Raw genomic sequence first — 288,358 nt, forward strand, 5'->3', positions numbered from 1 at the left:
AAACGTGGCGCCGCCCCTCACTACAAACTCCAATTCTTGTTTGTTTATTTTTAATCTTTTACATACTTAAATTTTTAAGGAAGAAAACAACACATGTGTATATGATCCGGACTTGTGTTGCGTTCCTGTGGATTTACATTATATTAGTCGGTCTGTCTCTCTTCTGATCTCAAGTCGAGTCTCGGTGTTGGTATGGAGTAAGTGTAGTCTTTTCTTAGTCTTACCCCTGACTTTTACCGGAGATCTGCGGTCAAGACTTATATTACTGAAAAATAAGACGAAGAACGGGGCATTATAATGTATCCCTACCAAGAGTATAATTTATCGCTCGTTGTTGAGAGATATACGCTCATCGGACAATGTCGGACGAAAAATGATAATTGTTCGGGACGAGAATGTACGGTATTCTTGTTATTTGTTATAAGTTATGGGATTTGCTATAAACATTTTTTTTTATTTTGTTTGATCTATTTTTTTATTTTTTTACTTAATTGTGGAGCTGATTTTCAAAAGGATATCTTTTCATATTTTAAAAAAGCAGTTTTTTGAACTTTAAAATATTAATTACTTCGAAAATTATAAAGATTCCTAAATGAAAATTGAATTGTAGTTTCATAAGTGATAGCACTTTATAGCAAAATTAAAAAAGCTCGATAAAAATATTTAGAATTGAAGATAACCAGTTTTTTGTTTCGATTAATCAAAAATGAAAAGATACCCTTTTGAAAATCAGCTATTTTTGATTTCTGTTCGATCGACAGACGCTTGATTTAATTTATTTATTATTTATTTATACGCTGCAAAAAAAATTATTAAATAATAAATTCTGACCACTTAAATTCATTAATTTTGTGAAAAAAAAATATCAATATTTATCTTTATTAGGGTGCGCAAAAATGTAACTTAACTGATAGACCTTTTAAAATTGAAATTTTGAGTTCCGCTTTTAATAGGAGTTGTGTTTGGGCATTTCTTGATATATATTGAGCGTAAGGGATTTATTTGATTTTCAGAGAATTTTTTAACAGGAGCTTTGTTTGGACATTTCCGCTGAAATTTTAATATTTGATCGGAAGTATCCAAACAAAGCTTCTGTAAAAATTCTATAAGAATCAAATAAATCTCTTACGCTCAAAATATGTCAGGAAATGCTCAAACACAACTCCTGTTTGGTACACCCTAATTTTTATAATAAAAAATTAATTTTACACTACTGATTCAATTTAAAAATTATATCTTCACAAATTTAGAGTTTTAAGATTTGTTAAAAATTTGAGTTTTTCTCTTGATAAAAAAATTTACCTTCTCTTATTGTCTCATATATAAATATTAAAAAATGCAACAGTATATGGACCGTTGAAATTACAATTGCTTCTGTATTTTTTTTTAAAATAATGAAGCTAATAAAAAGCGTGTAAAAAAGGCATTAGTGGTAAGCAAGGAATTAAGGCAGAAAGAATAGGTTGGACGGATTTGTTAGACGCGTGCTCCGTGTGATAGGATTATGTACACCGAGGAATAAGAAGAATACGTGGATGTGTTTGAACACGGGTGGGCAATGAAGAAGCCAAAGTAAAGCCAAAGCCAAATAAAAGAGCCTTCCTTCCTTCGGAATCTCCAAACTACGAGATGCTTTTTCGGGGGCAGAATGTTGGCGCCGGTTCTTTTACTTCCTATCACCACATTCTAGACCTCCCATTTACACGCTCTTTTGGTTTCTTTTTTTTAAGCTTTTACTTTACTTGATCTCCATTTCGTCCTTGACTAATTAACTAAGTACCTTTGTAGTTTCTCAGGTTCAAAAAAAATTTTGATTTTGTTCTTTAAGTTATTGATAAAATATTTTTAAAAATCAATTGCCGTCGGAAAAATATGATGTGATTATTTATTAACGTTTTGTTGAGTTCTTGATAAATAATTTTTGAATTATTGTTATTATTATCTTTTTATTTATAGACCATGGAGTCTAAGCCCCTTGCGGCCTTCCAAATTACATTTAATATATAGTAAACATTCAAATTTTATAATAATAAATATTTTAAACTGTAAATTTTTCAAGTATTAGTGAACAATTTCAAATGATCTAATAAACAAAGAAACAATCAAAGTACATAATTTGAACAATAAAAGTAATAAATAATTAATTTAATAATATAATAAACAATGAATTAAGTGACAGAGTAATTTATCAAATTAAATATAGGCAATTCATTCTACTCAAAGGCAAACAATTAAATAATTAAATAATAGTTATGAACAATTAGTATTTTAAGGCAGTAACTTTAAAAATTTTTGGATTTTTTTCGACGTGATAATTTTGAAAAAAAAATTGTACTTGTATAAATTTTTTTTTGGGTTGTTGTCTTTTTATTATCATTATTTTTTAATAAATTTAGATAACAAGCATAATAAAAAAAATTTAGAGACATTAAAAATAAAGATTTAAAAAAAAAAGTAATTAAAAACTAAATTGGTATTTTTAAATACAGGATAGTAACCATCGTTATCTCGTGATATTAAATATTGTCAGCGGTAATTATAATAGGTGTAATATTTTATGCAATTGGTTACTATTCCAGATTAATAATAAAAAATTAAAAATTAGCGATAGTTGTTATTACCATATTTATCTGACTGTTTATTAAAAAATTTTTCCTGACATCGATTTAAAAATCTTTAGACTAATTTTATTAAAATATTGAAGTGTAAATTTTATTGCTTATGTCTCTTTTCTGGCCTACGGTATTTTCCTGCCCTCCAGATGAATTTTTAAAAAGTGAATTAGTCTAACGAGCTCAAGAAAAGTGACTCACTTTTAAAGATCCTTTTAATTTTATCGCTGGTTAACTGGCGCCACTCTATACGGCCTAAAGACACCAATATAATGTATACCAACCGGAATAAAATCTTTAATTTAACGATTCTTAACAACAGTGTCGATCGTTAACAAGAGAAGTCTCATCCGAAAAATATTACACTCTATGAAAATATATTGTGGCGCCAGTCTACGTTGTGGTTTCTTTCTTATCAGTCCTCCTCGCTATACCTACTCGCTACTCTCTTCTATTCAATATAATTTCACTTTATTTCAATAAAATCATAAACTTGTCAATGGTCTTAGTGTTACGTATTTTCGGTGGTCCTCGGTCCGTAATGGAACCCACTAAATTCTTATAAATTATAGTAATTCTGGTTTTATAAATATTTAAATTTTCAGTTTTTTAGTGTTTCAATTCAAATAAATTAGATTATTTTTTTCAATATTCGACACCGATTTTTAATATTAACAAAACTGACTTTTTAACAGTGAGATCGAGATGAGTTTAGATCGTTAAAAATGTCAATAGTTCACGAAATAAATAAATAAATAAATTGACTATTGGTGAGAATGATATGAAACCATGAAAAGGCACAACTCCAGGTCAAGATATTCTTTTAATAATATAGATTATGCCCTCACATAATTATTAACTTTTAATTTTTAATTATTATGACACATAATATAAATATTTTTTTTATATTCAGCTCAAATTAGAATTTTAATTCGTTGATGGTTTATTATTGAACGAATTATTGAAAATTCCTCCAAAAGCTTAACATAAAAAATTGTTAATCGCTAAAAAATATATAAAATTGTAAAAGAGCAGGAATTTAGGTAAATATATTTAAGATGATACCAAATTTAACTACAAAAGCCCATTTTACCTCCGATGTAAGTTGTATAAAAAATTCGTAGCACACTCGTGCAAATAAAAAAATGAAAATATTGATAGAGGTAAAAAAAGAAACAAATCTGAAGGGAGATATAGAGAAATAAAAACAAAGAAAACTCATCACGGGTGAATTGATTTTCTGTAATCTAATCGTGGTGGGGTTTCGCTTGAGACTTCCTGGAAACCGGGGCAGCCATGGTTTAGCGTCATGCAGAGAGTGCAGAGGACCCGCGAATCCTGTGGGCGAATAACTCGAGCTAAGGATTGGATTATAATAAAAGCAACAAAGCTTAGATGGTAAAAGAATATATAAATAAATAAAATAAAGAGAAAGTATGTGAGATATTGGAGGGAGCTGAATAAAGCTGACAACGCTGAGCAGGACCGAGGACTATAAGTAAAGATTGAAGACAATGTAAAGAGACTTGAGATGTAGAATAAAGCTGAGGAAACTGTTGGAAGACAACAGGGAAAAAATTTTAGTGAGGTGCGGCTAGGGAGTGGGCTATTTTGCTTTGCGCTCAACGATTCCGACAGGCTGAAATATTGCTGATAATAGTTAATATGACAACAATTTTAATTATTAGTCTATAGATTATTAGTCATGTTATTTTTAGTATCTGATTGTAATCATTCATTAGAAAAATTTTTATTTATTGTTTTTTAGAAAAAAATTTTCTAGACAGAAATTCACCCTCGTTCTTTTGCTCGTCAGATTTTTGCGGTTAAAATTGCAGAAATAATTTTCCGTAATTGTATCAAAAAATTGTGCAAATATTTACGCATTATTATTTTCTGCAATTGAATTGAATGAACATAAAAAATTTTTTAATAATTGTCTTAAAAGTTTTTGCAAAAACTGACGGTAAATTTTTTACGCTCAAATTTCAATGAAATTAATTAGTTAAAATAATGTAAAAAATACTTGAAGGATAAATTATATAAAAAAAAAAAATACAAAAGTGTAAAAAATTAATTTATTTAATGAAATAAATTATAATTTGTCAAAGCTTTTTTTTTTACGTGAAAATTTTGTCAAGTAAAATTATTTTTAATAATTATATTTTAAACTGAAAAATAAAAAATATTAAATAAAGCTTTTATACTCATACAAGCAATTAATACCTGAACTGAGTGGCAGCGGACACAAAATGATTTTTTAAAAAAAAAAAAAAAAAAACAAATTGAAAAGACGAAGAAAAAGTAAATAAATTGGTAGCAAGATGATGGAATGTAAAAGGCGATCGATCTTCATCGAATGTCGTGTACTCTTGCTACTGATTAGCCGGTTCTTTTTATAAATATATTCCGCTCCTTTTATATGTATGTATATAAGGCATTAAAAGAGCTTAATTAAACTCGACGATCCGGTATTCATACTCAGTCGTTAAAAGAAAAAATCTGTTGATAATAAACGATCGAGCAAAAAGCTGGGGATGCTTTTCCAGGAACTCTGCCTTTTTACTCGCTTCTTCTGATTATTTTCGCTTTCAAGGCTCGACGTCGTGCAGAGACGCCATTTTGGAGACAAAAAAATATTTTATTATCATTCTAGGATGAGAGACGTTCAAAAGCACTAAAGTTTTACTTTCTTGAAATTTTTTTAGCCCTTATAGATAAAGTCAACTCTTTTGAACAATAATTTCTTTTTGTAAAAATAAAATTAAAAAAAAAAAAAGAACAATACTCTTTTTTAAGTTTTTCTAAAACTTATTTCATTTTAAATTAAAAGTTGGCGTATAAGGTAACAAAAATCACCCGTGAAAAATTTTTCATCATAAAATTTTGAGTAAAAATAAATTTTTTTTCACTCCACTTTGCTGTGCATAATATCGAAAAATTATTTAGCCAAATTTTCGACGTAAAAATTACACAATGCACGGTCTTAAATAAAAATGGTCTAAAATAAAATCTCGCGAGGACTATTTTGTTTTTCAGTGCATAGTGACTGCAATTAATTATTCACAATAATAATAATAAAGTAATGCAATCTATGTTTATCGGTATCAGTAAAAACCGGAAGTCGCGTGCCGACAAATCTTACAATATAGCTGCTTACATTACCTGCAATGTTTGTATTGCACTAAACACATCCCACGAATCATTAAGTCCGTCTTCATATATATAAGGTCGCTAAATAAGATTGTGCGAGTTAACTAAAAGCTCGTATCATTAATGAACCACTTGACTACTACCTAAGTATAAATACATGTATATATACGGTATCGTGATCTATAATAAGTACAAGAACTATGAGTTCAAGTAGAAGAGAAGTCACTAAATAATTGATTAGATGCAAGACCTTTTTATCGGGTTATTTATTTATTTATTTTTACCTCGCTTGACAAATTTATTTTTTTAACTGATAGTAATTGTTTATTTATTTATATTTATTATATTGTTTTCTTATTAGTTTATTGTAGATTTTTATGGGCATTATCTTACTTTGAGCTCACCGGCTTTTCATTTTTTTTTAATTATCCATGTGTCTATTAATTAAGTACTTGTAAAGTAGCGCAAAATAATCAGAAAATCTTTCTGAAAATTTTTTCTCTGAATTTTTTTCAATAACAATAAATTATATTTTGATACTCAGTTTTTTTTTTTTTTTTTTTTTTTTTTTATTTAAAAATATATTATAAATTTTTGAAAAAGTTTATTGTTCATTTGAATCGTTAATAATAAGCAATTAAAAAATCAATTTATTTTTTTTTTTGCGTTATTATTAAATATTTTTATTACAGAATTATAAAATATGCACTTTTTTAAAAATTGCTTTAGTTTTTTGAGATTTTTTTGAGGGTTAAAAAATTTTTTACTAAAATCTGTGATTACATTTCAAAGGTAACACTTTAACGAGTAAAATAAGCTATCATGAGTATATTTATCACGAGAACAATTAAAAAAAAAAATAAATATCTTAAAAATAGAACGAATTAAAATTAGTTAAATTTGTAGTTTTTGGAAAGTTTCTCTTGATTTTTGGGATTTTTTTTATGACTGTAAAATTTTTTACTAAAATCAATGGCCATATTTGAAAGTAGGCTCATTGAAGAATGAAATGACATGTAAAAAATATATTTTTTTATATTATAATTATATTTTTTTGGTACTGAAATAATGAATGATTTAAGATAGTATAATGTAAAATGTGATTTTAGATAAATACCCAAATAATTTTTCCTTCATGGATATTTCTGGGATGAGTGTTTCTGATGAGTATTTAAAAAGGAAGTCGGCAAAGAGATTGTTTCCTCGAGATTAGTTCGGTAGTCTAGATTGTGTTCGGATAGTAAACGAAACTCTTAAAGAAAAAAAAAATTAAAAACCTTTTTAACCAGACAGCTCCATTACACTATACTAGATATAATACTTAAAGCCTTGAGATTCTTCTTTTCTGAGCAAGACAACTATAACTTTTATTTGTATTTATTTCTATCGGGATTCTGAGACGATCAAGACTATGAATTGGTTTTTACTTTGAAAACGTTTATCGGTTCCTAGGAACTCTCCTCTTTTTCTACTAACTCCGTATAATAATGTTATTCTGAAAGTCTGAGGTGTTTTGCGGTCAGACTATTTTATTTTTTATTGCAGAGTCTATTTCAGCGGTTGTTTTCTTCTTCAAAGTTAAGTGTATAATTTTAATATCTAACGCCACAAAAACTGATGACAATTTAACTTTTTGATTTGTTTCTTCTTTTTTAAAGCGAGAAAAAAATATCAAGTACAGAAAAATTCTCTTGAATCAAATAAATATCTCATAACAATTATTTCGGTGTCATTTTTTTGAACCAAGAATTTTTATTGCAATTTTACAAGAATTAAAAAACTGAGATTAATTCAAAATTTGTAAAATTACTTTTAACTCCTCTTTTAATTTTTACTTTGATAATTTTCTATCAACAGCGATTTTAAAATGATACTAATTTCAAAAATTCATTATTGTTCCTCCAAAATTTGGCCCAGTTTTAAGATAAACAAGCTTGAAGGTCCCAAGCAGCCTTATCGTGAAAAAGTACCTAATTTTCGAGAGTTTCTACTATTTTTCCTTGAAAGTGACTCTGTAAGGTTACAAAAAAAAAATTTGGGAAAAAAATTGTCAGGTAGCGAGAAGCCTAATTTCTACTTCAATAATAAAATTTGATTTTTGAAGTTAATCGGTTGAGTCGCTTAAAAGATATTTGAAAATTAAAAACCAAAAAAAAATTTTCAAAGCTTTTATGAGATAACTTTCAAATTCTTCTACCAATCGACTCAAAACCTTACATGTACTTATTATGCATAGAAAACAGTGTCGAATGCCACCAGAAAATCAAAATCAAACGACGCGTTCAAAAGATATCACAGTTTAAAAATTCCCAAAAATTTTCTGAAACAAATCTCTGATTTTTGCGCTTAAAAATCAACTAGGTCGTAAATTTTTGAGCACTTCTAGCTCAAAAATAGCGAAAAGTTCCAGGGATGGCCTGCAGGTCAATCTTTTTCAAGATTTTTCTCAAGAGTAAATGTAAAGACTTCTTTTTGACCAAAATTCAAAATTTTCCGAAGTTCATCATTCATAACTTAGATTACAATTTTTCTTTTTTTTTCTTTCTCTTTGAATTTAGATCTTTTCCATTATTATTATTTGTGTTATAATAATAATAAAATTTTAAAGAAAAAAAGTAATAAATAAAAAACTAAAAACAATAAAAGGAAAAAAACGTGTATACATTATATTTTAAACAAGAAATTTAATGTGACCCCACAAAGTCCGGAAACAGCGAATAACGTTTAGTGCCATGGACCAGTGTCTAGTGTCTAGTCGGTGATATTAGACATAAGACACTATAAGTAAACTCAGGTAAAATAGTACCCATTAGAGATAGATATCAGTTGTTTTTCTACATTTAAGGGTAAGTATTTTCTAGTTTATGAGTTTTTTTTGTTTCAGCTGGCCATTGGCGACTTTTCTTTGTTTTTATAAACCAGTATCATAAATCCCACTGAAAAATATCTACGTAAGTTTAAAAAATTTTTTGGAATGTGAAGGATTTCTTTCTTTTATTTACTGTAGTATACACTTTTCAGTGTTTTTTTTTTTTTTTTTTTTTTTTTTTTTTTAAATAAATAAATAGACTATTTAGAAAGTTGCGCACTATATCGATAATAACTTTAAATTTTATAGAAGAAATTTTAATTTAAAAAATTTAATTAATTTTATCATCAGTATATTATAAATACTTTTTACTAACTATCATAATTAGAATTTTCTTATCGATACACTTAGTTAAAAACATGAGCGCTTTATAAACGGATGTCGTTCAAATATTAATTTTTACTTAAAGTCCAAAAAGTTTCTAATTTTTTTAGTATACATATTTATAAATATATAATAGACTTTAAAAAAAAAAAAAAAAAAAAACATTTGTTGGAGCTTAACCAGAGGAATATTATGTACGACGACAAGACAATTAGGGAAATGGAATCGAGACGTTTTATGGTTTGACCGTGAATTTATTATTTTTTTTTTATTTACTTAAGGATCGATTACTTGTTTATGTGTTTGTGTGTATAGTGTGCATATTTTAAGATAGCAATTCAAATTTTCGCAGAAAGTTTTGTAGCATTAGTGCTTGTTTTGAGGCTGGAAAAAAATATTTTATTAAATTTTTTAATATCAGTGTAAATCGTATGGAAAATTTTAATTTAATATACTTAAAAAGAAAACGGTCTAGAGTACCCAGTCCTAATTATCAGGTATCAGTTTATTGGTTAAGTATTTGAATTAATTTTTATTTTAAATGTCGAGCGCTGCTTAATTTTTTTTATTACCATGGAAAAGCCTAAATTAGACTTGGAAGCCTAATTAAAAATTTTTAAGAGCTCCAAATAGGACCTTTATGAAAGTATAGACCGAATTTTATTTTTATGGTTTGATTTTCTTTAAATGGTCTTTATAGATAAATCCTAAAAAATGTTCTTCTTAATTTTTTTTTTAAATGGAGTTTTTAAAATCTTATACTATGATAAATTTCGAAGATTAAATCGTTCAGATACGTCAATTCATATATAAAAAAATTTTGAAATTTTATAAAGATCGGTTACAAGTCAATGAATGATTTTTATCTTTGATGTATTCTCTGAGAAAAAATTAACTTGATACAAAATAAAAATCTTCGAACTAAGAAAAATTTCTAATTAATTTAATTTTGCCCTTAAATAACTTTTGAAAGAGCAGATTTATCAAAAAATTATAAGAGACCTTTTTTATAGAGCGTTTAATTGCATATATGAATATTCTTTGGTTATACTTATATGACCATCTGTTTATGAGTTACAAAATTAAAAAAAAAATTTCTCAGTGTGAAACAAAGCAAAATATGGTACACAGTAAAAAATTTTGCGTCATTGCGTCAAAAAATTTTGTGTTAAACATTTAACACTTTTATATGTAAATTTAACATTTATTGTGTTAAATTAACACAAACAAGTGTTAAATATGTAACATAAAAATTTTTAACACAAAATTTAAAGTTAAAGTTAAAGTTGACAGCGATGAAAATAACTTTCTACTCTAATAGCTATGACTTAAATGCATACGCTGTAATAATTGATAAATTTATTAGAACTCTAATAAATGACTTTATTGACATCGTAAAACTTTGATTGATTGTAACCTTTAATGACTAAGTACAGAAATAAATAAAATAAATAGACAGTAAATTGACTATAAAGATAATAACTGTAAGAATATTGAACCATATATTAATAATTAGATTTATTCTCATCTGAAAAATAGCCGCGTGTAGAACAGAGCTCAAGACATGCTTGTGTTTAATAAATAATTAGAGTAAATTTCCATATATGCAAAATTGTACGAGAGTGGCGAGTTTGTGTAATTGTCCATGGTATCGGCATAATCAAGAAAATTATACACGCAATTAATCTAAACTCGTTAATTAGTTGTTGATATTTGACTTTTTTTTCGTCTCTGAGATTTTTTTATTCTCAAGTACTCTGATAATAGTTATCTCATCTGTTTTTTTCAGGCATTACTTGTATTATTTGTTATTCTGATTCGATAGTATACAAACTAAATTACAGGGTAAAGAAAATTCATTCATAATATATTATTATAATTTTTATAAATAATTAATATGCAAGAAAAAATATCTCGTGGAGAACATACTTAAATATTGAAGAAAAATCAATTTTTTCTTATTCATTTTTGCAGAAAAATACTTTTGAATTAGTGTTTATAATTTGATAAATTTTTAATACTTGAGAATTTGTATGTTATCTTATAATTTATGATGAATACAAAATATAAATTAAAATTTCTTGAAGATTATTAAAAAAAAATTAATTAAGCGTTGCAAAATATGTTTTTGTAAAAATCAAGACACCACAAATTAATTAAGTTAAGTAAAGTTTCTTAAAAATACCCTCGACACGAATGTTTTCTACAATTTTCTTACTTCAGATTATTTCGACTTCTCTTGAAATTTTTTTTGATTCTAGACCTTTCTTTTGTTTAAAAATCATCACTGTGTATTAATACACTAGAAATTACTTTGGGATCACCCAGGGTATACATCTGGATCTGATTGGGTCCCGAAGAGGCACGTCCAATGGGGAAATCCCTATAAGGGCCTAATTAGTCCCCAATCAGGCAATCCCAACGCAAAAATTATAATTTTTATTCAGTTTTTCCCGATAGGGCTCTGTGTGGGACCTAAATGAGAAATCCCAATGTAAAATCAAAAATTTTTATTAACTTTTTCCCACTAGGGGCCTGTGTGGAACTTAAGAGGGATTACTCTACGAAAAATAAAAATAAAATTGCTATGTTCTCCCAAGTGAGATCTGTATGGGACTGAAGATGATTTTCTGAGAAATCCAAATACTGAGTTTTTAGACTGAAATACATTTTAATGTTGCTGAAACAAAATTCATACTTCAAATTTTTTTTTCTCAGTATAAAAAAAAATTTTAATTGAAAAAAAAATGTTTATAATCAGTATTTTTCATAATTAAATTTTTATCCATATAAAAAAATTCTTAAAATAATTTGCATTTCAACAAAATTTTAATCTTGAAAATAAAAGTTTTTTATGTTAGCATAAAGAGGATCCCAAATCAAATCGGACAGTTTTAAAGAATTTTATTTTTGATTCTTTCAATTTTTTTGGATTTTTCAGTCAAGTTTTTTTTTATTTTAAAATTTTTTATTTAATTTATACAAAAATTGTATTTTCACGTCAGTAAAGTGAATAAATAAAAAAAACAATTTGTAAAAGCTTGAGCATAGCATGAATAATGTGTCAGTTAACCGATTAAGTCGATCAGCATTCCTGTTTGGACCAGAGGTAACGTGAACGACTGAGGACCCCAAGGACCCAAGTTCGGGCCCAACTCACGACAAGGGTTTTTCCGAACAATCATTTCGCTTCAATTCAAATTATATATACTAATGAGTTATATAACATGAGTATCTAATCCTAAATTATTTTTAATTTTTTCGAAAATCATAATATTTTTTTTTGAAAATTTGGATTGGGTTCTGATGGGGATTTCCCCATTGGGACCTGAGAGGGACTGTCCGATGAGGGCCACATAGGACTTTGCGTGACATCCCTATGTGGGGTCCCTATTAGGCAGCCCGATGAGAACCCAATAAGTCTTACATTAAAATTTCTAGTCGGATTGTCATAGTCGATATATACCCTAATTTTTTTTTAAATTTATTTACATGAGCTCACATCAATTATAAACAGAATTCAACAAATAGGAGTTCATTTTTTATTACCTTTTTTATTGTTATGTTCGTAAAATTTTCCATTTGGCATGTGCCTTGGCATTTTAATAAACTATAATTTATAAACTACACTGATAAAAAAATTAACTTGACTCAAGAGCCAAAATCTTGAACCAAGAATATCATTTTGAAGAAAATTATTTTCTTGCGTCAAAAAATTATTCTTGATTTAAGTAAATTTTCCTTGCCTCAAGAATTTACTCTCTTTGCTCAAGAAAATCATTTTCTTCAACACAGTAAAATTTTTTTCTGTGAAAATGGTATTTTTGGTTTAATATTTTAGCTATTGAGTCAAGTTAATTTCTTTATGAGTGTATAAACACAGCGTAAAAATCAATGCAGAAGATCAAGTATCATCCATCGAAACGGACAATTATTTTCAATCATAAAAACTCCCAATAGTACCGAAAAAATTTTCAAAAATTCCAACGATACCAAATTAGACGTTAAGCATTTTTCGGCCAACATTTCTTTCCTCCCTAACCCTAAAAAAATATGTAAGTACACACAATATACATCACACTTACTTAATGATCAATCTTATCTGTAACAATAAATAACCCTCGCCTAAAAAATAATTGAAATTATTAAGAAAAAAAATATCCACCGAGAATGAAAGATTAATTACCCAAAATCCACATATATATTTTTCCTACTATGTTAATTTATTATCATTTGGCAGAATCTTAAGCAGACATTACCCGAGCAGCGAAAAGGGTTCTCGTGCCTGGGATCCTTTAAGTGATTTGATTTAAAATTATTGTGGGGCGTTCCTCAAATCTATTCTGAGCAATTTACACATTAATGCGAAAGCTAAAGAAGAAATATCGCGAAAGTGGGCGGAGCGCGAACAAGCCCCGCCCATTAATCGTCCATGTAAATTTAGGAACCTCCCAATGATACTATTTGCCAGATTAAGGACTGATTGTCGGACCCCACCTTTTCGTATCACTAGATATAGATATAGGTATAATGAAGATAGAAACATCAGAGAACCCCACTACACTTCTATGGTATTATTTTGCCGCCAACTTCTCCTACTACAGTAAAAGGTGAGTGTCCAGGGCAGTCTGAGAAGCGCAGTCAACGACTGCACTACGTCTGTCGTCGTGTCCTTTCTATCTTTTCGATTTACGACGATAATTATTTTATTTTCACTCAGACATTTGTCAAACAATCAGAAAAACAAATAAAAATTTATTTAGTTCCATTTCGCTAATTATATTAATTGCAATTGAAGTATTGTTAATTAATTTCTTCTTTGAAGTTCCAAATTGGTGCTGTGGAGGGTGTTGACTTGAGTGTTTTGATTAATGATCATTATCATTATTATTGACAAGGTGGAGTGATAATCAATTATTGATTGGTGATTATTCATACTGATTATAGTTATATTATATTATTACTCATAAAATTCAAAACAGTTTTGATTAATCGATGATTATTCAAAGTCTCACTGGATTTTGTTGACTACCACGTGACTCTGCTTAAGTTCAATTTTACTTGACCTTTTTTTTTTTTTATTATTCGATTGAAGAAAACTATTAGTGGTTGTTTTCCGATTTAAGTTTTCAAGATTTGTGATTATACTTTCTTGTTGGTAAGTAATTAATAACAACATAATTTTTTTTTTACTATTAATAAAATCACTAAATTTTGATATTTGGCAAATGGCAGCGATTTTTCCGGCCCCTACCTTGTTTTTGTGATACGGATTTGTATTGGGGAGAGTGGGGGGCAAGATCACGGATTTTTCTCTGAAAAAAAATTTTTTAATGAAAATTAATTGTATTTGTTTTTTCTAAAGGATCAAAGTGTAATTTTTCCTCTTTTTTAGTGTTAACAGCCGTGGTTACGATAAAATATGAATGTAAGAATATGAACAGATAAAAAAGACGAGTAATAAAAATTATTTAAAATTTATCCTCTAAATTAGAGTTTTTTTTTTTTGAGATCTAATTTTACTTTTTATTTCTCACGTATTTAATTGAATTATACGTTTGAAATTGATTCTTATTTCCAATAAATCTGATTTATTGATGTCTTTGTTACAAGAGCGCAATGATTTTATGTAAAACTAAATTTTTAGTTATTTTATTCACGGAGAGATGGCGCAGGGTAAATATTCCGGTTCGGCGGTACAGAAAGTTTCAATCCGCACATAACCTCATTTGTGACAATTTATTCGCTATTTTTCGATCAATAAAATAAATCTAGACATTTAATAATTTAATATTGTAATAAAAAAGTTGACTAAATTAGAGAAAAAAATTTTTTGATCTAGTAAAATTGACTAGAGCCAGATAATTTCTTAATTATTGAATTTTTCTCGATAACAAAACTTTAAAAAATAATTTTCTTGGTTCAAAAAATTCCTCTTATTCTCAATTTTTTAATCGTAAAATTTCAATAAATTCAAACAACGTATAGTGATTAAAAATCAGGATTCATGCGTCTTTTCTTATCAAACTTCTTATTTTTTCCTGGGTAAAAAAGGAATGGATAATTTAATTGATTTATTCGAAATTCGTAACGTTTGTCTTCGAAAATAAGTAATAGTTGGTAAATAATTTTTTATTCATGTTTTTAAGCAAAAAACAAAAAAAAAAGGATCTGAAAGCAAGTTCTCGAAAAAAGAGCAGAAAAAAAATAAAGACTAATATTATTTCCCGAAGGTAGACACTGCGTAGGTTTGAGTAGACTATCTGCAAGCTATAAACCAATTCCGAATTGACGTCTACTCTTTAAACGTGAAGAATAGCTAAACAATACAATGCTATCTCCGTGTTCAGAATTTTTTAAAGGCTCCTTACTTTAGTTTATCCTTCGCTATACTTTTGTTTATTTAAATTTTTATTTACTGAAGATATGCAAATAATCCAAGATAACAGAAATTTTTTCTTTTCACAAAAAAGCTCCTAAATAAAAATTTATATTTTTCAAAAATTTCATTAAATAAATTTCTATTTTCATAGAGTTCGGTTTTGATCAATTTTCCCGTTTTTTAAGCCCAATTTTCCACGATATTTTTTATCATCCTGACTATTGTCTATTAAAACATTAATAGATTTGACTCATTATATTTACATGCGGGTGTACAATGCAATTGTATTAAATTGCAAACAATTTTTATTTTATGTTTTACTCATAAAATTCTTGGATATAATGATAATAATAAAAAAAAATGATAATCATTATTATTGTGATAATAGGTGTTAAGTATGTAAAGCTGAAATCAACTGAGGGCGGAAGTTTAACAATCTGACCAGATAGTTCTTATCATTATCTTTTATACGCTGATAGATGTGTGCTCAGTACTTTTATTTCTACTCAAACTATAATTAAGCATACACAACTATATATTTAAATGTTTACTTTTACTGAATTATATTTGCTGAAGAGTTTAAAAAATACTATAAATATTTGAAGAAGAAATAAAGTTGAATAATCTTATAAATTTTTTTTTTTTTTCTTTAAATCTTTAATAATTAAAAAAAAATTAGTTGATTGAAGAGAAATATTGTTGATCCAAGAGTAAAATTATTTTGAACAAAATTGGCTGTCTTAATTCGAGAATATTGGTTTAAAATAAGTTAATTACAAGACTTTTAATAAGATTATAAGAAGAGACAATTTTTGAGAATATTTTTCAGGGTTGAAACTTTGTAAGACATAATTTTATTTTTAGTGAAAAATTAGAATTTAAAAAAAAGAATCAAAAACACAAATTTCGAATAAATTTTACAGATTCGTGAAGAAATAATTTATAAAGTATTGTAAAATTAATTCAAGAAGCCAAACTGGAGAGGAAGATTACTTGATTCAAGAGAAATATTTTTGATTCAAGATCAAAATTATTTTGAAAAAAATAAATTAGCTATTTTGATTGAAAAATTTCTTGTTTTTTAACTCATTGTTCGAGCTTTTTAAATTTTATATCTGAGCATCAAGACTATTTTTGAGAGATGAAATCAAATCTAATATCGAATAAATATAATTTTCCAAAAATAACAATCGTCCAATCGTTCAACACTAAATTTCTTCATTCAACAATTTAAAAAAAGGAAAAAAAAATTTTTAACCCATTTTCAAACATATTTAAGATCCATTTTTGATTTTTAAAACAAATTATCTTGAAAATAATAAATTGCTTCACCAAATTTGCAGAATTCTTAAATTGCAAACTTGGTTATAAATTAAATCACTTATTCAAACTAAATATCTCAAAACAAGAGTAAATTTTTTCAGATAATTTTGTTGGATCAAATTTATTTTCATTTAATTATTTAAACACCTTCATAAAATCAATTGTCAAAAAACTATTGAAAGAAGAAATCAAGAGACACATGATCCTCGGATGATTTAAAATGGATTGATGTCATCCAAAGCCCAGAAAAAAATCCACCCATACTTGTGCCCTGAAGATATATAAAAATATATATAATATAAGTGTAGAAGAAAACAAAGACGAAAAAGACACCGGCGATTTGAAAGCCACCTTCGGAGTTTTAGGCCTAATTAGTTGTCGCCCGTCGTCACTTTAGTGAAGTATATATATACATATATTTTTTAATACACATTAAAATCCTCACAATCACAAAGAACAAAATAAAAATGACTTTCAGTCGGCCGATCGTTTTCACAACGTAAATTATAAAATCTCTTGGAGTCACCCGACGGTCAAAAATCTTTCCGCCCTCCGGACTTTGGACTCCGGATTTTTTCATCTCTTTCCAGCTCCAGCTCCAGCTTGTATTTTTTTAACCAGCTCTTTTTTATAGACATATTTGTCATTTTTTTTTTTTTTATTTTATTTATTTCCCATCCGGTCGTTTGACAACGCGCTTCAAGACTTAATCTTTCTGTCCCATCTAACAAGGAGGAAATAATTAGTAAAATCAAGCGAATTCACTTTATTATTATTATTATTATCATTTGCCTATTCAATATTATATAAAATCCTATAATGGAACAATTAAAAAAAGCAATTGGTTACTTTAAATAAAATATTAACCGAAAAAAATTAATACCTTTTCCGCAAACATTTTATTTAAATAAAATAGAATTAATTACTAGTATTTTTTTAAGGACCGAAATTAAAATAAAAAATTCTCGGTGTAAAATCGACAGACCGAAAGTTTGTTCAATATTGACTATATTTATATATTTATAATATACATAGTAAGAGGACAGAGAAGAGAGCGACTAAATTGGTTAGAGGAGAAAAAAAATAAATTAATGGAGGGTCGCGTGTCCGACGGGAAATAGCGGAATGATGACGCGCATTCATTTCTACCGGGCCCAATCCTTCCTTGATGACACGAACATGTCCCACATGTTTATATACCGTAATATATACATATATACATATGAGGACATCTCAAAATACTTGATGAAGATTCGAAAATTTCCGACTATTTTATCCATTCATTCATGTCTCCTATTTATTTGTTTTTAACACTCTCGTTTTTTCACTCCTCGAAAGCCTTTTTGTTGTTGCCGCTGAAAACGCCTACATGCCCGAGGATTGATTCGCTAGATATGCGCATCGATTGAGTTGCTCATGTCTTATTGATAATAATCTTTCAGCATTCTACTTAATATGTAATAAAATAAAATTATTTTATTGAAATCTTGTGTTTTTAAGATAGACATTTATCATCTTTTGGATCACGCGTCACATTCTAAAATTTTAGTTCTGGAGTCGCCGCTGGGTGGCTTCGGGTTAAAGGCTTCTTGCATGTGGAATTTTCAATACACATATTGATAAAACAATAACTTGTAAAGTATTAATAAAATCCTCGTAGTGAATTTCTTTCTGGAGAAAATCTATTGAATATTATCTAATCCAAAAATTTTTTTAGTGAAGCGTGTTTATAGATCATTTGTACATAAATAATTAAATTATATCGTCTACAATTATTATTAGTAGTAGTAATTATTATGTTTAAGATTGGTTAATTTTTTTAGTGACAATAATTTTTTATTCATTAAAAATATTTAATCCGACGTTTTATCAAAAATTTTTGCCATTTTGCAAATTTTGTTCAATTAACAGTATTATGTTAATTAGTAACAATTTTCAATAAATAAACTTTAAACAAAAGACAATGATAATTAACAATGAAAGTTATAATGTAAGTTCAATGAAAAGTACAAAAACAACTTGAAAAAATATTGGGACTAGACCAAATTACACGGAGAGAATTAAATTAAATCATCTATAAATTTTCTTGTGTTAATCATCTAAGATAGTAGCAAAATTTTTCAGTGTTGAAATAATTAATTTTCTAATTTTGTCATTAGAATTAATAATTATTTAATAGAAATTTCTATAATAAAGTATCGTAATATTTTTAATTTGAATTGTAGCAGTTATTATTGAGGACGATAACGATTAATATTGAGGATAATGATTTTTTATATGAAATTTCAATTAGCTTAGATGATAACTATTATACTTTGTGATAATAACTGTTATCATCTCTCAATTATTCGTATTATAAATATCTTTTTGTAGATTATAAAGTTAATAGTAAAATTGAAGATTGTAAATTTTAATTTCAATTAGTGAATTATGATAAACAATATTAACATTAGATAATAACGATTATAATATTGACGATGTTTATAAATATTTTTGAAAATAAATTTTCACAGCTGTTATTAACATAAAGAATTGTAAATTTAATTACACAGTTAGTAGATACATTAAATGAAAATGTTTATTTAATAACCAAGTATTAATTACTATCAAGTTAAATTAAAAAAACCAATAACTAGATTGTAATTTTTACTATTTAATTTTCTCCGTATAAAATCGATTACAAAAAAAAATTTTTTTCTCAATGTTTTGTATTGCATTTTTCATTGGACGAAAACATTTATACAATGTATCGAGATGTTTGTATCGAAGTAAACATTAACGAGAAGAATAAGGGTTGCTATTTGTCGATTCTGCAGTCTATAAGCAGGATAATAACATAGATCAAACTCTATAAGCCAAGCAACAAGCTACGGATATCAGAGCACATTAACGTGGGCGCATCTCGCGGCTTCCAGACCTAACCCACGGGGGCCTCAAGGTGTTGATATAATTTATGAGACAACTGGAGATTGAGAATTATTCAGATAAACTAAAGCGAAAAAAAAAAAAAAAGTTAAATAAATATCACAAGTCGCCGTTAAACCAGTACTAAAAAAATTCAAAATTTATTTTTATTCATCGAATCCAAAAAAATGCTTTGAAAAATTCTAATGAGTTTTTTTAATAAATTTTTTACCTCAGTATTATTAATGGGCGAAACAAGATCTACAGGTTATAATTATCATAATCCGGCGAGTTATCTAAGGAAAAAAAAAAAAAAAACATTTACACAAAATAAAACTCCTGATCGGGAGAATCGATGCGACGATTACGTACGTTAGTGCTTTTATATTTATAAAAATGAGTATAAACATTTAATATAATATTTACTTAACTTGTTTTTATTTTATTTGCCGTCTCCACTCGGCACAACCGCATTTGCTGGTTTTATTTTTATTTTCATTTAAAGGAATCACGAGCAAACGATCGTGCAAATGGTACCAGCGCGTTATAACTGTCAACGTAAGTCCGGTCATGCAGTTTAGTTTAGTTACATTAACTTTAACTCGTTGTGAGGAAATAAATTTTTTGATAATAAAATGAAATTAAGTAACAAATAAACGGTGAAAAAATCATTTTTACAAATAAAAATTTAAATTTAAATTATTACTGTTATTTTCTTGATCAGATACTACACTGGGCTCATGATTTCTAATGTCTAGATCCATACAATTATCGTAAAAGACACGATCGCTTTATTATTATATAGAGACCCATTTGAGGAAAAGACCATTACACTCTATTTCCATTTTATTTAATGCATTTATTTTATGTTTGATGCATTTTTTTCACTTACTACTTCTATAGAAAGTATTAGAGAAAAAAAATTGAAAAGCGGTTGACTCTAATGCGTAAATGTCGAAACATACTTGCATGGAAAACTTTGTTTTAATTAAAAAAAAATTATTTAGCTTAAGTTATGAATGATGAACTCCGGAAAATTTTAAATTATGGTCAAAAAGAAGTCTTTACATTTACTCTTGAGAAAAATCTTGAAAAAGATTGACCTGCAGGCCATCCCGGGAACTTTTTGCTATTTTTGAGCTGGAATTGCTCAAAAATTTACGACCTAGTTGATTTTTGAGCGCAAAAATCAGAGATTTGTTTCGGAAAATTTTTGGGAATTTTTAAATTGTGATAGCTTTTGAACGCGTCGTTTGATTTTGATTTTCTGGTGGCATTCGACGCTGTTTTCTATGCATAATAAGTACATGTAAGGTTTTGAGTCGATTGGTAGAAGAATTTGAAAGTTATCTCAAAAAAGCTTTGAAAATTTTTTTTTGGTTTTTACTTTTCAAATATTTTTTGAGCGACTCGACCGATTAACTTCAAAAATCAAATTTATTATTGAAGTAAAAATTAGGCTTCTCGCTACCTGACAATTTTTCCCCAAATTTTTTTTTGTAACCTTACAGAGTCACTTTCAAGGAAAAATAGTAGAAACTCTCGAAAATTAGGTACTTTTTCTCGATAAGGCTGCTTGAGACCTTCAAGCTTATTTATCTTGAAACTGGGCCAAATTTTGGAGGAACAATAATGAATTTTTGAAATTAGTATCATTTTAAAATCGCTGTTGATAGAAAATTATCAAAGTAAAAATTAAAAGAGGAGTTGAAAGTAATTTTACAAATTTTGAATAAATCTGTTTTTTAATTCTTGTAAAATCGCAATAAAAATTTTTCGCTTAAAAAAATTAGAATTATTTTTTAAGTACAGTCAAAATGAATAGTAGAATTTGAACATTAAATGGTCGCTGTTAAGTGATCGGGAAAAAATTTCTTCCAGATTAGCAAGTTTATCTTATGTTTATTCTGTTTATATTAATACATTAATTCATTAGATAAAATTCATAGAGTAAAGTGTAAGACGATAAAAATAATTAATGAATTATAATTAGATAATTGAGTTGAAGGTAACAAATTTAAACAATACTTATATTAATTTTATTAATTAGTAGCTAAATAACGATTCAATATATCGATTTTACTGAGCACATAAAATCCATAAACTCATGAGAGTTAATGATTCGTAAACAGAAACCAGGAGTGTATAATAAAAGTTTTAGAGATATTGATCGGAATATTTAATTAACTCGTGGACTCCCATTATATAGCTGGATATTATACTCACCTTCCCTGTCAAATCTTTCTTGGATGCAGCTGGTATATCGTACGCCTATCTTATTTTTTTTCATTGATATCAGAGCCATAATAATTATAATAATTAATACAAAAATACAAAAAAGTGTTAAATATTTAACAAAAAAATTTTTAACACAAAATTTTTTACTGTGTAAAATAGATAGATAAAATTATTTATTTTTGCCAAAGTCTATAACAGATGACAATTTTTACAAAATACATACAAGTGATTGCATAAATTTTTTATGCATACAAATAATAATTAAAACTAAATTTAAGAGATATAAATTAAGATTTAATGAAAAGTCAAACCCAACAATAGTCGAGAAGAAAATTGAGATCATCCGACGCAGAGCTGCCTTTACACAAGCGAGTTGGTTAATAAATAAAATAAAATGGAACAAAAATGTTAGACGGAGGCAAATAAGAGGGTATTCAATTAAAAATAATTATAACCCACAGGAATAAGGTGTTTGCATTGGCCTAGTGTCTAGGCAGTTAATGCAGTTGACAGTGGTTAATTAATTGCCATGTCCCGCCGATATAACGGGTTTAGAGCTGTCACTGCAACTTATAAACTTATATACATATTATACCATACAAATACAAGTACATCTACATTATACACTGTAAATATGTACAACTCATATCTAATAGTCAGACAAACAGTTAATATATATATTTAAAGATTAAAGTGTGTGTTTTATGCATGTGTAGGTAATGATAACTGCTTAGATTCGATGTCAAGCTCCCAGGACATGATTTTATCAGATTTTATTGTAAATTTACAGTTGCTGATCTTGTGATCCTGATGGTGTTTGTTGGTTTTAAACCGACGATTATCGGGGATCGAGTATTTTAGCACTCAATATTTGCAAAGCTGGATATTAAGTTCGCGTTTGCGGACATTTTATCGTTTAGGGGCGTTTTCAAATGTATAATAATAGTCATTAAATAGTTAATAAAATAAAATATTTATCAATTTGCATTAATTACTGGCTACTGGTTAATATTGATAAATAGTATAATTACCCGGTTTACGGTTTTACGGCGCTTGGATATATAAGTGAGGTAATAAGTGCAGAAGGGTGTTGTTCGGAAACAGCAGGGGTATTTTAATGTATGCACGATAATGCTAACTGATAAGTGATTACTTATAAGTTATAACTGATAAGTATCTTAGAAATTGTTGGCAAAAAAAAATTTTTTTAATTATAATTATTATTATTAATTAAAGTAATTTTAAATAATCTGTAAAATGTGTTTCTATAAAATTTGTAAGGATAATAAAAATAAACATATAAAAATTTGGAAAAAAATTTTTTGACATTATTCAAAATTTTAATTTTCATAAAAATTAATTATAAATGAAGAAAAAATTTTTTTATGCTTTAATTGTTCATTTTTTTTATGTAAAAATTATTTTTAATATTTTGGAGTTGAATTGTGTTGAAAAAATTTAAATAGAAGAATTTAAAATATTTTACGGAATACTAGATGTTCATATTAACCCGTGAGAATATTTGCAATTAATTAACTCATTTAGTTTCTATTAAATTTATTAATAATAACAATGATTAATAGGATAATTACTATGATTTATATTAATATTTAAAAATAATAAATTATGTTATTAATTTCCGGTACTAGATAAATACATTATATATGCTGGATGTTATACATAAGAATTTTATATAGAGTAAAGAGATTAAAAGAAGATCTGTGAGTGTATTGATAAGATCTCACGTGGGAATATTGATTGAAATGAGATAAATAGGAAAGTATTAAATTCCTGAGATACTAGTGAGTCAAGAGTATTTAATTCGTAATTTGTAATCCACCTTCATGCGTGTAACGTGGATATAATGTATATACATAGAAGTTGCTGATAGTATAGTATAATAAGATGAGGATAGAAGGATAGCAAGATTCTGAACGAGTTTGTATTATAGATTTAATCATCAGTTTGTAAGTTTGTAATTACTTTGAAAAATTTATTACTTTGTATGATGACCTATTTTTCTTACTTTATCATTATTATTATTATTTTTATTATTATTATTATTATTATTTAATTGAATGAATTACTTTAAAATGTTATTCATGTTAAAAAAAAGTCGAGTAAATAAAATGCAAAAAAAATAAAAATATTTAGCAGCTGATGTCCGCGAATCCGTCATGAAAATTCCAGGTGGTTGCAGAGCGTACGCATTTAAGTATTCGAGCTATTCAACATAACAGTGGCTAGTCCATTGGCATTGGCAATACACATATGAGTAAAGGTTCAGTTTATTTTAATCAGAATAAGTTTGCCTCTGGTGTCTTATATAGTATACATATTTGGCTTATGGCTACCGAGGATCAACCATCCTTACACTTATAAACTTTTATTTATTCTTAACTTAAGGACGAGGCAGACACACACGCGATCTACTATTATATACTGACCGCGTATCTTGAAGCTAAGAGCTTTAATATTACAACACAGGAGCTACCATTTATTTGAGACGTGAGTTATTACGAACTACTAATTGCGTTCGGTATAATTTCTTACTTTACTATTATATCTATTTATTATTATTATTTTTACTTTTATTATTATTTGTGAATTATTCACTAGCAACCTTGCAGTCACTGTGTGACTGCCGTGACTTGTAAATTATAAATAAATAAAATTTTGCTTTATTAAATAATTACTTTTGTTAAATTGCACTGTACTTTTTTAACTATTGACATTTATAAAGATGTAAGCTCATGACGATGTTACACTCATCAAGAGCTTTCATTTGAGTACCCACATGCATTTTCATATATTTTTCATATATACATATATATAAAATATATAAATATATGAAAAATTGATGTAGGTACTTAAATGAAAGTTCTTGATGAGTGTAACATCGGGATGAGCTTATATTTTTAAAAACGTTATTAGTTCACAAGATACAAGGTCATTTCTTAGTTATGTATCAGGAGATAGAGAATTATCGAATGTAACCTAAATAATCATAAAAAAAAATTAACCATCAGTGAGAATAATATGGAACCTTGAAAAGGCACAAATTCAAGTCAAGACCTTTTCAATTACTCTAAATTTCACTTAAAAAAAAAAAAAAAAAAAAAAAAAAAAAAACGATTTTATCACATGACTATCCTGGACACAAAATTGTTCTTATTCTAATAATATAGATTATTGAAAAATTATAAGAACAAAAAATTAAAAAATTTTCCATTATTGTTATTATTATTAATATTACTTTCAATATTCGTGATCGTTAATAAATAGTCAGTAACCGTTTTAACTTAATAGTAAAAATATATATTAAAAGGTATTTTAGTTCGCACGAGGTCAAATATGCAAAATGTCAAATCGTATATGAACGTGAAGTAAATACTGACTGAGGAGGAAGGTATATTACAAGGCATTCACCTTTCCCTTATGATTTTATATGACACTTATGATATTATGAAAATAAATTTCATTTAAAATTGTCTTATATTAATTTATTAAAATGTGAAAAAATTAATTAAATTATTAGCATATAGATGACTGAATAACCGATACTGATCGATTGTTGATTTTTTTTCTTTTGCAATATTATTATTTAAAAAAATTATATTGCGCTTAGCTCTTCAATTATACTTAAATATTTATAAATGTCTTATGTCTTTATGTTTATAATATTTAATTCATTGATTATGTGTTGCAATTACGACTTTTTAAATTAATTTCTAGTAATTTTAGTAATAAATTTTCATACCATTGATGATATAGTCACTAATAAAAAAAAAAATAAATGAATAATAATAAATAAAAAAAATTTTCTTTCAATTTTTATTCTCGCTAATTTTGAATATTATTAAACTTTGTTATTATACCACAATCGGTTCACATTTATAGCATTTATAACCACAAGCTGATAGGAATTACGATACGATAAAATACAAATCAGCGTCCTCGGGCTTCTTGCATTCCTGAGTTATCGCTCGTATAAGCATGGATGCGCATTTGCGTACTAAAATACACGATACACGCACATTTAATACTCAAATAATCGATGCATCACTGGTACCAACATTTATTTATCTTAATAATAACAATTAATTACAGTGAAAATTTCCACAAATTAACAACTGATAGCACGCAATTACTCATTTAATTGCTACTCTATCCTATTAAACAACAATTCCCCCATGGTTTACAGTTTATAGTGTTACAAGTAACATTAAAAATAATAATAAGTGCTACTGGGTAATTTATTATTTACTTATTAAGTTATTATATATCCTTTCGTCATATTTATTCAGCTATTTTATCTGATGTCAGTGAAAAATTGCGTTCATTCATAAAATTCACTCTTGTAAATATTGTATCTCATCTTTAACAACTCTATACGTGTATTAATGTATGTGTGAATACTTACTTTGTAAAAAGTTTACAAGTTATACTAATATATATACAATTATAATTTAATTAGTGTAAGAAATATAAGAAAATGTCAGTTAAATGTTAATCTCTGTGATGGTACACTGTAAAAATTTTGCGTCATTGCATCAAATAAATTTCTACACGGAAAAAAGTAAACTGTAATAAATAATAGTAGAACAATGATCAACTGCTAAAAATTATTATTTCGAACAGTAAAATCGTGATTTTAATAATCACTATGCAATATTTATCATTTAAATATTACAATTTATTTTTTACATGGAAAAAAATATGATTTCAATCGGTAATATTCCCTAGGTGAATGTCTAAAATGTTAAAGTATAATAATTAAGAATTTTGACTTTGATTTTTATCATTTCGTACCTAAATAAATGATCGGGTGATATGTCAAAAGTACACAGAAAGAAAAAAAGTCTCGAGTCAACGTAAATTTTCTTAAATCAAGAAAATCTTAAGGAAGACTAAAAATTTTTTAAATAAAGTTAAAATTTCTTGAACGAAATTAAATTTTTTTTTAAGCTAAGAAAATTTCTTTTTGCTCCAAAATAACTTTGATCTTCCTTATAATTTTCTTGGATCAAGAAATTTTTTTTGTCTGTGTATAAAATACAGTTACTAAATTTTTAAAACAAGCAACGTCAATATTTACAAAGTAAAATGGTAAATATTAAACGCAACTTTTTACTGTTTGAAACTGTAATTTTTTAAGATGAGAGAGTCGTTATTTATTATTTTTCGCTCGCTCCTTTTCTAATTCCATTTCTTTCGGAAGTTCAATATTACAATAAAATTTTTAAGTTTTTTGGTGGCGATAACTTTTTTAAAATAAACGAATATTAATAATAAAAAATGAAGGTATGAATTCCTACCTGAGGAAAGGTACTAGCAATAACTTTTAGACAAATAATAGCAACTAATAACTTTCCACTTGGATACGATGCGTTAAGTATAATTGACAATTACCGATTGACTGGATCGCTTCAATCAACCTAAGTTTATATATTTCACTTTTACGTCATAGACGCCAAAAAATAAAATAATTTGTGTGGCCAACACTTGTGTAACGTTTATTTAAGTATTATTAATAAATTTTTATGAATGAATGATAGGTATGTTATTTATTAAAAATTAAATATTTAATTTTTTTTAAGTTTGATATTGTCATAAAATTTTTTAGATTTTATTAAAAATTCTAACATTTTTTTTTTTAAGAAAAAAAAATGATCACAAAAAATGTAAATAAAAAAAAAATCGTCGCAAAAGTAATTGTCAATAATTAACTAATGAAAAAATATTAAATGTATATGTCTAAGACTATTAATGATAATTAGTCTGGTATCAATGAATTATAATGTTTGTTATATTAAAATAAACATAGGTAGGACAATATATGATATTGCGTAAGCAGATTAACGGTATTAAATTTAACATGACTGGAGTCCGCTATTTGTGTCTCGTATGAGTGATTATAAAAAAGCTAAATAGTTGATTAAAAAATCGGAAACTATATGAGGATTAATAAGCAGCATGTTAATAAGACTAAAAATTAATCTTCATGTACATTTGTGTATCAAGAGCAAAAAGTTAAAAGATGAACGTGTGAATGTATTTCGTAATGCAGTGGAGCGAATCCATCCGTTAGTAGTGCGACTACTAAAGGAGTCGAGATAAGCTCGAGACTAGATTTTTATCTAGATCAAGTTTTAATCAAAAAATCGAGAAAGTTGATTTTAAAAAAATTCAAATTTTTGGAGATTCAATGTGATGATTGACCGCATCGATGATTGAATTGATAAATGTGAGGAAGAGTCTTTAGAGTTATCGTTAATTGAATGATAAAGAGTCAAGGAAGGATTTTCGTATCAGTAAAAGTAAAAAAAAAATTTTATAAGATGTATGGAGTATATAAGAAGATTCGCGTGCAAAATCCGCGGGCCGTTACTCAAGATTTATAATTACGGGTTTTTAGTCGAGTCGCGCGACGACGATTTCAGGATCGTGCGCGACCGGTTTTGAAGATCAGCAAGATCACCAACCGTATCTTCGCTGCATCACACTCTCAAAACAAAGAGTTTAACAATCTTTAATAAATGGAATAACTTGGAGTAACTTATACTGCAATAAACTCCAGAACTATATATATATTCAATCATAAATAATAGTTGTTATTGAACAGCTTGAAAAACTTATTCTTATTGGGTTTTGCTTTTTGACATTCTTTATTAGTTGAGATAAAATAATCAATGATATGATCGGTGTGTGTCGATGTTTATTGTTTAATTTAATTACTTTTTTTGGTTTTGTTTCGATGGAAGGCTATAGTTATAATTAAGATGTTACACGCGAATATTCAATGCATAGTAGCTTCATGTTTTTTTTTTTTTTTTTTCTAATGATATAATTCTTAAATAACATGTAAAGAATTGAACAGTAAAAATTATAATCCAGTTATTGTATTTTTTTACTTTAACTAGATAGTAATTAACATTACACTGAAAAAAAATTAACAAATCAAGAGAAAAATTCTCTTATCATGTAAAATTTAATTGAACGATGAATTGAGAAGAAATAAGGTAAAAATTTTTTTGTGCAATCGATTTTATACGGAGGAAATTAAATAGTAAAAATTACAATCTAGTTATTGGTTTTTTTAATTTAACTTGATAGTAATTAATACTTGGTTATTAAATAAACATTTTCATTTAAAGTATCTACTAACTGTGTAATTAAATTTACAATTCTTTATGTCAATAACAGCTGTGAAAATTTATTTTCAAAAATATTTATAAACATCGTCAATATTATAACCGTTATTATCTAATGTTAATATTGTTTATCAGAATTCACTAATTGAAATTAAAATTTACAATCTTCAATTTTACTATTAACTTTATAATCTACAAAAAGATATTTATAATACGAATAATTGAGAGATGGTAACAGTTATTATCACAAAGTATAATAGTTATCATCTAAGCTAATTGAAATTTCATATAAAAAATCATTATCCTCAATAGTAATCGTTACCGTCCTCAATAATAACTGCTACAATTCAAATTAAAAATATTACGATACTTTATTATAGAAATTTCTATTAAATAATTATTAATTCTAATGACAAAATTAGAAAATTAATTATTTCAACACTGGAAAATTTTGCTACTATCTTAGATGATTAATACAAGACAATTTGTAGATGATTTAATTTAATTCTCTCCATGTAATTTGGTCTAGTCCCAATATTTTTTCAAGTTGTTTTTGTACTTTTCATTGAACTTACATTATAACTTTCATTGTTAATTATCATTGTCTTTTGTTTAAAGTTTATTTATTGAAAATTGTTACTAATTAACATAATATTGTTAATTTAACAAAATTTGCAAAATGACAAAAATTTTTCATAAAACGTCGGATTAAATATTTTCAATGAATCAAAAATTACTATCACTAAAAAAATTAACCAATCTTAAACATACTAATTACTACTACTAATAATAATTGTAGACGATATAATTTAATTATTTATGTACAAATGATCTATAAACACGCTTCACTAAAAAAATTTTTGGATTAGATAATATTCAATAGATTTTCTCTAAAAAAAAATTCACTCCGAGGATTTTATTAATACTTTACAAGTTATTGTATTATCAATATGTGTACTGAAAATTCCACATGCAAGAGGCCTAAATTATCAAAATGACAAAAATTTTCAATAAAAAAAAAATTAATACAACTTAAAAAATGAATACTATAAATTTAAAATGAACCAATTTTAAGCATAATAATTATTACCACTAATAATAATAAAATGATGACTGGAAGTTAATTGGAAAGTAAGCTCAGTAGACGAATCCCGGGGCGCGATTATTCTTTCTTCATTGATCGAGAAAGGCCGTTATCCCGAGGATTTATAGCTAGCTCCTGTTATATTCCGGCTCTCATGACCGGCGACCGGTCCTGGTATAGTGCAAGGGAGTTGTCTGCTCTCATATCATCCGTATGCATATCATATGCACAGACACACACGCTCACAAACTTATAAATAACGCAATCATGTATTCCAGATCCTTTAGATCGAAAATCGATATTAACTTCTATATTTTTCAGGACAGATCTTTGAAGTTGATATTTTCCCAGCTCTTACTTACTTCCTTGCCCCAGCTGACATGCTTACAAGCCATAACCGACAGGACTGCATCCATGTCCTCAAGAATTAACAGACTCACCTTTTATTTTACCTCCGACGCGATTCTGATTCTTATACTCTTATACTCTCGCGGGTATATTCAAGATTTAAGATTTAAGATCTCTGTACTGGGGATAGAATCTAAATGAAGACCCGGTTGACGATAGGATACTCAAGACACGCATGTACTCAATGTCTTAGCGCGTGAATTATTTCGGATTAATCAGATCATAACGAGCTGAGCAGCATCCTTGTACATTTCTTTATATTAAGCACTTTTAAATTAAAAGAACCGGTAATTCTAGCTCTAAGCTTAAAGACTGTCTTGTCGTTTACTATTATTATAATTATTATTAATATTACTGTTATTGTTATTATGATTGTAAGGAGTCTAGGGTGAGAGGGAGCCGAGGCCAGTTAAGCAGTTAGTGTCTGCATTAAAACCATTCGAGTAGATATGTCTGGCGGTGCAATTTTCTGGGAAATTAATTCCAATTCTAAAGCATGTAAGTGCAGATAGGTTATTGGCAGCCACACGGATCGACTTACATACTTTGGACTATATGTTGTGTTTCATACAACATTGTAAATAATTCTTGTTTATTGATGTAATTATTGGTATTTATCGAGATATTAATTTGAAACGTAGGCGTTAGTTTAAATTAAGGACAGTTATATTTAAATTGATTAAATAAATTATACACAGTAAAAAATTTTGTATTAAATATTTAATACTTTTTTTATTAGAAATTAAAAATTTTTTATTATGTAAAATTAATAAATTTTAATTAAAAATTGAATAATTTAAATAAGATAAGAATAAAGACGAAAAATTTCTGAATCAATTAAAATTTACTTAAACCAGGAAAAATTTCTTAGTTTAAGAATTTATGTACTTAAATAAAAAAGATGAAATTCTTTAAAATTTTTTACTTGATTTAAGTAAATTTTTTTTCTGTGTATAAATTGTAAAAAATTTTTGTGAGGCAATGACGGAAAATTTTTTACTCCGTAAAAATACACGGATAAAAAAAAATTGACCTTATAGGCTGTACTTGAAACTTTCTGCTTTTTAAAGCTCAAAATACTTCAGAATTTTTTTTATTGTTTCCAGCTTGAAAATAACGAAAAAATATTTTTTCGATTTTCATCCAAGAATTACAATTAATTTCTCTAATTGTAATCTTTTTTTAAATATTCTGAAACACGATTGAAATTTTGACGTAAAATATTTACTTGACATTTTTTTTTTTTTTTTTTTTTTTTTTTGGTATAGGAACTATCACATTAATCGTTTCTTTCAATAAAATAAGTAAACTAGTGAATTGCCTCAATTCAGCAAACATTTCAGTATAATATAGTGATGACACTGTTTAAGAGCCCAAATTGTTTTATCCATTTTTTAGTCATATCCTTACACATAGCAAGGATCGACAAAGGAAATAAAGGAAAAGGACTCCACACACTCACTCACAATCTCACATTCTTAAATATATACACGTAGATATATAAAGAAGTAAGCGGTAAGAGATAAAGTTGGAGAAAAGTAGACATGCATCCATATAATATAGAATGCAACAATATTTCAGCCGGCAAGCGAACAAGATTCGCGACAGCGGTCGGTTCGTCGAAAAAGAAATGACTATTTGCACGATTACTAACTCGAGCAACGCTAATGCACCAACGCGCCACGCTCGATCCTTTACTTGGACGGTGTATCCGACGTAGACGGTCACTTCTGCTTTCATATGTATAATACCTACATTAACACATTACACACACTCATACTTACAAATCAAAGATGCGTATATAAACACATGAGAGATGCGAGAATGCGTGGTTGTGTCTGCCGACGAGGTTCTGCTGAACCACCGCAGGGTGTTCTCAACCCTGAGCTCTTCTCTCGTCAAGTCCATCCAAAAGTTCCTTTTTTGGAGAAAAAATAAAACCACCCAAAGGAAAAATATAATTTTCGATTTTTCGGATCATTGAGCGGAAAATTAGAGCTTTTTTGGATCCAAGGGGTGGAAATTCGTTCTCAAGAAGAATTTCAGGGTCTGAGAGCCACGGAGAAGCGGCGAGCAGAGACGTTGTTCTCCAGAGAAGTGGACATGGGGACAGAGAAGTCAAGGCGTGACACACCGGGCGACAAGGCGCGGCAAGTTTTATATTATAATTACGCCTATTCTCGATTCTCAGGTGATTCGCTACCCCAACACGCGGTCAATTGAGCGCCGGCGCCGGTTTTAAATTTACTTAACCCCGGGCTTGTTAATATAAGAGCAAAAAAATTATTTCCAAGGAGCTTGTGTCGTTTTTGTTTAATTATATGGATATATGCGGGATGGATTAATTTATGAATGCAAGACAATTTTTGGGTTTAATTTGAAGATTTTTGTATTTTTTAGAAGAGATAGGGGAAAAGTAACAGAAAATTGTGTATTATTCTAGAAAGAAAATTAATTTTTTTTGTATAAAAATTTAATTATTGATTAAATGGTTAAATCATTAAAAAAAAATGATTTTTATACAAAATTTTAGGTTTTAATATAAAATATTCGATTAAGAAAATATTAATTTTGGAAAAAAAATTTTTTATTAAATTTTTCTAAATTAAAAAAAATTTTTTTTCATTGCATGAAAATTGAAATTTTTCTTGAGAAGCTCAACATTTTCTAGAGGTATGAAAATTGACTCAGGAAATTTTTTTAATAAAATTGTCTCTAAAAAAAAATTATTATGATCTTCCTCATTAATTTTCCCAGTTCAAAAAAAATTTTTCTTTCTCTTTTTTATTGACTTTTCTTTTAAATAAAAATAGTAAATATTTACCTAAAAATTACATTGTTTTTACCTATAAAATATTTTTATCAAACTTCTGTTTTTATACTTCTAAATATGTTTAGTATGTTTTGGTAATATATCCATTAAGCAGTTGTTAAGTTGAAAATTCGAGGACAGATATTTAGATATTGCGTGAAGATTAGGCTTAAAAAGTGAGCAACTTAAATTAAAGGAGGCTATTCATATACCTGTCGAAGTGATTTGAAGCTCTCACACACACACAGACACAGCTTATAACGAATTAATATAACGATAATGACGAAAAAAACTGAGAGAAACAGATGGAATCGTTTATATTATTGGAAAGTCGTGTTTGAAACCCAAAAAGTTAAAAATCCAGTGACCGGAAGTCTTTACTTCTCTGAGTTGTTTATTTTCTTTCACTTTTATTAGCTATTAATTTACTCTAAATCTTATTAATCATCAGCAGTTTAATGACATCATAACACGCGAATTGAAAAAATCAATAATAGCAGCGCAACAATTTACGTAAACGACAACATAACTGGGAAAAAAAATCAAGATAATATAAGCGATTCCGTGGTCTAGTATAATACCACTGGAAAACCTCATAGGCATATATTCGATGAAATGGCATAATTAATTAGAAACTGATTAAAAAGCTTGAATATTCTAGCACTGGTTACTCGTGTGTCTGGCTATGTACGGGACACATTTATGCGTAAGTGTATGAGTAAAGGATAAAAAAATAGGTAGAGTCATCGTGATGCTATCAAATGAGCCAAGTTGTATTGCGTCGACACCGAGAGAAAAAACCAAAGGGGAAATGGTCTTGCACATGCAAACTGGCGATAACTATTTTCTTAATTATTACTGTGATTTATTATTTTTTTTTTTTTTTACTATTGGATGTATTAATATGAGACAATTTTATTTATAGAATGATTGTTAAAATTATAAATTTTTTTTATTTATTTATAAGCTTAGTTTTTTATTTTTTATTTTATCAATATTGCAAATTTTTTATTTTAATTTTTAACTATTTTAAATTATTTTTTGAAGTTTAATTTTAGAAATTTTTAAAGAAAAAATTAAAAGACTGTCTTGCAATAATTTCATGCAAAAATTTGTAATAAAAATTAAATTTTACCCTAAATTTATCACCAATTTTATTGAATTTTTGTTTTTTATTTTATTTCACTATTTTTCCTTCTTCTTTTGCAAAAAAGTGTAAGTTAAATACAATTTTTATTAATCAATTAAAATAGTAACTTATTTTAAGTTAAAAAATTTCCCTCTATATCAATAATGCAGTATTTTAATGGTAATTTGATCGGGTACTTAATTTAAGTAAATATGTTGGCTAAGACCTCGACTGAACTCGATTTTCGCACTGACGTTAATTCCGATCGTCCTCACATATAGTAGCCATAGGTCCATGCCATTAATGTTCACGATCCCGATCCCGATCGACAGTTCGTTTCATGTAAAGTAGGCGTAAGTAGGCAAACCGGGTGTCACACGTATCTTGGTGCTTTCCGTTTATATTAACATCATTTTCGTAGAGATATTTCGTCTAAATTACTCAAATAATTATGATTATTATTATATATACATTTCTTACTTGGGAAACAATTTTTTTAAGAAATTACAAAGGTTGACAAAAATATTTTTTGTAGTTAAAAAATTATATTATCCTAAATTAATTAAAAAATTTTCTTACAAAATAAAAATTATCTTAACTTGAGCATGAAAGATAATTTATGATTGTTATTATTATTATTGATATAAAACAATGACTATCAAACGATTATTATTAAATTCACAATGAGAAAATGAAAAGTATGTTGGATCGGGAGCTCATGTTCTGTCGTCAAAGCTTGCCATAAATTATTATAATGTCCTGCCGATAGATAATAAATAGTGGTTATTGCTTTAATGCTTAATGTCTCTATAGATATTTCACCTTTATATTTATATTTATAATTATATCTAATACATGAAGGATCGAGAGAGAAAAGAGAGAGGGATGAACTAGTTGGTGTGTAAAAAATTCTTGTCTACTTCAAGTCTCATAAATTTAATCGTAAGTGTCTAATATTCTTATATACTTTGGCCTAAATACAACTATTTGATTTATTTACGTACATGTAAGATAATGTTGTTGTCATTATGATTATTATTATTATATAATATAATATAATAAATCAGCAGATTTGAATATATTCAGATTTATAACATATATAAATTAATGCTAAGGGCGAGTTGTTACCTACGTTAAATTGATATAAAACCCACTTTTTAATTTTTTTCTCACTTATAAGCAAGGATCGGGTAAATTTATATGCGTGATTTCCTAAAATGGCTGGGGAAAACACTGATAATATTCATTTATTTATTTATTTATTTATTTGATATGTGTACCGATGTTTCACGAAAAGAGCTATCGCTTGCGCAAGATTGTTGTCAAAGAATCATGGGAAAAATTCAATAAAAATTGTTACACATTCAAACTAAGCCGATGGAAAAAATTATTTAGATGTAGTGGACATATGCGTATTTTTTATGAAAAATTTATATCGAAACTTTGTATTCTTTTTATAGTAAATTAATAATAAACTTTGGCAATTTTTATCAAAAAATTTCCTGTCCTACATGTTCTTAAACTAAAAAAACAAATTTCCTGTTCGACTCAAAATGTTCTTAATTTAAGATTTTTTTCTCTTAAATTAAATGAATTTTTGGGTTTTTCTAATTTTTTACACCGTCAAAAATCTCAAAATTTAATTTTTTCAATTTTTTGATGATCCTTAGATATTTTTATGCTTGATTAAAAAATACAGTCCCCGATCAAGGCATTCTCTGTCAAATGAATAAAAATACAGCAGAAGTTATTATAGATAAATATAAAATACAAAGTATGTGACATAATAAGTAATGCCTTTCAAAACAATAATTCTGAACACGCGTTATCTGATAAAATTTGTCAGTTTTCATCTGCTTACATAACTCATACGAAACTACCGCTTCTACATATAGACCGAGTTGGAATAAGATTAACAGACATATATATCAGTATTTAAACATATCTACATACAACACAGTGTATTTAGGCGCGTGCCAAAAAGTTACTTTTTAAATTTAACTCCATTCCTTATTACATGTATAACTTACACTTTCAACTTACAACTCACACACACACACTCTCTCTCTCTCCCACCACATATCACTAAAATAGCACACACACACACACACACACACACAGCGTCCCTAAATTTTGTCTCGTGTTTGCATCTTGGCTCGGATTACCACTCGTTCGCGCCTACTCGCCGACGGACACCGGATAGTCCAGTCAATGAGCTATATAATAAGCCATAAGGATCAAGTATTATACATTCACACATTCACACATTCAATATAATTAAATCCTACGTGTAGTACCAATTATTCCGCTTACATTCGTTTAAATCCGGAAGCGAATAAAATAATTTTTTTTTAACGATTTCCAAATTGAGGACATTAAAAATTTTATTTCCCAACAATTAGCTTGTCATTAATTTCAGTAACATAGTTCCATTATATGCAAAGTGTTTTTAGCTGTTTTTCAAAAAATTACTGACTATTAAATAATTTTTTTTTTTTCCTACGGCTATTAGGAATTTTATTTCCAATAAACCATTACAAACTTAAGCATGTGTGTGTGTTTGTATATGTTTGTGTACTTGGGACATGTATGTTGACAAAAATTTTTTTTTTTTTTTTTTTTTTTGAGGAAGATGATGTCCTTGATCATGACTCCCGTATATGGCAAATGGACATATATATAAAAGATCTGAAAGGAAATACAAGTGATTCGTTGCGACCGTGAATAAACGGCTTGTAATAGGTCTCGACAATCGAGAGTGATACAAGAAACTAAATATTTTTTTTTTTTTTTGGACAACTAATCGCAATTTACATACGTAATGTATTATTTTGTGACACATCTAAGTCTGTCTTTGAATTGTGTTTAATTAATCGTATGTGTAAATGTTTGTTTTATTTTTTTTTGTGGAGCATTGATGGAGAGAAAGATTGGTAATTGTTTTGATGTGTGAAAAACTGATTAATTATGTTCATATTTAAATGTATGCATGTGGATTGAGAGATCCAGTATCTAATGTCTTGTGATTTTAATGGTAATTATAAGCGGGTAATAACGAGCTTTAAATCATTTACTTTGGCAGTGTAGATCTCATTGCTAACTGATAAATCAGTCATACGTGGTCTATTAATAAGCTGAACGATAAATTATAACAAATTTATTGTAAAGTATTTATGCATTGCCGGTTTTAATATTCTAAGGATATTTTAGTTTAATATCCTTTCTAGTAACCTCGTAACGATTTCACAATTTTATTTATTTTTTTTTTTTTTCCTTTTTTATGGGTGTATTAACACGTTTGGAGGGAAAGAAAATTAATTGAAGAGAAAAATTCGATAAATTATTTAATTTGTTGAGTTATAGTTGTGGTGATGTAATTATTTTTATTATTATATCAATTATTTCAATTTAAAAAATTAAACTGTCACATTAAAAAAAAGTCGTTAAATTTTTTATCGAGTTTTTTTTTTAATTAAAATTAAAAATTTTTTTATATTATAAAAGATCAAAATTTTCTTGAATTTTCAAAGAAATAAAATAAAAAAATTTTTTTAAAGTAATTTTATTTTTATTAAAAAAAAATCCAGAATTCACTCCGCGGATTTTTTTCATTAATCATGTAAATGAAATTTTTGGAGTGAATTTCACTTCAGAAAGATTAAATCAATAAAAAATCACTCTGTAAATTTTTCACAGTGCAAATTAAAGTGTAGGTTGAAAATCAAACGTTCATTAAAATTTACAACTTTCCGTACAAGTGAAATAAAGAAACAAATGGATCTTTCAATAATGGCTGGAAAATAAAATGTATATATCGAATTAAATGGAAGTTGTCAAACGAGGGTTTGTCAGTGTAGTCCAGTATAGAAAGGATCTATGGGTTTATTGATCCACGATGACGATCCATCTTACGAGTGGAAGGGTGGTAGATGCTGATGGATTCCACTTGAAAATAAAACTCGATAGCACTAATGGATTATTTTTGTTGTGCGTATAAATACAAATAAAGATGAAGATGAAGATGTAGACTTATATATATATATATATATTTATAAAATCAACATCAACATTTATAAAATATATATTTTTGGCTATTATTCAAATTCCATCAGTTAAAGCTAAAAGATTTTTGAGAAAAGTAGAGGCGGAATTGAAAATTAAAAACATTGAAGATGAAATGATTTAAAGTTTTATTTTTATTGTATGAATTATTTTTTTTTTGAGATAATACCTTAGCGAGTGGCGAATGGAAGCTTAAAACTGGTGTGGGCCAAGATTATATTCCAATGGGATGCCGTTGGAGACCTCGAAGGCGCCACGGCGCCGATCTCGTAGAAGGGTTTCCTTGTAGGCCTCAAACACTCACCGATGCTTTGATATTCATGTATATACTTCTTTTATATATGTACATATGTATATAGGAACCTGATGTTTGGTAAAATTTATAAATATGTGTGTGTAAGAGAAGAAAGAAATAAAGATCCTTAAGCATTCTTAGATTTTTTTTACCACTTTGTGTTATATAAATATGGATGTAAAGAAATTTTTAATGGATTGTTTCTTTAATGCTGCTCGGAATTTTGTCACAAAGCAAGTTACTTTTCGAAAGGACAACTTTTACTTTTTTTCAAGAAGGACATGGCAATTTTTACGGGCATTTTCTATTAATCATTTTTATTCATTTCTTCTTTATTTAAGGGAAGATATAACATTTTATTTTTTAAGAAACTCGAAAAATTGCCGAATAAAAATTAATTTCAGTAACATTTAAATTATTAATTTCATTCAATTAAATGCAATCATGTTAACAATTTACTATTTTTAATTTTTACGTCAGAATTTATCAAAAAACGAAAAAATAAAAATAATTTTTATAAAAATTTAGTTCAATATCTAAAATTCAAATTTTTTAGAAAAATATGTTTAATATTTATAAACTTAAGACAAATTTTTTGAAGTATTTGTTAGTAATTTAGCAAACAAAAATAGTTTTAGCTAAATAAAAATTTGTTTTAGTTTAAAAGCTTTACTCGAATTTTTTAAATTAAAATTCATTTTCACACTGCAAAAAAAATTTTAAATTTACTTCCTACGTGTGTTTTATTTTTTCACTTCAGTTTTTTAAATGACGGGAGTACAAATTTACTCCCAATTTTTAATATGTATAAAACAATTATAAAATAACATCGAAAAAAAATTGCATTGAATGTTTTAATCAGAATTGATACTGTTAAGAATTATCAATTGATAGTGAAGAAAGAAAATTTTTTTTTATCCGATATACGAACTTTTTTTTCATAACGATTAAGTCATAATTATGAAGTATATCTAGCAGATGTATTGAAGATCTGGATAGTAGTTAGTAGTTACGTTCCCACAGCAACAGTTGGGTAGTTTATTGCGACAATGACGACATTTTCCAGGGTGACTCGAGTGGCGCCAAAACCAGGAGTGCCTTTGGCGCCGACGAGTCCCAGATCCCGGTTGTACTTTATAGTAATGTATGTATAATATACTGAACGATACATGTTGGCTCAATACCCCGAATTTTGCCCAAATTACCCACTTTTTGAGAACACCTGCGAAAAATATTAAAGTAAATAAAGAAAATGCATGGTTGACTATCAAAAGATTCAAAATTGCGACTGACAGCGTTGTATCACTCGTTTTTAATGACATTTTTATCTTGCACGTCTGGCAAATCTTGTCTTTTATTTACTTGAGATGCATAAAAATTTTTTATTACGAAAAAGCCGATTGCATTCGTGGTAAGATTGATAGGCAAAGTGTAAAGTTGTTCTGAAAAATCTTCAATTTTTATTTTTTTTTTTTTATAGTTGGTTAAATATTGAATGAAGCTATTGATGTTGAATTTTAATTGCATTTTTTATTATATAAAAAAATTTTTTTTATTTAACCAAGCATCGGTGGATCATTTTAAGAAATAAGTAATGAAATTATTACAGTTTTTATAATAATAATTTATAACTTATTTAATGTAAATATAATGTAACTTTTATGTAAAAAATTTTTTGTGATATTCACACAAATAGTACACAGAAAAAAAAATTAATTTGAATCAAGAGAAAATTCTTTAACCAAGAAAATAATTTTGAAGAATTTCAGTGCCTTAGATTAAGACGAAAAATTCTTAAATCAAGTAAAATTTATTTAAACCAATAAAAATTTCTCAGTTTAAGAATATTTCTACTTAAATCAAGAAGATAAAATTCTTCAAAATTATTTACTTGATTCAAGTAAATTTTTTTTTCTGTGTATATAAAAATAACATTATAGTTTAAGTGACGAAAAAAATTTTTAATTCACCCGCAATTACACAAAATTTTTTACTGTATACACACGCAGTTTGTGAAATTTTTGTAATTTGGCATGCACACATTTAACTGTGTTAATGAACTATTTTTTGAGACCCTGCCATTGACCTTTTGACTGTTCTGTCATTAATGAAAAACATAAAAAGCAATAAATTTAGTTATTAAATGATCTCTCGCTGATTTATAAATTTTAATCCAGCAAAATATTATTAATTTATAAAAAAAAAAAAGTTTTAGCAACTCTCAAGTCGGAAAAATAAGCTTTTATGAGCCTGTCAATTAATTTCTAAATAATAAATCATTAAAATTTATTATGGATAAATTTATGATTCCAAAAAAAATTTGGCTTAAAAATTTTATTCTTTTTTATTATTGTTTTGTAAATTATAAATATTTACATTATTTATAAGCATTTACAATAATTGATAATTCTTAATTTAAAACTTTAAATTACCTAACGCCTCTTTTTTTTACAAAAATTATCCAACACCTCATATTTATAAACATGTAGTTCAGCAGCAAATTAGGTGTAAATATTAATTCATTACAGACTTCGGTAAATCAAAATATTGTTAATGGTTCATGTTCTCATTATAAAAATGAAAAAAACCTGACTAATGTCCACCGATCGAGAGCATTAGAAAAATTTTATCACCAACGGAGATTATTATCTTGAGGAAAGTAAAAATTGTGTCTGTAAAATGCATCACAGTCTGTTGTGAACAGGTATATGTACATATAAATATAAATATGTAACTATAAAATGTAGCATAATGACAAAAAAATGAGTCGGTAAATGTACGAGTACGATATTTATTAGGTCATTATATTAGTAAGTTAATATAATATACTATAAGTTGTAAGTAGCATAGAAAACTAAGTCATCGATTATACAGCAACACATATGTACAAGTAATATATTAGTAACATAAATGTATAATACCGAAGTTGTTTTAAGCTTGTCGCAGGTGGGACACCCGATAAAACCTGCACTACTGGATTAGAGAAATCATATTATATTTTTAATCTTTGATATACTAATAAATTGGGCCGCGGGGTCAACTGAGAACTTTTTTTTTTTACTTAGATAACCGTAGTCTTTTTAACAAGTGTTCAGTGCGTGTTAAACATATTCGAATGATTTTTTAATTTTTTTTTTTTTTTTATTAATGAATTAATGTAACGTAATTGTACTTATGTTTTAGGCCTAAGTTAAATAATACTTTTAACGGCCAGTCAATTTAATGAAACTATAAAAATTGTGATAGATTGCTGATTTTTAATTAACAATTTTTTTTTATTTTAAATTAATTTGAAGGAAAATTTTCATTTATTTTCACGTTAAATTTTCGACAAATATTTACAGATTATTTTTAAAGAAATTTAATTTTTATGTATCTTAATATTAATGAGGTAATTTAAAGATTTCTTGTAATTTTAAAGTAAATAGTTTTAAAGAATTTTATTATTTTGAATCAAGCAGAAAAATTATTGAATTAAGAGGAATTTTTTGTTAATTTATACATTGAATTAAAGCTTGAGGCTTCAGCCATAAAAATATGTCTAATAATAAAATTATAAAAAATTAATTTTTTTTTTTATAATTTTATCGGTAATATAAATTGATATTTTGAAAATTTTAGAATTTTAAAGTTTTCGATAGAAATTTTATTTTTATAATGTTTGAAAATTTTTTATCCATTTTAAAGCAAGTGGAAAGTATAAAATTAAAAAAACCAAAATTTTCACAAAGTAAAGAATCATTTTTTGATTTAAAAAAATTAGAAAAAAATATTAATAAATTATTTTTAAAAGTGGAATTAAATAAAAACATTTTGGTTAGTTGAAAAAAATTAATATATCAAGCATTAAACAAATTTATAAATTCTTGATTTTTGATGAAGTAGATCATTAAATTTTTTTTCAAGAAAAATAAAATAAAAATATGCAGAAGAAAGAATTATGAAAAGGTTAAAAAGTTTTTATTTCTTTTTGCTGTAACTACTTATTCGGTTTAGATTTATTGTAATAAAAAAATTAATCTGATTTAAGAAGCTAAAATTTTGAATCAAGTTAATAAGTTTTATCATTTTAAATCAAGCAGAAAAATTCTAGAATCAAAATAACAATTTCTTGTTTCTAGAATTCTTCAGTTTGTTATTTTTGGTCCCTTAAAAGAAGCTAATTCTTGAAAGATGATAATTTTCTGCCACTGCATAAAAATGATTGACGGCTAATTATCCTCATTAGAAGATAACTTTATCAAAGAATGCTCACGATAGAAAAGCTTCGCCCTTAATTCCTCATTTCTTTCAACTTCTCAATACAAAAATGAACCGTGACATCAATCTCAATAGCTTTTAGCGGTCCATTTGATCCTCAGGAATACAAACTGATGTAGCATAGCTCAGCTCCGGTGACATTCTTCAGCGGCGATACATATTAACAATAAAAATAAATATTTTAACGAGGGAATTTAAATTTGTAACATTAGGCCAGTAACCCTGTTTTACAAACAGAGATAATGTAATTGAGGTTTTGATGTTGAAGATGAAAAATAAAAGGCTGAAAGTAAAGGGGAGAAGAATAAAAAGAATGGGTTTTGGTCCCGCCTACATGTGGCTGGCATTTGTGCCCGCGATGGCTGCTATCGCGTATCTTTAATTCACGGCAAAGCAAAAATCTACTGGATAGTATTGGAGGTGGAGACGGCTCTGCGTTCTTCGTCTTCCCATCTGAGTAGTCGAGTCTTACATTAGTTTGAGTGTACATATATATGTCCTCATCCTCATCCTTATTCTCGTCCTTTTATCTTCTTCCTCGCTCGCTTTTTCATTATAGTCGCTCGGTAACTTTGTCTGCGAGACTCTTTTTTTACTTATTTTCATCTCTTTCTTTGTATCAAGCCTCCCCCTATAGCCCCGGTTAGGTATTCTCTCCCCAATGTCGCAATAAATAACATTGGGGTGCATTTGGATTGGTCGAACGCGAACACCATGGCGGTCTTTAGTCTCCGAGACGGGATATTCTCTTCTTGGTAAACTTCAAGTCACGATTTTGCACTGAAGGATAAGCTACGAGTTAAACTCTTTATTTATATCCTTTTTAAGTATATATAAATGTGCATATTAAGATCACATTCGTTCCAAACATAATACAGATAATAACTTGATTTTTTTGTTTGATTTATTTTTACGGCAATTATTCACAGAAAAAAAATTTTAACTTGGAAAATAAGTGGATAGGAAAATTTTTAAAAACAAATTTCAAGCTCTACAATCTTTATCCATGGAAATTTTAAGGATACTAAATTAGTTCCGGTTTATTAAATAATATTAAATAACTGGTAAAATTTAAATTATTTTTTTTTTTCACATTTTTTATGAGATACATTCTTATTAAGTTTTATTTAGACACATACATTGATAATAAATTTAATTTTAGTCTTTAAAAATTTCTTTAAGAATTTTTTAAACCGGAGCGTTATTAACAAAAAAACATAAACGAAATAAGAAATAAAAAATTAACCTTTAAATTAAAATTTCAGCAAATGATGTGGTAGCATTTCGGAAGGATAATGTTCCACGGGAGCGGAAGTGGTGGTTACGGCGCCGGAACCGACTACCAAACCCAGTCCCAACAGCAACAGCAGCAGCAGCAACAACAGCAACAACAACAGCAGCAGCATACCCAACAATTACAAGCTCCAGTGTACGTGCCATCATCTAGGCTAGCTATTCCAGCAGCCACGGCGCAGTATCACTCGTTTCCGGGTTCTGCTTCACCCGCATGGTACACACCAACACACACAATATGACATACAACATAAACCCTTCATTTACGATAAACGATAACTTTCTCTACGATAATAATAAATAGTTAAAAAAATAAAAATACATATTTCTACCGATAACTGATAATTATTACGGCGATAAGTAGTTCATTTAACAACTAAATATGTAATATACTATTTTTTTTGCTAATGAATCGACTGAGAAAATATAAATTTGAATATAAATTAATAATTAACAATTTGTTGACTCATCATGGCCTTAATTATAATTTTATTTTCCTTTATTAAACTCAAACAAGCATAGGCCAATTACGGGGTCACTCAATAAATATATTTTTAATTAATTAACAATATTAGCAGAATTATAAAAATTATTTCTCAAGGATTTGATTTCATATAATCCAAAATAAAATCATTCAAGTAAATTTTAATCGATTAAATTAAAAATAAGCCACTATAATTAATTAATTCAATTTAATAAGTTATACATATTATTAAGATCATTATAAAAAAAGGTATGATGATGGATAATTTTTATCAACAGGGAGAAAACAACTTCATGGCAGCATGGAGTAGATAGTTACGCTCATCATGCGCTGACAGGACACACGGGTGGGTCTGCGGCAAGCATGGGCGCTCATAGTACTCACGGTCACCCACACGCGGCGCATCCTCACACCGGGCATCCGCATTCTACTCTTACGTCGCCATTTTATGCACAGAACGTCGCCATGATGTCGTCCTGGAGAGCTTACGATAGCGCTGGCTTTCAACGGGCCTCTCCTTACGGTAAATTGAAACTTTTTTTTTTTGGGCTCGATGGCGAGGGTCTAGGACTAAATGTCTTGTCATTTGAAAAATTTTCTGGGTGAAAAAAAATTTTTTTTTGTGGTCGATAATATTTTTAGATAAAATCTAAATCTAAATTAATTTTTTATCTCTGCAAGAAAATAAAAATTTTACTTTACAAATTCTTTCTAATGTTTCTTTAATAAAAATTGTTAAAATCGACTCGCTTATTACTCATTTTTGTAAACGAACCCGCATGGAAGATAATAACACAATTCCTCCTTCAGCAGTCAAACAGATAGAGCTAATCAGCGTATGTAGGAAATTACATGTTATCTTATCAATTCGCGTAGTCCAAGTAGTACACTATTTTATGCTTATGTTTTATTCTTTATCCTTCGTAATAAATATCTTGTGTAATTTTTTCATCAGTTTTTAGTTCTTCAGTTCATTAAACTAATCAATCATACATTGATACTTCAAATAGTCATTTACAATTTTATAAAAAAATTTAGTGCATCAATTCTAAATATTCAAGTCTGACTTTTTACTTAAAAGAAGAAAAAAAAATACTAACACATCTTTTAATGAGAAACTCTTGATCTTTTAAAATACGTGTCAAAAACAATTATGAGAAAATAATTTCTTTAAAATCCCAACAGAAGCTTGGTTAACCACAGGGGCCATGTGTACTTGAAAATACACATACACAACATAAAATATATATGTATTTATATTTATGTTGTATATTATAGATGATAGCGGTTTCTTAAAAGACTAATTCTTGAGTGTTTTCCCGGTGCATCATCGCTTCACGTGCACTTAAAAGCACAGATGATTTTCATCCAACTGAGAAGCTCCCACAAACTCAACTTGCTTGCTTAAACTTTCTCATTCTTCTTATAAATTTAAATATAAAATTCATTTTATTTTACCATTACTATTTTTTAACTTGGCAGAGTCTTCGCTTGTTAAAGTTAGACCATCAAAATTACCAGATGACCGTGAAATATTGCCACCACTTTGAACGTTCGTTTTAATCGATTACACCTAATCTTCTACGCGAGATAAATTTAAAGTATATATTTTAGATAATAAAATATACGAATGATCATTCAAAATATTTTTTGTACATTTAATTCTCTTAAAAAATATTTTTTATTTTTATTTAGAATTTCTGAGATCCAATAAATAGATGAAAAAATTATCGACTGAGTGATAGTTAGAGCCTTAATAAATTTTTTTTTTTTAAATAAAGTTTTTGTTAATTAATTTGAGCAATAAATTTTTCCAAGATTAAAATGCTAATTAATGAAAACTTGATAATGTTAGGAGTTTAAAATATATAATGTATATTTTTAAGCGGCAAATGGTAAAGCGCATAATGAATAAAATGTTTATTTATTTTTAAAATTTATGTATGCCAGATACAGCAATGGACTTTCAATTTGCCGAGGGACGTGAGTGCGTTAATTGCGGTGCTATTTCCACCCCGTTATGGCGACGCGACGGCACAGGACATTATTTATGTAATGCATGTGGATTGTATCACAAGATGAATGGAATGAACAGGCCGCTAATAAAACCATCTAAACGCCTTGTAAGTATTAAATATTATTTGCTTTTTTTAATTTTTTTATTTGTTTTTTAATTATTTAAATTATCTTTACTAGAATTTTTATTGTTTATATTTTATTGTAAATAAAGCCACGAAAAATAAATATAAAACTATTGAAATCGAATTTCGAATAATCAATTTCCCATTTTATAAAAATTTAGTGTTTTTTTTTTATTGTCATAATTTAGAATTAAAATATTTTAAAAGAAAAAAATTATGTCAATTTTTTGTGCATGACTAAAATAATTTAAAAGAAAATTTTTGTGCAAGGCAATATTTTTTTTTAATTATCACTTTTTAAATAAATTTTATGAGAGATAGCCTGTTGATTTACCGCGGAAAGTTTTTTTACGCGTTAACTAAGCGATCTGATACATTAAACTCGAGTAATTAGACTCTCTGAAGACATTTTTGAGAAAATGCAGAGTAGAATTATAAAAATTAAATAATTTTTGTGTTAATAATTATTCAAGCACACTTTCTATTACAAGTTAATAAAATGATTGTTTTTATTAAAAAATATTAAAGATTAAAATAAAATTATATAAAAAAGAAAAATCTTGCCTCATAATTTTTTTTTTCTCTAATTATTAATCTAAATAATTGATGAACATTGCGGCTTGAATAATTGTCAATGGAACAGATTTCTGAATTCCAGACTGCAACGCGACGCCTTGGTCTCTGTTGTACCAATTGTGGTACACGAACAACGACCCTCTGGAGGCGCAATAACGAAGGGGAGCCTGTTTGCAACGCTTGCGGACTCTATTTCAAGCTCCACGGGGTAAATCGGCCCTTGGCGATGCGCAAAGACGGCATTCAGACCAGGAAAAGAAAACCAAAAAAAACCTCAGACTCGACTGCTTCAAGAACTTCTACCAACGAGCACGAAACCTCTACTTCAACAACTTCATCGCCATCTAACGGTAATTTTTTAATTTCATTGCTTCTAAAGAATTTATTCACTTTTTACGTCATAAAAAATTTGCGGAATAAAAATAAAAAATAAATAAATATTTGACAAAAATGACTGATTTTAGACCTGAAGAACAGTCAGCAACACCACCAATCCGAGTCAACAAAATCTTCATCCTCAGTACCGGCCGAGAGGCCCGTTTACCTCGGCCATACTCCATTACTGGCCACCGGCGTGATACCGACCGTGAAAACCGAGCCTCGCAGCTGCGACGGGTTGATGGGACAGCCGTACTCTTCCTATTACCAACACCCACACCAGCACCAGCTGGACACACCGACCAGCGAGCATCAACACCAACAGAGTTATTACAATGCACAAGAGACTTATCATCATCAACACCACGTAGCTTCTGCCGCAAAACTTCTTGCTTCGTCTTAGAAAAATTTTATGTTAGATTTTAGTAATCCACTGCGTACTCTACGTTCAATAATAATGATAATGATAATAACAATAATAACTATAATAATAAGCAAAATAATGATTTATCAACTATTACTCAATGTGTGATATCCTAAGTTATTTTTGCGCACGTTATACATTTATATATTAATTATTAATTTAAGTTTTATTATTTTCATAATTTTTTATCCGCAAGATTTATTTGTAAATATTTAAAGCGATTAGAGACAATTGATTTAAGTTTACGGATATTAAAAATTTTTTTTATCCTAATCAAAATAGTAGATTTTGTACATAGCTTTTTACTATTTAATTATATATTTCTTTTTTACGTAATTATAAGCTACTGAAATTTATCCTGCAATCAAAGTAGAGTTTAATTAATTCGTAAGATTTTAAAAATGATAATTATTATTATACTATCAATAAATGATTATAAATAATCCATTTTTTGTGTACTTATATACAATAAAATATGTTGAAAACTACTAAGTTATTTTTAATTTTTCAAAACTTTAAATTAACACGCTATTGGGGGAATTTTTCCAAGGACTTATATTTTAAGTTTCAAAAAAACTATCAAAAGTTTGGTTACTTAACAAATTATTTAAGTAATTAATTTATTACTTAACAGATTATTTAAAAATTTATTTTTTATTATTTTAATTGTTTAGAAATTTTAATTTTTAATTTAATAGACTTAAATTTAATTGTCAAACATATTGTCAACACGTGGCGTAAAATTTTTTTAATTAACACATTTTTTGGATATTTTTTTAACACGAAATTAATTTGTTAAAAATTTTATTTTTTTAGGTGAAAAAATTGAAATTTTTCTCACCGTAAATTTTTTACTTGTTAAAAAAATAGTTTTTTTACTTGGAAAGAAACAATTTTAGTAAACAACTTCTGAATTTTTACTAAAAATTATTTTTTTAATAGAAAAAATCTAGAAAACTTTTTTTCAACATTTAGCAAGAAAGTTACTGTGAGAAAAATTTTTATTTCTTCAACTAAAAAAATAAAATTGTATAAAATTTTCAGCCAATTAATTTTTTATTACAAAACATTCTTCGTTTCTTTCAAAATAAATTATTTCTTTTAGTGTATTTAAATTTTTGATAAATAATAAAAAATAAATTTTAATGTAATGCTTTAATTAAGAAATTTAAGTAATGCTTTTAATTGAAGCCTATTCCAAAAACTTCATTTCTGAACATTTTTCTTCTAGTAGTCATCTTCTTCTTCATCTTCATCTTCTTCTTTTTCTTCTTCTTCTTCTTCTTCTTCTTCATCTTCTTCTGGCATGTAAGCCCGTTGATAATTTTGTACCTCCTCATCAGACAACACATCATCAATGAACAGACTGATATCAATATTGAAGAGTTTCAGAGCAAGAATATCACCGTAATCTTCACCATGCTTCAGATAAATCCCGACTCCACCCAAAGCGACACTTGGGGTAAATGAGACTGGTCTCAGATCGAATAAAGGAAGGGTGTAATTGCCAGCAGTTGAAGCCAAACTTGACACGGTGAATTTGGAAAATTGATTAGGTTTTGACACGGGTTCATTAATCGGAGATTTTGTCACCCGGATTCGTGTACTTAGTTCTGTAAGCAAGTACCATTAATTTTTCATCACTCTAACAGACTCACAGGTCTACTTACCTTTGCTGAGAATACTCAGGTAATGGAGTCGGCGTATTGCGAACGGTGAACCATTGGGATCCGTCTGGATCCGTGTCCAGTGTTCCACTCTCGTAATCGAAGAAGGTAGCTCGGACTTGTATCTCAACTGGGCTGTTGAAATCACCTTCGTCTTCATGGTTCAGCCTGGCGCCCGTGATTACAAGATGATACGGCAGTACGATGTCGTCCAAATTTATTGTTTACTGATCCCAAGTAATGAAAGTGAAATCTTTTCCTCGTGTCAGCCTTTCGCCGTTTTTTAGTGCGAATTCACCCTGAGCGATGTAATTCATGTACATGAAATCTTCTAGAGGGATCCATTCTTTGCTGCACTGATAGAAAATTTATGTTGACTCAAGAGATATTTTCTTGATCTAAGAATTTATTTTGGAAGACAAATGATTATTTTGATTTAAGAATTTCTTGTCTTGATTTAGATTTTCTTGGCTTAAGAGCTATATTATCTTCAATCAATACATTTACTTTTTCAACCAAAATAACATTATCGTTTAAAAAACTTAAAATAATTCATCAAAGTATATTTCAAATACTAAATAGTCTTTAATTGTTATACCGAAAAAAAATTATTTCTTGGAAATAAGTAAATTAATATTAATAAAAAAAAAAAGCCATTCTTAACACAAGTCGGTAACATCTTGAATCAATGTTATCGCCTATCTTGAACCAAGAGACAAAAATTCTTGGAAGAAATATATCTATATCTAGTTTCAAGAGTTCAAATTTTGAAGAAAAAATGTTTCTTGAATCAAGATTGTTTTTCTATCAGTGTGGATTTGTTTATTTTTCCTTGCGGAAGCAATTGTCCCTGCTGGATTTGAAGGTGGATTATGTCGTCTTTTGCAGTGAATTTTATTCCTGATACTACCCTAAAAAATTACAAAAAAAAAAAAAAATGGATACATTTTATTAAAAATTAAGAGTAAATTTGGAGTTAGAATTTTTACTCGGAAAAAATAATTTAATTCGAATTTAAGTTTGTAGCAAAAAATTTTTTTGTTAAATATTTAACACTTTTGTATGTAAATTTAAGAATTATTGTATTGAAAAAAGTGTTAATTATTTAACATAAAAATTTTAAACATCCAATTTTTTACTGTGTACATTATTAAGGTCTACATGCATAAAATTCACACATGCGGTGTCTTTGGAAATGTTACGTACATATTGTTATAGACATCGGTTTCCTGAGGTCTCAAGCTGAAAGTTCGTATAACATTTGCCGTGGCAGATTCTTGAAAACAGTGACAGATGCAATTGTCACACCTGTTGAAATTACGATGATGCCAACTCAAATATTTTTGCCTGTTGGAAGGACACGATGCGTCTGGGCCGTATCTTCTGTTTTTTGTATCCACCCATGTATAACGTTTTGGAGAGTCATTAGGCTAAATATAATCAAAATTTACTAATTCTGCTCATAATTCTGTCAAGTAATAGTTTTTAGATACCTGATCGCAGATGGTAGTTACTCCAATCCAACTGCACCCATGAATTCTTCCAAGACAGTTGATTCTTAGAGTATAATTATTATCTTCATACTTTCTGTACAATTTAGACGTCCAAATATCACCACATGTGTAATAACATGTAGCTTCACTAAATGCCTGCATTTCGTTAACTACTATATATGATTGAAGACCCGTAAATTCACCTCATTGATCTGTAAAGAGAAATGCACACAGCCAAAATAAAGCCGTATTTATTGATCTGAAAAATAATTAAGAATATTTTGAACTTTTAATTGAAATCAGTAGATACGATACCATCTTTAAGGCGTTCAGCACCGCAAAATTTGATCTCCCTTGAGGCTTTCTTCATTTCTGATTGAACAGTGCTGAGGTAATCTTTAGATCTTAGCACAAGTTGCGAAACTGCGCTCTCTAGTTCTCCAACGTACGGTTCTAAATCGGTTAAATTTTGATGTACAATATTACTTCTGGAATAATAAAAAAAATAATTGGGGTACTTACCACTGTGTCTGGCGGTGAGGATCATATAAGCGAAAACAGTCATCACAAATCCTCTTATTTCGCAGACTACAATAGTCTTGTAAATTTCATACAGACGTTGTTGGAATGAATAGTCTAGATTGCATGATTCGACTGGGTCAGACACCTGAAAGTCAATTATCTCCATCATAATTACAAAAAGCAAAAAGAGCCATTCGGCCGCATAAATAGAAGTAGATTTCCAATTTTAATAAAATCACAACAATTATGATGCAAATACTTTAATCACATTGATAAAATCTCTTTTCCCTATAATCTACTAATAAATTTTGAGACTTACGCTTTGGAAGTTTGAAAGAGTTTGAAGAAGCCCCGCCTGGAAGAAACCAGAAGTAGAAGGAACAAACAGTCGGTGCATTTTATTAAGAATGTTTATCAAATCGCCGGTGTCACTTGAAGTCACGGATTTTATGAATTTATTAATGGTCCGCTTGTTGAATTTTCCGAGATTCTTTGCATATTTTTTGTACTGTGCGTATAGCCCGTCGATTCTTACAATCAAATCGTGAAATTTATCCATTCCCTTGTCGACTTGACCTTGCGCAGGAAGCCTCTTCAACAGAACCGTCAATACTTTTTCCATTTTAGTGTTTACCGAATTGGTTAACTCTTTCAATTGATCAGAAATGGCATCGATTTTAGTGAGCATCTGGTCTAGTTTGTACTCTTCGTCACCGATCAGCAAAGCTCCGAATGGAACCTCACCGCTGCTGACGTCGGCTATATCATCACCAAAACTCGCGATAGCACGGATAGATTCTAAGCCGAAACTACATACTTCAGAAGGAAAATTCTGCACCTCAATCAGAAGATATAACAAGAATGTTGATACTTTGATCATTTTAAACTTTTTTATTAGTTAAAATATTTTAGTTTTGTAACATGTTACTTTAGGTGCTACCTCAAGTGTAAGCTGGCTGTTTCGCGAAGTTACTTCTACATACAAAATATTAGATAGCAAAGCAATTATTTCAAATTATCGAACAATTAGGTAGATAGATAAGAATTATTGTTGGTAATTGTAAGGTAGTTATTTTACATAATAGTTGATAAAATAACTACAACGTCAAGGACTTTCAAATTTAATTTAATAACTTGAATAGAAAATTTTTTTTTTAATTATTATTAAATGTAAGCATCATTCTTATTTACAAAAATTTTGAGTTTCAAAAGCAAATATTTTCCCTACTGATAAAAAAAAGCATTCATACGCTAAACAATTTCTTTGAATTAAATGAGACTCGCAAGGAAAAAAGTAAACTGTAAAATTCACTAGGATTCCGGTTAATTTTTATAGTTTCAAACAGTAAAAAGGATGTCGGGGTGGCAAAAATATAAATATTACATTCAATCAAATAAACCAAAACAAAATAGTATTTTGAAATGATGCGTGTTTTTTTGGTTATTTTTACGGAAAAAATAATAGGAGTTATAAACTTGTTGACAAGCACTAAAAATTTTAAAAATAGACTTTTGATAAGATTTTTTTAAGTGCCTGGTTGAAAAAACATAAATAAGATTAATTTTAAATGATATAATTCTAAAAAAAATATTTCCAAAATTTGACTCTTGTGTTGAAATTTTGATAATTCAATAAAGCTCTGTACTATTTTCCAAAAATAGTTGCTTTTATTTCATCAAAAATAAGCTCCAAATACTTTTCAGAATGATTTTAAGTAAAGCATTTCTTTTTTTGGTATTTTGAAGAAAAAAAATTTTTTATTGAACCAAAAATATAAAATTATAAAACACAATTTTGATCGATTTTTTTCTTTTGTATTTTCAATAGCCTAATTAAAAAGTACTAAAACTTGATTAAACAATTGTAGCCTTTTATAGATTTTTAATCGTTTCGATAAAAAATATGAAGTAATACTCGATAAAAAAAAATGACACTAATAATTTTCAACAAAACGTTTTTTGTTTCAGAAGTCAATTATTAAATTTTTTATAATCAGTAAAAACATTGCATGGCATAAAACAAAAGTGATCAATTTATTATTTCATTAACTAACATATCTTCGTTTTTTTTTTCTTATGGACGTTGACGGATCACGTTGCTGTGATAAACCTGGTTAACAAGATCCGCAGTCGGAAAAGCGGTTTTAAGAATTATCAATCCACGATGCGAATTATCAAAGTAATTTGCCATGAAGTGATTAATCGGTTCATCACACTGCTTAGTGCCCTTCACTGCCATTTCGTAGCTTGAATCCATGAAATCGCCCGACAAAAAACTAATGAAACACTGATAATCCTCGAAGAAACTAGCTTCTTGCAATTTTCTAAGTTCTCTCTGCTTAGCCTGAATTTGACGTTCACCAAAAATCGATACTCTTCTTTGGCTAGACAATCTACATTCCGGTTCCAAATTCTTGACACATTGACTAAAAAACCTGTCACCGATTGTTCCGAGCAACATTTTACCACGATGCATCTCTATTGTGTCGTTCAAGGACCAATCCTTGACCAAAAGATCATCATTAGCACGCAGATAACCATTTAGAGCTTGGCAAAACTTTTTTTCAGAAGAATTAACGGAATAAATAAATGCAAACCCAATTTCTCCGGGATTTTTTTTTTAGAAATGCTCTCATTATTTCTATGGCCCGTTCAAATGTCATCTTCAAATCATACAAAATTGTATGAATCTTCAATTTGTTGGATCCAACACGAAGGCCGAGTTCCCAAACTCGTATACCATTGACCAGTTGATCGGAAAGATCCATTTCTTGGGTACGGTGCCAAAGTATGTTGTAAGTAACGGAATCGTGAGTTGCGACCAACGCAAGATTGTTCAACTTTCGTCCGCCGCGCAAATTTTTTATATATTTAATAAGATCGGTAAATTGCTGATAATGATATTTTTTGCATTTTTTAGAAGAACATCCTTCAATAGGATTAATAGTGAGTAAATTTAAAATCAAAATAACAAATTCTAACTTCCACATTTTTTTTAACAAAAAATTGAGAAATGTGTAACCTCTATCAAACGGCTAACATTAACTGACAATTAAGAATTTAATCAGATAAATCACAAATTATGAACAGTTACCGAAAATAGAGCTCAATACTTTCAGAGTGCAATTAAGTTTTTATTGACTTATATCCAATGGCCAATTTTTTCTTCAATGTCTTATTTATTAATAGTTTTTTTTCATGATAACAGATGAACTTTTAGACCATTTTTTGTTTCAAAAATAATAAAGAGATTAAACTGAAAATAATTTTCAGTTATTATGAACGTCAATAAAGATGAATTACATAAAAACTTGGTTCAGTAATTGATTGGACTAAAAACTGATGCCAGAAAAGTTCCTAAATAAAATCACAAAGAGGTTTTTACTTTAGAACTTAAAAACTCAAACTTAACTCTCTTCTAGTGAGACAATTTAGCGACCATACGCCATCTGTTGGAGATTTTTAGTACTAATTTTGATTAGAAAATAATAGGTAGTAAATTTTTATATTATAGTAATTGATTGTACCTCTTAGTGTAAAAAAGTATATAATTAGTTTTATTTTGGTATTTTGTAAATATATTAAAATCAAAAATAGAAAAAAAAATTTTTTTGACAAATAATTTAAACCAAACCAATTAAAATTTATAATTTTTTATAAATGTTTATGAATTTTTATTTATCATCACAAGTGCCGAAATAGTCGATTACGCAATTCAAACATAAATGAATTTAATTAATGTAACAATAAGTCATTATTAATCTGTACAGCTGGTAAAAAAAATTATAAATATTATTTTCATATAAAAATATAAAAATCACAATGTTTTGACGAAAATTATTATTCTTGTCTTATAAAATAGATTAAATTAAAAACAATTAAACTGCTTTGTTATGTTTTTAAAATCATTCATCAAGATATTTTTAGCTCTAATGTTCGAAATAAAGATAAGTATTTGTTAATTATTATTGCGGTCTAATATCAGCACTTATATTTACAGCAATTAATAATAGGTAATATTTAGAAAAATTTTTGTACATTTATTTTGAATTTAGTAACTACAATGAAGTTATAGAAAAATTCAAAGTTAGGAAAATTCATAACTAAAATTTTAAAGCAAAATTTTAGAAATCTAAAAATTTTGAATTTTATAAAAAATGTATTTTTAGGAAAATGGGTTTATTATTACAATTTATTATATTATCATTAACTTTCTTGATATACAGTAAAAAATTTACATAAATTTCCAGTATTATTGTATTTTTGACATAAAATTAGTTATATCTACTTTTGGATCATAATGAGCATCAACATCCCAGACATTTTTAGAGTAATTATGATTATTACTGTTAATAACATGTTTGATCAGCTCTTGAGTTGGAAAGTCTGTCAAAAGGATGATTAGCGCCCGATGAGGATTCACAAACGTATTGGCGACTCGTACGTTCATCGGCATTGAACAATACGAGCCACCCAATCCCTCTATCGCGACCTTATATGTAATTGATCCTTTTCTATTTTTTAAAGCAACAATATTAATAAAGCATTTATGGTTTTCTAAAAAACTGGCGTCTTGTAATTTCATGAATTCAATGGCTTTTATTTCTTCGAGTGCGAGATCCTCCACGTCACCGTCATTTACCCTAAAGTCTGATGATACTAGACACCGCGACCCTAAATGGACAACACAATCGTTAAAGGACCAATCGTTGATCGTCGCAAACAGTATTTTCCCGCGATACTCTTTAATTTTAGCATTCAGTGACCAAATTTTGAGCATATTTGGCTTGAGGTAAGTCTCCAGTATTTGACAGACACTTTTGGAAGTGTTGTATGGCATTATATGGGCCTGATTCATCAAGACAATCAGGAATTCTTCGGGATGATCAACAAGAAATTGGACAAAAACATCCAAAATGTCGCCAAATGTTTGATAAGCAAAAACCAAATCGTCGTATACAGCTAATTCGTCGGAAAATGGTCTAACAGTGATGTCAAAAACTCTTACGCCAAATTCCAGCTGATCATTGATGCTCAAACTTTGATGACTATCGATCGCTGAGGACTGTGTTCCGACCAGCGCGATATCGCTCATGTTCCTGTCATCTGGCAGGAGCGTCAAAAATTCAGCGTGAGTTGAGTGAGGCTTGTAATGGTAATTCGGACATGTGGTGAAGCAGCCATTTATTACAATTATGTGTAGCAGTATAAATTGTATCGGAATTTTCCACATTTTACACATAAATTTTTCAATGTTTTGGAAATTAAATTAAAAATACTTATTTGATGTAGCAAGTGTTGTTGAAGTAATTCGAAACTGATCAACTGATTTTAGGTAACCGGAAGTTATTATATTTATCGATAAGACATTTTATCGTAAAAAGTTTTATTTTTGGAGCTTTTGATGATATCGAAGGTAATGACTCTCAATTCATAGAACGGATGTATATAAAAAGATGTTTTTATTCTATTTAAATTACAATAAACGATTTAGTTCATTTTACAGGAAAATTTCGTTGTTTAAAAATAATTTAGTTACGTTGAAATAAATTTACTAGAATCAAGAGAAACATTTTTGAACTAAGAATATAATTTTGAAGAATTTGATAATCTTGCAAAAAATTATAAGCAATTAAGGCTGATTTAATTAGCGGGAATAATATTATTGTCCAACGACTAATAATTGATAATTATTAGTCTTGTAATGAGTATCAAAATGGAATGCTTACGAAGTAATTACACACAATAGTACGAAAAAAATACAAATAGGGTAGAAGGGGAAGGTAGAAGTACCATTTGTGGCCACTGTACCGTTTATAGCCATTTATTGTTCAAATAAACGATAGAAATGAATTTATATTAATAAACCATTACAAACTCGATTTGTTTCAATATAAATTTTTTTTTTAATTCAAAAAAAAAAATATGGTTATAATATTATAATTTTTTATAAATTAATTCAAATGTTAACTGTCCAAAAACGGTGCTAAGGTGGCCAAAAACGGTACTTTCACCCTACATTATTTAAAAAATAAAAAATTTCAATTTAAAAAATTTATTTTTTTGCTGAGCTATGAGATCAACTACGCCTGACGAAGGATTAACTCAATTTTACTTTTTTATCAATGTCAAAATAAAAATTTAGTATTTTTTTGTCAAGAAACTAATTATATCATTTTCTGGGTCGTAATGAACATCATCATCCCAGCCACTATAAGCGTTATTTGGATCATTACTGTCATTAATAATGTCGATCAATTCTTGATTTGAAAAGTCTGCCATGACGATGACCAACGCTCGATGAGGATTCATAAACGTATTAACGACTCGTACGTTCATCGGCATTGAACAATAAAAAACTCCTGATCCCTGCATTGCGACCATGTTAGCATAGTCTTCTCGGTCAGTAGTCATAGCAATTACATTTATGAAGCATTGATAGTCCTCAAAGAAACTGGCGTCTTGCAGCATCGTGAATTCAACAGCTTTTCTGTCTAACTCTCCAGAACTAAGCTTGCTGAACTTATTTACGTGATAGTCTGATGATAGTCGACAGCTCGATCTCAAGTTAACAACACAATTTTGAAACGACCTATCGTTGATCGTCGCGAACAATATTTTCCCGCGATATTCTTTAATTCTGGCATTCAGTGACCAACTTTTGAGCATATTCGGGGTTAAGTAACTGTCCAATATTTGACAGTTATTTTTGGTGACGTCTCATCCAGGAAAATGATCTTCTCTCATTAAGACAATCACGAATTCTTTGGGATTATCAGCAAGAAATTCGAGAACAATATTTATAGCATGGCCAAACATTTGATTGGCAAAGTATACACCGTCGTGGATTTCAGTTGTAAAATTTTGGAAAAAAAAATAAAACGACAGAGTAATTGTAATAAAAAATAAAATTTATTGACACCTACAATGAAACTAAAAATTATTTATGTAAATATTATTTCACTGGGTGGAGAACATCGGAGCGATTTGTTTGACTATTCCCACCCAACCTCTTTTCACATCCACTTACCTACCCCTAAGTGGAATCACAACCTAACTGGTCATAGAAATATGTCGACATTTATTCACCTTCCGATCGGGTAACAGTGTCAGAGATTTACTCCTGGTATAGTTAAATCATGGGTAAGAGAACAGCACAATTGATAATTGATATTATTTTTTTTTTATTGATATCTTTATGAATAAAATAAATTCTGTTTACGAAGGACGCACTTTACCGAGTCCAGTGGCTTGCAAAGTTTGTGGTGATCGTTCCTACGGAAAACATTACGGTGTTTATTGTTGTGATGGTTGTTCATGTTTCTTCAAAAGGTCTGTTCGACGCGGTGTCATCTATACTTGTATAGGTAATTTTAATTTTTTGTTTTATTGTAATAAATATTATAAAATATATGTGTAACAAGATTTTGAAAAAATTAAAGTCCTTTATTTTTTATTTTTATGAATATTTTGGTCTCAATATTATTTTGGATGTTGAGTTTTTTTAATTGAACAACGGTAGTGAATTTTTCAAAAAAAATTTTTGCTGTAGCTTATCAAGGTCCCTTTTTTAATGAATTTTTTTTTTACTTCAAAGTGAAAATTTTCTTAAAAAAAAAATTTTTAATGAAAAAAATTTTTTTTTAATTAAGCTGGAAATGGAAATTGTTCGATAGACAAAGCAAGAAGAAATTGGTGTCCGCATTGCCGGCTAAAAAAATGTTTCGCCGTAGAAATGAATATAACAGGTAAATTTCCAAAATTAAAACTTATAAGTAGGTCCAAGATTTTTTCCGAAAATATTAATATTGTAAAGAAAGTTGTAAAAAATATTTTCACTGTAATTTCTTAATTAATATTCATAATAAATGATTCAAATTTTACCTAACTATCAAAATCTTAATTTTGAAATTGCGGTTTATCTATTGGACTTAAAAAAAAAATGATAAGACATTTTTTTTTGATAAAATTAAATTTTGAAAAATTTTTATTTAATATTTTTTTATACGACTAATATTTCCGCCTCGATTACAAAAATTAAATATTGTTGTTTTGAAATTAAGACAAAAATCTTGTCCTCACTTATAAACTATAATTAAAAGCATTATTAATTCATTAGATAACGGATATAAAAAAAAATAAGGGCGTGAGATTTTGACGTTAGAGTGTTGGACTTGGACTTGAGCAAACAAGTGGCCGTGCGACGACTGACACGTGCTTGATCATACGACAAAGAAGTGTCAACAGTTATAATTGACAACCGACCACAAACTTACCTGTCAGAATCGCTGTTACGCAAATAAAATAGTTACTGTTTTCTGTAGATAAATGATAAAGCGATTCTTACTTTTTACTTTTTCATTTTTGTAGTTCAAAAATTATATACATGAAAAAGTTTCTGTGTAATTTTATACTAAATTAAACACACCAGAAAACAAAATTTTTTATCATAAAAATTATTTGTTTTGTTTTTTTTTTTATTTTCTGTTACTTTAAAATTTTAAACTTTTGTTGACTTTTAATTTCAACATTTTTAAGCGGTTCAAGAAGAACGAGGACCTCGGATAAAAGTCAGGCATAGAATTCCATCTGTTTGGACACAAACAGAATCAGTTAGTAACATCATTAGCTTGAACAGTAATTTTTCCTTCGGAATAACTGACTATAAGCACCAAGAACCTGCTCTTGCATCAAATTCTGCGATATTAAATCCTGTAGTGCCCAAAATTGTGACATCCGGTAAGAAATTAAAGCTAATTTCAATTATTAAGAATTTTTGCACCCTTTAAAATTCTTAAATCATTAATATAAATAATAACAATAATTAAAAATAAATAAAATAAAATAATTTATGATTCAGAGGAAACACTTCAGTACGAAATAGTGGCAGAAATATTTCTGTCATCAATTCGTAACGCTCGAAAACACAAATATTTTTCAAAAATAAATCCAACGTCACAAAATATAATCCTCCGCAATAATTGGTCAGCGTTATTCATTCTTCACTTATCAACATGGCCGATAGACTTTACGACGCTAGACATTACCAGTTCTACGGGCAATAAAAGTATAATTAGATACTTATCGTCAGCGCGATCGACTATTACTAAGTTACAGCTCGATCAAATTGAATTATCGTGTCTGGAAACTTTTACTCTCTGTTCAGGTAATAAATTAAAAAATTTATTTTTTTTTTTTTTTTTTTTATGCCTTATTATATTATAATTTATAGAACTTTTTACATATTTTAATGGAAACAAATTTTTATTTTTTTAGAATTCACTGAAAATGCTGAAGCGATCGAAACAATAAATGTTGCAAAAAATTCTGCATTGCAATTGTTAATCACTCATTTACAGAATCGGCAAAATTCTAATAACAGATTAGCGGAAATTATTTTTGTTCTACCGATTTTGTTCGCTTGCTGTTCGAAAGAATTGTCTGCGGCATTGTTCACACCTATTATCGGCGACGTTTCACTCGAGCAAGTTATCGCTTCTATCCAATAAAAAATTTTAATTATATATTATTAACTATAACTGTAATAAAGTAGCTTAAAAAATCAATCTATGCTTAATTAATTTTTTTCTACTAAAGCTCAATCATCACGTTCAATTCAAAATTATACTAAATTGTCTTTCACTATCTAATTATAATAAAATAAGCCCTAATTTTGAATTGTCTTAATTTTATCGTAAATATTCTATTTTATTCAATTTCGTAAATAATAATAATAATAATAAATACTAATTACAATAAAAAATTGTTTGATTTTTAAATAACTATTCCCGTATTGTAACCCCGATAAAATTTTTATCAACTATTGTTAAACAACAACGCTATCAGACTTTGATATCAACATAAAATTAGCAAGTGCAGATCAACTAGTTGAGTTTTGTAGTTCAATTTGTTTAACATATTTAACATGTTTTGCAACTGTCAAAAAGTTATAGTATTTTTAACTGTAATAATTATTAATAATAGTATATTAGCGCTGACTAAAAATTTTGAATGGAAACAGGATTTTGAAAATGACTGTAAGTATTTTCTTCATAATTAAAAAATTATTTATTTTTTTTTTTTACTTACAAAAACAACACATAAAAATTATTTCTTCTATTGAAACTTGATAATACACATAATTTTTAATTCTATCAATTCATTCAAGTATTTTTAATATTTGGAAAAATCATAAAAAAAAAGTAAAATTTCAGGTAAAGAAGAACGACAACCAGTCGTTGAATATTACAGAGAAAATAGTGTACAATATTTATTATTTTCTCAACGAGTTACTTGGGATGAAGCACGCATGATTTGTAAGAGTTATTTTTCAAGATTGGCGATACTTGACACCATAGAAAAAGCTGTTACTGTTGCGCGGTTATTAGCAGATTCGAATATAGGTTTGAAAGAGAGTAATACACTGATAAAATAAATGAACTTGATTTACTTCTCAAGAGTCTCAAAAACAATGTTGAATTTTTAGTAGATTTTACTGAAAAATTAATAATCGTTAAATTAAATTCAATAAAACATAAAAAAAAAAAAAAATACTTCCGCTTGGGCAAGAAAAAAAATCTAAAACCCAGAAAATTAATTTTGAATCAGAAAAACAAAATTCTTGACTTAAAAAAAATTTGACCCTTGAATAATTTTTTAGTTTAAAAATTTTTTTGCTTGATTCAAAAAAATCAAATTCTTCAAAATTATATTCTTGGTCTCTAAGATTTTATTTCTTCAATCAAGTTAATTTATTTTATCAATGTAAAAAGAAAAAAATAGATTTAAAAAAATTAATTTATCTAAATTATTTTTTATTTATAAAAAAATTTTGGCTATTGAAAGAAATGGAAGACACGTGGCTGGGAGCCAAAAGAATAGACTTCGTATGGTATTGGATGGACAGGGATGCGGGACCGTGGAAAAATGTTTTACCGACGGAATCTAATGTAGAAAATTTCCCACCTTGGAGTCGAGAACCTGTTCGACCTACGAAAGAATGTCTTGCTATTGACCGTCAACACCATCAACATCCGAATTTTATCGACCTTGACTGTCGGCTTCAACGACCGTTCATTTGCCAAAAAAGTTGTGACTTATTTTAATGATTTTTATTTATGATTCTTTTTTAATTAAGTAATAATTGGAGCTTCTGGACTTTTTAGAGGACAGCGAAATAAATAGTCCGATTCCTTCAAAATGGGTACAAATAAACAGAAACACGTTTACGTTGTACCATGGAAAAGTGACGTGGCAAGAGGCTGCGATTTATTGTAGAATACAAGGTTCCAGATTGGCGGTTGTTAAAAATTTGATTGTCACTCATATTCTTTCTAACAGTATGACGAAAACCCGTCCAGGTAAGGAATTAATACTCGTAAATTTTTTTTTTTTTTTATCGATTGAAATTTGCTCTTTTGGCCAAAAATAATTTTTTTTTTCCAAGTTTGTTAATTTTTTTATTAGATTAATTTATTAGAAAAGAGATTATGATATAATTACTCAAATACAAGTTAGTAAAAAAGAGAACAAAAATTTTTCGTACAAAAAAAATTTTTTTTATATAAAAATAAGGATTTTTTTTTCATCTAACCCCTAAAAATAAATTTTTATATTATATTTAATTTTTAATTTTTTTTAGTAAAATATTTTCAGTAAAAAAGAAGATTATAATAATATTGTTTGCATACAAGCCAGAACACAAAAAAAAAAAAAACAAAAGTTTTGTTCATGAATTTTTTTTTTTTTTTTCCCGAAAAAATGGCCTCTTTTGCTAGTGTTAAAAATGATTATATATTCACGAAAAAGAGCATAGCAATGAATGTTATTTATAATCGTTTATGAAGAGTGGGGAAAGCTGGAAGGGGTAGTCGAGTATGCTTGACACGGAGCGTGACTTCTTGAGGCACCGTGAGGTGTCGCACAAAAAAATTTTTTGTTCGTTTGAAGACAGTTATTTCAGAATTCATAAATACGATTTATTTATACGATTTAGTATCGCTTCTCGGCCAACTGGCTAAGATCAAAGTGTAGTATCTGTTCTTATCAGCTTAATATCTGGTACGATCCTCATTGAGGATCCAGTATATTAACCTGATTTTTGAAAGTAGGTAGAAATCTGGGGCTTGCTCCGGTTCCGCCACGAGTTGCCTTGGCATTGCAGTACAGCCAAGCGCGGCTCTATAAGCCTATTTTCAAAAATCAGTGTTTCCTAACACCTTGTTTTGATGGGGATTAATTAAAATCCCCACGAACTTTAAAACTAAGCAACTTTGATCTTGGCCAAAAAAAAAAAATTGGTCTCTGTGATATTTTTTTTTAACACACATTGACTAGTATTATTCTAATTAAAATCAGTGAAAAAGTTTGTGTGAGTGAAAAAGAATCACCACCACCGGAGAAGACGACTTCCTGGACGACTGGCTTGGTGGAATCCACGGAGTTTCTGTCATCATCACGGGATACCTCCTGCAAAAGGTAAGTCACGCACGTTTTTTCTACTTGGGAGCCTTCCCTCTTTCTCTCTTCTCTCTTTACCCCCTTATCCGTTTTTTTTACCTGGAGTGTGGCAACACACTCACTCCCAGGAATTGGTGAAAAACTTGTCATCAATTCTCTTTACCCCAGTCGGGTAACCGACGGTGCTGGTAACTAACCAGTACTGTAGTTCCCTGACTTACCCTCAGTGGTCTGTGACGACCAATTACCTACGGGTAGTTAACTGTCGCGACCTTCCTAGGGTAACTTGTAGCGAACAAGTTCACCAGTGCTACACTGGTAACTGACCCGCTACAGTCTTACCTATCCTACCACTTACCATTACCCCGAGGACGGAATTAAGGAAACCTATTCCTTAATTTCGAGCTCCCTAATTTCTCTCTCTTCCATACTTTCCTGTGGTACACTTAACACCACAGGGCAGTATACTTTTATTTCCGTTTCTCTCTTTCTTCGGGTCCTTGAGCCTACGGGAATAGCGGATACTTCCCGCTTATCCCGTAATCTCGTGCCCTCTATCCTTTTTCTATCTCTCTCATTCGTTTCCTGTCCGTGGGTTTCGTGGTCCGTTCCACACCCCTAGGACAACCTTTTGCACGCTTGTTGGTTCCCTTGTATAAGGGGACTCTATATATTTCCTGTTCCCCCCTACGTGTGTGACTTCCCGGTATGGAGGTTATCGTAAACATCCCCCTCCCGAGGGAGCTTAGGTGCCCGGAGTGCTACGCCAGCACTGCCCGAGGGGTAACTGGGGTGTATGGGACTCACGCTGCATTTATGCAGCACTTCAAAAGGACGCATCTCGGGGCCAATGTCATCCACAGATGTAACATCTGTGGGTTCATTGGAACCGGGAGGTATCCAGTGAAGATTGTGAAGTCACATATACTCAAGGAGCACCCGGGTGACCATAGCCCCTCGGAAATTACAGTAGGCTCCCCCCTCAGGGGAGAACCCGCGAACAACTACACCACTACGCGGAAAATACTGTCAGGGGTAGCTGCTGCACAAGCCAAAGTTCGTGGAGCCAGGCCTGCAGCAGTCCGTGCCTCCGTGGCTTCCGCAAACCCGGTCGTCCCAAATAGAGATAGGAGGAGCGGTAGCACAGGCGAGGATGTAGCTGGCAGAGTGAGGCGTAGCACATCTACGAGTAGTACTGCGTCAACTCGAACCCCCCCTAGTAGTGTCCCAAACACCAGGTCGTCGCTCACCACCATCACCAGCACCGCCAGGACCACTAGGAGGGAATCAACACCCACGAGCCGCAGTACATCCCCCAGTACCCGACTCGCAACCTCTCGTCCATCCACATCAACAGCGAGAAAGACCCTCACCAGCACTGGTACCGCCACGTCAGGCACCACCAGTGCTACCAAAAACTGCCGTGTCGTCTTGACGAAGCCGCGAGTAGTCTCAAATGTCAGGGTCACAGGGACCAGGACAATAACTGCTTTTCTGAGGGCCAAACAGGCAGCTCCACGTAAGAGCAGCACACCACCACCAACAACGACGTCCACCAAACGGAAGTCCTCGACGCCACCATCCAGGGTCATGACCAGGTCAATGCGGGCGAGCAGTCAACCAGCTCCAGCCCTCGCCCCAAAGCCCAAGCCTCGGGCTGACCTGGTCAAATTAGTCAATCCATCGACGACCTACGCCGAGGCAACTACCAGAGGGACCAGGGCACAGTCTGCTCCACCAACCACCATCTTAAAAGGCCCTGGTCAACCAAGGAGGACGTCATTGCTGCCTGTTGTGGTGTCCTCAGCGACACTCGCGGCAACAACAACAACTACAACCACAGTCACGACATCGGCAATGAGGGGTCCGATCATGGCCACCAAGACAAGTCCCACGTTGATCGTGGGCAATTTGGCCATGGTCAACGAACTGGACGAGAGCTGTTGTTCAGTACTGGGGACAACAGAGGGAGAAAAAGGGCCAATAAGCCCGCCACAATCCAGGGAGCAGAGGGAGTCAACAGCAGCGACGGTGAGTGACCCCCATTTATTCCCTGAAATTGTAATTCGTTCTCCCCCAATTATGGCTACGCCTCCGAGTCCCCGAACGTTACTGACACTGATGTTCGATCCCTAGTCACAGTATGCAATAGTTTTAACAATAGTACAATCCATAGCATAAGCAATAGTCTAATTAACCTGGTCACACCAAACAATAGTAATCTAGTCACAAATGTTAACAAAACTTTAGTCAACAACACATCTAACAACAGTAACAATAACAACAACCTAATCAACATCGGTGGCGGTGACGGGCGGGTCGCGTCAGACAACGATAATAATAACAACATTGTAAATAGTAATAAAAATGACCTCTGCAAAAAATGCAGGAAATGTGGCGACGAGTTGTCTGACGACTCTAACTATGCTGCATCCAACAACAACAATAATAATAATAATAACAACAACAAAAACAACAATTATAACAACAACATGTACCGTCCCAGGTGGACGAAGGTAGGACACGGTCGAGGTGGTCGCGTTGGCAGACGGAACTTCACAAATCAACCCAACAATAGTCTCCAAAATAGTTCCGATCTAATACTCAATAATTCATTTAACCCCCTAAATAGTATTGACGCCAACACTACAATTCGCGACTTTGATCGGTGTCCGGGTGGACGCTCGGGCGTCACGCGCGACGGATCGGGCCGAACTGCCGAGTGCCCTGCGTGGATGTCCCGAGGTCAGCAAAGACCGTGGATCCCCCAACGTCCCCCTTTCCCGGACGCTCGGCGTGAGACCAGTCGAGGCTCTCAGCGTCGAAGATCCAACCCCCAACAAGCCCGTGAAGACCAGCGACCAGCCACTCGCCATGCTGCAGCGAGGTCACAGGAGATGCACAAACGTGCCGATCTTACTGCCTTTGCTGTGGCGACTGAGTCCTGGGATGAACTGGAGGAGCTTGACAGGAAACTGTCAATGTTCTTTCAGGGAGTCGCAGGACCCAGGCCGGCGGGTGGTCGTGGAGATCGTGATTCGAGAAGGGATCGGGGTAGCAACCCAGAGGCGGAGAGGAACCTGCAACAACACCAAGCAGGGCAGGGTGACAGAATTCGTGCTGCCACCCGAATCCAAAAGCTTTACAGGGAGAATCGGCGAAAAGCCATGCAGGAAGTCCTGAAAGAGCCTTCCCTTTTGCCAGGTGCCTAAGGGTGAGGTCGACCGGTATTTCCGAAGCATGTATTCGGACGATTCTCCCCTGGAAGCTGACCTGCCAGAAAGACAGGTATGGCCACCAGAAGAGACGAGTGAGTTGGCCGCAGCGATGGTCGTCCCCTGACGGAAACTGAGATCAGCCGACGGTTAGCCAGGATGCAGGATACTGCCCCTGGCCCCGACGGACTGAAATACAGTGACCTGAAGAGGACTGACCGGGGCTGTGTGCTGCTCACTGCGGTCTACAACGCATGTATGCGTCTGGGGGCCATACCAACGTCATGGAAGGTCTCTAATACTGTGTTAATTCACAAAAAAGGAGACCGAAATGACCTGTCGAACTGGCGGCCTCTCGCGATGGGTAACACAATTTATAAATTGTTTGCTGCTCTGATTGCCGATCGCATCGCGAGCTTCGTGGTCGCTGGACGGAGGCTTACTCCATCACAAAAGGGTTTCTTGCGCTACGAGGGGTGCCTTGAGCACAACTACGTGGTTCAGGAGATCCTGGAAGATGGAGCTCGTACGGGGAAGGACGTTATCGTCGCGTGTCTGGATGCGTCCAATGCTTTTGGATCCATCCCGCACGCGGTGATATTCGACGCGTTTGAGGGTATTGGCGCTCCGGAGCCAATACAAAACCTCATAAAAAGCTTCTACACTGGGTGCACGACGAGAGTTCGCACCAGTGAAGGCTTCACAGCTGCCATACCTCTAAAGAGGGGCACTAAGCAAGGTTGTCCGGCAAGTCCAATTGCCTTCAACGTCGGCACCGACTCAGTTCTAAGATCAGTCGAGGAACGAAACCGGGGCTACTCGTTGAACGGCAAAAGGATTGCGTCATGCGCGTATGCGGACGACTATTGTTTTACTGCCTCCTCGGAAGAGGATATGGAACAGCTGCTTCTCACCGCGAGCGTTGCTGCCCGACGGGTTGGAATCAGATTCAACCCGTCCAAATGCGTCACATTGCATATAAGTGGCAAGGGCAGCAAGCGCTGTGTAAAAGATAGCAAATTTACCATCAGCGGTGAGGAAATGAAGTCGCTGGGAGAGGGAGAGGCCTACGATTATCTGGGTGTCCCAGTGGGGTTCAGGATCGGCCAAAATCCTATCAAAACTCTCACCAGCATAATGGCGGACGCGGAGGCCATCGATGAGTCCCTCCTCGCACCGTGGCAGAAGATAGACGCTTTGCGTACTTTCATTATGCCACGGATGGATTATATTCTGCGGGGGGGACAAGTTGAAAAAACACCCTTGACCACCATAGACAAGGGACTCAGGAGGATGGTGAAGAGCTGGCTACACCTCCCACAGCGTGCAAGTGCCGAAGTGGTATATGCACAGCCGTGGAGAGGTGGGTGTGGGATCATCCCACTTGCGGACCTCGCAGACATCTCAGTCATTGCCCAGGCCTTCAGGATGCTTTCCTGTAAGGACGCTGATGTGGCTGAGATTGCAAAGTCCTCACTAGAGCAAGTGGTCCAGCGGAAAACTATTCACCATCCTTCGCCGCAAGAAATTGCGGAGTTCCTCACGGGTTCACTGGATGGCCCCTTTGCAGGGAACAAAAAAGGTGACCCGAACGTCTGGACAAGGGTGCGAATGGCCTCTAGGCGTCTGTCCAAAAGGCTTGGTGTGGAGTGGAGATGGGATGGGGTTGAGAATGGCCTCGCCATCATCATAAAGGACACTGGGGACCGCACTGTCACAGTGCCACCAAGTGCGAGGTCCCAGATTATCTGGAGACTTCGCAAGGCAGCCCAATTACAATATCTGGAGACGCTGACAGCGAAGAAGGACCAGGGTAAGGTATGGGAGGTCACGTCGCGTAATCGGGAGAGCAATCTCTGCTTGCGCGACGGAAAATATATCCGCTTCGCCGAGTGGCGATTTATCCACCGCGCTCGACTTGACGTATTGCCCCTTAATGGAGCAATGCGCTGGGGAGAGCGGGATAGGCGCTGCAGAGTGTGCGGGTATTACCTCGAATCCCTGCCCCACGTCCTGAATCACTGTATGACGCACTCCAGGGGCTATCAGCTGCGACATGATGCGATCCTCAAACGGATATCGCAGGCTTCGAGGATCGCGGGGGAGAAGCGGGTCAACCAGACCGTAAGGGGGGTTGATGGGGATCTGGCATCGCTCAGACCTGACCTGGTAGTCAGAAACGAGCGAGCCAAGTCCATTGTCATTGTGGATGTCACTGTCCCATTTGAGAACCAGTGCAAAGCTCTTGATACAGCTCGAAAAGAAAAACATGAGAAGTATCAGGAGCTTGCAACTGCGCTCAGGGAACAGGGATACCAGGTGACCATGGATGCGATCGTCGTCGGCTCCCTGGGTGCCTGGGACCCGAACAATGAGCCGGTTCTGAGGAGGCTGGGTATTTCTCAGTACTTTGCTCGTCTGATGAGGCGGCTCATTGTATCGGAGACAATTCGCTGGTCGAGGGACGTTTACGTGGAGCACGTGTCAGGAAACCGGCAGTACCAGACGCCTGACCTGCTGGGCGGGTCCGCGGGCGGCCGCTCGGGCGCGGATTGAAGTTGCGAATATGCGTCAACCAAATCCGTCTGCTAATTGCGGTAACTGACACCGAGTCCTACAAAACAAACAAACAACAAACAACTTACACCGAACTACTGCTCCCCTACACTTATTAATAATTATATATGTACACCTATCATCCAAATACAGAAATATGGATGAAGGTAAAACAGACTGTGATATAAAACATCACTGAAATTGAAAAGACTGATCGATGACTGAAACTAATATATAATACGGATAGATTTCATATATACAAGATAATTATATTTACAAATTTACTCCTTTATTTATATTTTTACAATTCTATTTATTACTATTCAAATATATTTACAATTTTATATATACAAAGTTATTATATACAAAGTAAAGAACAACCCTATCCTATATGGTCACAAATCGATCTTGGAAATAATGCCACTACGAGATGGGGCCAAATAAGAGTAGTACTGCCTATAACACATATATACATATAAAACTAAAACGATTATCTAATAACTATGCGTACAATGAATGAAACTATATACACAAAATAAAACACATTGTACCTTGAACAAACATAAAAACATAATCGCCACATGACAGTGCTGTGTGAATGAAAGTGCTTGATTATTTTTCTACTAATTAATTAATATTAATGATTAAAGTCTAAACGTGATAAAACATTAAAGTATGAGTGAGTGAGTGAATGATTGAGTGACACAAGGGCGTCTGTGCCCTTCTTCCCTATTGACTTTCAACAAGAATTGAGAAACTGACTGTATTTAAATACTACTGTACCACCTGGGATGGGATTGTCCACCCCAGGCAGTTATAATGATTATTTATGACAATAAAGAGACTTTAATCTGTTCTTATCAGCTTAATATCTGGTACGATTCTCATTGAGAATCCAGTATATTAACCTGATTTTTGAAACTTGACGGAACTTTGGAGCTTGCTCCGAGTCTGTCGTGAGTTGCCCGGCATTGCAGTGCCGCCGGAGTCAGCTCGATAATATCATCAAAGCATAATAACTAGCTAAAGATTTCTTATTTAATAGGAATTGAATAAAAATTCACTCTTCGAAAATTTTATTTAACAGTACTTTATGACTGATGATGAAAAAATTTCGAACTTGAGGAAAATCACGCATGCTGACTGATTATACTTATAACTAATTTTGAACGACTTCGCCAGCTCTGACAAGTAAACTAAAGACTGAAGTGCCTAGGCACAAAACACTGTGATATACTTCCTTATATACAAACTTATTTATTTATTTACATATATTATATACATATTTATTTACATATATTTTACATATATATTGTACATATTTATTTACATGTATTTTATACATATTTATTTACACTTATTATACATTTATTTATTTACAAAATCATAACAACAAGGAAAATATATATACACAAATCCAATATTGGAAAAATCAAGGGTTGGTGTAATAACAAAGCCACCACGAGGCTTAGCCATGCGTGAACGTGAGCGAGTGTTAGGTTATATTATTTTGAAATAAAAAAAGATTAAAAGTTACAAGTTCTGTGAAATAAAGTATGAATGTGTTAGAGTGAATGTGAGGAATGACACAAGGGCGCTAATGCCCTTTTCTGTATCAAATTTGACGACAAAAAGGAAAAAAAAAATTTTGACTGAATACTATTGTACCACCTGAGATGGGCCTGTCCATCTCAGGCAGTTATATTGATTTATTTTTTTTTAAATAAAAAAACTTTTAATCTGTTCTTATCAGCTTAATATCTGGTACGATTCTCATTGAGAATCCAGTATATTAACCTGATTTTTGAAACTTGACGGAACTTTGGAGCTTGCTCCGAGTCTGTCGTGAGTTACCCGGCATTGCAGTGCCGCCGGAGTCACCTCGATAACAATATCAAAGCATAATCACTAGCTAAAGATTTCTTATTTAATAGGAATTGAATAAAAATTCACTCTTCGAAAATTTTATTTAACAGTACTTTATGACTGATGATGAAAAAATTTCGAACTTGAGGAAAATCACGCATGGTGCACCAAATAAATTCAGAAATCCGTGATATAACAATGCATAGATTAAATAAGACATAAAATACTGACTTATTTAATTTGAAACTCACAATTAAATTGTAAAAATTATTTAAAAAATTTTTGTATTTTATACGATTGAAAATTTATACCCGTATAAAAAAAATGTTTCAATTTTTATTTAAATTTAAAATAAGTCTATGAAATTTTTTTTATTGATTTATTAAGCTGCATGTTTAATAATTTCAAATTTAAAAAATCACGTTTTTTGACTGAAAAAAAAACTTTTGATACTTAGCTTAATTATTTAAAATCATCCCACTTGCGGACCTTGCATACATCTCAGTCATCGCTCAGGCCTTCAGGATGCTTTCCTGTAAGGACGCTGATGTGGCTGAGATTGCAAAGTCCTCACTAGAGCAAGTGGTCCAGCGGAAAACTATTCACCATCCTACACTGCAAGAAACTGCAGAGTTCCTTTCGGGTTCACTGGATGGGCCCTTTGCGGGGAACAAAAAAGGTGACCCGAACATCTGGACAAGGGTGCGAATGGCCTCTAGTCGTCTGTCCAAAAGGCTTGGTGTGGAGAGGAGATGGGACGAGGTTGAGAATGGCCTCGCCATCATCATAAAGGACACTGGGGACCGCACTGTCACAGTGCCACCAAGTGCGAGGTCTCAGATCATCTGGAGACTTCGCAAGGCAGCCCAACTACAATATCTGGAGATGCTGACAGCGAAGAAGGACCAGGGTAAGGTATGGGAGGTTACGTCGCGCAATCGGGAGAGTAATCTCTGCTTGCGCGACGGAAAATATATCCGCTTCGCCGAGTGGCGATTTATCCACCGCGCTCGACTCGACGTATTGCCCCTTAATGGAGCAATGCGCTGGGGAGAGCGGGATAAGCGCTGCAGAGTGTGCGGGTATTACCTCGAATCCTTGCCCCACGTCCTGAATCACTGTATGACGCACTCCAGGGACTATCAGCTGCGACATGATGCGATCCTCAAACGGATATCGCAGGCTTCGAGGATCGCGGGGGAGAAGCGGGTCAACCAGACCGTAAGGGGAGTTGATGGGGATCTGGCAGCACTCAGACCTGACCTGGTAGTCAGAAATGAGCAAGCCAAGTCCATTGTCATTGTGGATGTCACTGTGCCATTTGAGAATCAGTGCAAAGCCCTTGATACAGCTCGAAAAGAAAAAAGTGAGAAGTATCAGGAGCTTGCAAATGCGCTCAGGGCACAGGGGTATCAGGTGACCGTGGAAGCGATCGTCGTCGGCTCCCTGGGTGCCTGGGACCCGAACAATGAGCCGGTTCTGAGAAGGCTGGGTATTTCTCAGTACTTTGCTCGTCTGATGAGGCTACTCATTGTATCGGAGACAATTCGCTGGTCGAGAGACGTTTACGTGGAGCACGTGTCTGGGAACCGGCAGTATGAAACGCCTGATCCGCTGGTCGGGTCCGCGGGCGGCCGCTCGGGCGCGGATTGAAGTCGTGAACATGCGTTACCTAAATCCGTCTGCCAATAGCGGATACTGACACCGTGTCCTACAAACAAAATAAACAAATAACCGACTACTGCTCCCCTACTCCAACACATTGTTTGACTAACTACACATGCTCTAACTATGTGTAAGTTTTATAATAATGACTCCGTCAGCCCAAATAACAAGAACAGAATAAGACTGAAAATCTGGTGCGCAGGAACCGACTGTGATGTGACACATCACTGATACAATTCTAAATATCTACACTTATTTATAAATATACACTATATATATATCTGTCTATTTATTTATTTACAAATTATTTACATAATATATATCCATATACATTTCATTAATTGTGATACTATATAAACAATATACAAATAAATAAATACTTACTTTACCATCTATACCGATATGTATAACTAATTATAAGTGTTAAAATATGTACAAATTATTTATAACAAACTAAGAAAGAAAATACATATATACAATTTTATAAGAAGTCTAAATAATAACCTAGGGCTGACGCTAAAACACAACTAAATGTGAGTGAGTGTTTGTCTATTGTCTATTTTATATTATGTAAAAGATTAAAAGTTAAAAGAATAATGTATTAAAGTATGAATGAGTGAGTGAATGGGATGGATGACACAAGGGATTTTATACCCTTTTAACAATATTGACATAAAAAATTAAAAAATTTATTGACTGTATTCAACATACTATTGTACCACCTGAGATGGGCCTGTCCATCTCAAGCAGTTTCATGGATTTATTTCTTAAATAAACAAACTTTTAATCTGTTCTTATCAGCTTAATATCTGGTACGATTCTCATTGAGAATCCAGTATATTAACCTGATTTTTGAAACTTGACGGAACTTTGGAGCTTGCTCCGAGTCTGTCGTGAGTTGCCCGGCATTGCAGTGCCGCCGGAGTCAGCTCGATAATATCATCAAAGCATAATAACTAGCTAAAGATTTCTTATTTAATAGGAATTGAATAAAAATTCACTCTTCGAAAATTTTATTTAACAGTACTTTATGACTGATGATGAAAAAATTTCGAACTTGAGGAAAATCACGCATGGTGCACCAAATAAATTCAGAAATCCGTGATATAACAATGCATAAATTAAATAAGACATAAAATACTGACTTATTTAATTTGAACCTCACAATTAAATTGTAAAAATTATTTAAAAAATTTTTGTATTTTATACGATTGAAAATTTATACCCGTATAAAAAAATGTTTCAATTTTCATTTAAATTTAAAATAAGTCTATGAAAATTTTTTTATTGATTTATTAAGCTGCATGTTTAATAATTTCAAATGTAAAAAATCACGTTTTTTGACTGAAAAAAAAACTTTTGATACTTAGCTTAATTATTTAAAATTTTGTAATTTATAATGCAAAATTCTAGCAACTGGACAATATATTCTTGAACCCAATAAAAAAATTTCTAAAAAAGAATATTTATCATATATTAAAAAATTTTTCTATAGATTTCGAAAGTGTGTGGATCGGAGCGTATTTCAATGACGGTAATTGGATTTGGTTATCAACGGGTTCAATTTTAAACTCGTTAACCGACGAAAGTGGGTATCCGCCCTGGAGATACGGTCGCCCGGAGGCGAACAGTGGGTGTCTACTTCTCGACCGGCACATGGAAAAAAATTCAACGTTTCTTGAAGTTTCGTGCGATCACAAGCGTAGTTTCATTTGCGAAGAATGTAACAATATAGTTTAATGAATTGTTAACCAAAGCAACTATTCTCATTTTTTTTTAAGCCAAAATGAATTCCAGATACCGACGATGAGGAAAATGACTGGTGGGACGACCCAATCAAGTTTTCATACGACAATAACACTTACGTAATATATCCACTTGAGAAAACCTGGAACGAAAGTTCTTCTCATTGCATTTCTTCAGGAAGCGTACTAGCTCAGGTGAACAATATTAACACAGTTAACATGATCATTGAAGCAATGGGCGACCACCCCCGTGAACTATCCCACGTTTGGCTGGGAGGTCACTGGAATCCGAAAACCGACGAGTGGTTCTGGACTTCCAGTCACAAGAAAATTCCTAAAGATAAAGATGAAAGTGGATTTCCCCCTTGGACAAATATTGAAGGGGATGATGGAATTGTTTCTCAACCTTCCTCCACTTGTCTCAATTTAGACCGTGCTGACCATGTGAAGGCGCACTTTTACGGCCTGGATTGTGATAGCAAGCAACCATTTGTTTGCAAAACTAGTGAGCTTTTCCTAAATTACTTGCTCATGTGAAAATATTTTAAATAATTATGAATTTTTTTATAAAATTCAAATTTTTAAACCAATATTTTTACAATGATTGAATTCGGCATAAAATAATTATAATTTTCTTTAAAAATGTAAAAAAAAAGGTGAGCCAAATTTAATGATATTTTTTCATACTTTGAGGGCGAATAGCAGATTATTGTAATTTTGTTTGGATAAAAAATCAATTGAAGAAAATTTTGAATTTAATTAAGTACAAAAAAATTTGAATTTCATATAAAATTTATAATCGAAAATTTTTTTGCAAAAGTTAATTAATTTAATGTAAAAAACTGAAAATTAAATGATAGAAAATTCTTTATTCTATTAAAGCTTGTGATATTCCGCCGACAATTTCCAACGGAACATGGAATTGCATCAACATATTAAACGGCCGGGAGTGCAGCTTAAGGTGCAGCAAAAACTTGATGATAAATGGAATCAACACGATCACCTGTACCTTGAACAACGGATGGATCGCGGGTGAAAATCTGATGGAGTTTCCCATTTGTTCTAATACATCTGACTACACTCGGCGCATCATTCACTCACTTGGTGAAGATATTCGAAGAAGTTCGGCTTACTATCTTCTGATGGATCATTCCGCGCAGAATATCAAATCGTCGGCTCTGAAGTTTGCTCAGAATATTCTAAAGGCTTTTCCGTATGAATTTTTATATTTTTTTGATTGAGTTTAAAAATGTCGGAGTCAAAATAATTATTTTACTTTTGTTAGGGCATCAAATCAATTGAGAACAGGAATGACGACTTACATCACTGATCCACCTGTTTTTATACCTTTTAATCAGACCAACAATTGTTTGTTGGTATCAGCGTTGAAGTACCTGCAAAATAGTACTTTGAAAAATATAACTGTGGTCGCTAATATTACGCGAATCAACAAGGAAATTTCAACTTACAATGGTCGCAAAATAACAATAAGTAAATTTTAAAAAAATTTATCAAGTTTTTTCTTAAAAAAATAAAAAAATTTGATGAAATAAAATAAATTTCTTCTAGTCGCTGTGATTGATTTTGATCGTGGATCACACTACATAGACATTCTGATGCACTTCAAAGCAATAGGTCATCACATCGCCATTATCGGATTAAGAGAGCACTTGAAAATGTTGCAACCACTCGCGACAATTGGGTTTGACCACCGCGCGAATTTATTCTTATTTCAAGACAATGAATTTGAAATGATTGTCAATGAATTGCAAAGTACGCAAATTAAGATTTAAAAATTTTTTTTGGAAAGAAAATATTAAAATTTTTTTTATTTTTCTTTTTAGAACAAAAAAAGAAACTTAAATGCGCAGACTACCCGGTAAATTCAACTGCTAATAATTTTGTGGTGGTAGAAAAAACCAGCTCAGGAAATCAACCGCCTAAAAATCCAGAGTCAAGCTTGATTTCTACTTCCCCGAGTCAAGTTAAGGAACAAGTACCAGCTACTGAAGAAAATCCACAGACTTCGACTACCGAAGGAACTACCACTGTCGAAAATGATTATGAACAAGAAAGATAAATTTTGAAAATTTGATTTATCTATACTAATTTAATTTTGAAGTTTTTGTTTAATACCCGTGCGAAGCCGGGGTGGACTGCTAGTAATTAATATTTTGAAAAATGATTTTTTTTTTAGATCAAAATTTTTTTCATTAAAATTTTAATACAGAAAAAAAAATTGTTAATTTATTAATTAATCAATTTTTTAAAAAACAATTTTAATTTTCTCAACAAATTTATCAAGACACATAATTTCTTTTTTTGCTAAAAAAATACAAAGTTGAACTCGAATAAAGTATTTTAATTGACATTATAAATTATGCGACATAAAAATGTAAAAAAAAATTCAAGCTTATAAAAATAACGAATTAAATAAATAAAAATGTATGTTTATATTGTTCTTTTTTCTTTGGCACTTTATTAAAGTAATTTTAATGCAATATTTACAATTAATGTGTTCTTATTGTAGTATGGCATGTCATATTACAAAAATCATCAAATGACATATTATTAAAATGCCTTACGAAAATTAATAAATGGCGTTTTTCGTTTTTTAGAAACAACATTTTTATATAATTATTTTTTAAGTATTAATGTAATAAACTAATCAGCCACTGTTATTATCTTTTAAATGACCTTGACGTTTATACGCTATTAAAACATTTAAAATGATTCACAATAGGTTAATATTAAAAATGTTCGCAAAATAATTTTTTATAAATTACATTTTTTAGCATCTATAAAAATACAAATCTAAATTTACTGACAAAATATTAATATTGTTATTGTTAATAATTTATTTTGAATTAATTAAATTCTTCAAGGCACCTTGGCGAGTATATACAAAAATATAAAATTTTGATTTTTAATTGAGCTCAATTATAATCAGATTTTTCTATAAAAGTTCATAAAATTTATGTAATATAAATTTAATATTAATACTACATATTACATTTTATTAAAATTTTTTAAGTACGCACAATTTTACCAATAGAAGAACTACAACCTAGTGAGATAATTAATAAACAATAACAATTGTTACATTATTTTCGTTGAATTAATTCACAACAAAATGACAAAAAAACCAACTAAATTTTTTTTTATAAAATTTAGCGCCAAACTTTTATTTTAAATTAAAAAAATAAAAATTTTTATAAGCAATTTAATTTTTACTTTAATACTTAAAATTTAGTAATTATTTACTCAAAAATTTTTATGAATCACATTAATAGACAAATTTAATTTTTTTTTGAGAAAAAAAAAATTAACCATTCAAGAGAAAAATTTCTAAAAAGTCTTTTTTCTTGAAATAATAAATTTTATTTGATTCAAAAATTTTGCTGCTTGATTAAAAATAAAACCCTAAAAAAATTGCTCAAGCAAAATTTTAGATAAAAATTACAAAATCGGAAGATAGTTAAAAATTTTAAATAAAAAAAAATAATTGTCGGTTCTTTTTGCTATTTTGCTCACAGTATATCTTACGAAAGGCGAGCACCATACTGAAAAAAGGAAAAAAAAATTCACTTGATCCAAGAATAAAATTTTTAATTCAAGAAAATTAGTAGAAAATTCTTTAATTTTTTTTACTTATAAAAAAAATTACGAAGCTCTTGAAAAAAATTTTCTTGATTGAAAAATTTTTCTTTTGAATTAAGTGAAATTTTTTTTTTCCAATGCATAAAAACAAAAGCTAAAAATAACAAAAAGATAATATTATTTCTTCTTATATTTACGATACCTGTCCTCTTCAGATTGTCTTCTCAGTTGATTAAATAAATTACTTGGAACATTGCATAACTTATCAACATTACTGAGGAGCGCTTCTGTTAATTGACAGCAAACAGCAGCCATGTTTACCTGAGCACTCAAATCCGAGCGATCACGTGGATAAATATACCTCGGGGGAAATAATGACGGCGCGACGATCATCGAAACATTGTGAATTGACATTTTGTTTGAACTCTGATTATCAATGACTAATTTAAAAAATTTAAGCAGCGCCTTTAGCGTGCAGCGATGCTCCACTGGCAGCAGCAACACCAATAAATTCAACGAGTACGATAAATCACTGGGACTTTTAACACCTGCAACAATTTAGATTGATTATTATTGTGATAATTATGATTAATTGCAAGATTGCGAATTCTCAAGAAAATAATTAATATATTTACCGTGACTTTGATAGAACGCGTCGATGTACTCTACCGTGAGCAGAGGTTGAGGTAAATCACGCAGCAATTTTTTTAGCACCGCTGATAAATCATGGCAAGGAGTGCGTTCTATTAATTTGTCAGCTTCCTTAGGCTTGCTGTAGAAATCCGTCTCCAATTCTGTGCAAAGCTGCTCAACTTTTTGCTTGTTTCCGCCAACGCGGAGGATTCCCTCTTCTTTAATTCCGCGCTCGGTCAATTCCGTTAGAAGCTTTTGGAATATCAATGGAATATTGTTTTCTTCGTTTGTCAACTGACTGTCGCGTAATAAAAGTGTTGACAATGATACGCTGAATAAATTACCAGCTGAAAGGAACGTAAATTGAGATTGAAAAAAAATTGAAGAGATTTATTGATACACGGAGAGAATTTTATTTTTTTTATACGGTGAGACAAAAAAAAATTTTTTTTCAAATGGGCATTTTTGTGACATGATGAAATGAATTTGTTAAAAATTGTCCTTAAAAAAACTTTCTTGTAAAAAAAAATGTTTTTTACACGGAAAGAACAAGATGACACTGGATATCATCCCAGATTATACTTAGTGATATCTGTAGTAAAAAGAAATTTAAATAGTAGCTAGAAAAATCTAAATTATACTGCGTGATATCTGGATTATACTCATTGTAATCTGGATTATACTAGCTACTATCTAAAAATTTTTAGGTATAAAATTTTTAGTATAATTTAGGATGATATCCAGTGTCATATTGTTTTTTCCGTGTAGATTTCAAAAACAAAATTTTTAGATAAAAATTCTCAAGTTTATTTTAAATTGGATTTTTCCAAATTTAGAAAACTTTATTTTCAACAAAAAAGTTATTGTTAAAAAATTATTTCTTCTGAGAAATAAAATTGTTTAAAATTTCCAACAAATTAATTTCTTGTTACAAAAATAAAGATCTTTTTCCAAAGAAATTTTTCTTAGTGTATTAAAATAAATTTTATAATAAATATAAATATTAAAATATTTTAATTGAACACTGAAAATTAAATTCTAGGATATATTGTAGTTAGGAAACAAATATAGATATTTTTTCCATAAGAAACTATCATGAAATTCTCTCTATGCGGTTATCAATAAAAAATGAACTCATCAAACCTTTTTGCCTCCGTTTATTGGGCTTTCTCTTAATCAGCGGCAAGTTGTATTTATCAAATACAGCAGTAAGCTCGAGCCACAACAACGTCTGTAGCCTCATCAAGTCTCTCTGGGACAGCAGTTCAACCGCACTTCTGTCAAAGTCCTTATCTGCCTCATTATTCCAGTCATCGTCATCCTGGGAGGAAACGACTCCAGTCATGGACTCATTAGCTCGACACATTTGCTCGAAACTCAAATGGTCATGCGAGGAAGTTCTGTTGAGCGGTCTGGTGATAATATGGTCCGCTGGTCTGGTTCTGTGCAAGCTGCTGTGACTTCGAGTGACACTTGCATGATTGGTGCCACCACTGATGCCGCGTTTGAGAGTGTCCTTACGGTCACTAATTTTTTCCGTCAAGTAATCGTTTCCAACTTTTGCATCGAGCTTTTCATTCCCGACTTCGCTGGGGTCGCTTCCACTTCGATGCTGGATGATCGGTCTAGCCAAGCTTATCGTCCCCAATCTCTGGTACGCAGTCAATTCAATCCCCTCCGAATCGCTGGCTATGTCTCCACCGTGGGACCAGTGATGCCCAGTGCGTCGGAATATTTCCTGGACTGGCAGAGGCGTTGGCGTTACTATCGACAAATTGTGATTGTGAGTACTGATAGATGACGACTGACGATTCCCGTCTTTCAAGTCCTTTTCATCGTGGGAATTTCGGTGGAAAATCGAAACGAAACTCGGAATATTTATACTAGAGTGATTGGGCCCGACGGTTGTATTCACTACGGTGGGCGGCGAAGGGGGGGACGCACTCTCTGGTGTTTCTCCTGAGTCGTGGACACTGTCTAACGAATCCGGTGTCGCACTACGGGATCTGGTGCCTACGCTCGATGCCTGCAAAAGATTATCCTGTTAGTGATATTGAATTAAAAGTCATTGTTACGTCGTTTTATGTTTTAAGTTTTTAAGCAGTCTAAAGTCTATCATGTAACTTTGATAGGAGTCAAATTGGTTTATCGATTGCTTAATTTGAATTTCAAGTTTTTATAATGCTCAAGCATAGACAGTCTCACTCTTAGATTTTTAATAGAAAGAAAAAAAATCATTTGTTCTGGCCAAAATTAGTTGAGGAAAAAAAATAATTTTTATGAATTTTTTTGATGAGATTATGAAAAAATTTTTTTATAAATAAATTAAAGTAAACATTTTTATTTTCTTTAGAATTTTTTATACAGGATTACAGAAAATACATTATTTAAAAATTTAATTATTAGTTTTCAAAAAAATGGATTGAATAAATTTTTTTAATTATTAAGTCTTAAAAAAAAGTCTAAAATTTAAATGATTGAAATTTTTATATTCTAAAAATATTGAAGTAAATTATTATATTAATAATTTTCCAAGTAATTAATAATTTGAAAAATTGTTCTAATGCACTTTTCAATAAATTAGAGTTATAAATTTTATCTCAAATGAAAAATACGAAATTTTTAATTAAAAATTTTGTATCTCTCTTATATCGTTTATTTAAATTATCTTGGAGCAAAAATATCAATTATACATGCTGAAAATTTACAATAAATTTTCTTATATCAAGCAATTTTTCGCATCACAAATCTCATATTTATCGACTGAATTTACTCAAATGTGACTAAAAGTCACGTATCTGCGCATCTGCTTTTACTGATTCTACTATTTTGTACTCTACAAACCATTAACCCCTCATCGATCTCCGGTATGGTGTACTGGTTAGCATACCTGGCTCTCACCCAGGAGATCCGGGTTCGATTCCCGGTACCGGAAATTTTTTTGTAATTTTTTTAACCAACAAAAAATAAAATAATCTTTGTTTATTTTGCCACTTAAGAGCCCAAAAATTTATATTTTTTTTTAATTATTCACAAATTGTTTTTTATTTCAGGCATTTTTCGTAATTATTTTTGAGTGTGTTCCAAAGAGAGGGGATAGACGTCGCTAATGCTCCCAAGTGAGTTTCTAATTATACCCGACAAAAAAAAAGTGTCGCTTAGGTTTATCTAATGACCGCTTTTCGGTACTATAGTCTCGGATTGTCAAGCAATTCTATTGTATAAGAAAGTAAAAGTAATAATTAAAGAGAAAAAATCCGAAAACTTCAAAACTAGAGTCATTGTAAAGTAAACGGGATAATTTTGTAACAAATGTTTCATTAAAAATAAATAATTTTAATCCGGCGTTTCAAAATAGTGTCTTATGATTTATTTCCAACGAGATTTTTTAGCTATTAAAAAATTTTATTTGAGTGAATTAAATAGACGAATTCAATCAAATAAACCAAAACAAAACAGTATTTGGTCCAAACTCATCCAAATTTATATGAAAAAAATTTTTTAAGTTATTTTAAATAAATCTACGAATTTTAAATCAAACAAACTATTTTCTCAGTGTATTTAATTTTTAAATTACTCCACTTTACTTTCTAACATTCATTAGTAATTATTGGATAAATATAGAAAATATTACCTCAACATCTTTGAATACATCACGTATGTCTGGTTTACGTGCTCTAGTACGCTGATTAAATCTTTGTTTAACAGTGTGATTTAGCGACCTGACACGACGTTTTACAGCTTCAGCTTGCGCACGCGATAATGTACGCAATGCAGCACCCAATTCTTCCGGCTGAATTTCTCGTCCCGCTTTCCATGGCTCTGTTAATTCCCCTAGGCCGGCAGCTTTTAGCCATTCGGCTTCTTCCTCACCTTCTGGAAAATTAATTACCAATTTAATGTGTTACTATATAAATTGCAAGTGTTTAAATAAATTATGAAGGTGAAATTATATTTCAAATACCATCATAGCTACGTGGACTAGACTCCTCATCGAGATAGTCATCAAGCATTTTCGTTTCCTCAATCATTTTTTGATAAGCCTCCCAATAGTCTTGTAAATTACTATCACCGCCGGTAAAAGTCATACTGTGCTGTGAGCGATCCATTTTTATAGATTATTTATCGTGTTGTTAATTTTATATTAATTAATTTATTTAACCATGGATTACTTTATGTAACAAACAAAAATAATGTTGATACTCTTAATTAGTCTCATCGATTGTTCCAAGATGAATAATTGTTTGTTTTCATTCAATTGTTTTCAATGACTAACTTGTTCTGAAAATTAAATAAATAAGTTTATTAGTAAATACTATTATCGCGGCTATTTTTATATTATTTCAATTATTAAGAGAATAAGCAAAATTTTGTGGCATAATTAAGAAATGACCTCGTATCTCGTGAACTATTGACATTTTTAAAGATATAAGCTCATCCCGATGTTACATTCATCAAGAGCTTTCATTTAAGTACCCACATCAATTTTTCATATATTTATATATATTATATATATCTATATATGAAAAATATATCAAAAATTAATGTGGGTACTCAAATGAAAGCTCTTGATAAGTTTAACATCAGGATGAGCTTATATTTTCAAAAACGTCAACATTTAAGAAAGTACCGTGCAATTTAACAGAAGCCATTATTTAATAAAACAAAATTTTATTTATTTATAGTTTACATAGTGACTGCAAGGTAGCTAGTTTATATTATTAAAATAAATTTTTTTTTTTGAGTATTAATAATAAGAATAATTGTTCATTTAAAAATTACTAAATTAGTATTTAAAGATTCAAAAATTAATGTAACCTTTAAATAAATTTTAATATTTAAAATAAATTGAATCAATTTTTTTTTTTATTTCTACAAGTAGTATTTTTTGAAAAATTCTCGCTGTAATAATTTATTTGTTTTTTAATCTCAAAAATTTCCAATTTCAGTAACATTAAAGTAATTTTTTATTTGTTCCGTTCTAATTTATTATCAGTTTAAAAATCAAATTTTTTAAAAAGTCAAATTAATATTTAAATTTTAGACGATTTTTTTAGTATTCATCAAGAATTGTTTCAGTTAATTAAAATTTTAGTTCAAAAACTCCGTACTTAGTTTTTCGAATTAAAATCTCTATTCACTCCCGATTTTTTTCAGCCTAATAACAAATTTATATTTTTATAAATATTATTATTATTATTTTTAATGCACTATTCAGTTTACCTTAGCCTACAAATGATAACGATAAAACATTTTATTACCACAATTATCGGATTTAAAAAATTGTAATTGAATTTAGCTTTAACGCGATAAGAAACAACAATATTAATTTTATTACTTTTTATCGCTTCTTTGTGTTATGAAACGGATAAAATTTCAAAGAATTATTTTTTCAATACTGATTAATTTATTTGTTTAAAGATTTGTAAGCTTGCTTCAGAAGTTCAGTTTAAATGGACTGTTCCACGCGTAATTAAAATTAAAAAAAAAAAAAAGTTACTCGTTTAAGAAAAACATGTTTAAAAAAATTGACTCGACCCGTTTATGGAAAAAATTACTGACATAAATACGGGCAAAATTTAATGCAAAATTATGTAAATTATCCAGAATATCAGCATTAGACAAATTAAGCGAATTTCGCCCACATTTACTTCATTTTGATTCCGTGAGAATCCTTGAGGATTTACTGAGAACGAAGCTACTCTATTTCTACATAAAAAATCATAAAATCCGCATAAAATTTTCATTATAAATTAATACATCATAATTGTCTTCTAGGCTCTGAAGAAGAGTTCTACAATTTACAATAAAATTTTTCTACACGGTCTATAGCAACTGAATGTAATAATTTTATTGTTTTATCCCTATCCATATCCTTTTTATTGTGATAGGTAATTAAAAGGCGCGTTATTAAGGAAGAACAAACCTATTCTCACACAGCAAATTTATATTGAAGAATAACTTAATGTTTGTTTACTGTAAATCTAACAGTTATACGCAAATATTATTATTTCCTGCAGCCACTAAGCAAAGTATTCAAATGTTTGATTTTTCAGATGTTTCAGTGCAAGAATTTTTCATTAGTATAATAAATTTTAAACGCTTTAATGCTCAGAAAGTACCTGCGATGCTTCATATCCAGGAAATAAAACACTTGCGTAAAACACTTTGATTTACAGTGATTGCTTTCATACTGAATAATTATTTTTTTTTACACGTGCTGTCAGAAAATCTTATTATTTTTTGTAAATAATAAATATTTTTAAATGAAATTTTTTATAAATTATTGCAAAAAAAATTTTTCAATTAATTTTGAATTAAAAAAAAAATACTTTCATAAATTTACTTGAACTCAAACATTCTCTAAAAATTATCATTTTTCAAAATTTTGAATTTTATCAAAATTTCAATTTTGATTATTTGTTAAATAAAAATTTTATATAAATTATCGCAAAAAAATTTTTCAATTAATTTTGAATATTTTCTCGTTGCTATTTAGCATTAGCCTTGGCATAATTTTTATTAAACTAAACTAAACTTTATTTTTTTCTATTAATTTTAATAGTAAAATTAATTTTCGTTAAACTTACATAAATTAAAACTTAAAAAATCGTTTTAAAATTCAAAATATCCCAGCAATATTAAATTTTTCAATATGACACATACAACTGTCTCTCTTGCACACACATTAATAAAGAAAACAGTCCCCGTCGCTCTTACACAATAACAGATAACATAACATTTGTAATAAAAAAAGGAAAAAGAAAAAAAAAAGTAATTCTTTATTCATTAAAAACTCTTTCAAAGATTCTTATTTTTTTTTCCCGCTTCTGAACACAAACTAAGATAAATCACCAAAGACTCTACTCTATTTATATTTTCAAGCGAGCAAAACTTGAATGAACTTTTTCTACAACTATAAATAAAAAAAAAAAAAAATTCTTAAGCGCTTATAATTTTTACAAACAATTAAATGCTTAAATTTTAGTGCAGCAAATTGAGCATTCGCTAGTGAACAATACTTACAATACTGAAAAAATAACTGACGCTTAAATGATAATGATAACAAACACGATTTTGAGAGACAAAGATGTATTATCAAGAATGTAAAAAAGATTTTCTGGCAATTAAGATAAAGTTATCTTGCGGAATTGTACTGATAAATTTATTTACTGGTTTAGTTGAATAATTTTTGATTACTTCTTAATAAATGAATTAAAATAATTTACAATTAAGCGATTTAATTTTTTTTCCTTGTTTTAAAGTCAAGAGCAGTAAACAAAACTATAAATTAAATATTTTATTCAAGTGGATAATTTTTTTCTAAATAATTAATCATTGATCTTGAAAATCAAGTTCATTAACTAAATGATTTCTAGTTTTTAAAATAAATTTAAATATATATATTGATAGTTAATTAAAACAAAATTATAAAATATAAAAATTTCACTTTTGAAAACGACGATGGAAAGTAAATGGAATCTATGATCGAATCCATTGAGAATTCATTAAGAATTCTGAAAAGCGCCTACAGCTATGTAGATATTGCGATATATACCTATATACATTTACATAAAATATATATATAAAAAGCAAGTTTTGCCTCATACACTTGCGGCGCGTTAAAAGCAAAAAAAAAAAAATTTATAAACGCAGCAAATATTTATTGAAACAATTATAGAGATAAAAATAATAAAAAAAGAAAAGTATTATTTATAATAAAAAACTTACCTTCACAATAAAATAACATAACGATAATAATATTAAAACTATAAATTGCACCACTTGTTTATGTTAAAATGTATCGGAGTTATTATAAATATGATACAGTATGTATAGTGTATAAAATATAAAAAATATTTTTACAGTACACTAAATACACAGGTGGATTTTTATGGACAGTGTGTAGATTATAGACATGTATTTTTTATTACGAATCAAGTGACACCTGTGTCTCAATCTCAATGAAATTCAGGGTTGGGTGCCATCTTGATTTCTCACTTATATGTACTATATTCGGTGTACGGTATATCGGTATACGGTATATACTCCGATCGGTTGTGTCAAAGCCCCCACTCCAGGGCTCCAGGGGGTCTTTAAAAAATACACCATTAACGGGATGCATGTAGGTATAGAGACACTTGTGGATGTGTCGGTAACACGCAAGGTCTTTCATAATCTTGATGTTATTTTGTAAAAGTTAACGATGTGTTATAGTAGGTTTATTTAAATGCAGCGCGCCTTTAGATTTTAAGGGGAACTAAAGTCTTGCCGACTGTCAGTATTATCGACGGAGTTCGTATCGACAGGCAGTAAGTGACCTGTGAAGATTAATCATGATTAATGCATTAACGATCGTCGTAATAAACGATTACTTACCTTGGCTAGAAGAAACGATGAAAAAAGTTTTTTTTTTTTTTTAATATTTTTGAATTAAAAAATATTTAAAGTGATTAAAAAAAAAAAAATAACTTTTAGAAAATTGCTTTTATAAATTAACAAATTTGATCTTTTTATTTAAATGAACTTATTAATAATTTTGATGGAGAAATTTTAGAGACTAGAAGAATTTTTTGAAATAGAATTCTAGAATACTCACGAAAAAAAAAATGTATATGTTTAACATTTATGAGAGTATGTACACGAAAAAAACAAGATTTAACTGGTTTGTATGTCGAATGGAAATTAGTTCCATCTATAGTGAAAAAAATTAGGAAAACGGTTGACCCTGAAGGCCATCCCTGCAACTCCGCTAATTCCATATCTAAGCGCTTAAAATTGCACTTATGATGTTTTTGATTTCTTCGAGCCAAAAAATACAATTACTGTGTAATTTTGAGCTCTCTGAGCTTAAAGAGATACCTTTTTTTATGCTATTGAGTTCTTCAAGCTCAAAAGTCTGATAAAACACTCTCTCTAATATCTTGCTCACAGAAAATTAAAGTTAGGAAATTAATGTATTTTTAATTTTATTTTTTATCTCAGTATCTTAAATTTTCTTTTGACCTAAAATACATTTTAGTTAAAAAGAAAAACAAAAAACATAAATCGTGTGTTTTTAAACAAACAAGTATGATCACAAAAATCATAAAAATAGTCGAGCATTATCATTTTTTGGATCTGATTACTTTTACTAGATAGTAAAAAAATAATTTTTTTTTTTTTTTTTTTTTAGCTAAAATAAATTGATGAAATTAATCGTAAATTAAAAAAAAAATAATTATTATTATTATCTAACTTGCAATAAACATACATAATGGATTTGGACTAATGACGTAATTTAAATTCGTGGAGATCACTGCTCAGATGAATCACAACAATTCTAAAGAAATTAATAATAGAAAGTCGAAAATAAATTTTACCTATTTTTTGTTCTCTTTAAGTTTCATATTCTATAAATACTAGCTATTAATATGTGTCTATAGGAATATACTGATACATATGGAGACTATACACTGTGTATTGTATAGATTATTTATTTAATAATTTAATATACCTGTTACCAAAAAAAAAAATCATAAAAAATATCTATTTTTTGATAAATCAGAAATGCGAGGGAAAATATTCTACAGTTTTGTTTGACTGTGCTACAATACTTCACAATTCAAAGAAGTTGGTAAATTTTTCACAGAGGTCACTACCTCCAACAGTCTTACTCATAACGAAAGATTTAAACTTTTTATCGCAAACTTTATTCGATGTATCGCTATTTATCCCGAAAATTAAATTATACATATAATGAATCTGGCTTCGCGGAACAGTGAACGTTGACGTCTAGTTGTACAGATCGTCGTCTCGACGGTTTACAAACCGGCTCGACGCCAAAATCAGCTCAGTCGCTTTCCGGTCGATGTTTTATAAATACTGCAGACAAACGTTTCAGTGCACCAACAGCCAAAATCGTGTGATATCATCCAGATTTGTTTTATAAATATCAACATACATCGATATCCGTATTATCAGTTCAGATAAATAAAATAAAACAAATAAATAAACCCAAAAAATCACACACATAATTTAAAAATTTTTTTTAATATCCAAGAATTTAAAAGTTTTCCAAAATAAATATTTCAAAATTTTATTTTTGAGTAAAAATAAAAATTCTCAAAATTTTTGGATAATTTTGGTTTTTTTTTTTTTTATTTGACCCAAAAGGAATTAAAAATATCTTGTGAAGCATAATCATCAACAATAGATATAAAATTGGCGGAATTTCAAAATTTTGAAATATCTTGTTTAAAATAAAATTAGGCGAGTTATTTGATTTTTAATTTTGAAAATTAATGGGTCTGTTTTTTTATTTTGTTCCGTTGAAATTAAGATATCTATTTGATAATTATAATTACAATAATTACAAGCGGTGATTGTATAAGTGATTGAAGGAGTAAATAGACTATTAATAATTATTAAGGTGTTTATTGTTTTAATAGTGTCATTGAATAATATTTCAACAACTGTATTATACATATACACTCGCTAATATTTTAAGTGGTGCGATTTTGGCAATGATTAACTATTTTGATATGTGTCGATATATATATGAGTACATATGTAGATAGATTTTTATTTTAGACTGTTTAATAAACCAAAAATTTCTACAGAAGCAAGTGGCATTTTTTTTTGGTTTTTTTTTTGGTAAAAAAAATTTGTAAAAATGTATGGGATGAATTTTTGGTAAAGAATTAATTTAATTAAAGAAGCGAGAGGACAAAGAAGAAAAAGTGATGCGTTTCTGAGAGATGGCTTGATGATTGTCTCTGTGATTTCCTTGATCCTGGAGAGTACGCTGCCCTTTGGCTCGTGTCCAAAAAATCATTGCCGAATAAATATGTCTTGCTCGCTTTCAGCTGACACGTATTTTTTTATTTGAACGATAAATAAACAAGTGAAGAAAAGTTTGTGGTAAAATGAGTTTGACGAAAAAAGCAATCGGCGGTTCTATCCATCGAATACGCGAATTTGAATTGGAAAAGGTAATTTTGGTTTTTTTGGTTATTGATTATTGATTAAGTTGTTGGAAAATTAATGCAATTATTTTGCGAATTACTTGATGGATTTTTTGGTAACAAACCAAGAGCTTTCCGGTTCAAATAAATGTAATCTTGGCTCGACTACTTCTTGGAATTCCCGGGGTTACAATTTTTACGTGTTTGATGTTGATGTTATTTAAGTTTTTAGCAATATGATTTATTAGATTAGAAAAATTGTGATTAAAAAAAATTTTACAAATTTTTATTGCATTTTTTGACGCTTATAAAATTTTGATTTTTGAAATTGAATTTTTGGAAAATTAATGATTATTTCCAAAAATGTTTTTATTAAAGGACCTTAAATTTTGGTGATATTAGCGGTCAAATTAAATTTTATTGTAAAGAAAATATTTTGATTAGTATGTTCCAAAATTTCTTCAAAAATTTTGTCTTAGAAAAGACCAAATAAAATTTGATAAAATTTTCTTTGACCTTTTTCAATTAAAAATTTTTATAAATTAATTTTTTAATTAAAAAAAAAAATGTGTTTAATTTTTATTTAAATATCATTCTTTAATGTAAAAATAATTAAAAAATATAATAGGAAATAAAAAACATTTTTAATTAAATTTCACATTTAAAAATCGTGACAACAAAATTTTTAACCAAATAATTTTGAATCTTGTGATTTATAATTAATAGTGATAGTAAAATTTCTTATTACATACCAATATTGGTAAGACTAAAGATACATTTTTTTTACGAATATTAAAATTTTTACAGTATAAAGACAATAAATTTCACTAAATGACGTGACTGTACTGATTTTCAGCAATAATTTAAAAATTTATTCTAAGTATTTCAACATTGTGACCCTATTCCTTTATTTAGATACACACTTTACGTGCAATTTACTATCTCTAGAAATAGAAGTATAACTATACCTACTACTTTTTAATTTTGTAATTTACATGTGTATAAATCACATAAATTACGGATATAAATTTATAAATTAAAAATGAACGATGTATTAAAATGTAAATCGAATCGCGAAGAAAACATTGTTTAAATTCACAATAAATAACGCATAAAAAAGTTTTTAAATCATTCATCAGTATCACGTGTATGAATGAGGGTGCACATGTTCATTGGTTTAAAAATATACTCAAAGATTTTTTTAAAATGTCTAATTTATTTTTTTTTTTTAGGTGAATCTTACCGAAGAGTTCGATATACTGCAAATAGTAGGAGAAGGATGGTTCGGAAAAATATTACTAACAGAACACAAGAGTACACAAACAGAAATGGCGTTAAAGGCATTACCGAAAGCATATACAGCAATTACTGATTTTTATCGAGAGTTTCATTATGGCCTTCATCTTTCAGCACATCGGAATATCATAACAACTTATGACGTTGCTTTCGAGACTGCTGCGTTTTATGTTTTCAGTCAAGAATATGCTCCACTTGGTAATAAAACATTTTTATCTTTATTTTCACCTCTTATTTTTATTTTTATCTATCTTTTGCGCTTGCATTAACTGAATGTTGTGTTAACTCTTAGTAAGTACTCGAGTATTCCGATATAATGTGGAGGGAGAAGATGTTGCGATTGCAGTCAAAAGTTTTCTTTTTTTTTTTTTTTTGGTACTGTAAATTATTTTACCGTAAATAGACTAGGGTCTCAAATAAAAATAAAAATAACAATTCCGGTTCTGGGAATCGAACCACTTATGATACTTGCTTAGAAATTTACGGTAATAATTACTATCGTTCATTTTTAATGATTACTATCTTAGATACTAATTCAACTATTATTGACTTAAATCGGGGATTATAACTATTACCATCCCCGAATAATAATTATTATTATCTGGAACAGTAATCACTTGCATAAAATATAATAACTATCGCTAAATATTTTTTTATTCTACTTCTTATCTAATTTTATTAAAAAATAATGATAATTAAAAGAATTTGATACAAATACAATTTTTTTAAATATTTTTTTTTAAATTATCACGTCGAAAAAAAATTATTCTAAAATTAGCCATCTAAAAATTTTTAGAATTATTTTTATTGAAAATTTCATTCATAAAAAATTTGAAAAATTATAAATGCAATTTTTTAGAAAATATTTTTTAGTTCTAATTTACTAAATGAAAAAGAAAAAATTAAAAACGTTGGATAACTTTAGTATTATAAATTAGCCGACGTTCAACAATTTTTTATTTTTTTAACAATTACAATAAAAAAAATTGCTAAATTTTTTTTTGACTTCTAAATCTTTGAAAAAACTTAAAAAAAAGTCAAATAAAATTATTTCAATTGATTTCAGGCGATTTGACATCAAATGTAACAGAAACAGGCCTCGGCGAACTTCACACTAAAAAAGTAGCCCGTCAATTAGCCGCTGCGATTCATCATATTCACAGCCGAGAGTTAGTGCATCGAGATATAAAACTCGACAATATTCTTGTTTTCAAAAGTGACTTTTCGAGGATAAAACTTTGTGATTTTGGCGAAACACGACGGATAAATACTATTGTGCGAAGGCACAATGAATGGCTGCCATATTCACCTCCAGAAGTTTTGCACGTAGATCCAGATGATACTTACAAGTAATTAACATTTTTAATGAAGGCAATTTGTAAAAAAAAATTTTTCATGTCATATTTAAAAAAAAAAATAAAAAATTTCTTTTATTTTAGAGCACTAACAGCCCATGACGTTTGGCAATTCGGTATAGTATTATTTGTTTGCTTGACGGGTTGTCTACCTTGGCAGAAAGCAGCAATGGATGACAAAAGATACAGACGTTACTTGAATTGGCATTCATCGACGCTAAATATTGCCAAAAAACCGAAGCTCTTTCAATTAATTAGTTCACGAGCCCGGAGAATGTTCAAAAGACTGCTAGAACCTAATTTAGAAAAGCGACCTGTTAGTGTATTGGAAGCTAATAAATATCTTGAAGATCGGTGGTTGGGAAAATTGGGCGCCGAAAAATCAATGAATGGTACTAACTTTTATTTATTAATCCTCCATTTCTTCCTTGTAATCTAAAAATTAACTTACAGTTGTTTCTTTTGATTTCAGGTGGAGCCGAGGAAAGAAACGAATTATGCCCATCAATGTACAGCGTCCACAGTTCTCCAGAGGAAAAAAACCAATTGCTCTACACCTTAACGCGATACGGAATCGAAACAACAGTGGACAGATCGCGAAAGAAGGCCCGAATTCGAGAATGGATTCAATCTAGCGCAATAACCGAAGAAAACGAAGACGAGGAATCAGCCATGGAAGATTTGCTCCCCGACATCAGTAACACGGTGAATGAAAACGACACCGACGAAAACGGCAGTATGCAGAGCCGCCATTTTCCCGAAAGACGTCCGAGTATCAAGAAATCAGTGAGCCCAGAAAGGCCAATCACCTTCGAGAAGGTCAGAGTTACCTCACCAGTCGAGCTGCAAAGGAAGTTCAAAATCCGGGCACCTTCATTGCGAAACATCGAAAGGAGGAACCCTTTCGCTCCGCAAGTTGCCGAAGAAATGCAAACTATGGCGCGATTCGCGAACTTTCCCAATGGAGATCCTAATCTTGCAGTTTCTCCTTTGGTAATTGTAAGACCCGAGAATTCAGGGCACCAATCTTCTGCTCCAAAAGCTCCTTACTCCGCGCCAATTCCTACGAAGGTTGATTTTAACGAACCGATTCAAGACAAGACGGTCGATTTAGCAAGCAAAGAGGTCAAATCGAACAATGATGTAAATTTGGCGATGAATTCAGCGTGGGAAGAAGTCCAATCCAAGGAATTGAACGTGGAAATGATTCCTTACATGCAGTCGCCTCCTAAAAGTCCCCAGGTGCCGATGAGGAAGAATCGGGACCACGGAATTCAATCTCCTCTGATAAATCAGGTTCCCACGATGGATTTGGCCAACAACGGGCGGATTGAAAGCAAATTAGCGCAGCAATCGCCGCTAATTCCAAATCCACTTACCATGTCAGTGGCTTCGCAATTAGTGATGCAGAGCTTTCACACGATTCAGGGAATCAATTCGATGCAATCGACTCCGTTGTCTGGATCTGGAACTTCTTCTTCGGGATCTGTCTATGGAAAAGATGCCTATGAGCATTATGGTGTAGCGCAAGGCACTGTTATGACTAAGCATGAACACAGAAATGGACGATCTAGTGGCAGTGGAAGCAGATCTGTTAGTAATTAGGGATTAGAAGTAAAATTAGATATGGATTTATAATATTACTACGTGGATAAGTGGAAACAATATTTTTATAGATGAATTTTTAAAAATATTTTTGGGTTATTAAATTATATTTAAATGGAACCAGGATTGGGTTGTTTATTATTATTATTATTATTTTTTTTTATTATTTATTGCTTTTTTTCTTTTTCTACCTTTCGTGCTGTGATTACCACTTATAGTGAATTTAAAAATGAAACCTTTGCGGAATAAATTAAATTAGGTTAAGGTAGACATATTAGACTATAATAATTATTGTAATTAGTCAAAAATACTTTTGGAAATCCAAGAGAGTCTAAGATAGTTTAAAGTTTCAACTACTAGTCAAAAAATCTTTTGGTTTGGTCATTATTAGTTATTACAAATCGATTATTATTTAATACAGTTTACGTTTTTCCGTTTAATGTTTCAAACTTAACTCTCTTCTAAGGAGAGAATTTAACGATCATGCGCCACCTTTTGGAGGTTTTCAACACTAACTTTGATCAAAAAATAGTAAATTGGCACGCATGACAATATCAGACCTTACATGGATTATCAAGCCATATAAATTGTTATGTAATCTCAGATTTAAACTATCAAATTTTTTAATACGGCCATATCGGAAAAGTTTTCATTACCGATCTTTGAATCGCGTCCATGTTAATTTTTTTCACAACTAGAACTTGTAAAATAATTAAATTCGTCTTTTTAGCTATTTTAAAAAAAAATTTTTTTTTTCTCCTGATAACATTACAATCATCACAAAGATATTAATTTCTTACTAGTATTTATAGTTGATTCTCTATTAATTATAAATATCACGCGGCAACTTTTTCTTAAGTGATTAAAAACATCCTTTTCAAATATTATTAACCAATGTCTATTTTTATAAATTTTGTTTTAAAGTAACAATATTCCTTTAATTAATTTCTAAGATCGTGAAAGGTCTATCAAGCTAGCATTGACCTATTATCCAATCAACAAAATAAATTTTGCTTATCGCGAGAGATTATTTTGTAACATTTGCCACCTCCAAGATAGCAGCATACATAACATCTCTTTTAATAGTTCCTTTTGTATTTACAAGAGCTTTTTTGGCTTCAGATTTAAATTTCACTTTATCAATAGTGTACTCTGGAGTCTGGAGTAATTTTTTAGCCTTATTAAGAGCTGCTTCCTTAGCATGCTTGCTTATTTCTGTTTTAGCGATACTTTCATTATTCGATCCTTTTTCAAAGAATTGTTTAATTTCAGCATCTGTAGCAGATTTCGCGGCTTTTTTGCACTCTTCCCCCACTTTTTCTTGAATCATTTTCACCATCACTTTCTTAGCAACTATCTTTGCTTTATTATTAATCTCCGTTGCTACTTTACTTAGAGCTAAATGTACGGCCTGAGCTTTATCAACTTCTGAAATTTTATTTTTATCGTCTGTTTCTTTCACACACTTTGCAACCGCTATTTTCGCATTCTTAATATCTTCAATATTGATTTCAATGGTAGATAGTCCACTTGCAATTTCAGTCACATCTTCAGCTGAAACTTCGTCTCCCTTTTTTCCACCAAATTCTTTCACTGCGTCGGCCGAAGCTTTTACAACTAGATCTTCGAATTCTTCTTTCAGGGTCTTGGAATCAATTTGATAACTTTTTACAAGGAGCCATACAACCCAACTGGCAAGACTGAACATAACAATCACGCCTAAAATTATAAAACCCTGTTGAATTTTATTGTTCATGTTTGAATTATACTTCCTTACTAATATAGATCATAGAAAAAATTTTTTTCTTACAATATAATACCATTAAATATCTCGATTTTATTAACTGAAGGAATAAACTTAATTAATTATTTGATCTTTGCAGAAATTTGAAAAAAAAAAAAAAAAAAAAAAAAACATTTTTTTTTCTTCTAATAATACGTCAAATTTAATTTATATTTAATTGCAAAATCAGTGATCTAAATTACAGCACATACTACGAAAATATTAATTTTTTATAATTGAATAAAGTAAATTTTAACAAATCAAAATTACTGAAATATACGAATTAAAAATTCTAAATTGTACTTTTAAGAGCAATTAGTTTATTGTCATTGCAAATAAATTTAATTTGGTTCATTGTAATTTTTCAATAATGCTTACAGTCAATATTTCTTTCAGAAAGACTATTTGAACCGTTGTTGCGTGCTAAACGCATGTTAAATTTTATACCACACTACACCATGATAATTGTTTCAAAATTGAAGTAATACAGTGTGATATAGAATTTAACAACGGTGTAATTACCCTCCGACTAATTTTTTATTAATCGAGAAAATTATTTATAAACTTCGTTTTTTTTTTTTTTTTTTTGCATTTTACGTTAAATATATTCTCAAAAGTATTTTGTCAAAGTAACAAAACTCTGTTAATTTATTTTCAACATCACGAAAGATTATTCTGATACACCGGCTGTTATCTTGATAGCGCTGTAAATAATTACTTTTATAATGCTATCTTTCAATTTTTCAAGAGATTTCTTAGCGTTAGCTTTGATGGTTTCTTTCAAGGTAGTAAATTTTTCGTCATTAAATTCTTCCGTTACTTTAATAGCAGCTTTTTTAGCTTCTTTGCTAATATTAATTTTGTCATCTCGATCATCGAATCCCTTTTCAACGACATTTTTCATTGCATCTTTTGTAACGAATTTCGCCGCACTTTTACATTTTTCTTCAAGTTCATTCTGGACAGCTTTAACCGTTAGATCCTTTATAATACCTTCTGCGGCAGCTTTAATCTTTTCTGGTTTTATTGCATTAGCTTTATCTTTAACGGACCCTATTTTGGAATTTTTTCTGAGATCCGTAATCTTCTGCTTATTCTTTGCTGTAACACTGTTTGCTACTGAATCTATTATATCCGTTATATCACCATCAGTAAAATCAGCTATGGTTAATGCACCTGTGATCTCAGTCACTATGGCCGTATCCTCTAAAACTTTTCTTCCCTTTTTTTCAGCAAATTCTTCTACTACTTCATCAGAGGCTTCGATAACCCAACCAATCAGTTTTCCGTTAAGTTTCTCCTTTTGGCTATCGCGATGGCTTGTCGCCAGAGCCCATACACCCCAAATCGCAAGACTTGATACAATGATCACAACTGCGAGAATTAAACTCCATTTCAATTTCTGATCCATTTTCAAATTATGGTTACTTCAATTAGCTGTTTATCGCTTCTTCTTACTACTATACAAGGAAGAAAAAAAAATTATTTTAGCAATAATAATGAACAATTACATTAATGTCATTAAATTGACAAATGTAGAAGATAAATTTTCTATTCATTTTTATCGCAACTTAGCAGGATAGCAATTTAAACTCTTATAATCGTTTCTTGATTAAACGATTGAGAAAACATTTATAATATACATTGACATATTTATGACGTTGGCATAATTCAAAATAAACTAAACCAATAACAAATGATAAAAATACGTTAATTAAAATTTTTTTGTAATTTTCAAAGCCACTAAAGAAATTTTAAAAAAGTTCAGAAGTCAACGAATTATAGCTTAAATTAAAGATAATTGTATAGATTTGACGATTAATTCGATAAATTATAGCTATCTTATACGGCTGATAAATTGTTAGGTGATACAAGCTAAAAACATGTTTATTAAATTTTTTTCTCGGTCGATTTCTTGAGATTACTCGAATAAAAGTTTAGAAAAATAATTTTTGAACTCAAATTCAAAAACTAGACACTTGGAGCTTCAATTTGATTTTTTTTTCATTTCATGTGCGACCATTTTTCTTCAAGTTACAGCCTGTTGAAAAACCCCGAAAAATTTGGATTTTCTTCTTGCTCCCTTTATTTTTGTGAAAAGTGTATTTTTAAAGTTTACTTTGATAAATTTATGTACAACATGAACGTTAAATGTATGAGATTAAAATACTTCAAATTGTGAGCATTTAAAAAATGCAGATTTGGATTTACTAAAAATTTTTCAAAAATGAGATAGAAAATGATTTTCATTTTATTTTTTATTTTTTATTTCATAAAGCCTTTTTATTTGTGCTCACATGTACAATTAATGGAAGCAACACTTCTCTTTACAAGTAATCATTACTTTAGAGTTAAAGATTCCAGAGAATATACCCTTCAGAGTTTCTGGAATAGTATTTATGATTAAATAAAATCCGTAGATATTAGGACTAATGGCAAATCTAATTAATAAATAAATTATTATTGAAATAAAATGAATAGGGAGTTAAACATAAACGAAATTATTATTAATAAGACCATTTTAAATAATACATTAAAATTCGACTACATATACGGCCCCTAAATATTTTGAAATTCAGAAGAGTCTAAAATCGTTTTAAGTTGGAATTAGAATTATACTAAATCGTAAAATAATCTATCTTATTATAAATTTTGAAAAAATTTTTTTTTTCAAAATTATTAATAACAATTTGTCAATGTTAATAGAATTGCATTGTAAATTATTAAAACTTTAGGAAATGTTACAAAAATCTTAATATTCTGTGACGGGAAGTACATTTTCGACAAAATTAAATTATCAACATATACAAATTATAAATACTAAATAATAGATACAAAAGTAATTAGTTTATAACCATTGCACACAAAATTAATTGTGTCGATAGAAATCATAGCAAAATTTCAGAATAGCGTATTAAAGCAAGGTATCAATTGTAATTTCTCAATAGTTCTTACGGTCAATGACTATCGAGCAATCGGAATGATCGTTCAGACATTGTTTTTTTATAAACTGATTAAAAGTATTTTTTTTTTTAATATTATTAAGTTAAATGAATTCTATTTTATAACCGGTGTCTATTTTAATAAATGTCGTGTCAATGTAACAATACTCTATTTAATTATTATCGATATCACGAGAGGTTAAGATTTCTTATCCACATTGGCTGTTATAAGGATAACTTCGTCGATCAAATCGTTCTTATTTTTCGTAATTTTGGCTAAATTTTCTTTTAGAGCTTTCTTACCTTCAGTTTGGACGGCGGTTTTAATAGTAAGCCACTCTTCATCATTGATAATCGCTTTCACTTTTTTCGTAGCTTCTTGTTGAGCTTTTTCTTTGATTTTATCCTTGGCAGTGTTCTCAACATTTGATCCTTGTTCAACAAGATTATAAACGTCTTTGTCTGTAGCAGATTTTGCCTCTTTTTCACATAGACTACTAGCCTTATCCTTAATTTTTTTCGATATTAAATTTTTAATGATTTCCTTCGCTTCTTTTTCTATCGCGGTATCAATTTTTTTTTGAGCAGCTTTTAGGCAATCACTTCCAGCTGTAACAACAACATCATCAATTTTAGTCTTATCAGTCGATGTATAAATCTTCAGTAATTCGTCTTTTCTTAGTTTTAAGTCGGTTTCTGCAAGGGTTATTGCTGCGTCGGTTTTCACTTGATTGTATGCTGTTGTGTCTGCTATAAACGCATTTGATTTTTGAGAAATGAATGCATCCAGTGCATCAACTGAAGCATTCTCAACGATCTCATTAAGTTCTTTCCTCAGCTTCTTTTTCATTTCTGGGCCTTGATTTTCTTTTAACAGGTACCATAAACCCCAAATCGCAGCGCCTGCAATAACGATCACGCCCGCAATTATTAGACTCCATGTTATCCTCTGATCCATATTTTAGTTATGTTTATTTCAATCAACTATTATAATAAATTCTTCTTACTAATATATAGCGATAAAAAAAAACTTTTTTTTTTATTGCAACCATTTTAAACGAATACATCAATATTAATTAGTCAAAAAATCTATCGAATAAGTTCTATGCTTCCTCTAATTATTCAGCAGAATACGAATTTAAACTTCAATACTATTGTCTTGGATATTATTTTTAAAAAACAGTAATTAATAATTTTTTTTTATGAATAAATTAAAAATCTTATGAGAAAATCAATTAATTGAGTCAACATTTTTTTTTTTTAACTCTGAAAGAATTCTAGGTCCTCTATTATGGATGGTTAAGTAACTTATTGTCGTTTAACTGCAATTAATAAAATAAAAAAACTGATAGGCTGTATATTGCATGCCTTAAGCTCGAACGCGCTCTACTGGGTCCTAAAAATCAAAATTCTTCTCGTCAATAAAAATTGTATTTTTAATCAATAATCCTCGTACAAATGAAAAAAAAAATACACTGGTGGCAAGAAGAATTATTACTGAATCAATTAAAAACACTGCTTAGTGAATTAATTATCAATTTTAGTGTAAAAACCCGTTTTTAGATTTTTTTCAAAACTTTAGTGGAAATCACTGTCAGAATTTAACGGTGTGGTCAAGAAATCTAAAAATGTATCCAATTTTAGGACTTACTTTTTTTTTCAGCCCTGTCATTAAGCTTTAATGAAGAACCCCATGTAATGTCAAAGCTTGATATTGCGTTGTTTAGCTGTAATTAAAACATTTTGATTGACACTTACATTGAATTTCTCCATTTTGGTCGGCCATATGGTCTATTGATTATTAAACAGAGAATTATTTGAGTCCAATATGTTTACCTGATCACTGTTTTGGCTAATATGATTACAAATGGATAATAGTCTGTATAGGGGCGGTGACTTGGTGAAATTGGTACGTGCTGTAGGAAGGTAAAATGGTAAAGGTGTTCTATTTGTATTTACGGGAGCGTGCAGGGGTATTATACCTAGGAATCTTGTACAATCAATGCTACCTTTAAGCAGATTTATAATAAATAGTACAGCAGTGATATTTCTCCTCTTTTCCAGGGTTAGAATGTTTAAATCCGCGCATAAACTAATGTAGTCAGTGCCTTGACTTGGATAAACACCATGTTTTTTCTATAAGTACTTCAAGAAGCGGCGTTGGACCTTTTCTAATTTTTTTGTCTTTATTGTAGGTTGGAGACCAAACAAAAGCTGCATACTCTAATTTAGGGAGAACTAGTCTGTTATAGAGAACTTTAACTGTATTAATATTTTTAAATTTTTTAGTTGTCCGAATGACAAACCCTAAAGTCTTTGATTAATGAAGATTCATAATTAAATGAGCATTATGAGTTGTCCACTTTTGGATTTTCTGAACTTTTATCTATTGTACGACAATAATCGTTGATTTTTCAATTTTTAAACCGAAAAATTCTTCATTTTTTCGTAATTTATATAGTTTTAAGAAGACACTAACTATTTGAATCAATGCTTTAACAAAGCGAGCTTAAGAACGCTTCCGCAAGAGGCGTATGCACAAGGTTCTTTCATGACTCCGTTGCTTACCGTTTGGAGCAAATAATGTAAGCGTAACAGCTTCACCATGATCGGTAAAGCGTTTTTCTATCATACTGTAATCTTTAAAGTCCATTTTTTCCGACCATAACAACTGTGCAGTGTTCAATTTAGCAGTAAACATTATTTAACCTCACCATTCAATAAAAGCATTGAGAATTTAAAGTTTTTTTAACCGATGATAAACTATATCTTTTTTGCGTGACGAAATAGAGTCAGTAAATTGTCATTTTAATTAACAATGAGGTGATTATCGTTCCAATTTATCAATTAACAATTTGACGGTACTCTTATGAGTAAGTTAAGTCATTTTTTATTTGTTTACTAATGCGCTTTTAGTTTAATACTCGATGGATTACAATAATAGTAATTAATTTCTAGTCACGTATTAAAAAATTTTTACGGTTTTTAGTAATGGGCAGTTAGCAACGAGATTATTAATTTTGATACTAAAATTTTGATAAATTATTATAAAATGGCTGGAGGTACATTAGAATCGGCATCTCTATTCTACCAAAGCACTAATCGCCGAGAAATGTGCTATTGGATATCGCACATCAAACTATCAAGGATTATCGTTATAATGTTGTTAATTTTGTTCGTTGTTTCGTTATTTGCGCACTACTACTTATCAAAGGTAAATATTAAATTTTTATTTTCATTATTTAGTTTGTTATGAATTTGCAAGTTTTAGATTTTTCTAGAAATATTCTGTAATGATACTGACTGATTTATGAGATGAATCCGGCGTATGATATCCCTTGTGGAAATAATTCTCTGAAAAAACTCTTGAAAAGTCTTTATAACTCTGAATAAGACTTTTCGAAAGTCTTCACATCCCTAACTAAGTAAAGGAAAGACTTAATAAGTCTTCAAAACTCTGCGATACTCTTCAAAAATCAAATTTTCTCTGCAATTTCGGAATTTCTCAAAGAGTTATTAAGACTTGATAAGACTTGTTCAGTTTTACAGGAAAAGAAGAAAATATTTCTTTTCAAAAATTACTTATCAGAATTAAATAAAACTATAAAAAAGAATTAATGCATGTTTTAAAAAAATTTTTTTTAAATAATATTTTCATCACGAAAATACTTTGATGGGCATCGAATCACTCATAGTTGAGCAAGTCAAAACATCAACAGCAAATGAAGTGCACTTGCTGTTGGAAACAGATATTACTCAAAGAGTAAATCCAATCGGTATTTAATTTGGACTATCAAATATTAAAGTCAACTTTCTAGGTAGGAAAGAATTTTCTAACCACATGCCACCTATTAGAAACTAAGAACACTCAAAGATTCTAACTGTAAATTCGTAAACTAAAATATGTTAGGTATCAATTAATTCCAGCAGATGGCGTGTGGATAGAAAATTCTCTCCTATCTAGAAAGTTGACTTTAATATTTGATAGTCCAAATTAAATACCGATTGGATTTACTCTTTGAGTAATATCTGTTTCCAACAGCAAGTGCACTTCATTTGCTGTTGATGTTTTGACTTGCTCAACTATGAGTGATTCGATGCCCATCAAAGTATTTTCGTGATGAAAATATTATTTAAAAAAAATTTTTTTAAAACATGCATTAATTCTTTTTTATAGTTTTATTTAATTCTGATAAGTAATTTTTTTGAAAAGAAATATTTTCTTCTTTTCCTGTAAAACTGAACAAGTCTTATCAAGTCTTAATAACTCTTTGAGAAATTCCGAAATTGCAGGGAAAATTTGATTTATGAAGAGTATCGCAGAGTTTTGAAGACTTATTAAGTCTTTCCTTTACTTAGTTAGGGATGTGAAGACTTTCGAAAAGTCTTATTCAGAGTTATAAAGACTTTTCAAGAGTTTTTTCAGAGAATTATTTCCACAAGGGATAATAACGTTCCACAGAATTGATAAAGTTATTTATTGATTTTTATTTTAATCAACTTAGAAATATTGGAAGTGTAAAAATGTACTGAAAAAAATTTTTTTTCATCTACGCCTTCTTAATTTAAAGATATAAAAATTTTAAAAACCGAAAAGATGTATATCAACAATAATTTTAATTTCATTTAAAAAATTTTTGGTTTGAGTATAAAATATTTACGGCATTTTGAGTATAAAACATTTAAAATTCCTAGCTACGAACATTTAAATTTTTTGGAACTTCAAGATTTTTTTGGCAAAAAATTGGAAAATAAAAATGAATTTTTTTTCGTTTTACGCCCTCAGTAAAAATTTTTTCTTACGGCCAAAATTTCGTTTGTAGAATAAACATTTTCTTCATTTTTTTCAGTAAATTTTCACATTGTCAAAATTCTTGAGGTGATTAGAAAAAAAAATTTTTTTTAATCATTTACGTGATATGGTATTTATTAATGAAAAATCTCAAGACTTGATATTTTAACTTTGATACTTGCAGAACCGACAGTACTATAGTTTACCTTAAACCAATCACCTAAATTTAGTATCTAACCACTTCGAATCCTGTCTTCCCTTCCATACAGCTTAAAATAAAAAAAAAAACTCCAAAAATCCCCAGCTAATAATTCAGAATTATAACTCCCATAATTGAAGGTGGAAACAAATGCGTCTGGCATGGACATGCATCGTACAAGGCTAGAAGCATTTGAAGACTTCACTTCAATGAAAGCTTCAGACCTAAAATTCCGCATAGAAGAAATGTTGCGTATAAAAGTATCCGTGAGCAACGAACTCCGGGATCTTGAGGCAAAGCGCCAGCGCCTGCAACTCGAAGTCTCCGGATTTAACCAAAAAATCGACGACCTAAAGCAGGAATTAATCCACCAACAAACAGACCTGGACCGCCTGAAAATGAGCTTGGTTCAAGCTCAAGCAGCCCATCGCGAAGCCATAGAACGTAACACCCCCGAGTTAGCGCCTCCCCGTCGAATCTTGATAAATTCGCTTCCAGCAAACCTTAAATTCAGTTCTAGCGAATCTTCCTCCTGCCGCATGTTCAACTGCTTCGACCACAGCCGATGTGCCTTGACCAGCGGGTTCCCCATTTATCTGTACGACCCCGACGTCTTTTCCGTGATAAACCCTACCTGGGACATAGACGGGTTCCTGAAGACAACCATAAAACAAACCCTCGGCTACAACGCCCACCTAACTTCGAATCCTGCTGAAGCATGCATCTACATTCTTCTGATCGGCGAAGCCTTGGCTTCTAACAGCCCAGGACCCAACCACCAAGTCTTCCTTCATCCTCTGCACGTGAAAAAGCTTCAGTCTCTCCCTTACTGGGGTGGCGACGGACGGAACCACATTCTGCTGAATCTATCTCGTCGCGATCTCTCGATAAACTCGAGCAACATGTTGGACAATTCCGACACCGGGCGAGCTATAATCGTCCAATCAACTTTCTTACGAAGCCAATACCGGCCAGGATTTGACATCATAGTGCCGCCGATCCTCGGTCCCCCAGGAGGCGACGTTTGGCAGGAATGCGCGTCAATGGTCCCAGCTCGTCGCAAGTATTTGCTTTCCTTCCAAGGTGAAATCAAGACCACCAAGTCTCTGTCATTATCCGGCTCCACCAGCAGACCAATCGACGACGCGGAGATAGACCTTGAGCGCGTTGAAGACGAAAACAACCTGGATAACTTCATCGTCCAGCATTTGAATGACATGACCACTGGAGTTACTATGGACAAGTTCTTCATCCAATTCGAGTGCATACCAGCAACTGATGACACTGTGAGAGGAAAGCTTCTAGATTGGACGCTTTGTGGTACCGAGTCTTCCAGAAAGGAAATCCTCAAGGATTCGACGTTTGTTCTAATATTAGCACCTAGTAACTCCAGTTTTGTCACAACTTCTTCGATTCAGGCGAGGATTTACGAAGCGCTCAGGTCTGGAGCGATTCCTGTTATTTTGGGCGGTGACCAAATTTACCTCAGCTACAACGAAGTTATTGCCTGGAGACGGGCTGTCCTTTTTCTGCCCAAAGCGAGAGTCACTGAAATGCACTTTTTGCTCCGCGCTATTCCTGACAGCGATTTGCTGTTCATGCGTCGTCAAGGAAGGCTCATTTGGGAGCGATACATGGCCACTGCTCAGGGTGCTGCTGACACTATCGTAGCCTCGATTCGCGATCGTCTGGGAATCCCTGCTGTGCCTGCGATCCAATCTCCGAGTCCTAGTGTTTTTAATGAGACTTTTGTACCGATAAAGTCTGACGCGATTGTCGCCGAGCCTGAGGCTGAAGAGAGCTTAGGGCCGCTGGAGCCTCCGTATCCGTCCCCGGTTTTCAAGCGGAATTACACGATAATGCTGATCCATGGGCATGAGATTTGGAACGAGTGGGTCAATCCTTTTTATCTGTATCCGCAATTACCTTTTGATACGGTGCTTTCTAGTGACGCTAAATTTGTTGGTAAGTTTGTGGAATATATTGTTGGCTAAATCGGAAGTTTTTAGGGGAGAATGATTCTAGGGTCCGAGGTGGGGTTCAGGCCCATTGGCAAAGGAGCTGGTGGCGCTGGCAAGGAGTTCAGCGAATCACTTGGTGGGAACTATCCAAGAGAACAATTCACTATTGTTATACTGACCTACGAACGCGAGCAAGTTTTGATTAATTCGCTGGCGAGGTTGTACGGGCTGCCTTATTTAAATAAAGTTTTGGTTGTTTGGAACAGTCCCAAGCCTCCGATCGAAGATCTCAGGTGGCCTGATATTGGCGTGCCTATTGTTGTATGTATCTCTTTTAAGCTTGTGGAATATTTAAGTTCAGAAAAAGTTTTGGTTCTTTCAAAAATTTTTTTCAGCTTGAAAATTCCATTTTTTCTCTAAATGGTTGGTTTTTCAGGTGATCAAAGCCTTGAGGAACAGTTTGAACAACAGATTCCTACCTTTCGACACCATCGAAACAGAAGCAGTGTTGTCCGTCGACGACGACGCCCATCTGAGACACGACGAAATAATGTTTGGCTTTCGGTAAATAACTGACTTTCTTATTAATTAATTAAAATTTTCCATCGATCAAAATAATCTAAATCTGTGGTCACTTTTCTGCAGAGTGTGGCGGGAGCACAGAGACCGGGTTGTTGGATTCCCCGGACGCTACCACGCTTGGGATCAAAACTTCCACAACTCGTGGAACTATAACTCTAATTATTCCTGTGAATTGTCGATGGTACTGACGGGCGCAGCATTTATTCACAAGCATTACATGTATCTTTATACCAACTGGCTGCCCCAGGCGATCAGGGACAAGGTTGATGAGTACATGAACTGCGAGGATATTGCCATGAATTTTTTGGTTTCGCATCTCACGCGCAAGCCTCCTGTCAAAGTAAAATATCTTCACTCATTATTATTAAATATTAAAATTTCTTCTTTTTAGTGTAATTTTATTTTATTCATTTTTTATTGCAGGTCACTTCACGGTGGACGTTCAGGTGTCCAGGTTGCCCCGTTTCTTTGTCTGAAGATGATACACACTTTCAAGAACGACATAAGTGTATCAACTTCTTTGCTCAGGTATGCTATCTAATAAATAGTCAATTTTTTTTTTTTTTTTTTTTTAATAAATTTTAACTTAAAAAATTAAAACATGATTTTGAAATTTAAAATAAAAAGATTTAATAGCGAAGAAATTTTTTTTTCTTTTAAAAAAATAGTGTGGTGCTTTGTCATTGGTTTAAATATTTTCTTAGAACATATTTGTCAAGGCAAATATGTTTTAAAATTATTATGAGAATGATATCGTTAAAATTCAAAAAAAAAAAAAAGAAGATTGCAGAAAAATATATTGCAGTAATAAATAAATTTATTTATGGTAATAAATTAATAAAAAAAAAAAAAACTTTGACTTTTCACATAAAAGTGTTAAATATTCTAACACAAAATTTTTTGACACAATGACGCAAAATTTTTTTCCAGCTAGCTGATTTTGTTAAAACCAGTGCAAAAAAAATCTGATTCAAAATTAATTTAAGATTGAAATTCACATTTTGACACAAATATGAATTAGTTTTGAGATCAATCCAAATTTAAAATTGATTTGTAAATGAAAATTAGCACGCCTATAGAACTTTCGATCTTGCTTCAGAATTTTAATAAAGACTTAAGAATATTTTATATCTTAAATTTATCTTAAACATTCTTAAGTCTTGATGGACAATCTTCGTTGAACTGAGTCCTATCTCGGATGGAACTGAGTTCAACGAAGATTGTTCCCACTATAATCTACATAGATGTAGTTACCATCTGTACATTTTTTCACTATAGATGGAACTAGGTTCCATCCGACATGGAAACCAGTTAGATCTTGTTTTTTCCATGTAGTCACACAATATTCTATTACTTGATTTAAAAAAATACAAAATTTACTGTCTTTAAAATATTTACATTATAAAGATGGTGTATGAATGAGCTCTAAAATTTTATGATCCTGGTGAGGATATTAGAATAAATTTATAAAATTATTGTTCTATCATTAGTCCTTAATACAAGGGCAAATTTTTAAAATAATTAGGCGTCTTAAAATCGATACAAATCAAACTAATAAAAACGTGCTAAAAAAAAAAAATTTTTTTTCATAATTATTTATTATTTAGACACGAAGATTTTGTCAAATCTTTGTGGACGGGGGAGTATATATATATATATATATATATATATATATATATATATATATATATATATATATATATATATATAAAATTAATTACTAACAGTACAAATTTTGTCTCTTAGGTATTTGGATACATGCCATTATTAAATACTCAGTATCGAGCAGATTCGATTCTCTTCAAAACTCGGATATCGCACGACAAACAAAAATGTTTCAAATTTATATAAATAGTTTGTACATTAACTTTTTGTACATAAAATTAATAAGTTTTATAATATTGATTTTGTAAATGAAGAATGAAATTATTGATTCGCACACTTTTTAAAATTATTTATCTAATATTATAATTTATAATCATTTTTGTTAGTAATTATTTAATTGCCATTGTGAGTGCTTAATCAGAGAGCGTAACAAACAATCTATGTTATATTTAATATGCAAAAAACAATGTGATATTATTTGTAATTATATTACTTCGATCGATTGTTTGGAATAGAGTATAAAAATAAACTACTGTACAAATTGTTTAAATGTTAAATGTAATATTTGCTAATATTTGTAAATAAACACTTTTTATACAAAATTCAGTTGTTAAATCATTTATTTACATAATTTTCACAAAGTTTTGCATCATAAATGATATCTCTTCAGGAAAATTGGTCAATTTTTTTGAAGTTTAATAATTTTAGTTCTTAAAATTTTCGTAAGAAAATCCTACAAAAAATCAGTAATTTAATTTCAATTGTTTATTTACGGTAAGTATTATTAAATTAAAACCGGTAAGTCATTTTTTAGTCGCCATTTTTCGTAATTTGTTTTATTTATTCGCCAAGTGGGGGCGTTTCATTAAAAACGGCGGCTAATTTGAAGAAGTTTTTTAATTTTTACGCTAATTTTTTTTTGTTTATTTTTTTTTTTTTTTTTTTTTTAGATGACTAATCGTACATTTATGTCATAATTATGACTCAAAGATAAGGATACAAATTTTTATACTTATAATAAATCATTTGAATGATTCAATAATAATTTTTTTCCCTTCTAAATATAAGCTTAAAAAATAAATAATTTTATTTGAATAAAATTTTCTAAAAATGACTCGAAAAAAATGACGCACCAAGCAATTAAATCAATACCGTAGAATTACTGTAAGCCAATATCAATACTGATAACAAGAATAATAATAATAAAATTAATAAAAGAACTTATGAATAATAGTGGTGATTCGTTAATTAAATTAGCAAGTTTATTATTAAAATGAAAATTAAAAAGATTTAGACAAAATAAAAGCAAGATATTCCTGCATTGCGGTGAAACTGGAAGTGCTATAGGACACGCGGTCAGCGCCCTGTACTGGATCTAGCTATGCTCTTTATCTCACTCCTTTTTGTTCTCGTCTCTGTATAGATGATACAGGATTTGAATACATGCATGAAACATACCAAGAGCTCATCAAAAAATTAAAGCCGCACCGGTGGCTTCTTCACGCGATTTTTAATTTTTTTTTCATATAATTTATATTCTTCCTTCGCATTAATTGTTTTTAATAAATAAATACTCAATAAAAAAAATTAATTAATTACTGCGGTGACTAATCCTTCCGATTCAATGAAATTTTTGTGTATTAATAAGTAATACCCGTTATTTTGTTTATTTAAAGCTTTTTTTTTTTTTTTTTTTTTTTTTTTATGGTCGTATATTTCTTTTTTTTTCTAATTATTTGCATTTTTGCTGTTGATTCTTGGTGAAAGCTGATGATTAATGGCAACTGGAAATTTGCCAAAAAGTTTTACTTTTTTTTATGATAAAAAAGGTTTTACAATGAAATTGAAAAATTATTATTATTATTTTTTAAATTTTATTTTATTAGCGACTATCAAATAAAACAAAATAAAAAAAAATTATTACATAAAAAGATTAAATTTTAAGAAATATTGCAGTTTAATCGTTAACTTCAACAGAAGTTGAAGAGCGTATGTTGGCATAAAGGGTAGTTATCTCATACTAGAGACTTTGCTTCGAGTGTTAAAACCTTCTCTACTTCACCTTAAAAAAAAATTAAAATACATTATAAAGTAACTCTGTAATAATTCGACAAATTAAATTAGTAATTTAAATGAATAATTAAAAAACTTAATTTTTAATTTTCAAATTTTATTAAATAAATTCCACTTTTATCATATAATACGTATCGATTTTTTTCATCTCAACTTAAAAATTTATTTTATTGAAAATTATCTATATTATTTAAAAGAATAAGCGAAATTTTGTCGCCAGTGTATTTGTATGATAAAATGGATTTTTATGGTTAAATTTGGTATAATTGGAAAAATCTTAACTTAAATTTGTGCCTCTTCAAGGTTTCATATCATCTTCACTAATAATCAGTTTATCTTGTGAACTATTGACATTTTTAAAGAAGTAAGCTCATTCCGATGTCACACTCATCAAAACCTTTCATTTAAATACCCACATCAATTTTTCAAATATTTATATATATATTATATATATTTATATATGAAAAATATATCATAATGCATGTGGGTACTCAAATGAAAGCTCTCGATGAGTGTAACATCGGGATGAGTTTATATTTTTAAAAACGTCAATAGTTAAAAAATTACAGTACAATTTAACAAAAGTCATTATTTAATAAATCAAAACTTTATTTAATTATATTTCACAAGTCACGGCAGTCACATAGAGATTAATTCTATAATTTTTCAATAATATCTTTGAAAATTTGATACAATTAAAAAAAATTAGTTTCCAAATAAATTTTCTCAAGTAATTTTTTAAAAGTAAAATTCCAATTTTACTAGAATTCAAATAATTTAAAATTCTGGATTTAGAAACTCAATTTTAAAAATTCAAATAATTTCCGCTAATAAACCGGAGCATGCGCTAAAAAAAATCCCTCAAACAAACTCATATCATTGGCGCCCAACCGGATCAATACCCACTATCTCATGACGTAAATACAATCCTATTACCGATTCGCTTACACATTCCCCTAATAACGAATTAATATCTCTCTTAAAATCCAAAGTTTGTCCTCCCTACTAACCCTTCTGCTCCCAAAAAAGCTGCCCTATCCAAAAATCCAAGTCCCGGGCGTAAATAAAAAACAAACGGTCTGAAAAAAGCCAAAATTCGGCCCGATTGAAGAGCCATCCATGAGCTTTTAGCTCCCACTCTTGGGTCGAGTCGAGTCGAACTTCCACGAACTGAAAAATTAGTCGGTCTGTTGTAGGGCGAGCCAGTTTTCGCGCATCCCTCGTCAACCCCTGAGAAGCCTACTCACTACAAACTAACAACGGTGTATAATAACACACAACACAGTAGCATACATACGAGTACCGTGGGACAACGGGTATGACACACTTCAGTGTCTGTATTGATAACGTGATAGTCCACCGTTGCATTGAAAAATAATTTTAATAATTGTAAAACGTAATTAACGTTAATTATCGATCGAGCATGTTCGTGGAAATTAATTAATGACCAGTTAATGCCAGTAATAAGTACTAGTGTAATCGGTGGTTTAATTTATAGATAGACACATCTATTGTATCTCTGTTGCCTTGAACGGGCCGACAGAACTGAACACTAATAACAAAATTAATTGATTAAAGAGTTGCATTAAAACCAACAAATGGCAATGTGTAAATAGTAAAAATCAATGTGAGACATTAAATGTTAACCAAAGTGACCAAGTTTGTTTGAGGTAAAGAGTTATAAGGGTGGCGCTGGAATATTATTTCACACCTTAACCGAAAAAGTTAAATATAACTCACAATAATAATAGTAATAATTATATTCACAATCATAATCCACAAGTACGAGCTGAGAGATCTTCAACAAACGCCAGTAAATACTGCTATGCAGTGATATATGTCATGTGTGGATTTTCATATATTTTTCCGCGACATGAGTGTTGTCATTAAAGTGAAGCTACTCGAGCTAACACGACAAGATGAGTTGAATTCACAAAAGCTCACAAAGCAAAGGTCACTTTATAAAAGCTCTAAGCTGAATCGCTTCTAACCATTTGAAAAAAAATTTTTATTTCTCATTCAGTTGATTTTAATTATACATATGAATTGATATATTATTTAAGTGTTGTAAAAATATGAATTTGACTTTTGGAAAAATTAGATATTATTTTCGTTTGGAGAACAGTTGATAATTCTCGATATATATTATATATGTGGATATGCATGTATATCGGGTAATAGTAATGGCGAAACACCTGTTTCAGTACGCCAGTGACCTCTTTTCAGAAGAAACAAACTTGCTGGAATTTAATTACGGGAAATATTATTTTTATTGTCAATTGTCATGATATGGAATTATATTATTTTATTATCGGGGTTAGCTCGAATAAAAACTTTAAATAATGAGAAATAAATCTGGATCGAACAAGCCTCAGTGATCATGATTCGTGGTAGGGATGCCAATAATGATGAAATAAATTTACACATTGATAATGATAATAATAATAATAATAATAATAATAAAAATAATAATGATTATGATGAAGACAATGACTATTGCTGGTGGTGCTGGATAACTTATCATTTACAGTATTTTAAATCCATCCTACTGAACAACGATACTGTCGATTACAAGCACGGCTCTTTAAAACGCTGTGCAGACCAAAATCACTTATTGATTTGTAATTATAATTATAATAATAGCAATAGTAATAGTAATAGTAATAATTATTCCAGTGATAAATTTTACCGTAAATGGAATCGCTGGAGGCGCGAAAGTGAATTTGTTACTTTAAATGATAATTATGATGGTAATGACAATGACAGTGACAATGATACTCACGGATCTTATTTAGTGACTTTTGGATTCGGGGTTAAGTTAAATTATACGCTGCATTGGGCACTCGCTGGCGGATGACTTGGGCAGGAGCACCCTTTTCCGTAGAATTAGACCTTTTTTGGAGGTTCGGTGACCAAAGTGCTGGAAACGATGATGGTAATGATAATGATGATGAAGATGATAATGATAATGATGGTGGTGGCTCTCTGAGGAGGATTTGTGCTCCAGGGCATTCATTGCTAACGATTACAGTGACTCGGAAAAATCGGTGCGGTCGCAGTTATTGTTTCTGTGGGTTTTTGTTCGGTTTCTGTTCACCGGGATTCAGAGTGTAGGGATTGTAGTGATGGCGGACTTACCTGATATGTCACACCTCACTCCCGAGGAGAGGCGCATCATTGAAGAGGTTATGATGCGACAGAAGCAGGAAGAAGATCGGGAAAATGAAATCATGAGGTAGGTCATGGAATTTTCGGTTCTTATTTTTTCGCTACAGATTTTATTGGAAATCATTTTTTAGCAGTGTTGTTAATTATTTTTTGTTTTAGAAAATTTTTGGACGGGTAGTTTTTGATTTTGAAATTTAAGAATTTTGAGTTTTGGAAAGTTTAACTTTGATTGACAGTTTGAAATAATTTTTTTCATGATTTTGAGTTACCAAATTTTAGCATATGATACGTTGGCATTTTTAAAAAATAATTTTGGGATTTAAAGATGCGTCAAAATTAATTGATTTGGTAAAAAAATATTAAAAAAATTTTTTTAATGTATTTTTAAAGAAGCTAAGATTATTTTTGATGATTTGAGAAGATTTGGATGTCAAATGTATTTTTAACTTGGTCAAAAATTATTTTATTGATAAATTTAGGGGATGTCTTTTTAAAGAAATTTTGATAAAATTTAAAGACATAGTTTGATCAAGACGCATTTGGCAAACTTCAAAGCTTTACTTATTATCATCTAATTAGTTTTGAATATTAAAAAAAATTTGAGTGTGTGATTGAAGCTTGAATTTAATGATTAAAGCTTGACATTAATTAAACGGTGATAAGTAATTTTTTATGTTTATCTTTATTAAAAAATTTTGAACTCGGAAAAATTTTGGTTTAGACGTTTTTGACATACTTTATAGCTTTAGTATACTTATTATAAAATTATGGCTTTAAAATTTATAAAGATCGATTGATTTCTCCAAAAAATACTCTAAAAAAATTTTTAAAATATTTTTATACACAATTTGAAGATATTTTTGATAAATTTTCCAAATTAGTCAGATTTGACCAATAAAAAAATGTGTTGAATGCTGCAAAGTTCGTAAAAATCCGTCAATTTGATCAAAAAAATCTTGTCGGAGAAACAGTGTGTAATATTCTATTTAAAATTAAAATTTTACCATCAATAAATGATTAAAAAAAAAAAAAAAGATGACTAGCGAAGTAAGAAAAAAAAAATCTAAAAATAGAAGAAAGATGTAATCTATTTGGGAGGTCGAGAGTATTTCAATAGAGCTTGTGTCCTTCTGGCTGATGACGGCGAAACTTTAAATAATACTCCTGACTCCTTAGTTTTCTCCAAGCAGCGTCCTTTACATTTTCCGCTCATCCTTTCAATCAGTTCCTTTGCGATGAGGACGTCTACGTCGACAACTACCTACCTCCAGACGACGACCTTAGGGCAAACCACTCTGGGGTCTCCTTGCTGATAGACCGTGCCAAGAGCAGTATTTCCGTCTCACTCATCTCAAATAGTTTCTGGCAGCCGGCAGCCGGCATCCGCCATACTATTTACTTTTCTTAGTACAAATAATCCATTTTCTTCCTTGTACAGTAGAGCTTTTTTTATCTACCAATCTTTCAATCTTCCGTCACATACTATACGTGAATGTAAGTTAAAAAAAAATTATCCATTCGCTTCAAGTACATGCCATATATGGTCTGATGCCGTAATAAATAGAAAAAAAAAAATTGTTTATTATAATTTTGGATTTTTTTTATAAATTTCTATATCAATCAACATAGTGTATTAATTAAAAGTCGGTTTTTTAATTGATTAAACTTACAAAAATTGTTGAATAATCTTCTAAAAACAGAAAAAGAATTTTTCTGTTTTTCATCACCTGTCGGAGATTTTAAATACTATTCATTGTTTAAAAATTATATATGGGAATATATGACCATATTAGATCTAATATGAGCATATTAAGTCACAGTAAGTCACAGCTGCATTTGAAAATACTCTATCTCTAGATACATAATTAAGAAATGACCTTGTATTTTGTGATCTATTGACAATTTCTAGGATATAAGCTCACCCCGATATGACACTCATCGAGACCTTTCATTTGAGTACCCACATCAATTTTTCGTATATTTTAGATATTTACATATATGAATATATGAAAAATATATCAAAATGCAAGTGGGTACTCAAATGAAAGCTCTTGATGAATATAACTTCGGGATAAGCTTATATCTTCAAGAACGTCAATATTTACGAAAGTACAGTGCAATTTAACAAATATTTTGTGAATTATTGACAAGATAGTTTGAATACAGTAAAATATATAGAATATTTATTTTAAATTATCAGTATGAGAATATAATTTTCAAAGTATATTTTTTATATTTTGACATTTTTTTTAATAAAATTTTTTTGATGGGAAAAAACAAGTCATTGGATTATCAGGACATATCTAAAAGTATGTATGGTCATATTAGTCCACAATTGGGCTAGTTAATAATATAAGAGAACATCAAAAAATTTTTTCATAGAAAATAAAAATATTCATTACATAAAATAATTGAACTCGAAAATTAATCGTTTTGTTCACCGTTGAGATGACAAGACTGCTAACATAAAGACGGAAGACGGCCTTAATGGTACTGTAGACATGACAGGGTGCCAAAATGCTGTTGCTGTCTCTTGTATCAGAGAAAAAGTGAGATGAGAGGCGATAGATAGGGAGTAAAAGAGACAGCCGGTGCTTTGCCATCGATGAAACTCAATTTGTTCAGGGGGGATAGGCAAACTGAAATAGAATTAAATCGCTGTTGTACCTTGCTGCCCTAAAATATACATTTGCCCTCCCCTCTATCTTCCCACTTCTCACCCTTTTTCTTTTTTTTTTTTCACCTTAACACTTAAGTGAACATGCAATTTTTGTTTTTCTTTTTTCTATCCGCATTTAGACTTTGATTTTCTTGAGGGAAATTTTTAATATTTGCTATTTAATACGTTCATTTTTTTTTTCTATAGGTTTTACCTCCACTCACGGTTGATTGGATTTTAATTTAATTAATGAAATTTTTTATCAAAGAAATCTAGCGGAAATATAAAAAATCACTATTTAAATTTTTTTAAGAAAATTTAATAAATTTATTCACTTGTCACAAGTTTTTTATCTCGCAATTTTATTTTTCAAAAAACTATAAGTAGACAGAGTTGCATTATAAATTATAAATTATAATTATGAGTAACGTCTATTAAAAGCGTGAGCTTCAGCTGGTAAATTAATTCCGAGATATCTTTCCATCAACAGAGTTGCACACCAAAATCCAAATAGAAACTATTTCCTCTCTCTTTTCGCCTTGCGCAACTCCTCCGTCTAGCATACACGTCTCATCCCCGTCTATTCTTTAATTCATATTTAATCTTTTCCTTCCTGTTATAAACTACCTTCGCATCGGAGAAACTTTTGAGACTCATGATTAACCAAATTCCCGAAAATATTTCTCTTAAAAAAAAAAAAAAAAAAAAACATAATAATTTAAATAAAAAAAAAAGGAAAAATTCTTTCGTAAAAATAAAATTAATTCGGAATTTTAATTAATTTAAAAAATTTTAAGTTCAATGATTTTTTGATGTTTAAAAAATTTTTTTTAATTTTAGTTAATCTAAAAAATGAAAAATGTACATGCAGTTCATCTCTAGCATAAAAAACTAAGAAAAAAAATGTAAGATTAAATTTTTCCGCCGTTGCTAGTGTAAATTTCAATCAAAATTTCTTCGTTGATAATTAAATTTAAGTATAATTTTATTTAAATTATTTATTTATTTATTAAATTTTAACTTTTCTAAAATAAGAATTTTTCTTGGCTTTGGATTAATTCCAGAAAGCATTATTATTATAAAAATACTTGTAATAAATTATAAGTTTCCAGCCAAGTCAGATTTATACATATTTATGCCAACCATAAATTTATAATAAAAATGATATATTATTTGTTGCATTGTTTGCAGACGAAAGCAAGACGAAGTGCAAATTCTGGAAGAAACGATACGTGCTCGATCTGAAAAACACAAGAAAGCGGGCATTGAGCTGGACGCGACATGTGACATATGCATGAAGACTAAGTTTGCGGATGGTGTTGGTCACATCTGCAACTACTGCAACATCCGGTGTTGTGCGCGGTGTGGTGGCAAAGTCACGCTTAGATCTAACAAGGTAATTTGTTTTTCTTTTTTATATTTTTTCTGATCGTCAAAAACACTAATATTATTTGCAAAAATTATTAATGGCATACAAGATATCACAATCATCGAATTTCACATGCTTTCCCATGAAAAATTTTTTTTATCAAGCCAATTTTCCTATCAGGCTAAATATAGTCATATTAGGCCATATCAAGCTATAAATAAAGAATAAAAAAATAATTATTTTTTTTATGGCATCGGTGCATTTTTTAAAAGATAAAGGGCATTTTCTTAAGTTTATTTAAAAATTAATAAAATTTACTATTTATTAAATTCTTTTAGTCTTCTGGTATTAATTTAAATCTCCGTTGAATTTTCTGAAGTCAAAGAAAAGAAGTCTCAGATTTTCTTAAATGTTGCGAATGTATTTCGTAGATTCCCGTTCTTTGATCTTGTTTTTCACTGTGTACTTTGCAATAAGAAAAAAAAAATAAAAATATAAAGCGTGTGGAAACAGAGAGTCCTTTTGGTCCACATTTACATCAGAACACAATATGCCGTAAGGTATTTGGTATTATTGCAAAGTAATATTTCACAATGTAAAATAATGTAAAGTAAAAAAATAATGAATGATTTGTCTGAAGTCGTTTGTTCTTAATTTTGTTCTTACTTTTAAAAAAAAACTCTGCCTAGTAATAATTTTCTTCTTCCAGTTCGCTAGATAAAATGATACCCACTTCTTATTCTTACTCTTATTCTTCTTTTTCTGGCTCTTTATCTTCTCTTCTTCTGCTCTCTTTTTCCCTCAGCTTATCCTGCAATGGCCTCCCCGTAATACTTCAGCACGTCTGACACTCACGGGCTGATCTACTTGCCCGTCTGTCTCGACTTAGACTGTGTAGTTAGCGAGATAAAAAAACAAACGTAAAAATAATAATTTAACGTTAAATTCACAGCAGCCTTGACATTTTACCTATTTTCAGATTTATAATAATAAAATCTCTAAGCGAAAAATAAGTCACGGTTTATTTCTAGTATTTTATACTTTTTTTTCTTCTTACTCACAGGTTTATTGATTTTATTCCCAGTTACTGTATTAAAATAACATATTTTTATATTACCCGATTGCTGATCAATAATATTTCTATTTTTTTTTTAACTTCCCGCTAAGAAAATTGAAAATTTTCAAAAGTTTGGAAGTTTTTGGTTTTACCAAAATTCTTGAATCAAGAAAATAACTTTAGAGAGTTTCATTGTTTTGAATCAAGATGAAAAATTTTTGAATTGAATAAAATTTACTTAAGCCAAGAAAAATTTCTTAGTTTAAGAATTTTTTTACTTAAATCAAGAAGATGAAATTCTTCAAAATTATGTTCTTGATTTAAGTAAATTTTTTTTTCTGTGTAGGAAACTTTCCCGAATGTTTCCGCGATGATGTCCATACATCTTTATGTATGTGTGTGTATGTGTGTGATTTCATCGCGGTTGGCTCCATTCGAAGGGACTTGTCCAAACTTGGACTTTAAATATGATTTGAACCAATCCTAACCGATATATTTTTAAAAATCTCAAAAAAACTACAAAACAATTTTTTTTTAAATGTGGTTTTTTTGGAATAACTTTTATACTGCTTCACTGATCGTTTCCAACAACTAGCCAGTTCTTGAGATTAAAAAACCGCGTTGATCACCGTCTTTAAAAATCAAACTGATTAATATTCTTATAATACAAGTTGAAAAAATGGACAAAAAATTCAATTTTTGAAGAGAGAAAAAATTTTAGTTCCTCGAAGAAATAATTATCCAGACAATATAATTATTTAGGGTGAAATCAAATTTTTCTTAATATCTTGAGTGCGTAGTTTCACCCTCGATAGAAGGGAAGAAATCCTAATTTTTATTCCATGGTGGAATTACGCGCACGCTCTCTATAACAGCGGGAGGAAAGAATTTTGTCCTACAGACCGATACACGAGACTGGTGTTTCTACTGTCAAGCAGTAGTCACTATCTCTGTTAATTATTCTGTGATGTGTAACCTGAAATTTGACTGCTTCGAAATTGTCAGTGCTAATTACTATTCTAAACTAAAAAAAAAAAAAAATCTCAACTAAAAATTAATTAACAAAAAAAAAAGAAATATTTTGATGCTAGATGTGTATTCAAGTGGAATAAAAAAAATGGAATTTATAAGTTGCGCATTAAATTATATTGAGTGTGAATATAGCAAACATACAACAGTTTTGAAATAAAAAATAAATACTCTGTTATTTGTAATTATTATGGTAAATAGCGGGAATAAATATCAAATTAAAAAGCTTTGTATTAAATTATAAATAATATGACAATTTTATATTACTATTGTTTGTAGTTACGAAAATGAATATAAGCTTAGGTATTTTAAAATAACTTGATAGCCTGAAATTCATGTTTGGAATTTTTCAAAAATTTTTTAGAAGCAAAATTTGAACAAATGTTAAAGTGGAGATGATTTGCAGCTCAAATCAAAGGTATTGAAATAACTTTAAGACGTATTTATGAAAAAATTAAAAATAATAATTTTTTATGTTAATCATTATTATGTCTATTTTTTTTTTTCATCACCTCTTATAATATTTTATATGTATTTCATTTAAATTAACCATTATTTTTTAAATATAAACAAAAAAAAATCAATTTTACCATAAAAAATTTTAAGGAACGCAAAAATTATAACTATTTTACGAGTTAGATAATTTTGGTCTACTTTAACATAGTTAAATAGTTTGCATTATATTTCAAACATATTTATTATTATTCCAAACTTGTGATATTTGATCAAAAATACCAAATATTTCAAGTATAATTTAATTATTAAAACTTATTTCCCTATGGCACTAAAAGTTTATAATTTTATTTTTATTTGCCATAAAAATGACAAATTATTATTAAAATTTCATATAAAATTCCTTCAAATAAAAACTTGTTGATTAAATTGATCATTAAATTTTTCACCTTCCTTATTAAATAAATTTTAACCGTACAATTCAATTTTCTACAAGCCGTCTTTTGTATTTTTAGATAGCCGACTGGTAATTATTTTTTATTACCAATTGTTATTTATAAAAATCTGAATTTCATTTAATAAATTTTTCCCGAGACAAATTAATTAAAAAAGTTTAATTATCTTCACTAAAATTTGCTTAGAATTTTGATAAAAAAATTTCCCCCTATTCTTACAAGCCTAAGAGCGGAAATTACCATAAAAAATCAATAAATAGATAAAAGATAAAAATAATTGATTACACAAACAAAGAAGTCCGGTGTGGTGAGGATAAGGATGAGGAAAAAAAAATAAGTAATAAAAGATGGTGATATTACACGTATTCAAGCCTCACATGGTTACAAGGTCGTCGGGGTTTGAGTCTGGGGTCGGTTACCAAGTTTTATGTCCTAGTAGGTTTAGCAGTCCGGTGCGTGGGGGCCTATGAATGGGGCGCGTCCCTGCGTGACGTCACTTAAAGCTTGCGCGTGGGGCACTGCCGAGCAGAGTAGAAAAAATAGAATAAGAGTTACGGAGTGAAGTAAAAGAGTGGGCGAGTTGGATTTACCGATGGGAGGGGGAGGGAGATGAAAAGAGAAGAGGGAAGAGAGTAGAGGGTTAAAGCAAACGGAATAGAACATAGAATACGAGAACGGATAGAAAAGGCGGGGATGGTGGGCCGCGATGTGCGGAAGGGACCGCGGGCGACGTGACGCAACATATTGATCTTAGTTTGGATGGTATGTGCCCGTAGTCCATGCTAAGGGTAAGGGATGAATAAAATGTTTGGGACGGCTTCTAGTCACCATTTTTTTTTTTTTTTTTTTTTTTTTTATTCTCAAGATTGTTTACTCGGCGGTCCATTTATCGAGATTATGAGGACTATGTTAATAAACTGGACTATTAATATTTTTTTATTAATTAATTATCACTATTTTTAGAGGCTCATGATTGCTTAGCTTGTCCTGGTTTCGTCTTTCTAGGAAGGTCACTTTTTTTACGACTGATTAGAGGAATTAGGTTTTATTTATTTTGGGAAGCAAGTGGACGGAATTTTTCGGGTGGAAATTTTTTTGTAGGCTAAAAGGAGGAGTTATGAATGAAAATTTAATTAAAATGGTATTTTTAATTGAAAATTAAATTTTAATGAGTTTAAATGATTTTTATAATGTGAAAAATTTTTTAAGTTGCAGACAAAAGTACTTCGGAATTTTTTGTATTTAGAAAAAAAAAAAATCTGTGGAATCAATTTTTTTATAATAATTTATTCGATTAAAAATGAAAAAATTCGTAGAAATTTTGAAAATTTAATTGAAAAATTTTATTATAAATATTTTTCTGCAAATTTGTAACTTTTTTTTTTTTATCAATTCCCCTTCAAATTTCATTTAGATTATCTACAATTAATTACAGATTTATAAATAAAGTTGTGTAACATTTTTAAAAAAAAATTAAACTATCAGAATTTTTTTTTTTTTTTTTTTGTCTAGTGCTACATAAATTATATTAATCCAATCCAATTATTTTCCCCAACAAAAATATAATTTACAATAGAGATAAAAAAAAAATAAAAAATAATCCTATGTAATGTCATTTCATTGAAATAAATGTTGATATTAATAAATAAAATAAAATAAATAGAGAACCATCTAATCATAGAAAAAAATTTTCCCTACGATCGATTCGTAGCATAAATAGATATAAAAATAATCCTAGATGGTTGGAGGAAATATACTGTCAATGTTAAGATCTGAATGTGTCACTTCCACCTCTATGATTAACACACATGGAAATATACATGTACAGCTCATATTACAGTAGATAAATTTATAGAGTGAATAATGGATTGACGTGTATCTACACACATACATGCATATATGATGCGCTTTAGTGAGCGTCGGTAACTACCATTACGCTACACGTGTCATCAGGTTGCGAGAAAAGTTCTCGCTTATTATATATATATATATATATATATTGATAGGCCTTAGCGCTTTTTATCTCCAAGTAATTTACGGGCAGACCTACTTTTATTTATTTTTTTTTATCTTTTTTTCACTGACTTGGTATACTTTAGTTGTCACCTCTCTTTTCCCATCAGCGTTCAGTTGCCCCCTCAAGTGAAAATTATTGATCCGACGTCACATGTCGACTGAGCAGGATGTCCAGGAAATGAGAAATTTTGGGTTGCGTGATTAATATATAAAAACATATATATTGGATTTTATTATATTAAAGTAAAAGCCCCTATTATTGACAGGGCCTCCACTGTTGACACCCTATATAATTTTATTATTTAATTATTAAAATCTGTTAATAATTATGATCAAAATTGCAGATATTTCATGATAATTTTACATATTTTAAAAATTAAAATTTAATTTCAAGGTGTTACGTCGAAAACGCAACTAAAATTTAATTATTTTTATCCTAGCCGTTAGGCTAATAGATAAGGGTCTGAAGCTTTATGGGAAGGGGTTGATGTTTATAATATAAGAAAATGAATTCAATTTAATAAATATATTATAAAATTATCATACAAAGATTTGAATTATTAAAACAAACATAAAAATCTCAATTAAGAACTTACTTAAATGAACACTTATGTAAAGAAACTTACCGTTTCTTTACATAATTGAAATTTACTTTACTAACAATTGTTTTTTTTTTTAATCTGACGCGTGGTTTCATTGAAACTTATAAAAACTTTTTCGATGTTAACACTAGGACGTCAGGACAACGAGAGATATTTTTGTTGAAAAATCGTAAAGGTGTCGAATTTTAGGGCGTTATTTATTTTTACTAGATGGGAGAAATAATGTCCAATTATTTTTCTATTTCCTTGAGCCCTTGCCCTCTCTCTTAGATTTTTCTATAATGTTGCATGAGTCCCCTCTACTTGGGTCAGAGTACAATATCGCTTCTCCTTTAGTCTTATGCTCTATTATACATCTATGTGTTTGTGTATACGTAAGCGCATTTATGCATAGACAAAGACATACATGTGTACTATTTTACATTAAATTATTTACTGTGACCAAATTTTTATATTAAATTAGTTAGATAAAAATTAATTTGTGCATAGATTACAAATTATCATTAGTTTTTTAGATCTAAATTTTTCTTTTTATTTAAGTCGTTATTTTATTCGAAAATAAAAGAAAACATTTATTTATTTTTTTTTGTTTAAACTTAAATTATAGTTATTAAATTTTGTTCCTTAAATTATCAACATATATTTTTTTTTTCTGTTGATACTAGAATTATCATAACATTCCTTTTTATTTTTTTCTTTTATCATTATTTACTTTTATTTTATTTAAACTATTGTTTATATATACATTTATTTTGTTATCGAAAACTTCTATTTCGGATCTCGACAAAGTTTAAAATTCCATTAGGATATTTGTTCAGGCTCAAATCCCTTAGTATATCCTTATATGGCCAGGCCCAACTAAAACTAAATTTTTCAAATAAGTTTCTTTTGAAAATGCTATTGATAAATTTGAAGATAACAAAATTTTAAAAATAAAATAAATGTATGTAATTAGTTGTAAGAACATAAAATTATTTATGAATAATTAAATTCTATTTGTTATAAAATAAAAATGTCGGACGTTGAGTCCGACATAACAAAGGTATAAACTATTTACCGCAAAAATATTTCATTTTTTCAAGTAAGCCAAAATTTTTACGCTTGTAATTTTTTAAAAATAAGCTGAATTTAAAACGATTTCAAAATCAATAAACAATATAATCTAAAACATAAACTGCCCCCCCCCCCATCGACTAGTCGTCAGTCCCGGGGACCCTAAACTCTACCCCGAGAGCGAGTGGAGAGATCACTCTTATAGTGTCAATAATGGGGAGTTTTACTTTATATTATTAATTAAATTAAATTAAATAATCGGTGATAAATTAATTTTTTTAAATGCCTACAGCTTATTAAAAATATTTTCGAACTATTTATATTTATCGATAAATAAATTTTTAGTTGATATTTTGTATAATTTGTGTGTTAAGAGAGGAGATTGTCAATCTATTGAAAGTTCTGCAAAGCTTCTGCAGTGCGATCGATCAAAATAATACAAGGGCTGCTCGCGTGGCATCCGTTAATCTCAAGTGATTTTTATTTATTTTACTTTCACTCATTGGTCATATTTTTATTAATTAATTAATTAATTATTTAAAAAATGATAAATAATATCATTTTTCATTTATTCGAAAAATTTTGTCGAAAAAATTCAATTGAAAATGATTAATATTTTTTACTGTGACAAATACAAATTTATTTATATTGAAGTTGAATAATAATAAAAGAAAATGAGATAAAAATAATGAAGAAAAAAATTAAAGCATGCTTGCAAGCCGACGAGAAAAATAGAATAGAAATGAATAATAAGCAACAAACGAAAAATAAAATGAGAATATGAAGAATATATTTTTTAAAATAAGTAAAGAGAAATATATTTCAATAAAATAGAAGAAACTTTAGATTAATATTTAGAAGTAAAATTTTTAATCTATTGCTAAGAAATCTATAGTATAGAGCCAGGTTCTTTATTATCCCGAAATAAAAAGCAATAATTAATATCGACTGTAAAAATATGTGGCATTCATTTAATTTCTCTTGTCTACGTCTACCAAACGAATGCCCTGCCCTGATATTTGTCAAGTCTGAATGAAATTCCACTAGCAGCGGCCAGCTCTAAACAGTTTTAATAACAAACGTACATACTCGAAAAATGGCCAGTAATAAAAGCTATTTTTTTTTTGTTAACATGAAACCATAAAAGCTATTTGCTCTCGAGTTTAAGGACCAGATTCATAAAATAAGTGTATTTTAGTTTATATTTGTTTATTTGATAACTTGAAACCTTAAAAAGACATGCAAGTTCTTTTTTAATTGTCGGCTGAATATTCTTGGTTATAAGTATTTTTCTAATGATATAGTAATTATTGAAAAAAAAAATTTTTTTTGTAAAAAATAAGTCAAAAATTTAAACCAGTTAAAAATTGTAAATTTCTTGAAATAATTGAGATGAGAAAAATTCAAGTATTGTAAATGGATAAAGTTAAATTTATAATTTTTCTATCGACTTTTGTTGCATTTTGTGTGAGTAGAAAGTTTCGACTGGTGGTAGCAATGGCAATAGTTATACTTGAAAATGGCGTTTTAAAAGTTAAAAGCGCGGTTTTTTTTTAATCAGCATTTAAAGGTAGAAAAAAATTTACTGAACTAAATTTGATAATATTCTTTTTTCTATAAGGTTCTTATAGACATTTTTAATAGTTGGTACTTTTTAAAAGTTCCGGCAGATGGCGTCAACAGAAGTAGCACTAGTTATACTAGAAAATGACGTTTTGAAAGTTAAAAGCGCGTTTTTTTTAAGCCAGCATTCGGAAGTGTAAAAAAAATTGTTTATTTCAATTTGATATAATTTTTACTCTAAAAACGTAAATATAGAAAAAATTCTGAACAAATCTAAAAGAATCCAAGAGTAATTTGAATGAAATAAAAGTTTCTCATGTCTTCCGTTCATTTTAACTCGGCAATTTTGTTTTTTTTTTTCTGCAATTTCCACCAACTGCAGCTACAGCTGTAAGACGTGAGCGTAAGACTGACTTAAACTCACGAAATGGGCCAATGGATTTACCTTACCATTACGCCACCCATTACCAGCAAACACTTTTCTTTAGCACCAACAAGAAAGAAAGTATCGCGAGTTTGTCGAACTAAGAACAGGAGTTTTTCGGAAATGATTCGACGCTGGTGGATATTGTGACCCGCAGAAATATCGCCAGTGTTTTTCTCAAGAAGTAATACCCTCAATACAGTACTTCTTCTTCCGTTTATTTTTGTTCCTTTTATATTCTGCACATTGGATACATCGGTGACTTGCGACCTGGCTTATACTTACTACCTCAACTCTTGTTACTCTTACTTAAGTTTTGATCATCAATGTTTTACGGCTTCGTACGTGTAACCTCTTGAATGTTTCAGATTTTCGCATTTAATAAAATTCATACATTATAAAAACTACAACCTAATTTTTTAATTAATGAAAAATGAATCATTTTAAAATCATTGATTAATTTGTCTCTTTTAATTCTCCTCTTGAATTGCGTTGCGTCACTAATTCGCGAATTTTATGGATAGAAATTTTTGTACCGGAAATTAATATACATTGATTAAAAAAATCTATGGATTCTCAGTTACATCTAATTATTAAAAATATGAATTAACGTGAAAAAAATTTAGATTTTTATTTCTTGCATTGAAAAAAAAAAAATTATCGAAAAAAATTTGATGACCTGGGGGCACTGAAAATTTCACGAAAAAATATTACAATTGAAAAAATCTGTAGTGGGTTTTAAAGCTGAGACTTTGAAGATTCTAAAAATGCCGGCGAAGACATAAAAATAATTAGTGGTCTAATTTTAATTCTTGTTTAAAGTTTTAAAAACTTTTTTTCCGTAAAAATTCTAATTTATTAACAAAGTCAATTTTTTTTTAATAAATAAATTTTCGCTGGTGCAAAATTATATTTGAAATTGCTTTATGAACTTAATACACAATAAATAATATCAAAAAACAAAAGTGAAATTTTAAAGAAAATATTTTTTTTTTTTTCAATCAATTAGTTTTTGTTTTTAGTGTAATTAAATAAAAAAATTTTTAACTAAGTTGAATGAGTAGTCAATAAAAAAAACAAACTATTCTGAATGGAATTATTTTCTCAAGAAATTCCTTAGCAGAATTTTTATCCTGTTAGAATCCGCAAGCTATAAGATGTAAAAAAGTCGTAATTTTTTTTTATGAAAAGATAAGTCTTCTAAATTAGGTCGTGAATACGTTGGTAGATATCAATACTAGTGACTGATTCCGTTGTTTTTTTACATTTCACTCCCTCTGGCACATCAACTTTTCACCCTCTTGAATATCCTTCGAACTTCAAACAATGCATGGCTTTCCGCCCATTCGAATTCAATTTTCTATTCACGTCGAATTCATGATTTTCATTCTTTTATTTTTATTCATCTTCCTATAATCTTCTTTACTTATTTAAGTTTTTTTATTTTTAACACAAAAATACAAATTTATTCTCAATCCCACTGTTTTTTTTTATCTTCCGTACACGGTTATTTCCAACCAATTTGTCATTTCATTTTCAATAAAAATTCCTTTCAACAATCATAAGTCAATTAAAACTTGAATAAAAAACCTTTCAAAACTTTAAAAAAAAAAAATCAAGAAGATTTTTTTGCCGAAAATTAAGTTTCTTCTTAATTGAAACTTCCAGGTGATATGGGTGTGCATAGTGTGTCGTAAAAAGCAAGAACTTCTGTCAAAAACCGGGCAGTGGATGGTGAAAACCGGGTTGGGGGCCGCGGACCAGGCGATGATGAGAAGGATGCAGGAGGACTTGCAGAATGAAGGACTACCTGGGCGTACAGAGTTGACTCAAGACAAACGCCCGAAACTAGAACGCGCCCACAGCGCCGCTGAAAAGGAAAACCTTCCATTGTTGCAGCGTAGCGGAAGTGCACTTAGACGGCAGTATTCCCAACAAGAACAGGTATTATTATTGTTATTACCACCATCATATATTTTAGATTTTCCTGTTATAGTTTAGTTGTACATTTATGAATAGAAGTTCAAGCTTAATTGCTTCAACACTTATTAGCCGCCGCACTGCAACTGTTACTGCTTGCCTGTGAAAAAATTTTCTGATGTCAGTTGATCTGGTAATTTATAAGTTTAAATGAAAATAAATCTAGTGTAAATTTAAATGTGCAGGTACACAAAAAAAAAAAAAATTTATTGAATTCAAGAAAAATATTCTTAAACTAAGAAAACTCGATTTTATTGCTTCAAGAATTTTTTTTCTTGGTTTTTAAATTATTGCTTCAAAATCTGCTTATGCTTGGTTCAAAAGTATGTTTTTAACTCAATATAATTTAATTCTCAAACCAACAAATATATTTTCTAGGGATAAATAAAAATTTAAACAGCAAAAGGCGCGTCAGCAAACAACAGCCGTATTTCTGATGACACGAGCCATTTTTTTTTTTCGGTTAGTTGTAAGTTTTCATTCTTTACGTTAGAAGACCGTCTTCGCGTTTAATTATTATTGTAATGCATAAATAAACCCAATTTTTATTAGAACAAAATCCAATATAATTAATAACTACTGGGTGTAGAGATTTATCCATCGAACGTATGTAATTGAAGATTTTTATTTACTAGATAACTTAAAAGTGTCTGTCGTTGATAATCTAGTCTTGAAATATTAAAGATATTAAACAATAACTAGTTTCTTATAATTGGAAAATTGCTTATGAAATAAAATGATCCTGACATCATCACAAGAAAATTATTTTTATAAAAGAAAAATAATCTACAGTGTATAATTGTAACTACATGTAATCTACAATATTTGTAAAAAATAATTTTTATAATCAAGAAAATGTATTTAATTTCATAATCAGGAATTTACATTATTGTAAAAATTCACTGAATGATAATTAAAAATTTATCGATAAAAAAAGTATTGCATATGGCTGCCACATTAGTGATAATTGTCAGGAAGTTATGAAAAAAATATTCCATTTACAATTAAATTAATAACAATTGAGCTATAGTTTTCAAATCGGCTCCAGGCATTGATTATACAAACTGTTTAAAAAAATCATCATATCAATGGATTATATTTTTCGAGAGTTATCGTGCTAACACCATGGTTATACCTAAATTTTTAAAAAATTGATGTTTAAATAAACTTTAAAATGAATGAAATTTTTTTTTGATGTTTTTTTTTTATTTAACTCCGCATTCTTTTACCATTTAATCGTATATAATTAATTGAAATAAATTAAAGGTTTAAATGAACGAATTTTAATTTTTTTAAATTCGTAATTTATCCATCAGCGCTTGAAGCATGCAATAAAAAATAAATTATCATTGTAATTTAAAATTTGACGTATTACCTATAAAAAAATATTTTATTAAAATGAATTGGCAAGCTGTAAAGTGAGTTCGGAGATTATGGACGATGAACGACAAAGTTTCGATAGTTTCCGTAAAACTCCATTACATCATATTGTATCACCCACATATACAAAGGATCCAAGTTTCCTGTACTGATAGATAGTGGAATTTGGATAGTGTACCTCCGGCAGTCGTAACTCTGAGTGCATTATCAGTGCAAAGTATCAAGTTGTATCTTGTATCGGCATTGGCACTCGCACTTGCTCTTCATACTTAAACAACTTTATTTATTCTTTCGTGGAAGCGTTATGTGGAAACTCCCCCGGGTGTTTATATTTAATAAAATAGAAGAAGCAAACTTTGATCCGCCGCCCACCGTTCACTTACATTAGTTTCACTTTTTCTATATATATATATATATATATATATATATATATATATATATATATATATATATATATATAAATCTATATAGTTACACCAGTGAGTTTTTTGCCAGAAATATCTTCGGGGTGAACGACCACCGCCTGAAGCGACTCGGTTTCGGCAGGACTGTTTTCAATTTGATATTGAGGAAAGTAGCTTTATAGATATAGAAATATAGAACAATATGTGTGCACATATACATATATATTATGTCGAGGTGCGAAGTGTGAATCGATCATTCCGGTCGGACTAATGGAAAAGTTTCGCACACAAGAACCACAATAGTACTGAAAGCCATTAAAGTTCAATAAACAGATGCTGCTACTCCGACTGTGATAGTGATAGTGGTTGTCGTTGTACTTTTACAGTTCACCTATCTAGTAAATTGTAACCCATCATGAATTTCATTTTACGAGTATTTAATCGCCGATTGTTAATTGTTTGTTTTTATTCATGTTTGTAGGTGATATATTGTAAAGAATAAAAAAAGTTTGGAAAATCTAAAAGTACTACAAAAATTTTTTGGTCAAATCGAAATATTTGTATCCATGAAAAAATTCTTTGATATGCTCGTGAATAATTTTTTAATCCAAAGATAGTGTAAAAAATTTCCGACAGGTGGCACATTACCGCTAAATTCTTTCACTACAAGAGAGTTGAATTTGGATTATTAAGTTTGCATAAAATAAAAATTATTTTTTTGAATTTTTTAAGGGGCTTATTTAACATTACTTTTTTCTATTAACTACTTAACCAATTTTTAATTATTAAAACATAGTATTTTTTTTTTCAATTTTAATGTTATGGCTTTTCAAAAAAAATATTTTTTTTTTTTCAATTTTTATAAAAAAGCCGTAGATCAAAAAAATTTTATTTAAAATTTAAATAAAATTAAAAAAAAATTTTCAACTAAATTTAATAGATTCCAAATCGTCGAATGTCAACAAGTGACAGCGGCGTAGAAATGTCAGTATCACCTCACACGCGTAGTCTGCCAACACCTCACGTGGTCGTGGGGTCATACTCTCAACAAACACCTCGTCACCCAGCGGCCTTTCCCGAAGACGACCCGAACATCTACCGGGGGGAGTTGGACGGTCTGATGAAACAGCACGCCCAAATGTATCAGCGATCTCGCCAAATTTATCAGGTTATTTTTAATTATCAATAAAAATCAAATTGCCAACTGTAAAAAATCCAAAACTCGATAAAAAAATCTTGGACTTTCTCCAGGAACAGAATTCAAACGTGCCGATGACTTACGGTCACTCGGGTGTGGACAACTCGCGAGTGCATCAATCACAGCAGCATCAAATTCACCAGGTACAAGGGAAATATATGTCGCAAACAATCCCACCAACTGGTCAAAATACCGGGCAATTACACCAGCAGCGCAGTTTCAGCAGCAGCGAGGAGGAACGAAGCACACCTGAGTGTGCAAGTGATGAACCTGATGAGTCGGAAAAGGGTGAGTCTTTTTTTAAAAGATATTTCTTTGATCTGCCTTTTTTTCAGCGAGTCACGGATAATTAACCCACTTGTGGTCAAACATAACTTCTACTCGATGTTTTCGTTTGATATGACCATTTTTATTATTATTTATATATTAATTGAAGTTTTTCGCGTCTTATAAGTGCAATCGATCTGTTATAAAGGGACAGTGACAATATATGTTTATTGCAAAGAAAAAAAAAATTTATTTGAATCAAGTAAATAATTTTGAAGAATTTCATTTTCTTGATTTGAGTTGAAAAATTCTTAAATTAAAAAATTTTTATTGGTTTAAATAAATTTTACTTGATTCAAGAATTTTTTGTCTTAATCTAAGGCAATGAAACTCTTTAAAATTATTTTCTTGGTTTCAGAATTTTCTCTTAATTCAAATTAATTTTTTTTTCTGTGGGATAAAAGGATTTTTTAGGATTTAATGAGCTTTATTATCTGTTAATAAATGATTTTTTTTTATTAGACAATAGAAGCCGGTGGCTTAAAAAAATTGCTAATGTCTGTACACAATATTTTACCATTATTAATTTGAAAAACAATTTTGGTAAAATTTTAGAACTGTTAATAATTTAAGTAAATTATTTTATAAAAGCTCAGTCGGTATTTTTAAATATCTTTTGGAAAAACTCTTAAGCATAGACTCGCAGGGCTGTAGTTATGGAATAGTGCTGACTATAAGGTAGTTTATAGTTGATTAGACACAAAACAAACGAGCCGTAATACATCCAACCACGTGCAATAACACCATAGCTGCATAGGGTATCAGAAATATCCAAGGCCTCTTGGTAATTATTTTCTTCCACGTCCATATATATCAGCTCGAAGGGTTGAGGAAAAAAAAAAGAACGAAATAGGAAGAAAAAAGGAGGATAAAAAAATATGTAGAGTGGAGATAAAGGTCAGATTCATTTTGTGTTTTGTAATATATAAATTACCGTTCGGTTTTTTTATTAATGTCAATTGAAGACTTAAATGTACTAGCCTGACAATAATCTTGTTTAACTTTAATGTCATCGGCGAGCGTGTAATATGTATATAAGAATTTATCAAATATATATTTATATATGTATATAGAAATTTTTCTCTGTACCCCGGACTAAGAAAGCGTGCTTACTTATTTTCTTCACTTTGTTAGAACTGAATTTTGTAATCTTATACGATTATTAGATTCTTAAAGGCGACCAGACTATTACCGTAATAGTATTTACTTTGTTTTATATTTAAGAAGGATAAATTTAACTTAGTATTTTAGTCACAATGTATTTTTATTTTTCGATTTGTATCAGTTTAATTTTATTTAATTATTTATACTAAAAAAAAAAATTAACTTGCTTCAGAAGAATTTTGATCCAAAAAATCATTTTTAATCAAAGTGAAAAATTCTTAAATTATCAAAAATTTATTTGAAATTAAGAAAATTTTTTTATCTAAAAATTAATTAAATTTTACAAAAAAATTAATACAAATTACTGCCCAATGCTTTTTAGAGCTTAATTTAAAAAAAACCTTTTTTTTTAAAGTTAAACTGTATACAAAAAACTTTAGTTCAGTTTTTTTTTGAACCATTCCACCGGAAAATGTAATTTTGGTGTGAAAAGGGAAAACAAAATATCCCCAAAATAAATATTCCCGGACAAAATTTCTTAAATAATTAAATTACCAACACATAAGCTTGTTATCGTGTTGTGCCTTTTTATCATAGATATTGTGTGATATTTAGTCTCGGGATTTTTTTTCGGAGATATTTTGCCGGAGGATCAAGACGCTTGATACCTAAAAATGGTCCTAAGATGGCCAAAACCGCTACTTCTACCCTATAGAACAATATTTAGCAAAAAAAAAATTTTGTTTAAATAAAACCATTTACAAATTCTATATAAATATAAAAGAAAATTTTTTTCACTTAAAAAAATGCTTAAAAATAATTTTCTGGACCCAAGATTCTCAATTAATTTTTATTTTGAGTAAATCTTTCAGCTTCTTGAGTAATTTTTAAAGACATCAGCATTACCGTAATTTCGGTCGTACAAAAGCATCCAAATCTTAGAATTCCAATACAGAAGCCTAGTACAATGTTAAACCCTAAATGGCTACAGTGACGAGGAGTAGTTGTCGGTTAAATCTGATTCCAGCCTACATCAGCCTGTACATATCGAGGATCGGGCGTATCGAGGAATGTACCGCTCGCATCATGCGGGAATTCTCGGGTTCCCTATCTTCCCTATACTATCCCGGAACGGTTGTTGCATTGATCCCGGCGATTCTCCACCACCACCACCACCGCCACTTACACTGTCTCCTACGTCCTACGTCCTACGTCCTCTTTCTGTGCTCCAACAGCCTCCATTAATATATATGTACAGATCTATATACAGGGTGTCTCTGAAGTGGCGGGAGTAATTGTTGGGGTCGATAGAGAAAAAAATACTGAATCGAAAGTTCCTGAGCCAAAAATTTTTTTGGGCCATAGAATTTGAGTTATGAATTAAAAACGATAGCCAATCAGAAGCGCGCTATTCGAGAAATGAAAATGAGCGGGGAAGTAGAGGAGACGCGAGAGTGAGATGCTGCAATAGCAGCTTACTCGCTCACACAAAGCCGAGCATGAGAGGGGATTGTGACGCTATGAGCCGAGTACGTAAGTGTGAATGAGTGGATGTATGAGGTCGCAAGCGGACGGCTTAATGTATGAGTGTGTGTCCGTGTATCGCAGCATTATTGGAGGCGTTGTAACGCTGAATTAAAGCTAACCGGGTACTCTAAGACAGAGGAAAAAATTTTAATTTTTATTTTTATTCGAAAAAATTTAATAAAAAAATAAAAAGGCCCAAGATTTAACCAGACCCACAGAAACGGAGAGTAAATTTTTAATTCTCATTTATTTTGCTGGGGATTATTTTCAAATACAAAAAAAAAAAAAAGGCTAAGATTCAACTGGAATCCAAAAAGAGATGGATGAAAAATTTTATTTTTTATTTTTAATCAGCAAAATTATTTTTCTTTAAAAAAGAGCCCAATCTCGACTGGAGCAAGAAAAAATGATTGAAAAATTTTATTATTAATTTTCAATCAACAAAATTATTATAAAAAAATAAATGGGCCCAAGTCTCAACCGGACCCAAACAAACGGATAAAAATTTTTATTACTTACTTAATTTGCTGGAAATTATCTTTAAAAACGAAAAAAAATGCCCAAGACTCGATCGGATCCAAAAAATAACAGTACAAAAATTTTTCCTTATTTTCAATCAGCAAAATTGTTTCTTTTAAAAAAGGCCCAATCTCGACTGGAGCAAAAAAATGATTAAAAAATTTTATTATTAATTTTCAATCAACAAAATTATTTAAAAAAAAAAATAGTCCGCAGACTCAACCGGACCCAAACAAACAGATAGATAGTTTTAATTACTTATTTATTTTGATGGGAATTATTTTAAAAAACGAAGAAAATCGCCCAAGACTCGACCGGACCCAAAAAAAAAAAATAAATTGAAAAATTTTGTTTTCATTTTCAATCAGCCAAATTAATTTCTTTTCGAAACAAGGCCCAATCTCAAACAGACTAAGAGAAACTAATTAAAAAATTTTATTTTTATTATTAATCAAATATTATTTAAAAAAGAAAATAAGCCACAGACTTAACCGGACTTAAACAAACGGATAGAAAATTTTTATTACTTACTTAATTTGCTGGAAATTATCTTTAAAAACGAAAAAATGCCCAAGACTCCATCAGACCGAAAGGGAGATGAATAAAAAAATTTTACTATTCATTTTTAATCATCATAATTAACTTTTTTATAATAAAAGGCTCAATTTCGACCGGACCCAGAAAAAATGATCCAAAAATTTTATTTTTTATTGTTGATCATCAAAACTAATTAAAAAAACAAATGAGGCCCTAGACTCAACTGGACCCAAACAAACGGATAAATAATTTTTATTACTTATTTATTTTGCAGGAAATTATTTTTGAAAACGATAAAAATGCCCTAGACTCGACCAGACCCGAAATAAAATAAATTGAAAATCTTTGTTTTTCTATTTTTAATCAGCAAAATTATTTTCCTTTGAAAAAGGGCCTGATCTCGACTGGAGCAAGAAAAAATAATTGAAAAGTTTTATAATGAATTTTTAATCAACAAAATTTTTTAAAAAAAAGAAAATAGGCCCCAGACTTAACTGGACCCAAACAAACGGAAAAAAAACTTTTATTTCTGTTTTTTTTTTGTTGGGAATTATTTTTCAAAAAAAAAAAATTCCCCAAAACTCGACCGGACCCAAAAAAAGATAAATCGAAAAATTTTATTTCTAAATATTAATTAACTAAATTATTAAGAAAAAAAAAAATAGACCCAAGACGCAGCAGGACCCAAATAAACGGATAGAAATTTTTTATTACTTGATCACCAAGATTAATTTTCCTTGAAAAGAAAGGCCCAATCTCAAACAGACTTCGAATAACTGATTGAAAAATTTTATTATCAATTATTAATTAACAACATTATTCTTAAAAAAATTAATAGGCCCCAGACTCAATCGGACCCAAACAAACGGATCGAAAACTTTTATTTCCCATTCATTTTGCTAGGAATTATTTTTAAAAACGAAAAAAATGCCCAAGACTCGACCAGAGCCAAGAATAGAAGAATGCAAAAATTTATTTTCTCTTTTCAATAACAAACAAAAATTTATTGAACAAAAATCAGCCTAATCTTGACAAGACGATAAAAACTGATTGAAAAAATTTATTATCAATTATTAATTGACAAAATTATTTCAAAAAAGAAAATAGGCCCCAGACTCAACCGGACCAAAACGAACAGATAGAAAATTTTTATTACTTATTTCTTATGCTCGGAATAATTTTTGAAAACAGAAGGAATTGCCCAAGACTCAACCGGACCCAACCAAACGGATGGAAAACTTTCATTTCTCATTTATTTTGCTGGGAATTATTCTGTAAAATAATTTTTCAATTAATCGTCAGGTAAAATGTCAAAAATAAATTAAAACAAACATTGAACTCAAGTCCCAATAATTTTGATATTTTAATTAAAATTATTTTTTAATTAATTGACAGGTAAAATGTCAAATAAGGAATTGAAAAAAAAAATCGCTCTCGAGTCCTGATAATTTTGATATTTTTATTAAAATTATTTATCAGTTAATTAACAGGTAAAATGTCAACTAATAAATTAAAAAAAAAAATTGAACTCAAGTCCGAATAATTTTGATATTTTAATTGAAATTATTTATCAGTTAATTGACAGGTAAAATGTAAAAAAATATACTAAAAAAAAAATCGCTCTCGAGTCCTGATAATTTTGATATTATTATTAAAATTATTAATCACTTAATCAACAAGCGAAATGTCAAATGATAAATTAAAAAAAAAAAATTGAACTCAAGTCCGAATAATTTTGATATTTTTAATAGAATTATCTATCAGTGAATTAACAGGTAGAATGTCAAATTATAAATTAAGAAAAAAATTGAACTCAAGTCCGAATAATTTTGATATTTTTATTAGAATTATCTATCAGTGAATTAACAGGTAGAGTGTCAAATTATAAATTAAGAAAAAAATTGAACTCAAGTCCGAATAATTTTGATATTTTTATTAGAATTATCTATCGGTGAATTAACAGGTAGAATGTCAAATTATAAATTAAGAAAAAATTGAACTCAAGTCCGAACAATTTTGATATTTTTATAAAAATTATTTTTAATTAATTGACAGGTAAATAAATAATAAATTAAAAAAAAAAAAATTGAACTCAGGTCCTGATAATTTTGATATTTTAATTAAAGTTGTTTATCAATCAATTGACTGTTAAAATCCTGAATAATAAATTAAAAATAAATCGCACTCATGTTCTCATAATTTTGATCTTATAATTGAAATAAATTTCTAATGAATTGACGGGTAAAATCCCAAGTATCAAATTAAGTAGTAATCGCACCCAAGCCCTGATAATTTTGATATTTTAATTTAAATTATTTATCACTTAATTGATAGGTAAAATGTCAAATGATAAATTAACAAAACATTGAATTCAAGTCCTTATAATTTTGATATTTCAATTTAAATATTCTTTTTATTCACTGACAGGTAAAATGTCGAAGAAAATATGAAAAGAAATGGCATTCACGTTTTAGTAATTTTGATATTTTAGTTTCCCTTTTTCTTAGCAAAGAAATCATTTCAAAAAAATCTACAGGTGTTTCGGCAGTTCAAGGATAACTTTACTTTAATGTTATTAGTTTGCATTCACATCATTACACTTTACTCCTTTTATTAAGCAATTAAGATTCCAGTTGAATCTTAGCCTTTTTTTTTTTTTTTTTTTTGTATTTGAAAATAATCCCCAGCAAAATAAATGAGAATTAAAAATTTACTCTCCGTAAATTCTGTGGGTCTGGTTAAATCTTGGGCCTTTTTTTTTTTTTATTAAATTTTTTTCGAATAAAAATAAAAATTAAAATTTTTTCCTCTGTCTTAGAGTACCCGGTTAGCTTTAATTCAGCGTTACAACGCCTCCAATAATGCTGCGATACACGGACACACACTCATACATTAAGCCGTCCGCTTGCGACCTCATACATCCACTCATTCACACTTACGTACTCGGCTCATAGCGTCACAATCCCCTCTCATGCTCGGCTTTGTGTGAGCGAGTAAGCTGCTATTGCAGCATCTCACTCTCGCGTCTCCTCTACTTCCCCGCTCATTTTCATTTCTCGAATAGCGCGCTTCTGATTGGCTATCGTTTTTAATTCATAACTCAAATTCTATGGCCCAAAAAAATTTTTGGCTCAGGAACTTTCGATTCAGTATTTTTTTCTCTATCGACCCCAACAATTACTCCCGCCACTTCAGAGACACCCTGTATAATACCATAGCATACAAACTCCCAGTTTTCCTCCCGTCCTCTGTACCGCAGTTCCTCTCCACTCAGCTCCCCCTTTCCCAGTTCTTGGAACGCCTACGCTATTTGCATGACGTCACGCGGCCAACACGTGGGCGAAACTCAAACATCCAATGTACATCATTCACAGTACTGAGCATAGAGTATAGACTCTAGTGTACTAGCGTATACATTCACCATTATACATAAAGACGGACTAGACGATATGCTCACTCCTTGAAACATCAGCGACCCTCTATACTTCTTTGCGTATCTTCTTCATTCCTTTTTTATTTTCCTAACCAGCGTATTAAATCCGTGAATAAAAGTTCCTTTGCAATTTTTATTATTATTATTATTATTATTATTATTATTATTATTATTATTATTATTATTATTATTATTCAACATTACTATTATTATTTTGTAAAATTGGAAATTAGTTTATTTATTAAAATTTTGAATTTTTAATATTCAATTCAAAATTATCCACGGAAAAAAGTAAACTGTAATTTTTGTACCAATTTTTAAAATCATAAAAATAACAATTTTTCGATAAAAAAATAGCTTTAGAAGCTCAATTAAGATCAGTTAATTTTTTCAAAAGATTATTTCATAAATTTAAAAAAAAAGTTATTTTTTTTTTCTTATAAATCTAATACGCAAAAAATTAAATTAAATTGAGCTTAATAATTTATTAATTATAACACGAAAAGAAGTAAACTATAAAAATTGACCGGAGGTTAAAGTTCAAATATCAAGCTTTAGAATTAATCCGTAATTTTCAAAAGTAATATTTATAGCCAAAATATTGAAATTATAAAAAAAACTTTATATCAGGCCTTGTTAGTAGAAGATTACATTTTTTTAAAAATAAGTCCTGGTTATGGTATTTTTAGTCCTCAAGCCAATATTTCAAAAATAAAGATTTAAAATTCATTAAAATATAAGTTTTTAAAGCTCATATCTTGAAAAAATTTTTTGACGCAATTTTAAAAATTAAATTTGACCTTTTACTCTCCAAAAAAATTTTTTTCTAATTTAATTTCCCAACAAAAGTAGAGGGTAGAGCGTAACCTCCGCGCATTGCGCTCAAGGCATCAAGAAAATTGATTTTTTTAGGTTTTATTTTCCTCAATAGATTTCTTCTTTTCTCGATTACCTTTTGTGCAAGTCAAAATTCAATGGAAGAATACTCCTCTATTATGCTTGTAAGTTATAAGTATGGGTATATATGTATTTATTTATGATTTATTAACGCTAGCTGGGCGAAAATAAAAGATAATATGGGGCTATGTGTAACCAGAAAATGTCAACTCAGAGAAAAGAATGCCAGAGGCACTTCCCATATGGATGTACACTAGCACAAACCCCCCCCCCCCACGCACACACACACACATTTATACATGTGCTGAAATACATACATGTGCGTATAGTTGCAATTGTAAAATAATTCTTCAGTTGAGTTTCATTTTCCAATAGTGAATGTTGGTGTTTATTTAAATAAATTGTTTACATTAAAATTTTTAGGATTAGTTTGTTTATATCAGATCGATTGCACTTTGGGGTTGACTAAATTGGCGGGACAAAAATAATTTGAAAAATTTTATTTGGAAAAAAAATAATATAAATTTTAAAAAGTAAAAAAAAAAAATTCAAATTTTCAGGTCAACTTTTCCGAAAAAAAAAATTTTTTTTTTTTTACAAATTATTAAATTTATAATTTTTTGTACCAGCAGATAAAAAGTATAATTTTACTTCGCAACGATTACTGTAATTATATTTAAAAAAAAAAAAAATAATATTAAGGATAAGAAAAAAAAATATTATTGTGAAAAGATGGGAAGAAAGGGTGTTGTTGCTCCCATTCGTAGATGCACTGATAACATAAATATTATAAGAATATAATTTAATTAGACAATAGAGAAAATTAGAACTGTAGTACTAATTGTCAATGAGGTAAGTGTGCTTTTTGTTATACTTGAGTACTTTTTAATAGGAGAAATTTATTTATTAATTATTATTTATTATTTATTCGTCACAAGGCATAGATGCTTAGGGAGATTTTTTAATTTTATTAGGGCCTTATATATATCTTAGATTATGAATATCATATATTATTTGTCTTCTGTACTATGTACCTTGAGAGTTGCGCGAAAGTTCGCCGTTAAATAGCTTAGATGGCGGCACGGGTGTGATAAAAGAGTCTGCAAGTCTGGGCGGGCAGAAATCAGCCGGGAGGTGTTACGTTTTAGTACACATATAAGATTTTCGAACAGCAAGAGGAATATAAGCATGCTAATTTATCTGTGGTGAGCCGGTGTCATCTAACTTCTAAATTAAGACCTCGGAGACTAGGATCAGAGCTTTTCTACTGTACTTTTCTCTTTACTGTTGAGATCTATGTATGTATGTATGTATGTATACAGGGGCGTTCACGAGCTAGTACACTTGTTCTTGTACTTAACTTCTTCGGGTAGTATTTATTGCTCTGGAATTTGGAGCCCAGAGAATAGATATAAAAGTAGGATTTAATTATTTAGCTATTGTTTACTGTCACTGTTATCAAGCTGTTTTTATGGAAAAAGGCGGAATTTTAAAATTTTATTTCGAAAATCAGGAGATGAAAATTTTATTTTTAGGATATTGATTGGAAGGTGGAAAGAAAAATATTCATGGTAAATTTTTAGGGGATTAAATTTTTTTAAATTGTAAGAATTCATACTTTTTCATCAAAATTCTTTTTAAAATTGGTAATTAAACAAAATAAAAAATTAACTTACATAAAATTTTTATAATTCCAAATTTTATATAAAATTAAATAATGAAAAAAATTAAAACGTGAATAATAAAAATCAAACAGTATAAAATTAGAACTTAATTAGAATTACTGATCTCAAATTAGTATTCATCCAATCAAATATGTTCGAAAATTCACATATAGTCATCTATTAATTTTTTCCAATATTAAAAATTACTAAAAAAGTTTATTAGATTGATAAAATTTTTTTACCAATTACTTGCAGCTGTTTTACTTGGAATCATCTGGGAAACTCAAGTATTCTCCGATTAGTAAATATACATACATACGAATGAAAGTACATGCATAGAATAGCGGGGAAAAAGAGATTAAAATACTCGGGAGAGAATAGGGACAAAAAAAGAAGTAAAGTAAACACGCGATGGAAAAAAAAAAAAAAAAACAAAATAATTCGTGTGCCATGATCGTACTTTCAATTTGTCATTTTTATTGGCTCTTATCGTAGTCGCAGTTCTGGTAGTTTAGTAAGCCAATGACTTTTAATAAAAATAGCAATAAAACTCCCGAATAAAAGATTACGGGAATAATATCGAGTTATTTATTGAATATTCACAAAACTAAACTGTTTTACAGCTTTGGAAAAAAAAAAAAAAAAAAAAAACCATCATATTGTTTTGATATATTCTCATAGAGTGTCTATTTAGTTTGTACTTAAGTAGCCTGGAATTTTAGGTGAAAAGCGAGCGCCAATAGTCGCGAGCCCAAGGAGTCCCAGGAGTAAGGCTGGTGACCGAATTTACCGGCAAGTGATGCTCGACGAGAAGATGAAGAAATTTCTCGCGGTACCATTATATTAATAAATGATTTGTGATTTTTATTTACTGTGATTTATTTATCGATTTTACATATACATATTATATACTTGATACTATATGTGTCTATATCGTCGTAATCGTTTACTATCGCTCGCTGAACATAATATGTATAATGCCTCTCTATTCATTTATTCGTACTATTATTGTTATTATTCTATGTTATACTAACATATTAAATTGATACTGAATTTGTTTATTTATATTGTCGATTGTCGATCGTCTATATTTACATCGCTATAAATTATTTCAATATTATGTGTACGTCTGTGTGTGCGAGTGCATGTATGTCCTATGTGCTCATTGATAATTTTTTTATAGTATTTTAAATTATTTTTATGTAAAAAAAATTACACTCCATTTTTTAACACACAGAATATAATCAATAGAGCTCTGTTTATATTTTTTTATTATTTAAATATTTAAAGTTTCAATCGTTTTAATTAAACAAGAACATTAAGACTTTTTTGGCACACGTACACATAGATGCGATTTAACATGTTCAATTTTATTATTTCTGTTACTATCTTTAATTCAGTTCAAGTATTAACTCTCATTAAAAACTCTGTTGTAATTATTGTTTCACTCATTTTATTTTTATTATTATTTTATCGGATTTTTTTTTGGAAATTATTTAATTGATTTAGAAGTTTTAAAAAATTTTTAATCACATTTTTTAATGATAAATAAATGATAATGCAAAATTAGAAAAAAAAAAAAAGAAATTTATTATTATTTATATTTTAAATTTTTCGCGGTATATTTTAATGCGCATGCGTAAAAAAACAGATTTACAAGATAATAAAAAAAAGTTTGGAAAATCTAAAAGTGCACGCCTCATAATCTCATTTTCCATAATAAAATTGATTAAAATAAGATACTTTCAAATCTCTTTATATGATGCATATATTTTTTAGAAATTTTTTTCTTCGCATTATGAGTCGTTTATTAAAAAAATATTGAATACAAAAAAATTTTTTTTAGCTAAATATTAACATTGTAAAGCAAAACACCTTTATAAAATTATTTAATTAATTAATTAATATTTTTATATGTTTATAAATTTCACTAGTTTGTTAATTTAAATAATTTCTTACGAAATTTTTAACATTTTTTGTTTAAAAAAATATGTTTACTACAAAATACAAAAAAAAAATTTACAACAGAGTTTATGAGAGTTAGTAATAAAACATAATTTTTTTTTTTCTATAATAATGAACATACACAGCTCTAGACACTTCCAGTAAACGTCGTCAGCACAGAACAGCACAATGTATGTTTTTATTCCCCATTATAAATTTTTCCCCAAATATTAAATGATTTAATAGATATTTTTTGACTGGCATTGACTTTAACAACCTTGAAAGTGAAAACTGTGGACTGTAGATAGGACTCAACTATGGAGGGTAGATAGAAGTATTAAATAATGGGGTTGGGTATTTAAACAAGGGTTAGCGATAATGATTATGATTGTGATTAGTCAAATAAATAAATAATAAATCGAACGTAAACGAAAAAAAGAAACAAGGAAAGATTTTTGGATCTACTGTAGGGAAGGGGTACTTTCATCATGTGGGAGGCTCAGCGTCGATATCCGGTGGCTCTCGCAAACTTGGCCCTCCCAACGGACATCATGTCACCAGCTCTGGCACAATAACCACCGAATTTAATGGTCACCATCCACCGCGAGAGCCCCGAAAAGAAGAAAACACCCTTGTAAGACGGAGTTTCCGGAGAAGTGGGGATGAATGGCGCGCCGACAGTCGGAGGTGCGTTTTTTTATTTTTATATTTTAGTTTCTTTAGTTATTTTATTATTTATGTTGATTATCGGTTATTTTTTATTTTTTTTCATTTCATATTTTCAGCGAGGTTTCACAAGGACATTGTTCTCTGTTTTTAAATTTTTTTTTTCAATTTTAAAGTCAAAAAATAACCCGAAAAATAATTTTGTAATCTATGAATATTTAAGAAAACATTTTTAAGGGTACTAAAAAAATGGTGGATCCAATTAAATTGGAATTAATCTTTTAAAATATAAAAATAATTGAGGTTTTATTGTTTATTTAATTGACCTATTTATTCTCTCTCATTTCTCCTTTTCACATATATTTCTGAACGTTAAATTGCTTTATTAATTTAATAACACTTGGTACTTAAATATAAATACCTGAATAACGACTTTATACGCTTATTGCATTCATAAATGTTATTAAATATTCAAATGGAATGGAAAGATTACAAGTTCTTTGTGTTATAAATAAAGCAAGAGTCTCTTTGATGGATTTCAGTGAATTTGTCCGATAAGAGAACTTCAAAATTATGAATTTCTACTGTTTTTTTATTAAAAGTTGTCCTCGAGTTCATTAGCACACAAAACCATTTTTTTAATTTTATGCAAGTACCTTAATGCGAATAGGAGAGTGAAGATAAAGATGAGATTGGAGGTCATACAGTTATTGACTCCTTCAATTAGATAAACAATTAATAATTTTTAATAACAAGAGAATGATGTCTTGAGAAATTTAATTGGAAAAATTTTAAACAGGAATTCTTTATCGAGGGAAAAGAAAATTTATTGATTGTAGGGATGGAAAATATTGTTAATTTAATTGTCAGATTTTTATTAGATCGAACTTTCATTTTCATTTTATTGTATTATCACTTTCATACATCATTAGTTTATTATTTTGTGTTTTAATATTTAAATTAATAAAATTTTGGTACTTAAAAAGTTTTTAATTACCCCAAAAAAAAAAAAAAAGTAATTTGATCAACACAGAATATTTTGAATTAAGAAATTAATTCCAAAGAATTTTATCACTTTTAATTAGTTAATAAAAAAATTTTTAGAGAAAATAAAATTTGTTTGAATTTAAAAAACTATCTTTAGAAAATTACAATTTTCAAATTTTTTGCTTGATTTAAAATCTTAAAAATTATTTTCTTAGTTTAAAATTTTTTTCTTTAATCTAATTATGATTTTTTTAGTTAATATTTTATATAAGTTTTGGAGTCAATTTTTAGTAATAAAAGCTTCACAATATTGCATTAATGGGAATAAATGTCATTAAAAGGATTAATAAAATTTAAACTATTTATTTCGGTCGTAAAAATTCAAAAATTTATTTTTTTATCATTATTTTTACTGGCAAAAAAATTGAATTATAAATTTGAGACCTAACATTTCAAATCTTAGAAAAAATAAAAAATTTGTATTTAACTTATTAAAAAAAAAAAAAAAAAAAATGAAGCTTTTAATTTTCTGAAAAAAAAAAGGGACTTAAAAACTTTTAGAAGCCTGAAAAAAAAGTAAACTTAAATTACTGAAATAAAAAAAAGCACATAATAATAAACCGTAGCATAAATCATAAAAATCACACCCATCACAATCCATCAGGTTCACTGAGAGAAGGGGGAAAAAGACAGTGCGGTTTGACGGTGGGACCAATGTTGCCGGCGAACAAGAGGATTGGTCTTGGGAGGCTGACCGACAGGGTAGTCAAGATAGCGCCACCAAAGATTCCGGTATAGACACCTCGAGTACCTTCACGAGCAGTGAAGACAGCAACCGAGGTGACTTACCCAAGGTACGGCTTCGCCAGCCGGTTTCACTTTCATATTGCATACCTATTACGTATTCGATTGCATTCTTCATACCTGCATAAGCAGTTACAAGTTATAACCGAATGTTCCAAGAGACGTTCATTTTCACAATTATAAATAATATTGTAGTGAGCGAGCATTTTATTTTTTTTTTAATTTATTTTCGAGTTGCATCATTCTTCGCCAGACAGTGAATTAAAAAAAAATGGAGGTGTAAAATTTACTTTAACTAATATCAATTTAATAATTCGATGAGACCGTACACATCGACATACAAGTCGATAATTAATAAACTATTTATAGATGCATCAGTTTCCAACGAGTTGAAATTATTTGTATCGAAATCACGTCTCAGTTATAACTTTTTTAACGATCAATGAGATTAAAAAGACTTAAATGGTTGCAATATCAAAAGTTTTGTGTTGTTTTTTTTTTTTTTTTTTTTTATTTTCTCCAGCAAGATTAAATTTTTTATCGCACTCCATTTGAAATCGGCAAATGAATTTATCAGTTTGTAAAAGAAAAAAAAATGTTTTTAAATAAATAGAGTGCTTTTTTTATACACAGGCGTTATTAAAGATTACAGCTTTTCTATAACAATCGTAAATACTTTGGATACACAGATGCGATCTATTGTGTCCATAAATAAAGTTTGTAATGCGGCTTATTTGATACAGATTTTTATAAATATTTCTTTTTCTTATTATTATTATATTAATTTTCCAGTGGGGGAATTTTTTTTATAAAAAATTTTTTTTTAAAACAAACGTTGAATAAAAAATATTGACTTTTCGTTTTGAAAAATGATTAAATGCTAAAAATGTATTTATAGGTTTCCTAAAATTTTTAATTGAATATTCATGTAATTTCCTGATTATAAAATTAAATAATATTTTTAATTTATAAAAATTATTTTTTATAAATATTGTAGATTACATGTAGTTACAATTATACACTGTAGATTATTTTTCTTTTATCAAAATAATTATCTTGTGATGATGTCAGGATCATTTTATTTTATAATAAATTTTCCAATTATAAGAAACTAGTTATTGTTTAATATCTTTAATATTTCAAGACTAAATTATCAACGACAGACACTTTTAAGTTATCTAGTAAATAAAAATCTTCAATTACATACGTTCGTTGGATAAATCTCTACACCCAGTAGTTATTAATTATATTGGATTTTGTTCTAATAAAAATTGGATTTATTTATGCATTACAATAATAATTAAACGCGAAGACGGTCTTCTAACGTAAAGAATGAAAACTTACAACTAACCGATAAAAAAAATGGCTAGTGTCATCAGAAATACGGCTGTTGTTTGCTGACGCGCCTTTTGGTGTTTAAATTTTTATTTATCCCAAGAAAATATATTTGTTGGTTTGAAAATTAAATTATATTGAGTGAAAAACATACTTTTGAACCAAGCATAAGCAGATTTTGAAGCAATAATTTAAAAACCAAGAAAAAAAACTCTTGAAGCAATAAAATCGAGTTTTCTTAGTTCAAGAATATTTTTCTTGAATTAAATTAATTTTTTTTTTTTTCAGTACCTGCATATTTAAATTTACACCAGGTTTTATTCTCATTTAAACTCATAAATTACCAGATCAACTGACATCAGAATTTTTTTTTCACAAGTGAATTTTCCAAGAAAATTTAAAGATGAGATTATTAATTTATAATTGATAAAAAATTTTCCCAATGATGCAACTTTAAAAATAAATTAAAAATATTTATACTTTATTGGAACTAGTAATTTAATTAGAGCAAACAAGTAGTATTACTCAAAGCTATGTTAGCATTTTATTTACCTTTAAATTTATTAATATTAACATTTATTTAATATTAATTTAAATCCAAGTCAACTCTATTGAGCGCAAGCTTATTAATTTAAATTAATTAAATTAAAATACAGCGAATAAATATTAAGAAGATTCTGAAGGAAAAGAAGAAAATAAAAATAAATAAAAAAATGGGTTCAATAAAAATGAAGTTTATTATTATATTAATATTATATAGAATGTGCATTGTAATCGAAGAAAAATTGTACTACGATAAGTCCATGTAGTTAAACTTGTTTTATTTTACTGAAGTTAGTTTTATTGTTGATCCTGTTAAACTTTTTGGCAAGAACCAAAAAGTGATTTGAAAACTGCGCACATCCCACATACATTTACACGTATACACACTTTCTTAAAAACGTGGGAGCTAAGGATAAACGCGTTCCAAGAAAAAACCACTGCAGTGTAATAAAATTACTGTAAAAAGTAAAATTATGTTTCACTGTTTTCTATTTTAAACTCCAAACCGTCAATACCGAAATGCGTTTATTAAATCACTTGCAATAATTACTAAAAAAAAATTAGTGACCCCATTAGGGTGGGTCAAAAAAATCGAATAATTTATTTTTGATTTTATACTCTGAAAAATAGGTTCGTAGACACCTAAAAAGAATTCTCTCCAAGTATAAGCTCTTAATTATAACGGGAAGGTCCTCCGCTTTGCGGGTTTCTATTTTTTTCGAATAATCAGATAAAAAAATTTATATCTCGCTTCCAACTGCTTGGAAAAATATTCCGTGGCATAGATTTTGTGAGAAATTGAATGCTTTACAAAAAAGGTCTCTTATGACTTTTTCAAAAACTCAACCGATTAAAAGATATTCATAGTTGAAGTTTGGCTATTTTAAGGAAAATATTCGTTTTTATTATGAATTTTATAAGTCGATGAAAAAAAATTATTTCGGATTGCGAAACTCATGATTTTGTAGGAAATTTACTGCTCTACAAAAATGGTCTCTTATGATTTTTTGATTAAGTGAAGCCGTTACGAGATATTCATCGTCAAACATTAACGAATATCAATATTTCCAGTTTTTGATCAATAATTCGATAAATTTTAATTTAAACTATGAGTTTCAGGAAAATTTACATAAATTTGAGTTTCGATCGATAAAGAAATGTTATAATAAGTTAGATAAAGAATTATTGGAATTATCATTGATTTTCCTTGGAGAAATGCCTCAAGAAAAGATTTCTTTCAAACGTCCTGGTGCTGTTCATCATGCTAGATGGATGGCTAAGGCCATTTATAGTTTGAAAATGTATCTATTCAGAGATGAATTCAAACTCTCTCAGAAAGAATTGCATGGTCTTCGTCATTTCTGTATTTTTATAGTCACATTGTATTTAAAAGCTTGGTTTTCATCAACTTCTGCAACAACTGCTGCTTATCATGACTTGCAGTTTATGAAAAATTTATTGGAGTACAAAAATATCAATCCTTTGATTTCTTCAGCTACGTGTGAAAAAATGATTTCGCACTTATGGTATTTGAGCGATGAACTTGCCATTTTATCACTGTTTGACGATGGCGTTCCATTAGAAGTAAAAAAACGTATTGTTGAAGCTGTTAATACTCGTGAAGGTACAGATTCTAAAGCTAAAAGATTTGTAATTGCTAAAAAGATTTGAATTCATTGGCGCAGAGAACTCTGAGTGACTTTGTGTCTAAAAAGTCATTAAATCTTTTCAAAATCTTCGATCTACCGTATGACTTTCTTGATGTCGATGTTGAATTATGGCCTACTAATGAGAGTTATCTCGAAAATAAAGAATACTTTCAACAACTAAAAGTTGTCAATGATTCAGCAGAGCGAGCTGTTGCATTAGTCAGTGAATATAATCAATGCTTGACAAAAATGAAGAACAATTCCAGTACTTATTGCAAGTTGTCAAAGAACATCAAAAACATTCCCAAATTGTAATAAAAGAAATTATTTATAGTAATAGCGTACTGTTATGTTAAAAATATAGACAATTATATTGCAATTGATAATTCAATAAAAAATTTATCTATAAAAAAGTTAAATACTGGTTGTTTCTCACTTGATTCAATACTTTTCATATTAAATTTGACAAAGAAATATGTCATTCACTTCAAATTAAACTAATCATTGGCTATATGTCGAAAAAAATGCTCTAATTTCTTGTTTTAATGCAATCAAACAAGCTCAAGACTGAAAACAATATTAAAAAAATTGTTTATAACATTTCTTTATCGATCGAAACTCAAATTTATGTAAATTTTCCTGAAACTCATAGTTTAAATTAAAATTTATCGAATTATTGATCAAAAACTGGAAATATTGATATTCGTTAATGTTTGACGATGAATATCTCGTAACGGCTTCACTTAATCAAATAATCATAAGAGACCATTTTTGTAGAGCAGTAAATTTCCTACAAAATCATGAGTTCCGCAATCCGAAATAATTTTTTTTCATCGACTTATAAAATTCATAATAAAAACGAATATTTTCCTTAAAATAGCCAAACTTCAACTATGAATATCTTTTAATCGGTTGAGTTTTTGAAAAAGTCATAAGAGACCTTTTTTGTAAAGCATTCAATTTCTCACAAAATCTATGCCACGGAATATTTTTCCAAGCAGTTGGAAGCGAGATATAAATTTTTTTATCTGATTATTCGAAAAAAATAGAAACCCGCAAAGCGGAGGACCTTCCCGTTATAATTAAGAGCTTATACTTGGAGAGAATTCTTTTTAGGTGTCTACGAACCTATTTTTCAGAGTATAAAGTCAAAAATAAATTATTCGATTTTTTTGACCCACCCTAGACCCCATCCCTTAAGTAGATCCACCTAGGGACAATTTTTAATTGAAAAAAATTCACCTAATTAGGCTATTTTATTTATTTTTTTTTTTTTTTTTGCCGAATTACACACTATAATTTTTCCCACACACACTTTTATCAATTAACATCACTTAAAAATCAATAATAATAATTATTATAAAAAAAAAAATTCTTGTAAATATGTATAAAAAATTACACAAAAAAAAAAAAACCAATTTTTGCATGAAAAAATTTATTATTTTTATTATCTTTCTCTCAATATTAATTTATTACATGAATTTATAAATTTAATGGCTTGTTTGTGTTGTTTGCAATGCTTTTTATGTTTACTGTCTTTTTACTATCAGTAAAATTCGCTAATGTGTATTTATTAAATTAAGTAAATAAATTAGTGGTATTTATTTTAACATACTTGTTATAAAAATTTTAATTTATTTACTGCTAATAATTTACTTATAATAAAAATTGTGTTATTGTTTTTTGTTTATTAATTATTGTATGTAACGCGAATGCAAGCACGTTGATATTTATTTAGCAAATATTCTCGAACACTTAAAATGAAATAAAGCAAAAAGCAATGAGGTTTTATCATCTTGTGCTAATGAATTTTTTACGGGGATTCCTAGCAATCTCAGGCGAGCAGCGACGGCCAGAAAATAATAGTCCACATGATTCTCCGTAAATCCGCTGGACCTGGAAGTATATTGGGCCTTAAAGTTGCCGGCGGACAATTATTGGATGACGGTAGAATAGGTGCTGTGATTGAAAAAGTCAAAGAGGGCACACCCGCGGCTGTTGATGGTCAATTGAGACCAGGTAAATTAATATTTTTATTATCTTTGAGGATAATTAAATAAAACTATTTTCTTTAATTAATAGGGGAAAAAAGTAAAAGAGTATTTAATTTCTTATGCTGACGAAAAAAAATTTTTTAGTATGAAAATAATTGAATTTTGAAAAAAGAATTTTCATCGTCTTTATTTTGTTTTAATTTAATTTATTGAATATTTATTTATGTATTTAAATTTAGCTCATGAAAATTATTATTGTTGTTATACTTGAAATTTTTAATTTAAAAATTTTAAATACTAATTTTTTAATATCAAAAAATTTTAATTCAACATTTTTTTTATTAATTATTAATATAATTATAAAAATTTTTTTCATATGAATACACAGGGGACGAAGTGATCGATTGGAACGGGCACTGCCTCCAAGGAAAAAGTTCCCAAGAAGTAGCGAACATAATCGCGGAGTCGCGGGACGAAAATCAAGTGGAACTAATTGTCGGGAAAAACCACCCCGACGCAATAAATAATTCAATAACCTGTAGTAATTTACCCTCTGCAACAACGACGTCAATGGTACCACAGAGACGCATCGCTGCGCAAGCCCAGTGGCGGCAAACCCACGAAACCATGCCTATTTTGCAGCAGCCTCATCACAGAGGTAAATACTTTATACCTATATTCCTAGCCTCCCTTTCTCCATTATTCACACTTGTACAATTTAACACTTATTATACAATGCCACACAAATTATACAAAAAAAAAAAAATTACAAAATTACTCAAATTTCACTTAACAAACTCAAAATATCTATCAGCTTATGTAATTTTTGGCATTCCAGGTCTTAAGAAATGTATATTATGGGGTAGGCGTTTTATATAAACATTTAAGTGTTCCCGTGCGTTTTTTTTTTTTTTTTATTTTTTACACCCCGAATATCTCCTGTTTGTTGTCCGCAAACCAAATGATAAATATTATATTAATTATTTAATATTATTAAGGATTTTTATTAATTTTACCGATAATAATAAAATAAGTAGTATTGATTATGAATAACTAGTTTTATAAATAAAAAAAAAATTCGAAATATTTAAATGAATGGTAGACTAGTGGAAAAGTAGAGTAGCGCAAGTGCACCCGCTAAATCACAATCTTTAATCTAGTCTTATGGGAGCAACAACTCTTGCTTTTAAATGTAAAAATAAAATAAAATAAAATAAAATAACCAGCACCTAAATAAAAAATAAAAAAATAAATACCATTACACCCGCTTCTCTCCTTATTTATATTTTTTGGACCGTGTTATTCTGTTTCGATCGCAAGTATCTCTTACACCTTTTACCTCCTTTTTTAAACCAGTTTCACTTACCACGTCCCCTTGCATTGGTGTACAGTGTCTGTAGATCTTAGACAGCCCCCGTTTATATATATATATATATATATATATATATATATATAAATTTTTTTTTGCGTTCGATTTTCAATTCACTGTCGTAACGATCGACCCCCGTGTTTATCCGTTTCTCGTATCGTATCGTTTCGTATTATATTGTAAGCTACTAAATAAACTCTCCACGATTGGTTTTTTTTTTTTTCTACAGGTACGACAGTTTGTGATTAAAGTTTGATTTGAATGCTACTCTATGGAGTTTTTTTTTTTTTTGGTGATGAAACCTGGCGAATGTTTGATGTTATTGGTCTTATGTTTACTCCGATTTAAGTGTAAATTATAATTATTAAGTGTGGGAAGAAATTTTTTGTAGGGGTTATACTTATAAGAGTTACCACTGGACGTAGAAATAGTTACTAGGTTCAATAGATTTTTTGGAAAATTAATTTTATAAAAAATTAAGAAAATCATTTTTTTTTTTTTTAATAATTTATTAAAAATTTTTAGTACGAAAGTTTTTTTTTAAAAGGTTCTTAAAAATTTTTTAAAGTTTATATTGAATATTATTTTAGCTAACAAAATTTTCTTGTCAAAAAAAATCAATTTTTGAATAATAATTAAAATTTGAAAACTAATAGAGAAAATTTTGAATTTTTTCAATTAATAAAGAAAAAAGATTAAAATTAATTAAATAAATAAAAAATGTTTATTTAAAAAAAAAAAAAAAACCTACAAAATATTTCTACTCTACTTAATTAACATACATGTATATATCCAAATGATTAAATCTACTTATTTATTTTTCAGCGTTATCTGCATTGTAAAAATTCTCCTAAATTTTTTGATTCAATTCAATAAAATTTGAGAACTAAAAATTGAACTGAATCAAAATTTCCAAAAAGATTATAATTATAATATAATAGCATAAAAAATGTAATTTTTAATATTGAAATATTATTAGCATAAATGTATGTGCAAAAAGCGATTATTGAAAAACAACGACTGTATTTGTAGAATTATACGATGTGAAGAGAGAAAAACCATCAGTGCTAGTAACATCACCGGGATCGCCGGATCTACACGGGCAGAGTCGTAACAGACATCCCCGTTATCCAACGACAATTGCGAATGTTGGTGGCAAGTTACAAGTTAAGTTAGATTTCACTCCAGCGTGTAACAGACTGAGTGTTACCGTTTTTCGTGCTACTGAATTAACGCCGAGAAGTAACGGGCAACCAAGAAATCCTTACGCCAAAGTTTATCTTCTTCCTGACAGAAAGTAAGTGACATTTAAATTATTACACTCTTGACCTCTATTTTTATTGCAGTTGCTATTGGTATTACTTATATCCTTGTCTTGATCTTGCCCTTTTTATTTTTTGGTCGTTTTGGCAGTGATCCACTTTTGCAAATATTACGCCCAACAGTGAAATAATAAAAATAATATTAATGTATTAAAAATTATTTCTATAACTTGATTTTTGACCTTTAAATTCAAATTCTGAAAAAAAGAAGAGATGGAGCAAAATTGAGAAGATTTTTTTTTGCAGAAAATAAAATTTTCTATCAAAAAAATTCTGATATAATTTTTTCGTAGCTTCAATATTTTTCCCATAATTTTTAATTGAAAGATAAACATTCACAAATTGAATAAATAAATAAATGTTTAATTTAAAAAATATAAATAATAAAATTTTAATAATGAAATGAAAAGCATAATGACAACAAGTATACGGCGTCGAAATTGTGAGACAAATTGAAGACCAAGAAAATTTTTGGCTGTAGTGCCAAATTTACTGTTACAATCTAGTGTAGTTGGACTGGTGTACTGCAATGTAATATTACTAATGGCGCCATAATAAACTTTATTGCTCTTACCAACTTTATTACGAATCCATCTATTAACATCATGTTAATTATGTATAACTAGTATTTATAGTTCACGATAATTGGTGAAACTTCTTCGGATATTCGGATGAATTATTGTCGGAAAGTTTTATGACTTATTAAGTTTAATTAACATTTTATTTAGCATATAACACTCGAATATTTGATTCTTTATGCTAAGTTAAATTTTTAATTAAGCTCAATTAATATTTATAGACGACAAGTCAAACTTATTTGCAAATTATATTTTCAGTATAATCTATATTATTAAAAAAATACATTTGACAGCCGGACGTCCACGGAATAATTTTTTTTATTTATTTGAAAAGTAAAATGCCTTTTAAAAATCTTATAAGTTTTGAAAATAGTGTTTTTCCATTACATTTATGAGTAAATATTGTTCTACAAGTGCAATAGAAAATAAATAGTCACATAGTAACTGCAAGGTTGCTAGTTTTTATTTTAAATTGATAATATTTCGGTATCTTATGCAGTAAATAGTAAATTTATCAGATATTTTTCTGACATAAAAATTATACTTACGCTTATCATTGTTAGTATATTTTATAACTATCTTTCTACAACTTTTTCTTGGAGAAAATCAACGAATTTAAAATATAAAATTTAAGCAGATCAGAGATTTATTTTTTTAATGCGGATAAAATAGATTTTACTGTGAGAAATTCATATATATCGTCTTCGTTAAGCTTTAAAATCGGGTATTTATACCTCTAGCTAGGTCAGGAGCTTCGGCAATACTCTACTACAGAGTTTTAATTATTTACGGCGTCTAATGGAGTCAGCTGAGCCCTCAGAATCAGCGAAACCACGATTGTTGGCTGAGTACATGGCTTAATCCCTGCGAAAAGCCCTCGGTACATTAAATCTAAGCAATCAAGAGTTCCTTCATTGATCGTGTAACAAACATTTATTTACATTACATAATTACCTTTAAAATAGCTATGGAAAATAAACTCCCACCTCTAACGATCAATAATTACAGACAGTAGAGAGTACGAAAATAAATATTAACATATGATTATTATTAGCTATTAGATGTATTAATCGATTGAATTGTTTTGTTATAAAGCGGAATAGAGTTTTAATAAGCTTTTAATAAAGTTTTCATGTTTACTGACAGGACAGTATGTTTGAGTTGTCAAATAATTTAACAGATTGATTAACATATGCCACAGTCAGAGCACATCGAAATCCATCGTGCATTAAATATAAGCCCAAACGGATCTACCTGTCAGTCACAAAACTTTAACTACTTTAATTATTCTACTATTAGTTTTGTACCGCTCAACTTTACTTGTTGTTATCTTTTTGTTTATTCAATTATTATTATTATTATTATTGTTATCATTATTTATTTATTCCTAAAATAAAAGGCAAAAATTGGCAAAATAATTTTTTTTTTATAATTGAAAAGTTCTGAGTTCAATTCCCGGCACGGTTTCTTAAATTTTTTTTTTTCATTATTTTCCCAATAATTTTTGTCAAAAAAATTATTCAAGAAAATTTTTATTAAAGAAATATTATTATTATTAATTATTGTTGTTAAATTAAAAATTAATTTATTTATTCAAATTGTGAATGTTCATCTTTCAATTCAAGATACGAAAAAATCACTTCTGACTTTTTTCCGTGTACAGAAAAATCATAAAAAATTTTTTTTTGAAGAAGATCAAATTCTCTACCAAAAAAGTTCTTTACAATTTTATCATATCCTTCATCCTTAAGCCGTAGTTTCAAAAATAAAGGCTTAAAATGTCACCACTCAATATATTTAAGTTTCTAATTTATTATTATTATTGTTACCCTTTATTTGACACATTTTAAAATGAGCTTACATTTTCTTGAACAATCTAAAGGATGAAGAATAAAGAATTTTTAAGTAAAAAGTTTAGAGTAACCTACATGGCTTTGTTAAATAATAAACTACTTAAAAATAAATCTTCTTGATAACTTAAATCAGATAATAGGCAACACATTAAAAAAAAAAAAAAATAAAATAATTAGATAACTTTTTACCATCGTTTTTTTTTTATCTCATTTAAAAATATTTTTTCTTATCGTCTTAATTACAAATAAGAAAAATTGAATATTGATATTATAATTGCAGCGAAATGTCTAAAAGACGAACGAAAACCCTGGCAAACACAAACGATCCTAAGTGGAACGAAACATTCGACTACAACATAAGAAAGTCGGAACTGAAACGCAGGTGGTTGGAGGTGTCAGTGTGGGATTTTACAATTCACGAGGCCAATGACTTTCTAGGAGAGGCTATTTTAGAGCTCAACAATTTAAACGAAAAATCACCGTGGCTGTGGCAGAATTTGGTACCGCATGAAGAACGTCGACCAATTGGGTAAATTTTATTATTTTCAACAGATTTTACACATTTTGTCTTTTCAAAATTGGAAAATTTTGTATTGAATCTTAAAGTTAGAAAAATTTTTAATCGTTTAATTATTTAAATGCTCAGAAATTTTTACTGAAATTTCAAAATTTGGCCAAATAAAACTCCTGTTAAGAAATTCTACGAAAACCAAATAAATCCCATACTATCAAAATATCTCAGGAAATGCCCAAACACAACTCCTGTTAAAAGTGGAACTCAAAATTCAAATTTTAAGAGGTCCATCACGTTGAATTTTGGCACACTCTATATAAAGTGGCTAAAGCAAAGCTTTCTTATTTACAGACGGAAAGGAATTTTCTTCAAAATTAACTGTAATCACGAGATTTAATGCGGTCCTTAATTTATTACTATTTTTTGAATAAAAAGTACGAAAAAATTTTGTTAAAAAAATCTTAAAAATTATTTCACTTACTGACAAATGATGAGGCCGTGCTATCTATCCCATGATTACCGTGAATTCAACAATTGTATTTCTTGGCTGAAGAAATAAAAATTTAATTTTCTTGTTGAAAAAAAAAATTACTGCGGGAAAAATTTTGAATTTTTCAGCTACAAAATAAAATAGTTAAAAATTTCCAAAAAATTAATTTCTTGTCACAAGAATTCCCGCATTTTTAAAAAGAAATTTTTCACCCCAGTATTTATCATACATAAACTATTTTAATTAAAAAAAAAAATATATATATACCAACGTAATTGGTCTTTTTGGGAACGCGCCATAGCCTCAGACTGGTGACGTCACTTGAGATCTCTTGTCATCCGATTCCACTATCGATTCACACAAAATATAATAAATTACAGACAATATCACGAGCCATACGATGACATAGCGATAACTCCAGTTGATTACCATCTCAGTCCACCCTCGACGGTATCCCGTCTGAGTGATTCGGATACGTCGGAGTACGACATCACCGATTGCGACATACCACGGGATCAGAGACGAACCGCAGATGGTGCCAGCATCAGCAGCCTCGGCAGTTCATCTAGGTAAGTTTTTTCATTTTTCCACTCACCACACTCCGATTAGATATTTTATTTTTTTTTTTATTTTTAATTACAATAACAATTTACGATAAACCTCTTTGGTTTCTATTTAAACGTGCTTAAAATGTCCCACCCGTAAATAATCGTTGCTTGAGTCGCGTGTTAATTATCATTATCATTATTCCTTTTTTATTTTCTACATACTTTACATGAAATTGCATGACTTTTGCCCTAATTCGACAATTTTATTTATAAATTTTTTTTTTTTTTTTTTTTCATTAATTATTAACTACTTATTTTTTATAATTCACTTGCCGTTTTTAATCTATTCTCACTGCAATAATACCGCAATATTTTTTTTTCTTTTTTTTTTCGCCCTTATATTAATAATTTAATAATTATTTTATTGAAATTATTTTTTAAAATTTATTTATTTAAATAATTATTTTTATAATTCCCTTACATGACTTCTGTCTGACTTTAGATAGTGTTGAATTCCTTAAAAAAAATTTTCTTGTGATGAGAGATTAAAATTTCTGGCTCGTCTAATTTACCCCATAAAATTACAGATTTTTCTCTGCTTTTTTTTTTTGTGATCACATTTATTGATCGATACAAATATTTTATTTCGACATAATTTCTGAAATAATTGAAACAAATCGGAAAGTAAGAAAAATTATTTAATGAAATTGATAACTTATTTAAATTAAGGTGCCTGACTATTTAAGTTTGTACTACTTGAATAATTCTCGGTTCTCCACATAAATAGTAAATAGAAAAATCATCAATAATTCTGAATTTTCTCGATTTATTTTATTTATAACTTGACATCGTTAAGAGCTAATGAATAAATTAGCGTCATTCCATATCAAATCGATCATTAATAGAAATTGACCCCTGTTAATTAGGATAAAAATTAAGGTTAAAAATTTTCTTTTTCCATAAAATAAAATTTCTTTTTAAAAAAGAAAAGTAAACAAATTAAAAACAAAAAAGATAAAAAAAAATTTTTTTTTTTTAAATGAATTTAGAAAATTAAAAATTTTTTACAGATTATTAATTTTTTTATTTATTTACCTTGATTTAAATCCAACAGCTCAAAGGTCCAATAACAGGGTTACTTAATTTGTACAAAGTTGAAAATTTTGACAGAGTGAAAAACTTACGGAAAAATATGAACTAAAATTTCTAAATTTAATTATTATAAATTAACAAAGTAGTTTAATAACTAAGGGGAAAAAAAGAAAAATAAATGAATTAAGTCTATGTTATATTTATTTTTAATTTAATTTGTTATTAGCCAGGACCAAAAGTGCATAAATTAGACATTTTATTAAGAATTATAGTAAGGATATTTTAAAATATCCTATAATTTTGAGTAGAGTTTTTTTTTAGTTAAAAAATCCAAATTTTCAAATTTTTATGTCTTGAAATGATCAATTTTTATATCAAGCCACATCAGATAATTTTTTAAAATATTTAAAATTATAATTGATAAAAAAATAAATAAAACAGTGGTTCATTCATTGACAAAAGGCGATTAATGTACAACGAAAAAATAAAAAAAAAAATTAGGACGGAATCAATGAAAAATAGTCGAGAAATGAAAAGTAAAACTTGACTTATCTCTTAATTACGATGACAGCTAGGTAAATGGAGGTTTTATTTTTTAATGAAGGAAAAAAGTTGGGGAGAGATGCAGGAGGAGAATTTGAGGGTTGTAGGTAGATGTGGAGGCATAAAATATGTATGGAAACTCTTGAGGGGGTCGAGGAGGAGGGGTACAGAACTGAGAGTTATAAAACTGGGCAACAAGCCAATTGACATGCCAGTTGGCCTGGGAGCGCCGTTAGATGCGGAACTATTCTTTTATTTTTCGTCGTTATTTTCCTTTTTTATTGTTATCTTTTTTTAAACTTTTTTTATAATCGTTATGTTTGAATTTGAATATTGAAAAGTATGACGACCGATCGTTACTAGTGAGTGCTTGATACTAAAAAGTTTGTGTACTTTTTGTTTGTATATGGTTTTTAATTCGTCTGCTGTCTCAATTTATCTTTATTTTATTTTATTTTATTTTATTATACGCTTTTTTGTGTAGAAATTCTCATTCATATTCATCAATAAAGTTTCATCTTATCTCTTTTAATTAGTGACCGGTAATTAATTATTTAGTTATCAATTACTGATAAAACTTTTATTATCAATCGTCAATTTCTCCATCGACTTGTATGATACTAACTCGTAAGGTGCTCGCGGGTAATGAAGCCCAATTAAGAGATACTTGTAATGAAATGGAAATTGCTGATAAATTATTATGTTAATTATTTTTTAATTGAGAAAATTTTTTATAAAATAAAAACAAAATTGAATAAGTAATAAGAATTACAACAATTTTATTTTTTTTATTTATTAATAGAATTAAAGGTTCATGAGTTATTTTTGCTACGTAAAATTTTTCAATTAAGGTATCGGCGAGTGATAAGAACTAGTTAAGAGATATTTGTAATGAAAAGAAAACTATTGATAAATTTTGATGTTAATAATTTTTTAATTGAGAACATTTTCTATAAAATATAAACAAATCATGGATATTTTTTATTGTAAGCAAAAATAAAAATAAAAAATTTTAAGTGTAGTAGAATTATAAAGACTATGAGTTTAGCATCAGACAGCCGAAATAATCAACCGATAACTGAACCAAAACAATTTATCGAAAAGTGTTAAAAGACCTTTATTTAATAGCATTTAATTTTCTTCAAAGATATCTACCTATTTTTCCCAATTATTGGTTCGTTTATTAGTAAAAAAAACTTACTTGAATAATTAAACTATTCTTAATTTATTTGGCATTTAAGAACGAATTAATTTATTCTAGACCGAAATTTTTTAACCATAGCAAAATCAGGCCTTATAATAACGATTCTCAAAAATATTTAATTTCTTTGTTTATGATAAAAGGAAAAATATTTTTTGTTTAAACTTAAAAAAAAAATGAATTATTAATAATACAAAAGCTTGTTGATTTAATCGGAGATTTTTAATTAGTGTCTTAATTTTTGATAATATTTCTTAAAAAAGCGTGACTCGTTATTATTTATTCCCCTTTAAAAAGTAAAATTTCTAATTGAAAAAAAAAAATATTCCTTAAGATTAAGCAATTTATTAAATTACTTAAACAAAATAAAATGATTAAATTACAAAAACCAACAATTTATATTTAATGCCCGACAATAAAACAATTACCGCTAGTTATTAAACCCTAATGAGCCCTTAATTGTCGCCAGAGTCTGAACCGATGTCATTACACTCGATTGTTCAGTAACGCTGTGAGCTTACAAGCTCGGTGACTTTCTATTATACGAAATAATTATAATTATCCATCGAGTTTCTTAAAGTTAATGATTCGCTGTTTCATAAATTAATTAATAAATTAATAAATTAATAAACCCCATCGTTTTCTTACTTAGGACGAATTTATCGTAAAAAATTTCTTGTATCAAACATAAAATATCACCCGAAATATTTTTAAATAGCAGGTTTATAAATAACCCGTTAATATTAAATCAATATTCCCGACTCATCTTTTCTCCACTTTATAAATTATTTTTATACTCACTTAATATCATTATTATTATTATTTACGTGTGTACAGAATATTCTCGAATCAATAATTATGCACGCCTACGTATTAAAGACGCCTATATTTTATTTAAGTATGCATGAATCTATTTCTATATTTATATTTATATATTACCATTATTAAATATATTATTTATAAATACCATAAACTCTCATTATTCTGCTCCTCTCATTAAATATTTTTATAACTTATTCTCATTATTTTATTTGTTAAATCTATCTACTACCCTACTACGGAATTTAATTTTTAATATTGTGTGTTTCTTGTTATTATTTTTTAGGTTTCATAATATGCCGTCAAATTATAAGCGGTACGGCTCTTTTTTATTCTATTTAAACTCCTTACTCATTCACTACTGCATTAATAACATCACTCAATTCCACACTTTCTATACTATTCATTTTGATCTCAGTCTATTTATTTACTTATTTCATTTTTTTTATATAAATTAACCGCATTGTACAGTAAAATTATTTTTCATACTAAATAAAAAAATTTCTTTTTTTTATTAAAAAAAAAAAAAAAAAAAAAGAATTTTTTTTTAAGTCTCACCGAGACTTTAAGTTCATTTGAGCATGGAAAATTAGGTCGAAGGTCATTGGTATAATTACTCTTCGATCATGAAAGTGTACTATGTATACAAAAAGTTTTTCGGAGCTTAAACAGCATTATTGTACGTTGGCTTCTTTGCATATTAATGAAATAATCATTACAATATTACATGCTGCTTTTAGTAAATTAAATGGCTATCAACATTAATTTAAAACACAATTTTAGAATTTTATTTAAGTGGTACATTTTCGAAGCAAAATATTACGAGAAAATTTTATTAATTAAGTAACGACTTTTGTTCTGAATCTGAATAAGAAAATAAATTAATATTTTTTAGTAGTAGTGCTTGGTTTCACCGCTAGGTGGCTACGCGCTCTCGCTAATAGAAAATTCTCACCAAAGTATATACAAACATAAAATTTTTTTCTATCGGTAAAATATATTATAAAAAATTATTTTTAACTCGATTTTCATGATTAAAAAATTTCTAGTATTTTTTTTACTGTCTCAATTTTTTAAAAATATAAAAATTATTAAATTTAAATTATTCTCGTTAAATTATTGATTCAGCATAAATAAAATTTAAATTTAAACTCACATTAAATTTTTTTTTGTGAATAAATAGCTCATACGCGATTATATATGGCCATATGTAGTGACACGCAACCATTTATGACGATAAATATAACAAGATTATTTTGCTTCGAAAATTAAATGGACAATTTGATACAATTTTCCTAAATTTATCAAAAATTCACACCATCAATAGTAATTAATAAATTTATTTGAACAAATAACCGGGGTTAAATCAATCCGCAGTTTATCATTAAAACTACATAGCCGGCTATCGTATTAGTCTGGACCGGCATTAACCCCATAAATATTAATATTTAATAGCGCAATAAAGTAAATACTCACAGAAACGGAATCAGTGTCATTAATTAATACTGCAGTTGTGTATTAATTATTAATAAACACTCTTTGCACTCAATGAGATATAATTAAAAACTCAGTTTCTGAAAGAAAATTGTATCAAGTTCAAAAGTCCAATTAGAATTAGAAAAAAATGAAGAATAGAGACTTAAATAAACTTAAATATAATATAAAGCTTACAGCTAGTTATCAAGGTATATCACAAAAGCACACGCTTCATAAATAATATCCCCCCTCACGCTGTACACTAATAAATGCATAAAAACGAACGCATGCTGGTACAGCCACTATTCTAGCCCGCCACCGGAGAGAGAGTATGGAAGTCTGGACAATGAGCACCGCAGTCGGCGGGACATGTCGTCGACGGGTAGCAAGAGAGCTGCATTGATGATTTCACGCGACCAGCCAGTTTCTATATCTGGCTATCCACAATGGAGAAAAGTAAGTTTAAATCATTGTTATTGCTGTTAATGGGGTTAATTCATTAATTTTTATAAAAATTGACATTTGTTTTTGTAATTAGGACGAACCAACAGCCCGAAGTATGATGGGTCATAGGTCTCACAGTGCAGCGCCTATGGACTCGCCTTACCTGCGTTATCGAGGAAGATCACAAAGTCCGACCGGCCATCGTTCGTTATCACCGCCTGATCACAGATCGATACCTTACACCCACGGATACATGCCTACGAGGTGACAAAAATAGCTTTTAACATTGAGAGTAATTTATTGTTCGATGAAAAGATAATTTTGACAAAAAAAAATACAGGAAAAAAAAATTAAATTCACTTTATTTTTAAAATTGTTTGATGTTTCTGTTAACTTTGGATATACTTAGGTAATTATTTTAATATTTACAGATTTGGGTCGAGATCAGCGACCGCAACGCCAACGGGATCACCTAAAAAACGGCAGTTACCACAAACACCCTTGTTAAAAGAACGGATGATGACGCAAGATGATGAAAGACATCGATTAATGAGATATCCACACAGACTTGTTCATACTACTTATCGAAGCACGGGGATCGGAGGTAATTTTTTATTTTTTTTTTTTTTTTAGTCATCCATATATCAATATTGGACAATTTGTTTTATGAAACTAATTAACAACTCCTAATTAAAAAAAATATATGATGCAGATATATCCCAGAATATATTGCAGGAAATCTAAATATATGTGCCATAAATATATGCTTTATATATTTTTATTAGTACGAAAAGTTTTCGATAGATGGCGTAGGCTTACAAAAATTTCTCGCTACTAAAGAGTTGTCTCAGATATTATATCATTTTAATGAAGAAATAATGTTTCTGTCTTAGTTAAAGAGTCATATATTCTATACATATTTTCATTAATATGAAAAGTGATCGATAGATGGCGTAGGCTTGCAAAAATTTCTCACTTCATAATGAATCATAAATTATAATCGATCATTTCGATGAAAATATGTTAATTTAAAATTCAGCTCGTCAAAGACTTACTAATCCCATTTTCCATAATCCCGAAAAGGCTGGGAAAGACATTACAGCGGGCGATCAGACTCGGATCTGCTGTCATCAATAGGTCATGATCCACCATCTCTTCCCCACGCCCACCGACTCCACCACAGAACACGTCGCGGGCACATGAGCCCCGACAAAGATGTCCTGGGCGACTTCGGGGACTCCGATATGGAGAGCATTATTTCTGTCGCGAGTAGTGCTTTTAGCACTCAGTCAGAACGACCCCGTGGATCCCGGGCATTGATGTGAGTATTACTACCTATTGATAATCAAGCTTTCAATATCTTAAACAAATAATCATTATTTATTATGATGATGATCGGTACTACAATCAGTGAAGCCCCTAAATAATTCGGTTTACTACTACTAATAATGATAATGATAAGCTAAATTAATCCCTATTAAATGGACATTGTTTGAATTTGTTCTGAGGAATGACCCCGTAGTGCACTACCGTTCCTCCTGCTTAACTACATTACTCATTAATCATTACATTACATTACATACGATTACATTAGACACTTTAGCACACTGGAAAGATATTTATGAGCTGCTTATGATATTTCAGGAAATTAATTAAATATTTGCAGAATAAAAAATTTTAACTACATTAAGAATAATTTTATTTTTGACTTATTTTCATTTTTATAATTTTTACATAAGTTTAAAAAATGTCTTAAATATTTTAAAAAAAATAATTTTTTTGATATTTTGATAGAATAATTTTTTTTGTACCAAAAATTTGAAATTAGTTCAAGGAGAAAAAAAAATTAATATAATTTTTAGAGAATATTATTTTTGAATAAAAAAAAAATGTATACTTTTGTTAAAGAATGTAATTTTTCCAGTTTTCATCATAAAGCGCCACTTTACATTGCACACTGTAATTATTTATTTTTTTTTTTTTTTTTTTTTTTTTTTTTTTCAATGTAATATTGTTTCAATTATTCTTATCAATGAACGAATTTTTGGGTAAAAAATTAATCTAAAAATTAGACTGCAAAAAATTCAATTTTTGAATCGCAGTGCAGATGTAATTATCCCAAAAATAAATAAAATTTTAAAACAGTTACTCAAGTTTGTGCAGCTTATAAAATTTTTCCAGTGCAGCCCCTAGTTGTAAAATCCATCACAAAAAAACAATAATCGATTAGCTGATTACTTAGCCTGTTAGTTAGTTAATTAGTTAGTTAGTTAGTTATCAAACAATAGGAGTAAAATTAGTATTATTAGCAGGTAGCAGTGTGATGCACACCAATGTCCATTTAATGCCTCCATAACTGCAAAATTAAGCGTTAAAATTGAAGTCATTATACAATGAAGAATGACTACTGAATAGAAAAAATTGTTTGCAGACCGACAGTTAAAAACATATTGGTACCCAGTGTCATATCCCGTTTGCCTTTACCACCCTTATTTATTAGACGCACTAGGTGTAAGCACAAAATAAAGCAACCTATCAGTAACATAATCACATCTACTAATAATAACAACAACAATAGCATCACCAACAAAAACAAAGCCAGTAATAACAATCTAAACAATAAAAACAACCGCATTAGCATAAGTAAAGAATGTAATCATTATCATCCAATTAGTTATAGTATTAAGACCTGGAAACCCCCATCAAATAAGTATCATAATCCCGCCACATTCATATCTGATACCACCATAGTAAACAAACCTAAAACCACGACCACCAATACCTCAACCCTAACCCAAAATCATCTCCTCGTACGGAGCAAATCCGCAGTTGTACGCTCGATGCACAGAAAACCGCGTGTGCCTATCGTGAGATCGCAGACTGTCGACGACAACCTATTCCGGTACAATATCAGCCCCAGCAACACTACCAGCAGTACCAGTAACTTTATCAAAGACTTTTGCATCGAAAAACCTTCTAATTCTGCCGATAACATCTGCTGTTACTACGATTACGATAATGGGATTATAAATCGTCCCTACTTTCGTTACACCTCCAAATATCCGAACCACGATATCCTCGATGACTTCTTCGTCGATCTAAGAGGCAGATCCAAAGTAACCCAAGTGCCTAGGCGTGCCAAAAGTGTCGAATACGAGTCAGTCTCCAGCAACATCTTCAGTGACGACAGTCTCAGAACCGCAAGACGAAAAGTAAAGCGTAATCTAACTGTGACTGGAGACAAACTGCCGTACATGAACGACCAGAGCAAGTCTTACTACGATTCAACTGGCGACAGCTCCAAGGCCTCTGAAAGTGTCGTTGATTCTGATGACTTCAACAACGATTTACGCGTGAGATATGACGCGCGATACACGCCCGGTCCCTACTCGGTGTACCTGGATGAGCACAGTGATGACAACTTGGACAATGATCACCAAATTGACAGCATCATTGATGCCGTAGAAGCTAGCAGGGAGTACGAAAGACACTTGTACAAAAGACGCCTGGATAGCCAGTTGAGTCGAGCTAAGTCCGATGACAATCATTACGGGATTGACAATGAACACATTTATTGCAGCATTGAAAGCAATCCTGAGTGTCATTACGCCAGCGTAAATGATTATGATAGTAGTAGATTAGAAACTAAAGTGCCAAATAATTATTGTGATAAGTTAATTGCTAATGATGAGTATTCTCGTGATAGTTCTGATGATCGGTTGCGTCCAGCCAGAAGAACCAAAAGCACTGATTCGTATTTAGAAGATAGTTATGATTACCATCATGGTAGCTACGAAGACTGCCGTGGTAGATCGCGTAGTTTCGCTGGAAGAACCGAGAGAGAGCCTTTTATTTCCTTCGAAGCTGCCTATGAGGGATTCGTCCCTCAGGAGCGGAAGAATGTTAAAGTTTTGGAGAAAGCGGAGTCCTCGCCCACCCTGCATGAAGATGACCAGTCGATGCCTGAGTGGGAAGTCTCCCAGTCCAGGAGAATGTCCAGAAGGAGACGTAACAGCAGTTGTCCAGAAGCTCGCGATATCAGGAACCTCGAAAGTCCTTTAACCGAGGCGGTTAGCATGAACTTCTTCATGGGTTCGGATGATGACTTTGGATCGACGGAGACGGTTGTGGCTCCGAATTATCGGAAGGACTCGGGAAAAGAAGGGAGTTCTGGAGGCAAGATCAGAAGAAATGACGATGATCGTCATCGTGAAGAGTATTTCAGAGGTCCTGTTAGGACTGATCGCTCCGGGTCGTACCCTGGACCAGCCAGACGTGGGTTTGATGATGAGCTAGAGTCCTCAAGGAACCGCAAGACCAGTTGTCCAGAGTGCAGGGACTTGTGGCGCGAGAGGCGCGAGCATCATTATACTGTCACTTATCCAGATGGTAGAAAATCCTCTCGCGGTTCTGCTGATGGTGATTGGCCAATGGAGTTTTGTCCAGACTGCCCCCCAGAACGGGCGAAGAAGCCCCGGGAAGGAGCAAGAGATCTAGGGATAAGCAAGAAGAGCGATAGGCGATTGGCTGGTGATGAACGCGAACAAAGTGGCAGCAAAAGGAACGTCGCGATAAGTGACACGCTCGAGTACTACGAGTACTCGATGGAAAGCGAGAGCCAGTGCAGCGAAAATTGCGGATTTGGCCCGTATGATTTATCACTTAGGCCCCGAAACCGAGCACCCCGCCCCGGTAACGCTAATTCAAATATCTTTGATTCCCAAACCGCTACCTCCGACACTGATAAAAATCACTCACGGGTCAACGATCGTCGTTATGATACCGTTCCACAACGCAAACGCCGTGATTCGTCCGTTATCAATGCCAATGATGCTGCCAATGATGACACTGGTACGTCCTTGAAAACTGGTTATAAACTGACTGACCATCTCTCGAAATCGTCCGTTGATTCCGTCCGAATCAATACCAATGATTGTACTGCCAATGCTGATAATCTTCCACGAAAACGCAGTGGTGATTACAACAGTCCTGGTGGCTCCTACGAGAAGAACACCAGACATCAGGTCACCGGTAATGGCCACAATGGGCATCCCAAGAGAGGACAGTTCAGCAGGAGTCTCAGCAATGCTGACGGACCGCCTGATGAAAAAGTCGGTGAGTATGTTTTTCGTTTTTATTTGGATCTCTTTAATAAAAATTATCATGGATAAAAAATCTTCCACGAAATAGAAGTTTTCAAAACTTTGATCAAGGATTAAAATTAGACAGCTAATTATATTTATGTCTTCGCCGGCATTTTTAGAATCTTCAAAGTCTCAGCTTTAAAACCTACTATGATTTTCTTAAATTATAAAATTTTTTCGCAATGATTTCAGCACCCCCAAGTAATTTTCCATGAACTTCAAATTTAAAAAAATTACATATTTGTCCGTATAAAATAGTTTGCGTGTAATGTTGTATGAAATCTCTTATTATATATTCTATTATCTTTATCAAATAATCACGATCTTGATCCATCTGCGATGCAAAGCAACTGATAGGATAAGTCCAACTTAAATCGATCTGCCGATGAAAGGAGGTGTGATACGATGAAGATGACAGAGAAAAAAGGCAGCTCATTTAGAGATACATAATATAAGACATTGTCTTAACTTTAGTGTGACTATACTTAAGTATACTATACTAAAACTTATTGTTCGGGAAAATTCAGTCTTTTCACACGGTTATTTACCTACACATTGACACTCGCTTTATAATTTCGGCGAACAGGTGTAAATGTGTGGACGTGTGCTAGTAAAATAAAGAGAGTGTGTGTACTTTGGCGAGAACCCAATTTATTTTCAAGGTTAACTTATCGTTGTTATCGCGGCGCTTTAAATAAAAGTTCAACGATGGCGTCTTTTATATGTAACCTAACTGCATATTTTATTTTTAATATAATAATAATAAAAACTGATAAAAAATAATCCTTTAAAGCTGACGGAAGTTTGAGTGACACCGCGGTGGGTCTCCACGTGGAAGAAGCAGCCCGCAGAGCAAGGAAAAGTTCTCCAGGTAGCAAAAGCGGAAGTGGGAGCAGCAGCGGCGGCGGAAGTGCCGTGCAATACCAAGCCGGCTTAGGAAAAAAGAGTAATAGCACTAGCCAGCTCTCTGCGACAGGTAACCATTACTATTATTTATCATTCAATTTCAATTACACATTTTTTACTTCTACATATACATACTTTTCGTTTTTATTTCAACTGGTTATTATTATTAAATTTTATTATATTATATTAGTCATTGTCGTATCACTTAGTAGAGTTTATATTTTCAGTCATTGTATTTCGAGTGTCACATTGTCATTGTACTTGATTTATCAATCATTACAGATAAATAGATCAGTTTAGATACGTAGTGAATTATTAATTCATATTATTAATAGACAATGCACTTTCTACCTTTTTTTTTTTTTTTTCGATTTGTAAGACGGATCAGAAAATTTAGTTTAATTATTTTTGTGTTTATTGAAGATTAAAAAGTTGTAAATTTTTTTAGTTCTCAATATTCGATCCAAAAAACTGATAAAAAATTAGTATTATTCAAAATCTGGAACCTAAAAAATTATTTTGAGTACTTAGATCATTTTTAATCAAGTAGAAAAATTTTTAAACCCAGTAAAATTGACTTAAATAAAAAAAAAATTCGTAGTTCAAGAACTTTTCTGTTCGATGTAAGAAAATTAAACTCTCCATAAAGTTAAATTTTTTTTTCTTTGACTCGAATTATTTTTTAAATCTTAAATGTGTAAATAATTAAATCGTTTATTATATAAAGTAAATTTAGTAGTTATTTTTTAATAATTAACTCTTAAACACAAAAATTATTCAAATTTTGAAAATTCAATTTTATTTTCAAATTTCATATAAAAAATATTAATTATAAAAAAATTAATATAAATTCTTTTATTAAAAAAAATATCAACCTCTCCTAAAGAAATAATAGAAGAAAGTGCATTGTGATAATATCAATCGCTTATAAAACATTAAAATTATTTTTTTACAACAACCCACTTCATAATCGTAAACCGGGAAAATAAACATTAAATCTCGGCACTTAACACATTATCCGACCTTAATCATCGCTGGAATTAATCATCGGCGAAACTGCACTTCCACAACAATAAATCATCCGTACAAAAATCATATCGACACAAAATCTAAATAAATAAAATTAATCGATCGATGGGCCTGGAAATAAAAAATTGAATTAATAAAAAAATAAAAACTGAACAAAAAAACCATAACGTGCCTATTGGTGATACATGCGTGGGCGAGGAAGGCCGCAAAAGGAGACTTGGTTTCGGGAAAAAGGGCAAGTCCTCATTCACTGTACATAGAAGCGAAGAAGTGTTACCAGAGGACACTACTAGCGGCAGAAGCGGGAGACAGCCTAGTTCTGCCAGCAGCGATGGCGAGGGCAGCGGCGACGGCGACAGGTCCGACATTTTGAAAAACTAGAAAAAATTCAAATAGAAAAGTTTGTTTTATTTTTTCTACAGGAAAAATCGCTGCTAAAAAATAGATTTTTATTTTTACAGGAATTTTATTTATATTTTTCAAACCTTCGACGAATGTCCGGGACATTTTATGATAATTAATCAAGAAAACATAACAAAGAAACGCATTAATATATAAACGCACGATTAGTTTAAAAATTTATTAGTTTTTTTAAAAAGGTTCATTGATGAAATTATGGTTAATTATAATAGTTGTTTTATTAGTGCATATTTATCGTAGATCGCGTGATTTAGTGTATTAATTAGATGGCGTTAATTGATTACTTAATACTTATATCATTAATTGGTTAATTTTATTATTTTATTTTATTTTTAATTAATTAGATTAATTGTTAAATTGATACTAAAAAATTGAGACTGTTTAGTTTTAATTTTAATGTGAACGCTCGTGAAGAATGTTCATTGTGCTTTTTTTTTTTTTTTTCCATCAATAGATATTTTTTTAAATGAAATGAAAATTAGATAATTAAATCAACAGTACGGTAGGTAAATTTATTTTTGGAATTTTATGAAGACTAGATTTAGAAAATCTGAACAATTGACAAAATAAAATTGGGAGTGGAAAAAAATTTTTTTTTTTAATTTAATTGGGTAAAGAAAAATTATCTATTAATCGAGGTCTACTGTAGAATATTCTTGTAACCATTTATTGGTAAATTAGCTGATAGCTGATTGACTTTGCGTCTGTTAGAGTGCAATGATAATAGCCGTCGCTTAGTTACGCGCTTTTAAATATGTACATACATATTACTTACTACACTTTAATATACACTTTGATTTTATATTAATATTGTTGTTAATTTTATTCTGATAGAATGTATATTTATATTTATATTACACATATATATTTGGTGAGAGTATTTCTGTAAGCGTATCACGTAAGTGTATTTATGTCTAAATGTGCATTCGACTACACGTTTACATATTTTTATTTTTTAATACATGTTGATAGACACAATTATTTATGTGGACATTGATCACGATTAATGTGATTATTTACATTTACAAGATTATAATTTCAAGTATTTTCATATTGTATCGATATTTATTGCTTTTTTAGAGTAATAAAACTATGGCAATTGGCTGTCGAAGTAATTATAGCATTGGATAATAAGAGAAATAAGTCTAAAAAATTTTTAAATTACAAAAAAATCAATTTATCTGTTTTAAATTCGGGAATTAAAACAACAAAAATTGTATTGAAAGATTCCATTTAATTTTAAAATTTTATAAATGCAATTTTTTCAAATTCATCAAGAGATTTTCATTTTTTCACAAAAAAAAAATTTTATATCGTTTTGTTTATTAAATTTAACAATTTAAACACTTTTGTATCACTTAAAAAAATTTTTTTTAAGTATAAAAAATATTCTGAGAAAGAATAAATTCAGTCTGTAATTATTTGCCGAGCGCGATGTTTTTAGCTCGAGTAGCAAGCGTGTGCAAAGTACTAATTTTCTCGCGCGCAGCTACGACTCGTACTAAAAACATCGCATTCTATAAATAATTGCATTTTATATTTGAAAACAATTTTATTCAACATATTTGTGATCTTTACGAATTATTTACTTTAAAAATAAATTTTAATAATTGTATAAAGTAAAATTTCAATTAAAAAAAAATTAATTTTTTTCTAAATTTTCACTAATTTTTTTACTAATTAAAATCACACTTTTTTATCCTAAAACAATTTTAAAAAATTATCATGATTGTTTAACCCTTTAACGATCGATCTTAAATCCCTACTCCTAATTTCAATCATCCGTCTTCTTCTTTAGAGGCTCACACTTAGATTTCTCGAGACTCCAGAACGTTAAAGGGTTAAATTAATAAATTATCAATGGATAAGAAAATATTTATTAATGTAAAATTTGGTTTTAAAGCTTGATTAATAATAAAAGAGCGTATACAAAAAATTTTTTTTATTTACTTTTCTTACAGATTTAAATGTTGTAAACATTTTTAGATTACTCGGAGTGAAAAAAAAATTTTTATACGCCTTTTTGGCATTAGTAACGCGAAATATTCATAATAAAAATTAATGATTAAAAAAAAATTTATTATTTTTTCTCCTCACACATAATAATAATTTATGTAAATACTCTAAAAAAAATTGTCAACTAATCAGCACTTAACCAACAACAAAATTACCAAAACAGACTTCAAACTTCGTCCAAAAAAAAAAAAATTGAGTGTGAGAATGATTTTGGCAGATAAAATAAAAAATGAAAAATCTAGCGGAATTCCAGACGATTGATGAGATAAATAGATGGATATCAACATTGTATTGTTTTGTGTGGCTGGCGTGTGTGATAGAGAATGGGAGGGAATGATATGATGTTAAATAATAATGATAATAATAATTATTATAAAATACAAGAACAATATTTAGGGAATTTATAGGAGTGAAGGTTTAAAATAAAAGCATACGAAATAGTTAGCGGTATTTCTTGTTTGGTTTAAAAACGCAGAGTGCATCAGCGTGGTCGGATCCAACTTGGACTCAAGGAGCTCTGGTATTATTACCCGTAAGCGGAACAGCACCCCCAGCAGCTTTCAGAGGTCCCAGGAGGTCGTGCCGATGTACCAAAGGCTTGGTGCCACGAAACAACCGGGTTCGGTGGCCAGTGACACCGCCGGATCCCTCAACTCGATCTCGAGTTCTGAAGCAAGTTCGTAAGTAATGCCTAAACAAATCTTCGAGGCGTGTTTTCAATAAATATGGAAATGTTTATGATTTTTATACATATATTTTGTTATGGAGAGGCTGCAATTGTAATTCAGAAGTCAAAATTGTTGGTTTTTAAAATTTTTAAATAATAATTTTGGTAAAAAAAAATATTTTTAAAAATATAATTGTTAATTTTTTTACCATCGAAAAATTCCCGAGTTAAAATTTAAATAGTAGATTTAACGCATTGGACGTTAAAATCGTTATTTGAACGTATTGAAAATGAACATCGAAAACGTCAATTGAACCGATTAAATATCAAAAATATTCAGATAACTATACAGAAAAAAAAATTAATCAATAAAAATTTCTTAGCTTAAAAATTTTTCTACTCAAATCAAGAAGATGAAATTTTTCAAAATTATTTACTTGATTCAAGTAAATTTTTTTTTCTGTGTACATGATTTTAAACGGAAGTAAGATAAAAAATGTTTTTTCAATTCTGTTAGGCAGAATTTCAGTTTTTTGATTGAAATTCTACCATCTGTTCGATAAAAATACTTAGTCTGAATTTTTTACTTGTGGAATGATTACCAAAATATTTTTTTTCGAAGGTATATGGCTGTTTAAGAAGACTACCAAGTGTTTAATTAAGAACCAGTGATACTTGGAGTATCTTTGGGTACTTTCGCAGCTAAAAAATTTAGCCTTAGAAGCTATTAAGCTCATTTTTCTTTCAAAAAGAGTCCATCAGACGTCAAGTGATCAACTAGAAAGATAATTTTGAGTATATGAAAAACGATCTTTATAACTTTTGATTTTTACTATGGATCATATATTTTTAAAACACTTGAATTTATTTTTTTTTTTAAATGTTAAATCTATATTTTTACGTCCAATACGTTAAACTGACGTTTTAAACCTTCAACTAACGTTTTTTACGTTCAATACGTCACATTTATGGTTTAAATATTCAATACGTTAAATTTACGACTTAAATTTCGACTCGGGTTAATGGAAGCTATTGAGATAATGTACGTCTTCATAAGCGTGATATAAATTAAAATTTTTAAAATAAAAAAATATTTAAAGATTTAAAAGTTTAAAAAAAAAAAATTTTTTTTTACAATTGCAGCACTCTTATAAATATACGTGTACATAAATTATTTATGACCATGAAATTATCAACACTTGAATGTATTAATTATATAAATTATAGGTAATTATCTAATAATATACGACTGTTCGACGAGACGAACGCGTCCCTCTCATTCTCTATCTCTACTTTCATCTACTCACTTATTAGTGTTGTTATTATTATCATTATTATTAATATTAATCAATACTTTATTGTTACAATTACAATTATAAGTATTATTACTATTTGTTTGTTGTGTGTTTTATTCTTTTATTCGTTTACATGTTTATGACTCCCGACGTTAATGAGTTTTGTTTAATAAATATTATTTTTATTTATAGTACAACATTATACAAAACTGTAATTTATTATGTGAGAGTGTATCTATTTATGTGGCTTCTTTGTTCGATTTTTATTTTTTTAGAAAAAAATTGCGATATGCTATTGTTAAAATTTTTTATTTAATCCCTTTACGAAACTATTTTTTTTCCAAATAATTAATTTAAATAAAAATAAAAATCTGAAAAAAAATGTTTAAATAATTTTTTCTGACTTGAAAAAAAATAATAAAATAATTTACTTGAATTATTATTGATATTATTTGTCAAAAATATAAACATATCGCTATTTATTTCTTAATTTTGTATTCTTTTGTTGATTATTTAAATTAATGTTCTATTTTACACGTGAGTAACTACACATTTAAAACTTTTAACATAATAATTAGTATTTAACACATTACCCTCGTAATTAATAATTAAAAAAGTTTATTTTTGTTCAGCTGTACATTCAAAACTTCATTGACTACATAATTTTGTATGACACCGAAGTTATATATGTCGAATGACGTTATTGCGTCGACAAATTTAAACAAACAATGATTAGTAAATAAATTACTGATTAAAAAAATTTTATTTTGAATTTATTACAGAGAAAGAAATTTTCTTTAAAATTTTTTGTTAAATTCACACGGAAAAAAATAAACTGTATTAAATAATAGTCGATTTGTAATAAGTAATGATCATTTGCTAAAAATTATCAAGTTAAATTTTTTTTTCTTTGAATTAAATTTTTTTTTAAATCATTATACTTTTGTGAACATTGAAAAGCTCTTAAAAAATGGTGATTTTTTTCATTTTAAATATATAAAAAATTAAATACAATCGTTTGTTACACACGTTTGATTACTACACTTTGAAAAGTAAATAAAATAAAATTACGACGAATATATTGGTTCTATAGAAAAACTCATGGAACAAAAATTGTTCAAAATTCAATTTTGCAAAAAATTTTTACGATGAATTTTTTTAATAATTAATATTTTCGTTGTAATTCCAAAATTAAGATTCATAAAGAAATGTGTAAATTTTTTGATAATTATAAATCTTATTTTTGAAATTACAGCGAAAAAATTGATTTAAAAAAAATCCTAAGAGAAGTTCTTTTTATAAAATCCAATTTTGAGTAACTTTTGTCAGAAAAAAATTTTTATAGGACCAATATTTTCGCCGTAATATCAAAAATTTGAACCTTTCATTATAAATTGTTATTTTAAATTTTCGGCAAAAATTTTGGCACTAATTATCAAAAAAATCATTTTAAAAAAAAATTTCTTTCGGTGTACACTGCCCAGTTATGAGTAAATTACTCAAATACACTTTACAAAAATTTGTTTTCTTTAAATCACGAACAATATCAAACTAATGAATAAAATCAAAATTTTTGAATTTGAGTCTGTATATAAACAATTGTTTGTTAAACTGCCTGATCCCTTTTTCCCCAAAGTTATCTACGTTATTATATATTATTTACAACAAGAACAAAGTTTATTGATATATGTTATTGTGGTTTGGCTTAATGCTTGTTAACAATGCAAATGTTGCGACTTGCACCACTATGGATCTTTTAATGCACCAATTAAATGTTATTCTATATGTTACACATCCCCGATAAAAAAATCACATCTCTAATACCAAAAAAAATTTTTAAATTAGCTCTCAAAATTTTTACAAACTTATCAGCTATTAAATTTTGCAGAAATTGTTCAAAAATTTTTAATTAAAGATTCTGGAATTAAAAAAAAAAATTTTGAAATTATTTTCATGATATTCTACACTCTTCGGCATTAGAGAAGTGAGAAATGTGACTGTATTTTTCTTTAGGACCAAAAACTAATGCTTAAAAATCATTAAACTATCATTCAACCCTTAATTATGATTTTTGAAAATAGTATTATTATTTTATAATTTTAAATTATGGAAAAAAAATTTTATACATGATAACTAAGGCCAAAATGTTTTCCGCAATTTTAAAATGAATGGTTCAAATATTTAAACATTTAATATTACGGCAAAAATTTTGGTCCTATAATTAATTTATCAAACAAAAGTTATTTGAAATTTAATTGTTTTGAAAAAAACATTTCTTACGATTTTTCAAAGAAAAAAAAAAAAAAATCAAAATTTTTGTTGTAATTCCAAAATTAAGATTCGTAATCAAAAGTTCAAATTTTTTCATGATTATTGATCTTATTTTTGAAATTACTTTGAAATTATTGATCCTAATTAAAAAAAATAAGGAATTATTTTTTGGAAAATTAAATTATGAACACCTTTTGTTTAAAAAAATGTTTATAAGACCATTACTTTTCTTATAATATCAAAAATTTGAATTATACATGATAATTAAGGGTTGAAAAATTTTCTGTGTTAAATTATTGGTAAAAAAAAAATCAACTGTAAAAAACACTCCCACAACGGTAACGCGCAAATGAAACATTTCCAAAACCCAAAAATCAAACACTTATTTACTGTCTACTGTGTAAAGCACTTTATACTAATTTTATTGTAAATAAATCACTTTTATATTAAATTTTATTTAAATAAAATTTGTTATTAAACTAAGTGAATAATTATCAACGTACATTGTAGCTAAAAATTGCCTAGTGTAGATAAAATTTTAATAGGAAATTATACTTATAATTTATAACCATAGAATAGTTGTGTGATTTGTGGATACGAATATGAAAGTAGCGAAGAAAAGAAATTTGTGTAAAATATTGTACTTGTATTTTAAAAATCAACTAACCTATCTCTGTAAAAAAAAAAAATGTTTTAATTAGGACTAGTTTTTTTCACGTAAATTTTTTTTATTTTTTCGGTTTAAATATCTTGTAATTGTACTTTAATTGAGAAAAACAGTGAACAGTTGAGTAAGTTTAGAAATTTATTTATTTTTCTGAATATATTATTATTTAACTTTATACTAATACAAATATATTAAAATTAAATAGCATGGAGTTCAAAATCAGCTGATCGTCACGCCAGCCGCCATATCGTGAGTTCTGCGCCTGCGCAATAAATCGCGCATGGCCGCCGTAGTTACGAACAGTTGATTTTACATTCAGTTTAACAATAAATCATTTTTCTATGTGTATATTTACTGTTAATTATTGATTATGCGTGAGGAATGATTTTTGCATGACTAAGAGCTTGGTATGTTTTTTTTTATAAATAATTAATTACTAAATAACCTTTCTTTATTTATGTATTCTTTTTACTATACATAATTTTTATATATATATCAAGTACTAAGTAATGGATGCCATACTTTTTTCATAATTAACCTACTGCTGATTATTTACAACACTAATTTTGAATTTCAAATTTTCATTTATTTTTTTGGAATTTTTTTTTACAAAAAAAAAAATATTTTTTTTAACTTCACAAAATTTTGTGAAATTTTTGGATAAAAAAAGAAAAATTTGAAACAAGAAAAAAAAATTGGAAAAAAAATTTTTTTTTAATTTAATGAAGTTTTAAAAAATTCCAAAAATTTTCTACTACTTACTTAATAAACCTAAAAACAATTTTCTAACATAAAATTCTTATAATTCCAATATAATACTTGTTACTATTATTATAATCCTTTCAATGCTTTCGTCGAAGGTCCAAAAAAAATTATTATTTATTAAAATTTCCTCTTTTGTAAACTATTATTTCTCGTCACTCGACCAGTGCTTTACTCAAAAAGTACCTCCTATTGTAAGCGAATTTTCCTATTGATTAATAAAATGAAATAAAATGTAGTTAATAAAAGTAAAAATCAAATTAGAATAAACTAATCGGTGTTTTTTTATTTTTTAACGACGGAAACAATAGTTGGTCTCCGTGTTTGAGATCGACGGGCGAAGGAGGGCAACTCAGTGAATTTATCGACGGCCTTGGACCGGGTCAATTAGTTGGCAGACAAGTACTCGGAGCATCTTCACTTGGTGACATACAGTTGGCCCTGAATTATACCAAGGGCTATTTAGAAGTCGAAGTTGTTAGGGCAAGAGATCTCCAGCCGAAACCAGGCAGTAAAGTACTTCCAGGTATATTTTTAATTCTCTTTCTTCATCAAATTTTTATTTAATATTCTCTTACATTCCCTATCTTTACATATTCAACATCTCCCTGCTTTCTCTTAGTCATCAAAATTTTTTTCATCCTTCAATACTTGATCATAATTTTGTGAGTTTTAGTTGACATGAAAGCTCACAAGTTTTTGATATTTCTTTCAGCTCCTTATGTTAAAGTATATTTGGTGAATGGTAAAAAATGTATAGCCAAAGCGAAAACGACCACAGCGAGGAAAACATTAGAGCCTTTTTATCAGCAGCCTCTAGCTTTCAGAGAAAATTTCCAAGGTTGCATTTTGCAGGTAAATATATCTTTTACCTGCAATTTACCTGCAATCATTAAATAAAGAAAATTTTTCTACCAAAAATCTTCTCTAATCTTAGACCGATATTGAGATTTTATCAACTGTTAAGAAATTTCCGGTTATGTTTATAAAGCTACGAAAAATTTTTTTAAAACTTTTTTAAGATTTTTTTTGAATTATTTAAAAATTTTTTTAAGACGATTTTTAGATTATTTTAAGACTCTCTATAATAATTTTCTTCTCTTCATAATAATTTTAGAAAAATAAATTCATAAATTGCACGCCTCATAAGCGAAGCGAAAAATATATTGAAAAAAATTTTAAATATCTTAATTTTTATTAAAAAAATGAAAAAATTTTACTTGGTAAAATATTTTTTGCCAATAATATTTTTTTATAAATTTCAGGTGACAGTGTGGGGTGACTACGGTCGCTTAGAAGGTAGAAAAGTATTCATGGGCGTCGCACAGATAATGCTAGACGATCTGAATCTCAATGAAATGGTGTTCGGATGGTACAAACTCTTCGGCACCACGTCCCTGGTCAGTGGTCCTCCATCAGTAGTTTTGTCCCGTCGATCTTCGGCCACCTCTTTGGATTCACTAAAACTCTAATTAACATACTAAATGAATTCACACATACCACACAACAACAATTACACTACCAACTGTCATAAAACTTCCAAACTTAATGATAGACGTTTTTTATCAAAGAAAATATAAAAATAATTTTAGAAAAAATAATTCTAATATCAGTAAATATATGAAAGAAGCTTTATACAAATGTCACGTTAATGTTTTAAAATAATTAAACAAATATATATATATATATATATATATATATATATATATATATATATATATATATATATATATATATATATATATATATATATAAATATAAATATATATTTGCCTTAGGCTGCTTGATAACTAAACTGTTGAATGTTAAATTAAAATTTAATTTTTAATATTGAAGTTATTAATTAAAATAATGATAAAAAGTTGATAGAAGAGGGCGGCTCTGAATACGGTTAAGTGAAACTATTTTTTAGTAAATCATTTTTAAATTGTATCACTGAATGCGTTTGAGGTTGACGGATTTTATTGATACGTTATTTATTTATTTATTGTATATGATTAACATAATACTTCATTAGAATATATATATATTTTTTATTTATAAACAAGTTCAACACTAAAGCACATCACATATCATGTCAGATACTAATGTCGACTAGAACAACTAGTCTTTTAATAAATAATGTAGACGTAGCGGCCATGTATCAGGATGAACGCCAGATCTAGCTTTAGGTACGCACAGATCGTTGGCATCGTTCGTAGTCTGTAACATATATATATATATATATTTTTTTTAGTTTTACACTAGTAATTTTACTGTTAATTTATATTTTTAATTTCATAAATTTTTTGAAAAAAAATTCTTTAAGTTTTTTGATCAATTTTTTAAATTAATAATAATAATAACTAGCAACTTTGCGGTCACTATGTGACTGCCCTGACGTGAACTATAAATAAATAAAATTTTGCTTTATTAAATAATGACTTTTGTTAAATTGCACTGTACTTTCTTAACTATTGACGTTTTTAAAAATATAAGCTCATCCCGATGTTACACTCATCAAGAGCTTTCATTTGAGTACCCACATGCATTTTCAAATATTTTTCATATACACATATATATATATATATATATATATATATATATATATATATATATATATATATATATATATATATATATAAATATATGAAAAATTGAAAAGTTCCAGGTTCGATTCCCGGCACGGTTTCATAAATTTTTTTTTTTTATTTTCCCAGTGATGAAAAAAAATTTTTTTTGTCATAAAAATTACTTAAAAAACTTTTTAGTGAATAAAAAAAAATAAAATAAGAAGAAATTTTATAAATTAACGAACAAAACTAGTGTAAAATTATATCCTATGCATTTAATAATTTGTATTTAATTTTAAACGCTTAACCACCTGACAATTGTGTAAAAAACAACTCTCAATATTTATTTATTTTTAATAATTTATTTAATAGATTTAATTTTAGATATTTGAAAATTTTGAGACTGAGTGAATTTTTTTTTTTTAAAATAGATTAATGATTTGTTTGCAAAGTAATTAGTTTAACTATTGAGCTGAAAGCAACACCCAAAATAATTACAATGGTTACTATATTACTATAAATTATAAATAATTTAGATTACACCAGTTACAATTTATGAAAAAATATGTTTATTGAAACAGTTGGTTGTGTGCACGGTACCCAGATGTTGATTTGGTAATTAGTGTTTTTGTTGAGTTATAGATTAGGACTGTTATACTTTTAATTTACAAGAATTTTTTTCTATTGATACGATTTTTAATAAAAAATAAGTATAATTTTTTTTTTTATTTATGAGTTTTTACTTGTATACCAATTCTGGTTTTTACAAGACTGATTGTCTCAGCGTCTCCACATATAGTTTTTTCTCTCTATTATCATTGTATGTTCTTCGCTTTTTTATATTATCAACACAATCTTTTACCTCATCTACTTTCTATTATCAATATAATCCAATATATTATCCACTTTTTTATTATCAACATATTCCAATATCTTTCCATTTTTTATTATCAATTACATTTTTTTGCACTGTCTTTCAATTATCAACATATTATTCTTGCACATATCTTTTATTATTCTCCATGCGGCTGTGGACCGATTTGTGCTTTCTGTACTGCATTTACCCTATTCCTCACCCCTTTCGGTCGGTTGTTGGAATAGTGGCGATGGGGAAACCACAGAGAAAATCCATGCCAGTACAGTTAAAAAATAAGTATAATTATTATTTTATTTCTGCAGGCATTTTTTTATTTATAATTATTACTCACTCAGTTTCATAGAAAAATAGGTATTATAGTCTAAAGTTGATGCAAAAATAACTCAAAATTTTTTTGTCCAGCAATTTTAAATAGTTATTTTTTTTTTTTTTTTAATCAATACGAATGATAACAATTATATTTTTTTTATTTATTAATAAAATTAACGGCTCATAAGTTATTTTTGCTACATAAAATTTTTCAATTAAGGTATCGGCGAGTAATAAGACCTAGTTAAGAGATATTTGTAATTTCAAGAAAATGTCCTTAAATATTGATTAACTTGAAAACATTTTTATTTACTTAAATTTTTTTAATTTTATTACAAATATCTACCTGAAAGACAGGAAAATTAATTTTTCGTTGAAAAATTAATTTTTTTCACTCCAGAATAAATTTAGAAACTCAAAAATTTTTTTCTCTTGAAACAAATTTAAATTTCATTTCTGTGTAGGTTTTATTACCTGCAGATACCTTACAAAAAAAAAATGCATGAATTTTGTATGTTTAAATTCTCTAAAAACTTATTAAATAATTAATAATTAATTTTGAAATTAAATTACCATCGCACAAAGTAACAATCCGTTTGCATTTCCCACGTAGTTTATTTTTTTATCAAATAAAAATTAAAACATCAATCTTACAAATTCGAGAGGTAAGTTCCAAACCGTATTCGGAGTCCTCACATACGACCTCCCCCCCCCACTGCCCGCAAAGCCAATTTTTTTCGGCCCTTGTTAAAAAATCGCCCCTTCCGTTCTGTTAATCTGTAAATAAAAATATTTTCTAAAATTCTAATGATTACATGATTGTTTGCAGTGAAATCAATGGAACTCGAGTGTACGTCACATCGATATAAACGCAAATATGGTGTACTCTACAATCCCATCTATAAATTAAATTACACACGAATAAATAAGTAATTAAAAACTGATAAAATAGACTTAATAAAGTAAAGTGAGTGATTTATTAATTTATAAGTGACTAGTGCGCTTAAAAGGCATTTAATCATAATATATAAATATTATCAATCGGTTATCACAAAAGTGATTAAAATATAATAATAAAATTAAAACGTAAATTTTTTTTTTATTGCGAAAGCTCGCAATACACAGAATTATTATTAAGTGTACACTTAATTGGTATATTGTTAGAAAAATTAATAATAATAACAAAATCGAAGATAAATCCAGTAACGAATTATCAACAAATGAGTAATAGATGTAATTGTAAATAATAATTATTAAATATTCAAAATTGAAATGTCCAACAGAAGTTTTCAATTCTAAAATAAAAAATTAATTATAATAACGATTAACAATTAGCTTGAAATAATTATTATTAAATTTTAGTAATTAATTGAATAATTGAAAATTTTTATATTTTAAAAAATTTATCTTTTTTTTATAAATTTGCGGGGAGATTGGATAAAAGAATATCAATTATGTAATCAAATCATAATAATTTTAGTGAGTCATCATTTTTTTTTTCTGTATCTATTGTAAATAATTGTACGAACTTATTTTATGGTGTGGATACTGATTGTCGGGAATGTTGGAATATCTAGTTGATATTTACGAGTTTTGAGAAAAATAATAATGATTGAAAAGACGGAAGAAGAAGAAAATGGACGAAAAATTAGAAAAAATTTGTCAAAATTTAAACAAAAAATTATGACAATAATTGAATATTTAAATTTGTTTATTTTATATTTTGTAGCTGGTTAAATTTTTTAAATTTTATTAAGAAGATGTTCCTTGAAGGAATTTTTGGGGAAAAAAATACATTTTTTAACGTAAAAAAAATTATTTTGTAAATTAAAAAAATATTTTTGAATAAAAAAAATTTCTTGTGATCTGGCCAAAATGTTTGTAAATTTTTTAATTTGAAATTTTGAGTGAGATATTGGTGATGGAAAAATCATTAGAGACATTTTTTTGTAGAAAATTAAATTTTCTGGAAGATATTTATAAAAAATAAGTTTAAAAATTGGGAAATGCAAAAATTGGAATTTTTTGATTTTTAAAGATCAAAGGAGCGTCTTCTTGAATCGCCTGATAATTAAATTGAAGCTGTTTAATTATTTAATTGTGAGAAATAAAGTCACAATAATTTAAAATTTTTTAAGTGATTTAAATTTTTATAATTGAATGAATTAAAAAAGAAATAATTTGATAATTTTTTCAAGTAAGGTGAAAATGTTTGAAATCGATGTGCCCGATAGAGGATAGAAGTGTGCTACCATATCTAAATGTGCTTGAAAATATAAATACAAACCTTAAACACGGAGGATTTTTTACTCGATAAATAAATACTGAATGTAGAATCGTTTTAATTAATAAAAATTAAAAGAACAAGTTGTAAGTATTGTGAAAAGACATAATGAGATATGTAGCGAAGTATAAGTTATTGATAATGTAATACTTAAAGTAACTAACGATTTACTATTAAGCAGACTTTTTAATTATGAAATATTAAATTTTTTGCAAAATGAACGCGTGGGAGTATAAATAGTCACAAGGGGGTTATAAATATGAAAATAATGAACGTATATACAGTAAATTTAAAGTATACAATATGAAATATAATGTAATATTATATACATAGAAATTGATCATCAATACACGAGACTATTGATTAATATTATTGTATTAATGATACAAATTAAATTGTTAAATCATCTGCCAGTTTTCACGTTTTTCATTTCTTATCTGATGAAAAAATTTCCTTCTGTTTATTTATTTTTTATATGAAATATTCAATCACCTTATAAGAACAAAACATTTTTTCAATCATTTTAATTCAGTGAGATCCATTAATAAAATCATTAAAAAACAAAATCTGAATTTATATGATTTATAATTATCATATATGGTTTTGTATGATTCCAAACGTTATACAAACAATCTATTTTATCTTATCTGGTATGCAGGTAAAAATTATACTGTTTGTTGTCATATATGATTTTTTATTACAAAAAAATCATATATGGTTTATATATTGACACTCTTATAAAGTAAAATTCCTATCTAACTTTATATGATTCACAACTTCGTCATATATGGTTTCAGACGCTGTGTAGTAAAAAAATTTCTGAATTCATCTGTTTGTTGTCGTTTATGATTTTTTCTTCCAATCAAAATTATACATGATTCATATATTGACACTTTTCGATAGTAAAATTTTTATCTGACTTATAATTCACAATATCATTATATATGGTTTATGTAATCAAGGCTTGACAAAACAATATATGATAAATATATTCACTTTTCCACTATTTATAATATTCATCTGATTTGATCTGTTAATTTTTATCATATAATCTGATATCTGATTGGATGTAATAAAAATTTTAAACAATCAATATATGATTAACAAAAAATTGTCACTTGATTCTGAAGGATTCATAAACCATATATGATCGTATATTGTTCTATATGATTATAAAGTATGTCTAGGGCACTTGTGATCATATACTTTTTCATATGATTAAATTGTATGGTAGATCATATATGATCACATATTGTTTCATATGATTCTAAAGCATTAATGTAACATATATGATCATATATGGTTTTATATTATTTCAAATCATATATATTTTTATATCATTCCAAACCATATATGATCATATAAGGATTCATAACATTTTTGAATTATAAATTTTGTATTATAAAGTGATTGAAAATTTTTCAAAGAAATTACGAAAAATTTCATATTTTCATTTATTTTTTTTTAATTCTATTAATTATAAAAAAATTATTATCAAAATAAATAGAAAAAAAAACGTGAATTGGCTACAATGCTTGAAAACATAAAATATTGCATATCCTATTAAAAAGTAGATCTTTGATATATAAAAATAAATACATATAAAATATAAAATAAAATTGCTACACTTAGTAGATGCGATAAGTAAATAAAAAAAAAAAAAAAAAAAAAGTGATTGAAAAAATAAAAACAATAAAAAATTTTTTTAGACTTTTCTACGAAGAAATGTATTTGTATCCGTGGCTATTATCACCGGCAAAGTAATTAAAGTATAGATAAAAATAATTAAAAAAATGAATTAGTGTATGTATCGAAAATTCCATTTATCATATTTATTTAATGTAAAAATAATAATTATAAAAAGAAAAAAAAAAACTTTTCAACTATTGGCTTTAAAAAGTAAATTTAAATGAAATCACTTAAAAATTTAAAGACTGCCCACTTTTATAATAATTATAATTATGAAAATAATTTATTTATAGAATTCAAAAAGTCGGTAAATGTGAAGAAAAAAAAATAATAATATTTAATTTATTAAATTAAAGATAATAATATTATTAATATTAAATTGATATAATATCTGAGAAGAAAAGTTTGTAACTAAAATAATAATTTAAAAAAACTATTAATAATTTCTTACCCTTGCCTTGACGGTTTGTAAATATATGCATGCTCAATTCAATAATTAACGCTGGTGAATCATGGATACATTAAACTTTTATTAAGAAATAATGTATTAAAAAAAAACTACATTAAATTAATGTATAATTATTTTGAAAATTTCAACTTAATTTAATCAATTTATCAATCAAGTAAAGTAATTCCTGACTTTGTACTTTATAGTTAGAGAAAAATAATAATAATAATAATCATAATCATAATCATATTAATAATTCTGGACTGCTAGAATATGATAAATTGGATGTTGTATATAAATGAGAATACTAATGCAGCTTAAATTGGACAGAAAATATTGTAATTTTTTTTATCGAATACATTTTAATGACTACGACAGGTTATGTGGTTTTGTATGAATTAGATAGTTCGATAAATTGACCAAAAGTAAAATCGTTTGAATGATTAAAAAAAATTTTCTCGATTTTTTTACGATACTTTGAGAGTATGTGATTTTATTGAGTTTTTTTTTATGTGATGTATGCTCACATATGTCACATTTGCTCGAAATTTTTTTTAAATTATTTAAAAATTTTTTTAAAATTTTACAAATAATAAACACTATATAAATTAATGAAAATTAAAAAAAAAATCATTTAATCTGTCGCAGCAACTACAATGTATTATACAAAATAAATACAAAATTACAATATTTTTTTAATATCATTCTTTCTTTTTCCATCAAAATAGAATTATGAAAATATGTTCTTTCCACTAGAATCTTAAGACCTCTTAAATTAACCACAAAAAAAAAAAAAATGTAACAGAAAAACAAAAAAAAACAATTACATTGATGCCAACGATGAATTATTTACCATGCAATCGATCCAGTATTTAATATAAATCACGTGGTTAAAAATTGTGTGATTGTAAAATACCGCCGAGTCTTCGAATAACAAAGTTTAAAAATAAAAAACTAAACAACCATGAAATGAATCGTTAAGAAATTGATAATTCAATTGATTGTTATTGAAATTATTCCAAAAACATTATAGAAAAGTTACTCGAGTTTACACGTGATAATCGAAAAAAATTAATAATAATAATAATTAAATAAAAAAAAAAAAAGCTTCGTACATTTCTAATTTGTCAATGGTGATATAGATACATGATTATGATTAATAATAATAATAATTAATGGTAAAAATAATCATGGTAATATTAATATGGGCGTGTTAATAACAACAATTGAATTTCATTGAAAATGCGTGAATGTGACCATGTTGTGTTAATAAAAAATTAAAAAAAAAAGCAGAAAAAAAAATTGAATAACGTTAAACCATAAATCACTAAAAATAAAAAAAAATCTCAGCTGTACGATTAGAAAAAAAAAAAATTGTATTAATAAAGAGTCATCGTAAAACTATGTATTGATAAATAATAATAATAATAAAACTGATGAAGATGATAATGATAATGATAATAACAATAATGTTATATTAAAATTACATAAAATAAGTTGTCTTTGATGATATGAGTTTTGTGTAGTTTATTTGCTTATAATTTATGATAAATGGACTAAAAAAATGGAGTCGTTAATTATCAATAAATGTGGGTGTAATTAACAAAAAAAAAAAAAATTATTAAAATACATACTGGGAACAAGAACGACAAAGTTTGTCGAGACTGTACATATGAGATTGTATGAGTGATCCGACCAACTGAGAATCATAAATTTACTGTTGTTGAATATATGTGTTGATTTATATATAATATAATTATTGAAATATATATTGATGTATATTTTAAGCGAGTACATAGCTTTATGATGACTCTGTGTAAAATAATAATATTAATAACAATAATAATAACATAAAAGAAAATAATAATAATATTAATAATAAAAATAATGATAATTATTATAATGCGTTAGTGACTGTATCCAACTATTAAATACACCAGATAAAGGACACCCCCAAAGCCGACATGGCGTGTGACAATAAAGTGATTCAAATGATCTGTTTTTTTGATTTTATTCATAAAATTCCCTTAAGATGTCGCGCTGCTAGTTCAAAATTTTTTTTTTACCGAAAAATAATTTTGCTTTACAGATTTTTAATTAAAAAAATTTTTTTTAAACCTAAATACCGTAGAGGTATTTTTTAAATTAATTTTTTATAAAAATTAAATGGAAAGTAAACTGTAATAAAAGCATGAAAAAATAATACCAAAATTGAAGCAAGAATGCTCAAATTTATCTGTAAAAATAGATAATAAACGCCAGAAGCTATGGGTTAGTCCCATAATTATACGTAAGTATACGTGCTTATCACAGAAAATAAAAACTGAACCAATCGCTTGAAGTATAATAATATAACGATTAGTAAGTACAATTAACGACTGGTTGCAACGACGATAAGAAATTAGAAGTCATCAAAAATAGATCGAAAAAAATAATAGAAGGTCGTCTATGAAGAATAAGACGACAAATATAATAATTTATATCTACCGAAAATATTGATAATTCTCATCGACTGATAATATTATATCTTTAATGAATATTTAATTATCAATAAATAATATTCCTATTATAATCCATGCGACTTTAATAATAATACTTGAATAAACGTTACACAAGTGTTGGCCACACAAATTATTTTATTGTTTGGCGTCTATGACGTAAAAGTATTATATATAAGCTTAGGTTGCTTGAAAGCTATCCAGTCAATTGATAATTGTCAATTATACTTAACGCATCGTATCCAAGTGGAAAGTTATTAGTTGCGATGATCGCTATTGCTATTATTTGCCTAGCAGTTATTGCTAGTACCTCTTCTCAGGTAGGAATTCACACCTTTATTTTTTATTATTAATATTCGTTTATTTTAATCAAGTTATCGCCAGTAAAAAACTTGAAAATTTTATTGTGGTATCAAACTTCCGAAAAAATGGAATTAGAAAAAGAGCGAGCGAAAAAAATTGAATTTCGCGCTTTAGACGCCACCGCTAGTTATTGGTTAGGTCAATAAGAAAAGTCGAATACCTTAGATGTCTCTGCCAGTCCACAATTTTTTGGTTGTTATTATTATTTTAGCTACTCTCCGTTAGATGGACGAGGCTAGAAAAAATTTATGTCGCACAAATTTCGGACACCAATGGCACTTTTTGTATTTATGTTATTCGATGTCAAATTTTCGGGTTGAAGTTTTATTGATTACAATTACAGCGACGGATTTAGACTGTCATTTTTTCCAGGGTTCTTTTTCGGGCAATTATCAACCTGTTAAAAAAATAAATAGTTAGATTAATAATTTTGGTGTTATTGCACTTAATACATAATTATAATACAGTGGACTTTCGATAACTTCAAGAAAAGTGATAAAAACTCCGAATTAACGTCACAGTAAAAAATTTTGAGTCAAAAACTTAATAAAATATATTGTATATATACATTTTTCCTTAATTGACATCTATAAGGTCTGAGTGAACTTTTTGGTAGCGAAAAATGTTTGCAGCCCTGCGCCATCTATCGAAAGCTCTCGGAACTAACAAATATATGAAGCGGATACGACATATATATACTTTTTTTCACTTTTATAATTTATTTCATAGGGGATTATTATTAATTAATTATTATTTATCATCATTCGATTATTTTGTATTAAAATTTAGATTTTTCCATAATTATAATTTTTATTGTAGCAACTATCGCAGACATCAAGATACAATGGACCGGCTGCAAGTCTTTTCAACTCTCCGGAATTTAAAAGATACTTAACAATGAATGGATTCAAACCATTGGACAACTTCAACCCTGCTGAAAGTTCAAACCAAGAAAGACCCAACCCAGCTCAAGTTTTAGAGAGTTTACAAAAGAGGTTCAACGCTACTCGAGATGAACTGTATCAATCCGTCGAAAATTACTTGACGGAAATAGTAGTCAGATTCAAGAACTATGTTATTGACTTTCTGGAAAATACCAGCTCATTTGTGGAGCACAATCAGTACGAAATAGGCAACGCCACGCTCCAAACAGTTGACAACACACTTAAAAATAAATATAATTCTTTCATCTCTGATTTGATGATTGCTACTGATAGCGTTGTCGAGGACTATAACACAAAAGCTGCGACTATTACTCAAAAATTGGAACGTAAATTGGCGGAGTTGAACGGGAGAGCAGAGGCTGCTTTAGAAAGAGGAAACAACGTTGCCTCGATTCAAAATCCAACAAATAATGGACCCTGTGGGCTTACTGATTTTAATGATGACAAGATAAATTTGTTTGGTGAAGGCAAAGGCGAAAGTAAACTACGTTTGCCTGAAATATAAGTTTGTTATCCATATATGTTCTTTAAGTTTCATTGACAATAAATGTTACGCTTGATTTTAATCTATGAGTAATTTTTTTTTAGTCATTAATGTCGGAATAATTTTTAATCATTCATTATTGATAAAATTTACACTCTAAGTCGTCTCTCATTCTCGGAGAAGATTTTTTGCACTAAAGATAAGTTTTTTGCACTAAAGCGCTAGCAGGCATCGTTTAAAAGATATCGAACATTGCTATATTTTAAATATATTTTAAAAATTGATTCAACTTACCATTTAATGGTACTTTTCAAGTTATTTTATATATATATGTATATATTATTGATAACATTAATCACATTATATCTGTCTTACTATCTTTATTTTGCAGACAATGGAAGACATTATTAGTTTGAAACAACAATGTTATCATTAACAAACCATAATAATGGTAACGTGAGTTTGGATTTTAACGACTTTGTTTTTCAACAAAAAATTCTAATGATATCCTGCGAACTAAATTTTTCAAAAAATTTAATGACACATAATTGTTTTAGAAAAAAAATAATTATTGTGTTTATTATGTTTTATTAGAGACAAATCAGCGATAGAACAAATTTTTATTTGAAGGCCGTAAAAAAATTTTTTTCAACTACGAGAATTTTCTGCAAAAATTTTGGAGTAGATAATTATTTATATTTTGCATAAAAATATTAATCAAGGCATAAAATATATTCTTCTGAATTAAGAAATTCTTCTTGTAAAAAAAATTAGAATTTGTGATCATAAATCAGCATATATTAATGTGTTAAATAATTTTTTGTCTAACATAGAAGAAAACTTTTGTTGTCATTTACAATTTTGTTACGTAAAAAAATTTCTCAATAAAATTTAAATTTTATTTTTTGTATGAAAAAAAATTCAGATTAAAAGTCACGTGATTATTTATGTCACATCTCCCCGCGACCCTACGATCATCCCCACTCAAATATTTCACAATTTCCCCCACCTTCGCTGATACTTCCGTAAACTGAAGATAAATTGAGCCGTTGAGAAATAATAAATCTATTAATTGTAAGCATCGAGTAGCATGTGCAAAGTTAAGAAGCGCAATGAAGATTTTCTTCCTCTGTTTTTTTGCCGCTTTGGCATGTCAAGTAAGTTTCATATCATCGTTCTAATTAGCAAATTATATTTCGTATTTTTTAGAAGGGTATTATTTTAAAATTTTAATATTCTAGACATAAATAATACGCATATACTAAATATTGCATTGATTTTTAAATAAAAAATTTTTAATTCATTTTTTTATCATCACTAGAGAACTTTTTAAAATTAAATTATATAATTTGCTGATAAGAACGTCAATGTTGCATAAGTACATTTATTTATAAAAAAAAAAAAAAAATTAAAAAAAAACGTTAAATTTCCAAACTAACTCTCTTATAAGGAGAATATTCAGATACCATGCGCCACCTATCGGAAATTTTAAAAACTAAATTTATTCAAAAATTCGTATATGGGCATTTATGATCATGTCAAGCCAAATATTGTCATATCAAGTTCTATAAAAAATTATATAAGAGAAAAGTTTCCCACGGGAAAACATATTATTTTATAAAAACTATTAAAATAAGCTAATCAGTAAATAATTAATTAAACAGGTCTGTTCCTTAACAATCGTTACCACGTCACCAATCACTGATGAAGATATAGTTATCAGAAGTATTGATGATACCCTTTCGGATTTGAAGAAACTAAACGACAGTGTGGCTAATAGCAATGTTTCTAACAAATTGCAGTCATCAATATCCCGTGTTTTGGGAAGTATTCAACAAATATTCGATCCAAAAAATATTGTCTATGATGAAGTACCATCAACAAGAAGCGTAGAATCGTCGCCCGTCAATTCAACTCATCAAAATAAATCCACTGTTATCAAAAAGACAACTTTCGCGGATGAAGAGAGAAAAGCATTGGAACATCGCTACACTTTTGGAAACCCAAAAAATATTATCAGCCAAAATAACTATCAAATTCAATTTGAGCCAGAGGAGGAGATTACTTTGAGCCCTCCTGTTGTTAAAAATATTTTCGATTCGTATTCAAAAGAACTTTACGATATTAACCATCCTCTTGTTCGTAATTATATAGAGGGAATAAAAAAAATTGTCCCTCCTAAGAAAACTGTGAAGCCTCTTCCCGAAGTTACAGTCAAGTTTATTAAGCCTCGTGATCCTGTCACCGAACTTCCGAGAAATTTTGATATTTATGATTATGATCAAGTCGATCAAACCGATTTTGCCGATCGAGCTAGTATCGCCCATCGAGCTGGTATCGCTGATCCAGTTGGTATACCTAATAGCTCCCATTAAGCCAATCAATACGATCAATCATTCGAGGATGTAACAAAGTTATCCTGGCTAGAAAAAGAAATTGATAAACAGAGAAAAGGATTGTTTCTTGATGCCATATTCGACGAAGATATATCTGCAAAATATTTATCAGCTTTTACTCCGCAACAGTAACAATACTTGCAGAAGTTGAGATGGCTGGAACAGCAGGAAATGAAGCTGCGAAGAGATGACGATTGGTGGTAGCTTGTGATCGAATTTTATAAGACATATTTTACTTTGAAAATAAATAAACTGAACATGAATTTTAAAAAATTGATTATTATTTTTTCGATTTTTGTATGGATGATTTTATGAATATTTATGTTTTTTTTATTTGTTAAAGTAGAATTTTTTAATAATTAATAAATGTTATTTGTAATAATGTATTTATTAATAAATCCTAAAAATTTTTATATGTCACTTGATTTCAGTAACAGTAAAGTAATTTCTTTCATTTAATTAAACGTGGAAAGGTTTATTAAATATTAAAAATATTTTTAAACTTTTGGAATTTTTTTCTCATTTTACAAGCAACTTACCAGCTAATGCAACATGTAGTAGTACATTAAAAATAATTTATATATTTATGATTAAATTATAGCTTAAAATAGCTGTTTAGAAAAATTTATTCGCTAGATTTTGCTATTCAAATCCTTTTTTTGCGTTTATTTCTATTTGTAACATAAAAAATACTGAAGTAAACCTGTAAAACATCGCTGATAACTTAGTAATTAATGATAATTACTAAATTGTCAAAATGGGTTTTTTTTCTTTGTCATTCTCAATTAAGATTTAAGATTTAACGAATAAAAACGTCTGTACTAGCGCATTAAATTAATAGATGTCATAAATTTTTATTTTTCATCGGTCGTTACAAAAAAAAAAAAAACAATAGTTTCTGTAGACTAAGGTCTGAATAACGTTGCTACTATGAATGTATTACTAATTTGTCTGATTGTTATTGTGATTCCAATAATTCAAGTAAGTTTCCTTTTTAAATTGAAATTTTTTACTAAAAATCATCCTACTTTTTTAAAATGAATCAGTTAATTTTAGTGATTTATCTTAAGAAAGTAGTATTTAGCAGAAAAAATATGACGTCAGTTAAAGTTGAACAAATAATAATTATTTCAAGAACCGCCGGGACTCGAACCTTCGCTTGTCGACTCGTTGTACAGGCAGGCTAAGTCTGAGCATTTAAGCTGCTCGGCCAACTTCGCCGAGTAAATTTGAATGAACAAATGTGTTATTTGTGAATTTTTTAATTATTAAAATAAAACTCTGTCGGAACCCAGTTTTTTAGGCGATAGTAGAGCATACCTACACTCGCGCTTAAAGCATGCAATAAAAATCTGAAAAATTTTTTTTTTTAAATTAAAAAACATTTTTTTACTAGATATTTGGCAATCCAACTCCTCAAAAAGATGAAACTCTCACATCGTTGCCCTTGATCAAGGATCCAATGAAACGGCAGATGTCAAACCTAATTGGAGACTTGGTGTTAGTGGTAAACACCTTATCTCAAGCGAGAAAAGTCAACGTAGAAGCTGCTGTCAAGACTATCAGTGACGTCGTTAATAGACACTTGGATATAATGACTCATAATATGACAAGCTATCATCAATATCGCGTCACAACTTCTGATGATACTCCAAGTGACAGTTTTACGAGTAACAATTTCGTAACTCCACCAATCGCTGTCAATAAAACCGAAGCACCGCAGAAATTCGAAACGGATCTTGATTTCGTCCTACAAGGCTCTAAACTCGAGAACGCTATTGCTACTTTTTTGAATTACCTCAAAAATAGCACTGTTTACTCGACACCGAATGTGTTTAAAGTCATTTCAAAGGACTCCAGCATTGATGATCCAAAAGTCGAATAAATTTTCTTACTAATCATATTTAAGATTTGTTATTAATTAGCAACCTTGCAGTGACTATGCGACTGCCGTGACTTGTGAACTATAAATAAATAAAATTTTGCTTTATTAAAAAATGCACTGTACTCTTTTAACTATTGACGTTCTTAAAGATATAAGCTCATCCCGATGTTATACTCGTCAAAAGCTTTCATTTGAGTACCCACATGCATTTTGATATATTTTTCATATATTCATATATTTATAATATATATAAATATATGAAAAATTGATGTGGGTACTCAAATAAAAGGTCTTGATGAGTGTAACATCGAGATGAGCTTACATCTTTGAAAATGTCATTAGTTCATACTGGAAAAAAAATTAATTTGAATTAAGAGAAAAATTTTTGAACCAAAAAAATAATTTTGAAGATTTCTTATGCCTTGAATCAAGTAAAATTTTCTTAGTTTAAAAATTTTTTAACTGAAATCAAGACTAAAGTTTATCGAAATTATTTTTTTTATTGAAGTTCATTTTTTTTCTGTGTAGAGTAGCGCTTATCTTTTCTCTTCTAGGGATATTTTTTTTCTTTACTCAAAAAAATTTATTTTTATAACTCAGATATCTTTAATCAATAATAAATATTTCAAAATGGTGCGGTATTATTAACAAAAGAATTTATAAAGATGTTACCAGTTTTAACGACCTAATCATTTTTGTCATTGACGTCATTAAACGAAATGCGTCTGTAGAATATTTTTAACGTCTTGACAAAGCCTAATGACTTTAAAAATTAAAGTATTAATGTCTTAAGTTGTGTTTCTATATATGCAGCAGTAAGACGTTTGATTAAAAAAAAAAAAAAAGAAGAAACATAAATTTTTTATTGTTTTTATTGTTTAATAGAAAAAAAAAAAAAAAAAAAAAAATTGTGACCATGAAAATTTTACTGTGTTGTATTTTGGCTATTATTTCGGTTTCGCAGGTAATTTTTTTATTTTATTGATTATTTTTATATTTCAAACTTATAGACAGAATTTTTATTAAAAAAAATTTTTTTTCAACAGGCAATGGTCCCACTTGAACCACAACATCCTCTATCTAGTGGGTACGTTGACCAAAAAAGCGCACCTAATCAGGAAACTAGTGTACCGAGTGACAAATCAGATCAACCAGTGCGAGAAAAATTTTCAAATATGCTCCAAGATGTGACTTTGTACCTGAAATTCTTAGAGAGAGAGTCTAACATTGATGTACTTTCGGCACTATCTGTAGTGAATGATCTGGTTGAAATTCATTCAAGTAGAATTTTGAGTTCTCTCGGCAAAAATTTGGATACTAAAAACAAACATCGTGAAAACAAAAAAAGATTGCCGAAAGTTGAAAAGGATAATAATTTTATTCCGGGTGAAACTGAGTTGACTAAAACTGTTAGTAATCTTCTTGGAACTTATTTAGAATTGGGTAAGAATAAATAATTAGAATAACTAAGTTGTATGTACATCGATTGTTAATAATCTTAATAATTATTGTTGAAATAAGAAATAAACTATTGAATTTTTGAAAAAAATTGTGATTTTAAATTATTGTTTGGCGCTAAATTTAAAATAATAATTTTTTGGATGTATTGATGATAATTATTATTATTTAAATTTTAAAAGCTTTCCATTCGATGGTATCAGGCGTCTTGATCTTTCGACAAAATATCCCAAAAAAAAAAAAAAAAAAAAAACATATTCTGAAGAGAAAATTCCGAAAATATTAAAAATAAAATAATTTATATCGAATGGGGTTCCATTTTCTCTAAGATTTCATTTTAAAAATTCGACAAATAGATTTTCCTAGTTATGAAAAGCAAAGATTGTTTTAAAAAAAATTTTTTTAGAAATAAAAATCAAGCCATGAGTCGAACCTGGGTCTCTAGGATTACATGTGAGGTGCTCTACTATTTAAACTATCATAAAATTGTTCTTAATTTCATTGAATGAAATAAATTATAAGAAAAATACTTTTGAACTTTAAGGTGTATAATTAAAATTTATTAAGAGGCTTAGGCTGACTTAATATAATAATAATACTGAAGTATATATATCGAGCTAATAATAACATAATTATTTAACTTCATTTTTTTTTTTCTATTACAAGTGCATCCATCAATCATTGAGACTTGACCTAAAATGTATTTACTGCCGATCATTACTTACTTTTATTAGTTATTTCTATTACACTAGTATCCAACATTCTTCAACTAAACTTACCAGCATTTTTTTTACGATCATAATAAACACAATCATTTTAAATTTATAAGCACTATTGAGTATTAATATATTTAATTCTACAAAAAAAAAAGAAAATAAATAAATAAAATGTTAAATAAATTTTTACGTTTAATTTTTTTTGTCGTTTGTAACTATCAGGTAAGCTTAAAGATATTTTTTAAATACTTTCAGATTTATGAATTTTTGACCTTGAATCACAAAAAATTAATTTTTCAATTAATCCACCAGGTTTTCGCCGAAAAACTTATAATTTCAAATGTAACCAATTCAATCGCTCCTGCAACAGTCATGGAAGAAAAAACCCACGAATTGAATTGTACAAAATTAAATTTTGAAGAATATGATTATTCCGATGATGAACCCTGCGATTTTACAAATTCAATTTCCAATAAACTTCCTCTTATTAAAATTCCGTTGAGTGATGTCGAAGATGATTCTGATGAAAAGTATCCCGAAAGAAGCGTAGATATGTTAATCGTACCAGAGATCACTTTAAGTATTAAACATTACAAAGATCAATTCGGAAAATGGAAGCAAAGAAAGCCTATAAACATTGTTAGGCAAGACACAACTGAATTTCCTACGGAAAAAATTATTAATTCTTCAAAAACAAATAGTGGTACTGTTAATTACAGTCACTTTTTTGTTACTGCATTTTGTTTTATAATTACAAGTTGTTCTCTTAAATTTTTTCGACTAGTGTATTAATTTAATAAATTTTTATAGAAAAAATATTTATTTATTTTTTTTTTTTTTTTTTTTTTTTCATTTAAAATTTATAGAATTTCCTACTGTTTGAAGTTGGATAAAAAAAAAGGTTGTACAGCAAAACATTTTGCGTCAAAAACATTTGTGTTAAATTTTTTGATTTTAACTCTTATAAACTTTTGATTTTAACTCTTTTATATCAACATAAAAAAGTGTTAAATGTTTAAATTTTTCACTTTTTAAAGGGATAAATTATTAATATTTATTTATTAAAATTAAATTTATTTCATTTTAAATCTTTTTTCAGTTTTTTAGATACTTTTATTTGCACCTAATTCCACGAAAAATATATAAGATAAATATGATATTTAATAGCTCTTAGATTTAATTTTCAAGTATCATTATCGTTAATATTGATGATTACTTTAAATTACAGCCAATAAGCAAAGTTATTTTGTACAGCTGTAACCTCATTTCTTAGTTTTTTAAGTAATTGGATGACCTCAGTCATTAATGGCTAAAAATCAATTACAGTTAACTACGTTGGAACTTTTAATTAAAGCGTAAAATTAGTACCAGTGAAATTTTCGTTATAGCTTAGGTTTAGTTACTCTGAAGACACCGTTGAAACTACACAGCGAAAATGAATTCTGCGATTTTTTGTCTGATTTTTCTAGCAAGTTTGACATCTCAAGTAAGTTAACGAATATATATTTTTTTGTTGTGGAGAAACAACTGCTTTAATTTTTTTAAATCGTCGTTTTTCGTTTCTATAAAATGTTTTTCATTAAATACGCATTTAAAAAATAAATTTATTCCTTGATTAATATTTTTATTTATTCCTAATAACGCAATGATCAATAATTAAAAATGTACTATCAATAAATCACTAACGACTGAATTACGCGACATTAATTATTACAAAATAAAATTTATTTTTATCGTTTCTCATTAAAAAATAAATCGTCTTGTTGAAAATAGTCTAGAAGACATGTTTAAATTTACAATATTGAGTTTTAGAAAAAAAAATCATTCAAGTAATTGCAATAAATTTTTTATTAATTTTTGCATGGAATTTTTTTTATATTTCATAAATCCATTAAACAATTTATAATAACATATTAATTCATCATTACAGGGATGTTTGGCAACATTTAAATCCAGTAATGCGTTCAAACAGTCAGCAGAGGATATTAGAAACGAAGAATTGATTAAAATACGCACTTACACCAATGGATTAAAAGATAAATCGGTTTATCTTATGGAAAAATTACTTGAGATCTTAACCAATGCAACCAGAGATGTGACTGAAGAATTAATGACTAACCTCACGAAAATAGAAGCTGATTCGAAAGCCAGAATGAATCAAAACAGCGAAAGTACATCAAACTACTTCGAACTTCTGATAAATTCTGTCAAAGACAAGTACCTCAAGAAGTTGATTGACCAGGCCGAGCGTCTCAATGGCAGCTTGGAGGCCAAAGCAGCCAGCCTGAGAGAGTCGATTGACCAGAAAATCCTCGAGATGAATACCAATTTGAGAATCGCAGTGCAAGAAGCTTACGAATCCGAAGCTAATGTTTATTGGCGCAAAATAGAAGAAACCCAAATGGCCAAAATCATTTCGGCAGCTCGGAGGGGAGTAAAGGCCCAAGTATCCGCATTTATGACCCAGCAGTTCACGGACAACCTTCAGAACTACGAGGCTCAGCTGAAAAGACTGCAGCAGTCTTATGTTGACGAGACGCGTAGCAAAATTGGCGACCTTGAGGCGAAAAAGAACTTGTTTGCTCAAGAACTGAAAGACTTGGCTGCTTCGTTGAAGTTGAGCCTTGAAGGCTCTGTTCTGGAGAGTTCTGGAGTTGTTAACAATCCTTCTGGTCACGAAGTTGTTCATAATGGTGCCGGTGATAATGCCAATTCTAATCCTATTGGTCCTAAAGTTGTTGCCAATGGAGCTGGTTCTGGAGTTGTTAACAATCCTGCCGGTCATGAAGTTGTTCATAATGGAGATGGTCATGATACTGATGCCAATGGTGCTGGTCATGAAATTGACGCTTCTACAGTTACTCCGAAACCTTCTCTTAGTAATAATGTTTTTGAAGCTGATATTGATAACTCTACTCCTGAAACTGCTCCAACTACTTCAACTCCACCAATTATTAAAACTTCTACAGAATTGAATCCAAGTGATCAAATACGTAGCTTTTTCGATAAATTCCGGAATAAATTTTAGTCTCAAGATCGTTCAAATAAAAACAATGTGAAGAACATGGTAATTTATTTAAGCAAGCTATCGACTACTTTATGATTTTTTGTAGATTTTGCTATTCTAATAAAATTTTTAAAAGTTTACTATTTATCAGTATTTAAATTTTTTTTTTAAATTTCCATTATTTATTATAATACCCAATATTGTAGACCACTATTGTAAATATTAGCCTAGAAGTGCGATAGAAATAAATAGAGACAATTTTAGTTCAAGATTCTAATTTTTTCGGTAGCATATAACGCAGTCTCGCAAAAAAAAAAAAAAAAAAAAAAACATGAAATAAAATAAAAATACAGTCTTCAGCAAATTTGTTGAAAATCAATAAAGTTATAACAAAAAGATTTTTTTTTAATTTTATAATTTCTATAATAATTCTTGAAATAAATATAAAATTTATCGTCTAGAAGCTTCTGTATAACCATAAGCAACTCTAGGAATTTCTTATCTAATCATTTCTAGGAATAAAAATTAATTATCGTAAATATTAATCATAATTTTAAATTTAAAACAATGAGTAAAATGTTTTGATGGTACTGTAATATTTTTTTTTTATTTTTAGATTAATTGAATGTCCTTGGCCGAAAATGATTACAAGATAGTCTTATTAAACCTTGTAGAAACGTATAAATATAGTATGCGCTAAGATCAGTACCTAAAAAACTCTTGTTATAATCTACGCTTAGTTACTCCGAATAGAAGACATCGTTGATACAAAAAACCGAAAATGAATTTTTCGACTCTCTGTATGATTCTACTTGCGGGTTTGACATCTCAAGTAAGTTAAATCAATCTAAATAAACTAATCGATCTTTTGACTTTACAAAATATATTTTTGTGTTACGGAGAAACAACTACTAAATTATAAATTTTTTTAATTTTTTGGAATCATTTTTGGGAATAAGTATATTAAAATTTCACGCTTGATATTATTTTGTTTTATTAGAATTACGAAACATTTTTTTTACGCAATTAAAAAATCAGAATATTTCTTCACTATTAAATATAAAGATTAACATTTTTTCTCATAAATACTTACATATTAATTTATTACTAATAATTAATGATTAAAATAATACTATTAATAAATAATTAACGACTGTATTACGCTCCATTGATCATTACAAAATAAAATATAATCTTATCGTTTTTAATAAAAAAAATTATCTTTTTGTTAAAAATCGTCTAGAAGACCTGTTTAAATTTACACGATTGAGTTTTGAAAAAAAAAAATCGTTCAAATAATTGCAATAAATTTTGTATTAATTTTTGCACGAAATTTTTTTCATATTTTATAAATTTATTAAATAATTTATGATATAAAAATAAGTAATAAATCAATTTACCATTTTACAGGGATGTTTGACTAAATAAAATTGTTACTTGTGCTTTGGCTTGTAAATTTTATATTAGCTATTGCAGTTTTATAACTTGTGTTGATTATACTTGTGAAATTTTTTAATTATTATAATTACTAAAATTTATAATGAATTAAATCTACTGTAGATTTTATGGTATTAATAAAATATTTTTAATAGTACATTATTCATCTGCAATTGAATTTTTATTGAAAGTATCCTTTGATATTTATGCCTGCCAAAAATAATTTCTTATGATTTTAATATTGTAATTTATTAAAAAATAAAATTTTAATTAAAAACAATATAAATGTGCGCATATTTTAAATTTAGTTGTTGTAATATTTGATTTTTTTATACTTTTGATTAATTAACTATGACGGAAAATAAATTGACTGAAAAAAAAATATCTAAAATCATTTTTAAAATTTTTATGAACCTAAACATTTAAATTACTTCATTTTTATTTGTCGCATTTTATCGAATTCTTTATTGAAAAGTTTATGTGACGTTTTCATTGTTGTCGATTTTCATTGCTATGGTGACCACTTTGGCAACGGTTAAATATTAATGAATAAAATTTGTAACCACACTGATTAATTAAATTGTCGTTAATAAATATCTTAAAAAAAAACGCGCAAAGCTCGTTCAATTTTCTAGTATAATAAATAGAAACATGTTTTAGTTAATAAAATCATCATCAATATCTGACCTACATGATAACAAATAAATAAGAAATATGTAAGTTTTAATTTTGTGTATTTTAGGTTCAAGGATTGTTCATTAGATTTTTCTTTTTCTAGAGTACGATCTATTAATTAATTGTTAATAATAAATATAAACATACATGTTCTTTTAAAAATTAATATGTGACTTTCTTAAAAATTTATACTAATAAATGGAGAGCCGGTTTTTTTGTCTGGTTATAAAACAATACTCTAATTAAATTTCAAGTCTAGATCTAAACATGCAATTCTATAAAACGTCCAGCGGAGCGGGCGAGTAAAATTGAGACAAAATAAAAAATTTTGTCATTGTTTAGAGTTATTTTTGAACGAATTATGACCCTCGGGTGCATGCAATGGAGCCAATTAAAATTTTTTTATCTAATTTTTATCAAAGATAAAATGAAATATGAACTTATTATTTTATTATGACATACTCCAAAATTAGGCCGCGTAACCCCAAATTCGAATAATTTTTATTCGTACTAACATAATTTTTAGGTTGAGTAAATTTAAATTTGGCGGCGTTGCTTGTTACTGTTATAAACCCAGCCGTAATTTGAACATGATTTATTGCTGATTTCTATTTATTTTACTAAAAAAAAATTATTCGATCTAAGAAAAATATTTTGTACAAAATTCAACCAACCATTGTACTATTTTTGAAATAGATATTGATATATATCACTCAAATTTTTTTTTTATAGTAAAATTTTTTTGAAAACATTATCTACTTGCTTCAAAAATACTCACATTAATGAATTTTTGCACGTATGTGAAAAAAGTATGCCAATGATCACTGTTATCACCTGAATATAATTCCACACTAAAATTGAAAGAAAATGCCTCTGGACTAAAGATAATTCAAAATTAAAATATAGAACAGATTAATGTAAGACTATCCTGCGGGTTTCTTTAGTTATTCTCCTTGCTTAATTACCATAGGCACTATTTTTAGACTATGACTATTTCAAAACTGATATTGAGATATTTGTGTTGATCAGATAACCTCAATGTTAACGAGGAGAGAATGAGAAGCGATCTACAATATAAAAAAGGTTTTTTAAGAATAATGATAATATTCTTGATTTTATTGATTTATTTGAAGCTATTATTCAACAAAATTCAATGTAATTTACTTCTTAAAATTGTACTGAAATCGATAACTATTAATTTTTAAAGCAAAAATTCAAAAGGGGCTTTTACTTAAGCTTTTCTGTATAAGTCTATAATTTTCAACTAAGTCCATAATTAATAATTGAATAAAAAAGTGTTAATAAATAAAAATGACGTTCTAAATTTTTTCGTTCAATTTCAGGGGTTGACTTTGTCAAAGCCAAACAGAAACATTGAATCAGCAGCGTCAGCAATAGCAGCAGCAGCAGCAATGAAAGAAAATCCAATGTTAGACATGGACGATTCAGGAGAACACGATTAGAGACACTAATTGTTATTAAGAACATGACTGAAAAAGCAAATGCGCTCATAATTGAGGCTACCCATGACATGGAAAGGAAAGGATACATTATTAAGAACCAGACTATTGAAGAAATCCAATATAAGTCTCAAAATCTGACTTTGATTTTCCACGAAGACGTACGAAGAGCGATCGAGAAACTGGAACAGATGACCACAACAGCTCATGAACTAATTGATAAATCGATAAAGAATCTTGAGACCGAGGGAGAATCTATTAAAAACAAGACCATTGATGAAATGGAATTTGCTAGCAAGAATCTCACTTCGATCTATTAGAGAAGTATTGAAGAGGCGCGACAGAACATTGAAGATATAAAAAAGAGTACAGAGGAAATGATCAGAAATTTGATTGAAACTGTAGGGACTGAAGAAAAATCTTATCAAGAAAAAACTATACAAGAAATTAAATTGCAAGCTAACAAAATCACTGAAATGTTCCACAAGGATATCAATGAAACGATGGCTCAAGTTGATATTGCGATCAAGAAAAAAAGCGAACAAGCGTTGGCCAGCATTGAAGAAGTTCGGAAAACGACCAGCTCTGCATTATACAAAGAAGCAGAAGGTGTAAGAAAGAATTTCTCAGATCATCTACATGACGTCCAGCAAGATCTGCAAACTGCGTTAGATTTGAAAGTTCAACAAATTAATGACAATGTCGTCGTAAAGATTCAGAACGCTATTAATAAGTTGGAAGTACGTGAAACACAGCTGGAGAGTAACCTCGATCTGAAAAAGAAGGAAATTATTCAAGAGTTAGAGGAAAAAAACCAGTTGACAATGTAGAACCAGCAAAGAACGTTACCAAGACAACTAACGAAGTTGATCTTAAAATCACTGAGAACTTTTCAGTTCAATCTTCTAACGAATCATCAATTGTTGGCAATACTGAACCTGCTGAAGTAAACACACGGCCCATTAAAGAGGACGATTCTAGCTCTTCTTCTATTAGTTCAGAAAGTTCATCTAATAAAACCGAAGAAATTGATCATAAAGTCACTGAGAACATTTCAGTTCAAACTTATAACGAGTCGTCAATTGTTGGCACTACTGAAGCTTCTGAACTAGTTAATAGATTCGGTAATGAGAACAGTTCCAATGCTTTCTCTGATAATTTGACAGCTAAATCTGACGGAACTACAGGCCTCATTGCCAAACATGGTTCTGAGGTTTTGAAAAGATTTATGAATCAGAGCCTTGTCATCATTCCTGATGTAAATAAAGAACCCACCATTGTAAGCACCACAGAAGAAACTCTTCCAGAAATCGATCGTTCATCTGATCCTGAATTTGATCTCATCGATCCCGGCTTAACGACCGCTGAGTTGATAGAATTGGGCAAGCTATTCATGGAAGGCAATGAAAGTAAGTTTACTAATCCCATTCTAAGAAAAATTATCAAGGACTTCATATCTAAGATAGCGTTATAGAAGTAGAAAATTCTCGCGAATAGACAGTTACAGAATTTTATAATTAATTAACAATCAAAAATAATTCCTCGACTTTATCTTCAAGTTTTCCCGTTTTCGTAATGCTAACATCAATTTTCAGATATCAGAGTGATTCACTCTCAAAGCTGATCGTTTGTCAGGAAACCAATTTCGACGAGCCTTCCTCCTAATTCTTATCGAGCTTCTTATATTATCTGTATGTTTAAAACATTTATTACTGTCAATCAACTATTACTGTGATTCATGTCAATGAACAGAGGAATTAATGGTCCCCTGCAGCTACTACCTAAAACGTTATCCAATTATTATTACTATTATAGTCGTTCCAATTAGTGTAGCTTTAGTTTATTGATCTCGATATTGGTTTCCACGAAACTAGTACAACTTGAGAGTAGATAATTTTTAATGAGGTGAATTGTTCCACCTGACTAATACATTAAGCTTATCGTATAAAATAAATTAAATTAATTAATTAATATTTTTTTTCATTTCAATGAATTTTTTTAACCTATTTATAAATTATGTACGCATGTATTGAAACTTTTTTTTTGTTCTAAATAAAATATATTTAAATTATTAGCTTCAAAATGTATTGTGCTCCATTTATTTTAATTATATTAATCACCATTATTAACTAAAAATAAATCGATTAACCATTGGCGTAATTCATACCTACGAACAAAGAACTTTATTAGTGCCTTTTAGCTACTGCCTAAAGTAGTTTATTATTTTCTGTCATTTACAGGCGCTTAGAATCTAATTAATGAAATAACCGTCGGTTTGATAATCTCAATCTCAATGCTGGTTTTTAAAAAATTGTCTGAGTACATAGTTTGCGATAAGGAAAATGAATGACGATAAAATTCACTTTGAGATGCAAATATTTCAGTTTGTGTACATACGTAAAGTTTTGTACATATCAGTTTATACTATAAATTATGTAGAATATTTGCGGACTTTGGTTTCAAGGTCGTAGAAGAATTCAAAGGCTCTAGATTTAAATATCTCGATGCTAAATGAGTTTATGACATCCAGTAGTATTTCATGCTAAATTGTTGTACTTTATGACTCCTCAAAAAATTTGGTTCACCAGAACTGAATAGTTTATAAAGAAAGCAAGCTAAGACATTTAGTCTTTTTGATTTGATTGAGAGCCATCTTAAGGAGCGACGATAACGAGTAATATGATCATCACGCTTCAAATTGAATATGAACCTGACGCCGTTGTTCATCAATACGATTTTCTCCTTTAGGCTACTACTGAGTCCTACTTTTTTAAGTCTATTAATTATCAATTAATTCAAAGTTTCGTCATCTAATGCATTCTTTTGCTGTAAGTAACTTGACTATGAACGAGGGCATGATATAATTCATCAAGAAGTATAAAAATAAGAATTTCCAGAATATTTAATAATATCTTTGGATATACAGAATCCAAATTTGTCATCTAAGAGGTTCAATAATTGTAAGAAAGTAACTTATAACCATGAAGTTTTTAACGCTTTGTTTGATTTTTGTTGCCGTGTTTTCTCAAGTAAATTACTTTTTGTAATATTTATAAGTATTTGAAATATACTTTTAAATTTAAGATAGTTATTGACTCTCGATGCATTTATTTAAATTAAAAAAATTTTGAGAATTTATTTTAATTTACAAAATTTATGTTTTGAACAAGTCTGTTTTAAACTAACTTTTAATCAAAATTTCTTGATTGCAAGATATTAATAAGCTGATATTTTTGGTGCTTTTAGAACTGTTCGGCAAAGCACGATGCAAAATTAGTTAACCAGATAGCCAGAAAAAGCTATGAACTTTTTACCGGCACAACACTTGATTCAATACAAGTAATTGATTCAATAACTGAAAATAAGTTGAAACTTATAAAAAAACATCTAATGAATCTGTGAATAAGTTGAAATCTATTGAAGACAAAGTAATGAAGGAGAAGAAATTCCTCAGAAAGATATTTCCAAAGTTTAAAACTATTGGGCAGAAAGCCGACGGAGTGTTGAAAGAAGTAAGTTTAACGTCTCAGAATTTGGGAAAAACAATTTCAAACGCAAATAATATTTTTAATATTGAATTCAACAATATAAAGACTAAAGCGTTTAAACTGGAACAACGATTAACTGAAGAATTGAAATCAGAGAAAGAAGATCTATCTAAGAAGTATGAAATGATTGCGGATAGAATAGTTGACGAAATAAAGGACAAATTGGAGATGATGAAAGAGAATTTTTTGAATGAAATCGATGTTGAATTATCAAATCGCGAAAACAACAGAATGAAGCCACTTGGCCCAAAAAACCCACTAAAACATGAAAAAACTGGAGGAGGAGATAACCTACCAGATAAAGAAACTAACGGAAATAGGAATAGAATGGTTTATCAAAGGAAGATAAAACTGGGGGCCAAAATAAGCCATCAAACGAAGGAACTAATGGGAATGTAAATGGCTCACCAAAGAACGATCAAGCTGGGGACCAAAATAAGCCATCAAGCGAAAGAACTAATGGAGATGGAAATAGATAATAGTATAAAGAAAAAAGTTTGGTAAATTGAAATATGCACGCCGCAAGCTCTCAATACTTTCAACTTTTCAACGATTTGATGTTAATCGTCAAAAAAGCACCACTAATTATCCCCTGTAAATTATAAAAACAAATTGAAAAGATATTTATTACAATTATTTAATTAAGAATTAATTATAATGAATTCAATTTATTTGCAGTGCAACTTCAAAGCGCGTTCAAGTTTTTTAGTGGGTAGTATTTATTTTTATACGAATTCAATGTCCTCTTGTGATTGAAGTAAATAAAAAATAACAATAGGAGACTGTGTTACCGACGTTTTTATATTATTTATTTGTGTAATATCATTGTTAAATACGATTTTATGAGATCAAACATTGGAATATTGATTTATAGGCCTTAGTAGAACATACTTACACGCTTTACACTTGAGGCATGTAAAATTAGAGGCAAAGGAAGCCTTCAATACGATGTAAACTGAATTCAATAAATTCAAGAATTGAACTTGAACATTAAGCTATTTCTTATTTTTCTGCTTTGTAGAGTAAATGATTTCCTTTATTTATTATCGACCATTAAATAGATATGATAGTAATTAATCAAAAACGATATTGATGTCATATTAAAGCATGTATTGATCTTTTCGTTTTTTAATGTTTAATAAACTGTATGAAAATGATAACTAATTAAATGTGCTGTTTTTATAATTACTTTCTTGAAATGTCATAATAATTATTTTTTTTTTATAGATTAAAAATTTTCAACTTGATTAGAATATATATTAATTTGATCCAAATACCGACGTGGAACTGATGTATCCCCCTAGGCTACTACTAGTCACACTTTTTTTTAAGTACATTGCTTATCAACTAACGTGACCAGTGATATCTTAATGACTTTATTTTTTATAGATAATTTTTACGTGAATGATGTTCAATTATATTTGATCGCAGAGTATAAAAATGATATATTGTTATTGAAAACCTTCACATCTAGAAAAATTGAAAGAACCAGTTACTATGAAGCATTTAATATTTTGTCTAATATTCTACCTCATCTGCAGTTCTCAAGTAAGGTTTTTTTTCTATTCATTTGGTTTCCATCTTAAATATTATAACTTCATTTTACTGTTGTCGATTATTGGAAGTTTTAAAAAGCTTACCATGATTCAATTCTTTTTTTTTTTTTTTTTCAAAAAGATCACTTGAAATTTTTTTTACTTTCCAAAAATTTTATATTTTTTTTAACTGCCTGTGTAAAAAAAAATTGTCCCAAAAATGTCCCAAGCTTGGGACATCCAAACGTGACACAATTTGAGACAATTTTGGGACATTTTAGAAATATTTTGAGAACAAGTTTTAACGTTTTTAAAATGATTTAAAGAAATTTCTTTAAAAACGTTAAAAATAGTTCTGAAAATATTTCTAAAATGTCCCAAAATTGTTTCGAAAATGTCTCAAAAATGTCCTAAAATTGTCCTAAAAATTTTGCATCCATTAATCTTACGATAAATCTATAACCGTGCAAAAATAAATTGTCTTTTTTAAAATCATTTAAAAAACGTTCAAAATTGTCTTAAAAATATTTTTAAAAAGTTCTAAAAATATTTTTGAAGTGTCCCAAAAATGTCCTAAAAATGTCCTAAAATTGTCCCAAAAATAGTCAATAAATGTTTTATCCATCAATTCCTAGACAAATTTACAGCTGTGCAAAAATAAATTTTTTGTATTAAATCATTTAATAAACGTTTAAAATTGTAGTACAATTGAAGAATCATTCTGAAAATTTTCAAAAAAATACGTAAAATTGACGAAAAATTACTTAAATGCACTATTTTAAAATTTCTGTTTATTTCTAAGATGTCCCAAAATTGTCCCAAATTGTGTCACGTTTGGATGTCCCAAGCTTGGGAAATTTTTGGGACAATTTTTTTTTACACGGGTGTTTGTTTAAAAATTACTTTTTCTCATTATAAATAAAAAAATCAATTTTTTGTTTAAACCATGAAATTTTTTTTCATTTTTACATTTTTAATAAAAATGCAATCTTACAAATGCAATAACATAATATGATATAATTTTGATCTTATAAAAAACAGAATTTCTGATAATGATATTTTTAGTGTTATAATGTTTTTACGAAGATTGAATTAAAAGTTTTTTTGTTATATCCATATAAAAACATAAGACTTACATGAAAAGGTCAATAATTAGCTAGAGTGTAACAAAATACTAAAATAAAAAATTTTTTCAAAAATGATCGATACAGGGATAAAACTGATATGTAAACATATCAGAACATTTTTTACAAGTAAATATGATTAATTTGATTGATGATTTTCTTCGAATAATTTTAGGACTGCTGGGGGGACAATACAGGCAGAATTAATGAACAAAGCATAAATAAATCGTTGGAATCCGCAAAATCAGAGTTGAAGAATAAACGAGACGAATATTTAGGAGTACTTGAAGAAGTATTTAAGGGAGGAATCGAATTCGTTATGAACACAACTATCGACTCAATAAAAAAATTAAATTCAACATCCGAAGAATTACAATCGTCTCTTAGTGAAGAGTTAATAAAGAATATTACTGAAAACTTTGGATTATTTGAAGAAGCTACTTTAGGAGCTGCTGGATTTATTTCAAACATAACTGACGAGTCGGTAGAAAAACTCAACTCTACATCTCAAAAGTTACAATCGTCTTTCGATGCAAAGTTGAGTAATAAAACAACGGAATATGTGAGATCACTTGAACAAGCAACATTAGGAAGCATCAAATTCATTACAGACACAAACAAAACTCTAGAATCGTCTTTCGACAAGGCCAAAGAGTGGGTGGATATCTTGGAAGATAAAACTATTACTGGAGAACAATTAATTTCTCGTACGCTTCAAAATGTAAGTATAGAGCTTGAGAAGAATGTCAACAATACACTCGAAGATACTCAGAAGATTCTCCAATCAGCTAATACTACTGCTTTGTCGTCAGCTCAATTGATAAATGATATGAGCATTACTGTGAAAGACAGAACGGAGAAAGAATTAAAATCCCAATCTGAATCTCTTATTGCTGATTTTTACCAGAAGACGAACGCTTCATTGAAAACAGTGGAGTCTACTATTAAGCAGACAAACCAGAGCCTTGTGTTTTATCTGGAAACCTTGAAGATGCTGGAAGAGAACAGTCTAAAGGAAACAGCGTATTTAGAAGAAATTACTCTGCAAAAATCATTAAATTTTAAAAAGGATAATTTGGTTAAAGAATTAAACAACGAGAAAGATGCACTGAAAGGACAGTTGACAGAAGAGCTTCAAAATAAAATAAGAGATCTTGAAACACGTAATGACCTGCTAAAAAGTGAATTGGAAAAGAAAAAGCTGGAAGTTGAGGAAAAATGGAATGAAGTAACCGATGAAAGCAACTTCAAAGAAGAAATTATAAGAATAAAAGAAGAGTTTATTGGTGATATGAAATCGGAGTTTTTGAAAAACAAAATAGAAATTCTGAAGGAAATCAAAAAAGCTGTTTCTGCTGAAACAACACTGCAAGAGGAGAGTGTAAAAACAAGTCTCAAAGAAGAGAAAGAAAAATCAAGGCTAGCATTAGAAGAAGATAAAAATGTATACGTTGAAGAACTGAAGAAACTGAAAATAAAAATTGAAGATGAGTTACAAAACATTTGTAAATCAAAATGTAATTTGACCAATAGTCTTAGTGAATTAAAGAATGGACAATCTCCATCAGAAATCAACTTTGATCCAAGAATAGAGACGGTCACGTCTCCAGTTAATGACAAAAATGAAGCGGTTACCATCTCACAACTTCCAGTAATGAACAAAAATAAATCGCATACCGTAATAACTTCTCCAGTTACCATCGAAAATGAAACAGGTATTCTCCCATCGTCTCCAAAACTTAACAAAAATGAAACGGATTCCGTAACACCTTCCCCAGTAACCGAAGAAAAAGAATCAGATATCATCCCATTCTTCCCAATAATCAAGAAGAATAAAACAGATATCGGAACAGCTTCTCCAGATGCCAACAAAAATAAAACAGATATCGTCTTATCCTCTCCAATAATCAAGAAAAATGAAAGAGATATCGTAACAGCATCTCCAGTTGTCAACAAAAAAGAAATGGGTATCGTAGTAGCTTCTCCAGGTGTCAATAAAAATGAAATAGATAGCGTAACACCTCCAATTATCAACGAACATAAAGAAAATATCGTCTTATCCTCTCGAGTAATCAAGAAAAATGAAATAGATATCGTAACAGCTCCTCCAGTTGTCAAAAAAAATGAAACATATATAGTCAGAGCTTCTCCAGTTGTCAACACAAATGAAACAAATATCGTAACAGCTCCTCCAGTTGTCAACAAAAATGAAACGGATATCGTAGCAGCTTCTCCAGTAATCCAGAAAAATGAAACAGATGCCGTAACAGCATCTCCAGTTGTCAACAAAAATGATACTGATTCCAACTATACTCTAACTACTCCCACTCCTAAAATGATCGAAACTACTACAGAAATTAGCTTAATTAATAAAATACATAGCATGTTTGCTAAGTATTATCCTAAACATTAATCCTATCCTTTAATATCATAATTTGCCAAAAATATCTTTTTGTATGATTCTAACAAAAAATCTCGAAAATAAAAATTATATTAAGATTAAAAAATGCGTATGCGCATTTTCTAAACTTTCGATCTATTTTTTATTTTTCCATACCATAAACCGCAGTCACTTTGTATTTTTCTGTGATCATGAATTTCTGAACAATCCACGATTGATAATATCAGTTTCGCTGCGATGCAACTGTACCTCTGGAACTCTGTTCTACCGACCGTTCGATGAAATAATGTCCTCATTTCTGACAGTAGATGTTACATCGTTACACATGATCGATAATGAAATTTTCTTTTCAAGTTAGTACAAAATTTTTCCTCTACTGACTAACGTCATTGTCTTGAAATTTTCCGTGACATGACTCTTCAATCCCTGAATCATGCCAAATTAGAAAGATGTTTCCGTCAACAAGTTTTTGTACCAGCCATAATTATAATTAATCGAAGAAAGGACGAGTGCAAAAAATTTTTAAATCCAACAAAAAAAAATAAATAGAAGCTTGAAAATTAAAATATGAAAAGAAAAATAAGATACGGAGATTCTTAAATTTAAAATAAATTTGTCAGCCGTGTAATGTTTAATCGGTTAATGTTTTTTGTAGACGTAACACAACATATTTATCGAAAGGGTCACATCGGGATTAGTGACTATTATCCATTGGTATCACTTTAATCCGTGTCCGATTTTCCACCATTTTGCTTCGCATACAATGTGACATTAAATAGCCGCATGGGGTTCTTTCTGGTAGCGCATATTTGTCAAGTAAAAAAGGGTCTTGATCTATTGTAAAGAAAACATGCGTAACTGTTTTGTGAGGGTTTTTTAATCGGAGCAAGCAAGGCACGAGATTGGATTTACCGTGATTTGAAATTCATCCGCGTAAAATCTGCTTCTAGATTATTTCTCATGCGGATTTTTGTTCCTGTCACAAACGTCAACACACCAATCGTAAGCTGTAAAGTTTTATTATATCTTAAGACGAGACTTTATAAGATTTACTGCTTACGACAGCTTACAAATGATGAGATAAAAAATAAGGAGCTTTTATTATAACAGACAACGCATTTGGATTGACTGACCTAATTTTTTCGAGCTTTCAATCTTTCAAAAAATAGTTTAGTAAGTCCGAGTGTGCATGCCTTAAGCGCTTGTGTCATGTGTCAATAAATCGAAGTAAAGTTCAAATATTCAACAAGTTTTCACAATAATTTTTCCAAATTTTTGATTATTGGATATCTAACCTAGACAAATTAAAAAGATTATCCACTAAAAATTTTTTTAAATAATAAGTGAATAACAAATTAATTTTATTTACAATTCAATTTTAAAGCTCGTTCAAATTTCTTCACAGATATTTTTTTGCGTATTGAACGCCCTCTTTCATTCCGATAAGTAAATTATAAAAAAAGAACCAATTAAAGGCTTTATTATCGACGGTTATGTGGCTTCTCAAAGAGCGTAAAATTTCAGTCAGCTAAAAAAAATAAATTATAATTAAACAAATCGATATTAAGCTTCAATTTTAATTCTATAACTTTCCATAAGACAGATAAAATTAAAAAAAAAATTGATATGGAAAATTTGATTTGTAAAGATAATAGAACATTTCTCTCAAGGCATGTAATAAAAACAAATTAATTAATTGTCAGAGTAAAATAATGCCAAATATCGATTAAATAATTGTGGAGTTTTCGAAAATACTTGATGGCAATGTTGATTAATTGAAATAAAATAGAGTAAATGAATTTCCGTGTGAAAATTGTCTGTAGCTACTGCTGGTTACATTACTAGCTCTCATTACGGCAACAAGATGATTTGTAAGCTATCTTTTAATTAAATCTTTTCTATATTTACGTCAATAAATAATGGTTTATTAATGGACTAATACCAGGTTGTTAATTAATGTACAGCAAACCGCATGCTGTGGGTTTAATTAAAACAAACGCAATTATAACTTTCGAAGTTTTCATTTTTTATCGTTTTTATATCTAATGTTTGTTTATTGTAATTGTAACCTTTTAGCGTTATTTTTAGTTTATTAATCAATTATAGAGTTAATTATTTGTAAATTTATTTTATATTTTATTTTAATTTGTTTTAAGACTTGAAAAAATTTTTAATTCAGGACTAAAAATCTTCATCTGGCTATATTTGCCATATTAAGCTATATAAGATGGACAATAGTAGATTGTAATATATCTACAAATATTTTTTTTTTATTTCTTCATAGTTTATTTTTAATAAGTATACATTTTAAAAATTAATGAAATTTATTACGCAACCGATATTTCTCAAAGTATTTTGTAAAATTTTTTATATCTTTTAAACAATGCTTTTTAGCGTTTCAACACAAAATATCTTTTTTGTAGGTAATTAAATTTTTTACAAGAATCCTTAATCAATTTTTTTGTTACTCTAACCGTTTCACTGGAAAATGAGAAAAACAAGGTCATTAAAAAAAAATCCTTAATTTTAAATCGAGAAATTTTAAAATAAAAAAAAAAAAAATTGTTAAAATTAAACTTAAGGGCTAAAATTTTCAAGGATTTTTTTTAAATATGTAGAACAATATTTTGCTAGAAGAGCGAAAAAAATTTGAATTATCCTAATAATTTTTGATGAAAATTGTCTTAATTTAAAATTTTCAGATAAAAAATTTTTACTTTGAAATTAGTAAAAAATTAGTATGTAAAATAATATTGAAAAAAAAAAAAAAACCAACTTAATGATTAATTTTAATAAAAAAAAAAAAAAGTTTGACATTTAATAAAACTTGGAATGAATTTCTAATTGCAAACAGATGACAAAAAATAATTAAAAAAATAAAATGAAGGCAGGACTAATATAATATAAGATCAGAAGTCGCGGTGCTTTCTTTAATTACATGAACTCATTGCTCTCTTACTGTGCGCGGCATAGCATGCTAACTTTAAAATTAACAGCTCGTTCTGTGGCGTAACTCGGTGGTGGTGAGCGGCAAGCATACTTTTATTAATTTATCACCATGTTCTAAATTACAAGCATCGCCTTTGCTAAAGTAATGCGCGAGAATTATATAACCATACGCTATTTGTTGTTGTGAATTTTATGGACGTGATTGTAGGGGTATAAATATTAAATATTATCCCAACAAACTCAGTGTGACTATAGTCTATTGAAAATAGCACAATATTTAAAAGTCTGTCATCTTATCAGTTAGTAGGAAGTAAAAGCAATTAGAGAAAAAATTTAATTCACGTGATATATTTTTCAAACTTGAATTCTTTGTTTTGTAATTACTTTTTATAATTAAAACTAATGTTTTTTAATTATAAACTTTGAGAAGTGAAAAAATGAAAATTTTTTTCTGAACTTAACAGTAAATTAAAAGAAATTTTCTTGATGGTTTTTTAATAAAATAATTTTCATTTTCCCTCGGGATAACCTTCAATTAATTGTTAATTTGTCCCGTATAAAGAATTTAATTTGTCGAATTTCTTTTATTAAATTAAATAGACAATTCCATTAAATCATACACTATATCATCTTACAATTAACACCCCAGGGGATTATAGGTTCAATTTCGTTAATTGTTTTGTTCGTAGTACTCTACAAATTTAATTCGCTTTCACTTTTATCGGAAAAAAACCGGTTCAATCCCATCAAAATTATCCCATTGATCATATTAGGTTAAAGATACTTAATACGTACTTTTTATCACCCCTTGGATAATTTTATTATCTGGTCTAATTGGCACACTTCTTCCAGCTTTTTGTAGAAAGGCTCTTCGATAAACTCAGATAAACTAAAAATTAACCACAAATAAATTGAATAAAAAAATTATTCTTTAATTTTGAAAAATTAATTTTATTAGAACAAAAAAACTTGTTTTTTTTTTTAATTTATTTTGTTATTTATTAATCATTAAAATTTTTTTTTAGTTAAAATTTAAACAAGTTTTCCGTTGAACCCGATCAGACTGTCAATTTTTTTAAACCAAAGCCTTTGAAGTAATCAATCACTGTCAAAAAATGTTTCCATGTGAAAATTCCTCGTCTAAAAAAATTCCAAAAATAATTTTATCGACAGTAAATTTTTTTATCTAAAAAATTAAACTGATAAGAATTAAGCGTAAAATTTGAACAATTGCTGAAAAATTGACTAAGAAAAAAAATATCTGACTTGAAAGTGATCTATTTACATGGATATAAACTAGAAGGAAGACAAAGAGTAGCTTGAAAGCAAGGCGGAGTCGGGGTTAATTGCCAGTTAAACGGGAGTCCTTCCCGCCTACTAAAATATAACCCATCATAATCTTCTCCTCGGTGTATTGGGTTCTTGTTCTTAGTTATTTCTCTTTTGTGTTCGCTTTCAAGAGATCGAAGGACCACACCACCGCTTGTATTATTACCTCTACTCTACTCGCCTTTACACTACTTCCAACAGTGGCGAATCTGTTTCGCAACGTTCAGCCACTGTTAAATTACACGTTTGTTTCAACCAGCTCTACCTTTTGGGCCTTCTGCATACTATACGTTACTTTAAATTAACAAATGCACACCCATATTTCACACTGTCGTTTTTTCTAAAATAGAAACCCGAAATTTTTAAACAATACACAAATTGGTAGAAAACGAAAACTGCACGCCTCAAACATTCGTTAGAATTTGATGAGGGAGGAAAATATTTTGACAGAATTTGACAGTTTAAAAATTACTAAAACATATAGGGCTTTCCTTTTTTTTTTTTTTTTTTTTTCAAATATTTACAACTTAGTAAATTTTTAAAATTCGTTCGTTTTTTATGTACTTTTCGAAAAAAAATATATCAAAAAAAGATAAAATAGAAATTTTATCAAAAAACATTGGAACCAAAATTTTTTACAACTTCTGAAGGTAAAAAAGCTATCGAAATATTAATTTTTTGATATTACAACCATAAATCCGCTGTAAAAACAAGCAGAATAAAAACAAAGGTAATTTTTCACCTAGATATGGCCAAAAATACGTTTGACCCCACTTGTAAATAATTACCTTATGATTTTTTCAATGTTATTCCATAAATTACTAAATTTACAGAAAATAAAATTCGCAGAAAATTTAATTATCTACAAAAAATTTCCTTTAAACAGAATTTTAATAGTACAATATTTTGTTTATTTAATGAAATTTTTAAATGATAAATTTTTTCTAATTCATTGTTGAATTTTTCTAATCATATGTTTGTAAATTTCTTGAATTAACTCGAATTTAATATCTCAAAAATAGACTAAAATTTTTCTTGAGTCAATAATTTTTTTTTTTTTTTTTTTTTTTTTAAGTGTAGATACAAGACCTCCTGCAAATTCATCAATAATTTATAACCTGCATCATACGTAACCATGTTTTATAAATATGATTAACAGTGAGTGTGATAGGGGGGGACACTTGTTACTCAGTCGTTGATACAGAGGGCGTACAAAGAACTTCTCTGTTTACATTTATCAATAATTACCAATATAAGGGCCAATTTTTCTTACTTACTCTATCCCCCAGAAAATGAGTTCGAAAACTTATTACTCGACGTAAGTTATGAGTTACAATGCTTGTTTGCGGCGTCTTCAAGAGGCGCTATCAGAAATTTCTCAAGACGCTCTACTTATTTTGGGGCCCAGCGACTACGACAGAACTACTCCATAAACCTGAGAGAAAATAACGCGGCGTTCCCGTATCCCGTATGGGTTCGCGCACGTTATTCCCGAGTGAGTTTTCGACCCCCGGCGCTCGCGGTTGGACGCCATCTTATTTATTGTTTTAATTATATCAGAATATATCGTTAGAACCCGTCAGCTCGCGCCGCACCGCCAAATACGTGAGATTTATTAGAGCGAAAAGATACGATATCCCTCCTTCCCCCCCTTCTGTTCCACCCCCTCCAACCTACATTTTTTCCTTTTTTTCTTTTCGTAAATTTCTTTTTCGGTTTGTTGCTTTCCTTCGATGTTTGTAAATAATAATAAAAATAATTTATATGCGTTCGTAGAAAAATTTAGAGATAGCAGTGTACAGTACAAAGGAACGTTAATTATCGTTAAAAATTTATTGCAACTTCTAGAACATTACATGTCTATTTATCGCAATAAATTTTTGACAATTTTTTGGTAAATTTTTACAATTTTTTACGATAGTAAAAATCAATGATTTTCTAGAATTTAGGTGAAAAATTAACATTTTCAAATTTGTTTTTGATTCTGCTTGTTTTTACCGCGCATTTATGATTGTGAAAGAAAAATATAAAGATTTCGATAGCTTTTTTGCTTTAAAAAGTTAGAAAAAATTTTGGCTCTAACGTTTTTTAATAAAATTTCTATTTTATTTTTTTTTTTTTGATGTTTTTGATACATTTTTTTTTTTTTAAGTACATAATAAAATGAACAATTCAAAAAAAGCTAAATATCAGCAATTTTTTTTTAATTTATAAATTCTTTTTTTTCTAATTTTCCATTTTTTAATGTATTAAAAAAAAAAAGTATCCTTATATAAAATTGAGATGAAATGTATGTGACATCAAACTATTCGTAACGTGATTGGTCGAATATATCATGAGCATAAAAATATATGTAAACGCTATAGTAAGGCGCGCGCTTGCGCGCGCAAATTTGAATTCTAGTATCAATAAAATCAAATATAAATTTCGTTAAAAAATATAAAAACTAAAATGGTGGACCCCACTTGTAAATATTTACTAAATCTTTAAGTTTAATGATTTTAAAATTATTTTATTAATTATTAATATGCCGACCACCAAATTTTTTAGATAAAAAATATATACAGTTCGTATTTTTGAACTCAAAAATTAAGATCTAATAATTAAATGACATGATGTGCCAACCGAAGTGTATTTAATACAGATAAATGATAATTCTTATTTCAATGGTCGAAAAATTGAATAAAAGTGATATTTGATGCTCGCAAGAGGACAAAGTGTGCGGGACACTTGAAAATTTGCCTAACAAATTGCCAATCTTTGACAGCGGGTTGTTCCATTGTTCGTCACAGCCCACTTGCAACATTCAAACTTTCATCTCTGTAACAACCCTACCAATTCTTCTATTTAAAATTCATATTACCCGCGATAGACAATTCGATTCACTAAATTAGACTGCATCTCTATTTCCAATCTAGGATTTAGTAAAAATTTTTTAAAACTAATGATCTATCTTGTTTAATTGTCCAGAAATTCATTAAAATTTTTTATCCTTTAAAATAAATTACTCGATTCTAATTTTGTATAAAAAAAATTTTTTTTAAGTCGACAAAAATTGAAAAATGTAATTTATCAAAATTTTTTTAATCCATGAGTTAATAAATACAATTTCGATGCAAGCAAGTAAAAAAATATAAAAATAAATTAAACTGAAATTACAATAATTAGCCCTTCGACGTTTTCTCACTAATCCTTTTCTTGTTCCACCTTCTTTTCTCAAAAGAATGTGTATGTACCTTTTTTTCCTATTATTTTTCACTGCTGCATAGTGAGGCGGCGTCTGGGCGCGCGCCCGCTGGTATGTCTGGTATTTTTGGCCGGTCTCACAATCTTCTAAGAACGATTTAATATTGTCCATGTCCAGGTTAAATTTAATTAAGTCTCGGTCGCATAATCGCGCTTTATTAAAATTGCAATTTCAAATTACAAAAATCGAAAACAATTTTTGCGCTGATAAAACTCTTTAACAACAAAAAAGATATTTTGAGAAGAATCAAATTAGATAAATTTTGTAAAATCGGTCAAAAGATATTCGGATAGGCACACGCGACCACAGTGATCCCTATCTACTCTTGATAAATTACTGTCCCTACTCGAAACTCTCCTCAGCCACCTTCTCTCCTCATCCTCATCCTCGGGATCATTTAAACTTCTCTTCCTCCTCCTTTTACATCATTTTTTCTTTTTCCCCATTTCTTTTATCCTTTCTACGTTACTTATTTCTTGTATTACTTTTTATTTTTTATTGTTAGCTTTTATTAATAATATTTATTTCATGTCCAAGAGACTATATTCGTCCTCATCGTTATAAATACAAGCTTTTTTCGAGCTCGACTTAATATTCATTTGCTCTTTCATTGTCCCTTTTTATTACTCACATATTTCATATTGTTGTTTCTATTTTTACGATTTCTATTTTCGTATGTTCTTTTAATACTTATATCGCTTACACTTGTAAGAATAAAATGTGACCAAAATAAAGAACAATCTTAATATTACTATTTACTGGACCAAATATTCGAGAAATTGTAACTTAAAAAAAAAATCCATATGTGATCATATATGACTTATGTATGATCATATGAGTCACATATGAGTCATATATGATCAAAATGACTCAATTCATATGTGACTATATTTTATCACATATATGAGGCATATATGATCAACCAGTAGGCACATTTAATCAGATATCTTCACACATGAACATATATAAGTCATATATGATCATAAGCGATATGTGATCATTTATGGATCATATATGGCCACACGTAACCATTGAAATTTTTGAAAGTTATCTTAAAAATCTAAAGCCATAAAAAATTAAATATTGTGTAATATATTGTCTTTGTCTTTTTAAATATATGATATTATTCTCCGTTGGATCTAAACTCGTCTCTTTTTCTGACCAACCCGATCGTGATTTATGGTTCTTTGTGCATACCTTTATATTTAGGAGAAACGAAACGACGTAGACGTGGACTCTCCATACGTCATCGAAGGAAAAGAAATACATCATCATCGATGTCGGTTGAAGCGTGTTAGTCGTTAAGACGACGCCGGTTAAATGAAAATTTATATACCGGCTCCATAATTCTTTGTAGTATGTGGATGATCATTTTCATCATCTATAATACATACATTAATATTAATAATTATAATAATAATCATAATCTTTATGATGCACGAGTTTTCAATAATTCCTCTGTGATGCATCATTTTTAACTTGATGCTTTTGAATGTTAGTAATTTTTTATTGATTTTTTATACGTTTATATTTTAATGATTTTTTTTTGTAAACAGTAATTAATTATTAAGGATAATTAATAATAATCAGGTTTTTATAAATGAGGTGACAACTGTCATAGCAAAGGAGAGAAATGTCTAGGGTAGCGGCAAAATTCAAAACTCAAAATTTATAGATATATTTAGACATAACTAGATGCATAATAAAGTGAAAGTGAGTGAGAGTAAGAGTATTGTAGCTTTGAAATAACCGCGACAAAGCTAATGCAGAGTTATTAGACACGGTGGGCCATGGTTGGTTTTGCACCCCAAGGCGTACGGAGCATGGTGTCCCATGGCGAGATCGTGGTGTGCCCTGTTATACTTGTACGGTGTAGTAAGGGTTCGACATCGGCATTCACATTTTGCTTCTCCTTCTTTACTTATATTATGGTATATTATTCTTCTTTGTCTCCTCGTTTGCCACTGTATGTGTATACATATACGGTACAAGTCTCTTAAAAGGCTCTTTTGAGGCTCGCGCCACCACCCCATACTACGCCTTGACAAGTATATCCCAGTAGTATTTTAACACATAAATATGTTTAGGCTTCTTTTCTGTTGTAACTTCAAAGAAGTCAAATATTCTTTTGTTTAATTTTGACGTTACGTGTCAATACATTGTTCAAAAATTCAAAATCCTTCAAAAATTTGTATAAACTCAAAATTTTTAACTAAACTTTGAAAATCCATAATTATTAAAGTTCGAATATTAAAATTAAATAAAAAAAATTCATTACACTCAAAATTTTCAATTTAAGCTAAAAAATCCAAAATTTTTCTTCAAAATTAAAAAATTTATATTTAAAATAATTTTAATATTCTAAAGTTGACAAAAAAAATTACAATTTACAAACGTATGATTATTTTCATCAAATAAAAATTTATCAAAAAACATCTCATTAAAAAATATTAAATTGAGAAATTCAAAAATATTTCATTTTAAATTTGAAGCAGTTAGAATTTCCAGAAAAAAATTTTTTTTCTTTATTTTTGACTGAATAAAAAAAAACAAATTATTCTATAAAAATAAAATAAAGGAGATAGAATAATTTTTGTAGTTAAGAAAAAAATAACTAATTACATCGAAAATAAAAATCCGTTAATAATTTTTTCTCCCTATTTTGCACATAACTGTCGGCGGACAGAGTCATTAATGTACTTTGCGCACGTGCTGAGTACTTTTTAAGAGCGCAAACAGTCGTTGAGAGACCCGAGGCGTAAAATCGGCTTCTGAGCCCATTCGCCGTGACATTAACAATAAAGGTCGCTCGATCTGAATTCATTCACGAGTCGAGGTCAAAGATAATATAGCTCGGAAGAATGAACTTGTCCCGAGCTCTTAGCAAGACTAAGACGCAGTATCTAAATAAAAATCAGAGAGCAGAGCAAAACAAAACCTAGCTGGGGGACCCGATAACAAAAAGTACCATACACTGTTCGCCGAAAAAAAAAAATCAAATAAAATAAGTAATGTCTGAGACAGGGATTTGCAGCGTTTAAAACGGTGCCCTCTCTCATTGTTCGCCGCGGGGTCTCCGCGAGTCGACCAAACGAGTGGCACCTGCAGCTATTACATAGCACATAGCGTCGGATTACACCGACGTCCTGCCGCGGAATCCTCCTGTAGGAAGCTTTTCTACCAGGTGAAACTCTCCCTTCCTTATTCTCTTTCTGCTCAACAAAATAGTGCACCAGATTCGCTGGGGGTACAACTTATATTATATATTATACACATACCTTTTAGACTCCTCAGTCTTTTATTTCTTTCCTTCTCTCTCTCTCTCTCGCTTTCATTTCTTCCTAACATGTTCATTATTAAAGACCCGAAGACTGCACAAACGAACGGAAGTACAAATTACACACTACCGAATTTTCTCACGATCAGGTTATACTCATGCTCTTATTGTTCCGAATCTAACTTTTACGGTACAAAGAAGAAGGCCGTTATCGGTTCACTTTATAAATTCTCTCTCCCCTTAGTATGTTTTGACTTTATTAAATTATAAATTTTTTTAGCGAGAAAATTTGTAATATTTCTTCAAGACAGCACCCATTTTTTAAAAATGTTCCTGCACTAAATGAAATTAGGTTGATTAAAAATAAATTATTTTTAAATTAGTTATGCATACAGCAATACTGTAAATGCGTAAGCTTCAACTCAGAATAAGTTAAAAAAAAAAAATTAATAATAAAAATGTATTAGAAATTAATTTTTAATTTTTATTTCTCTAAGCTTACATAATTAAACTTTATAAAAATATATTATAAGACTTATGTGATTATAAAATTATTTTGCATTTTTGTTATACGGCTTTTGGCGAGGCAATGGTTGAATAAATAAATAAAAAAATAAATCATTGGTACTATTTTTTTTAATTAGTTATTGGTTTCACCGCTAGGTGGCTATGCTTTCTCGCTGCCAGAAAGATTTTACCAAAGTATATATAAGGGAATTTTTTCAAGGAGCAAAATATATTATAAAATAATAATTTAGAACGAATTATCATGTCAGATATTATTAAAATTGGATTAGAAATAATTGGATTGAAATAACAATGAAACAAAAATTATTCAAAAAATGTAATTATTTTTTTTTAGAATAAAATTTCAACAAAATTTTCCCCATCCAAGATTAATTCTTTTATTTTAAATCAACTTAATTATCGTCTATTAAATAAGATATCAAGTAAAAAAGCTTAATCATCAAAGTTTAATTTTTTTTCGACTTCAATAAAAATTACATGTCATACATGCATCCTAATGCATGGGACGATCACAGATTAACTTAACGGAAAAACAAAAAGAATTGAATAATTTAATAAAAAGGAACATAATCATTAAAGAAAGTATTCTGAGATGTTAAAAGAAAAAAGATATATAATTTATATTTAAATAAACATATTTATTTGTGATGTGGAGACACTCAAATGTAAGAATGAGTAAAGTAATAATCAATAAATTGCAAACGATATGTCTGAGAAACTAAGATGGCGTTGAGACAAGAAAACTACTTGGCGTAACGACCGTTAAAAAAGTAAAACACGAGGCAATTCTTCCTTCTGATTCTTCTTCTTGCTCTTCGACTGGAAGAAATGCTGGGCAATATATGAAGATCTTGATTGGTTGGTTCGCAATACATGGGCGTGACTTCGACAATCGTCTTAAGCTTGTCACTGTTTGTATTTTATTTATTTATATAATTATTTTTAGGATATCAATATCTTTAATCGGTTATTAAATAACGAATTAGAAATAAGTATTTCATTAACTTTGGCAACCACGAGATTATATATAATATATGATATTATACATGAAGTATATGTAATTTAACATATAACATATTATAAGATTTTAAAATAAAGCACGTGGAATCGCGCACGCGAGTGCAGAAATAAGATTATAATGACAACTAGCGCGACGGGTGGTGTGACTTGGCGATTTTGATTACTGAATGTTGTTATAAAAGCCCGCCGACACAGGACCCGGGCGTCGCCAAAATAAAAGAGACGCCTGGTTGGTATGTACAAGTGACACGGCTGTAAATATTTTCGTGGTATGTAATGTAAGGAATTGATGATAAATTGCAGAAAATAATACACGGATGAAATTTTGGTTTAATATTATCATTAAAATGACAGTAATAGTGAAATATTCTGCAATATTCCGGATCTGATTACAATTCTTTAAAAAGCGCCATTCGGCAGCCGAAATCGAAGTAGTTTTCACTAACAGCTACATTTATTTTTAAGAATAATAAATAAATAGACTAGATTTTTTAGTAGAAAAATTATTTTTTAAAAGTTGTGCTATGAGGAAAAATACTATCAATGTCAGAAATTGATAGTGGAATAAAAGGTAATTTTGGATCTAAACATACAACAGGATACATAGTGAAAACTATTGCTTGAAATTAACACAATTTCAGTGTTAAATACGGTCTACTAAAAATTTGTTTTAAAATAACAAAAAAAATATCTGTTAAAATAATACAAAGTGTATTGAATTTTAACACTAATTTTATGTTGACTGTATTTAACAAAATATTTTTTACGGTGTAAATTTAATAGAAATTAAATCTTATTTAAAGAGCTTTAAGATGCAATTTTCACAATCCCGATAAGCTACCGCATTCAAAAATTATTCTAAAAACAGAAAGTGAGAAAAAATCAATTTTTATGATTTTGAAAATTATGGCATATAATAATTTATTCGTTGAAAATTTTGTTGATTAATTTCAGTAACATTAAGGTAATTATTTTAATTTAATTAATAACAATAATAATACTTATTTTTAAGATAGAATTTATCAACTTGTCAAAAGCAAATTATTATTATAAAAATTTGGTTCAATGTTAAAAATCCAAAATTTTTGAAAAATACAATCACAAAAATTTTTTTTCGACTATTTAGTGCATTGTATGATCCGTACTCATATAACAAAGATTATCAATACATATGAAAGTACCAGGTGACGGTCGATTGCACAGTTGTTTGGGATTTCAACGGTCCCGTCATCCGTCACACACGAAGTCATCGCGGACTACTGATGTTGATGAGGATGAATATAACGTCAAGTCGCTCGCGAAATTACAGAGCGGGCGCGATGATGCCTCCCAGGGTGCGACAGGAGGGCACATTCAGAAGTCGTCGACGCGCCGGAAACCCCGGAGGTTTGCCCTTTATGACAATGCGTGGACCCCCGTGGCACGCGAAGAAGAGATTCCGTGGGGGGCCTCCAATGCTCCGGTGTTCATGTACATTACCGATCTAACGTCTCTGCTTGTAATATGTACTGAGCATAGATATATGTTATATATGCGATTGTTAGACAATTGTACCTATTAGCGAACATGAACAATTAACTTCAACGTTTGTATTTATGTCATATGCTTTAAAAAATTTTTTTAAAGTAATAATAATAATAATAATAATAATAATAAAATAATTGTAAATTATTTAAATAGGCCATAGGACGTAGTCCTCTAACGGCCAAAAGCATATACAGAGTAGACATAATATCTCAAAATTGAGTACAAATCTTTGTAAATTTTATGCAAAAATCACAAACAAGTCGAAAATTAATAATCATAATAATAATAAAAATAATAAACTAATAATAATAATAATAATAATAATAACAGTAAAAAAAATTCTTTCCAAATATTCATAAAAAAAAAGTTGACACGTGAATGATTGAATGTGTTTCTTATATAAGTACTTCTTATATAAGTACTAACTTAAATAGAAGTACCTAAAAGTTTAAAAGTGCGGAAATCCTTTTTTAAAAAACTTCCGAGCAAGTACACTTGAAGCCTAAATCATAATATAAGTTCGCCACTCGACTTTTCTACTCGTCTCCGTTTGTTCAACAAGCGCCAGATGTTTTACGTACCTCAGGTCGGCTTTTTGGCACGCGTTTAGCGCGTTCTGTTTTATCCTTAAAAGTATAATCCTCAGGAACAATAAAAACCTATAGAATAGAAAAAAAAATTTTTTTATCATCTAATATTGTTTTATGATAAACTAATCTCTAGTATGTACCTAATTATAAGTATATATAAAAACATAAATAATAATTAGTGAATAAGCAATTTCAATTGATGTATCAATCAGGATCTGAACATAGATAAAGTTTGAATACTTTTTGGGAGGTCGGCTTATTCAGACGATTTATAATAATAATAATGATGATGAAGATGATGATTTGATGATCTAACGTACAACAATGACTCAAAAAGGTTCCTCAGAAAAACTCATTTGCTTCTCCATCGAACAACAATAACACGACACAATGATACGCCCTCTTATTCAGTATCTTGTTTTTTTTTTTTTACATTCTTTTCTTTTATTTTCTTTTCATTATCTTCGGACTTGGTCTCATCTCGAGTGCATAAGAGAATTAATATTAAATCTGGTGGTCCTTTCTCTGTTCGAAGTCTAACGTCAAATCAATAGCTTCATATAATATATATAAAGATAATGACAGTCAAAAAAGTGCCGCCAAAACTTTACAGATAAAATAATTAATTCTAGCAACCTTGCAGTCACTGTGTGACTGCTTTGACTTATAAACTATAAATAAATAAAATTTTGCTTTATTGAATGATGACTTTTGTTAAATTGCACTGGACTTTCTTAACTATTGACGTTTTTGAAGATATAAGCTCATCCCAATGTTATAGTCATCAAGAGCTTTCATTTGACTACCCACATGCATTTTTATACATTTTTCATATATTCATTGATTTCTAATAAAAAATCCCTTAATAAATAAAAAAAAAAAAAAATTGAATAATTTTACAAAAATCAAAAAATTTTTGTAGTTAAAAATAATCAATTTTTTTTTTTTTATTATAACATTATTATTAAAAATTGATAAGAAAAAAATGAATTTATTGGATTGAAAATTAAATGTAAAAAAAGGGGGTAGGAGAATAATATAGCAAGGGTGGCATGAGTTTTTCGTTTAGCGATCATTACGCATTTGGCACTCGTGTTTCTGAGTTACGTGCCTCCCAGTGAGACCCCCCATCTTGCTTTTATTCTTACCGATGGGGATGCTTGGGCAATGGGCATAGTAGCACAGTTTAAAGTTATATGTGGGCCATATATTTATGTGAGGATTTTATTTTATAAACCTAGCATTAGTTGTTATGTACATATGTATATGTGTGTATAAATGTCTATGGATCCTTTGGCCACCGTCGCAGTAACTGCTGCTGTTCCTCCGTATGTCGTTGTCGAGATAAACGTCAGTGCCCCCCACGTGTTTCAACGTGTACCCCCCGTATCGCGAGCAAACCGTGAAAACCGCGGGCTTTGGTACCCTAGTTTATTAAAAAACAATTTATTTCAATTTTTCAGGATAACAATTAAATAAATAGTTTGTTTTTGGGAATTATTTCACTTATTTATTGCAAAATACCTCTTTTTTTTTATTCTTTTATTTATTAAGGGATTTTTTATTAGAAATAGAAGAGAAGAGGATTGTTTAATTGGGTGATATTTGGAGTGGGAAAGGTTGGGCTTATTTGACCACATGGAGTGTGTTAAACCATAGACACGGGTGCGCATGATAATCCTAAACAAATTTGAGGATTAACGCTTTTCCCAGCATGAATTATTTAATCTTGCACTACTGTGTGCTATTCTAGTGATCTCTCACCCTTTTGTGGCTGCACTCGTTGACATGTTTGCTGTGAAATTGACTTTTTATTTGTAATTTAATCTAACAAAAAATAATTTGTATGCATTACTCTAAAAAAAAAGGTTTTTTATTAATTTTGTTGTTATAATTATAATTTACAATAATTAATGCTGTTTATTTTTGCGTAATTTAATCACATTAAAGAATTTGTAAATGTCTTTTTACTCATTTGATATATTTATTATTTATTTTCTTTTTAAGTTACTAATTTTGATCTTTTGACAGATGATATATTTTTAAAGTCTAAAAAAATTATTTTTATTTTATTACTTAAACCTTGAAAGTTAACTCTCTTGTAACGAAACGATTCAACGACTGTGCGCCATCTGTTGGAAATTTTTAACACTAACTTTGGTCGAAAAATAAGCATCTGCATATATCGAGCCTTTTCTCCTCTAAATTAAAAAATTTTTACCCGTAAAAAATATAATTTTAAAAAATTATTAATAATAAAAAATAATTCCAAGAATTCAAAAAATCAAGCCACATTTTTCTAGCTAACAAAATTACTCAAAAAAAAAAAAAATGGATAAATTAATGAAAACACTTGTACGTCTCTACCAAGTAACAGCATACGAATAATTTTTTATCGAAATCAGCAATAACTCATCTGACAGCAAACACATGTTAGAAGTAATCTAAATATATTTGTAGAAAATTTATCACATATCATAGTTGAACTAGTTCTTATACAATAGTCATATCCGTAACCCGTAAATAAAATCTCGGAGATGTTGATATTATTAATGTCATCCGGTAGCATCCTCAGTATATCTTTTGCGCTGGACTATGATAAAGTGGAAGAAAGCCACACATAAAAGGAGCACTATAAACACTACGGAGCTCACATAGCACACATAGCTCCCGATCTTGTTATGTTGTACGTTTGTATGTACAACCCCTCAATAAAATCTCCACACTCGAGCATTCTACACTCACACCATCACAATAACTCCTCAAGATTTTATTTATTCGAACGCATAAACTTTCTCAACGTAATATATGCATAACGATCTTAAATAATAAAGCCTATCAGTCACGGAGGTCGTTCATAAACTCACAGTTTTTAAATCTTCCTGACTATCATTATTATTTTTATTTTTATGTTTATATTGTACAGTATCGGTGTAGTTGCATTTGAAATATTAAAATTAATAATCAAAGGTATGATAATAAATATTATTACCTCTGTATACACACGCGAAGTATAAATAATATTTAAAATAAAAAATGTTGAAATAATAATAATTATAATAATAATACATTTAGAAAAAAAAAAAAATGTCTATCTCCTCGACTGGTGGATTCAAATTCTCTGGATTTATGGCGCGTCCGGTCATTCATAAAAATATTATTCAAATTTAAAATATGTCTAGACTATTAAGCTAGCTGTGGCTAAGGCTGGTTTGTCGGACATTAGAGCGCAACATTATTTTAAAGATCTCCAAAAAAATATTATTTTTTATCGTTATCGGCGATTCTTATCTTATTCATTGATAATTTTTTTGTGGTTTATTGGTTTTTTGGTTATTTAAAATTCATACATTATTGCGGACGTATAACCCTTTTTATTAATCATTATCATTATCATTTTATACCGCTTTTTTTTTTGTTTGACTAAATTATCGAAAAATTATTCACCAATAAAACGCTTTTTTATATTTTATCCCTAATTAAAATATTTTCATAGTTCAATAAAATACAAGAATTATTTTTTTATAATTGTTTTTTATTTTACGAGTTGGATTTGATGTTAATGTTGAATTAGAATTGCGTAATTATGCCCATTTTTTATGTTAAGAATTAATAATTTATAGAAATGAGAAGTTGTTGATTTTGTAGAAAGTTTTCCGTATTTTAGGGTTCTAAGAAGCCACCCTAAGACAGAAAAAGTTATTTGGTCACTTCTAACGATGAGAAATCTTGGTCAACTTTTTCTCTTTAGTTTAAAATTCTCACTTCACGAACAGTGACTATTTTTCTTCAAATAGAAAATTACTCTGTTACCCCCTGTACTTGATTGAGTACTTTTGGTGAATAAATTTACACTGAGTCTAAGGTCGTTATTTAAAGTCAAGTGAAACTTTAGAACTTTATGTTATTTATTGTTCGATATTTTCTAATGTTTTCTCCTGTATTGTCATCAATAACAAGTCAGAATTTTAAATAAAATTTCAATTTTTCATTCAAAATCAAATCGTCAATAATACAAAAATTAAATCAAGCCGTTAAAATTTTTTTGTTATTCAAATTTTGATTATTTCCAATCGACATAATTTTCTGAAACAATCTTCAAATTTTTTTTTTGTTCATAACTTGTATTTTTATGCACATAAAGTATACGGTACAACAAGAGTCAATATATACATGGACAATTACTACTCTTTGAAGATTGTTTCACGAAAGGCGTGTGGGTTGCGAAAATTATTTACCGACGCGCGTACAATGTCAAAATTCATTTTCGTATTTTTGAAATATTTGAGCGTGTTATATTATTTTATAGCGAGGACGAAAGCTTGAGAGAATGGATGGAAAAAATTTAATTTAATTTATATTGTCGTGTTGGAGACATTTTTCTTCGAGGCAGTTACTCTTTCTCTTTGTACAGTATATAATAATAATATTTATGTAGGTATGTAGGTATGTATGTATATCCTTTGTTTTTTGTTGCCGGTTATTATTATTTTTGCACTTTATATAGATAGTTATTTTACCGAGAGATAACGTCACTTGTACCGCCTACGCTTAACATCTTGATTCGCAACTTCATAAAGTCGTAAATTATTCATATTTTTCATTTTATTGCAATGCGTTTTTACAATTGTCACTTTAAATTATTTATTATTTAAAGCGACTGTTGTTTTTTGGTAAATAATTACATCTTAGTATTTTTGAAATTTTTTAAATTTATTTTTAGTCAAATTTTGTTAATTTTTTAGATGATTTCTTTAATTTGATATTTTGAACAAATTTAGAACTGAGCCATATTTCCAAAACAATTAAATTCAAATTTTGAACTTCGAATTGAAAACTAGTAAAAAAAATTCTAATTCCAAAGATCAAATTTGGAGAATTGTTATTTCTTATAATTATATCATTTAAAATAGTTTTAAGGTTCAAATTTTGTATAAGTTTGAAAATTTTTAAATTTGCCTTGAAATTTATGACTAAATTTTTCCATAAAATGCTTAATTTTTAAAAAAATATTAAAATTTTTGAAAGTTTCTATTTCGTAATTTTATAGTTCTAAATTATAAGAAAAATCTTAACTTTGTTTCAGATAAATAGTTCAAATGTTTAACTCATAATTTAGAAAGCTCTTATTTTAAAACAAATATGATTTTCAATTTCTAAAAATTCGATTAATTTATTTTCAAATCTTAAAAATCAATTAAATTTTGAAAATTAAAAAACTGAAAATAAAAAGGTCAAAAATTTGAATTTAGAAAGTTGTAAATTTAAATTTATAATTATTTAATTCAAAATTTTCTTTGAAATTTAAACGTCAAATTTTTACTAAATTTTGTCTATACTAAAAAAATTTTTCAATTCTTCAAATTAATTTTTTTTTAATTCTTTTAAAAACAAAATTGTTTTATTTAAATTCCCATGTCGTAAAATTATCATAAAGGATCAAAATTGAGTTTAAGTGCAATAGTAAAAATAATTACCATCAGTAATTAAATATCGTCAATAACTTCTATCACATCCCAATAAATATCAAACTTGACGTCAAAAAAAAAAAAAAAAGTTGAAAATTAATAATTTATAATAAATTATTAATTTGTGATTGCGGTCTACGATGAACGATCAAGTTGAGTAGACTCGTGTGATGCGTAAAATATATTAATATATAATATATACGAAGCCTACGCACCGAATCTGAAACACTGCGGGATATATTAAACGACATGTGTTTCAATACATAAGTATACATGTATATAATAAGAATATCCGAGGAACTGATCCTGTATATTTCCTTCCACTTACACATATGTGTGTGATACATGTGTGTATCGTACGGAGAACTGGACTGATATAAAACTGGAAAGATCTCTACAATAGACTATATAGCGCTCTAGACTATCTATATAGTTGGTCTCCTTCTACATCCACATACTCTCCTAACCGTTCCTTTCTTCACCTCATATACCTTAGGCATTTTTTTTCTGAGACCCAAATACTGACGATACCTAAATTGGCCGAAGCCTCGCGTGCCAGATGGAATTTTATTACAAACAAAAGTGTTACGAATGAGAAATTGAGGATACTTTAACAAAATTATAAATCAACCTTCCGTGACAGTGACTAATATTCAAATAAAAATAGAAATAACAAAATATATGTGGATACTTACATATAGATTATTAATATTTTAAATAACTCAGTTTAGAATAAAGATTAATTTTTATTGAATTTTTTTTCTAGATTCATTTCAATTTGTTCCCGCTATTTTTCTGCTGTGTTAACCGGTGACAGTGACTGTTAACCAGCTTGAATTTTGATTCATTAGAGAGTAAACATATTTTATAATTTTTAAGGTTCAAAAATTGATTACGAATTGGTTTTTGTTTATTCAATCATCAAAAGTAGACTTTAATCAAGATGAAAAATTTTAAACCAATAAAATTATTTCATTATCTTGTTCAATTCATAATTAAATGTTCATATCAATAATTTTGATAGCTCCATTTTTTATCTGATATGTCCATATGTAATTTTTGATCATCCTTATATGAAAATTGGTCTTATCATACCAGTTATGGACATATTTGGCTTAATATGTCCATATATAATTGTTTGACCAAAGGCAGTGTTGATAATTTCGAACAGAGGACGCTTTATGGTTAAATTCTTTCCATAAGCGTAAGTTAAGTTGTTATAAAATAAAAACCATTTTTTAGACTTTCCCAAAGAGCTTATATGTAATTAATTTTTAGTTTAATCAATTACTAAGCCAATTTTTGTCTTATACTTTTTTTAAATTGACGTGTTCACTGGCTAGAAAATATATAAAGTTAAAAAATACTATGGTCATGTTTTTAATCTTATTAACCTACCTTAGGCCTGATATTTGTAAAACCATAAAATTTCATCGGTAGTTAATAAGCTGAAAAAAAAACGATTAAAAATTTTATTGACTTGTAGATTAGTACATACAATTATGTATATAATAGACAGCTACCCATATTTTCGAAACAAAAATATTAATGGCCGAAGGTACCGTTGTCGTTTAACGAGACGCCATGCAGGTACTGCCAAAATGGTTATAGTAGGGTTTGAGTTTCACTTTTCACAATGATATACAATAGTGGCGTAAACAGACGGGAAAGGACGCGGCTGACAATAAGGAACGCTCACTAACGCAATTCTATCTAAGTAAATATTTTCAGGTTCGAATGTGTAAGTAGTAGGTATGTGCTATTATTAGTATTAGTTTACTATCGGACTAGTGGTTTACTGAATTTTTCCCTTTGACAAATGATTTACGATTTTGTTCTGGTACCAGAGAAGTCATTTGGTCACTTTTAACGAAGAGAAATCTTGATTAATTTTTTCTCGTTAGTTTAAAATTTTCACTTCACGGACAGTGACTATTTTTCTTCAAATAGAAAATTACTCTGTTGCCCCCTGTACTTGATTGAGTACTTTTGGTGAATAAATTTACACTGAGTCTAAGGTCGTTATTTAAAGTCAAGTGAAACTTTAGAACTTATTGTTATTTATTGTTCGAAATTTTCTAATGTTTTCTCATGTATTGTCATCAATAACAAGTCAGAATTTTAAATAAAATTTCAATTTTTCATTCAAAATCAAATCGTCAATAATACAAGAATTAAATCAAGCCGTTAAAATTTTTTTGTTATTCAAATTTTGATTATTTCCAATCGGCAATTTTAAACTTTCCGCTTTGAAAATTATTAATTTTCAAAAATAATAAATTACTGATTTTGGTACGGTTTTCAAAAATCGAGTTTTCTCCAGATAGCTTGAGAACGAATCAGCCGATTGAGACACGTGATACGGCGCTAAGAAGAATTTATTGAGATTTATCTCCGATTAGATTTTGAAGTCAATCAGTCAAGCCGTATCAATAATATTCAAAAAATATCAACAAAAAAAAATTTCTTTCAGTAAACTTTCAAATTTTTGAAACAATCGTCTTAATAACTTCTATAAACGTTTGTGTTTAAAAAATTGCGTCAAATGCTGCCAAGAAAATTAAAATCAAAGCACGCGTTCAAAAGATGTCAGTTTATAAAAATTTTTTGAAACATTCTTCAGATTTTTTTGCCCAAAAATTTCCAAATAAATTTTTTCAAAATCTCCAAAAAAATGTTTCAATTTCTAACTTTAATATATTTTTTGAATCAATCAATTTTAAGCGAACCAATTGTCTTCAAATAAAAAAAAAATTGAAACAAGTCTAATCCAAAAACACCCAGGATGATTTTCAACTTCCTTACATCGAGTATTTTCGAGGTCGACCCAGTACATTGTCCATGTCACTTATTCTTTCCTCCATTCCATACCGCACATTATATTACCACCATTACAATATAATAAGAATCTCTTCCGACTTGGAACCTTAAATTGTGATGATGATGATGATGATGATCATCATCATCATTGACGATGATGCAGAAAAAATGACAAAAAAAAGGAACAAGGCGAAAGCAATAGATCTATTTAGCTGCCAGGTGATACATTTGGGGGTGACAGAGTTCAATATTTTTTGTTCGAAAGAATGATGTCGCAGTAAGGCAAGAAAGCCAAATAAAGTTAAATAAGTCAATCCTGAATGTTTTCACTAAGACGAGAAAATTTCCAGCCCACGTACTCAAGTTGGTTGACATAAATTTATCCATTTATATGTAGACCGTAAAACTGTGTGCTAAGGTCTCAACATGTTTGGCCACACAGGGGTTCCAGAAATTACAATGAATGCCCGATCAATTTATCGTTCTAACAGCCGCATAATAGTAAACCCTGGCTATTATCCCACACATTCAATAACTCGGAACTTAACTCTGGTTTACAAACTTTTTAAATAAAAGTTTAGAACATTTAAAACGCTGCCTTAGCTCAGATATTCTTCTGGTCTTATATTATGTCGTTACAAGGAATCGGTGTTAAGAAAAATATAAATTGGTAAAGGTGATGAGAGAGAAGGAGAAGGAGAAGAGTCAAATGCGATACAGTAAATTTGGGCGCGTGGTAGGTCGTTTTTATTTTTCTGATTTAGACATTTTTGCCCTATTATGCCCGGAAACGCTTGCTTGCTTGCTTATACATATGTATGTTATACTTCTGATACTACTTTGTCCTATTTAAGTTGTCTGTTCCTCTCCGCTTTGTTATTTTTTAAAATGTTATTCTTATTTTTATGTGCATGCACCAAAAAATGAAAAATCTTTTGCTTCAATTTTGAAAAATCGGTGCCTGGGAAAGAAAAATAGACACGGTGCCTGCCAAAAATATCTTCCGGTCTTGTATATGACTTTGGCCGAGAATCCTCGGGCTGCAATTTATGGCCGGCAATCTTCTGGTTTTTTACTGTAAGTGACTTTCGGGGGCATAAATTTTGGAAGTGTTTTTTTTTTTGGGCATGTACTCTTTTTTATTGTTAGAAAATTTGGAGGGTAAATTTATGATATTTTGGTCAAGGAGAGTAATAAAATTGTTGACCCCGTCCCTTACAAGAAGTTTCCAAGTTTATTCTGGCTTTTTATAATAATTTTTTGAATAAAAATTTTCAGATTTCGGCTAACTTTATTTTTATCTGAAATTAGACATTTGACATTTTTTTATAATTTTCTGGCAACAAAATAATGATGAAAAAATCAATATGAAATTTCCCAGTGTGAAAATTTGAAAAAAATTAAAAATGGAAATTTTGATAAGCATTTTTTTTTATTGTAATTGATTTTTTATTATTGTATTATGAGTCGTTATGCTGATATATGCCCTTACATATCTTTTTGGCCAAATTTAGTATTAAAAATTCCCAACAGGTGGCGCACGATCGCAGAATATTTTCCTTAGTAGAGAGTTCAATTTGAAGAGCTAAGTAATAAAATAAAAATTCTTTTTTTAATCTCTTAAGAAGCTTATCTGACAACGATTTTTTTGCAGTAAGTCGGCCATTAGTCTAGACATCCTGAATTTTTATTAAAATAATTAAACTCAATATTATTATTCAATTTGTAATTTCTAGTGGTTCCTTTCGTCTATTGATAAAATTTTAACCATGCGTATCTGCTGTGCACTAAAAATAGCCTGGAGTATCGATAGCCTGACATCGCAGTGGGTGGCTCTGATTATAATAGAGGCATCATTTCACGTGATATACAGTCCCAATAAGATAATTGCGAATCGAGCGTCCTTTGTCCGGGTCGGGCGATCAAAGGCACGCTAATAAATAAAAGATAATCATCTAATTATTCTATTGATCCCACACCCTCATATATTTAAACTCAGATATAAATATATACACACAATATATTATCTACAAATTTTCCTCTTCAATTAAATCGAATTCGTTTTTTTTTTGTTTTAAATCATAACAATAAAAATCTCATGTGTGTACAAAGGCCTCAAGTACAAATTATGCAGCTGGAGAAGTCTGAGGCTACAAGAAGACAAGGTGTGACCAGTTACCCAAAGATCATGAGAGACAGACTGTCTCCCGAAATCCCCAGATAAGTATCTATCATCCCTCCTGTATCCTCCTTTCCTCTATCCTCTGAATCTTCGCCTCGCGAATGGTATGTATACACGCTGATGCTCATACATATTATATAAAAGGATACCAACCGGTGAATTCTTCGCCAACACCAGAGGACAAGATGCTCATCACTAGATTAAATACTTTACTTTTGTTGTATGTTTAACTTTTTACCCAGTAGCCTTTCGTGAATAATTGGAGTAATTTATAATCTTAAGGATGTATAAAAAATAAAATATTGAAATTGATATTTTTTACTGAGATAAATTTTTATTTTTTTGTGATAATTCTTTAAATTTATTATCATTTTATTCTACCAAATTAAAAATTAATCTATATTATTAAGAGAAGGAGAAAAATTTTGTGTTCAGGATATTCATGTGTTTTAAAAAGTTTTAAATGCTGCTTATGGCTCAAATATTAAAGATAAAAAAAAATACATGAATCTTTCTTGCAGAAAATTAAATTTTTTAAAAAAAAAATTCCTCATCAATTTTACCCCAAAATTTAAAAAATGAATAGTTCAAATTTTATTGTCTAGTATAATTATTAACTTTTTAACTCATTGTTATTATTATTATTTTTCTTTTATGTTTGACTTTAACTTATTATCAAATCCATTATTTTTTGTACCTCTCATCAGTGTTGAATGCAAAAATAATTTTCAAAAAAATGAAAAATTCGCAGGTATAAAAAAAAAGTAATTTTTTTTGTTCTGTATATATATCTATAGATAGTTATTTATTTTTTTTAGTGGCGTTACTTTTATTTGGAAAATAACAGCGGGCAAAGGCCACTAGGTGAGTGGGTGACTGACTTTGCCTGGTATTGTCGTTTGGAGGTCTCATCTAAGATATATGACTGCTAGTTCCCAGAAACAGTTTATATTCCCGACGGGGATGAGCTGAACGAGAGATCGTTATACCTGGTATGGGACGCCACTACATCCTCACTTTTTCTAGAAGATAAAAGTCCTCAATATTATCCTCAGTGGTGTATGATGTACACGTACGCACATGTTTATCCGATTTATAATATATACACGCTCATTTCAGGAATTCCGCGGACTAACGAAGTACGATGACGGGATTATTCAACTTAAATAAAAAATAAATATGCGTATGATCACGATCACAAATCAAAACATATAAATTATCTTTTTATTTATTTAAAAAAAAAAAAAAAAAAAAAAATTGACTCGCTAAACAGAGTTGTCAGTGCAAAGTATTCTCCAGTATATTTGCGAAGTAAAAATAAAAAAAAAATATACTGTGAGGGAGTAGGCTGATAGTTCTTCTTGGGCATTGAAGTCCCTGGGTCGTAAATAATACCGGAGGTTGTGGGCACCATAAGTCAGGTAGATTCGGGTCCTCGCACGCTAAGTCCTCAAGCCAACTTAACTCCGAGTCGATGATAATAAGTACTATATAAATATAAATTTATTTTTATACAAATGTATATGTTGGAAACTCGATGATGTTTTGGGCGCTGGTGGTTTTGAGTCACGCCCAAGTGAGACTAAGTGTATTTAATTTTTGGATTATAATGACAAATGGATTAATTATATGTAGTCAATGGAAAATTAATAACAGGTGTGTAATAGATCTATTTAATAATTTTTTTATTACTTTCATAAACTAAATATGTAACATTTTCAACTGTGTATGTACCAAAAAAAAAAAAAAAATTTATAAAAACTATTGAAATTCCCCTTTATAAAAGTTTCAATATAAATTTTACCCACGATAAAGGTAAATTTCTATTGCAATATTATGTTGAAGGTATGAATAATACTTAACGAACCAATCACGATAGATAAGAGTCAATGTGTATTCAATCTAAACGTAAAAAATATATACAGACATTTATTAAGTTTTTTATTATCAAATTATATTCCCTTGTCTCCACTTGCCCTCCGCTAACTGGTTACACATGTATATAAACTTTTATTCATCCATACGGATTGTGCGTGTGTGTGTATTTGGACACATTACGGTGAGTAACGAGGTTCTTGTTATAATGGAGCAAAAATATAAATATGACAGACGATAAATTGGCGATGTTAAAACTAATGAAATTTTTATTTTAAAAGTATGAATTCATGAAACTCACTGTAAAAAATTAATACGATAAATTTTTATTTTATTAACTTGGCTCCTAGAACCAATTATTGAGGAACAATACCAAGAATTCCATAAATAAATTTATAGTCTTGTTTATTTTTTATTTTTTTTTTTTTTATAAGAAAATTTATATGTATTTATATAAACTTTAACATTAATATTAAAATAATTGAATGCATAAAGTTATAGTATAAATGTATCATGTATTATGATCGTGTATTATCAACCCCAAAATCTCCAGGATCAAACAAGCTCAAAGCATTAAATGTTGAGATAACATTACAAAGGAAATCACTTTTGCTTGAGTACTTTTACTGCTAACTTACTTTTAACGCAATTTTAGTGATTGTGTAAATATTATATACCCACTGTGAAAACAAGCAAATTATTTTAACATTATGATACTTTATTATTACATTACACGGTACTTAAGATTTTAATACATAAATAATAATAACTAGCAACCTTTTGAACTAAAAAAAAAAAAATAAAATTTTGCTTTATTAAATAATGACTTGTTAAATTGCACTGGACTTTCTTAAATATTAGCGTTTTTAAAAATATAAGCTCATCCGGATGTTACACTCATCAAGAGCTTTCGTTTGAGTACCCACATGCATTTTTATATTTTTTATATATATATATATATATATATATATATATATATATATATATATATATATATATATATATATATATATATATATATATATATATATATATATATATATATATATAATATATTTAAATATATGAAAAATTGATGTGGGTACTCAAATGAAAGGTCTCGATGAGTGTAATGTCGGGATGAACTTATATCTTTAAAAATGTCAATGGTTCACGAGATACAAGGTCATTTTTTAATTATGTATCTAAAGATAGAGCATTTTGGAATGCAGCACTTTAAACTTTTTAAAACTACGGATAAATTCTATAACTTGATATTTGAACCTTAAATTCAAATTTTGGACAAAGAAAGAGAGTTATGGTAAAATTCATAGGGATTTTTTAGTGGAGAATAAAATTTTCTATAAAAAAGATTTGAAATAATTTTTCCATATCTGCAATTTTTTACCCATAATTTTGAATTCAAAGTTAAGTACCTAAAATAGTAATAAATAATTAATTTTTAATTCGATAGAATGAAATAATAATAAATTACAGTGATAAAAAAAGCCTATGAAATGTATATATAAAATATATAATGACATTTAACAAAAATTCATATTAAAAGTCAAAATAATTCATCGATTCAATTAACGATTCCTCGAGTTGGTGAGCACGCGAGCTAACAAATTCGTGTTTCAGGTCTACACATGTATGTATATATGTATAAATATATATTCATTGGTTGTTATAATAAAAATAATAACAAAAAAACGGGGAACCCCCTGCTGAAAAGTTGGAGCCGTGAATCTATAAAGGCGACCATTATGGACGCGTCGTCGCGTAAAAACGTAAAAACGTTGACTGGCTAAAAACCAGACTCGATTCTTCTTCGTTTGTGACGTCTCAACTCGGTCTTTCTCTTCATCTATACATTATAAATATAAATATGAATGTATACACAATACGCATGTGTTTTGTGTACTATTATATATTATTTATAGACATGTGTCAATTTATATCACCAGTGAATTCACTTATAATATTTATGTTTCTTAAATAAATATATAAATATTCATATTTTTTAATTTTATGTTTAATTAATAAGCTTTGGTCAGTTACGAGGAATTTAAAGCTACATTGCAAGATTTTCTTTGTTTTCTATCACACCTTATGTTCTACGTACCACATACGATTTTTCCGAGCCCAATGCCGAGACAGGAGGGACAAAAAGGAACCCCCGAGGCAGTGCTTAGTGTGATTTCCTTTCTTGTGATCCACCAGTCATTAATATAAGGTTGAATAGTTTTTAGGTAAACCCAAAAACTGACGTTTTAATAAAAGTTATTATGTCCTTTTTCAATAAATAAATTTATTGCTTCCCTAATAGGGATTAAAACAAAATTTTATCACATAGGGCACAACTTAGGTTCCAAAGAATTTTTTTTTCTTTCATTCATCGGTAGAATTAGGTCGTCTAATAACTTGTAGTCATAAATACTGACGATCCAATAACGGAAAATAAATTTTTGAATTTAATTTTAATATAAAATTATACTTATTAATTCAGGGATATAATTTTGAATTTATTATTAATAGTAATCAATTAATAAAAAATATTAAATTAATTTTTTTTTATTAATTCGATAGGTTATATTTTTCAAAATAACATACTAAAATTTTTAATCGATATCTCAAATAGTTTTTGAGTTACAGCCATTTCAAGAGTAGCCTGTCAGCAATTAGAATAATCATCATTTTATCTTTGAGCGCGTTTTTCTCGAAACAGCATTTTTCTAATTTGCTGCAGTGATTACTTGAAGATAAATTCATCCAATCACTATCAAATTTTTTTCTGCATGTTCTTTATATAGTTCTCCATACCATGGCCAACCAGTTTTTTGATCTGATCAAAAATCAAATTTTGGCAGGCCAAAAACGCCCAAAATTTTGAGAAAAATTCAACTTTTTTTTTAAAACGCCGCCATTTTCTCAATTTTTGATATTTTATTCGGCCGTAGATCATTGTACGGGCAATATCTTCTAGTTTAATGAGAATTTTTTTTTTTTTGGTTTCATCCCCGGAAAAGGCCGGAATCGCTGCAGCAGTGGAAGATCTTATCTTTTTAGCACCGTCGGAGATCGCGTATAACTCGAAAAATTTTCAATTTTTTTCTTTAAAATTTTTACTGTGAATTCTTAAAATATGTATAAATATACCCTTGAAATTTTAAAACAATTGATTTAGTAGTTTTTTTTTTTAATTCCCAAAAATATTCATTATTTCAATTTTTTCTTTCTCGATTTTAAAAGTTTGAAACAGAAAATGTGTTAAAAAAAATCTGAACGTTATTGTTAAATAATATTTTCGTTATAACTTTATAAAAAAAAAAACAGTTGATTTTTTTAGCCCAGTTTAATTTATTTTAATTGATTGTAAAAATAACCATTAATTGTTTACATTTTTTTATAAAATATTATCAATTAAAAAACAACATAAAAATTTATCAATATTTTTATTTTCATTGAAAATGTTTCTTAATTAGTCCTTATTACTGCGGGTATCTTCCATATCCTCATAAATCTTAAAAACTTCCCTTCCAGACCAAATATAATGAATGGCAAACAATATTTTCCACCATCAAGTCAATAAATATAAAAAATAACAATGTACTTGTGTACAATAATAAAATTTTTTAGCCTTGACTTCTGTGAATAAGAATTCCAAAAACTCAGAGATAAATAAGTAAATATAAGATAAAAGAAGTCGCAATAAAATGACCTGCTGAAGTAAAGCTACTAATTCGAAGAACGTAGCCCATATTCTTTGTTCACTATTTCTTCTTTTCCGTCTGCTGGAGGTCCCAAATATTTTAGCACATTCCTGGATCCGAGTCCTTACAAATTTGTAAGTAAAAATAGTGACAGTTTCTTTGGAGTTTTCTTGAGTAAAAAAAAGAAAAAAATATTCTGGACCTTGCGGTAAAGCTGCCATATAACATCCGGAAAATGAGGGTGGCTCGGGCCGGGGGGCCACTGGTTCATTGTAACAATTTCCGCCATGTGCCCAGCACACGACATCACCACCGATGACTTACTTGCTGCATTGGTCTCTTTTTTCTATGTTATTTATATTATAGTCTCGATCTCGAAGAAAAAGAAAAAGAAGAATAAGAATAAGCTGTTCACCGTACACATTATTTATCATTTTTCATATGGGCTGGACCCCTGTCTCAACATACGGCCCAGTTTGACTAAATGTTAAACTTTCCCTTTATGTTTATGTTTAACCTATGATTTACGTTGGCTTACAAATAAAAAAATCTGACCTTGCAGCTCGGCTTCAACTCGAAAACTGACTCAGAATTTTTCGGTTAGGTAAAATATGGCGGGAATAACCCTTTGGAAATAGTCGACTGTAACTGAAAGAGGTAATAAAGGTTTGACAACAAACATGTGTTTTTGTGTTAAATGCCTGTTTGACTTTCCAAATTTAAGTCCAGGTTAAAGTATTTTTAACAAGGAAAAATTTTATGGCGTTACGGTTTAATTTTTTGATAAATTTTATTTTTGAATCCGAAGTTTTTTAGGCTCCGTGTTATGCAAAAAGGTCTGTTTTTGACAGAGGTTGGAAGATTTTATTTTTTTAATTTTTAGCTTGTATCTAATAAACTTTAAAATTCAGAAAAAATAATATTTATTAAAGAAACGAATTTTGAACAATTAGATTATTTTAAATATAATAAAAAAAAATTCTTAAGTCAGGTAAAATTTAATAAAAAAAAAAAAAATTTCCAGTAATTAAAAAATTTTCCTTTTTAATTAAAAATGATCCAAATCTTCAAAATATTTTTTTTCATCCAAAAATTTTTTCGACTCAAATTTAATTTTCCTTTAGTGTATTTGCATAAATAAAATTATTTTATCCAGCAATTTTTAAATTATCTTTAATACTAAAAATTTTGAAAGATTTCAAAATTAATTTCTCAAAAATTTATAAAATTTAAAGATTTATAGTTCCTCTAAAAAATGATGAATAAATTTATTAATTTCAGGTCAACAACCTAATTTAATAACTGGAAAGAAAAAATTGAAAAATTAATGCTTAAAAAAAATTCAAATATCAAAAATTATTTCACTCAAACTTTTGTACACATTGAATTTTTATACCATACCGAAGATTAATGAAAACTGTTTGATAAACATGATCAGTGATCGTGATCTTGATCATCAATCTACTTTTATCGTCGATCTAAACACAAAAACAAAAACCAATTATTATTTATTTCGGGAGCGGTAAAACCAAAAAGCGGTAGCGCTTTGACAAGATCTCTCATCAATTTCGTCAACGAATAGAACGGAGCTTGCATATATTATAAATTATTGCCAAAGGTAAAAACCTGTAAAGTTTATTGTATGTAAAAATATAATCACCGATTCCCAGGAGTAAGTTTTGTAGTCTTTATGTTCTGTATCTCGTGTATTAATAACTGTCTCGAGAGGCCTCCGAAATAAAGGACGTACATCCTATTACTATAATATAAATGTTTGAAGTAAAACGCTGAGCAAGGACTAGACAAACGGAGACCGCAGATAGAGAATCATTTAAATGTTTAAGTATTCCCCAGATAAGATTCCCGGAGAAGAAACAGAGAAGATAGAATAATAATAGTAGTAGGAGGATAGTAAGCCCAAAAAACGTTGAGAAAAAATAGGAAGATGAGTTGCAGTAAAGGAGCGAGACGAATTCGGTGTTGACCCAAACGAATCCATCAAAACGACACGGAACTATTAAGAGTGAAAAAAGAGAAAGTGGTGTTTGAATTTCTTCGGGCATAATATCGGATCCTTCAAAAGTTAACGATTATGGCGAGGCGAGGGTTTTGATTTTTGCAGATGTGTCACGTGGAAAATTCGAAAGTCCGTTTAACTGCCGTGTTAATAAAGATTTATGTTTTTTGAGAGTTTCAATGAGACGGAGGCTCAATAAGACACCAGATACTTTTGTTCACTGAATTTTTTATTTTAAATAAAAAGTGTTTTGTCAATTATTTTTTTTTTTTTTAATAAATATTGCACAAAAATTTTGTATAAAATTATTTTATTCAACTATTTTATTATTTGTGTATTAATTTTCGATTGAAAAATAAAATTTAATGAATTAAAATATACAAGAATTTTTTTTACTGCTAAGTATATTTTAAGGATTAATTAATCCTGTTAATTTGATAAAAATAACCTGGAGACCTTGAAAACTTTGCGAAAAAATATTTTAATTTAAAAAAATCGTAGAAGATTTTAAACTTGAGACTCTGAGGATTATAAAAATGCCGGCGAAGACATAAAAATAATCATGTGGATAATTTTAATCTTTGGTCAAAGTTTTAAGAAATTTTTTTGTTTATTAAAATTCTTAACTATAGAAATTTTGGTCTGTAAAAATTTTTTTAAATAAATAAAATTTTATCTGGTACAAATTTTATCACTAATATATCCTTTGGCTGAGCGTTCGACTCATCGCTACCTTATATTGTTATTTTTTAAAAAATATAAAACACTTAAACAAGAATCCGTTAAAAAATAAGGAGAATAATAAATAACACGCATAGAATTCAATTATTCAGTCACATTTATGAGCTTAACTTTTTGTTGGATCATAAATTCGGTGGCAATAATTTAATCTTTTGAATTTTGTGTCTAGTACACTGTAAAATTGACTCGTATTGGCCGTTACTGCGTAACTCTGTAACGAGTAAAGGTTGATAATATAAGTAAAGATCTATGGACCAAACTCAGCAGTATTTCTTTAGCTAGTTACATTGTACAGTGTATTTATATATAGTTATAAATAGTTTTAGGTTGTAGAAAACTCACATTGTATGACTACCGATACTTATTATTTGTGACCTTGGACTCGTTTGACTCCAGCAGACTATTACTGCCAGAAGAATACGACAAGACATTACCTCAACAATTTATACTACCCTTCCTCGCTTTAGTGAATTCTATTTTATTTTTAAGGCTCTACTTGTGTTGAGCTCAATCCTCAATATGACGTTTTAAATCCTCGTTAAATATTTCAAAGAACTTTAACTCTTTTAACTCACACTTAAATTATTTTTAATAAACGAATAAAATTATTTTTAACAATCGGATAAAAAACTTAGTTTTATAAATAGATAATCTTGGGCCTGATCGAAAGATTTTTTTTTTCAAAAATTTCGATTTTTTATGACCAATTTAACTGTTGATTTTTTATGAGTGTGAATTTAGCAGACATCTGATAATTTTTTAATAATTTATAAACAATTTATTTGTCACAGAAAAAATAGTATAAAAAAATGCATATGGAAATTTTTACAATTTTTTAGATTTTTTTTACAACCATTAAGTTAAAATTTCTCAAAAATTAGCTGTCTGCTGAATTCACTTTCATGATTTTTTTCCGAAAATCTAGAAAAAAATTTCCTGAGGCCGCCATTTTGTTAATTTAAAAAAAAAAAAAAAGCTTCGATCAGGCCCAAGATTATCTATTGGTAAAACTAATTTTTTTATCCGATTAATTTTAGATGAATCTCCAAGGACTTACGATCGTCACCGCAAGGACCTTTTTTTGGAACTGGGTCAACACAAACATCTATAACATTGGGAATTATAAATTTTTTTTTTTTTTCAAATTTTCGTGACTTCAAGTCAAAACATTGTGTAATAATCCCATATAATTACTTTTGTAAAATAACATGATTTAACAGCAAAAAAAAAAAATTACTGAAAATTCTCATTTTTTCGTGTTTTTGACTACCCCTAACCCATTAAAGAAGAAACGTAATTTTGTATCAGTACATAATATAAAAAAGGGTTGAAGGTAATAAAATGAAACTAATAAGACACACAGGAAATGTGATGAGAGAGAACGAATAACTAAAATAAAATAAGAGTCCTGGGTATATTTCTACACTAATGAAAATGAATTGAATGAATACAAGTGATGAGTGGGTAAAGTAGAACAAGAGCTTACGTACAATATACAATATACAATATACAATCAGCTATAGGTATGTATGTACCACATACCCTAGTACAAACGAAGTATATACAAATGTATGAGTATACATAAGTACATTACGACCGAAAGTACTTGATGCAGTCTGGTCCTTAGTGGCGGGAAGTGAGCATCATTTGCAGTACCTATATCCTCAACCTTGTTAGGTTATACGAATCTTTTCTTGTGCCATTCTACCAATTTGCCCAATTGAGAACTTGTATTGTTCCGAAATCTTGCTTATGATTCATGATACTTTCACACTAATTAATTGCATTGGCACTTAGCTCAATTATCCGGTCAATTAAAAGAAATTACCCGGTTCTGATGAGTATAACCGATGATATTCTCAAAGAATTTTGTATTCAAAAAATTTCAAAGTATGTATGTATGTGTTTAAATGTTATGTATTAATATTTAATGTATAAATTGAGGAGATAAAAATGAATATTGTTATTTACAATTGACATTATTATTTTTTTAGTGGACGCGAGATTGGGGGCCTGCTATAAACTTATACATTTACGGGATACTTGAGTCGTAATGTGCTAGATGTCTCCATACTTCGACAGTCTAATGACAAGACTACGCCTCGTCTCTTGAATTGAACAAATTAAATGCATGCATATACTTGATTTTCTGCTTTTGGAAATGCTTTTTTAACACTCAACGTTTATGGAGTTTTATTAATTGTAAAAGTCGATGCAAAATCTTTTAATACTTGAATTAATTGTGAGAATAATCAAAAATTTTTTTTTGGAGTTTTTTTATGACTAAATATGTTTTTTTAGATAAATTTAGTGATTGAAAAGTTTATTTTGGCTTTTAAAGATGATTAATTAATAGAATAAATTTTTTTTTTATTTTATAGGGTACAAGTGAGTGTAATTATTAGAGCCAGGAATTTTTCCTTTATTCTAAAATAATAATTAATAATTAATGACGTCAAATTTTTGATATTACGGCGGAAATATTGGTCGTAAAAAAATTATTTTGAAACAAAATTTAATTTGATGAAAAAAATGTCTGATTATTTTTTTTTAAGACGAATTATAAAGCCGTAATTTAAAAATTAAGATTTTTATACTTAGCAAAAATTTTAATCATTCATTATGAATCTTAATTGAGGAATTACAGTGAAAATATTGAACGTATAAAAAAATTAAACTTTTTAAAAAATTTTTTCGAACTTGAGGTAAAAATATAAACACAAATTTAAGCGCAAAAAAAGAACATTTAGCTCCGGATTACTTTGCCAACGTATACCCATAGACCGACCAATTTCTTAAAAATTTATTGAGCATGAAAAAAAAACCTTTTTCTTTAAAGATTATCCTCATCCAGCTTGTCATTTTCCAGAGCACAAAATATTTAGAATAAGTTTGATGAAGGAGAAAAAATAAAATAAAAACATAAAACGCTACCGCTCTTTAAAGTGACACGAAAAACTTGAGAAGATTTGTCATGCAGAGATCGGTAGAAACGATGTGATCTTTTGTGGTGTAACGATCTTATCATCCGGTCATTAGGGAACTACAATCAATGTCAGAAGATCTGATCGCACAAGACATGTTTCTTATCTTTCAATTTATAAGACAAATCGTGGGTATTTATTGTACTCCTTGTTATTTTATCAAGCTTCAAATTTCTGAGCTTCACGGAATATAATGCGCTTCTATACTTTTATTTTTATAAAGTTGTCCTAACTAAAAAGACCTGTTGTCCAAACAAGATTGTTTCATGTTAAAATTATAAATTATAAATTAGTTAATCACGTTTTATGCCCACTATAAAAAGACTTCGTACAATTTCGAGTTTTATAAATCATAAATTTTTATTTTCCTCAGATGACATGACCTTTTTTAAAATAAATAAAAATTATATATATATATATATATATATATATATATATATATATATATATATATATGTAGTTGTAGAATACTAACCGATATTTCATTGTCACCCGTATCCTCTCTCTATTCAAATTAGAACGACCTCACCATTAAAATCTCACTAACTTTGTCCATACATATACACACACAACTAATTTTTTTATTTTTTTTTTTTTTTTAATAATTTACATTATCATATTCTCTGAATTTTTCAATTCTTCATTTTATTTTTTAGGGATGCTGTAAAATATATATATATATATATATATTTTCTTAATGAGTGATGACTACACAACTTAAAACACACACAGACAATTTTTGAAAAAGTTATTTTTTTTTTAAGCTGAAAAATACATCCATAATTTTTTTTTAATTTTGTAAATTTTTAATAGAATTTACAAAATTGTATTTTTAGATCTAAGCTTGAAATTTAATTAGAGTATTGTTTTGACTTGCACAAATTCTAAATTCCATCGAATTGACCTGTATATTTTATCCATGTGATTATTCTAGCTAATATTCATTGCATTTAAATACGATTGATTGAAAAAAAAAAAAAAAAAAATTATATAGCAAGAAAAAATTAATTTAATTGAAGAGAAAAATTAAAAATGACAAATTTTTATTAATTTGAATAAATTTTACTTAATTTAGAAATTTTTTCCGTTCAAAAATTTTTCTATTATAAATTAAGTTATTTTTTTTTTTGTATACAAATTTAAAAAATTATATCATCAAACTTTAACCACCTGAAAATCTGTAGGGTTGCAACAGTATCTTTATCTTCCGTAAAATTATATGAAGACATTATTCAAAAGATTAATGCTACAATTTTTCCGGAATAATAAATGTAAATAATTAAATACCCATAGAAAAGTATTTCCTAGGACAAAGCGTGTTTTGTAGTAACCTAAAATAGTAACCCTCTTAAAAAATGATCGGATAACCCCCGGGGTGTAACAGATGCAACTTTTCACCCTACTCATCCCATCGAAAAGCTGAGAAGTATCTACGAATTGTTGGATTATATGTATATCGTAGGGGTTGTTTACATTTTGACTATACTAATTTTTTATATTTTTATTTTCTGTCTTAATCAATTTCCATTTCCAATACAGATCTCTATCTTGAAATCGGCAGATAAAACCCGCATTTTTAACAACTAAACCCGGTTATTTTTCTTGTTAAAAAGTTTAACAGATGTGACTTTTTCTTTATTTTTTGTTAAAAAAAGTTTCAAAAAGAAAGTTGGCTTGAGCCAAAGAGAAATATTTTCTTTAAGCTACACTTAAAAATATTAATAAAATTTTTTTTTTCAATTCTAAAATTTATTTATTGTGCCAATCTTTAGTAAAAAAATTATATTAATTTTTCGGTATTATTTAATTAGTTCGGTATTATCATAAAAATTAGAAAATGCGTGTGTAATAAATTGATAAGCTTTCTGATAAAATGAATACATATAAAAAAAGTAACATAAATAATTCAGCGATGTAAAATAAATTTATTTTACACCAGGTACGTTCAATTTAATGACTAAAAGTAAAAAGCAATAATAAATATTTCCCAATAATAATTTACTGTATTTACATTAGTGTCTCCGCAGGAACCCAATAAATCTCAGAAACAATATTTCGACAACATAAAAACAGCATTACATGATTATGATTATTATTATCATTAAAATTGGTTATAAAAATATATCAGAGTACTGTAATAAATAATAACAATGTGAAATGTGTCACAAAGAAAGAGTAAGAGTGAGAATATAATAATAAAAAAAAAAAAAGTCAATATGTAATTTGAATTTATTCAGTCGTTGGTAAAAAACGCTAAACTGCAATACGTGTTGCCTTGTTGCATTGTGGGGTACTTTGGCCTGGTAACGATAGATGAAAAAGAAGGTTGTCGTTTACAAATTAAAAGCACTTCCGATGAGTAATAGCGATTGCTCAAAGTGTAATGACCATAGATTTATATAAGTGATCAAAAGGAGAGAGAATTACTGTGAGTAAGATGACGGAGAAGGAACCAAACAAATAAATAAATAAATAAATAACAAGCTAGTGCATATTACTGCGGACTGTATAAGTGGTAATGCTCCTGAATCTAAGTATCGCAAGAAATTATTTTTTTTTTTTTAGATTTAACATCTGACGAGTAATTACGGACTAATGTACCCGGAGATAAATCGACGGTTATAATCATTTTTATCTGTTTGATTTCTGGACAAAATTTTTTTATGCTAATAAAACTACACGTAAATATATCACTTGAATTATTAGTTATATATTACGGACGTGTGTATGAATTATTATTGTTATTTTTGTTTTACTTATAAGAGTGCCGGATGATGAACGGAATTCATGCGATGGAGTGAGTTGAGCATTAATCGAGCCCTTTCTGATGATGCTTTTATGATTAATTAAACGTAATGATGACGCTCTTCGTGAGCAATGACCCGCTCGAGACAATAAACCACCTCCTGTGTCTTGCACCCGAAAATATAACTACATTCATTTGCTTTTTGTAACTCTTTTTTTTTAATTTAAAAATAATAATTTTTTAGTTAATTGGCTATCCAGTCTAATACAACAATTATTTCTCTAATTTTTCGTAATATTGTTAGCTTGTATTTCTCTTCAGGCATAAACAATTTAGTCTGAATTATTTTTTCAGCTAAATTTATCTTTAATAACAAATTTAAATATGAATTATGGCTAAATTGTTTATGTCTGGAAGGAAATACAAGCTAACAATATTACGAAAAATTAGAGAAATAATTGTTATATTAGACTGGATAGGCAATTAATTGAAAAATCTAAAAAATATTATAAACCAGTCTTTAGAAAAAAAATAAAGTGTACCATCGGCTTTAAAAACAACTTATTAAATAGTAAGAATTGTATAAGGAAAAAAATTATAAGTGAAATGTGTAGAAATTATTACATAAAAATGACACGGTTATTTGAATTTTATGCAGAAAAATAAATCAAATTTGCAGGTATAAATTTGTAAAGATTACTTGGTTAAATAATGTCATATTTACAAAGAAAAATTATTTAATTTACAGGATTGAAGTTTAAGTCGACATTTTGATTCATAAAGGTTGCTCAAGATAATGTGTAATGCAGATATGCTTTACCTAATACTATTATCCTATATTATAGCTTAACTTTTAATAGTTTTGTATTATATTACATTATATTATTATATTGTATTGTATTATATGTATATCTAATGTAATAAAATGAAGAACCGGATTCCTCGGATTCCCGATACCTGTAAACAAGCTGGCTCCGTATAATATTGTCAGAAGTAGAAGGTGTAATCTCTGATCGGAATCGGGTTTTAGTTTAACGGGGACTGCTCAAAAGCTAATTCGACAAGATTATATCCAGATAGCTAATTTTATTGATAGACAAACTTATCAATTAAGTACCCAGCTTGTAGATATGTATAACTGTCACTAATTTTGTAAAAGACATGATTATTTCCGTGTATTTATTTAACATGGAAGACATTACTTTTTGTAATGATCCGAGAATCAGGACCTGTACCCCGTACGGACGTCTGATCATCACAATTTATCGACAGTTTAAAATTTTTGTTATGTTACGTCGAGTCATATCATGAGTTATGAGATTTTTGAACCCTGTAATGTAGGCGGTTGGCTTCTTGGAAAATCTCGAATTAAGATTATGGTAATAAATATCTGGATTACCTATTGGTGAGGCTTCTTTTCTTTAATTCGGGGATTTTTAGATGATATAAATTATGAATAATTGAAGCATTCTAATTCTGATTAGTTAGTTACAAAAGTCATTATTTTTCTGTGAAAAATTTTTTGATATGGCTCAATATGGGTAACGGTTTTTTTTTCTCTTGATATTATTTCTCGCGTCATAATTTCTCAGTCAAAAATATGTCGCTATCATAATTAATCCTACTAAAGGCTAATCTTGCCATATTTTCTTGTTTACGGCAATATGTAGATTTTTGTGTGGCTAATTTCTAAGTCAAACATATTTGATAATATTGAAAAATTATTTATACAGATATTGGGCTGAATATGACCATATTAAGAAATTTTTTCACAGAGTTAAATTCAGAGTATCAAATTCTAAAATAAAAATAATTTTTTATCATTGCAAGTAGCTTATATTAAATTAGTTTTTTAATTTAATTTTTGAACTGATTTTAGTTTAATCTCTACAATAAAAATACATGAAAGTGTGAAGTTAGTCAATAGCCGAAATCGCAAAAAATGGGACCTGATTCCTTATTGGTCGAAATTAAGGCGTGCGCGTAGCGCGCTATTTAAATTTCCAGTCAATTTTAAATGTTACATTAATTGAAGTACACTTTTATAAAAAGACATATTAAATTATAATAAATAATTTTTTTACTCTAATATATAGTGTGATATGCAGATATGAACGAAAATTGAGAACTAAATATATTTAAACATTTTTTCACGGGTACAAAATCTTGCACTGTAATATACACAGAAGATAACTTTTTAAAATTTACTTCTGTGCATACAAACAGGTGTTCCCAGATTTCATCTCGATAATCCTGAGATTAACGATTATCCTGTTAATATTGATGAAAAGTCAGTCGAGCAAACTGTAATTGTTAAAACTGAACCTCAAGATTCAGGCTCATTCGAGGCTTGACAGTTTTCAAATCCTTAGGGTATATATATACCCTGGCAATTACAAATATAACCATAATCTCGGATAAGACAATTAAATCCGGCACTTGCTTCGTCAGTACCCAAAAATTTGCTGTTTACACAGCACACCACGACAATGTTAACAAGTCAAACTCTACCTTCGGATACACATACTATTTTATCAAAGATTATCGGCCTATTATCCTTTTCGGCCGTCCTAAGATTCTAAGATCATCAACATTTACCCACAAGTCTGACTGATGCTCACAAACTTCTCGTCTTCAGACCTAAATTCTAAAAAGATTATTTTATTCTCCATTGTTATTATTTTTAGAAGAGTTTTAAGTCTTACGTTTGGAGAAATTATTTTTAAGGATAATTAATTGTTTTACTTTCGCCAAGAATAACAAGTGAAGCTTTTAAGCAGTTAAATTTAATCTTCAAATTATCTAAAAATACTATAGCAACAATCCTGAAACATTTTCAGTTTCTTTGTCTAGGATTCAGAAGTAATGAAGATTTTTTTTTGTAACAGAAGAAATAAAAGGCATTCAGGATTGTTTTTTTTTTTTTTTCGATGTTTTGAAACTTTCGACATCACTTAGAGGAAAATTGTCGGTACCTAGAAACAATAAATAAAATCTAAGGCACAATTCTGTGAATTTAAAAATCCTTTGAAAAAAAAAAAAAACAAATTTTTTTTACGGTGAAAGTTTATTTTTTTTACCTAATAAAATATTTTATAATTTAAAATTTAAAAATTTAAAATTTTATTCCTAGCTTAAATTTTTTTCGTATAAATTTAAAATTTTTAAATTGATTATTTTAACATAGGCTTGAATTTTTTTGCATAAATTTTAAGTTTAGAAATTTTTCTCAATTTACAAAATGTAAGTTAGTACATTTTTGGGAAAAAGATTTTCAAAACATTGTAAAATTATTGTCCAACATAAATAGTCATTTAAAAAATAAAAATTTTTTAATTGAATAAAACATACTTTTATTTTTAACTACATTTGTTTTAATAAAATAAATAATATTTTTTAAAATAAAAAAAAAATTAGCCTTAAGTACTTAAAATGAAATTAAATTAATTACATAGTTCATAGTTCGAGTAATCACACTTTTCACGCACTATTCAGTTAAAAAATGCTCATTAAAAAAAAATGAAATAAATCATTTACAGCACTTTTATTATCGACGCAATCTAAAGAATCCTAAAATATATCGAACATTCATAAATTAAAAATAATCTATTTATCCAAATATTAACACTCTGAAATCGACACCGTAATTTACTGTCCTTTAGGTAATTACTTTAAAGGCTCATTAAGCAGCACAAAAAGAGAAGGAAAATCACACGATAATTCAAAATCCAAATATTCTATTTTATCTTTTAAAATTAGTAGCAAAAATTTAAATTTAAACTTAACACACAAAAAAATACAAAATATATAAATACACTTATTCCGAAAATCTGTCTACTAATCAGTCAAAAACCCTAATTACGATCTAGACATAATTGTCCCCTTCCGACGCCTGGCCCACTGTAAGTACAAAACTCACTACTTTAAGCCCGCAAACATTATCAAAGAAGATTAAGTGTACTTAGCAATCGGCGAACAACTGACCCTTAAAATAAAAAATCATTACAAACACTTTATTAACATGATACTTAATGCTCAAAAAAATCAAGACCCATCACTTCTAAATCATTAACCGATTAACGTATAAACTATCGAAATTAACGGTATGGAGTAATTAGCGTAAAAAACTAACGCGAATATTGCAAAAAAGTACCTTAAAAAAGTCGCGAACCACGCCAGGGGGCGTAGCAGTCATGCGCGATAAGCAAAACCCCGCCTTGGAACGCGTTAACAGGTTCCTCGCTATTTATTGGGCACCATCCTGCGAATCAGCGGCTGGTACCAGCAATTCCTCGCTCTCATTAGTCCGTCAGGGGCTTGGAGTGGGGACTGGTGGGGGTAAAGCGTCTGTTTGGCAGCTCAGTCCCCCTGCAGGGCAAGCTCCTCGAACTTCTCAGTCCCGCTGTGAACTCAGCAAGGAACGCCACGGATATTCTACCTGTTAACCCAGTACCCAGTGTCGCCTTTAACTCCGGATTATAATCTCGATAATAAGTTTATTTAAACGCTTATAGTGCTTTTTTATTGCAGTGTATTGGTGTTAATGTGCGAAATGACATGTTATGTGATTGTTGATAATCAACCACTTAAAATTAATTAATTAAACAAACATCAAAGTGTAGCTTTAGTATTATATTAGTTTAGGTTAATTTAAAAAAAAAAATAGATTGCAAAATGATAAACACATTTTTGGAAGCGGTGCCACCACACCCACACTCACACCACTTGGCAAATATAGGAATAAAATTATCCCCGGGCCCAAACGATGTTTTGGGAGACAACAATGTGGTGCAGCCTGCGCCTGGTGAAGGACCTTCGTCCCAACAGCACCATCATTTTCACCCACAAAGTTACCCAGGACACCACCCGGCCCATCCAGCCGGACACATGCCTCCACACATGGGCCACCCCATTAGCCACCATCCAAGCTACACGACCCGCGATTTTATTCTCAGGCGCGAACACGAATTCAACGCGACGGCAAACCCAACTACTCCGGAAAGCGGATTGAGCCTGTTCACGCCTCTGCACCATGATGGCTCTGGATCAAGCATGCAGCAGTTCTCTCATCATGGGCAGCACCATCCCCTGGCGGCGAGCCACTACCCGGGTCACTATGGTCAAGATACGAGACTGCCCCATCACCACCATCAATACCTCGGACCTCCTCATCCGGGCCTCACGCCCTCGATCCACCAGCAGCACCCGGTGAGCCACCCGAGCCATCATCCTCATGGAGCTTTCTTGAGGTACATGAGGGGCGGCGGGTCCGCGTGTGGTGGCATAGCTCACAGACAGGAGATGTCCTGCATGTGGATCAACCAGGATGACAACCCTGCCACCGGGAGGAAGCTTTGCGGGAAACCTTTCAATAATTTGCAGGACATAGTCACGCATTTGACCGTGGAACACGTGGGTGGACCCGAATGCACCACGCACGCGTGCTTCTGGCAAGGCTGCTCCAGGAACGGCAGGGCGTTCAAGGCCAAGTACAAACTTGTCAATCATATTCGTGTTCATACTGGAGAAAAACCATTTGCTTGTCCCTTTACTGGATGCGGAAAGGTTTTTGCGAGGTCCGAGAACCTTAAGATTCACAAGCGCACACATACTGGTGAGATATTTTTTTAATTGTCCTTTTAATGGTGAGATTTGGGGAATATATGGGATACTTACATGCATGGATAAATGTATAGGTCAAAAATGCATGTCGCATTTATTTACGCAAAAAAAAAAAAAAAAAAACAAGTCAAGATATATTTTTCACATAAATGCTGACATATATGCGTGAATACATTTTTGACATATATTTTTCCATGCGAGATAGGGAAAATATTTTTTCGTTGGAACTATATCAGACTAGTTGGAGTGATAAATTATTATGTTAGCGTAGAGATCGCAAAGGATCGTTGTATGTATTGTGATAACACATACTTTAGAAAAATTGTTGACTTATTGAAATAGTTACATTGAGAGAAAAAATGTAGTTTGAAAAAATGGACATTTTTGTGACAAGATAGTAATTTGCTAGAAAAAATAAAATTTTCCGTTAAAAAATTGAAGAACAAAATCTTTGAAATAAAAATTGGCCGTATCAGCAAATTTTTGTATCAAGAATCTAATAGTTTGGTAACAAAACTTAGAACACACATGCTTTGACCAAAAAAAAGGGTGCGTGTACTTATGTACACGTGTAAGAAGTTATACTTCTTTGGCATAATAATTTTAATAGTTTTTTAATACTTTTAACATTAAAAAAAAAATAGTTTTTGATTGTATGCAAATAATTAATTACAATAAAATAATCCAAGACTGGAAAAGGAGTTATTATAGTCAATAAAGTTCAGTTTACATTTGAAAAATTAAATAAATAAATATTTATTATTATTCTCTTACATTAAGTGTAACATAAATTCTATTATTATTCGAATGTTGTTTTTAAATAATGTTTATTATTATTAATTATTAATTATTTTATTATATTATTCACTCAATTTAATAATAAATATTAGAAATTAATATTTAAATTTGATGTTCAATTTTAATTTTTTATCACAAATTTTTCACTTAATGTTTTATTAAATTTATTTCTTTTTTTTCTTTTAATATTAAATAATTAATAATAAATATTTAACGTTAATAATTTAATAATATTTAGTATGAATTATATTAAATAATAATTTTGTCATTTATATTACTAAATAATACATACAGATAGAGTTAATCTAAATTGTATTGGAGCACTTAGGAAGGTTGATGAGCACAGTTTTTTCACAAATATTTTCTAATATTAATTAGTATTGATTTAAATATTTAATTCAAATCACTTCTGATTATAACACGTGTTTTAAATGTAGAAACTTAAAGCATGTGGATAAATAATATAAATATAAATACACAGCGAACACAAGCGGCGTGCGTGCCAACATGCGCCACTAATAGAGGTTCTATTTATGTTTTGTTGGTAGCATTTTTTCCTCAACTTAATGAGCGATTTAGTGGGCAACTTCATTTCTGTTAATTTTGTGTCACGGTGTGCGCGCGCATCGTAAAATTTCACTCTCATCAATTTTTCATAACGCGCCTAAAGAAGTATAACTTCAAAAAAGTAACTTTAAAAGTTGACGGCACATTTCCGCGTAAACCAATAAGATAAATATTTCTGTTCTTCTCGTTGATATATTTTATAGGGATTTTTAATTTTGTTTACCTTGAATCACATTTATCGAGTGGAAAAATACTATTGGAATGTTTCCATGTGTAGCGTATTAATATATATGAGAAAAAGGTTTCCAGACACGCCTCCCCCGATACCTGGGTTCTAAATCTGGTCCGAAGGACTTGCACACACAATATACATAAATATAAATATAAATATACAAACATATCACTGAATGCTGGTTCATCAGAGATCGATTTATCCGTCCATGTGTAATCGATATTAACAATCTCGATTATCTCAAATTGGTTGTATTGTGTCCCAAAACGATGTATCTTACACTTATCATTACACATTAATATTATTTTTATTACAAGATAAAAAAATCATTTATTTATTCAACTTTTAAATTGTTTAACCTTCAATTCAAAATTTTAGGGCAAATATTAAATATAAAAAAAATTACTCATATATTTTTTATATAAGATTTTATTTTCTACAAGAAAAGTCCTCACAAATTTTTCTTTATCTTTCTTTCTTTCTTCAGAATTTTAATTTAAATTTAAAACGTTGTCATAGAATTTATCCCCAGTTTTAAAAAGTTTCAAGTATTTTATTCGCGGCTAAAATATTGGAAACAAAAAAATTACAAGACACTTCCTGTAGAGAATTGAATTTACTACAAAATAAGTAAATATTCTACACTTTTATGTGTAAATTTAACATTTATTTTGTTAAATAATACAATAAAGTGTTAAATATTTAACACAAAAATTTTTAACACAAAATGTTTTACTTTGTAATTTTTTTAATTTATAATTATTATTATGATATTTTTTTTCTCCATACGATAATTATCAGCGCATTAGTCTTGTCCCTAATTGATGTGACGACTATTGACTATTCTTAACCGACAAGTTGATTACAAAATTGAAAACTAAATCCCTAATTGTCGGCATTAACTGTTAATTAATTTGATATTGAAAGAAAAAAAAATTTTTTTTCGCTGATCCAAAGATCATGCGGTCAAGTAAGAGGCCAAACATTTAATCGGTCCCGGCGCGAAGCATAAATAGGGTTTAATTTAATGCAATAGCGCGTGTTTATGATGACAAGAATTTTGTGGTCACAATTAAGAAATTACCGGATCATATATCGTGGCTCTTTATGCTTAACGTGAGGCCCGTTGGGCCTGCTTCACTGAATATCAACATTATATTAACATAACTATATAATATGCGTACACATATTCATGTTCAAGGCGTATAGCAGTCGTCCGAGCTATATGTAGTATGAAAACAGCTTTAGAGTCCGTCGGATCGAGTTGAATCCTCGCCGTTTTTTCTTATTCTGTCCATATAATAATATAATATCATCATTTTTTTCTCAACTTCGATCTAATCGGCCGCTAGATTCCTCCCTGGAATTTCTTAACTAAATTCCTCAGATTCTCATCACATAAAATAATTGTTACATAATTCGAGTTTCGTCAGCCGGTACCAAGAATCGTTTAGAAGTTTTAGATTTTAGGAATTTTAGATGCACGAATCGGATGGTTTATTGTGAAATTTTAGTAATAATTTATTAATTATGAAAAATTATCAATTTGTAAAATTTCGGCGATAAGTGAGCTTACATTGCAATAAATTTTATTTATTATAAACAACGCAAAATTATAAAGAGATTATTTAAATTGATTTTTAAGAAATATTTACAAACATTTATCATTTATTTAATACAAGACAGACTTAAGCATCTTTTAAAATTTATTTATTACAAGCTTTTAATTTTTATTTTAATAATAATATCGAACAAAATGTTGAATTTTGATAAATTAATTTCGTTGAAAGAAATTAAACATCAATAAAAATTTTTAAATATTTTTACAAAAAAAAAATTCTTAGCTTTTAAGAAAAGTCTATTTTGACTGAAGAAAATATTTATTTTGAGCATAAAAATAAATTTTCTTGGCTCAATAAAATTTCTTTTAGCTCCAAAACAGCTTTTATATTTTTTAAAATTTTTCTAGATTTTTTTTCACATAAAAATAATTGAATAGAAAATTAATAATAATAATCATTAAAATTTAAGACTTGAATTCCAATTATTGATCCAAAAATTAAAAACTTTATTTTTTCTTGCCAACTAATTAAAAAAAAAAAAAAAAAAAAAAAAATACTTTTTAAAATTTCAAGTGTTTCTTAAAAATACTTAAACTATTTAAAATAAAAAAATTTCGACAAAACGGTTCGCGTTTTGAGTTGTGCAATTGTAAAAACAATAAATTATTGATTACAATAATAATAACAATAATTATTATTTAAAAAAAGTTTTGTGTAAATAACAGCGATAATGTGTGACGATAGTTACAAGAACATATATCACGCACGATTAAATTTCATTTTAATTTCTGCACGCGCTGTTCTAACGCCCACCCTAGATTGTAATCCAAAGAACGAGAGGTCACATATATTGTATATGTATTTCACACACATCTATCCGTGCAAATTTTATGTACACATATGCAGAAGTGAATAAAGAACAAGAGGGTGAGAATTGAACCCGAGGGTATAAACGCAGTACAAATAAACCCTTCGATCCTCGAAAAAGCGCCACCGTTTGTTTTTTAATATTTAGTTTTCATTTGTTAATTCCATTATTTCTTTTTGGTGATTGCATTCGAACAAATTGGCATTTTTATAAACAAACACTTCATTTTTTTTCGGTTATTCGACTCCGTGGTCCCTTTTGTCTCTTAAATTGTTTCACCGGTTAAGTATTTTTATTTGTGTGTGCTATACACGATATTCGGTTAACTTGTGCTTTGCCTTACATTTATGACCAGCAGAAAGGATGACAAAGAAAATTTTATATGGAGCAACTCAAACAAAGAGATGTTTTTTGTTATTTTTATTAATAAATTTATTTACATAAATTTTTATGGAATTTTAATATCAATTGCTAATTTATTTAAATAAAATGTTTCCATAAAAAAATATTTTTATTTAAATTTTATTTTTTGCATTTTCCGGGAAAAATCTTGAACCTAAAAAAAAATTCTGTGCATCAAAGTGCTAAATATCCTTGTGAAAAAAACACAAAAAATATTGTACAAAATTCTCAGCTAAATTTTTAAACTGAAAATTATAAAAAATATTTTTTTTTTTTTTTTTAAGATAAGAATAAATGAAATTGTTTAATTAAAAATTCATTATTGATCTATCACTGAACGAGAGGAAACTAATCCGCAGATGGGATATACAAACGCCGGCCATTAGAAGAGAATTGATATGCGTTATATAAAGCGGCGTCGTTGTCGCCATACGTATAATATACAGCATCCCTTACATTCATGATGATCATCAGCGAAAGCGTGATTGGTCGGGCCAACAATAGGATTCTCCCTTCAAAGTGTCTTCTATTGGTCCCGAGTATCTGAGGGTTATATAGACGTGTAACATATAGATATATAAGAGCGAGCGCGGACATTATTAAAGCATCTAAGAATAGGGAGATGATAGGGGATGCATTCGGTGTCTCTACCCTGGGTAGGGTGTTGGAATAAGCGTTAAGTAGGCCAGGGGCTTGTCCACATACCTAAATAAAAAATATACGACAGGGTTATGGTAATGAATAGTTTTCACATGTGGGGACAATGCCTCAGACAATTTTACTTTTTTAATGAATCACTGTTTTTTAATTTTTTTGCTTTTAATTGTTCAAATTTTATTTAAAAAAAATTTTTTTAAATTCTCCCATAATTATTTTAATGTGTTTTTTTTTTTTTTTTTTTTTAGTGCATTGAATAAAAAATTTGGAAAATCCAAAAGTGCACGCCTCATAATTTCACTTTCCATAATAAAATACAAAAAATACGGAATAATTTTTTAAACATTTTTTTAATTTCTTAAGTGTGCAAAACAATTTTTTTTTTTTTAATATTTAACTAAAAATAATTTAAAAATTTGCAAAAATAAAACATAAGGGATAAATCGTAAAAAAAAATTTTTTTTTTTGATATTTTAAATACAAAAATTTGTTTTTCTGTTTAATAATCAAAATAGTCAATTTTAAAAATATTTCTTTGGATTAAAAAATATCTTTTTTTTATTAAATGATTTTTTTTTTTTTTTTTTTTTTTTTTAAGTGGACCAATTATAAAAAATTCTAATTTTTCTCTACTTTATACAGATCAATAATTACGCTTTAATTTATAGTTAAAAAAAAATATTGTTTTGCGTGCGTAAGAGTATTTTTTTAATGGTCATTAATTCAGCGATAATAATTATAAATTATGAATAAATTCATAATTTTAATTGAAATAAAAAAAAACGGCGTTTCATATTTATATCGCTAATAATAATAATTTTGTACAAAAGTGTGTTTTTAAAGTAATTTATTAAGCTCGCATTTTCTCGTCAGCCTTCTTCAGTAAATAAAAATGTTTTTGTATTATTCCCGTCGCGATTACCAGGAACGATTTTTTGTGATTTTCGCGTGGACTCCCCAGTGAGGTTTGCAAGCTACCAACTTAAACACACGCGATATATAATGAATACGGCTAGAGCTGACGCCATCTTGAATATATCTGCAAGCCTGCCACTTCTTTGTGTCATTTAAGAGTCGAAGGATTACATATTTTTCTTTAATTTAACCAAGTTCTATCGTACCGACCTCCTCTTTTCTTCTCTTCATTCTCTCTTTATATTTATATTTATTAACTCGCCGTATTATATCTTTAATTGCCGTCTCATTGCCGGGATTAACGATCTGCAGACAATTAAAATTTACTGTAGAAATTTCGCTTTAAGGAGTAATGAAAGCTTTTAATTATGATCACAATTGCCTTAATTTCAAAAGAAAAAATTTTAATAATTGATGGTGGCAAATTTTTGATATTACAGCGAAAATATTGGTCGTATAAAAAGACTATTTAAATAAAAGTTGTTTTAAATTCAATTTTGAGAAATATATTTCTTATAATTTTTTCTAAAGACCAATAAAAAATCCGCAATATCAAAATTAAGATTTTTATAGTTAGCAAAAATTCAAATCATTAATTATTATGGATTAAATTAAATAAAAAAATGTTTTGGATAAAAAAATTCTTGTCAAAAATTTTCTAAAATATCCATTTACAATTTTTGGTATTGAAATATGCTAAAGTCGGTCTAATATGATCATATTTACTCGTATTTAACTTTTTAATCAAGTATAGTGCCAGTAATTCCCGATAGATGGCGCATGGTCGCTGAATCTTCTCCTTATAAGAGAGTTAATTTTAAAGATTTAGGTTCTAAACAAAAATAATTTTTTTTATCATTAAATATGGCTTTATATGTCCATATATCTGAGCTGATCAACTCATAACTGACCTAACATGATTTAACATAAAAAATGATCACTCAAAAATTTTTTTTGGGTTACTCGTGAAGAATTTAATTATTTTAAAAGAAACAGAACAATTTTTGAATCAAAAAATTCAAATTTTTCTTGCGTCAAAATTTTATTTTGTTGCATAAAATTATCCACTTTATTTTGAGATAAAAAATTATAAAAATTTGATTATTAATTTTTAATAAAAATATTATTTCTTGCCAAATTCCAATTTAACTTCTTATAATTTTCTACTTAATATTTACTGCATCAAAATAAAAAATAAAAATACCAAAAATCGTTACAGTTAATATATAATATCCATTTAAATATATATTTATATATACTTGATTTTAATTCGATATGTGGTTTTATACCTTCAATTGAATTCTGTGAGATATTTTCATAAGGGTAATTCTCAAGTGGCATATAACGTAAACGTTGTCCTAAAAAAAGTATCGTGTAACAAAACCAAGACACACGATATTTTCTCTATGATCGTTATTGTTATTGTTCTGTAACTTTGGGCCGCAAAAAATTTTTATTATATTTATATCTGTATCAAAAGATAGCTACTGTATAAATTGAATAAAAAAAAAAAATCTAAAGCATTATCATCACCACCCATTTTCGCTTCGTTACCTTGTAATTCCTGGCGATTCTATAAATTAACCGTTACTTTATATTTTTATAATTTCCTTTCAACGCCTACTAGATTATTTTTATTTACCGGAACATAAATTAAACACGTGGTCTGATTATTTTTCCAGCTGTAGAACTTTGAAGCCAATAAAATGTCAAAAGTCAAACGTCAAATTCAACTCATGTGTCATTTTATTTTTTTTAGAAGCCAATAAAATAAAAAAAAAATTAATTAATTAAAAAGATATCTTTTCTTTTAATGTCTTCATCGAAATTTTTTCTCTATCAAACTTGGTAATTTAATTTGAGCATTTAGGGACGATAAAAATGGCAAACATATTATTATACTTTGGCAAACTGATTTAGACGAGAGGAAGATTTTATTTGTTGGTGAAACACCGGCGCCCGAGGCTTCTCCGATGACGGTTTGGCTACTTCTTCTCTCCTCTGCTCACTGCATTGCATACACTGCAAACTTGAGGATATATTATATATATTATATTATATTATATATAGAAGAGATCTCTCAAGTACAAGAGAACTCACACAAGATATTAAACTTCTCGAGGGATGAGAAAGTAACGCCCATAGGCACTTACCGACGATAGTTCACTAAAGAGGGTCGTAATTAAAGCCCAATCATTCGTAGCAATTGAGTTGTCGTTTAATATTTTTTAATTGATGTTATTATCGTCATTTATTTTGTAGTTAGTGTAAATGACAATTTATTAGATAAAAACAATTTTCTTTTTTATTAAGATACATTTTCATTAAATGTTGATTCAAAATTTCACCTAAAAAAAAAAAAAAAAATTAATCTTAATCCAGGAAGAAATTTTTTGTGAGTCGACTTGGCCTGATATGAATTAGTTTGGTTAAATATGGCCATGTTGGGTTATAGTTAAAAAAATTTTTTTTTTCAATTTTTTACATAAATTTTCATATTATAATAAACAAAAAAATTATTTGAATAGTTGATTAAAATTAAAAGAATATAGATAAGCTCTTCAAAAGAATGAAAAAAAAATTTTTTCCTTCATTACTTAAGATTTAAAACTTAACTCTCTGGTAGTGAGAAAATTTAGCGACCATGCGCCATCTGTTGAAAATTTTCAGAACTAAATTTATTAAAATAAATGTATGTAGTCATATATATCCAAATTAGGCTTGATATGGAAAAATCAAGTCACATAAGAAAATATGAAGCCACATATGGTTATATGTGGTCTAAAATGGTCAATTTTCACATCAGGCTTTACTAGAATGATTTATAAATTATTTACAAGAATATTAAGTCATATTCGTCCTTATTAAGCCTTATTAATTCAGATATGGTCTTATATGGTCACATTTTACTTAATATGGCCAATTTTTAATATTAAGGGAGATATGGCTGCATTAAAAAAAAATTATCATTACTCTTGCTTCCTGAAACGCTGAATTTTTAAAAATCATTAAATTTTATAAGTTTGTTAGTTTTTTATCAATTTTAATTTGAAAAAAAAATGAAGGAATATAACCAACTAGTTTTAAAATTTTTGAAGCTAAAAACTTATACGGCAAATATCTCAAGACATCGGAGACAAAATACACGGGTACGAAGGCTGCGAATCCAATAACTCAAAACCCTAAAAAAGGTAACTTTATTAAATTTAAAAATAGATAAACATGGATAGTAAACTGTGTCGACATGAAACATTACTAACGACCTATGTAAATGTTGTTTGATTCATAATCGTTTATCCTTATCATTTAATCCTGACTTTCGCCCCTGAGAGAAGTAGCCAAGAGGTTGGAGCATCAGAGCCCATCTCACGAATAAATGTATATGCAGCGAGAGTAAGATAGAGACAAGTGAAAAAAAATAAAATAAAATAAAGAGAGAGATGATATAAAGAAAAGTAGAAGGTCCAACATTCCGATGGCTGGTCTCGACCCGCGACCCCCGACCCTCGCTCCCTAAATCATCCAGCGCTACACTAGCCCGCAATTTTGTTTTGTTTTATACCCATTTTTTTATACTCTTTATTTTTAGTTACTTTTCATTATTATTTATTTATTGCCCCCCTTTTATCGGGTACTTTGCTTTTTATTTTCTACCACGAATTTTACGGTTTAGCGTTATGTGTTCCTTCATATCATGGGAACTTATTGTTTGTATAGATAAATTTATGTTATTTATTTTTATTAATAAAATCGGGGTTGAAGGTTAATTACAATCATCCGATGGAGATAAAGTATATTTTGTTCAAAATTACAAGCAATTAATCCCTTTTAAAATTTTTAGTTGTCAGCTATTATTTTTTTATTTCATTCTATATCTGTGTATTTATTTATAGGAGTTAAATTGAGTTAATATTTCACCACCCCCCCCCTAACCCTCTCCCGGATTTAATTCAAAAATAGTGAATTAGCGAGTGTGTCTGATATATTACTAATTACAATGTCGCGTAGGTATATTTATGGTGGACATTAATCGTCCCATCTTATGTGGTAATATTTTCAGGGCTGACATAATTTTTAGTACCAAGGCTCTGGGTTACTGTCTTAATAGTGCTTTTCTATGGTAATATAGTAACTTGTCTTACGTAAATTGGCATTAATAAATAGTAATAGTCTTCATGAATTATTTAAATGGAATTTTGCTTTAAAAAATTTTTTAGATCTTATAATATCCATAGAAATATCACGCGTAATATTGCAAAATTTATTGGGATTGTTCAAAAAATTTTTTATCAGTAAATATTGACATTAATTCATTTTCAAATAAGAAAAATGAATAATTACGTCAATAATTAATGAATAAAGCTTTTGGCACTCGTGTGCCAGCACACACACTTTGCTCGTTGCGCCAACCTCACTCGACGTTAAAAGCCACTTCTACAAAGTTACATAGTTAAATATATCGCCACTAGATGGCGCTGCACCCTTTAAAATTATTTTTCCCTCAGAAAAAAAATTTTTTTTTAATTTCTTGATTATTTTTCATCAATTATCTTTCGTTAAGAATTAATCTACCTGTATGAAAAAAAAAAAAAAATCCCTCCGAGAAAAAATATTTGTTTTTTAATTTTTGTCAGAAATATAAAAGTATTTTTTAAAAAATTTTTTACGGGAAAATAAAATTCAATTTTTTTTTTTCGAACTTAATTATTTAAATTTGTAAGTTACATGAGCCTTAATTTTTTTTTTTGGTATATTTCTTTAAAAAATTTAATTTTTCCAACCCAAGTTACCTCAAGAGTCTAAAGATTCAAGGCCGTAGATTAAAATATGCAAAATATGAAAAAATTAAGATCAAAAATAAGAGAAAAAAAAAAGAGCGCAACAGCGAACGGGTTAGTTTGTTAATATAGTCAAGAATTCCTGTCAAAATCATCAGATACCCGGCGTACGGGCTTGACACCTTAAAAAAAATCTCAAGGAGGTATCTTTCGACAACAAAACAAAACTACACTAGTAACAAATTTAAACTACGACTACTTTATCCGTTTCTATATGATACATTGTAATTTAATTTTTGTAACCTGATACTTCTTCAGCGGAGTTTATATTGTGGATTGTGGCCCACAGGGGCAACATATCAACGAATTATTAGACCAGTCAGAGAATACTGTAATTTACTTGACGGAAATTCTTACAAAAAACACGCCCCAGATTTTTAAACGTGCAAAGAAGTTAAAAAAAACCTTTTGGATAATATAACGGGAATTTGTTTGATTATCCACGTAAAAAATTTTTTTTTAATTATTTTACAATAACAATTTATTGTAAAATAATTTTACAACTCTGTATTTATTTTATCTTCAGTACTTATCGACTGTCACAGTAATTTGTTAAATATGCAATTGGAAATTTACAAATGCTTGTGAGTAAATGATAAAAATTATTTAAATAGTTTTTAAGAAACTCAAGAAGATATTACTCAGTGCAAAATTTTTCTAAATATCTTAGCGTGTTTATAAGCTTTAATGTAAAATTGAATTTAATGTGACTGCAGGCTGGAGTTTGCGCAGGTCGTCATAAACTCAGAATGTCTATTGGACAAATTTTTGCAATAGTTAGTTTAAGTTAAATAGTATATTATGAATATACATAAGAAATAATAGACAGAAAATAAATAAAATAAAATAAACTTTTCACAATTTTAAAGTCTTTTATCAAAATATATTTAAGCAAAAAATTTATAAAATATATAAGGCCCATAAATAATCCTGGAAAAAAAAAAAATTCTATTCTTTATTTTATTGATGTAAAAAAATGAGATAGTCTTAAATTTTTGCTCCTGTTTTTTAGAGCATCACATTAACTATTCTCTCAGTTATTATTTTTATTCGAATATTTTTTGAACATATATAATTACAGACGATTAAAATGAGTAATGACAAGGACGACGTGAGTTTTTAAAAGAGCCCGTCGATTCGTCGCGAGACTTGAGAAACACTTTTATTTTATCCCTCCTCCCACTCACATGAATATCCATACATATAAATATATGTGTGTGTGTGTGTGTGTGTGTGTGTGTGTGTGTGTGTGTGTGTGTGTGTGTGTGTGTGTGTGTGTGTGTGTGTGTGTGTGTGTGTGTGTGTGTGTGTGTGTGTGTGTGCATCTTCGACTACAATGTAATAAAACTGCAGCATCAGAGATACAAACAACTCGAAAGACACACATACGTCTATAAAGTAGTTTTGCGAAATTCCAATAAATAAAATTGCACCGTGAAATGCGGCCTAAGCACGCCAACGGCATATCAACGATAAAAAAACCCTTCCATGCATTTAGATTTTTTAAAAATAAATTTAATAATTATAATAATAATAATTTTCTATTAAAAATGTGACTGAAAAAAAATAAATAAAAAAATTCGAGCTCAAGATATCAGTGCCAGAAATTCCGAGGTCGTACTTCAAAGCAACCCTCACAGTGAAAATGATACAAGAACCCAGCAACCAGCAACAACTCTCTCAGACTCCTACCATTCTATTTCTCTTGTCCCTCAATACATTTTACACCCACATATCGTGCGATTCACATTGGCAAACTGAAAAGCCCAGCATACCGTACGAACCATACCCATATTCATATCCATACCAACTCCAACTCGTGGGCATGTTACTCGTTATGTTAGTGGTTTAGCGGAGCCAAATGCACACCACTGCACCACTCCAGCATGCAAGCCTGTGTCGCTGGGTATAGCGCAAGTGAGAGCGTGAATTATGTCTTGCGCGAGATGTCAAATTGCTCGGCATATCGTAAAATATCCAAGTCCACGCTGTGGGAAACGTATTATGTATTTATTGTATTATTTTAATATACTGACCTGATACTCTTACTCTTAACTTCTTGTCTTGTGTGTATTTGACGTGCCGTTTGTTTCCTCAGAAAGAAAAAAAAAATTAACTCCGTTTAAGAAAAAAATATTTTTGAACAAAAATTTTTTAAATTAAAAAAATATATTTAATTTTATAATCAGAATTTGATATTGTTGTCAAAATTAATTGCTTAATAATTAAAAAAAAATTCATAGATATATTTTTGATGTAATTAAAACTAACACTAATTGCATTTTAATTTTTTAACTACTGAATTTTTTAAAAATATAAGTTCATCCCGATGTTATACTCATCAAGAGCTTTCATTTGAATACCCACATGCATTTTTATATATTTTTCATATATACATATATATAATACATTTAAATATATGAAAAATTAATGTGGGTACTTAAATGAAAGGTCTTGATCAGTATAACATCGGGATGAGCTTATATCTTTAAAAATGTCAGTAGTTCACGAGATACAGAGTCGTTTCTTAATTATGTTAATAATTAATATATCAATTTATCTATAAATCAATATAATATATCAATCTTAATATATCAATTTAATATTTTGGAAAGATAAAGCTGATTGTTTAAGCGAAAATTTGATATTGAGAGAGTTTGAATTTTAACTTTGGATCAAAATTACAACCAAAGGATAAAAGATACCAAGACATTAATAGAGACATTTTATTAGAGAGAATTAAACTCATGTAAGAAAGTCTTATACAATTTTTTCTTATCTCCAATCTCGGACCTACAATTTAGCATCAAACGTCAAAAAATTATTTTAATGCTCAATTTTTTATCTTCAAAATTTTAAATTAAATATTTCAAGTTCATCGTTGACCTCAACAAAGCAATTATTACAAATTCAAATATTTAGATCTTCAGTCCCTTAATTATCTGTATATTTGCATAGAATTATCATTTCAGAAAAAACCCAACCTCAAAAAACTATTTTGATCTCCGGTCCAAAATTACATTGCTCCAATAGAATCTCCCTAAAGAAAACTTGAACTTTCTTCAGTTAATAATCTTCCAAAAAAAAAAAAAAAACCTCGCTATTTTTCACAACTAACAAGAAAATGATGACTTAAAAAGCGAAAAAATGAGTGAATGTGAATGAAAACTAATATAAGGGAGCAAATCCTCTAATTAATAAATTTCAAACTTCCCAAATTATGAATACAAAATTTGGTTAACTTGTTTACACACCTAACATCTGACGAGTGGGAACATACCAAACCGTTAAATAAATTAACTCCCTGTTTAATAGAGTTTAGTCACAGTTAATTTGAACATTCAATCATTATTAGATCTCTAAGGATCGATCGTGTATTTATCGACTTGCGATGACTCGACACTTACAACACATAACTCATCTTTTATTTAGTACCTAGACGTATCTCCTATCTCCTCCCTTTTTTTCTATCCAAACTCAAGATCCGAGATCCGAGATCTCAGCCTTTTACACATAAACATAAATACATGAATTCATTTATAAAAAACACACCCAGCTCTGAGCTCCCCCCCCCCTCTTACTCTCCCATCTTTTATTGTGTTCATAATTAAACCCATACTTATTTTTATATACTAATATACATATTTACTATCACATTGATGAAGTGGAGGCTCAACAAAGTGTGTTTGCGTGTGGTCATCGAGCTCGAATTTTCTATATAATAATAATAATAATAATAATAATAATAATAATAATAACAATAATTAAAAATGATTTGACTGGAGTTTTGTTTATTACATTACTAACACAATGAATCAATGAATAATGACCAACTAACTCGTGGGTCATCTAATGACTGGACACGGGGCGTGGCAGGGAGATTGCTAAATCAGACTGGGCTGGGTTTTAAAACCCAAACGAAAAGCTTACGTTAGTGGAGTTGATATCAGGTTAGATCATTGCTCGCTCGACAATCGTTTAGCCGTATGAGCTTAACACTGTGATACGTTATATTAGATCGGTTTAATGACCTGGATTCTTTCTCGGGTCATTAATTACTATCTGTTAGTGGTTCATCTCGTTTATCATGACTCTTGGTCTTTAGCTTTAATATTTTTTTTGTTCTCTCGAAGTCAAGTCTGTGGAATTCTTGCACAGAAAAAAATGACTTGGTTCAAGTAATCAATAATTTTCTTCAAAATATTGGCCCTGTTTTCAAATATTTACATCTCTTAAATAAAATGTTAAATTCTCCGTAAAAACACGAATCTTACTTTATAATATTTTATTTTGTAGTTTTTATCTAAAACAAAGATATAACTGATAATCTTAATCCCTGAAAATTCGATAGCTAAGACAATTATGCCTAAATTTTAGGCCGTAGATTTAAAATATGAAAAAATTGTAAAGGACTTTTCGCAGGAATTAAATTGTCTATACAAAAAATCCTTGTCAATTCTTTAGTATCTCTTATTATTTAGTTGCAATTATAATGAAAAGTCAAACTTTAAATATGCAAAGATTTACAGTATAAAATTTTTCTCCAAACAATCAGTTACTTTTTTTAAATATTAAATTTTCAAGATCTTGAACATAAAGAAGAATTGAAGTGTTATTCATTGAAGAGGCTTGTTGATTGAATAAAAGAATATCTAGTTTGTATTTGGCAATGTAATGTAAGCTCGAGTACGAACCGCTGCCGAATTTGAAAGAAAATACATTAGAAAAAACGAGCGCGCATGGCCTTTGAAGCGCGAAGCCGATATTCAGAACGTGCCGGAAAAATTTCAACTGTCTTTGTTGAACGCGACGAAATCCTCTTGCTGCTCAAGAACCACACGATCCGGCTTGTTAGTATCCCATTGTAGCGAAGTACTTTTCCCAAAAACGGTCTTTCATCCTCATCCACGTACAAATAAAATCTGGTAGGCTGTAGGCTGGTTAGGCCGCGTGGTCCAACATCAACTCATCCGTGAGACCGGAAAAGAATGCTCTCAAGTATTCACTTTTGTAGAAAGGAGGCTGCCTACACCAGGATTAGCACCATGCCAACAAATATTTCACCAAAGCCGAAACGAATTATGTGTCGAGTGGATTTATATTTATTTAATACTTACTATTCTTCAATTGCCATATCCTTCCACCATTTTGTCTCCGTCAACACTCGAGATTTCAAGGAAAAGAACAAGTCGATCTTTTATTACTCTAGATTCAGTCAAGTTTTTAATATTTTATTATTTTTACCGATTTTCGCACAGATTTTTACACCAATTTTTAGCCATGCGTGGAAAAAAAAATATTGATCTTTTTTATGGAACCTATAATTTATTTTCTTCACATTTTTATCCATATCTTTTATATAATTTTAATTAATTCAAAAGTTGGCCAAAAATTTCAAATTTCTTTTCATTAATTTATTTTACAGTCACAAAAATCTTTTGACATAAAAAATTAAAAAATTAATACAAGTACTTTTTCTAAAAATAAAAAAAATGCATTGACACGGAGAGAACAAAATAACACTGGATATAATCCCAGATTATACTCAGTGATATCTGTGATGAAAAAAATTTCAGATAGCAGCTAGTATAATCCGGACTATACTGGGTGATATCTGGATTATACTCATTGTAATCTAGGATGATGTCCAGTGTCATCTTGCAGTTGTTCATAAAAATTTTCAAACATAAAAAAATGAATTTGATATTGAAAAAAAATTTCAATCAAAAATATTTTATTATCGTAAAAAACTGTAACGCAGTGTGAATTTTTCATTTTAATAAAAATTACATTTTCAGTACAATAATCAATCACACGTGTCATTACTACGAAAATAATCAAATTTTCCAATACATAAACTTATTCAGTAAAAAGTCGGCTTAGTATAAATACATACACATAATATTTTTATCCTAAATTTAAATAATTCGCTCCTTTTATTTGGTTGTCAAGATATTCAATTACCAAGAGATCGGTGTTAAGATATCGCTTACCATGACAACTATATAAAAGTGTATATTCCGAAAATATTCTACGAACTAAATTTTTTACCTTTATCGCGAAAAAATTTTTTTCGTCCTTGACCTACCTGGAAATATTATGCATGGCATGAATGTTGATCAAATTTAGATTTGATTATAAATAATGAATATTTTAATCCACACAATTGTAGATAAATTTTTTTTTAAATCTAGAAAACATTTTAAATATCAAAAAAAAATTTAGGAAAACATATTTAATATTTTAATGCCCAAAAAGAAGTCCTGGATTATTTATAGAAAAATAAAAAATTCAAAGAATAGCTGCGTAGTTTTGTTTAGTTCCCTGAAGATTCGCTAACGTAAGAATGTCGAGAATCATGGTGAATAGCATTAGTGGTAATTCTAGACGTTGTCCAGGCAGCATCATCCAGGTAGTATAAGCCTTCTTCTTCCTCCGCTTTCCTCTCTCCTGTTGTTAGGTCGAAACCTGGCGCCCGTATCTTTTATGCCTAAAGTTTCTGAAAATCTTCGAGTTTGATCTCAGCTCGGCTGGCTGCTTTTCTGTTTATCCCTTTTCTACGACTACCACCACTGTATGATACTTGTCTGCTGTAATATAGAGAGCTGGAAGGAGTAGAGGAAGAAACACGCGTTTACAAAAACATAAACACATTTGACTGGAATCCAAGTTGAGTAAAAAGTTGTTTATGTGTGTGTTTGTTATGTTGTAGGTGAAAAAGGTATATCTTCTTTCTCTCAAACTAATCTTTCTTTAAACAAATAAAACACACAAACGTATCCCGTCTCTTGGCTCGCGACGGTAGCATCATGAGCTCAGATAACCAGTCAAGAGATACACGACCTTAAATTGCCCCCGCACGTTTACTTGTCTTCGCTACCGAATTTTCAGGAATCAAGATTAAATTTTTTGTAATTTTTGGAATCTTATCTCCGCCTCCACTCTTTTAGGGCTTATTCTGATCTTTCTTACTTTTGCGGATGATTCGATCGTCGGAATGATTTTTATCAATACTAAGTACCGCAAATTTAATATTTTAAAAAGATACAGCTGGTTTTTTATGCAAAAATTTGATATTGTGAATGTTTGAATTTTAACTTTGGATCAAAATTACAAACAAAGGATAAGAGATACCAAAAAATTAATAGAGACATTTTATTATAGAGAATTAAACTCATGTAAAAAAGTCTTACACAATTTTTTCTTATCTCCAATCTCGGACCTACAATTTGGCATCAAACGTCAAAAAATTATTTTAATGCTCAATTTTTTATCTTAAAAATTTTAAATTCAATATTTCAAGTTCATCGTTGACCTCAACAAAGCAATTATTACAAATTCAAATATTTAGATTTTCAGTCCTTTAATTATCAGTATATTTGCATAGAATTATCATTTCAGAAAAAACCCAACCTCAAAAAACTATTTTGATCTCCGGTCCAAAATTACATTGCTTCAATAGAATCTCCCTAAAGAAAACTTGAACTTTCTTCAGTTAATAATCTTCCAAAAAAAAAAAAAAACCTCGCTATTTTTCACAACTAACAAGAAAATGATGACTCAAAAAGCGAAAAAATAAGTGAATGTGAATAAAAACTAATATAAGGGAGCATACAAACACTTGAATTACCACTTATAGTCTGGTGGGGATAAAAAAAACTCGAGAACATCTGCCCTATGGACATCCTCCCTTTCATAGGCAACATGGCGGAATGATTGGCGCATCAACCGGTAGTTACTTTGCCCACGGATTTGCGGTTCTCTTTTTTTACGTGTAGTGCCACAGCATATTTACTCAATAACGTCTAGTGCTCATTCTCCACTTTCGCGAAGAATTTACACAAAGCAACATCCACGTAAAATCATTCCTCCAAACAAACATCCGTCGAAAAAAACTACTCCTTGTTAAAGTGTCGTGTCAGAGTCAACTTTGAATTTGCAAGGCTATCTAAATCCAATATCTAAACACGGGTAATCCCCGTCGATAGTATCTATCTATCAGTTTGGACCTGTCCGTTCTTATTCTGCAGTATCTTCTTTCCGATCTGGACCCGGTGCTTTATAAGAAGTAGCGTGATGTAGGGCGATGCAAAGGAGATCAGAATCTAGTGTCAATCAGTGTTATTCGGCATGGTGTACCGATCATTGATCATTGATCATCGAGCATTACATTGGCATCATCCAATAGCTATTGCTAATGCAGAATGTATAACAGGAAAATTATCCACTCGAGAACGCGAGAAGAGAGGCCGAACCAACAATTTAGTGGCCCAACTCGATACCTTTTTGTTGTGTGTTTGTTATTTTGGGTCGAGCCGAGTAAACGAGGGGAGACTCAAGTGAGAGGTGTGGTGTGGTGACTGCCAGAGAGGGGCCACAATGACAATGTCTGAGTTTCTGGATGCTGCTGATGCTGATGGTATGTCCTTTATTTACTTACACTGCGAGATATTACACTAAGGTACAGCTCGACAATGGACGCGAAAAATCATCCATTATTCTGCTGGCACAAGGCTACTTCTCGATCCGTTTCTGCCTCGGCAAACAATGATCTTGCTTCTAGCCCATTTATCACTCATGAGTTGAGTAGTTTTCTGAAAACTTTTTTTATTGAACCAAATCTAAGGTGCAAGATGGATCATTTTTTATGGAAAGTTATACTGGATATATAAGGCCGTAAGATTCAAGAGCTTGAGGAAAATTTGGACCGCGGGTCCAAATGCAACTGACGGGTTTGACTTTTCTTGTTTTGTCCTAGCTCTAAACAGTTTGTCACTCGTTGTCAATTTATTTGTGCTTTGCTGCCAGAGTTTTGTTATTGTTAGGCTGAGGATGGGGTATTAACAGATGGTTAGAGGGTGACAATAAGGTTTTGTTGGGCTTTTCTTTCCATTGGAATCCTATTGATGATAATCTGGTGATTTATCTGGCAAGTTACTGGGAAAAATTAATTTTAAAGTGGATATGGAAATTTTTTGAATGATGGGAGACTTTTTTTATTTTAATTATGGAATTTTTTATGCAAACTCATCGAAGTTAAATTTAAAATTCATTTTATGCTGGAATATAATTAAAAATTTTTTTTTTCAAGGCAACAAATGATTTTTTTTGGAATTTTTTTTTTTTTTTTTTTTTTTTTTTTTTAGTAGTGAAAATTCTGAGTAAGAAAATTTAATTTTTACTATGTTTGTATATTTTTATTATGATTCAATTATGTTGAAATGACAGCTTTTTTTTTTTTTTTTTCATTGTAATAATAACTTTTTGTAGAAAAAAAATAATTCATTACGGTACCGTTGACTTTTAGAGAAGTTAAAAAAAAATTTATGTTGTACTAAAAAATTTTTCGTAGAATTTCAGTGAAACATGGCCTTTAATTTTCCAATAAATGCAATCTAAAAGTCACTGAACAATTCCAAGGCTGTAACTTTCTAGGAAAAAATAATAATAAAAATCTAACGGGATCTAAGATGTAACTTTAACGAATTCTGAGTTCACAATGATCTCTTTGATATCTAAATTTTTTCAAATTCAGGTATTTATCAAATAAAAGTTTACAAGTCGAGTATTTTTTTTTAACTATTTTTAAACAAATATTTTTGACCTTCAATTCAATAAACTTTAAAAAAATCAAAAGATATTGCACAAAACAAGGGTTGAAATAAAAAAAATTTTTTTTTGATAAAAATTTATTAAAAAAAAAAAAAAATAAACAGAATTTTTAAGTATTAAATTTTTTCCAAACTTTACTATAAAAAATTCCCTTCTAAAAAATTTTCACAAGAATCATCTCATAAGATATTGTTACACATATGTCCGACAAATTCACATCATCATCATTATTATTGAAATTATAAGCGTAAACTCTTTGATCCACCTTCCTGATATCTAATCCTTATATCTCATAGAACAAACTGAATTAAATACGACCGTAGGAATCGCGGTTCGTGTTCGATTCCCCATGGATTCACACGCACAGTAGGATCATCTTGATATTCAGCACCGGCTTGACGTCTTCTAGCCATCTACCTTCAACCGCTAAGCCGCGATAACCATCATAAGTCCACCAATTATCATTATCATTACAATTATAATTCAGAATCACAATTATAATTACAGAAAGAAACGAAACCGCCCGTTACATAGCAAAGTTTCATTCAATTCGTTTCCATTTCTCCTGTATATACACATATAAATATGGTATCGGGACGTTCCAAAACGATTATAATAACTATTTTATCCAGTGGAGATCTAGAACCATTGTATGCCCATTCTGAAAGTCATAACACACGAGTTGATACACTGACTCGAAAAATATATACAGTATCGTATCGGGATTGCCTTTTACTCCATATATATATATATATATATATATATATATATATATATATATATATATATATATATATATATATATATATATATATTTATGTATATATAGATATAGATATAGATATAATATAGTTTGTTTGTCTTCTTTATCTTTTTCTGGTTTGGTAGCACTACAATGAGGGCATCCTTGATCATCTGTCCCTTGTTTGAACGAATTTAAGTTCTGTACGTTTAGTTGTACGTGCAGTCGACTCGTATTTTTATTTCTATGTATTGTAACCTTTAGAATCTGTATATTGGCATAAGCACGAGCCGGCTATTCTATTTATTTCTTATACTTACAAATACCAAATAGCTTTTTTTTTCTATATACATTTATGGTGTGCATGGGTGTGTGCGTGTGTATATATGTATGATCGAGAACAACGTGAGCAATATTTTACTGTATATTGTTGCCATCTGCACTCTACTATTCATGTTTTTATTCTAGACATACACACACATGCACACCTACACACCCACATGCGCACTCACACACACCTACACTCATACAAACACCAATATATGCACACGCATGTATTATACACACTAATATTAAGTTCAAGTTCAAATTTATAAGAAGGTGTGCATGTGTGTGCATGTGTGTGTGCATGTGTGTGTGTGTGTGTATGTGTGTGTGTGTGTGTGTGTGTGTGTGTTAGGGTGCAAAAAAAAGAGGGAGAAATCTAACCTAAGGTACTTTGAAATAGCATTGAATTTAAAACCTACTGCTTATAATTTATCTATATTATATTTATTTGCCAGGACCGCCACTGAAAGATCCTACTAAAGACACCCCTCTGCCGGAGACACGTTTAAAAGTTATTAATCGTTTGTATTGAATAGCTCAATATGTCTACTCCCCCATACTTTTCATTTTTTGGTTTTTTTATGTGATTTGGAATGATAAAATTCTTATAATTGATATTGATTCAATTTTTTTGAGTTTTTATATAGAATTATTTTTGTAAATTTCATTTTTTTGATTTATTTCAAATAGTAAGGTAAAAAAATGGTTTTCCAAGAAAACTTTCTCTAAAACACGAATTATTATACTATTACTGTAACTACGGTCTTGTGCTATAACATTATACTTGGAACTAAGTTAAGTAGGTAGATTAAGTTGCGTAAGAAAATTTTAAAGAGCTCAAGTGAATGGAGACTAATCCGTGAAAAATCAGGAAGACCTTGAAATGCTACGAAGAAATGCAATAAGCTATTTCATGAGGAGAAGATACTTAATTGAATGCAAAAAGATGCATGATGATAATAGAGGAGTAATTTTTTTGTCGTTAAAATAGGAATATTTTTTTTTTGTAGAATTTTTTGTAAAAAATTCAGGATGAAGAAAAATAGCTTATTATACTTTTTATAAAAAAAAATTTTTTTTTACTTAAAATAATTGAGTACGTATCGTATTCTACGAAAATATTTGCCAACAACCAGGAAAATGATTTATCACCCTAAAATATGAAATAACAAATATTTACAGCTCAACCCTACAATCCCCAGCTCAAATAAATTATATTTCTTGTAGAACGTAAATAAATGTTTATTCAATCTTTAGGATTTTTTTTTTTTTGGTAAATAAAATAGTAGGAAATTATTTTTTAAACAAAAAAAAAAACTAATTTGATTTAAGAGACGAAATATTTAGTCAAGAAATTTATTTTGAAGAGTTTCTTGATTTAAGTTAATTTTACTTCATTTAAAAATTTTATGCTTCAATTTTTATTTTTTTGAGTCAAATAAATTTTTATATTTATAAATTATTTATTTTTAGTTATTATAATTTACTCTTTAAAATATGTAATTTTTTCTCTTTAATAAAATGAATTAATCATGAGATAGAAAGAAAAATGTTTAAAAATACAATTGTCACTAAATCTGGAAAAAATATATTTTAATTTTTTCAATTACTCTTTTTTGTAGACAGATTGTAAAAATTTTATATTAAAACCTAACAAATAATTTAAAAATTGTAACTTTTTTTCGAGGATATTAATTGTCTAGTTTATAAATTAATCTACTTTAAATTAGAATATTATCTGTCACGTATTGACCGAAATAAAAATAATCACACATCAAATGATATCTAACAGGAAGAAAGTTACGTGAAAAAACTAAAAATTGAGTGTGAATATTTTTTTATCCATCATGACAGTAGACTACTTAGTACTGACAGTGCCTAGTGTCCTTATTACACGTGATATATTTTTATTACTACCCAGGAAGTGAGCTCACCGCTTTTGTCATGCAAAATAATAACAAAAATACCTAGAAATATATTTTTATTTTATTTTTACGCATAAATGTATGGAGCGAAATAAAAAGGAAAAAAAACCGCCAAGTTTGCACTTCCGTCTTCGCGCCTTGCTAGCTTCTAAGAGGGTGCCAGTGTTGTCGCTGGGGGTTGAGGGCTGTGCTGAGATTCGTCCTGCGACGGCTAAAATATATTCCCCGTCAACTTCCGCTTCAAATAAATAAAGTCACGCTATCTTTTTATCTTTTTTCCTTCATTTTCTTTTATCTGGTCTACACACTGCTATGTACACATTTTACTGCAGTTCCTGGGTGCTGTATTATTACATACTAGGGAAAAGAATAGCAGATGAAGAGGGCAACGTAAGGGCGGCCATTTTTATTCGTACTTTATACTGAAAATATTTTTTATTTTTAAAAATAAATTTTATTGAAAATTATTTCTCAAGTTTTAATTAAATTTTAATTATTCTGTTTCAGGTGAAAAACCCTTCAAGTGCGAATATGAAGGTTGCGAGAGGAGGTTCGCCAATAGTAGCGATCGCAAGAAACATAGTCATGTTCACACGTCTGATAAACCCTATAACTGCAGAGTCGCTGGCTGTGACAAATCATACACACATCCTAGCTCGTTGCGCAAACATATGAAGGTTAGTTAAATTTTTTTTTAATCGTCGAATATAAAAAATATTTCTTAATAATTTTTAAATTTAAATTACGGGTTAAATATTGAAAATATGGAAGAATTATGAGATACTTTTTTTGTAGAAAATTTAATTAAAAAAAAAAAAAGTCTGCAAATTAAATAAGTAGGTGATTCAGGTTATTACGGATCAATTTCTTTTTATGTTTATTTTATTTTCAATTCAGAGACGTTTTGTCATGGATCATGGCTTCTTCAGGCATCTATTACATACAAATATCATTACATATTAGCAATATTTCTTTACATAATACATTTTACAAAATAATATAAATTTAGACAACCTTTCAAAATTATTTCAATATTCTTACTTAGAGATTTTCGGTAGAAAAAATTTTTTTCAGAATTTTAAAAAATTTTTCCAAAATCTTTCTAAAAGAAATTCTAACAAGATACTTTAAAAAAATTTTTTTAACTCTTTTAAATGATTTTAAAATATTAAAAAATTTTTTAAAATTCTGAAAATGATTGACGTTTATGTTAATAATTAATTATTCAAGGTATTATTTTACTTAATTTATATTGTTTAATATTTTTAAAAATTAAAAAATTTTTAAATACACATTGAGTAAAACAATGACACTAACTGAATAAAAAATGAAAATCATTACAGGTGCACGGAATGACAATGGGAGAAGGAAAAGTCAGTAGTGGATATGAAAGCGAAGGTGAAGAAAGTAGCAGCAGTGGCGGGAGTTTATCAGTGACAGGACACACGGAATCCCCACAACCACCGGCAATAGTATCATCGACAACAGCGACCACTCCAGTGAACCATTCAAATAATATAAGTAATCATCATGCGTCGTCATTGAGGCCACCAGAAATAAACGATTGGTTTCACTGTCAACCGCCACCGGTAGGACCGCAGCACAGCCCTCCATCTGCGCCCTTACCGCCCCACCACCTAGGCCACCATTTCAACCCCATCATGCATCACCAGGCTACGGCTTATTGAGCGCTCGATGAATTTAGCTGAATAAAAATAATAATTTTCGTTGTATTATACTACCAATTACTTTCATCAATGCTGAATCTTTCAAAATTCCACACCTTGCGTGTAAAACTTTTACATATAATATTTTTTTAGTCACGTTCGTGCCTCTATTTAATTAATAGCCAAATATATTGAATGACATTCAATCAAATTTTCATTTGATGACTCGACAAAATTATTTTCACACATTTGAAAATATCAATGTATTTTTTTTATTGTTTCAATTTCAAGTAATTAATTGCAATTGAAGTTTATTCATCGTCAGCCGAGTGAGCTAGTTAATTTATTTATTTAAAAATGTTTACGTCTGTCCAATTGCTGATTACAGTTAAAATTTATAAAAATTACGATCGAAAAATTGATGGAAAATAAATGGAATTATTAGTTATTGCAAATAGGAAAATTTAATATCCTAGAATTTAATTTGCGCCTGAATTTAGAGATTTCATATATTTTCATGCTTATGATATATTCAACCAATTACATCCCGAATAAAATTGACATCACATATATTTCACTTCAATTTTATAATAAGATGTTATGTTCAAGGGCGTTTTTAGAGCGGTAGCGTAAACGGTAGAGGTTTGGACTAACGAATTAAAGAATACGCAACGGAGGTTTTAATTCCGTTGTTTTAATTATTTATGTGGGACCTTTTCGAGGTACGAACTTACCACGCCTTCGTTTGAGACTGACGGATTTTTATGTAGATAGATGTACTTACTACTTGTTGAATTATTTCTTATCGCTGGATCCGTGATTCCAGGGGCTGTTCTCAGCGCCTCTTCTTTTGATTGGGTCCTTCGATCGTTTCTTGCAGCGGATGGAGTAGGGTGGATTGGGCTTCTTATCTTAAGGGCTTCTTATTTTATAAATGAAAGTAGTTGGTTTTTCTCTTCGTTTTTAAATTTATTTATATTCACTAAAACTTACACCTTCACAATTGTAATTTTAATCGTAAATTTTATTAATGAATTTTAATAATTTGAGCTAACGTCCTTCAGTCTCCCGTAGGGTAAAGTGCGCAAATTTAGCTTTTAGAAATATTTTAAATAACTTTATTGGCCGGATTCTCGCCTAAGTGCAGAGCAAATTAGAACTTTGAGAATACGACTTACTATGATAATTTTTATAAGTAATACGTGGCCTGCCGGTTGAACCGAGTCTGAACTCGTCTTAAGTGCAGCGCAAATTAAGATAAGGGACTTTTACAAGGCACGGGCCCGTCAACTAAACGCGGAAGTCGAATTAATTAACAAAGACAAGGCGTTGGCTCATGCTCGCCTTTTTAAAGTTTCGCGGTGCTGAGATTGCAGAAGTCCCCGCTAGTCAACCAGCAGTCGCGTAGTTTATATTTTATTGTGGCTTTCGCGCATGGAGAAGTCTACCATCTGCGCGGGTGATTTAAATTTAAAAGAAAAAATTTCGGGTGGACATAACAAAGACATAATTTGAGCACTTTGAACATCAATTTTTAAAACAATAAAATTTTTTGACAATAAATTAATAAAAAAATGTCACAACAAATTTATAGAATCAACAAACTATTCAAAATTGCTCCAAAAATTCAAAATAAAAATTCACCAAAAATTATATAAAACAATAAAGAAGCATAAATTCAGGCCATGATCGTTTAGATCTCGCGAAAAATTTTCTTATATGGCCTGAACTTGTTTCATATATTAATATATAATTTTTTGTGTTTTTATGTACTCATATACAATTTTTGAAATGGTCAGATATCAAAATTGGCCATATTAGACCATATACAAGCATATTAGTCCATATAAGGACGTATCTTGTTAGATATGGCTTAATATAGTCCGATAATTTTTTACATGTTCTAATATGGCTTGATATGGCAATTAGCCATATTAAGCTATATTTAAATAAATCTTGCTTGATATGTGCTTATATAGCCTCAATATACTCATATATAATTTTTGACCAAAGTTAGTTCTGAAAAATTCCAACAGGTGGCGCACAGTCGCTGATTTCTCTCCCTAGCAGAGAGTTAATTTTTAAAATTTCAATTTTTAATGCAAAATGATCAGCAAATGGACATAAAAAATCTAAAAAATAATTATTAATTTCATGACTGCAATTCTAAATTTGTTTTACCCTTATAAAATTAATTGTTATCGATAAAAAGTAGTTAATTAAAGGAAAAAAAAAATTAAAAGGACACACAGAAATCTTTTTTTTTTTGTAAATATATATTCAAAGTGTACGATGTAGTTAAAACTGTATATAATATTAATTACGCTTCTTTTGTAAGTTATACATACAATTAATTAAGTGATAAAGTAATTATTGAAAGTAAATTTAGTAAATTAATTAATTTTAATTAGAAAAATTATGCTGGTTGTAAAATATATGTATTACAAGTTATTGTGTGATATTATGTACATAATTTACGAGGCTGAGTCCTTTGTTAATTATTATTATTATTACTACTATTATTCGTATCATTATAATAATAATAATTATTATTATTATTATAGTAAAAATAAGTTAATGAAAATGATTATAATAATGATAGTTCTTACCATGTAATTAAGTTAAAATAATTCATATGCTTAAAATTTTGAAGCTGATATAATAGAAGACTTGATATATGTATAATTGAACAAACGTCGTAATTATGGTGGAAATTATGTAAAATATATTATAATATTTGTTTAAAAAAATTAAATATTAAAAAATACAAAGATTATTAGATATTAAGATTTTATTTTTTATTCCACGTTACCTTTCTGTTTTTATTTATTAAATTTGATCTTTAAATATATTTATCCATCAATTATTTATCATGTATTACCTTTGGTTACTCTCGGATAAATTTTTATAAAAATATTTAAATTAAAATCGATTTAAGTTACAGTTTATTTAATTTGAAAAACTCGAAAAAAAGTTTAAAAGTTCTAAATTTTTATTTAAATTAAAAACAATTAATTTACTCAAAAAAATTATACACAAAAGAATTTAATTAAACTCAAATAAATTTTTTTTTTAATTTTAATTATTTTTAGAAAATTTTATTAGCTTAAAAATACTTTCCTTTAAGCAAAAAAAATTTAATCTTATTTTTTGGAATATTTTTTTGTCAAAAAAAAATTTTTAATTAAATAATTATTAACATGGTTGAAATTTATCGATAATTTTTTTTTTTACCACAAATAAATTGCTAAGAATATTACACTGACAAAAAAAAATCATTTACTATATTATTGGAGCAAGAAAAATATTTTTTTAGGTAATAATATTTTAATTATTATTTGAATGATCCAAACCAAAATATTGTGCCTCTAATAAATATTAAAAGGTTCTTTAAAATGAGAACAATTTTTTAATTATTAATCATTTGTTTTTAAATGGAAAAAATTTTAATTGAAAGCAATTTAACTGAAATTAGACAATTTGCTAATTATAAAGTCGAAGTACTTTTTTGAAGTAAAAAAAAAATTTTTTTTCTACCAATAAATTTTTCCTTGTAATAATTTTTTTAGGTACTTACTTTGAAAATCAATATCCGCGACGGAAATCCCGCAAATAATTAAAGACAATCGCTCACCCGAATGACAAGATCTCGGAGACACCTTTAAACAGCAGTATCTTATCTGTTGAATCTCGTCAAGAGGCGTGTCATCTCAATCATTCTTTTCTACATGGAGGACACCGTCACCGTATGATATCACACACATGCCCTTCATGTCTCCATAGATCGTCCAGGCCTCTTTATACTAAAAGTTGTATGCCACCCCTTTACTTACATGTCGAGTATACCTGGATCTACATCAACATCTACATCTACACCACCATTTATATATGTATCTATATCTGTATAAATCCACATAGACATAAGGTACGACAAAAAAATTCCGCGACGTCTGGAACTAGCTAATAAAATCGTCCGAGGTTGATTTCACAATCCAAATAAATAATACAGAAATAAAAAAAAGGACATAAAAAAATTAATAAATATAAATAATAAAAATGATTAAAAAACATAAAGAGTTTATCTGATCGCATCATCGAAATATCGAGCAATAAAAAGTAAGTCTTCCAGATCTCCAGATGGTATCGTAACCTTTTCTTTCCGAAGGCAGATCGAAGGCAAAAAACCGAAATATAAAATATATAGATATGTTTAAAAATAAAATAAAGAGAAAAAGCAAGGAAGAGAAAAGAGAGACAGGGAACTCCCTAGACCTTACTGGCGCCAAACTTCTCAATGCTTCGTATATTATTTCCCTTTTTTTTAGCTTTCCTCTTCTGCTATCAGTATATATAGATATATCTACTATAAACACACTCGTCGTCGCTTATTCTTTATTTCTACACTAAATTTCACGTCAGACTTTAGTCGACCAACAAACCACCTTAATATCAACGTTTTACTGCTCGGAAAAAATATTATTACTTAACATTAACAAACAATTAAATTTAACCACTGTTACTTTTATTGGATTCAACTTTGTTAAATAATTTGAATGCTAATTTGCTACAATAAATTTATAAGTCATTTATTGTAATTATCTGAGAATGTCACATATAAAGATTTTATTTTTGTCGTAAAATTTATTTTCATGGGAATTTTATTTGGAAATTAAAAATAATGTGAAGAAAATTTTTCGCATAGTTCTATTCAGGTTGATACTTCACTTTAAGGGTGATAAAAGTTCATTAATGCCAAGAAAATAGTTTTATAAAGATACATACTTAAAAAAAAAGATAATATTGTGCAGCCAATGATTTTTTTACTGGAAAATATTTTTGAAATTAACCTATTACATTTATTAATTTTTTGACGAATATATTTTGACCAATTCTTTGAAGAAAAAATTTATTCATGATAATTTAAAACAAGAAAAATTTTTTTTTTGATAAAAGTAGTTCGTTTTTAGAGTATAAAAAATAATCTTTTATTTTGATTGATATATTTGACCTGAATTTATAATAAAATTATGATTAGTAAATTTTAACTTTCCTAAAGACGGCCCGCGCAAAAATTAAAAAAAAAAATCTCCAAATTTTTGCGGTATTTTTGTACGAATCGTGTTTCAAAAAAAAAAAAAGAAAAAATGTCGGATCAAGATTAAAAAAAATTTTAAATATCATAATTCTATCCAGGAAAATTTTTTTTCTAGTTCGTAGATATAAAAATGGCTAGTTAGATGTATGGACATAAATAAAAAAATTAATTATGTCATTAATAAATTATTACAACCAAGAATAAAATTAAAAAAGAAAAAAAATGATTTAAAATCTATCATTTCTACTTCTATCTCCAACTCAGTTCACAATAATCGATAAACCATATATATCATACCATAAATAATGAATGCCTTCACTCATTGATTATTTATTCCTCCATCGAAGTAATAAAAATAGAATTAAAATAAATAATAAATAATAAACAATAAATCAACTCGAGAATAAAGAATGAGT

At 29.0% G+C, this 288,358-nt stretch overlaps 16 protein-coding genes, 4 non-coding genes and 3 pseudogenes across 26 annotated transcripts; 17 read left to right on the forward strand and 6 right to left on the reverse strand.

The window, feature by feature from the left end:
• Positions 1–13,607: 13,607 nt before the first annotated feature.
• Positions 13,608–48,665, forward strand: LOC141535009 (GATA-binding factor A). Of its 4 annotated transcripts, none has more exons than XM_074254722.1 (6): positions 13,608–14,116; positions 44,275–44,519; positions 45,065–45,309; positions 46,737–46,909; positions 47,571–47,853; positions 47,968–48,665. In XM_074254722.1, exons 2-6 carry the CDS (start codon positions 44,305–44,307, stop codon positions 48,282–48,284), a joined length of 1,233 nt encoding a protein of 410 aa, XP_074110823.1. In that variant the 5' UTR covers positions 13,608–14,116; positions 44,275–44,304; the 3' UTR covers positions 48,285–48,665. The 4 variants fall into 4 exon arrangements, with proteins under 4 accessions (XP_074110823.1, XP_074110825.1, XP_074110826.1 ...); XM_074254724.1 differs by having other exon boundaries at positions 47,586–47,853; XM_074254725.1 differs by having other exon boundaries at positions 44,275–44,438.
• Positions 48,666–49,374: 709 nt separating this feature from the next.
• LOC141535299 (uncharacterized) lies at positions 49,375–53,501 on the reverse strand (annotated as a pseudogene).
• A 2,738-nt stretch (positions 53,502–56,239) lies between these two features.
• On the reverse strand, positions 56,240–57,220 carry LOC141535300 (1-phosphatidylinositol phosphodiesterase-like). The gene has a single exon (XM_074255166.1). It carries the CDS (start codon positions 57,218–57,220, stop codon positions 56,240–56,242), a length of 981 nt encoding a protein of 326 aa, XP_074111267.1.
• Positions 57,221–59,159: 1,939 nt separating this feature from the next.
• On the forward strand, positions 59,160–61,496 carry Hr83 (nuclear hormone receptor 83). Its single transcript, XM_074254621.1, has 5 exons — positions 59,160–59,354; positions 59,640–59,735; positions 60,526–60,726; positions 60,848–61,153; positions 61,264–61,496. The coding sequence occupies exons 1-5, from the start codon at positions 59,186–59,188 to the stop codon at positions 61,494–61,496; spliced, it is 1,005 nt and encodes a 334-aa protein (XP_074110722.1). The 5' UTR covers positions 59,160–59,185.
• Positions 61,497–62,018: 522 nt separating this feature from the next.
• On the forward strand, positions 62,019–77,918 carry LOC141535301 (uncharacterized; annotated as a pseudogene).
• On the forward strand, positions 63,984–64,175 carry LOC141535566 (U2 spliceosomal RNA). The gene has a single exon (XR_012480618.1). It is a non-coding gene; the product is annotated as a U2 spliceosomal RNA (small nuclear RNA).
• Positions 71,040–71,219, forward strand: LOC141535558 (U2 spliceosomal RNA; annotated as a pseudogene).
• Positions 71,921–72,108, forward strand: LOC141535557 (U2 spliceosomal RNA). Its single transcript, XR_012480611.1, has one exon. It is a non-coding gene; the product is annotated as a U2 spliceosomal RNA (small nuclear RNA).
• On the forward strand, positions 74,503–74,687 carry LOC141535567 (U2 spliceosomal RNA). The gene has a single exon (XR_012480620.1). It is a non-coding gene; the product is annotated as a U2 spliceosomal RNA (small nuclear RNA).
• A 930-nt stretch (positions 77,919–78,848) lies between the features above and the next one.
• Conu (Rho GTPase-activating protein conundrum) lies at positions 78,849–87,708 on the reverse strand. Of its 3 annotated transcripts, XM_074254239.1 has the most exons (7): positions 87,458–87,708; positions 83,899–84,007; positions 83,691–83,820; positions 83,361–83,602; positions 80,870–81,752; positions 79,729–80,073; positions 78,849–79,641 (listed from the first exon to the last, which is right to left on the reverse strand). In XM_074254239.1, exons 3-7 carry the CDS (start codon positions 83,812–83,814, stop codon positions 79,271–79,273), a joined length of 1,965 nt encoding a protein of 654 aa, XP_074110340.1. In that variant the 5' UTR covers positions 83,815–83,820; positions 83,899–84,007; positions 87,458–87,708; the 3' UTR covers positions 78,849–79,270. The 3 variants fall into 3 exon arrangements, with proteins under 3 accessions (XP_074110340.1, XP_074110338.1, XP_074110339.1); XM_074254237.1 differs by having other exon boundaries at positions 78,850–79,641; positions 83,691–84,007; XM_074254238.1 differs by lacking the exon at positions 87,458–87,708 and adding an exon at positions 86,317–86,828 and having other exon boundaries at positions 78,850–79,641; positions 83,691–84,007.
• Trnae-cuc (transfer RNA glutamic acid (anticodon CUC)) lies at positions 82,590–82,661 on the forward strand. The gene has a single exon. It is a non-coding gene; the product is annotated as a tRNA-Glu (tRNA).
• Positions 87,709–89,546: 1,838 nt separating the features above from the next.
• Positions 89,547–95,137, forward strand: LOC141534857 (serine/threonine-protein kinase meng-po). Its single transcript, XM_074254455.1, has 5 exons — positions 89,547–90,699; positions 91,905–92,166; positions 93,035–93,317; positions 93,408–93,715; positions 93,796–95,137. Exons 1-5 carry the CDS (start codon positions 90,634–90,636, stop codon positions 94,926–94,928), a joined length of 2,052 nt encoding a protein of 683 aa, XP_074110556.1. The 5' UTR covers positions 89,547–90,633; the 3' UTR covers positions 94,929–95,137.
• LOC141534858 (uncharacterized) lies at positions 94,815–96,708 on the reverse strand. Its single transcript, XM_074254456.1, has one exon. It carries the CDS (start codon positions 96,682–96,684, stop codon positions 95,956–95,958), a length of 729 nt encoding a protein of 242 aa, XP_074110557.1. The 5' UTR covers positions 96,685–96,708; the 3' UTR covers positions 94,815–95,955.
• A 165-nt stretch (positions 96,709–96,873) lies between these two features.
• LOC141535551 (uncharacterized) lies at positions 96,874–98,170 on the reverse strand. Its single transcript, XM_074255532.1, has one exon. The coding sequence runs from the start codon at positions 98,120–98,122 to the stop codon at positions 97,382–97,384; it is 741 nt and encodes a 246-aa protein (XP_074111633.1). The 5' UTR covers positions 98,123–98,170; the 3' UTR covers positions 96,874–97,381.
• Positions 98,171–99,361: 1,191 nt separating this feature from the next.
• LOC141535550 (uncharacterized) lies at positions 99,362–100,646 on the reverse strand. Its single transcript, XM_074255531.1, has one exon. The coding sequence runs from the start codon at positions 100,609–100,611 to the stop codon at positions 99,853–99,855; it is 759 nt and encodes a 252-aa protein (XP_074111632.1). The 5' UTR covers positions 100,612–100,646; the 3' UTR covers positions 99,362–99,852.
• Positions 100,647–100,788: 142 nt separating this feature from the next.
• On the forward strand, positions 100,789–109,775 carry LOC141535548 (exostosin-3-like). 2 transcript variants are annotated; one of them, XM_074255530.1, is made up of 8 exons: positions 100,789–102,526; positions 102,643–102,867; positions 104,785–106,609; positions 106,670–106,926; positions 107,042–107,169; positions 107,251–107,527; positions 107,611–107,715; positions 108,934–109,775. In XM_074255530.1, the coding sequence occupies exons 2-8, from the start codon at positions 102,706–102,708 to the stop codon at positions 109,036–109,038; spliced, it is 2,859 nt and encodes a 952-aa protein (XP_074111631.1). In that variant the 5' UTR covers positions 100,789–102,526; positions 102,643–102,705; the 3' UTR covers positions 109,039–109,775. The 2 variants fall into 2 exon arrangements, with proteins under 2 accessions (XP_074111631.1, XP_074111630.1); XM_074255529.1 differs by having other exon boundaries at positions 100,789–102,867.
• A 7,625-nt stretch (positions 109,776–117,400) lies between these two features.
• On the forward strand, positions 117,401–180,659 carry Rim (Rab3 interacting molecule). The gene is made up of 22 exons (XM_074253904.1): positions 117,401–118,088; positions 128,382–128,657; positions 131,418–131,645; positions 131,729–131,963; positions 144,098–144,314; positions 145,945–146,134; positions 151,441–151,630; positions 151,994–152,263; positions 154,007–154,271; positions 157,008–157,256; positions 158,112–158,300; positions 162,221–162,250; positions 163,710–163,866; positions 163,949–164,118; positions 164,286–164,458; positions 164,938–165,175; positions 168,827–168,969; positions 169,792–169,974; positions 173,845–174,049; positions 179,343–179,557; positions 179,747–179,886; positions 180,297–180,659. The coding sequence occupies exons 1-22, from the start codon at positions 117,987–117,989 to the stop codon at positions 180,501–180,503; spliced, it is 4,272 nt and encodes a 1,423-aa protein (XP_074110005.1). The 5' UTR covers positions 117,401–117,986; the 3' UTR covers positions 180,504–180,659.
• A 5,910-nt stretch (positions 180,660–186,569) lies between these two features.
• LOC141534272 (uncharacterized) lies at positions 186,570–191,555 on the forward strand. Its single transcript, XM_074253530.1, has 2 exons — positions 186,570–190,008; positions 190,871–191,555. Exons 1-2 carry the CDS (start codon positions 189,955–189,957, stop codon positions 191,498–191,500), a joined length of 684 nt encoding a protein of 227 aa, XP_074109631.1. The 5' UTR covers positions 186,570–189,954; the 3' UTR covers positions 191,501–191,555.
• Positions 191,556–192,209: 654 nt separating this feature from the next.
• On the forward strand, positions 192,210–194,148 carry LOC141534613 (uncharacterized). The gene is made up of 2 exons (XM_074254049.1): positions 192,210–192,636; positions 193,144–194,148. Exons 1-2 carry the CDS (start codon positions 192,592–192,594, stop codon positions 193,852–193,854), a joined length of 756 nt encoding a protein of 251 aa, XP_074110150.1. The 5' UTR covers positions 192,210–192,591; the 3' UTR covers positions 193,855–194,148.
• Positions 194,149–199,174: 5,026 nt separating this feature from the next.
• On the forward strand, positions 199,175–204,990 carry LOC141534941 (uncharacterized). Its single transcript, XM_074254591.1, has 4 exons — positions 199,175–199,420; positions 199,865–201,001; positions 201,558–201,773; positions 204,397–204,990. The coding sequence occupies exons 1-2, from the start codon at positions 199,370–199,372 to the stop codon at positions 200,960–200,962; spliced, it is 1,149 nt and encodes a 382-aa protein (XP_074110692.1). The 5' UTR covers positions 199,175–199,369; the 3' UTR covers positions 200,963–201,001; positions 201,558–201,773; positions 204,397–204,990.
• A 2,811-nt stretch (positions 204,991–207,801) lies between these two features.
• LOC141535005 (uncharacterized) lies at positions 207,802–209,484 on the forward strand. The gene is made up of 2 exons (XM_074254719.1): positions 207,802–208,655; positions 208,740–209,484. The coding sequence occupies exon 1, from the start codon at positions 207,945–207,947 to the stop codon at positions 208,458–208,460; it is 516 nt and encodes a 171-aa protein (XP_074110820.1). The 5' UTR covers positions 207,802–207,944; the 3' UTR covers positions 208,461–208,655; positions 208,740–209,484.
• A 40-nt stretch (positions 209,485–209,524) lies between these two features.
• LOC141534980 (uncharacterized) lies at positions 209,525–213,139 on the forward strand. The gene is made up of 2 exons (XM_074254668.1): positions 209,525–209,609; positions 210,896–213,139. Exons 1-2 carry the CDS (start codon positions 209,559–209,561, stop codon positions 213,131–213,133), a joined length of 2,289 nt encoding a protein of 762 aa, XP_074110769.1. The 5' UTR covers positions 209,525–209,558; the 3' UTR covers positions 213,134–213,139.
• A 43,396-nt stretch (positions 213,140–256,535) lies between these two features.
• LOC141534157 (uncharacterized) lies at positions 256,536–283,486 on the forward strand. The gene is made up of 3 exons (XM_074253315.1): positions 256,536–257,727; positions 281,688–281,857; positions 282,524–283,486. Exons 1-3 carry the CDS (start codon positions 256,788–256,790, stop codon positions 282,866–282,868), a joined length of 1,455 nt encoding a protein of 484 aa, XP_074109416.1. The 5' UTR covers positions 256,536–256,787; the 3' UTR covers positions 282,869–283,486.
• The last annotated feature ends 4,872 nt before the right edge of the window (positions 283,487–288,358 follow it).

This window comes from Cotesia typhae, unplaced genomic scaffold, assembly GCF_013202065.1.
Source record: "Cotesia typhae breed Kobodo isofemale line unplaced genomic scaffold, CoteBio_Ctyphae scaffold_13, whole genome shotgun sequence".
Classification (NCBI taxonomy): Eukaryota; Metazoa; Arthropoda; class Insecta; order Hymenoptera; family Braconidae; genus Cotesia; species Cotesia typhae.

What these genes read in the sequence shown, in the direction of transcription:
- LOC141534980 (XM_074254668.1), top strand. Translation starts at nt 209,559, where the DNA reads ATGAAGCATTTAATATTTTGTCTAATATTCTACCTCATCTGCAGTTCT. An exon ending in ACCTCATCTGCAGTTCTCAA is followed by an intron (nt 209,610 to 210,895) that starts GTAAGGTTTTTT and finishes GAATAATTTTAG; the next exon opens with GACTGCTGGGGGGACAATAC.
- LOC141535550 (XM_074255531.1), bottom strand. Translation starts at nt 100,611, where the DNA reads ATGGATCAGAGGATAACATGGAGTCTAATAATTGCGGGCGTGATCGTT.
- LOC141534613 (XM_074254049.1), top strand. Translation starts at nt 192,592, where the DNA reads ATGAAGATTTTCTTCCTCTGTTTTTTTGCCGCTTTGGCATGTCAA. An exon ending in TTGCCGCTTTGGCATGTCAA is followed by an intron (nt 192,637 to 193,143) that starts GTAAGTTTCATA and finishes TTAATTAAACAG; the next exon opens with GTCTGTTCCTTAACAATCGT.
- LOC141534941 (XM_074254591.1), top strand. Translation starts at nt 199,370, where the DNA reads ATGAATTCTGCGATTTTTTGTCTGATTTTTCTAGCAAGTTTGACATCT. An exon ending in TAGCAAGTTTGACATCTCAA is followed by an intron (nt 199,421 to 199,864) that starts GTAAGTTAACGA and finishes TCATCATTACAG; the next exon opens with GGATGTTTGGCAACATTTAA.
- Hr83 (XM_074254621.1), top strand. Translation starts at nt 59,186, where the DNA reads ATGAATAAAATAAATTCTGTTTACGAAGGACGCACTTTACCGAGTCCA. An exon ending in TGTCATCTATACTTGTATAG is followed by an intron (nt 59,355 to 59,639) that starts GTAATTTTAATT and finishes TTTTTAATTAAG; the next exon opens with CTGGAAATGGAAATTGTTCG. An exon ending in AACTTTTACTCTCTGTTCAG is followed by an intron (nt 61,154 to 61,263) that starts GTAATAAATTAA and finishes TTATTTTTTTAG; the next exon opens with AATTCACTGAAAATGCTGAA.
- LOC141535551 (XM_074255532.1), bottom strand. Translation starts at nt 98,122, where the DNA reads ATGGATCAGAAATTGAAATGGAGTTTAATTCTCGCAGTTGTGATCATT.
- Rim (XM_074253904.1), top strand. Translation starts at nt 117,987, where the DNA reads ATGAAGACTAAGTTTGCGGATGGTGTTGGTCACATCTGCAACTACTGC. An exon ending in ATGCCGTCAAATTATAAGCG is followed by an intron (nt 162,251 to 163,709) that starts GTACGGCTCTTT and finishes ATGCTGGTACAG; the next exon opens with CCACTATTCTAGCCCGCCAC. An exon ending in AGGCAGTAAAGTACTTCCAG is followed by an intron (nt 179,558 to 179,746) that starts GTATATTTTTAA and finishes TATTTCTTTCAG; the next exon opens with CTCCTTATGTTAAAGTATAT.
- LOC141534857 (XM_074254455.1), top strand. Translation starts at nt 90,634, where the DNA reads ATGAGTTTGACGAAAAAAGCAATCGGCGGTTCTATCCATCGAATACGC. An exon ending in GCGAATTTGAATTGGAAAAG is followed by an intron (nt 90,700 to 91,904) that starts GTAATTTTGGTT and finishes TTTTTTTTTTAG; the next exon opens with GTGAATCTTACCGAAGAGTT. An exon ending in TCAAGAATATGCTCCACTTG is followed by an intron (nt 92,167 to 93,034) that starts GTAATAAAACAT and finishes AATTGATTTCAG; the next exon opens with GCGATTTGACATCAAATGTA.
- LOC141535548 (XM_074255529.1), top strand. Translation starts at nt 102,706, where the DNA reads ATGGCTGGAGGTACATTAGAATCGGCATCTCTATTCTACCAAAGCACT. An exon ending in CGCACTACTACTTATCAAAG is followed by an intron (nt 102,868 to 104,784) that starts GTAAATATTAAA and finishes CCATAATTGAAG; the next exon opens with GTGGAAACAAATGCGTCTGG. An exon ending in GAAATAATGTTTGGCTTTCG is followed by an intron (nt 107,170 to 107,250) that starts GTAAATAACTGA and finishes ACTTTTCTGCAG; the next exon opens with AGTGTGGCGGGAGCACAGAG.
- LOC141535300 (XM_074255166.1), bottom strand. Translation starts at nt 57,220, where the DNA reads ATGTGGAAAATTCCGATACAATTTATACTGCTACACATAATTGTAATA.
- LOC141535009 (XM_074254722.1), top strand. Translation starts at nt 44,305, where the DNA reads ATGTTCCACGGGAGCGGAAGTGGTGGTTACGGCGCCGGAACCGACTAC. An exon ending in GGTTCTGCTTCACCCGCATG is followed by an intron (nt 44,520 to 45,064) that starts GTACACACCAAC and finishes TTTTATCAACAG; the next exon opens with GGAGAAAACAACTTCATGGC. An exon ending in TCAACGGGCCTCTCCTTACG is followed by an intron (nt 45,310 to 46,736) that starts GTAAATTGAAAC and finishes TATGTATGCCAG; the next exon opens with ATACAGCAATGGACTTTCAA.
- LOC141534858 (XM_074254456.1), bottom strand. Translation starts at nt 96,684, where the DNA reads ATGAACAATAAAATTCAACAGGGTTTTATAATTTTAGGCGTGATTGTT.
- LOC141535005 (XM_074254719.1), top strand. Translation starts at nt 207,945, where the DNA reads ATGAAGGAGAAGAAATTCCTCAGAAAGATATTTCCAAAGTTTAAAACT.
- Conu (XM_074254237.1), bottom strand. Translation starts at nt 83,835, where the DNA reads ATGGATCGCTCACAGCACAGTATGACTTTTACCGGCGGTGATAGTAAT. An exon ending in TAGTCCACGTAGCTATGATG is followed by an intron (nt 83,603 to 83,690) that starts GTATTTGAAATA and finishes TTAATTTTCCAG; the next exon opens with AAGGTGAGGAAGAAGCCGAA. An exon ending in CGCGTTCTATCAAAGTCACG is followed by an intron (nt 79,642 to 79,728) that starts GTAAATATATTA and finishes AAATTGTTGCAG; the next exon opens with GTGTTAAAAGTCCCAGTGAT.
- LOC141534157 (XM_074253315.1), top strand. Translation starts at nt 256,788, where the DNA reads ATGATAAACACATTTTTGGAAGCGGTGCCACCACACCCACACTCACAC. An exon ending in TCACAAGCGCACACATACTG is followed by an intron (nt 257,728 to 281,687) that starts GTGAGATATTTT and finishes ATTCTGTTTCAG; the next exon opens with GTGAAAAACCCTTCAAGTGC. An exon ending in CGTTGCGCAAACATATGAAG is followed by an intron (nt 281,858 to 282,523) that starts GTTAGTTAAATT and finishes AAATCATTACAG; the next exon opens with GTGCACGGAATGACAATGGG.
- LOC141534272 (XM_074253530.1), top strand. Translation starts at nt 189,955, where the DNA reads ATGATCGCTATTGCTATTATTTGCCTAGCAGTTATTGCTAGTACCTCT. An exon ending in TTGCTAGTACCTCTTCTCAG is followed by an intron (nt 190,009 to 190,870) that starts GTAGGAATTCAC and finishes TTTTTATTGTAG; the next exon opens with CAACTATCGCAGACATCAAG.